Source organism: Aulonocara sp. 'chitande type north' Nkhata Bay, linkage group LG23, assembly GCF_057382095.1.
Source record: "Aulonocara sp. 'chitande type north' Nkhata Bay isolate Kocher_YH1m ecotype deep benthic linkage group LG23, A_spYH_male_GT1.1, whole genome shotgun sequence".
Classification (NCBI taxonomy): domain Eukaryota; kingdom Metazoa; phylum Chordata; class Actinopteri; order Cichliformes; family Cichlidae; genus Aulonocara; species Aulonocara sp. 'chitande type north' Nkhata Bay.
Window position 1 is genome coordinate 51,273,498 of NC_141365.1, and position 281,851 is coordinate 51,555,348.

The window sequence follows — 281,851 nt, forward strand, 5'->3', positions numbered from 1 at the left end:
ACAATCACCTCAAGGTGCTTTATACTGGAAGGTAAAGTAAACTCTATGATGATACAGAGAAATCTAGACAATCACATGACCCCCTATGACCGAGCACTTTGCAACAGCGAGAAGGAAAAACTTCCTGGAATAAACAGGAATAAACCTCAGGCTCATCTGCCAGCTGGGGCTATGTGAAAGTGGCGTGCTGTGAAAGAGAGACAGAGTAATAATAACGGATGATTAAATACAGAGTGACAGAGTAAACACATAGTGAATGATACGGGTGAGTGAAGTAGAAACTCCCAGAGCATCATGGGAATCCCCAGCTGCCTACACCTATTGCAGCATAACTAAGGGAGGATTCAGGGTCACCTGGTCCAGCCCTAACTATATGCTTTAGCAAAAAGGAAAGTTTGAAGCCTAATCTTGAAAGTAGAGATAGTGTCTGTCTCCTGAATCCAAACTGGAAGCTGGTTCCACAGAAGAGGGGCCTGAAAACTGAAGGCTCTGCCTCCCATACTTCCTTTATCCAAGGAACAACAAGTTAGTCAACAGTCTGAGAGCGAAGTGCTCTGGATTTATCATGGAGCCAATAAAGAGAACTTCACTCTTTCTTTCTAGTCCCTGTCAGTACTCTCGCTGCTGCACCTTGGCTGCCAGTCAGAAGACAGAGTCAGAAGACTAATTGACATTAGTCCTCTCCGGTGTATATGTACTTGTATCCACACCCATGGCCAGGTTAGAATCACCACTTTACCTGGTCATGTCCTTAGACAAGAAACTTGGTGGAAAAAAATCCACACAGAAAGTGCACAGATGATCAAGTGCTCCTTGCAATAAACTGCACTAACAACTTTGCACAACTTTGTATCCCTAAGTCTGTTTACCCCCCATTTTATTCACTTTATTTCAGTTAGTTTGCTCAGATTGAGGATTTGTTCTGTGAGAGCCCCTAATGATTTTCCATATTATGGAGCAAGAGCGAGCAGTTACTGCGCCTGTTTGCTTCACATTGACCTGCAGTTTTGCAGATTTGTCTTGTGTCTACGAGTCATCACATACAGCTTCTTTAGAATTAACACTTCACAGAACTATTTGTGAATTTCTAAAAATCTTGCCAGTTAGCAGGTCGACTGAGAGGTGAATGGTAAACGGCCTGCATTTGTATAGCGCTTTACTCAGTGTAGTGTGGCATTTTACACTACATTCAGTCATTCACACATTCACACATTCACACACACAGAGGTAAAACAAGAGCCATGTTTAGAAGGCAGTGCAATGTGCAGATGGCTGAAATAACAGGAGAGATAAAAAGGAGTACAGGTTGAGAGAGGAGAGAGAAAAGACATATGACATGGATATGAGGAAATGAAAATGAGAGACTGGTAGAAATGGGGAAAAGAGTATTAGAGAAAGCAATCCTGAGCTTGTGGGAGAAAAGTAGGGCATGATAGGAGGAGAACAGAGGGACTCATTCCCTGATTTAGTCCTGGTCTCCCAACCCTAATTCTCATGCTGGAGACAAAATAAGAAACACAGGCTGAAGCACAACAATTCATCAAAAGTAAGGATGTTACCTCTGTCATTTATCACCATATTATTAGGATACATTTTAACTCTATTTAATGTAGTAACACTTATGTGTTTGTGATATTTCACAGTGAGTTTTACTTGTGAGTCATAAAGGTGTTTGATAGTGAGTTTTCAAAAATGAAGAGGGAATTTGGGTCAGAATTTCACACAAGGTTTAGGTTTTGTAAGACTCGGCCTAATTCAAATGTCATTATCCCATCTGAGAAATCAAGTGACTGCTCAGGCAGCTGCATGAAATCCTTGTTGGCTCAGAAGGACTTGTGTCTTTTTATAATGTGGCTGTCCCAGCTTAGCATAGCTCAGGAACCTGTCAGACATTAGACCAACTGACATTAGATTACTGTAAGTAATCCAAAGTATTCAGAATACGTTACTCTCATTGAGTAACTTATCGGAATATGTTACAAAATACATTTTGGGCCATGTATTCTGTAATCTGTAGTGGGATACATTTTAAAAGTAACCCTCCCAACACTGCCCTTCACCTTAAATAACCATAACCAGTACATAAAATGAAATACAACCCCCTAGTGGTGATAAAGGGAAACTAGAAAAATGGCTCATATGGGGATATAAAAAGAAAATCATGACAAAGCATTAATCGACCCAGGGACAAAGAGGGACTCTGCTTTCTTATATCAAACTCCACACGTAGTAAAGAGGTTTGATCCCAGTCTGCTCCAGTCTGCATGCCAAATGCCCATCGTAGCCTCAGCATGGTCACCACGGAAGGCATTCAATAGCACCAAAAATTGCTATATAGTCATCAACCAGTAAGTTCTGGTTGAGAAAACTCAGTGAACATCAGTCAACAGGAGCACCCACAGTACACATAATGATATCCCAAAGACCTCTATCAACTATCTGAAAATAAAAGACCAGAAAGCTAGTGTTTGCAAACTGGAGATCATTTGATATGCAGTAAAAAGTGCTATCACTTTGAATCAAGGTGCAGCGGAGCTTTTGGAATGTAAACGTTAGGTCACAACAATTTTGCTTTGCCACCATACAGGAAGCTAAAGTGTACATTTGCCTTTTATAAGTTAACGGTTGCCCTTGCTTTGCTCCTTCTTGTACAAGTGGTTGATACTTTTATTATCTTTTGTATCCAGTAAATCTCTGCTGTGTATGGTTGATATCAGGTTCTGCCAGTAAAACGTGCTGGTAAGTGTTATGGTGTAGAGTCCATGTACAGCAGGGGTGGGAAACTCCAGGCCTCAAGGGCCGGTGTTCTGCAGGGCTTAGATGTGTCTGAAGTATCTGCGTTTTTTCTTTAGAGGGACATAGATCTGACAGTCATCAGCCTAAAAGTGGAAAGCAATGCCGTGCTTTCTCAGTACAGAACCAAGAAGAAGCAGATATATTATCCCCAGAGAGCACTTTGCTCTCAGACTGATGATTAACTTGTAGCTTCTAAAGTTTCTAAAAGTAAAATGGGAGGCAGAGCCTTCAGTTTTCAGGCCGCTTTCCTGTGGAACCAGCTAAGATTGGCTCTGGAGATCATCCACCATCCCTCAAGAATGGCTTTAGTTTCAGGCCTCCCATGACACACTAGGTATTTCTTCTCCACTCACTTCTGATGCATTTGTCTCTCTCCTCTCCTCTCCAATCCTCCAGTACATGGTTCCTTCTCCCTGGCCTTGTTTCTGCCAGTGGCCTCTTCCTGTTAAAATGGAGGTTTTCCTTCCCACTTTTGCCACGTGCATGCTCATGACAGATTTTTTAATTGGTGGACTATTGTTGTACAGCGCTTTGAGACAACTGTTGTTGTTAACTGGCACTATACAAAAGCATGAAGAAAGAATAAGAAATTGAATTGGGTTTATTTTACACAGTCTTCTGCTTTTCAGAGTGTACGTTTTTGCTTTCATAAATCAAAGCACAACTTTCTGTGTTCATGAACATGATTTTATAGATATAACATATCAAATCTTTAACAAACTGTCTTCAGACTTGCTTTGTGTCTATCATCACCTTCTCCAGGCACGGGGGGGGGCAGGATGTGACAGTAAATAAATACGTTGTGTTTTTCTATGCATTGTACAGGTTAGGTATAACACACAGGCCACACAATCCCCAGCAATTTCTAACAAAAGGACTCCCCCTTATATCAAATATCCTAATGATTTCCTTCAGGTGCCTCTCTGAACGGGCATGCTGTTCCCGTAGCGAAACACTAGCAGAAAACCTGCTCTTGAAGAGTATTATTTCATTGGCAGTTGTATTACCCATTTCTTCATTAGCTGTGTCGTTTTTTATTTGTTTGTTATTCGTTGTTTGTGCTTCACTTTATGGTGAATGACTCGGCTGCTTTTGTGTTTATGAATGATCATATTGTTAGTAGATCACGTGCAGAACTCTATCGCCATGTTTGGAGCTTCATGAGGGGTGTGGGGGGTGTTTCTTTTCAATCCACTCTTCAGCAAATTGGCAATACAACGAGCAGTCATAAATCTATGCAGCTGTATGAAAACCCAAGTACACCCACGATGATTCAATAGCTTGTAGAGCTACGTTTAGCACCAGTGGTAGACATGTGCATTATGACCAAACATTTATGCATTGTTCCAAGTTTGCTGGTTTGCAAACCTGTGCTGTTCTTTCTGTGAGACGGGAGGCTTTCTCCTGGGAAAAACTGGCAAACAAACCATACTTGTTCAGTATTTTTCTAATTGTTCTGTCATTACTCATCCCCGGGTGGGGGACGAGTTCCTGCCCCAAGTGGAGGAGTTCAAGTATCTCGGGGTCTTGTTCACGAGTGACGGGAGAAGGGAGCCGGAGATCGACAGACGGATTGGTGCTGCGGCCGCAGTGATGCGGACGCTGCACCGGTCCGTCGTGGTGAAGAGGGAGCTGAGTTTTAAAGCGAAGCTCTCAATTTACCGGTCCATCTACGTCCCTACCCTCACCTATGGCCACGAGCTGTGGGTAGTGACCGAAAGAACGAGGTCGCGGATACATGTGGCGGAAATGAGCTTCCTCCAAAGGGTGGCTGGCCTCTCCCTTAGAGATAGGGTTTTTTTGCAGTTTCTTAGAGTATCGCACGGTCTGATGGGGGTGAATTTGCTGGTACGTGCTCTCCTGGTAACAGTGTGGCATTGTGCTAACACACAGCTGAATGATCCGGACCTCCAAACTGCCTAAATGTTTGCTTTTACAGACGTACTCACACTTGCTGTTGATCGGATTATCACGTCCATTTGAATAGCAGCACCTGGCTGCTACTTACCCTCTTTGTACTTTGATTTTCACTGGACTGCATAGAGTCTGTATTTTATATGTTATGAAAACATAAGAGTTCTGACACAGAAACGGAGTAGGGAGAGAGAACAGGGGAAAAGATTAATATTCAAATAGTTGGCAAGGACAGCTCACCTGCAGAAAGTACTGGCATAAAGGACTGCGGGTGGTTATCTGACATATCTACAGTGGAGTTATACTGAAAGCCTGACTGCTTCACTGAGCATCCTTTATGACAACCTAAATGACACAATTAGGCTATAATAGTGCCAAACATTGACCTTATTTAGTTAAATGCTTTTGTTGTGGCCATAAATACAACTCAGACATTTGTCTTTAATCATATTTACCCTTTTTATGCCATCTCCTATTCTCTCCTGTCAGGTATTTCTCCATTTCTCCATCCAGGTGACTGCAATATATATATATATATATATATATATATATATATATATATGAACCAATCAGCTTCTCTGATTTAGTGTTGAGGACAGTTCAGAGTTGCATTTGTGAAAGCAGTTTACCCCATATAAAGAAATGAGGTCCTCTCTCTCATACTTCATGGGCTAAAAGCACAACAACATGTGTAATATCAAAGTCTGTAATTTAACAACATTACAGTCTTTTTCAAGCAACCACAGTGAGGATAAAAGGAACTTTGTGTGTGTTTACAGTTTGTGCTGTCTGTACTTTCACCTTCGCTCTCCATCTTATCTGATCTGCAGTCAAATGCTTTGTAATGATTTTAGTTTATCAGCCATTAGCCAATAAATAGCCAAAGAAAGACTCAGGTAGTAGCCCCGTGTGGCCTGTCTCATGTTTAAGTTTAACTTCATGACTAATGAGTTTTTGTGTGGTGACTGTTTCTTTCCTCTGAATTAGAAAAATTCACCAAAAGCATTTTTTTTCCAAACAAGACAGAAAAATTGTGCCATGACAGTTAAAGATCATATTCTCTGTTTTACACTTCACGAAGAATCCTGTACAATGTAACTACAACTACCTGAAGGCTAAACAACTTAATGTAATACTTTGTTTAATTTCACACATTTCAGAGATCTACATATATACATACAAATAACATATAAATGTACTATATAATATAAACGTAGTAAAAGGTGACTACAATAAAACAGTGCATTGCTGTAAATACACAACGTACTCACATACTGAATCATTCCAAAGAGACATGATCTTAATGTTAAAATATATTAACTGTATTTAGCTCCTAATGTACAGAGCATGTACCTATGTAATCTATATAGGCATTGTGAATTGTTGTCCTATCTTTGTTAAATTAATGCTATAAAACTTCTACTCTGTGGCATCAGTTAAGTGACAGCAGACATTCTATCATTTTGAAGATCAACAAATACATTTGTTTTTTAATGTAATAAAAATAGATAAATGAATAAATACATACCTGCATTAAGACAGCCAGTGTTACGTTTTTAGCTGAGCATGTAATATAGACGCCAAAGCAAAGGAAACACGCAGGTGCAAATTCTTAGTATGATGTTTCCTTTGTGCTGGTAACCATCTGTATATGTACTGTACATGCTTTCAATCTGCAAACAGTATAAAAGATGGATGTGGAAACACTGATGTTAGTCACCAGTTTGTGAAGAGCTTGAACTGAGTGATGAAACTGGACATGATGGGTGAGGGGTGTATCTGACTGTGATGCTCACAGTCCTGTGAGTCTCTGAACATAATTTACCAGCTGAATTTCTTGTGTTTTTCACTGTCACCTGGAACCCATGATGATGTCATCATAAAAGTATTTACAGCCAGGAAGCTGAGATGTTGACGTCATGTCCATCGTTTATATTCTCTATGTCTGCAGCTAAACTAGAACCGTGTTCCCAAAAACACTGTTAACATAATGACTCTTAAAGGGACGATGGAACTGACCACGAGTCACGCTGTGTTTCCAGTAATGACGTTTTTCTCCCAGTAAGCTTAAACCAGATACAGAAACATCTTCTTTTTTAAAGATCGTGCTGCGTCAGGTAGTTGATTCTCTCTGATTTTTCACTTCACCTCTTTGCCTGAGATTCAAGAGACAATCAAGCACCCAGCTTTTTACAGTAAGGAGAAGGAGAGAGACTGAAGGACAGACTGTCACCAGGGTTGGCTAGTCTCATCATGTTCTCTATTACGTGCTACTTCCATCTGTTAATCTGGATGTTTTTACGTGTAAACGTTTTGCGTTCTTGCACTGCTACAGTGACCTACTTTTGCCTTTTTGGTTTTTGAAATCCTTTGAACCTATAGAAATGTATTTCCTTTTGTAATTGGTACCAGGTAAGTATGTGGTCCTGAAAATGAAAGCACTTCATAATGTAATGGCACACTGAACATGTATGTACAGTACTTTGGTTACCTTGGTTTCTAGTGGTGATGGGAAAACCTTTGTCTGCACAATGCTTTATGGCTGTGTGTAATTTCTCTTACTACTTTTTCATGTACAACTCTATTTAAACAGCCATATCATTTTCAAAGCAGTCGAGTAACATCTGGCAAAAAACACAGTTGGCATTATTTTTTTTTAATGTACTGTAATATATGTGGAAAAGAATTTGTGCTGATACAGAACTGTAATGCAAATAAACATTTGGTGTGGAAAAGCTTGTATTATGTGTACTGTCTGAGGTGAAGCTTGTCATGAGAAGGAAAAAGAGAGAAAAGTGGAATCCGTCAGTTTGTGTGTGAGGTGTGTTTGTTTTTTTCAAGTGTTCCTCCAGACTACAAAACACACACACACACACAGGTGTGTATTCATATCCTTGTGGGGACATCTCATTGACATAATGCTTTTCCTAGTCGCTTACCTTTACCCTAACCATCAGAACTGTATGCGTAACCCTTACCATAACCCAACTGTCAGCCTGACACTAAAACCAAATTTTGAGTCTCAAAAATGCCTTCAGACTTGTGGGGACCTGGATTTTGATCCCCATAGGTATAGTAAACTTCCAATTTTTTGTGGTCCCCACAAAGATGTCTAAACAGGCACACACACACACACACACACACACACAGGGAGAAGAACATTAGTCAAAGAACATTTGCAAACGTTGTCTGACTAAAAACCTGTTTCACTGATGCAATCATAATGTCATTTCTTATTGAACAATGGAAAACCACTGACCCAAACTAGTTGTGCAAAATCCTGCAAAATCCTGCAAAATCCTGCAAAATCCTGCATTACTCAGCTGAGAAAAACAGGGGTACTTATAAGCTGCAATGACGAAAAAGAAATCAGAGACAAAGGAAAACACAGATGTTACAAACGTGTCATTTTTCTTACACGCGTAAATGGCATTGTGATATTTTAATGCAATTTTCTTTCTTCCATTTTAAGCAAGCATCTAGGATGGAGACAACCACTAGCCCCTCCCACTGGCACTAAAATGCCAACGTCAAACTGTAGCCATGGCAACACACATATAAAACTGCACACATAATTTATTCCAGTGCTGATTTCAATGAAATGGAGCACAGAGATCAGAACATGAGAGCTGACCTAGATCGGGAGGAGCAGGTTGTTAACAGAAGGAAAACAGTGAATCCAATGGACATAAAGTTGATTGTTACCCATAAAGTCATTTAACATTCACAAATCATCATAAAGCATGTAAACATTCAGGGACACACTGAAACTGTATGGCTTTTATTTTTCTGCTACTTCTTGTGTTTATGGACAACAAAAGTATAAAACAAAGATGATTTTATTTAGTGGTCACAGACACTAATACTGAGGAGAAAACTGATGCACGTGGGCTTCTGATGTGCTCATTGGTCTGCACTAGAAATGAGAGCAATATATTCAGTGGAACATCATCTTACTGTTGGACTTATTGCTACTGCTTAATGGCTGATTTTAAAACGTGCTCCCTGAGGCTTTAGTTGTATGTAAATGCAGTCAGCCCAAACCATTCACTTTATTTCACCGCAGCACTAAATAACAACAACAATCGCCTGAAGTTACTTTATATTGTAAGGTAGACCCTACAAGTCACGACAGTCACGAAAAGTCGACTCGTATTTTCTTTCTTTTATGTCAATGCCTTGAAAGATGACAGGTGTGATCTAGTATATTAGTGTTGTGTCTCACAGAATAATTGCAGTGTCACAAAAAACAAAAGAAAACAAAAAACGCCTGTCACTCAACCACTGATGACAACATTTATATTGGCGGAGAACGTCCCCAACAAAAGATCTTAACAATACTGAAAAAGCTTTGTTTGTTTGTTTGTTTTTTCAATCTAAACCACGATTTATCAAAAATGAATCCGGGCTGTGGATTGAAAAAGCAAACAAAATAAAGGGGAAAGAAGATTTTATTAAAACGTTATGAAGCAGAGACAGCTAAGCTATTAGGTTCATCAAAGCCATCACCAAAGGAAAGTTGACAGTAAATCCTCAGGCGGAAAGAAGCAAAACTGTAGAAAAACATCATAATTACAAAATGTAAAACTATATAAATAAATACTTTTCATCATAAAGAGACACTTAAAACTGCCAGAGAAGACTCACTGGGGCTGGGCAGTGCTTCTCCCCAGCTTTTCCTTTTTGCTGAGTGGAGCCAGCTGACACCAAAGGAGACAGGAGTGTCACCTGAGTAGGGGGGAAGGGAAGGGTACACCATTCAGGGAAAAACCACAAACAAAGCTCTAGGAAAAAAGCCTTTTTAGCCAAAAACCCTGAACTGCTACACTTGCACTGCCATTGAGTGCATTAGGTACCACATGGTCAGCTCCACTTCAGCTCAATTTCAAGGGTAGCTATAGGTTAAAACTGTGCCATGGTATTTTCTGGTTGTGTATATACATCAGGGAAGTGGTGTTCCATCATCAAAAACCGACATTAATTAAAACGTACCAAAACAAAAGCGATCTCTCTCTCTCTGTCATACCAGACAGCAGTCATAGCATTAGCAAGTAAACCAATTGAAACACATGAGTTTCCTCTTGCTAACCACCCTTGGTCAAAATGTGTGATGTACCGACGTTTGAAAAAGCTGTTAATAACTCGTTTAATGCATTAGTAAGGAAAGCAGTGACGACTATGGACAGGGGACGATTCCATTCATTTCACTAGGTATGACTGTGCAATAACACACACCTCAACCCTTTTATTTCAGATGATTGTTATTAATATTTGAATATGCTTTTTGAAAAATCGAGATGTAGGCCTGTGTTTCTCAGCTCATGAACAATTAGTGTTCAGGGGACATTCACTACAAACATGTGACTTATACAATTTGATGCTGGGCATTAAACAGTAATAAGTAAAGCTCAATAAAATGAGCTCAGACTTAAATTCTATTCCAGTGGTCCAAATCTTGCTTTAGCCTTGACAGCAGATGCTGATAATTGGCCTTATAAAGCTACCCTTGTACCTACATATTTTCATTTTCCATGGCTAATCTTGAAAAGGTTAGATACAATATGTGCCTCGTATGCAGAGATGGGCATTCACTCACTTTTCTGAATATTAACTTTATGACCCAATATTTCTCCAAATTTCAAAACAATAATCAACAATTTAGGGGCGCTCAAACAAGGGTCTGATATAAAACAACATGTGATCTGCATGCTTCCTTCTGCTCTGTCTATTGCAAGTGGCTCAATTGCTCAAACTTAAATACGTACTTAAGATCATTTCCGGAGCCACCGTTTCTAGATGACGTGCCAACACCTTTGCAAGGATTTTGACATCTGTGTCAGAAGAGAAACGGGGCATTCAAGAGGGTCCGTATCCTTTTTAGGCAACGGAGAAATAACAGACGGGGGAATCATTTTTGCAGTGAGGGATTTTACAAACACAGACAGCAACAAAGGAGAGTAGACCTGGAAATATTTTGAAAAATTCTGCCTGAAAGCAGCAATTTTCCATTATGCATGTCTCTGATCGCTGATGTTATTTCTGTGTTTGAGCGGTCCCACTCCAACTTAGTACCCAAGTCAACATCCACAGAGGGACTTTTCATTTAAAAGAATTTCTACCTCAGACTTGTTGGTCGATGAATCTGAGGTATAATAATGACTAACAGAAATCTCTAAATTATAAAACATAAATGAATCTCCTTATTATCTGAATGCTCTACAGGGTGGGCCATTTATATGGATACACCGTAATAACATGGGAATGGTTGGTGATATTAAAGTCCTGTTTGTGGCACATTAGTATATGTGAGGGGGCAAACTCCTCAAGATGGGTGGTGACCATGGTGGCCATTTAGAAGTCGGCCATCTTGGATACAACTTTTGTTTTTTCAATAGGAAGAGGGCCATGTGACACATCAAACTTATTGGTAATGTCACAAGAAAAACAATGGTGTGCTTGGTTTCAATGTAACTTTATTCTTTTTTTGGAATTCTAGAAACAGTCGATCATGTTTGTTTGTCAAAGCTGAATTAGCGTTTTTAGCTAACAGCTACAATAAGCATAAAAGTTACCGTACGGCTATCATTTGTTAACATGACGCTTGTTCTTATACATGTAATACATTTATTACCAACCTGAGAGTTTATCCGCTGGTCATTCGACATGACGAATGACTTCTGAAGTCTTAATTCAGCTCAAGACGCTGTAGATTCCCGCCAGTCCGCCAGTAAAATGTAGTTCTATTAATCTGCCCTCGATTACTCTTGAACCGGAACCGGATGTAAGTCCCAAAAAACTGAATTTTGGAACTGAAACTGAACGGTGAGAAGTGAATCTGAAATTATTCGAGAGCTAAATTTTTAAAGGATAAAATACGGTTTCAAAGTAAATGAATTCATTTTCAAAATATAAAATTCAATTTCAATTCAGTGATGATCATTTTCAAACCAATAAATTGAATTTCAAATTAGGCTAATTCATATTCAGTTTGTAAAAGCATTTATTCAAGTTACAATTCAGATTCAAATTTAACTTATTCAAATTCAGTTTCTGATGGCACAGATTTCTGCACATAGAAACTCTTCAAATAAGCCTCTGCAGATACTGTCATGGTTCTCAAGACCTGGAGAGGTCGTGGTGTGTGTTTTGGTCTTCGCCTCTCCCACCTGGGCAGAACTGGACCTTGATTCCTCGCCTCTGAACCCGCCCTGAAAACACACCTATGGCTCATTCACACTGATGCTGGCAGACTACTTAAGATGGTAAGAGAGGCTGCTTCCTCGCTGGATCGTCACACTACCTAGTCCAGTGTAGCCTAGCCTTTTGAGCATTCCTTGTGATTTCCTAGAGTTTCCTCCTAACGTTGTTTTCCTGTGTACAGGCCTTCTAGATTCCCTGCCCATCTTCCCTGCTGTCTGGATTCCTGTGGATGTGTGAGTGAGCATGAGCATTTTGAAGTGGACTATCTGAGTGAGTTGTGGATTGAGTTGGTCGGTGTTTACATCCCTCCTCAGGCCAACGCGAACTGAAGTCAAAACTGTGAAGAAGTGGACCAACGCAGCAAAGCAGGAACTGCAGGACTGTTTTGACTGCACTGATTGGACTGTTTTTGAAGCTGCATCTGAGATCCTGGATGAGCTCACGGACACTGTGACATCATACATCAGTTTTTGTGAAGACGTGTGTGTGCCAACAAAGACCTTTTGCACATACAACAACAACAAACCATGGTACACTAACTCTACACTAACGACTGCACCTCCAAGAACTCGGCTGTTAAACTCCTAAAGTTTGCAGACGACACCACCGTCATTGGACTCATTCAGGATGGTGATGAGTCTGCATACCGGCAGGAAGTTGAGGTATAGAAGCCTGCAGACCAGGACCACCCGACACAGGACCCTCGCCATCTCCCTCCTATACTGCTGAACTGTCACACTGCTCCCACTGCCAGACTGAAACTGACCTTATGTACATTCTGTGGTATTCATTTCACTTCATTTCATTTCTGTCATCCTGTATTTTCTGTATATAAGATTTAGATTGGTTATTTGTGGTTGGTTTACACAGCTTGTGTATGTTTGTGTATGTACGTGTATGCATTTGTAACTGTATATATCCACACGTGTGTGTGTGTGTGTGTGTGTGTGTGTGTGTGTGTGTGTGTGTGTGTGTGTGTGTGTGTGTGTGGGTGAATTGTGTTGATTACATTGTTGAGATTTACATTGCTGTGCCAAGGAACCAAATTCCTTGTATGTGTCTGTGCATATACATGGCCAACAAACGCGATTCTGATTCTGATTTGAAGAGGAGCGTGTGTGCACCTGCCTTGGACCTTCCCTCCACTTCTGACACCCCTCCACTCCCTGGAGCCCCGTGTTATCTGTCTCACTGTATATATGTATATATCCTCACTTGGTGCCACATTGTAAATAAACCCTTACCTTCTCTCTAAAACTTCAGAGTCCTGCGAGTGAGTCTTCTACCTAATAATCTGTGACAGATGATCTGTTAGCTGTTTGACTCTTTCAAGGATGTTTGATATAAAGGAAGGTTGGAGATTGGCCTATAATTAGCTAAGACTGCTGGGTCTAGAGATGCTTTTTGAGTAAAGGCTTAACTACAGCCAGCTTGAAGGCCTGTGGTACATAGCCGATCATTAGAGATAGATTGATCATATTTAAGATCGAAGAATTAATTAATGGCAGGACTTCTTTGAGCAGTTTTGTAGGAATGGGGTCTAAAAGACACGTTGATGGTTTGGAGGAAGTAATTATTGAAGTTAACTCAGAAAGATCAATTGGAGAAAAAGAGATGATTTTGAGTAATTTTTTCTCTAATGATAAGAATTTTATTTGTGAAGAACTTCATGAAGTCATTACTAGTTAACGTTGAAGGAATGGTTGGCTCAACAGAGCTCTGACTTTTTGTCAGCCGTCAATCAGTGATGAGTAGTAAGATGTTCTGGCTTTCTTATAAAGCCCCAACAGGTAACACTTTATAATAAGTGCACACTATTAAGCATTAGTTAATCATCTGTTAAGCAGTAGTTAATGGTTACTTAATTATCCCTACAGTATCTACAAAGTATTTCTCATAATCAGTTAATAGTTTACAAGCACTGCTATTAACACTTTATTCATGATGATTAAGCTAATGTACAACACTTTTTATTAATCATGTTTTCATGTTCTAAAAATCATTGATTAATCATTTATAAATACTACTTTGCATCAGTTACAAACCAGTCATTTCAGGATGTTCAGTGGTATACAAAATCATTGGTAAAAGGTAAGTAGATGGTTAACACACCCTATATAACACTAAAAACTCTACATGTACCACACATACTAGTTTCATACTAGACTTTTTATAAATACTGGATATCAGGGTTACATCAGTCAGCTGCTATATCTTAACAGATGTCTTACAATTTATTTATAACTGTCACTTAAAGGCTGCCAAAGCTGTAACTCACTATCGACCAACTTCTTTTTCGATAGATTATCTATAAATACTCATAAATACCTTAATAAACTTTAGGAAGTTACAAACCATTGGCTACTTGTTAGTAAAGTATTTTGAGTGAGCTCATCTAAAGTGGGGACCATATATACCTTACAGCCTATTTATAGATGTGAAAGTTTCTAAAATATATTGTAACAAAAAATAAATGACAACACACAGGGTGGATCCAGAAAACACTGTATTTTAAAGATGCCAGTCACAAAAACATCAGAACAATGCTTACAGATTGGACACACAAATACAAAAATGAAAACAGTGTAATAAACTATCAGCCAATATTTGAAGTAATACAGAACATGGCTGAATGCAAACTATATGACCTGTAGCTCTTTACATGAAGTGTTCAAATAACATTTTCAAAAAGGTGAAAAAAATAGCAGTAGCAACATTAACTTTTATAATTATCTGTATTTTTTGGAAATGTCAGTCTCACCAATGTACCATTATTGTGCTTTTTTGCGAGCCACTCGTTCCACTCAATAACTGTGAGGTGATCTGACAGTAGTCTATCTGTTACCCCTGAGTCTCCAGATTTGCTCTTTGTAAGGCCTCTAGGCTCTCTCCAGATGTTGGGTGTGGGCACCTGTACGATGGTCAACATGCCACCTGCTGTGGTTAACAGTATGGTGTTCATACCCTAAATTTGGGAATACACGATAGGCCCGCCATTCATCACTTATCACTGAGGAACCAATCCGGACATGAAGGGTAATCACAGGAACAAGATGTCTTCAAGATCTTTTCTCCAAAAGTTGCAAGATAGGTCTTGTTTTCCCTCGATGTTATTTTCTTCCTCTCCCCTACTGATGCAGAAACAAAGAAAAAGAACACAAATGACTAAAAGATACTATGAAAGGTTGATAAATGTATGGATGTAATATAAAATTACAGTCACAAAAATTTACCTTTCGTTTGGGACCAAAGTGACTCATCGATCACAACAAGCTCCCTTCGGCCACCAATCTGCTGACCTGCCATCTCAATCTAATTTTTTGGACATTTTACTGAGTGTTGTTGCACAATAGTGTCATCTATCATTTCGATTTGACGTAATCGCAGACCCCGAGAAAATCTTCAGAGAACAAAAAATCCTTACAAAGAGTAATTTAAATCTATTTCTGTTGTATTCCCTCCTATGGTGTCGGCACACTAATTAGGGCTTATAGTCAGACTGATACACACGGTAGCTTGTTTATATTTCGACTTCATCTCTTTATTAACATAACACAGAAATTACACACACACATATAACGGGGGGTGGTGCCCACTACTGGTGATAGCTTGTATAGCACACCATATATTTTGGTAACATCTCCTCCCCACTAAGCTATGCGACTGTGGCACCGCGCACAGAAACATTTCCCTTAACTAAAGGGTTACTTTTTTTTCTTTATTTTTCTTATTCTTTCTTCTTCTTTTTTTGGTTTTTACAACATTCATGAAAACTGGAACTAATGTTGCTTCCTGTATTAAATTGAGAATAATGTCTCTGAACCCAACATTCTCACAGAACTACTTCAATATACTCACCCATCACGATAACGAGTGGGCGGCTTAGTGACTCTCACTGGGTAAGGTCTCCTCTGTAACCTGTGTACAGTCAGACGGTGGTGGTTTAACAGACTGGGGTGTTTCTGGAGGTATTCTGGTCCCCAGAACTTGTTCAACAGTCTCTTCCTGCGGGGATGTACAAGGGTGAAGCATGGTGTCACTACCACTCTGGGCTGGTGACATTTGAGAGCTTGTCGGAGGATCCACTGCAACCTGCTGAGATACTGGCTCAGGTCGTGTCAGCATCTGATCCACATGATGTTTCCACACTCCTTGTGCTCCCACATTCACCTTGTATGACACTGGCCCAGTCTATTCCAGTACGACACCGTGCATCCACTTGTCCTTGTCCTAACAGAACTAAGGAGCTAGGACTACTAGAGACAGAAATCAAAACCAAGAGAATCAAAACACATCATGAAATCAAGGATAACTAATACAAACAGAAAAACACTGAGTCCACAGACTGAGGACCGTGACAGTGGAGATACTGGTGAAACTTGCACACTCCAAAAATTATCGCAAACCCCTCCCACTCGATCTGAGCATAGTTTCATTCTGCTTTGCTGAGAGTCCGTGAAGCATAAGCAATTAGCCGTTCTTGGCCATCAGACATGACATGTGAGAGCACGGCTCCAACTACATATGGTGAAGCATCACACGCCAAGCAGAGAGGCAGTTCAGGATTGTAGTGGGTGAGTATTTCTGGTGAGGCCAGATGTTCTTTAGCTTTCTGGAAAGCTGACTCACAGGCTGATGTCCATTTCTTCTCTTTACTGAGCAGCTCATTCAGCGGCTTCAGGACTGTAGCTAAATCAGGTATGAAAGGTCCAAAATAGTTGAGCATTCCCAGAAAAGAACGTAACTGGCTGACATCAGCTGGTGCTGGAGCTTCCATAACGGCACGCACCTTTTCTGGTGATTTGTGTAACCCTGCCGCATCAATTATGTGGCCCAGGTATTCCACTGATTCTTGGAAAAACAGGCACTTCTGTTTGAGACGCAGGCCATACTCCTCCAGCCTGCTCAAAACTGCCTCAAGGGTTGTCTGTTTGTCAGGACCACTGACGAGGATGTCATCCAGATAACAATGGGTGTATGGCAGGCTGAGAAGCACTTGATCCATAGCCTTCTGAAACAACGCAGGTGACGACGCCACTCCAAAAGGTAAATGATTGAAACAGAACAGCCCTTTTTGAGTCAAATTCAAATTCAAATTTTATTTGTCACGTACACAGTCATACACAGTACGATATGCAGTGAAATGCTTAGACAACTGCTCGTGACCTAAAGAAAAAAAAAGGAAAAGGCTATGAATAAGATAGGAAATAAATATGAAAAATTAAAAAGGGTAAAAAGGGTAAGGGTGAGTCGAAACAGTCAGCAGCTTCTTAGACTGCTCTTCTACCTCCATCTGTAGATAGGCATTTGCTAAGTCCAGCTTACTGAATGCTGACCCCCTGCTAGAGAAGCAAACAGGTCCTCGATGCGTGGAAGTGGGTACTTATCCGCACAGAGCTGTGAATTGAGAGTGACCTTGAAATCGCCACAGAGTCTCACGGAGCCATCCTTCTTGTTGACAGGGACCACAGGCATAGCCCAGTCACTATGCTCCACTGGTGTGATCACCCCAAGCTCAGTCAGGCGTTTCAGTTTCACCTCCACCCATCATTCGATCTCATATTCACCTCCAGTCAGTCCCAAACCATCTGAGAGTATCTTCTGTACATAATCAGATAGATCGCGCCCGGCCTCTCTTCCTTCTTTTAATCCGACCAGTCTAAGGTTCTTTCGACGAGCCCTGTTTTCTTGATCATCAATCTGGGCACATAGTTGATCAACTTTGTTAATTGGCTTGGCATTATCTTTAGCCAAGACAGCCACCTGTTCCTCTGAGATACGACTTTCAGCTTCTGTTCGCCTCGTTTGGATAGCAGCTACAGAATTTTTAAGTTCTGTAGTGTCAGTTTTAATCAACGTCACATCAGCTGCAACCCCGTTCAGCGTCACTCCGATCTTAGCAATCTCAGCAAACAGGGCCTCTATATCGCTTCTTCCAACCTTCTTCTTGGTTAACAGGTCTGGCAGAGCTAGCTTCTCCAATGGCGACAGTTGGTAGGCACAACTGCACAATACACTTTTTTTGACTGGATGCCATATTTCATCCCAAATTTACTTTAAATCTTTTCCAGTTTAGTTAGAGTGCTCCCCAACGTCGAGTGGTATCATAGTAGGAGTTGTTTCAGAATTTAATTTTCATTATAATATCGGCTGGGGTTCAGAGCTTTTCTACGACGCAGCCATTCCCAATACCTCACCACGTGACTCAGACTGGTTTCTGAGTTTTACAGCTGGGGTGGACAAGGCTAAGCATCAGGCTTTCAAATGAATTAAAAGTCTGTCTGGGTCTTTGGTTGATTAATAGGCTGGTGTGAAAAATTGCTGCCACACCTCCCCCTCGGCCTGTGCTTCGAGGTTTCTGGTAGTTAGAATGACTCGGGGGTGTTGATTCATTTAAACTAACATAATCATCCTGCTGCAACCAGGTTTCTGTAAGGCAGAGTAAATCAATTTGTTGATCAATTATTAAGTCATGTACTAACAGAGACCCTTGATTGACCTTTGACATAGTTCACTCCTGACTGCATGCAAGTGATGCAATGAAGATAATACAGCATGGGCCAAAGGAGAGCAAGGCTCATGTCAGCTGATATTTTCTTTACCAAAACGTCAAACAATGTTAAGAAAATTATCATTCTCTTTTTTTAATTATTTTGGTAGGCTATTAAATCCTTTGCTTAACATAAAACGGGCATAAAATTTACCCAATGCATCAAGAAATTTCTCATGAACCAGATAGTGTTGTTTTTTTAACAAGCGTTACATTGCACCAGTTTCCTTTAAAGCTTTTAATACTATTCATAAGAATTATCCATGCTGCCTACTGATCATTCTGTGATAAATCATTAGTTTATTTCTAATCCAGTGAAAGTGTCAGAGGTGCATAAAGCTGCTAACTTTAATCTGGCATATCCTGATCTTTAAATATCTTTATTTTGAAAGCTAATTATTTTATTTCATGATTCTTCTTGCCTAATTTGAACCTTTTAATTAATTATTATTATTATTATTTTGGATTGACTCTTATTTCAAAAATTTACAGCCCCATGACCAGATTATTAGTTCTGGTTAATGTCCTGGAAAGTGGCAAGTGAAAACAGAGCTACAGTGAGCCAACTTTCAGTGTGGGAGTTTTATAAAGCCCACTTTATTTGTGAGATAAATGAAATAACACTTCTCACTTCCCTGTAACTTCTATTGTTGACAAGTTCCATAGTCTCCTCAGTATAACTAACATCTGTCTGTTGCTCAGGGATCTTCTGCTGGGCTGCTTTTGTTTCACTGCTCACAGTCTGTGTCCCTTACTATTTCCCCCTCCTATCACCATCAGATTCATCTGTACTGAATAGCACAAAAAAGTCATAAAGTCACAGCAGAGATATGAGATAAGATGGTCATAGATGCCATTACCTAATATTGTCACAGAAATTCTAAACTATTATTTGATCATTTACCTTCTGTAGTAATGTAGGGCTGTGTAAAATGTGCTGTACAAATAAAACATGGCACCCTGATTGTCATCTCTACAGTCTTGTGCTCCACTTGGCCCCGCCTTATCTTTGCTATTATCACTCTCAGAAGAGAACTTCATTATTTTTAACGATATTCTCTTAACTATGGATTCTGGCAGCCCTGCTGCCCTTTTACTGTTGGACTTGTCAGCAGCTTTTGACACGGTTGACCACGACATCCTGTTATCACAGCTAGAATCGCATGCTGGCCTAAAAGGATCTGCCCTTCAGTGGTTTCGCTCCTACTTGACAGAAAGGTTCTTTTATGTCAATATGGGCCCCCACAACTCCAAATTAGCTCCTCTTAAATACGGCGTTCCTCAAGGCTCTATTTTGGGTCCCGCCCTCTTCGCACTCTATTTGCTGCCATTGGGCTCCATCTTCTCGCGGTACAGCATTTCATTTCATTGCTTTGCGGATGATCTACAGATTTATCTACCTTTAAAATCAGGATCAGATCAACCGCAGCTCTTATTACGCTGCCTTGACGACGTTAAACAGTGGTTATCATTAAATTTTTTACAGCTAAACGAAAACAAAACTGAGGTTGTCATTTTTGGCAATTTCAATCATATCGACAGCACGTTGGGTACCCTCTCCTCGTATTGTAAAACACATGTAAAAAACCTCGGAGTTTACATTGATGGTTCTTTTAAATTGAATAAGCAGGTGAGTGCAGTAGTTCAGTCCTGTTTTTTTCAGCTAAGACAGCTAGCCAGGATAAAGCCATACCTTCCGGCTGACGTCTTCGAGCGTATCATCCACCTTTTTCTTACTTGCAGATTGGACTACTGCAATTCATTGTATTATGGCCTAGATCATGCCACCATCCATCGCCTTCAGATGGTTCAAAATGCTGCTGCTCGCCTGCTAACCGGTACCAAACGGAGAGAGCATATAACCCCAATTTTAGCCTCTTTACACTGGCTCCCTGTCCCCTACAGGATCCAATTTAAACTCTTACTTTTTGTTTTTAAGTCACTCAACGCCCGAGCCCCCCCCTACTTGTCAGAGCTCCTCTCTGCCTATGCTCCAGGAAAACCCACGAGATCTAGTTCAAAACTATTGTTGTCCATTCCACGGACTAACCTCAAATCTCGTGGTGATAGATCCTTCTCTGTGGCAGGTCCCAGACTTTGGAATAGTCTCCCCTTTAATATTAGATCTGCTCAAACTCTTGAGCAATTTAAATCTTTACTAAAGACACACTTTTACGCTCTGGCTTTTAACACATTATGACCCAAGCATTTTGGATTTATCTGAATTAGTTAGTATTGTTTCAATTCTTCTATTTTATTGTTTCTATTGTTATTATTGTATTACACTGTAGTTTTATTGTTATTGTTAAGCACTTTGTGCAGCATCGGCTGTTGGAAATGTGCTATATAAATAAATCTGACCTTGACCTTGACCTTATTTGGTATTAGTGGCAACAGACTTATTTATAAAGGAAAGTAGCCCCATAATAATAATAGGAATAATAATAATAACAATAGCTTATTGTTGGACCTTAACCAGTTGTTGTGCAAGCATTTTATTTTCTTGACAAAGTATGAGGAGGTGACATCCATCCAATTTGTTTTATACTTTTCAAAGTTAGTTATGTAGCCTATTATTAGGATAGATTAGCTCCTGACGGCCACCCTAACCTTGGACTTTAAGATATCCTATCAACTCACAACATGTAGTGACCTTCAGTGAGGCTCCAAAAATAAAAACAACAAAAATAGACACAGCAGGCTTGTAAGCGATCAGCGGTTTTATGTATGCTCTGCAACACTACGTAAGTGGCCAAAGGCTGGATCACACAATATTTAAACAAAGACTTGTCTGAGTAGTGTTGTCAAAAAACAAAAGCTGTTGGGTGCTTTCAAAATGATCTGTTGTGCAGAATGAACTTTAGGCTTTGAAACCACTTCTAGGACCACTTCTGTTTATTTTCCATACTAACAATCTTGGTCGAGATTTCAGAGCAAATGTTTATTTTTATGCTGACTGCACAGTGTTCTGCTCTTCACAAGCCTCTAATTACACTATTAAACTCTTTGTTAAGGTTTTGCAGAACAGACTCAAGAATGCCAGGCAGAATAAAAGTTCAATAGGTTGTGTACAAGTTCACTTAGCAGGTGCAGTGTGTGTGTGTGTGTGTGTGTGTGTGTGTGTGTGTGTGTGTGTGTGTGTGTGTGTGTGTGTGTGTGTGTAAGAACACAAGGAAGTAAGTCAACAATTTTCAAATAGGTTTCTTTGCTATCCTAGTCTGAGCCCCAGACATCTGAGGTGATCCAGGCGGTAAGATCCACTGAGGCCCTTTAGGCACGTGTTGTGATTTGGTGCTTTGTAAATAAAACTGAATTGAATTAGGAGGTGGAGTGTATGCTACTGCACCATAACACAGAGGTATATCCCGTTCACTGTTCCATGCTGATATTAGAAATGGTTTATCTCATATTTGGTCAATGATAAATGGACTGGTGCCTTTATGGTGCTTTTTTACTCTGAGCACTAAAAGTACTTTACATTCACCAACTGGCACAAGCACTCTTTTCTATGTTCTTTCTATCTGATATTCACACACATTCATACTTTGATGGATGCATCGGAGAGCAGCTTGGGATTAATATCTTGTCCAAGGATATTTTGCACGCAGACTCTGAGCAGAACCATCAACCTTCTGATTAGTAGGTGACCTGCTATACCACCTGAGCTACAGCGACCCCACCATTGTTCAACTGCTGTAAAAAAATTATTTTGCTACAGCAGTTGAAATGACGAGGTATAAACAAACCTGCTCAGAAAACTTGATGAAAGAGAGCTCAACGAGTGAAAGGAGTGCAGCTTGCCGTTCTTGTTAACAGCCAGTGGTGTAAACCTGCTCACATCTCTATCAAAGATATTGAACTGTATTATTTGCCCAATGAATTTACCCATGTGGTCTTGGTGACTGTCTATGTTCCTCGCTCTGTTAACCCCACAGACGTCATGCCTCATTCCTGTACCAAAGGTGCTTTGTTCCAGTGGCTTCCACGATTACAGACCTATTGCACTGACTTCCTACATCGTAGATGGCCTGTAACTGTATAGCACTTTTACTTAGTCCCTAAGGACCCCAAAGCGCTCTACACTACATTCAGTCATCCACCCATTCACACACTGGTGATTGTATCCACAGCTGCCCTGGGGCGCACTGACAGAGGCGAGGCTGCCGGACACCACCGGGCCCTCTGACCACCACCAGTAGGCAACGGGTGAAGTGTCTTGCCCAAGGACACAACGACCGAGACTGTCGGAGCTGGGCTCGAACCGGCAACCTTCCGATTACAAGGCGAACTGCCAACTCTTGAGCCACGATCGCCCTAAGTGAAGACTGTGGAAAGGGTCATCGTAGATCAGCTCTGACCCAGGCCAGATCTCCCCTTGTGATAATCACCCTCGTGTGTATGTGTTATGTGAGTTCTCCGTTGTTCCTTGCCGGAACATCTGTTCTTCCTCCTAGTTTCTCATCCATGTTCATGACCTTAGGTTTCAGGTTTCATGTTCTTGGTGTTTAGTTGTACCCAGTTTAGTTTATTGTCAGCGATAGCTTCCTTTTGCCTTTGTTTTGCATTCATGTTTCCTCCTAGCTTAATAAGCCCCACTCTTACTTAAGTCCAGTCCTGCCACCATTGTCTGCATTTAGGTCGTCTCTCTCAAAACACAATCTGCACGTGCAGCTCTTGTGTAGCTGAGCCTTAAGATGCTTAAAGTGAAGTACCTTAAGGCAGTTGTTGTTTGATTTGGCAACAACAGTTTTTAGATTGTATAAATAAATGAAATTAAACATAACTAAATATTTTGAACAAACCGCAGTAATAACTGTATATAGGCTTCATGATAGGCTTGTTGATAAATCTTTGTTGTTCATATATATACACGTTAAATCTGGTAGTTTTTTATATTTATTTTCACATTTTTACAGCTCTTTATTTTTCATTTATTCAAAAAGTTTCTGCGACTCATGCTCCCACTCACTACCTGTGGTTTCTTCAGTAGAGACACAGACAGAAACCAGGCTGAGCATTAAACAGACTTTCATGTGTCACTGTTCACACACACTGCAAGCAAAAAAACGAATTAAAAAGTGTCCTCTGCTGTGGTGACTCACACTTCATTCTAGACAACATTTTGGTGAACATCTCAGCATCACCTGTAACATCCCTGTGTGTGTCCCTTCCAGTCCAAGCATACTACTGCAAAGCAAAAGCCAGTTTGCAAACTTGCACCAGATGTGCCAATAATGCCACCTGGCACTGTTGTTCCTACAGCTGGAGGACAGAAAAAAAAAAGACACCCCACTGATTTGTAACTCAATCACCTGTAGTCAGATCAAAACCCAAGGGAACGCATGTTCTGTGGATCAGAGCCCAGATTTACTTGGGCAACCTTCATGAGCAGACAAGCATTGCAAAAGTGTTTGCATCTCCAGCACTCGTACTCTAATGTGTGATGAGCCTCCTAATTTTGAAAGTAGTTGGAGCTTGAAGCTTGGAATATGTTGAGGCCTGGACAGGAGAGGAGACAAGAAAGTATTGCTGCTGGTGTTCAGAGCTGCTGACTCTGGGTTAACTGGCTAAACAGTTAGATGTTCCTAAACCAGAATGACAGTCACTGACAGATTCACAGACCTGCAACCAGCTATTCCACCATGCTCTTTTCCCTAGTCCAATCAACCAGACTAGGCTGGGAAACGCTGTTGCTGGGGAAAAGGAGAGTTGGATGGCCTGAAACTGGTGTTCCAGAACAGTGGAAACAGTCCTCAGGGGAGAAATCCATCCTGCCCAGAATACCTTGAAGTTTCCCCAGCAGCAGATAGACTGATTGCTGCAACTTGAGGTTCTCTAGTTTGTACAAATTATCTAAAAATAAAAGGTATCCGTACCAAAGCTATCTTCTATATCCCTAACAATAAATCTCCTGACTGTGGTAACTAGCCTGTAGAATTTTAGACAGCTGTTAACAGGACACTTCTTCTGGATTTTCCTCTGGGTACTTTGACTTCCTCCTACTGTTCATTCTTCTCTAGGTCACACCATATGTATGTCTGCTCTTGAGAAACCCATATTCGTAGCAGACATCAATTACAAGGATCAATTTTCACTCACTAGCTTGCAGTTAAAAGTGAGTAGAGTTAAACAAATATGATATTCCAATAAAGTTTATTATTTCAAGTAAGAATGGATGGATGGACAAATGACTATTTAAGACGATATGGTGTTTGTAAGGTTGCCCTTATTCTAGTCTGTTTTAACTTTAACTTGCAACATCTTCCAAATTCAAATGCAATAAAAAATACACACATCGGTCTCCCTGTGGAAAGCACATACATTTTTTTCTTTTTCTCTTTTTGTGTCAGAAACTCACAGTGGAGGCGAAGCTGGTGATGCATGGTGGAGTGAAAGATTCAGACACCAGTTGCAATTATGCGTTGCTGCTCTAATAACCTGTCCAGGGACTGGAGTTGCTGCAGCATCCCATGAGGATTCCCTCCAGTCGTTTGCAGGATTAACTGAAGTAAATCTTCATCAAGACATTGGGCAGTTAAACTCTCCTCTGTGTGTTATCCTGAAGATAATGATTTTTAAATGACAAGGCTGATTATGATGGGATCAAACAAATGAGGAATGATGGCAAACTGTAATATTGTTACTTTTATGAACAATATAATTCAACCTTTTTCCCCATTGAAACAAGCTAGTAACTAAGTGTCATGCATCTTTTCTGTTTTGAGGAAGAAAACAGAAGAATTCATGCGATATATCATTATTTATATTATTTTATTATATTTTGTGTAATTGTTATCCTATGAGTTACTTAACTATTCATTTACTGGGGCAACCCCCACAATTTGTCAAAGTAAGAGCTCCAATTAAACAAACACAGCTACATGTCTATTTACTGTCAGCCACGTTAAAGGCCTCGTTTTGCCGTCACTTGTAAGAGAGCCTAAAGTGTGCTTTCTGGAGCCAAAAATAACAGGCATGTATAAAAGTGCTTCCAGCACCAACATGACATTTGGCTACTTATTGCTGCTGCTGCAGTGAAGCTGTCCAATACGATGTGCATTACGATGAATGTTTTCATCCTATTACAGTATTGTTTGAGGCTTGCTCTCACCTGCAAATGACAGGCATCATGTGGACATACAGTATTTGGCTTATTGAAGAACTAGTTCATTTTCTTGATCAATCCATCATTTAAAAAGTATAAAATATTGTGTTGTATCAAGACAAAATTACATATAATACCTGACTAATTCTTAATGGTGTGTAGTTATTATGATGTGTTATCAAAAACAGCGAGAACAGAAAAACACCAACAGAAAATGGAAGTCAGAAAGACAAAAGGGGAAGTAGCCTGTCTCAAACCGGTTTGACCCATAACGCACAATCTTGTCTTTAGCCCACTGAGCGAGAAACACACTGCAATCACATACACCGCAGGGCATGCAAGTGGGTGAGTCTAAGTGCACAAAAAGCAGAATGTAGTGACCAGTTGCATTTATATCAACCCATAAATATAATGTTTCATGTTTTCTTGCATATATTTACTTTTCAGATCATAAATAAATCAACAGAATTATTTAACCATGTTTAAAGCATGAATTTGGTACAATCCTCACCCGTGTACTAGGCTGTAGCTTCTTCTGGTTGGCTTACATATTTACCCAATCCAGTTTTTAGATTTATTTTTAGGTTTGCAGAAAACCCGTGCATTTGAGTTACGTTTCAGTATCTAAACATATGTCAGCATAGTTGTATATCATCTAGCAACATTTGAATTGTTGCTTATGTGGCAAGAATTGTTAGTGAAAATCACACCCACCGAATAATTCGATATCAGTTCATTTGCACCATCCATTACCACAGACATCATCAGGAGCAGGTTTGAAGGAGTGATAATATCAGCTGACAGAAAGAAAAGGAAGCAGAATGAAAAAATCCTGCCCAATGAGCACTTGGGTGACTTTGTTCTCTCTGCTCTCATTATCTGTGTCAGCGCCCAGAGCTCCATCTGCCATAAGACATAAAAACATAGTAAGAAAAAGAGTCTTGAAACCACATTCTGACTTTTTGCTTGAAACAAAAGCAGATTCCTGCTTTTTTCTTGGCAGATTTCTTTGGGGTCGTGATGAAAAGTGTTTTCAAATGCCGTGAGTGTGTCAGAGAAAGGAAATGCAAAAAGGCTTTGCTTTTCTTTTTCGGTGGCTGTAGTGTTTTATTCATGGATGTGCGGTCCTCCTCCATGACAGAGATTAAACTAAGATGTAGCCAGGAGCGATTTAAAATTCCTTTACTGTGTCATTTGAGAGTCAGTCAACTGTACCTTTCAGATTTTCTAAAAGTCATCAGAACATACTCCATTGAGTGAAAAGTAAGGAAATGGAAAATGATTAACTTTCACCCTAATAGACACAGCTGCACCTGTTTAGTACATACATGCATTTTAAAATGTTTGCCTCAGTGTAGTTGTAGCGCAGGCGGTCGAGCAGCTTTGTGGTTCGATCCCTAGTTCACTGGTATCTTTGCACATACCTCATGTTTCCATTTTTATCTGTACAAATGTCTTCAGTGACTCGTTTATTTGAGGCCTTCTTGTCTTTTCAACACAACACTGCGTTGGGGCTCCTAATGACAATTTTGTTTATTTATACAACACATTTTATTACATGTAAACTGATTGTGCTTAAGACAGAAAATAAAGACATACCAACCTGTGTAATTTGATAAGTGCCAAAAGACTGAAAATGGGAAGACACCAAACAGGAACACCTATCAAGCGTCAGCCTGTGTGAACAGAAAGGTCTTAAATGTCATGGTCCTGGGTCATTGACAGTTTTTGAGTTTGTTCTGGACTTCTGATTCACTTTCTTGGATTCAAGCTTGTGTAACTTAGAAACACTAGTGAAATAATGAGTTTATTTTTAGTCCCTGGCTCTTGTTTGTTTGTTTGTTCCCTTTGGTCTCCAGTCTGTCTCTGTCCCATCTCCTGCGTCTCCCCAGGCACGTCCTCGTGTCTGCCTGCTCTCCCTGTATTATCTAGTTAGGATGTCTGTATTCCTGGTTCCTGTGTCTTTCCCTTTCTGTTCTCATGTCTCCCTGTCTGTTTGTCCCCAGTCCCAGTGTCAAGTTCACACCTGAGTCTGAGTGTTTGTCTTGTATCTGCGATGTTCAGTTTTGCTTCCCGTCTTGTCAGTTAGACATTGTTCAGCTGTGTCCCCCGGGTGTTTACACTCTGCCCAAACTGGAATTGGTACCAGGTTGTAGTGGCCGTGAAAAGTTGTATCACATGTGCTACATGTGATACATGGCAGGGGATCAAGACACTCACTGGCTACAAAGACAGTCGCACACAAACAAACTCCCTGGACATCACCTTACCTGATACCCTAAACCAGTTCTTCGCCAGCTGGTCCTGACGGTGTAGCAGGAAGAGCTCTTAAAACATGTGCAGACCAACTGGCAGCTGTTGCTGCACAACTGTAGATAAGATGGGGCCTGATTATTTAAGAGCTTGTATGTGAGGAGGAGGATTTTGAATTCAATATGAGTGCAGCCCCACCAAGGCTGAAGACTGAGCAATGGAAGAACACATAAGAGAAGGACGCAACACACAAACTCAATGCTCAGTGGATCTAAGAGCATACCATTGCAACTTCCCTGAACAGGATCCAGTAACAATCACAGTGACAAACATCCAAGACGGATCCCAAAATGTCGACTGGGGAGAAACGTTTCGTCACTCATTCAAGTGACTTCAGTGTCAGCTGACTGCAGGTCAGCCTTATAAACAGGACACTTGCATGACTGAAACTAGCACGACTGACGAACAATGGGCTGCCAGGTCTGTCTCATGATCATTAATATGAAAATTGTCATGACCACCCAGTGTTGGGGAGTGTTGTACCGCCACATGTATTCCGTTAATACATGTACCGCCGTTACGTATTTAAAATACAAAATATGAGTAACTGTATTCCGTTACAGTCAAAGGAGCTTGCAAAGAAAAGCGTCTGGACTTCTTTAAGTTGCTTGAAGACGTTTCACCTCTCATCCGAGAAGCTTCTTCAGTTCTAAGGTCAAATGGTGGAGAGTCCGAGATTTCTCACAGCAACAGTCACCTCAAGGTCTTCATATTGTCAGGTCGACCCTACAATAATACATACAGAGAAAAACCCAACAATCAAATGACCTCCTATGAGCAAGCACTTTGGCGACAGTGGGAAGGAAAAACTCCCTTTTAACAGGAAGAAACCTCCAGCAGAACCAGGCTCAGGGAGGGGCGGGGCCATCTGCTGCGATTGGTTGGGGTGAGAGAAGGAAGACAGGATAAAGACATGCTGTGGAAGAGAGACAGAGGTTAATAACAAGTATTATTCAGCAGAGAGGTCTGTTAATACATAGTGAGTGAAGTAGAAACTCCCAGAGCATCATGGGAATCACCAGCAGCCTACGTCTATTGCAGCATAACTAAGGGAGGATTCAGGGTCACCTGGTCCAGCCCTAACTATATGCTTTAGCAAAAAGGAAAGTTTGAAGCCTAATCTTGAAAGTAGAGATAGTGTCTGTCTCCTGAATCCAAACTGGAAGCTGGTTCCACAGAAGAGGGGCCTGAAAACTGAAGGCTCTGCCTCCCATTCTACTTTTAAATACTCTAGGAACAACAAGTAGGCCTGCAGAGCGAGAGCGAAGTGCTCTAATAGGGTGATATGGTACTACAAGGTCATTAAGATCAGATGGGTGAAAGATGGTGGTGGATTGGGCAGCTCGGTGGTTAGCACTGTTGCCGCACAGCAAGAAGGTCCTGAGTTCAATTCCACCATCAGGCCGGGGTCTTTCTGTGTGGAGTTTGCATGTTCTCCCCGTGTTTGCGTGGGTTCCCTCCGGGTACTCTGGCTTCCTCCCACCGTCCAAAGACATGCAGCTTGTGGGGATAGGTTAATTGGATAATCCAAATTGTCACTAGGTTTGAATGTGAGTGTGAATGGTTGTCTGTCCCTGTGTGTTGGCCCTGCGACAGACTGGCGACCTGTCCAGGGTGTACCCCGCCTCTCGCCCTATGACAGCTGGGATAGGCTCCAGCGCCCCCCCCCCCCGCGACCCTGAAAAAGGATAAGCGGAAGCGAATGGATGGATGGATGGAACCGCCTCCTCTACATGGATGACATCAAGCTGTATGCCAGAGTGTACGAGATGTCAATTCACTGATCCACACCACCAGGATATACAGCACATCAGGGGAAAGCCAAGTCCCTGGGAACCCCACAGGTAAATGAGAACCATGAAGAGGCTGCTAGGATAGCCGCACCACCAAATACCTGCAGAGAGTAAGCCAACTCCTTAGGACTTACCTGAGTGGGAAGAACAAGATCTGGGCAATCAACACCTATGCCAGTCATCAGATACCCAACTGGGAGAAAAAGCTGGCCAAGGATTTGATAGAAGCCACTGACCTTGATCAAAACAAGGAAATGGTTTCACCCCAAGTCCAGCACTCTGAGACTGTAAACGGAAGGGAGGAGGCCAGAACCACTATCCAGGATGAGACCATGAACATCCATCTTCCATAAGGAAGATGGCCACAACTGACCACATGCTTAGTGAATACTTCAGGCAGCGCAACCCTGAAAAAGAAGACCAGCAATGAGAGGAATCATCATAGAAGAACAGGCCCCTGCACAGCATGTGCCACCAGCAAATAGAAGAAGTGACATCCAGAGAACCTACCAGTGGCTGGATAAAGTTGGACTGAAAGATAGTACAGAGGCACTAATCATGGCAATACTGGAACAAGGTCTACCATACCAGGCAAGACCCCAGGTGTAGGCTGTGCAAAGATGCTCCAAACCGGGGGTCTTGTCCCTAGATGCGGGGCGATCGTGGCTCAAGATCGCCCCGCATCTAGGGACAAGACCCCCGGTGCGGGGCGATCTTGAGCCACGATCGCCCCGCATCTAGGGGGCAATCGTGGCTCAAGAGTTGGGAGCCTTGTAATTGGTTCGAGCCCCGGCTTGGACAGTCTCGGTCATTGTGTCCTTGTGCAAGACACTTCACCCGTTGCCTACTGGTGGTGGTCAGAGGGCCCGGTGGTGCCAGTGTCCGGCAGCCTCACCTCTGTCAGTGCGCCCCAGGGTGGCTACAATGTAGCTGCCATCACCGGTGTGAATGGTGATGGCATGGGTAGATGTGTGAATGGGTGGATGACTGGTTGTGCAAAGCGCTTTGGGGTCCTTAGGGACTAGAAAAGCGCTGTACAAATACAGGTCATTTACAAACCAACCAGACATAGAAGCGCTGCACAAGCAGAAGACAACGGCTGCAGTGATAGCTGTAGCTATACTGCGTGAGGAAGAGGGAGCTCTAGAACATTCTGAGAGAGGAGCTCTGAAAGACACGGAGGGTCAACAACAGTGACCCCCATGCTGGGCATGCCAGGATTAACATTTGACAACTCCTGTTAAACGATATCACAGCAAAGCATGTACTCGACACGCTGGTCCACAGTGTCCAGTGTGAAATGGACATGCAATCTAGTTTTGTTTGCACCCTTTTCTGTTTATTTAATGTTGTGTATGTAACGGTGACTTCAGTAACAGCAACCAGGGAAACTGGTAAAAAAGAGAAAGTTGACTTGTTGCTTACTGGACTCTGACATCTCCAGTCCAACAGCTGAAACCAGAAACGATGCAAATCAAATTTCAAGTGAATCTTTCAGATATTTGAATTATTGTGTGCTTACAAACTGAATGAGTTTGACTCCTTCACAAAATAAATAACATCTCTGCATCAGAGAGTCAAGTATCACACGAGCAGGCTGGCATGCAGGGACTGCATTTGTATTCACCTGGCAGAGCGCATCCTTCTATCCTAGCGTCTGAAAATCAGATCGTAGGAGCAATGGTAGAGTTAGAAAGCATGTGGAGAGGCCATTAAACTTGGCAACAAACAATACATTTTTGTCAGTCCACAGCTTCAAGGCATTCGCAATCTGATATTTACATGCATTTATAATAAAAGTGCTGTTTGAATATGAAATGTTTTTGTGTAAATATCATCACTCGTGAGCAGGAAGAAATTGAAAAACTTTAATGGCTTTTTGGGTGTACTTTTACATGCATAAAAAGCAAAAGACACCATGAAAAAACAAACTACCTCTTTGTTTTATTATCTTTACATTCCTCTCAAAAACAAACTGGAGTTAAAACCAATTAGTACATGCGGAGATAATGAAAGATAAAAACACATAATTGTTGATAATTGCGATTTAAACTATTTCATACAAATGTTTGAACAAAGAATTGCCTTGAAAAAAAACAACATTGGCAACAGATGATTGAAAAACAAATCCTAACTTTACATCACAAGAATTCCAATGCAAAGAAACCTTAAGACATCAAAAAAGCTCAAATGCTGGAAGTTACAGGCAAAACAAAAAAGTCCGTAAACTTGGGCACAGACTTTTGGTTTGAAAGGATTCAGTAGGTGCTGCGCTCGGGTCTAAACTTTGTACAGTAAATTCTATCATACACTTTGACAAAGTCACTGAAATCCCCCAAAAGTAAACTAACATTAAAATAGACAGGTTTCTGCACATATTTACTTCATGTCAAAGCAGTGTGAAAAACTTTATTTTGTAATTCTTCCTGTTTCCTGTTCAAATATTTTAGTATTGCTGGAAAGTCTGGACGTAAAACTAAAATCAATCAAAGAGCCATGTAATGAGTGGTGACATGTTTATTTGTTGCTTGTAGATGTCCTCACCACGTTTAGAGTCATTTTAAATTTTGATCTTTTGTCTTCATACATAACAAAAAACACGAATTTTCTTGATCTCTATGCTGCTCCCGTGCTGACTACTGCATCACTGTGCCAACGTGTAATTACTCATTCATTTAAAACATTTAAAAACAACACCTTCTTTTCTTTGTTAGGGGACGGCCTAATAGTTACTGCACTTTAAAATACACAGAAACAATAATAAAGATGAAACTAAGGAAGCTCTCGATGAGCTACGTCTTCATTTGCAGTCGCAAACCGCTGATGAAATCAATGTTACAGATGTAAATATTCCAAAATATATTTCTTAATTGCTCCATCTGTTATATCTAATTAGATTTGTTTAACTTAAATCGATTTGATCTAATTTGACATTATTATACTTTAATATAACACCTGCCCCACAGTCACTGAATGAAAAACCACTCTAATCACAGTTTTTTCAGTCAATGGTTTTGGCAGACATGCTTGTGGTGAATCAACTTTATTAACAGGAATGATCAAAGACGTGAAGGCTTTAATTCTAGATGTGTTGAATATTTAGGGCCTTATGATCCATGTCTTATAATAACAGTCAGTGTTGTGTGTTCTACCAAACCACGATCACAGCAGTGGTGACAATGTGCAAACAGCACACATCAGTTCTGCGCGTTAAACCTGGAAAGGACTGCGTCTCCAGTAAAGCCTCGACTCATTGGTGGTTTCCTGCAGGTTCTGTTGGGGTACTGATGTCTGCGACACGCACAGCACTTCCTGTGCCACCTACTACAGCAGCAGCATGCGTCTGCCAATCCACTGTTACGTCCATTCAATACGTGTGGTTATTTGTGCTGAAATTATTCAAGAGGAATCACGAGGGTAGTGCCACCAGTTTGAGTTTTGTGGCTATAAATGAACATATCACCATCATTTATGAAACAAAAGCACAGAACTGGAAAATATTTTAAGGCTTAGTTCAAGTATTAATCTAACAGCATTTATACTGATGACGCCAATAACCTTGATAAAATGAACTGGAGGTATTCATGGTCCCAAGAGGATGAACACTTGTGGTTTTGACCAACTCTTCTTTTCACCAGTATCCAGCCCTGCGAGGCCGAGGCTGCTCTGCTCTCAGTGTCCTTGTTGGACATTCAATAAATGTTAAAGCGGAGGATGTTGGACATGTTGAACGTGCCGTCCTAACACACATCTGTGAATTTGGTAGATGTAAAAGTTTTCTGTGTCTTTCAATATTCAAATCCAAATGAATTTTAAAAAAATGAAAGAATTCGACACTGGAAAATGTTTAATTTCTTCATGCTTTGTATCCTGTTAACATCAGGTCACAATATGCGTCTACAAAGTGTGTGTGGTTTTTATCCAGCTAGTGATTCGGATGTTTATTAGTCACATGTGTATTTTACTACAAAGAACTTTGGCCTTGAACGCATCAGCAGGACATTTAACTTTTTAATCATCAGTCTGCATCCTGTGTGATCTATACACATACAGTGTCTGTAGCTTCTGACAGTTTTAGGTTTTGTGTTTGTTGTGTATTTAATAATCATAAGAAATAAAGTAAATCATTACCATATGAACATGACTCTTCAAAGCCCCACCCACCCCGCAATCCCCCAAACTGATGTTCCAAGTCAGAGAATTTCACAAAATTTCTAAATCAATATTATTATTCTTACTAAGCTATTTAACATCAAAATATCAAAACGACTTAATAAACTTCTGAAAATGTGCGTCGCTTCACCGCAGTTAACGCCAGCCCTGCTATTTAAACCACGTTTGGCACAGCTTCACTCTCCACCTGTTTTTGAGGGCTGTCAGCAGTAAACTGGGACCTGTGTCCAGTTCAGCTCGCACAAAGGCATTAAACACGTTGTGTCTGGTCAATATGAGGAAGGAGAAAAAACCTTCATCCATGTCCAGTTCAAGGAGAGTTCCAATATCTTAGACAGCCGTCTCCTGATCCTCTCTCTGTATCATCTGGTAATGCTGTCTGTTCTCCAGGTACGCTGCCAGTTCAGCATCTTCAGCCTTCTCCGCCCTGTTCTTAGGAGTATCACCCTGAAAAAGAGACATTACACTCAAAAATGAATATTTTTGCATGACAAAGAGCTTTGTGTTAGCCCACTAAACTTGGTTTGCATTAAACTGTTTACATGATCAAAACAAACAAACAAAACTGTGTGTTTAATGCTGCTCAGTAATGCTGCCTTCACTGTACAGGTTCCTCCCAGTTTCTGAAATGTTGCATTGCATACAAAGAAATGTAAACGCAGAAAACGAAGCTTTTTAGGAACGTTTCTCATTTGCTTCCCTGTGTCGGAGGCGGCCCAACACAGAGCAACCAGCTCACCAATCAAGACTCGGCAGTGCACTGAAAACCAAAGAACTGAGGATAGAAGCTGCTTTACAGTGTGGGTGCTTCATTTGTGTCGTATTCATGTTGTTGGGACATAAATCTATTTACTTAATTACAATATATGGAAAAAAATATGACCGCAACTAGGGCTGGGCGATATGGCCCAAATTCATATCTCGATCTTTAGCTGGATATACGATATATATCTCAATATTTATTTAAAACCATAAAGTACGAACAAAACGAGAGTTTAGTCAAAGCTGTGTCCCAGATCTCACATAGGCAGTTTTATTAACATGCAGCGCAGATGTACGTGCAAAACTTATATAAATGATCAGCATTTGTTAAATAATAATGCTCCATAAATAAAATAAAACTATGTTGTTTTTGTGCACAACAAAAACATCACAATCGTGCAGTCAAAATGTAAACTAACAGACGCCGAGTGTAATGAGCTGCTGTTCTACTGCGTGACTGACAGCCTGCAGTTTGAAACCCTCTTTGTAACCGTGTCTCTTACAGATGCCATTTGTGGCCCTTATACGCACACAGTACGGTAACATTACGCTGAAGCACAGTACGTATCACTCCGCTCCTGACTACGGTAGCTGTAATGCTCCAACAATCCATCAAGCGCTGCAGCTTCGTAGCAAAGTCGTACCAAAACATTTTTGACAGATTGCTGAGCGCCGTGTACATAAAATCGGTTTGCGGTCAGTAAGCACAACCAGAACTCGTGCATAAGGCGCACTGATGATTTTTGAGAAAATTAAAGGATTTTAGTGTGAGGTTATAGTCCGAAAAATACGGTATACGAGTTTTGTAAGGTGGTTTGTTTCGGGGCAGGATGCTGGGAGACGGTCTGGGATGCAGCTTGTTTCACACACTCTTCATTTTGCACTTTTGTTGCTGTTGTAAATGGTGAAAATACTGGTAGTGCTACCTGCACGGCCGTGCAGCCCCACGCACGGGCGACCTGCGGTAACTCGTTAACGGAGATTTGTCGGGTTAATGCAGTTACGGCGTTAACGATGTCACATCTCATATAAAAAGATATCGATATATTTAAAAACTCGATGCACCGCCCAGTCCTAACCACAACCATAACAGTGGTCGAGCCATGGGTAGGGTTTACGCTCCAGGAAGAGCCAGAGCCAAGCGGGAGAGAGTCCAAGTGCAGAGACGTTTTAAGATGAAACAAAGTACTTTATGGTGAATGTTAAAACTTCTCTTGTTTCCTCCCCCTCTCCTCCCCTCAGTATCTAGGTCATTGCTGAGTCCAGTGAGTTAAGAGCTTTTCCTATGCAGTTAAAACCTCCATAGAAAAACTAAAAGAGAAACATTTGAGACCAGAACACAAACATGTGCTAAAGCCACTGCAATAGTGCCATTTTTGCACTGCATTCACCAAAACGTGCAGTCGTTCATCAGCTCCCCTCTGAAATGCTTCCTGAGCGAGTGTTTCTGACACATGTTCTCCACATACGTGTTGTTCACTACACATTTGTGTTGGTGCTTTATTCTCTGAAAAGGCAAATTCTAGCTGTGTGGATTGTGCTACTTCGCTGAAACGATTAAAGTAAAGAAGACTCGACGTACTCCGGGGCTGAGAAAGACAAAATGGAACAAAATGTGTGTGAAGCTTTGAAAGGATTTCTGCACAGATTGGTCACAACATGCAGTGTTCTTCCTTTTAAACCACTTCGTTGTACATTCACCTGTGTGCTTCAGCACCGTCTTCTTGCATCACCCGACCTCTCTTAAGCTTTAGTCATGCCTAAAGCTTAAGAGAGGGGTGAGTCACTTATTTACCCAGAAGAGCAGACTGTGCCAGTATACGTCTTTATGGGAAAATCTACAACCCACTAATTTTATCTCTGTGACTGAAACATCGTCAAGTAACTTTTGGACATCTCCATTTTGCAGCCAGCATCGGTGATACTCAGTATATCCAGTAACGAGGGCAGAAATACTGTTTGTATGTAGTTCTGTCATTGTGAGCCACATGAATCAGGAGTCCGTCTGCAAGTATAAAAAGCAATTTGACACTGACAAAGAAGGAGGGCGTTTCCTTTTTGTTTAACAGAGTCGTGGAGAACTGTAAATGCTACTGAACCTACCAGCAGATCTGTTTTCATGAGTGAGGCTCCTGCTTCCACCAGATAATGACAGATAGTCCTGTGACACAGCGACGCAGCCTGATGAAGAACCGTTTCCCCACTGGTGGTCCACGATGCAGCACCAGAGAGAAAAGAAGAGAGCGAGCTGTATTTCATGTATGCTGGGAGTGAAACACAGCTGATGAAGAGGCACCCAGCTGATTCTGTTTGGCTTTTATGTTTATTCTCTTTAATGTTTTCTACACTTGTTGGAATGCCAGGCAACAGAAAGAGACCAGAGCTCATTGGCATCATCATCAAAGCTTGAATACAGTCACTTCATTGCAGATAGAGAACACACAAACCTCGTTATTATTCTAAGACTAGTGTTAACATGCAGCCCAAAACAAATCGCCTCAAGTTATTTGTTCCTACTGTAACATCTAAATGTTTCACATACTCACTGTAGCTTTTCAGTGACATCAATCAGCTCACTTGGTGCTGGAAAACAGAGAAGGAGGAGTGACTGTAGAGACACGGGGTTCATCCAACTATGCAAACTGGTTTTTTAACCTTCAGTTTGCAGTATCATCTCATTATTAGCAACAGTGGTGGCAGTATTTTCACAGTCATAGCGCTGTGAGCTGATCCCACCGACTTGACAAATAGAAAAAGACGAACAGACGGACGGACGGATGGATGGAGCTCTGCCACAGCCTGACAGAACTGCACCAGCATGTTTTTCATTACTGTAAATACTAGATCTTCATCTCCACTCGATGCTTTTCTGTTACCATTGTCAAGGATGTAGCGCACCATGTCCTTGCTTCCTGTACTAACAGCATGGTGTAGCAAGCTCCACCCTGACTGGTCCAGGACCGTGAGGTCTGCTCCCCTCAGGTGCAGCTCCTGCAGCTGCAGGTGATATACAGGCGAGATAAACGTTAACAGAAAGGCTTTTTTAACACGATGACAAACTAAATTTGTAATTAAAGTCTAAATGCATCACAGTGAGATGTTAATCCTACTGTTAGCTGTTAACACATGGAAAGGATGCGAAAGGTGTGAGAGAGGTGTCTCAGAGGAACGTGTTTCCATGCAACTTCCTTAAGTTAGCTGCGGACTAATAAATAAATCTGCAAGCACTTATCAGTACTTACCTTCTTCAAGTCCTTGTTCTTCACACAATCCATTAACATTTCTACGAGACAGAGAGAGAACGCAAACACAAAATCACAGCTTCATTGTCACGCTACAGAAAGCATCTGCATAAACAACCAAACATCGTATCATCGTGTCCGTACAAAAAACATGTACGGGCAGTAAATTACATCCACGAGGGTCAGAATATTAGAAACACCTGAGCAGCATCACAAACAACAGCTTCAGTGCTGTGACACAATAATTGTTTTATTACATGGATAATTGGTATATTTACTGAGTCATGTTTGTAGTGATAGCTGGCATTTTCTGTTCTAATGGAAATTATGAAGCAAACAGGGATCAGCCACTCTGTGGCTACAGTGCAGTAGCTGAGTGATTAGATAACGCCACAAAGGATCATCATTATATTGAACATCCCCATGAAAACTGTTCAGAGTTGTTACTGGGTGAAACAGTTGGTTGGTGTGTGTCTGTCTAAGCCGAGATATGAGATGAATGTTTATTAGGTTGACCTCAATACTTGCTTTCACTCCCTCTCTCTTTAGTAGCTGAGTCCTAATCCAGTTATGTTAGGCTTAGTGTGTGTGTGTGTGTGTGTGTGTGTGTGTGTGTGTGTGTGTGTGTGTGTGTGTGTGTGTGTGTGTGTGTGTGAGTGAGACAGAAAGAGAGAGAGGGGTGCAAAGAGTGAGTGAAAGGAGGGGGAGAGAAAGCGAGCAGACTTCAAAAACCTCTAAGAGCGTTTGTAGCTGTAAGACAAATCAAAAACAACACACACACAGTCGCACACACACAACAAAACCAAACACACACTGTGAATTAAATGAATTTAGCCGAGGGAAAGAATTAAGTAAACCAGAGAAAATAAGATTCAGTCTTACGACACAAGAGAGGAGAAAAGGTAGAAAGAGGACACACAAACACACAAACACTCGCACACGTCACTTGGTCCATTGAACTCTTCAGTTTGATGCAGTCAGCCTGTCTGACCCTTATGGGAGCTGCGTGTGTGCATGTGGATGAAAGCAGATGTATGCATGTACGCAAGAAAGAAAGCCTGGAGTCACATTTCATTAAAACAAACGGAACGACAACAGGACAAAGCCGAGCCTCACATTTTGAACATCCACTGTGCTGCACCTGAAACTGAGGCTAGTGTTTTACAGTCTGCAGCAGCCATAGAGTCACATTCACTGATGGTTACTGTTTTGCATCACATTAAACTAAATGTGTTCATTTCAGAGTAAAACGCTGGGACATGTTTGCAGAGTGCTGGATTCCTCTTAATCACAGAGGAGTTGTGACAAATTTGGAATCGTCAGACTGCAGAGCAGAGTCACACTCTTCCTGGTGAAGATGCTGGGATTTCCTGCCTTTGTTTACAGTAAATGGATTTTTGTCTTCCTGGCTGAACTATGAACAGCGACAGAGGGTTGGATGTGGAAGCGTTGCTAACCCCACAACATCATTCCTTTTAATCACATGGTTCGCTGTGGCTCATGAAAGAGAACTTATTTGTAGAATAACTGTTGGGATGCATTATTTTTTCATTACTGAACGTGAGTAATCCCTCCCTATTTTTATTTGTTGTCCAGTCTTTTTACAGGAAATCCTCTTCCTGACCTTTTGTCAGTGTGACATTCTTCTTCAGGTGTTTTTGGAACTACACAATTTGTACAGACTTTTGTTGCCTCTGTTTTTTCTGAAGCAGATGCTGAGCATATGGTTGATGTAAAAATACCACAAACAATGGGATACATGATATCCAAATTTCTGGCAATTCAGTAGGTGTAGCGGCGTAGCTGTAGGTCAGGAGGTCGATTAGAAGGTTGGTGGTTCGATCCCTGGCTCCCTCAGTCTGCATGAGCACGACCCCCCTCTGTGATGCGTCCATCCACAGTGTGTGAATGTTAGCTAGAAGCACTTAAAGCGTAGAAGACGGTGCTTGTGTGGCTGAATGTGGCGTGTTGTATAAAGCTCTGAGTGCAGAATAAGAATCAGTCCATTTTAAAACACGTGACCAGTGGAAATATGAATGTGTCCCTATGCAGCAGCTCACTCTCAACTGGCATTTTTCATGAATAACACTCCTGTATTAGCAGTTATTATTGTTATTAATGATGGGACTAATAAAGGTTATCTTATCTTATCTTATCTTTAATAACTGACAGCAACAACTGGGTCGTATTCATCTAACACACAAACCTGCTGCCAAGTGAAAACATGCAACATCCCAAAGAAACACAAGCACAGAGGTGCTGACAGAAGAGGAAGCCACGGCCACGACTCCCAGCATGCTAGAACGAGTGCAGGCAGAGCGAGTCGGAGGAAATGTGTCAGAGAAGAAAAGAGTCTTTTTGAGTCTCTTCTCTGTCTTTCACACAGACTTGTCAGGTACACGTTCAGCTCTGTGTGGAGCGAGATGTTTGAGTGAAGGAATCAGACATCATTCAGTCAGGTCCTACAAGTTAAGCCCTCGATACTGTGTGTGTGCATTACCTTTTTCTCTCTCCTTTTCTGTTTCGCTCATCTTTTGGCTCTTTTCCCATCTGGAGAAACAATGACAGCAAACACGATGATCACCTGTTCAAAATAACTACTGTGTTCTTTCATGGTTCAGTCACACTGTAGTAAAAACAGCACAGCAACCTGCTTTCAGCCAGGAAACATCAGTGGCTGCACTGAATCTTTTTGGATTCGGTGATTCAAGTAGTTATGGCAACAATTTCATTACCAAGAGTCTGAGCATGCAACCATCACAAGATGACTGCACAAGTCGCCTGGTCAGAGGCAAAAGTGTCTCCAAACAATCACGGCCTGACTCGGACTGCCTACAAATACACAGACTGCAGCCAGACTAGCAGCAGCGTTCTGGTTTCTGCCTCCAGTCTGAATGTTACTGCTCAGTCAGGTATGAATAGGCTGCATGCCAATAATCATCTGTCAGAGAGCAGGGGATGGGTTATATCTGCTTTAATGCAACCTTGAAACCTTTGTCTGAAAACAGTTCAGTTGCTTTGTTAGCTCTTTGTGGAGAGTGATCAGCTGGCCTGGATATTCCATCGTAATTTCATTGTTTTCAGTGAAATCAAAATCGAGGTTTTGGCAGAAAGTGAAGGAATCTTGTTGCTGCCGTTTGGTGTTTAACACTTTCAGTACATATGAATATGAAAAAATAAGGATAAATTATAACAAAGAACAGATTGGGTGGGTCAGTTCAAGCCGGCAGTGTTTCCAGAGTAAACGTTCAGTCTCTGTGAAGTTTGAGCAGACTCTACATGCCATCCCTCCGTCTCCTCACCTGCTCTGTGCAGCTTCATGCATCTTTAATTCAAAAATAACCCCATGTTATTTCTGGGACACTTTTGAAACCCTCTACTTCCACTTCTGCTGGAACTGTCGTATGATGCAAGCAGTGCTTTGTGTGGGATCAGCTCCAGAGGCAGCATCAAAGCAGGAATGTGATATAACCGCGCCCATTGTCTTCGCAGGGTGAAGCATCCTTCAGTATGTTACAGGGCCTTTGGCAGGTGACACAGCTGGATGGCGCTGGAGACTGCGCTCAGGGTAGAACCAGCCAGCGTCGTGTCAGTGATGACGCCTGATTCCCAAACCTGACTTAACAAGAAATGTCTAAAAATGGAGTCCAATAACAAACTCATTCACACTATTGAGATCCTGTTTCTCTTTCTTCTACCTTATTCTAGCTGCTCGGACCTTTGCTGGTTAACTCCTCCCTCAGTTTTCAGCCGATTTTCACCATTCAAACTTTAAACTGTTCTTCTCCTTCCGCTAATTCCTGCTATATCTTTTGGTGCTCATAACTGTTATCCTTTTTGTGCCATTTTCTGGCCCATTTTGCTGAATAGGACCATATTATCAGTGTGATCACTAGTTTGGCTTGCCGGGCTGAGCCGTGTTTTAGCTCAGTGAGATGAGCAGCCGTTCTCAGAGCGGGAGGCCCGGGTTCGAATCCCGCTTATGGCAACAATTTCTTCAACTTTTTTTTAAACTGTTTTCAGCAGAATTTTCAGTTTCTTCACCTGTTATCAGTTACCTGAGAACCAGTTTGGCTCAGTGAGATGAGTAGCTGTGACACCAGGAGGCCCGGGTTCGAATCCCGCTCATGGCAACATTTCCTTCCAGCAGACAGTTTAACTTTTTCACCTCTTTTCAGTACAAATTTCTGCTTCTTCACCTGCAGAATTTTCAGTTTCTTCACCTCCTCTCAGCACATAGTTTTACTTCTGCTGTTTCCAGCAGATTCCACTACGAGGCATTCACACTGCATTTTCGCAGGAAATGCAACTTTTTCTAGTTGAATTTATGTTTTTCAACTGATGCCACACATGTTACACCAGTCTGTTAGGAAAGACTTTTTATACTTCCTCATCCAGAAATAAACTGCTCTACTGCAAATTTGTGCGTGTACAAAAATGTTTTTTTTCCCAGACTGAGAGCCAGTGTGCTGTGTAAACAGAGACTATAGCCTAAGATCCCAAGTACAGCAAGTGATCTCTCACACAGCTGTTTAGGGCGCAAAACCACTTGTACTCATTACTCAGTGCAAAAACGTTTTAATGAGCACGTTACTTTGTCGCTTTAATGAGTACTATTATGTTTTAATGAGCAGAGATATGTGACTTGACTCAAACTGACTGGTTTCATCATTAATGGATGAAAACTATTAGCAAAACATTAACTCACATCACACCGTCAAGAACAGTCTTCCTCAAATCACATCACACTCCTGAGTGCCCATCATGTCTCCTAGTGCAGCTTAAGTAGAGTTACATGAGGGTTAGAGGAGGACAGCCATTTGTGACCGAGCTACCAAATCAGAAACCTGCCTCATACATATACATGAGAAACTGTAAATGCATCGCTCACAGTTTCTAACGTATATAAAGATAAAGGAGGCAGGCTTCAGAGACACAGAGATATCCTGTATATGATCGACAGGGTTTGTCTGTATTATTGATCTCAGAGTTGTTCTGATTTGGCGCTATACAAATAAAAGTGACCTGAACTGAATAAAGTGTATTTGTGGACAGCATCACACACACACACACACACTCGGGAGGCTTGGTTTCAACATCAATTATATAAAATCATTTAATACCAAGCTAATCTGGTCCTAACCAAGGAGTCAGTGTGCTATGAGGCGTTCACAGCCTGATGAAAGGTAGAAAAAACTGTTTGTGTAGAGGTATTGTGTACTGATGAAGTGGTTTAAAAGTGTTTTTAAGCATACTTACTTTTGCCTTTGGTTGGTATCCGCAGCTGTTGTGTTGGAACGATGGATACAGCCCGCTCTGCAGAATACATTTAAAAGGTTTCACTGATGCTAAATAGTCAAATCAATACTCTTTGCTGTAAATAGATGAACACTGTTAAAGCTATACGGCCGGCTTCGATGTGTGTGCATTTTATGTTTTATATTTGGAGTAATGGTGTTTGCTGATCGCGTTCCTTCATTTCAAGCATCTTGTTAGTAGTTTGAATTTTTATTACATATTTATTTTTTACATGGGTATATGTGTTTATTCTTTTATTATTGACAAAAGCTTAGAAGAAAATTACAATTTCAAGACTTCGAGATGATGAACTGAACATAATACATGCAGAAATCCAAACATGTGGAAGTTATAATAAATCATTTTTTAAAAAAATATAGATGTTCGTATTCTTTGCACAAACATCATCACACAGACAAAGTTTGGTTAAGCTGAGGAGACGATACAGACATTTATACATCCATATACTCTGATCATCATCGCTGTTATCTTCAAGATCAGTCTGTGTTTATCTCGGCATCGTTGGCTGGATGCACCAACAGGGCTTCACAACGTCTGAGGGTTGACGTCAGCATCAGTGATAAACCCAACCTGCTGCTAGCAGAATAGGTCAGTTGTTCTTTCATGTCTTGGCAGTCGGTGGACGAGGAAAATATTCACCGACACGAACCAGAAAGATTTATTTATTTTCCAAGTCAAAACTTAGGGTTAGGATTTGTTTGGGGTTATCACTGATGATGACTTAGACCTCCAACGGTTAGCTTCAACAGTTACATTACCATCCACGCTGTTCTGCTGTGCAGTAACACAACACATGGCCAGATCGATAGAAAAACAACTTTAAGAGGATAAAAAGAGCCACAGAGCTGAAGGGTCTTAGACTGCTTAGACCCTCCTCCTCTTTCTCACTGATTCCTCTGTGGTCATTAACCTGACTATCCCTCATCTCTAGTTCTGGAGAGAGACACTGTTAAAAATATAACCCAGCAAGCTGCAGGCTGGAAGCCAAACAGACGAGAGCTGCGACACCAAACACGTAAAAAACACGGTGCATATTTAAGAGTCACTAACCGGCTGAGTTTGCTGGTCACAGGTTCTTTGTTGTGCATCAAAACTTCTGCTTCTGTGCTGTCACTGTTCATGTGCTGCCTTGGGGAAGAACTACAGCAGAACACAAAGGAAACAAAGGTAGAGTGAGCATGCAGCCAGGACTTCATGTTGCCTGGACAGAAGAAAGAGGCACAGTTCACAGATCCACTGAGCTCTGAAGCTTCACGTATGCATGAAAACACCTGCATGTGAGATCTCAACAACATCCCTGTGAATATTTGACACAGAGAGAGAAATGATGAACCAGTCATGACTTTACAGAGAGACGCGTTTCAGACAGATCTGAGATTCACAGGGACGTTATGAGGAACAAAACATCTTCAGCCTGTCTGCAGCGTCTTGGTCGGTGTGGTTAAAGAAGTAAACGGTGTGATAATGAGCATGATTGAGGTAAAGGCATGGGTAGAGAACAGAGGAAGGAAGTATAAAGCATTTTAAGGGCTGTGAAAGTAGGACAAGCTTAGGGCAAAGCAAGAAGAAACAGCCGCTATGTGAAATTCTCTGAATTTTCAAAACATATGAAACTGGTAGCAGCTGAGGGAGTCTCACAAAGTCCCAAATCTATGGCACCAAGAGAAAATAGAGAGCACACATAGTGCTTTATCCCAGCACTGATGTGGTTGCTCTACCATTGTTCCCATTTTCCTGAAAAGCAAACCTTTGTGGTCATCTGTGTAATACCAGTTCTCTGAGGTGGGAGCAGCATCATGTTGCTGTATCTGCACAAACTCTCAGCCTGCCTTAAAAACACATTGTTGTGATGTGTTAACATTGTTTTTACTCTACCTCACTGTTAACACCAGTATGATGGCACGGTATCCATCAGTGGCATCCAAGCAGGAATCAGTTTAAGCACAGAAGTGTGAGTAAGAGGACTTAACTGACTGTTCATTGATGCAGCAGATTCCTGATGGTTTGCTTCTTCATCAGGTTACATTTGGATATGTTGAGTTGTTGTGTTATTTTTAGTTATCATCAAGCTCCCTTTAGTTTTGAGTCTTTGTCTGTGCAGTCTGTCTTGTCCTCTATGGACTGTTCTCATGTGTCTCTTGTGTTTCATGTCTCCCCAGTCTGTCACATGTTTCATGTCTGTGTGTTCCATGTTGTCAAGCGTGTGTTGTCATGTCATGTCCCATTATGTTGCCTGTGGTCCATGTTCAGTGTGTTTAGTTTTGCTCCCCCTGTGGCGTCATGTTCATGTGTGTCAGCTGTGTTTCCAGAAGCTTTAGGTTTGTCTGAGGTTAACCAGCTGGTTACTACACTGTGTACCCTGCTTGAACCTACCAAACACAATAACATCTGATCATGGATGATACTGCAAAGTAAAAATCTATGTCAGCAGAATCTTCTGTATGTGTGATCAACAGCTGCATATATAAGTTTTGGTCATTTAGGTGAAATGTCTTGTGTAGCAGCCACAGCTCCAAAGCTGCTGCTCCCAGCACAAAACAGAGACTAAAGTCAAGGATTTGTACTGCTCAGCTGTCTTTGTTTATGTTGTTAAGCTCAGCATCATCTTTGTGTCTGTGTCAGTCTACACAAAATAGAAACTTTCTTACAACGGTTTTAAGTTTTTCCCACAAAACACACTCCAATTTTCCAAAGATTTCCAATTCTTGAGCTCCTGATTATGTCAGTCTTGATGCCAAACTGACAGTAAGTGAAGCTTTCAGGTCAAAATTCATTTAAAAAACTAAATGTTTTGTGTGTAGGTGTCCTTCAGTGTGTTTGCCAGAGAGACAGGGGAACGGAGAGAAATAGAACAGAGAAAAGTAATTGTAGTGGGAGGAATAACGCTCACCTCTGGCCCTGCGTGGGCAAACCGCTGTGCTGCGTGTGTGTGTGTGTGCTGCGTGTGTGTGTGTGTCTAAATACAGTAGATTGGTGCGACTCTGGAGTGCTCTGACATGCATTACGTTTCTCTCTCCATCCACTGTTTTCCTGACTATCTTCCTCCTGAACCTCTCTCTCCCTCACTCTGCCCCTCGATCTCATCTCTCCTCCTCATCCTCCCACTCGGTGCACTCAGCATTGCAAATCAACCCGCCAACACTCACACACAGCCAAAGGGATTTACTGTCAGGATCAGCAGGTTGTGTTGCTATGCTTATACTCATGTTGTACCTGTTACTTTATTTACTGCCTCTTTCTGTTCCACATGCAAATGTGTGTTCACAGTTTGTAGCTCACATGGCCACAGCCGCTCAGCTGCCAGGAGAAACAGTAAACAGGTTTTTTGTAACATTTTTTGTAACATTTGTTACTTGATGGTCATAGTTTGTGACTGGGACACATCAGATCACACAAAAGACAAGAAATAGAATTCAGGCTCTAAGCTGCCTTCTAACAGTTTGTTAAAACTAACATTAGTAATGAAATCAGTTCTTTATTAACTAACTAATTATGAGAATCTTCATGGGAGCTCATGCTGCTTTAGCTGCATTTTTGTGGCATTTATGATACTGTACGGACGAGAATGTCAATCCAGGATAAAAATGAGTGAAAACCTAAAGTGCTTAGAGTGCATACCACAAGAACTAAATGAATCCCCGGGCGAATCCCTTGCCAGGCCGCCCCTGCTAACCCTCCCCACATTTCTTGGCTGTTTCTATACCGCTGGGGTAAAATGCCAAAAAAGCTTTTTTGATACATCATGGCCATCAGAGGAACTGGTAACAGGAAGTAATAGGCCACAAATCCCAGGCCTACTTAGACAAATGGCAAAAGTCATTTTACAGGCATTTTCCTTCCTTTCATCCAGTACAGAGTCGCAGCAGAGCTGAAGCCAGTCACAGCTGTCACAGGGTCCCAGGGAGGAAGCTGAACTACCCGGGAAGAACATGCAAACTCCACACAGAGGAGAAGCAGCCTGGCGTCAAACCCAGGACCACCTTGTGTGAAGTGACGACCCACTGTACCAGTTTGCACACTGTGCTACACAAAACTGATGTAATCTGTGCAAAGACTGTAAAAACATACAGTGGGTGTGAAACTAGTGAAAAGATGATGAAAGAAACATTGCAACACATGCTTGTATAATAATAATAATAATAATAATAATTAGTGTTCTAAACATACTGATGTGTATTTGTGCAACACTTGATGAGCAGAAAAACATGACAAGTGCACTGCTCTGTAGAGAATGGATAATAGTCTGAGAGTGAGCATCATATTATATTTGATGGCTAGACATTTATAAAATTAGTTATTTGGATTTTGGAGTGATAGCAAATGCAATTACGCCCACAGTGCTCTACAAAACATTGTGTTGTTTGTGGCAATTGTTAGGAGTCTAAGTGTTTTAAAGCCCTAGATATGGATTCATCTACTGTCAGCTGGCTTTAACTGGTTATAGTTGCTGTAACTGAAATAATAAATATCTGAGATACTAACCACAGATGTGGCTGTCACAGATGCCTCAAATGAATCTGCATGCAAGGACATCTCAGACATCTCTGTTGTTTAGCCAGTGAAGCTTAGTTCAGACCAGTGAAACAGGCAGCACGAAAGGGTTAAAGCATTCCAGTATTCAGTAAACTGGTTAATTATTTATTATTCATTAGCAGTTTGTTTCTTTGTTAAGTGACTCCAGTAATTATATTTATACATTTTAATTTGAGATATAAATTAAGTTTCATTTGAAATAATCTTTTCCTTTAAAGAGCAACCAATCCTTCAGAGTCAACCCAACACGGTTCCAACACTCTTCTGTTGTCTAAAAACATTAGAAACACTTCATAAAGCCACAGTCTTGCACTAGGTGTCAAGTTACTTCATGATGATGACCATTTACAAGCACTGTATTTCAGCACAATCTGATGAATTTCATGGTTAGAGGGCTTCCTCATACACAACAACCACAGCCAGGTTTGGAGAGGCATCCTCAAGAACTTCAAAGGCCATGGCTCCAACAGTAGCCTCACACTAGCAGAGGAGCTCAACAACTTCTTTGCTCAGTTTGAGACCAAAGAAGTTGATTATCATATAAATGGCGGTAAAAAACGGCACGATCGTAGACTCATGTTTTCAACCCAGCTGCGACAGTCGCGGCACAGCTCGCCATCTTAAAAAAAGTACAGAGCTGCACGACCACCCGATGTGCCACAAAGATTGTGTCTTGTGAAACAGGATGTGATGTGAAAATTATCACCAGATACCCGCAACACAAGCGACGCGGCAAGAACAAAAATGGCTGGAGAGAGTTCAACCCCAGGAGAGCTGCTGACCTTGACGGCATCCCAGCGACTGTGGACAAAGCCTGTGCGGATCAACTGGCAGGTATCCTTACCAGGCTGAGCAAAAACGGTCCATGGAAGATGCCATCACCACTAAACTGCCCCGATCAGTCAGACTCGGCCACCACCTCGCCACTCTACTGTGACTCAGCACCGGATCAGGGATAGCTCAGTAGGTAAAGTGGTCGCCCCATGATCGGAAGGTCGGCGGTTCGAATCCACTTAACGGCTACCCTGAGGTACCCCTGAGCAAGGTACCGTCCCTACACACTGCTCCCCGGGCGCCTGCTTAGTGGGCTGCCCACTGCTTCACTGAGTGAATGGGTCAAATGCAGAGAAAAACAAGTAATTTCCCCATGGGGATCAATAAAGTATCCATTATTATTATTATTATTATCTCTACAGGGCTGCCTTCTAAGCCTCCTACTGTACAGCCTGTCCACACATGACTGTACACCACCCACCCAACGTCATCAAACGTATGTCGACAACACCTCCGTGGTTACACTCATGTCTGACGGAGATTAGACAGCCTACAGGGCGGAGGTAGAGAACTTGTCCCACTGCTGCTCAGAAAATAACCTGAAACTGAACGAGCTTAAAGCAAAAGAACTCAACATGAAGTTCAGGAGGCACAGACAGGTCCACTACCCTCCCATTAGAGGGAGAACGAGTGGAATCGGGCTCCACCTTCAGGTTCTGGACACCTAAATCTCCGCTCATCTCATTTGGAGCCACAACACCATAAACTCTGGTAAAGAAGACCCAGCAGTTGCAGCACTTCCTCTGTGTCACGAGGAAGAGTAACTGGGACCAGAGGCTGCTACTGGGTTTCTACCACTCCTCAGTGTTTGGTATGCAGGGGTCACAATTGAGAACAAGAAGGCTGCGCAGCCACCAATCGGAGACTGGGTAACCTTCATCACTCAGGCCACTCACACCGACTCTACTCAGACCGAGTCCTTTACACTACTCCCCAGCACTTTGCAACCTGCTCTCTATTTGTGCTTCTCTCTTATTTTGTATATTTTTTCTACTCTTTCTATTTGTATATAATTTTCTTGATGTCCTACTATTCATATTTTATTACTGCACAGTTGGTGTGGAGCACCCATAATTTTACTGTACATGTACAATGACAATAAAGAGCTATTCTATTCTGTTCTATTCTAAGTGCAAAAAAACACATTTAAGGAAGACCAATAGGAAGACCAGAACTGCTTAAATTCCATTAAAAGGGATGGAAGTTAGACCATTAGAAACTTCGACTTTGTTCTGATGAACACTAATTTGAAATGGTGTAAAACATGGAGCTGGAGGTAGGATGGATTTGGGAGTCTTTCTCACTGACATATTCAGAATTCAAGACAGCACTTAACCAACATCTTAAAGAGACATAACATGCCATGTGGTTTCTGCTTTGTACCTCAACAGGAAAACGAGCAATAATCCCACCTCTGCCTCTGTAAGACCTGCGTGACCAAGAAGTACCATCAACCAAGCAACTACTTTCAGCTTTCCTACCCTTACAAGCTCTGGGTAGTGTGTGTCTGGGTAGAAATGAGCTTCCTCCAAAAAGTGTCTGGGCTCTTAGTGGTAGGATGGAGAGTAGAGCTGCTACTCCTCTACACTGAAAGGAGAAGGTTGTGATGGTTTGAGGATCTGATTAGGATGCCTTGTGTATGCTGACCATGTCCTACAAGGAAGAGGCCTCTTGCAGGTCCCAGACACACTGGGGAGATTACCTTTGTTACCTTGCTTGGGAACACTTTGTTGCCCCCCCGGGCTGGCAGGGTGATCTGAACTCAGGTGAGTGACAGATGGATGAGTGAACTACAAAGTTTGAGGATTTTCATGTTTTAGAAAATTCAAATGTGTTATTCAATTATTTTGATCTTTTTACTCTATAATGCAAAACATGAGGAAAAAACAGTGGAAAGTCTTATAATAAATAGATGTGCTGAAACCTTTCACTGGTGCTGTATTTGAGGAATGTTTTTCAAGATTTTCATCCTTAGATCAAACCAATGAAGCCGAGTGCCACAGGCAAACACAGAGATGTCAGGAAGATGAAAACACATCTTTGGCTTGGTTCTTTTCATGGGATTTCTTTACTGTAAGAAAATATTGAATAAAACCAGTTTTCTCCCCAGAAATTCTTGATCCTCTCACTCATAATCTGCTTACCCTCTTCTCATTTTGCCTCACGAGAATTGTTTATGGAGCATCAACAGACAGCTGAAGGTAAGGAATTAACCTTCACGAGTCTATGGTACATGGTTAATAATATGAAAATACGAGTAGAATACAAACGTGTTGTCTACAGATCTCAAGACCCACAGACACAAACATATGCAAACACAAGCTAACATAATGATGACAGATTTTCTCAGTAGGAAAAGAAACTGAACTCATCCATTTATGCACGATTAGATTTTATAGGCACTAAAACACAAAGTGCCACACTGAACTAGGAACTTCCAATCCCCCAAATCTACATTTTTATATATTTAACTAAAATTATGAAATAAAATAATAATTAAAACTTTAAAAAGGACCCAGGTTTTTGACATCAATCTATACTTTTTCCCCAGATCTGGCCTGGCCCACTGCTTTAGTCTTTGAAACAACAGACTGACTTTCATTACTGGAACACAACATTGGCTTCCTTGTTTTGTTTCATTTTTTAGAACCAGAAACATAGAAGCAGGGTGAGAGCAACAGACACACATTAAGGACGCATTTGTGTTTAATGTGCGTCTTTACCTGGGAACAGAGCATGAAGGTGAGTCGGAGGAGGAAGCAGCAGTGTAGACTAAAGCATCAGTGGAGCTCTGACTAGAAGTGTTGTCCCTGGAGAAGCTTTTAGGTCATGAAATAGGCCCTACAGAGTATTTCGTTTGACAGCAATACGAGATGACTCTTGGAATCAGCTTATTTTGTGTATAATAATAGAGGGTTTCTTGTTGGTTATTTAACTTTTACAGAGAGTGAGTGGGGGAGACTCACAGCCAGAGCACGTAGGTCGGACTCGAGCCCAGGTGGCTGCATTTCAGCCGCATGGGGTATAATTACCTGCTAAGCCAGGGGACTAAAGTCTTGATTTAAAAAGGATCATTGTAAACATCTATATTTATGGACTGTCGTGGTTGTTGTCCAACTACAGAATTCGCCACAGAATTATTTAAAAGGCTGTAATAAGAAAATTATCAAAGGAAGAATAATTAATACTTTTCTCATGTAAATTTTGGTTGTAAGTAACTGTAATTGGCAGACTATTTCTATTGATTTATTGATTACTTCAAGGAGTCAAAGTAAGGCCACGCTTTTCCTTCTCCTCCTCCAGCGTTATGCACTGCAATGAATGGAACAAAGAAAAAATGTTTAATGAAAATTCAGCTTAGTCACAACTGATTTACCTGCTGTTTACTGGGCTAGGGGCGGGGTTAACCAGGTCGGCCATGGCTGAGGGGGAGGTGCCTACAGTTGTCATGACAACAAGTTCAGGGTCCAGGATGAAGATCTCTTCCTGGGAGATTTCTGATACGTAGTTGAGATGTTCCTGAAGGTTTTAGCAAAGAATCAAACGAGAAGGCATCATTAAGGTCACGGAGTGAAAATGACTAAAAACTAGAACACAGGTGGTGAAACCTTACCTGTGCTCGGTCGATCCTGTAGAAACGATCGGCTGTCGTGGCTGAGGAGACACAAAAAGACGGTTTTAGCCAAATAAAGACAACGTGGGAAAATTACTATTCCTGTAAGCATGTCTCAAACTCAGCTCATTTAAAGCAGATTGCTGCAGGCGGTCATTAAGGTTCAGGTCAGCAAATAACTTTGAACATTGTTAATCTGTACATATGCTAGCTCCCACCTCCTGTGCCAATTACTGTGGGAAACCAATAGCCTGCAGAGTAACAAGATGAGACGCTGCCCCCACAGGGTGAGAAACTGTTGTTTCTTACACCATAAAATAATTGTATTTTATTTCAGTGTAATAGGGAACTCGCATTCATTTTGTGAAGACCAAATCAATGACTACTGTGATGCAACAATGACTTTCTAACCAGACTGCATTTTTGTCCCATTGCACCGAGTTCACCTTTGTTCTGCATCATTATAATGAACATGGACCAGTTTAATTCGTGGTCCAGCACAGCCCAGCAGCTGGTAACACAACTCCTTTCACACCATTCTAGGAATGTTATTCTAAAGCCAGATTCTGTGCAGTTTGTCCATCTGAGCAGCTGGTGGAGGAAATATAGTCTAATATAGGAAGAACTGATGAAATTCTTTGACGTCATGAATACAGTCATACAGTGAAATAACTTAATAACAAACAAATGTGAAAAGTACAAACAAACAATGTAGTTTTTCAAAAGCACTTAAACATATCAGCCATGTGTGTAAATCCTCTGTTGGGTTAGAGCAGAAGTAGCACTGATCACATGCGCCCTCCTCAAACACATCCTCCTTATCTCTCTGTCAGGTAGATGCTGCATCTTTTTAAATCCAGTTTTCTGCTCAATGCCAACAGGACACAACCCAGGCAGAGGTGTGTGTGTGTGTGGGGGGGGGTTGTGTTAATGTGCATGCACATTTAGCATTGTGTAGGAAGCCTGGTCTTTCTCTATGATATTTTTGGCAAGTTGCTCTGAGAGATAAATATTCATGACATTCTCCAAAACCCAGGATCTGATGGGACTATGTTTTATGTTATTTTGAGGAAGTGCTAACACAGAAACCTGTTTACATTAGAGAACTGTGTCAGCATTTGTCCTGCTCACACTGCCTGTGATAATGCTGCATGGACCTACGATACGATTTTCTAACAATTTGAACATTTGAAATCTACACAAAACAAAAGCAGAGTACAGATCTTGATTGTAGGTCACTGACTGCGTTCTTACAATCAGATACACATTTCACAGCAACATGTGGTGCGAGAGATCTGGTATTGCTTGCACAAGATTGAAAAGGGGCACTCAAAATGTAACAAGTTGTGTGTTTGTCCATTTCTCCCAGTGGAACACAAAAAAACACCAGTAATGTGACTTCATCACTGCCTTAGAACAGAAGACAGTAAACTTAATCTGCAACATTTGTAAATGACTATAAACATGATTCCTCTGCCATTATGCTTATGAATGCATGCATTCATCATATGACACATCCATAGCAGCAAAAACATGCATGACTGATCTGAGCTTCATTAAGTTAATTAAAGACCAACAGGCAGCTGATCAAAACTGAACTGGTAACTGCCATTTCAAACAGGCAAGATGAGTGTTGATAAGAGTATTTATGTATAAGTCATACTCATGAAACAGGATGTCACCATAATATCATCATACTGGGTAATGATTAGCATAAAGGTAAAAACTACTATTATTAAGTAATACTTACAGTCGAGGAAACACCACTTTGGAGACAATCTCTGTGAGCAAAGATTCTTCGGCTTGGCTGCCTCCTCCTGAATGACAAACAGACACCTGATTACAGGTCAGTGGACGAGAGAGTAAACAGAAGCTGAGCCGACGCGAGGACGAGATCCTCTGGTAATACTGAGTCTTGTTTTTCAAGCAGTCATGGCTTCTTGTTCAGCTCAAAAGTAGTCGTTGCAAATAATCTCCTCCAAATTTACTGCATGATGAATATCTGTTTCGGGCCACATATAAAGCCATGAAAATATAACACGATTACCAGACATCACAACATTGTTGGGATTTGGTTTTAAAATGAATAAATAGAGTCATTTTTACACATTCTCCTACTGTTGAATCTGGAGAAACACCTGCGAGACCTAACAAGCTGCATTCACATTTAAAGTAGATTAAAGTAGATTACTGACCCTCATCAGGTCTGACTGTTAGCTATTTAGATTTAATAAAGACTAACACAATATACATGAACAGAAACATGCACCAACAAAACACTCAGGGACTATCACACCTGACCATCAATACATCATTCAATTCAGTTTTATTTATACAGCGCCAAATCACAACAACAGTCGCCTCGAGGTGCTTTATATTGTAAGGTCGACCCTACAATAACACACAGAGAGAAAAACCCAACAATCATATGACCCCCTATGAGCAAGCACTATGGCAACAGTGGGAAGGAAAAACTCCCTTTTAACAGGAAGAAACCTCCGGCAGAACCAGGCTCAGGGAGGGGCGGGGCCATCTGCTGTGATTGGTTGGCGTGAGAGAAGGAGGACAGGATAAAGACATGCTGTGGAAGAGAGACAGAGGTTAATAACAAGTATTATTCACTGCAGAGAGGTCTGTTAAGACATAGTGAGTGAAGTAGAAACTCCCATAGCATCATGGGAATCCCCGGCAGCCTACACCTATTGCAGCATAACTAAGGGAGGATTCAGGGTCACCTGGTCCAGCCCTAACTATATGCTTTAGCAAAAAGGAAAGTTTGAAGCCTAATCTTGAAAGTAGAGATAGTGTCTGTCTCCTGAATCCAAACTGGAAGCTGGTTCCACAGAAGAGGGGCCTGAAAACTGAAGGCTCTGCCTCCCATTCTACTTTTAAATACTCTAGGAACAACAAGTAGGCCTGCAGAGCGAGAGCGAAGTGCTCTAATAGGGTGATATGGTACTACAAGGTCACTAAGATCAGATGAATGATGTCATCGCACATTAGGGCCGAGTCCCATGGATGGACATGCATTCAAGAAGTTGTAGCTTACTTTTCACTTCACATCCAGCTTTAGTTGTAAGGGGTCTCTGCAACAGCAGGTTGTCTTTTTAATGAGCCTTTACTGAGTGGGCACATCCTGCCTACTGAAGACCTTTAAATTGTCTTTGGCAATTTAAAAAATAAAGAGCTGTGACAGGTTTAATCCTCACATCCTACAGCAAACAACGTACAATAAAAATACAAAGCAAACCAGTTTAGTTTTAGTCATAAAAATAGATTTCAGTTTGCAAACAACAAACGTCACATCAGGATAAAGCAGACGTAATCGCTGTTCCCTGTGAGCAGGTGCGATACAGCAGGCCCTGGATGTGTCCTGTACACATCCACTCACATTATCTTCTCGAGTCATAATGTCAAAAACTTGTGACAAGAAGAAAGTTGCACTTCTTTATACAGCCTCATTACTGCAACTTTTTGTATGTTGATATGGCGCAGCCTTTTTTACATCCAGTCTCCAATTAGTTTAGAATGCAGCAGCAGGACTTTTTAACTAGATCAAAACACAGACAGCACATTACTGAGATTCCTGCCTCCCTGCTCAGTTTCCCTGTTAGCTGTAGACTGAAGTTTGAACGCTTGTTCTCTGTTTACAGAGAAGTAAATGGTCTGAGCCTGGTATCTGTGAACTCCTGCCCCCGTACAACACAGTCAGACACCTAAGATCTCCAGACCAAAGCCTGCGTCTGTCCCACAGATACACCGGATTATGAGTGAAACAGCAGAATCGATCATTATTTTTCACTGACTAAAAACACACCATCAGTTCTGGCTGACTTTGTCTGACTTCTCAAACAAACGACTCAACCCCACAGGAAATCCTTTGCTGTGTTTTCAATCCACACCACCTTTGAAAGTATTTGAGGGTCAGGAATATTTGTATATTATAGGTTTATCTTCATTTATGGCAAATGAACATAATCTAATTACAATCTGTGCAGAAGTTTATTATAGAGCTCGTGACCTCCCATCAGTATTTCATTGGAAACTTGTCAAAATATAGATATATACTGAGTGACCACCTGTAGGTTTACAGATGTGCTGCTTATAAGGTTGGAAATCTGCAGTCAGCTGGATGAGGGACGAAACATTTCTCTCACAACGCTGCGTCCAGATGAACTTCCTGGGATTTCCTTACCCGCAGGATTTAAAGTCACTTGTTGCATGCTCCGTTTGTTTATAGATGTATTTAAAGTACTTCTAAGTTTCTGATTACAGGTTTCTACGTGTAACAAGAAGATATGAGAGATGGGGTGGATGCGAGCTTCAGGGCCATTATGTTGTCCCCCTGTAACATTTCCAGAGTCGTTTGAAGTATAAGGAATCCTAAAATCAGAAGAAAGCAAATAAAACTGCTGTTACTTTATGGGTTTTTTTGAATATCACTCAATAAACTCAGTTTGTTTGTTTGTTGTTTATGTTTCAAGCTTTAATGTGTTTGAGAGCATTTCTCTGTACAACTATGGGAGTGTGCGCCAGATTTCAGCCCCTAGCTTTGAAAAATGTATTTTTAAATGCCAAAGATGGTGGTGCCAAACTATTGATTTTTTAAGTGTAGCTGAAGTTAAGCTTGACTTTTGAAATCCCATCTTTCTGAGGTCATATTTGACCTAAAACTATCTGCCTGACATGGATTAAATAGTCCTCTGGCTCCACTGAAAATTGTACTTTGAAAATATTTGTATGTGCACATTACAAAGAGCTCAAATTTATAAAGAAATGTATCATCATCCTACATGTTTTTCAGGGAGATCAGAGAGGACCTGGTATGGAGTGGCCCAGCTGAATGTAGACTGTGACTTGTGTGGCTCCTAGTAAATGAAACCATTTAATGATTTGCCAGGTAACCCATTTGAGTTCAGCACTGCAGAAAGAAAAAGTCACCTTCCAGTAGAAGTGGCAGGAAGAGGACAGCTAAAGAAAGTTGTGTTTTTCTCCTCTCAAACGGTAACAGAAAGGTTCGCTGGAGTAAACACTCCTGCTCTCCGCTGTTTGTCTTTACTTGCCTAATCCTGCTGTCATGTTCGGTACCAGTCTCAAGCTGAGTAAAATGCCTGCAGGCTTTGAAAGAAAACCTACAAACGCTTCTAAAAAGTTTGACTTATCTGAGTGACTGCGTCTTCTTTGCTTTCTCCGTCTTCACTGTCCTACTTAACCCTTATTCTGCAGCAAGTTCAAAGAAAGCAGACAAAGAATGAGTGAAGTAAAATGCCGACAGTACTGTAGGAACAGATACCGGAGTGAATAACAAGCAGACTTCGCTCAAGTGAAATGCTGGTTTTAATTGTCACTGCTTCAAGATGCCTCGTCTCTCATTTTCTCCTGAGATGAGACAGGATCAGCCAATCGCTGCAAACGATGTAACACATGGCAGCAGCTTTACCGGCACACAGCAACAATAAACTGCCTTACTGTAACACAGTCCTTTTCTAGTCAAATTAGATGACAGGTTGCCAAGAAAGGTTCGCCGAGATACACAGAGAGATGCGACTGCCAACCAGAACAGCTCCTCAATATGTTTTCATTTTGTGGACACTGAATGAATGCAGAGGGCATTACTAATATATTTTGTGAGGTTTTTAGCTGTGGTATCAGCTGTAGCAGCAACAGCCTAACCAAGGTGATCCTTCTCCAATAATATGTTCCAGCTCTTCCTCGGTGGATCCTGAGGTACTCCCACAGTTCAGACTGGATATATAACCCCTTCAACGTGTACTAGGTGTACTCAGCAGGTGAGAGCCTGCAAAAGCTCCACTTAAAGAACAGATTGGATGGACTGGCAGAAGCCAAGCTCTGTTTTACAGCTGTTATGTGGGCGTATGCATATTATAGAGCTCTGCTTTGCAAAGAAAAACATTCAAAATACTGAATATCCTGCAACACACAAAAAGTTTACTCGGTAGGTGGTTGTAGAAGCTATTTTTTCTCCCGCTCCATCACAAACTGCACCAGTGAGCATCAACAGTCACCAGAGAGCAGGAGATCAAACTGCGAAACAGGCGTTCATTATTCTGGTTGCTACGCAACACAAAGTCTGACAGCAACTCCCAAATTCTCTCCTATTAATGATCTCGCCTATATAAAATTAGGATGTTGTTAAAAATAACATTTACAGTTAGTGCTGCTCTGATTTCACCTAATGAGGAAGATGAAGAGCTTGTGATGTGGATACATGGTGCCCGACAGGCTGAGTTCATCCAGTGTTTGTCTAAATACAGCATTCACTAGATTCACACTCAAGTAATGGACTTTATCTGCTTTTCAGCAGAGCACAGAAAACTGTTTTTCTTTATCAAGTGAATGAGCTCTGTGAAACCTGCCTGAAAACTGGGTTTCACCTTTGATCAACAACTGCACAGCTTCTAAATGGCGAATGATGCCGTTTATATTGAGTAGGAAATGACTTCTTCTTCTTTGCTTCATAAATTTTGGACTTTAAACTCAGAGTCAGACGGACAGACTCATTTACCAAAGCACTAATTATTGTGATGCCGTCTGTCTCTAAAGTCTGTTAATATAAACCACAGGAAAAGAGAAGCCGCACGCTTATGAACACAACTCAGATTGCACTGGCTAGCGTTCAATAAAAGCGCAGCAGCTACATCCCATACAACACACATATCAGGGTGACAGAACATGACAGTGTGGCATCTCATCAGCAAATCCCCCTCGGCTAGCACAAGCACAGGAAGAGCAGAGAGGGAGGAAGAACAGAGGATCCTTGATACAGACTCGCTGGAGCGCTGAGCAGGTGAGCTCGCCGAGTCCTGAGACTTGTCATTAAGCTTTGTGATTCAGACTAACCTGTTACAGTCGTAAAAAAATGTGTTGAAATGCTCGTGCATCTTCAAAAATGCTGAATATAAAAAAGTTCACATTGTTCTTAATTCAATTTTAAAAGTTTCATATATTCTATATATTTATTACAAGCATAGTCATTTTCATTTGATGGCTGTGGTTTATACCCCCTGAATATCAAAATCCTGTAATACTAATGAAAACAATCAATTACTCGTTTTTAATGAAGGCTGGCTCCATCGCTCTGGATGAGAGATGTGGTCAGAGGTTGACTCATGGTGGGCATGAACGTCGCGGTAATGTCTGGCTTTCTTTGAACTGTTTCCAGCCTGGTATGATTGTACAGCATCTTTAACGACTTTAAAAAACAATAATTGGGTGCAGTTTGAATTTATTTTGGATTTTCTCTAATATGCACAAGGTGAACAGCACTTATACAGTACAGGCTCAAATATATATATATACACACCGCTGCTAATATTTGGTTAAATATTCACCCCAACCAATCACAGCAGATGGCCCCGCCCCTCCCTGAGCCTGGTTCTGTTGGAGGTTTCTTCCTGTAAAAAGGGAGTTTTTCCTTCCCACTGTCGCCAAAGTGCTGCTCATAGGGGGTCATATGATTGTTGGGTTTTCCTCTGTATGTATTATTGTAGGGTCGACCTTACAGTATAAAGCACCTTGAGGCGACTTGTTTGGCGCTGTATAAATAACATTGAATTGAATTGAAATGTCCCTTTAACTACACTTTCGGTGGCCATCAACAAGCTTCGGGCATAATTAACGTTGGATATTCAGCAATTCTTCCGAAGAGTTGACAGGTTAATTTAACCAAGTTTCCTGGCACAAATTTGCAACAGTTTTGAGATCAGCGCTTTGGGACCATCGTCCCAGGAACTTAATGTTAGCCTACTTTAGTCCAAAATGGCAGTTTCACAATGTGAAACTAGCTTCACTGTGCAGAGTCACACTGGAGTTAAAACAGTTCATTACGGGTTCAGGTGTTGCTGATGCACACTGTAACCATTTCCCTCTGATTTCAAGGTGACGATACGGATCTTCTTCCAGACTTCCAGGCAAAACTGTGACATATCTGAGTGTAACACATGTGTAGTGTACATTTGTTTGAAATGATGAATTTAGAAATGTCTCCAAGAAACATTCCCAACTTGTGTAAATCTACACTTGACAAGGAGAATTGCCAAAATGTTCTTGTCCATGAGGTGTAGTCAAACTTCTGACTACAACTAGAGTTTTTGTGTAGATTTCTTAAGTAATGGGTAAAGCTGGAATTGCAGTAGCCCAGCAACCTCACTAGTTGTTCAAACTACTCTAACTTCAGTTTCATTGATTACCTAAGATGCCCATTGGAAACCTAGTTCAGAGTGATTCACTCCTAGAACCTGAGCAATTACCTGTTGGCTTTGCTTTGTGACTAGTCCTTCTGGAGCTTCAGGTAGTTTAAAGGTTTTCTAAAGCACAAGTAACTAGAATTAGCTGTGCAGATTTAATGGTTTTAATCTTTGCTCAACAACCCTTGATATCTGAATACAGCTATAAATAGACCTCTCAAATCAGAACTGTACTGTGTAATTGTTTGATTGAGTCAGAAGAACAAAATCATCGACTTGAAGAGACCGTGAGCAGGCAGTGCAGTTTAGTACACGAATGAATGAAAAACATCTACCATTCCAGGTAACTGAGTATTCATGCTAACTTTTTTAATAATTTGGGGATTATATGACAAACCCAACATACTTTGCACACCAGGTCAAACTCAACTATTAACTTTGCTGCACACAAACGACACCACAGATACCACACGGAAATACACAAGTAATCAGAATACTTCAAGGTTACCAACACATGAAGAAACTCAAACCGAGTCAGATACAGCACAGCATGCATCATGCAGTCACACTGAGACACATGGGGAAAGTCTCCTTGAAAACAAAACGCTATCAGGAATCAAAGATTACATTATGTCACCTCACGGTGCGTTTTAGTTCCCCATCTCTCAGATTCTGTTTGTTTTGAGAGTACTTTTATTCATGTAGGTGCAGCCAGTGTATAGACACAGAGACGTGTGGTAATTCATTCTCTGACAGTGTTAGGGGTTACATGGAGAATAAAGTGTAGTGAAGACGTGTCCGGATGGTATGAATGGAAATAGCGCTCAGCAATTTGCAGCCATGCTGACGTAAACTGTCATTTGAGGAGAGACTGGAAAGTTGGTTTTGTTTTCTATGTATAATGTTGCCTTGTTTTGTTTTGCTAAACAGCCATTTTTATAAAAGCCACTTTCCTGAATCGGTTGCTGGCAACAATACTGCTCAGAAAGCAGCGGTGGATGACAGAAAAGCTAACAAGAATTAGCTCTGCAGAGTGTTATTAGCGGTTGTCACCGAGCTTAGAAGCGTCTGTGAGGCACCGGAAGAGACCTGGTTGTGTTGACATCACACATGAGTTGGGGAATATATAGTACGGGATATAATCTGGGAGCTAACGGCTGCACTCATTTCTGAAACAAGATGAATGCTGCAGTTTCTTGAAAAGGGGGATTTTCGCTGGATGTCCCAATTGAGTCAATCTTATTTAAGTAGAACTGGAGTGATAAGGCCAACACTGACTATGACAACAACATTAACACAGATAGCTCTACCAGAGTTGTTAACAAAATGCTGCATTAGGTCTGAATGAGTGAAGAAAGTCACAGCTTTCAACACCTGGTGTAAAGAAGATTACCGATCGTGGCTAAAAGAGACATTTGGTTGGTTGATGGTGGTAGATGGGGAGGCCAGATTATTCTAGTTTTATGTTTTGCATGAGAGAACGGCCTCTGGAAGTAAGAGAGCTATATACAGACAGCCTGTCAACCACAGATGGAACTAGGTTGGTTTCAAGGCTGGTGGTTGATCTGCTAAAACTGGAACACCTGTGTAAGACTCTCACGCCTAAAATGCTGATAAGAATCTGCAGTCATAGTTTTGCAGACTCGGTGCAAGACCTCGTTTTTTCCCACAGTAACACCTGACTTGATGCTGACTCATTAAAAATCCATTTCATCTATTGTGCTCATCCAACATCTGTAAAAGTGTCACGTCTGACTTTTTAAAGCAAGAAAACAACATCTAACATCTCAGCCTGGCTTTCATATACTGTGTGGCAGTATATGTTGTTTGTTTGAATCATTAAGCCTTTCATTAACAAGATGGATTCAGGATGTAGTAAACAGATCCCAGAGTTTGGCAGACTAAAAGCTGGTCAGACAGGAAATCTGTAAGGTCACTGGCTTCATTTCTTTGGTATCATAACTCACACATACAGTACAGCAGGTTTCCATAGAAACTATGTGCACATTACGCAACCATAATGGACACTGCTCGTGCTCATGTGATATTTAGCATCTGACACAAAGAGGAAGGTCTACAGACATTTTTTCCATCCTGGCCGAACTGAAAACTGAGCTGGAAGCGTGGTGAGAAGAATATCATGAAAGAAGCTGCTGCAGCACATAATGAAACTTTTCTGCAGTTTCCAGGAGAGTCTGTACTTAAACATGTATGTTTCAATGTTGGCTTCCTTTATCATGTAAACTCATGTGCTCGTCTCCTTGTACTGATTGATTGATTATACTAATATATGACTCACAAATATTCTCCAGTTAGTTAGTTTCAATCTAAAGTTGTGCTTCTCATTTACGAAATGAAATCTTGAAAGCAAAAAAGTAGAGCAGCTGAGTGTAACTGACTTTAACAGAACGTATTTAGCTCATCTTCTGTTATAGATGGGAGGATATAATACAACACTCGCTTTAATAACTGTGTCCACGTGCCTTCGAATAAACAGCAAGAATGAGCAGCAAATATCGATCAGACTTTATGTGGAAGAGAAACTAAGTCCACGTGAAATGTCTGAAGCTCATTGTTAAGACACACCACGTGGAAGTGACTGTGTCACTGAGCCCATACTGTCTTCTTATTCTTATATCTGTGTGCTGTGTCTGGTGCTTGTGTGATGGAGTAAATATTCCATCAGGGACGGAGGACGACTGATGCCTTCAGCAACCCTGCTGTCAGACGTTACCGCTGCTCTGGCTCTGCTCTGCGGAAACCTAAAAATGAATGTTGTTGTATTAACTGATATTTCCTAAGGTCAGACTTTGCATAGAAATGTTTCTACTGAAGGCTGAACCCACACTTGTTCACATTTTTACCACAGTTGTCTAGTGTAGAGCAAAACCTACATATGGTATAAACAGAAGTTTCAAGATTTTTTATTTTGAGATAACAAATCTTCATCAGCTAGAATGATGCGATTTGCTCGATTATGTTATTTGTCTAACCTTCCATCTTTTTCTAACACGTTTACCTTTTACCAAGTAAGCCTGCAATGTGAGAGCGAAGCGCTCTAATAGGGTGATATGGTACTACAAGGTCATTAAGATAAGATGGGGCCTGATTATTTAAGACCTTGTATGTGAGGAGCAGGATTTTGAATTCTGGATTTAACAGGAAGCCAAAACAGGAGAAATCTGCTCTCTCTTTCTAGTCCCTGTCAGGACTCTTGCTGCAGCATTTTGGATCAGTTGAAGGCTTTTCAGGGAGTTTTTGGACATCCTGATAATAATGAATTACAGTCGTCCAGCCTGGAAGTAATAAATGCATGAACTAGTTTTTCAGCGTCACTCTGAGACAGGATATTTCTAACTTTAGAGATGTTGCACAAATGGAAGAAAGCAGTCTTACATATTTGTTTAATATGTGCGTTGAAGGACATGTCCTGGTCAAAAATGACTCCAAGGTTCCTCACAGCGTTACTGGAGGCCAAGGTAATGCCATCCAGAGTAAGAATCTGGTTAGATACCATATTTCTAAGCTTTTCAGGGCCGAGTACAATAACCTCAGTTTGATCTGAATTAAGAAGCAGAAAGTTAGCGGCCATCCAGGTCTTTATGTCTTTAAGACATTCCTGCAGTTTAACTCATTGGTGTGTGTTATCTGGCTTCATGGACAGATAGAGCTGGGTGTCATCTGCATAGCAGTGAAAATGTATGCTATGTCTTCTAATGATGCTGCCTAAGGGAAGCATGTATAGTGTAAACAGAATTGGTCCTAGCACTGAACCCTGTGGAACTCCATAATTAACCTCAGTGTGTGAAGAGGACTCTCCATTTACATGCACAAATTGGAGTCTATTAGATAGATATGATACAAACCACTGCAGTGCAGTACCTGTAATACCTACAGCATGTTCTAATCGCTCTAATAGGATATTATGGTCGACAGTATCGAACGCTGCACTGAGGTCTAGCAGGACAAGCACAGAGATGAGTCCACTGTCAGAGGCCATAAGAAGATCATTTGTAACCTTCACTAAAGCTGTTTCTGTGCTGTGATGAGCTCTGAAACCTGACTGAAACTCTTCAAATAAACCTCTGCAGATGATCTGTTAGCTGTTTGACAACTACTCTTTCAAGGATGTTTGATATAAAGGAAGGTTGGAGATTGGCCTATAATTAGCTAAGACTGCTGGGTCTAGAGATGCTTTTTGAGTAAAGGTTTAACTACAGCCAGCTTGAAGGCCTGTGGTACATAGCCGATCATTAGAGATAGGTTGATCATATTTAAGATCGAAGCATTAATTAATGGCAGGACTTCTTTGAGCAGTTTTGTAGGAATGGGGTCTAAAAGACGTTGAGGATTATTCTGGATGCTTCTATCAGTAGTAGTCAATAACCCAACTATGGTATTCTAGTTTTTCTATAAAGTTAAATAAAACTGCACTCAAAGATAATAGAACAACAGAACAAGTCAGTAATATTTTGGCCAATAGTCACACTTTTTACTGCAGATGTCTTTGTAGACACACTCACTCTGGATGCTCTCATATTCAGGCTATGCACACCATAGAAATCAATATTACCAAGATGAACCTCTCAGGGGGATTCTTAACCAACCAAAATGTTCAAGCTAATAAAAAAATAATCAGTTTCATTAACAACAAAAGGAAAAACTAAATTTTTAAATGTTCTTGATTACTGTGAACATTCGGCTTTCGTTGCTACAGGAGTCCGTTTTCCGATTAAAACTAGAATACAAAAGTGTTGAGCAAGCTTTTATTTCCCATGTGTCTCTGAGCCAAACAAGTGTAGAACATAAAGCCCGACATTTTACTACCAACCTGCAGTCCCACAGGTATAGGATGAAGAGAGCAGAAGTCCTAAAGGTAAAGATAAGAGCAGGAATGTAGAAGGAAACGCACTCACGCACAGACACGGAGCTTAATTAGCTTTACTCCAACTTTTAAAAAGAGTTTTCGTGCTTCTTCACGATTTTGTGTCACTGCACTTTTCTATTTAATAACACAGAACAATGACCCTTTCATCTCAACGTATCTCCTCTGCCACTCTTGTTCTCTCTTCTTCTTCTTACCTCTTGTAATCGCTGGATGTGTTCTCTGCAGGTCTCTAAGTCACTGTCACCAGGAACCACGATCAGTCCCAGAGGAATGGCTGGAGATACAGAGGAACAGGACAATTATCCACCAGCACTTTGATATCTACTTATACACTCTGCAGTCCTCAGGACCCTGAGAGTCTAATTCTGGTCATGTAGCAGCGTGACTCAGAGCTGGGATCGCACTTAAATGGTACAAAGTATACATGTGAGCGGTCGGCAGTACTGTGGTTCCTATGGGCCAAACTGGGAACTGCAAACTGTTTCCCCCACTGTAAGTAAACACCTTCATTCAGTTAACGTAAGAATTTAATTTCCCTGTGACAAAACGAGCAGCACAAGCAGGAGCAGAAGACGTTTTCTTTAAAATGAGTCATTGAGTCCGTAAAATGACAACATATTGGACAACTGCACATCAGATGGTTTTCATCCAGGGCCAGAATTTAGTATTTAGTGCCAAATTGATAATGGCACCAGTAACTTTTATTTTAATAAATAAACCTGACCAAGCTGGCTTCCCATCAGTAAGCCGATGTGGATGCTGAAAGAAAAAAAAGTGCCCCACGAGGCAGCCCAGGCCAGCAGCCTGCACCAGCACAGCACTGCTGGCTGAACATCACACAGCTCATTGTGCTGGAAAAGCTGTCAGACTGCGTGAAGACTTGAACACACACACACACACACACACACACACACACACACACACACACACACACACACACACACACACCCACACACCTCAGCGAGGGAGACAAAGTCGACGGTTGCTTCACTAACAGCAGCCCAGTGAAAGCTTGACAGGTTCAAGAAAAGTGTGGCTTGTTTACTTTTTTGCTAATTGACTTCTCTCACAATATTTCTTGAAAGCAGGCGCGGACAGCGGTCTATTAGCCAGACACACCTTCAAACAGTCACCACAGCGCTGCTTTCAAAGGCAGCTGCTGCATTTGTAGCCGCACACACTGACCTTTTCAAGTAACAGACAAGGCAAAAACATGTAGAACCAGTAAAACAGGCAGATTGTTTTCCAGGGAAACTGTGAACCTTCAGACAAAGAGAAGAACGCCTTCGTTCTCAGACTGCAGTGTTTACCTCCAGTTAGCCATAATTCCAACACTTCTAAAGATCCCTGCTAGTGTTTGGAAGTGTTACTGCGAACAGTACTACTGCACTGCTAACTTTACGTTTCTATTCTCTTTCTATTGTGCTGTTTTCAGTGGTTTCGATTCAGCAGCTTGCACATTCGCAATTTCTCTTCTCTTTTATTTCCTATTGACTCGGCGCCTGACTGGAAACACAGTCACAGCTTACAGATAATAAGCTACAACTAAAAGTGAGCTGCTGTTTTCACATTTCACAGATGGTAGTAACAATAAATGTAATGAAACCGTATAGTTATTAAACATCCTTCAACCTTTATTAAGAGTCTCTATTCTGTGCTTAGCGTGCACACAGAGCCACAGGAGTGGCATTGAGATGATACACTGAGCCTCTGGCTATGAAATGTTTTTCTTTTTTGAATCGTCTCCCTGAGTGTGACACATCTACAAGCTGAGAGCAGTGATGGACTTACATAATGAAAACTTCTGCAAGCGAGAACAGAGAACGAGGCATAAAATATGACGCTAATTATCTGAAACCAAAACATGCTGGAAATATATTGAAAACAAAGCAATGAGGTAATGCCACTATGAATTCTTAATAAGCAATGAAAAATATTAATATCGATGTTTCCACTTTGGGCAAAGACCTGCAATCATATGTTGTCTTTGCAAATGAAACACATAAAATTTACCATTATTACCAGTTTACAGTGTTATGAAACGTGCTGTTTGTAACAACAAAGGTAACAGCGCCACCATGTGGTCTGACATAGCACTGCATGTGCACGGCTGCAAAGCCCACTGACTGTAATTGTCTCTAATGAGGAAGATCATAGAGCCGTCCCTTTCTATATTCCTGAAACATCGGAGACGTGCGCTGTTCTCTGCTGTCTGTGCAGCATGAACTGAAACGAGGAGGTCTGACGCGAGCACAGCGATGAGGAACGACTGAGATGGCTGAAAATGAGCATGTTGACCTTCACGCCTCTTCTCCACCTTTCAATCATCGAGCAGTTTTTATTTCCTTGTCAGCCTGAAGATGCTGCTGTCATTCAGCTACGCTACATAAGCCGACGGTTTATTGAATCTCCAAGCCAACTTTTCATTTAATTACATATTTTTAAAAAGTTGGTGTGTGGCAGGTTCATCACTATGTACTCCTGTCTCTACTTCTTTGAGCTGATGTTATCAAATTCAGTTACTTGCATCCCAGCCAGCAGGAAATTCAGCCAAATTCCAGGTGTTTGAGTGTTGTGTTGGCCAATCAGCAACACTTTACTTGATAAGTGACAATACAGCCACGAGACCAGAACCCATACATGAGATCCAACAGTACTCTTGGTACAGTGTCCTCAGCTGAGTCCCTGGATGTTGACTGAGACGGATGAAAATATTTGTTTGGCAAACAGCTACAGAAAGCATGTGGCAGGCTGGGCTATCCCGCATGTTAAACTGAAGGGATCCTCAGTTATCTGGCAGCCTCATAATAGTGATATAAATATTATTGTCCTAATAACTTAGACATACATGTCTGTGCGGATCAACCCAAACTGAGTAACTTCATCATGTTATAAACTTCCAGTAAGGAAGCCACGGCATATTCTTGCTAAGTACAGGTCATATGATTAAAAACATAGGAATATTTGTGACATTATGAGTGAAGCGTGCATATGAAGACAGAAGCAGAATGCGTTCACAGCGTCAGCAATGTGACCGAGTGGACACACAGATGTTAGTGAGGGTGTCTCTCCTTACATGCTTGCCGTAGTTTGTCCTTGTCGTAGTGCAGAGCCTCGTAGTCACTCATGCTGATCCGGCTGACTCTGATCCTCAGCCTCTCCGGGACCGGCTGCTGACTGAGACACAAACACGGCCCAAAGACTTTTAGCAAATGCTCAGTGAAACCCGCACGTGTCATATAACGCACGCTGCTCACAGGGTTGGATTTGGCTGCTGCTGCAGTGAGTGACTAAAAAGAACGTACTCGTTGAGGTGTGGTATAGAGGTTCGCCGTTTGGTTTTCTGAACCATATTGGCCTGGTTTCTGAGGCTGATATGGATGACTGATGGAGCAAGTCTGCAAGGTTCACCGTCCACCTAAAAGCAATACAAAAGCAATAGCCTCAATCAAAAATGCAATCAGCTAAGCAGCCCACAGATTGATACCCAAATGTACTTAGACATCAGCAGAAGACTGAGGTGTTACTTGAGAGCCAGTCAGTGGGAACGATGGGTACAAGTGTAAACAGGAAGCAGGTTCAGTGACAGTGCTGGATGTTACCTCAGCCCAAAGGTGTACATTCAATATTAAAAAGCACATGGCTACAGAACGAGGCTCATGTGCACCATTTACCTGCACCGGGAGAGGTTTAGTAGTGGTGAGGATCACTTCTCTGCACTGGTTCAACCTCTCACCATGACCTCCAACCTGAAGAGTAGCCTACACACACACACACACACACACACACACACAGAGAACAACTTGAGTTCAGACTGCTTGGAATACAGTGCTTTTACACAACACTCCCACTTATGGGGGAAGTTTCAAATCACTAAGTCCAATTAAAGCTCCTATTAAAGAGCTCTGCATCAAAGGACTTCAGCTGTACAACATAATAATAATAATTATGTAATAATTAGGACAGATCCTTGCTTCTATCAGAAAACGTAAACAGAAAAAGCTAAATGTAGACCTGTCCCATCGAAGTGAAACTCTAAGTTCAACCAGGAGGTTCCACCTGAAACATCTGCAGCCCACAACAAACATTACCAGCTGGTTAACTAGTGAGTTTAAATTGGCCATAGAGCTGAATTGAAGCGTGAATAGCAGCCTCTGATAATAAAATAACCTGACGTTGACGTATCAGGTCAGGAGAATGTGCTTCGAGCTGATTGGTAAATGACCACATGTTACAACCAAGGATACAGAAGAGCATCTCTGAATGCACAACACACTGAACCTCGAAGCAGCCGGGCTATAGTAGCAGAACACAGCTTTTGCCCCTCTATCAACCAAGAACAGGAAGTTGAGTGTACAGTTTGCAAAGGCTCACACTGGACAGCCAGACTGGAAGACGATGCCCGGCGTGATGATTGATGACACAGTGTGGTGTAAAGAACAAAGAGCACAGTTCCATCCTGCCTGGTTTAAACCGTTCGAGCTGCTGCTGGTACATATCCCCTCGCCACCCTTTGGGTCCCAAGTTCCAAACGAGCATTGTTTAAACTCCACAGCCTGCCAGAGTATTGTTGCTGACCACGGGGTCCTCAAACATGAAGGTGGGTTCACTGTACTCATCAGCCCCACAGCACCTTTGTGATGTACTGAATGGGGTTTGGGATCAAGAACAGGCAGCTGACAGATCTGCAGCAGCCATGTGATGCTATCATGTGAATATGATGATGTTTCCATCTCTTTGCTGTATCTATGTGGTAGTAGCAAGGTGTACCTAATAATCTGTCATAATTCTGTAATTATGACAGATTTTTAGATGCGTTCTAAATCAAAAACAAAACTGAACACAAGACAAAGGCTCTCAGGTGGGAGCTGGTCATCCTCCTTTGTAACCATGGTTACCAGGACACAGAGAGAACGCCATACCAGTGAAGTCATCGTGAATCCGATAACTTCGATGTATCCGTCGTCATGGCGTTGAGGTTCAAAGTCATGATGCTCACTGGGGTTACCCCACGGTGTGGTGCCTGCACAATACCTGGGAACACAACAAGTACCATCACGAACACAGAAACACCTGCTTCAACGTGAGTGTCCAACGCTCTGTATTTGTTTGAATGAACGTTGCTCAAACACCACAGCTGCAGTTCTCTTATGATATTTACAGCTGCTCTGCTTCTCTTTAATCTGAGTAGGAAATGTGCCTTTGGACTCTCGCCATTAATGTAACAACACATGACAAACACAACATGCTTTTGTAACCAAAGCTCTCCTGATAGGGCTGACTTAGGATCTAGCACCCTTTACATTTGTTAATGCTGCACACCCGGCAGCCTGACTGGCATGTATGTCTTTGTGTTACTAGTCACAGCTTACATAGATGGTAATGTGTACAACTAGCAGTTTTCTGTCAGTACACTGACTGACCTGGGGATGTTGAGGAAGACCAGGCACTGTAGCTTCAAGTCCTGAACCTTTGATGTTAAATCTGTCCCATCACACTGCAGAGGGAGACAAAGAGAGGAAGAGAGATACAGATGGACTTAAACTCATCACTTTGGCATCATCGTGGAAAAAGTCCTAAAATGCCAAAGAGAAGCACAAAGACTAACCGCCTCACTCAGCTGATCCTTACTCACACTTCCCCACATAGCAAAACTGGTATGGCCCGGATCCAGCCCACACAATGTGCTTACACATGGCCCACATACTGCAAAGAATGACGGCCCTTTGGTGGCCCAGATCAGGTTTGCCAGAGGTGGCCCACACATAGGCCAGCACAAGGCCAGTTGCAGACACACTGGTGGTCCTGAGCTGGCCCATGTGTGGATTACCTCTGGCAAACCTGATCTGGGCCACCAAAGGCAGTATGTGGGCCATCTGTAGGTGGTGTGCAGCCACGGGCCAGTTGCAGACTCACTGCTGGCCCAGATGGCAGCCTAATCTGTGCCTTAATCAAGCCCTGTAATAACAACATGCGCCAGAACATGCATAACAGTGCAAACGTAACATGACGAAACTCTGTTCAGACAGTGAATGGACTGATTCTTATATAGAGCTTTTTTACTCTCCCAATTACTCAAAGTGCTCTATACAACATGCCACACTCACCCAATCACACACTTCCTCTTATCTGAGTGCTCCATAAACCTCTGACTGGGTGTGTGCACACACTGCAGTTACCAATGATAAGTACTCTCTTGCTTGGGCCATACTCTACTGTATCTGAATACGGTGTATAAGATCTGAATCGGACAGACAGAGGTTTGGCTGACAGCTACTCACCACCACCTTGATGTGCTTTGACAGGTCTTTGGAGCTTCCCATCAGGAAATCTGAGAATGCCGTCTGTGTGAGACAAGCAGGAGTGCATCATGAAATCAAAGCAGGCCCTTATTCTTTGCTTATTGGTTGCACCAGTCACACAGACATGATTGACTGATTGGAACAGAGTTTGAAAAACGAGCAGTGGTCCTTTAAGTTGGATCATTATTAAAGACACATGCTTCCAACATGATTTTAAACTTGAGGGTAAACTCACCCCAGCGTAGAACATCTTATTCCTGAAACGACTGTTAAACTTCTCTGGGTTGGCCTCTGAAACAGTCACAGACAGTAAATGAAGCACATGCAGAGCCACCAAACAACAAGTCAGAATGTGAATCTTTGTGTCACAGTGGTGTTTGTACCTCTCGACTCGTGAAATTCAAGAGTCACATGGGCATCAAATCCAAGGCTGAAGTAATTGTTGAAAACATCCAAAGGAAGCTGAGACCATGCAGACACACACACACAGGTTAGCTGAGGTCACATTGGTAAAGCCATTGCTTGAGAGAGTGTGTGTGTGTGTGTGTGTGTGTGTGTGTGTGTGTGTGTGTTGTAAGGAGCTTGGAAAGAAAGCATCTGGAGTTCTTTACATTTCTTGAAGATGTTTCACTTGTCATCTGAGAAGCTACTTCAGTTCCAAAACCAAATGGTAGAGAGTCCCAGGTTTGTGTGCGTGTCCATGTGCGTGCGTATGCACTGACCTTATCAGTTTGCTGTTCATCTGGCTCAGCCCCTGCACTGTGGTTTGGTTCAACCAGGAGGTTCCACCTGTCTAGCTGGACAACTGTTCCCTCCTCCACATGAGACAGGATCTTAGACAGAGGTTCATCCGTGTAGCCCTGAATGCATTCACATACAGAAATGCACGCACAAATATACAGATATGTGACACATTTAAGGAAAGTTCTGAGGGTTCACCTTCATCATAGCATGCTTTCCAGCGTGCAAACATCCGCAGAGCACAAAATTAAAATACATCAAAATAAATAAAAAGCTATGGCCCCTCCTGTGGCTGATTATGTGCCTATGTTTAAGGCACCACCACAAACCAAAATAAATTTGGGGAGAATGTTGTTCCATCCATCCAGCACTTTGCAGACACTTGTAGAATTCATGCCAAGTCAAAGGCTCACTAAAACACTTTGCATTTTTACTTCATTCTTTACTTTTAAAAAAACTGTCACTTCCAAAATCAAACGCTACAGGAGGTGAAACTCAGGGTTAATCCAAACCTATAAACAGACTGGAGGTAAATCTAAACGTAAAAACATGGCACACACACAAGAGTTAGAAGACATGATAAATGTTGATACAAAGGAGTTTGACTTCCAGCAGCCAGCGACTGGAGTCTGGATTTATTCATGTTAGATGTGTGTGTGTGTTTCTTAGTTTGTACCCACCCCTCCCCAGTTAAGGGTCCTAGCGAGGTCATTTCCTGTCCCAAGTGGTAACACAGCAACCGGAGGCTGGGGGGTTAATGCCAGTTCATCAAGACAGGATAGGATCCAACCCACCTGGTTCAATGCGCACACACACACACACACACACACACACACACACACACACACAAAATGACTTTAACACCACAACCGCATTAATATGGCAAATCTCCGTTAGCGAGTTAACGCAGTCTGTCCTGTGCGTGGGCTGTACAGCGCTAACACGTTAACGAGCTAACCACGCTAACGGTTGTTTAGCCGCTTGTTTAGCCGCTTGTTTAGCTTGTCAACATGAGGGGGGAGACAAAGAGCGATTCAAAAGACCACTATGAGTAGAACATTGAGGAAACAGTTCACACTGCACGGGATAGGGTTACCGGGGCCCCACCCTGGAGCCAGTCCTCGGGAGGATCCTCGAGACAAGCGTCTGGTGGTCGGGCCTTAGTCCATGGGGCAGGTGCAGCTCGACAAAGGACATGGGCCCATCCTCCTGTAGGCCCACTACCCGCACGAGGCACTGTTGGAGTCGGGTGCAATGTGTGTCGGGTGGCAGCCAGGAGCAGGCCCTGGCAGACCGATCCCTGACTACCAAAACTAGTGACTGGGACATGAAATGTCACCTCCCTGGTGGGGAAGGTATAGTCGGGCTCACCTCAATGCACATCTTGGGCTCTGGAACCAGTCTCCTGGAGAGGGGTTGGACTCTGTCTTAGTCTGGAGTTGCCCCTGGTGAAAGGCAGCTTGTATCCCCTTGGCTTGCTGCCTCTACGTTGGGGTTTCTCCCGGTGGACGAGAGAGTTTGCTCCCTGCGCCTACGGGTCGGGGAATGGGTCCTGACTGTGGTCTGCACTTATGGGCCAAACAACGGTTCAGAAACGCAGCCTTCTTGGAATCCCTGGGTGAAGTGCTTGAGGGTGCTCCACCTGGAGACTCTGTTGTCCTACGCGGAGGACGTCCAAAAGTGCACGTGGCACCAAGACACCCTAGGCCGCAGGTCGATGATTGATTTTAGAATCGTATCACCAGACCTGCGGGATATCTTCTGGTCAGTCGGGTGAAGAGAGGGGCAGAGTTGTCAACTGATCACCACCTGGTGGTGAGTTGGATCAGGTGGCGGGGGAGGATACTGGACAGACCTGGTGTAGCAGAGGCCCTGGACCACAAGATCTTCAACTCACACCTCCGGCAGAGCTTCAATAAGTCTGAATGGGCCATGTTCAGCACCTCCATTGCCCAAGCTGCTGCACTGAGCTGCGGACACAAGGCAGTTGGTGCATAGTACGGGTGGAGTACTGATGACTGCAACTGAGAACATTGTTGGGCGGTAGAAGGAATACTTCTACCGCCCAACAAGGGGGACGAGTCGTTTATCTCTGGGGGTGATGTCACTGAGGCAGTGAAACTGCTCCTTGGTGGCAGGGCGATGTGGTGGATGAGGTTCGCCCTGAGTTCCTGAAGGCTCTGGATCTTGTAGGGCTGTCCTGGTTGACACGCCTCTACAATGTTGCATGGAGGTCAGGGGCAGTACCTCTAGATTGGCAGACTGGGGTGGTTGTTCCAACTATAGGGGGATCACACTCCTCAGCCGCCCTGGGAATGTCTATGCCAGGGTGCTGGAAAGTAGAGTCATTCCGTTAGTTGAATCTCGGATACAGGAGGAACAAGGTAATGTTCCTGGTCATGGAACACTGGACCAGCTCTTTAACGGCTCAAGGATACTTGAGGGTGAATGGGAGTTTGCCCAACCAGTCTACATGTGCTTTGTGGACTTGGAGAAGGCATGTGACCATGTCCCTCGGGCCATGCAATCCTTATACAACCGTTGCAGCTCCGCAATAAGCTGGACTTTTTTCCGGTTGGTGATGTACTCTGCCAGAGCCACCCTCTGCTCTGCATCTCTAGGTGTAGCCAAGTGGCACAAGGCTTTCACTTTGGAGGTCTCAGAATCTCATCTCCGCTTTTCGCAGATGATGTGGTTCTGTTGCCCTCATCAGGCGAATGGAACAGTTCGCAGCAGAGTGTGAAGAATGAGAATTTGATTTCAGCTTAAATATGCTCCATGTTACACTTTACTTTGCTTTTACTAAGAGACTTTATAGGATATGAATGACATATTTATTGTTTGATTGTTTAGTCCTGTTGGATTATAAATAAAGACACTGCTCAGAAACAGACTGTTCTGTACTACCTGTCTAAACCAATCAAATGGAAGCTAATTAGTGGCTTTGAACATTTTAACTCCTTAGTACAAAAAGTAAGGTTTTCTTGAAGCAGTGCTCAGATGACACTCATGCATTTATTCTGCCAGTCAGAGGTTCATTCAACTAAATCAACCTGCAGCTAGTGTAGCCTGCAGGGACAGCCCTCTAAAGCGCTCTGCAGAAAGTTGATCACTAGAGATTTTGAGCATAAAGAGCCCAAGTCTCCAGTCAGCAAAGGTCTGAGACTTTGTGATGTCAGAGGAAGAACAGCATCACTAAACCAGATCTCATGAGGGGAAGCCGAGCCGAAAGCTTGAAACTGGAAATCTATCCATCCATCTATCAACTTCTAAATAATATGCAAATTAAATACACATTATAATTCATTTGATTTGTAGTTTTACACCCTGATTAAAAGCAAGAACGGTATAAGCAGGGCTCTGTACTACTATTACAGTACTGTTTTGTCCAAGCATGAGCTCAGACAAGAAGCAAATGTGCACATTTAAAAAGCTTGGTCCAGCAGGTCCTGGGAGTGCAAAAACACTCGTAGCTAATGATCAGCAATTTACCATATTTTCTTATATCTGAGACTATTTTCAAATAGAGGTAAGAGAAATCATTCCACCTAGTAAATAATTTATTCCCAGGCGGCAGCTGAATGCAAATGCACATGACTTTTGCAAAGTGAACATATTAATGGTACATGTCTGTGTGCATGTGGTCATTCTTACAGTGCCGTCTCCTCCACAGGCCAGTATCCTTAGGTTATGGACTTTACGATACAGCTCCAAACTACAAGACAAAGGTCGATGGTTAATTCAGTTCATTCTAACACAGCAGATATACAGTGGTGTGAAAAAGTGTCCGATTTCCTGAGTTTTTTGGTATGTTTGTCACACTTAAATGTTTCAGATCATCAAACAAATTCAAATATTTGACAAGGACAACACAAGTATCATCTTTGTAGAATTGTTGTAATTCAACCTCATTTGAGGGTTTTTGAGGATGAACAGCCTTTTAGATCAGGACTCCAAAGTCTTCATTTTGTTTTTCTTAAGCCACTCAGAGGTGGACTCGCTGGTGTGTTTTCGATCATTATCCTGCTGCAGAACAGAAGCGTCTTCGAGGTCACAAACAGATGGCCGGACATTCTGCTTCAGAAAGCTTCAGCAGAACTGATGCTTCCATTTGCTGCAGCCAGGCTCCCAGGTCCTGCCCCAGACCATCACACAACCACCACCAGCCAATTTTACTGTTGGTATGATGTTCCTTTTTCTGAAATGCTGTGCTAGTTTTACGCCAGATGTGATGAGGCACACTGAAAAAATTAAACTTCTGTCTCTTCAGTCCACAGAACACTTTTCAAACTGGGGGTCATCAAGATGTTTTTTTGGCAACACTGAGACGAACCTTTATGTTCCTTTTTGCTCAGCAGTGGGTTTCATCTCAGAACTCTTGCAGGCCAGTTGTGCCCTGCGTCTGTCTTATGGTGGAGTCAAAGTGAGGCCTGCAGTTCTTTGGATGCTTCTCTCTTAGATAAATCGTTACTGTGCTCTTGGGGTAATTTTGGCCAGCTGGCCACTTCTGGGAAGGTTCGCCGCCGTTCCTTGTCTTTGCCTTCTGTGGATAATGGCTCTCATTCTGGTCTCGGTCTACTTCCCTTTGTCAGGCTGGTCATAGTTAAGTGACTTCTTGACTAAGAACAGGTGGTGGCAGTAATCAGGCCTGGGTTTAAGCTTCACCACAGTAAACCACATATACCACAGTTAATTTACGTTAAACGAGGGTGGGGTGGAATTTTTTCCCTTTAATAATAAACAATGATAAACAGCTTCATTTAGTAACTGTATTTAGTGTTTACTCATATTATCTTCTGTTTATCTAATATTTAACTTTGTTTGATGATCTGAAACATTAAGGGTGACTTAAATAGGAAATCAGGAAGGTGGAAAACATTATTTCACACAACTGTACATGTATATGTGCATGTATATGTGTATGTATATGTGCATGTGCATGTATATGTGCATGTATATGTGCATGTATATGTGCATGTATATGTGCATGTATATGTGTATGTATATGTGCATGTATATGTGCATGTGCATGTATATGTGCATGTATATGTGCATGTGTATGTATATGTGCATGTACATGTGCATGTATATGTGTATGTGCATATATATGTGCATGTATATGTGCATGTATATGTATATGTGCATGTATATGTATATGTGCATGTACAGTACATGTGCATGTATATGTGTATGTGTGTGAGACACTAACCCCTCCTTTGGTCCTCCTTGGCTCAGGTCAAACACCTGTCTGGGGTTCAGATACCACATGAAGGACTGCAAAATCTTAGTGCCCTGACCAACAGAGAAGCAGTCAGTCAGACACACTTCGTCACAGTTTTTGTTCCTGTGAGTCCACAGATATGTTCATGTTTGTTTCATTGTGGCCTCAAACATCAACAGTGACACGATTGATCACTAATGTTCTCTCTTTGGTAATGAGTTAGTTAACTACACCAAGTTATTATTTTACTTTTGTTTAGAATTGACTTTGTTTTAGTTTATATTTTAGTTATTTTTCCAGCTTTTGTCCTGTGGTTTACTGTTTTTATTTAAAATGTAAAACTTTCTGTTGCCAAAAACACTAGATCTAAATCATTTTGGACAAAAAGAGGACTACTACGAGGCCACTGACTGCATGCCTGCACTGGTGTGGATCTGTTTCAAATCTGAGTACCTGGTTTCCTCCACTCTTGGGATTGACAAACACAAGCAGGGGTTTCATAAGTGGTGATGGGATGGGTCGGATTATGAATGGCTTCCACTGCCGCCCGTCCTGTCAGAGAAAAAACAGGATCTGCTCAGATGGTCAAAAGCACAGCAGCTGTTGTTCACTGCAGTATTTAAAAAATAGAATTAAGGACCGAAAACTAAAAGCTATTTTAGCTTCTCATTAGAAGACATCTGAAGGTTTCCTGTGCCAAACTAAAAGCAAGTCATGTCCTAAAAAACAGGCTTTATTAACCAGTCATCATCACAGAAACAATATTTAATGTGTGACTGTAGAACAGTGCAGACTGTTCCCGATTTGCTGCCTCCTCATAAACGTCCTGTTACACATGAAGTGAACATGGAAGAAGCTCTGCTTTGACTTTATGAGAATTCAATAAACTGAGTGCATCTTACGCACACTCACATCAACCTTTTACTAAAACAAAAAACTAAAATAAAAATAGAAGAAAATAGAACTAGAGTTAGAAAACAGACTGATTGTGGTATTACAATCAATTCCAATCATCTATAGCTATTCGTAAAAACATCCATCCATTCATCCTCTTATCATTTTCAGGGTCACGGGGGGGCTGGAGCCTCTCCCAGCTGTGGCTGTGAAGGTCCTCAGCCTCCAGGTCATCGAAGTTTGAAAGAGGAGTGAAAGAAGCATCTATGTCCGCTGTGACGGAACGACCATCTTTGAACAGAGGGCGGGGCTTATCACACCAACTGTCTGCCATCTATGATACAGCTTTGAGATCCTTCCCAGACGCCTTAACGCCCACTCACATCCTGGGCCACTTGACCTCAGGAGATCACATGATAGGGTGGGGCCAGGTTTCACAATGGGCCTTGGGGACACTCATAGGGCTTAAATCTGGGACTCTCCACCAATTGTCTCTTAGAACTGAGAAGTTTCTTCGGCTCTAAGAAACGTCTTCAAGAAACTCGAACGTCCAGACGCTTTTCTTTCCAAGCTCCTCAGACTACGATGGCCTGGATGACCGAGAAGCTTCACAGACGCTGGCTGTGTCTCTCCCAGCTGGGATAGGCTCCTCCCTATATCAGCTGTCTTAGGGGGAGGGGCAGGGTACACCCTGGACAGGTCGCCAGTCTGTCGCAGAGCTAACACGTAGAGACAAACAACAACTCACACTCACATTCACACCAGTGGGCAATTTAGAATGACCAATTAACCTGACCCCACTAACGTCATGGAGAGTGGACGGAGGAACCCACGCAAACCTGGCCAGGTGGTGGAACTGAACTCAGGACCTTCTTGCTGTGAGGCAACAGTGCTCACCACCGCACCACTGTACTGCCTTTAATGGAGTCATATAGCATCTTTACAACGTGTATAAATGTAGGTAAGGCACTAACGTTGATGCATGGACTGTACAAAGATGTCAGCATGTGAACCGGGGCTGAGCTTGCCCTCCGTGTTTGGATGATATCATCGGAAACGTGCTGTTCAAAGGTTCTTTTTCCAAAAATAAAATATATAAAGTGTTCGTGTGTTGATTTAAGATGACAAAGACTCACAAACACTAGACAGGCTTCGCTGTTTGCTTAAGACGCCAGAGTTCAAGCTTCCTCTGCAGTGTGCCTTAGCCCACCCTGTAGCACAAGACTAACCTCTTTTTTGCTGCTTTTCCTCTTGAACGATGTTCTCTTTTTCTTTTTGCTGGACTTCATCGATGACTGTGAGATGGAGAAAAAGCAGCTGATTTCACATCATTTCATCATTTGTACTGCCATCACTACTCCCCACAGTTCCTTTTATTCTATCCACACACCACTTAAAGGACCTGCAGTAACATGAAACCACTGATCTGACTGATGGCTGCCTGAATGACAGCAGACAACAAAATGACCTCATAATTGAAGCAGGATGGAAGCACTAAGAACAGCGTTACCTGATGGCGTTTGACCCGAATTATCCATGTTGGTGGAACTATGAGGGCAGCATGAGCACCCATTGGACAAGCTTCCTCAATTTGCTGCAGCATGAAGCAAGAAACCTTGTTGTGGTACTAATGGAAGAGATGCATGGTTATAATATGTGCATTTATTGAGCTCTGGAGACATGAACGGCATCAGTTTGGTACCCACAGCCTGTTTGCACCACGAGCAGCTGATGGCAACAATCTCTTTACTGTGGAACGCAAACTTCTGCTGGAAGCCCTGAAAGCACAGAAGGAGAAACTGCTATAACAATTAAACTTGTTTCCACTCCTGTTCAGTTAAAGATGCAAAGCAGATGTTTAGGACAACAGCGCTACTGCTCGTCAGTAAGACCATCATTTCCACACCTTCCCACACTGTCTGCATTTGCCTTCTTGTCGTCTCCGATGCACCCAGTGATGGCGAACCACAATGGGCTGAGCACACACAAAAAACACAGCAGAAATTTACAACACTCAGAATTCAACGAACATGAGTGATTATAGCTGTGACTGTACGATGATCCAGCTGCAGCAGCAGGTTTGAACCCCAGAGAAAGAAAGAAACCAGAACTCACCTCTCGAATATTTCTGGATCCTGATTCTCTGAATGATGGTTTACACCTGAAATTAATCTGGAGCAGAGAAGAAGAAGAGGGTTACCGGGGTCTAACGGCACAGCTGAACACTGGGCCTCTGACTGGCACACTTCCTGGGTAAGCAGCACTGACACGCCTGTGGGACCAGGCCAATTAGGTGTCATGTGTCTTACAGTTAAGGGTCATGACTTCCTCAACAGGACTCGCTGACAGAAAGGAACAAGCAGACGGGACCCCCCAAGCAAGAATTACGTCACACAGGTGTGACGACACACATCTTTAGTTAGCACTGTGTAGCGCTACCTCCATCCTGGCATTGTGTCTGCAACCAATCGTGGCCCTTTTTGATAGTTTCCTACACCAGAACACTTTCAGAAAGCAGCTTCAGATCAATGACCTCCTTGTGTTTTCAGATCAAAGCACCCAAACCGTCAAGATTATCAGATTGTCACACCACAAGAAAAACGAGAGGACCAAATTTGAAGGATTTCAGAAAAAAGGACCCTGACAGAAGAAGAATTTTCAGAGGACGAGTCTGCCCTGGATTAGCTTCCACGTTGATTCACTCAGTGTCTAAATACCTACACCTGTTCCCAGTGGAAATGACATCTCCATCAACAATAATTATTTTTGAGTGGCATATGCCACCCCTCATCCCATGCTGCTGTGCAGTGATTCATTATAATAGACTGATGTAAGGTTCAGAGCACCCACGATCAACCTGTGCATCAGGCCGAGGATCAGAGAGGAGGACAGAGGACAGAGAAAGAAGACAAGGACGAGTTCTGTGTATCTCACTCTAAAGCTGGGGTCACTGACGGGTAGCGTGGCATCCATAAGAATAGCTTTAGAGCCGGGAAACTGCAGATCAGACAGGACGCTCAGTCAAACACAACCTGTTGTCCTCTGCTTACAAATGATGAATTCGACTGCACTGACATACAGAATCATCACCAGCTGCAATCAACACTGGATCCATGTTAGACTTCCAGGTGTGTCCAACTCCAGTCCTGGAGAGCTGCGCTCCTGCAGCTTTTAGATGCATCCTTGTTCCGACACACCTGAATCTAATGAATGGTTTGTTATCAGGCCAAACGTGATGGCTGCTGAAGAGGGAATCCAACCATCGGATTCAGCTGTGTTGGAGTAGGGATGCATCTAAAAACTGCAGGACTGGAGCTGCACACCCCTGCTCTAGGGAGCGTTCAGTTTGCTTCACACTTCTCTGCGATAATAAAGGCACAGAGTCTCTGGGACAGAGACTCACCTTACTGGTAGTCATAAGGACTAATATACACCTCTGTGTCTTCATGTATCCTCACAGGCAGCGTTATACCTTCTCCAGTTGTTCTATGCAGACGGTGTGAGCGACGATCTTACAGGCAGCACACTTCCTTCGACTGACAGACTTTTGCTACAAAGAAAAAAGGGAAAAGGTGATCAGCTCTGAATAGAAACATTGATTAACAATTAAATCACATGAACAGGAGAAAAAAAAACAGGGTTCTTGTGTTGTAGTCGTTCATTTGCTTTATGAGCCTCAAAGAACAGCAGTCACTATGAAGCCTTAATTCCATCTATGACCACTGGGAGACAGTCCTGCACCACGTGAGTGAAACCACCACAGATACACAACATAGCAATGATATGACTTGACAGTATCTAAAAATATGACGGCTTTGTGCGTGTGATACAGCCAGCATGTGTCTGACAGTGATATGAGCTGACACGGTGCTGCAGGAGAGCAGCTTCAGTGTGCATGTTATTATTATAGACACACAGCGTTTACTATCCCAGATGAATCAAAGCACTCAGGGGTTCAGGCCTCATACAGCCGGCAAATGGAAATAATAACTTTTCAGTCCAGTGGCTCAGGAGGTGGGCAGGTCTCACTCATATGCACACATTACAAGAACTATATTATCTATTGATTTACTTGTCGCTATGTCACTGAATGATAAGACAGAATACAGGAGAACCTGGGACGAGTTCATGGTTCAAACACAGAACGGCTATTTTCAACAGAACCCTGTTATTTCCTTGTGATCGGACACTGAAGGCAGCCTGTAACCAGCACAGCTCTCCCCCACAGCCTGTGGCACTGACTCGGCTGCATCTTTTTACAAACCTTTGGACTTTTCACATATTTACAGATGTTTACAAAAGCAGCACTGCACTGATTTTTTTAAAACACAGTAGTGAAAATGCTCTCCCATCACCAACTGAAAAGGTCAAAGGTCATTTGCATCTGATTAGTCAACATTTTTATGAGTGAGGTCGACGGGAATTAGGATACAGACAGAAACAAGTATACGTCATGCAGGTTTCTCCAGCCACCAAACATGAATGAGTGCATGAGTTTACAGATGTACTGTAAATGTGGTGGAACAGCCTGTGGGAGATATTGGTTTGCTATCCCTGAACGCTAACGGCTCACATTAAAAAGAGAGACTGATGCAGAATGTAAAGTTTTTAATAAGAGCTGCACTTAAGTGTTTATGTGGTAGTGTCAGAGGTGGAGCTGTGTGCTTAGTTTGTGGAGAGCACGCTGCTGTGTTTAAACTACCATTACAAGACTGAACATGCAGAGAAACACAAGAACTCCACTGATCCAGAGCAGAACGAGCCAAGCAGACAATGTGGACGGTTTCTCCTGGAGACAAAAGCTGGCATGCTTGGATAGGCTAGGTGTGCTAGGTTGTTCTAGTCTGAAGGAGGATCTTGTTGTCACTAATGCAAATGTCCTTCACATCTCCATCTCAGAACTTGGATGCACGTGTTCGAGCCCAAACACCCTAGATATTGCTCGCCAATCAAGAAAAACAACTGAAAAACTTCAGATGAAGTCATTAAACTACAGGCAACATAACAATCTCACTCTATAGAAAGTTAAACCCTGAAATAAATGGGAATTCTGTCAAAGGCTTTTTGGGAATGTTGACTAAACCGTGATAAAATGTTGGAGCTCTTACTGTGCAAGTCTCACATGTGAAGATTGTAACGTCTCTTCTTACCAGCAGCACTTTATAAAGACACCGAGTGCAGCTCATTGCTCATTCAGGGTGTCCCATTAGGACTAGGGATGGGTACCGATATCCGGTGCCATTATGGCATGAACGGTAGTAACCTGAGCTGTGATACACTTTGGATTCCAGCCAATCATTTTACCTTTCCAAGGATAGTAGGCGGGCCCAGGTTCTTTTAGAGCAGAGCTACAGATTAAAAACGCCCAAGGCGAAGCGGTCAAAGTCTGGCTGTACTTCACAACAAAAGGTGCAAACTCAGCAGCAACAAGTGCTTTAAGCTGATACTCTGCAAAAGAGGTAAGACCTCGAATCTGACGAAACACCTGGCGACGCATAGCGTTGTTTTAAAAGCCGAGAAATGCGCCGTATTTGATAGCTTGCTGCGAGACCTCACACCGAGCGCATCTACTGCGGGTGTGGTAAATCTCCATTAGTGAGTTAGCGCGGATCGCCCGGTGCGTGGGGCTGGACGGTGGTTATCATTTTGCAGAAAAAAAGAGACTGCTAAAAATAAAAACATGAGAGGTTTGTGTTCTCCATTCTTTAAGCACCGGTTCGAACACCGTTTAAGCACCGGCACCGTTTCAAAAGTACCGATTTGGCACCGGTATCGGATAAAACCTAAACGATACCCATCCCTAATTGGGACTGGGAGTGTGATGCACACCTGCTAACTGGTGGTGCTAGCTGGTGGTGCTCATAGCTGTTTCACTGCGTCCACAGAAGCTGGAGGGGTTGACCAGTCTAAATTCTGCTTCTTGTTGCTTCCAGTAACTTGTCATTTGTTTAAAGCTGTTGCCAAGAAAACTTAACAGTATGTTTGCTGAGCAGCCAGTACACACTGTGCAAGGAGATGCTTTCACACTGATCTCCTCCAGATTGTTATGCGTGTTCTCCGTAAGTCGGTTGCTTAGTTGTTGATGTTAATGCAAGGACTTGTAGAAAGCAGCAGACATTGAGCAGGTGCACGTGGAAGCATGCGACTGTATAAACATTCAGTGTAACACAGTAAAGAAAACCTGGAGCCATGTATAAATCACACTCTACCCCAAACAGAACAAAGCGCAGTGTGAGTGCAGGCGGCTGCACAGAACTCGGCCGGGCTGGAAACACACAGGCAGATACTAACCAGTAATCTGGCAATACAGTGCTGTTCTCCCACATAGCAGTAGTCTCCAGACACGTTTGTTTCAAACCAGATATGATCTCCATACACAGCTACCTCCTACAGAGACAAACATGGAGAGAGACAAAGAAGAGCTAAGAAAAGGACAGAAGCTGAAAGAAGAGCTGCGGTTCCTACGGACCGTCAATGAAAGATCTGAAGTATCAGCTCACTGATGAAATGTGCACAGTGTTTGACAGAAGACATTTCAAATCACTGTGAAAAATCCTGTGAGTGAACCACGATCAGCTAGCAAGAAAAAAAACCCATACCCAAATGTTAATATTTCATACAGTATGATTCAGTCTAATGTGCTTCTCATTGGCAGACACAAGATGGACTGAAGACCCACTGAAATGCATGATTGATTCCTAAGCCTATGAAAGCCGTAGCTTTCCCTCTCCTGATAATCCAGCAGTTCTGCTGAGCAGTCTGACATGGCATAAAGAGCCGACCCTGTACGTCTCCGTCACACTCACAGTCCAGTCCACAGTGCTGGAGATGTTTGCTTCTGGGTCGGTCACAGAGGATGTGCTGGGCTGACAGGGGAGATGGTGCAGACCGGACTTGGCTATGGCTTTTCTGGAAACACAAAGACCAGGAAAACTGTCAGCATCCGAGAAAACAGAGAAAACGCAAAGTCGTCAAGGTAACAAAAGGTGACAGGAACATATGTGGAGGTCTATGCACGCACGCACGCACGCACGCACGCACACATGTGCAAGCAGTCGTGTGAATGCTGAGGCATTTACACTATTGTCAATGGAAAATTGTACTTAGCAGTCAGTATAAGCTTTTAGTGATATAAGTTTGCATGTGGTAGAATACTGCATGTTGACCTTTTGATGACTTAGGCTGTTGTGTGCATTCCAGAGCGCTCTGGCATGCACACCCTGGGGGCGTGGGAGAGGTCGGAGCTTCTCTTATTGTTTTGTGGCAGGATAAACGTAACGATGTCTGTTTTAGTCTAAGTGCCTTTTGTTTAGATGAACTGCTGGACGTCCAGACCAGCAGGTTTAGGACACACACACACACACACACACACACACACGCTGATGTATAAAGACCAGGGCAGAGTCCCGGAGCCCTCACTCCGTGCGAGCGCTCTGTGGCTGCTCTTGCTGCAAGTAAAACTGTGTTTCTCCTCTCTGACTCTCAGCTGAAGAAGTGTCTTAGAATACATCTCTGGACATCTCTTGAGTTCCTAATCTTCAAGTCACTCCTGTTTTCTGCTGTTAAACCACTTCCACAGTTTCTGTGCTACTTTCATGGTTCAATTTTAAAATGTTCTGCTATTTCTGCTTATGAAGGCTATATCTGTTGGTATTTATTACTTTTACACATTTTAAATTATTAAGCTTTTTATGAGTTTTTTCTCCTATTGAAACGAATGGCAAACATCCCAAATTGCACTCAAACTTGCTTCTTTTCAAGCTCAACTCCTTCCTCACACTTTCACGTACAAACACCACTCCAACTTTAAAATGCACTCAAATTATTGGGCTACTACCAAATAATTCAGCTGTTTCGTGTCTCTTACCGTTTTCGTAAAATCCCTGTTGAAGTTTTCAGTGACACCGTGAAGATTTTTCAGAAAATACATGCGTCGCTATGGTTGCTATGCAGCTCAGCTAGAGCGCACCACTCTAGTTTTCTGAATCTGTTCTTCACGTCTGACCAAATTCTTCTTCCTCGCTCAATTTTCACCCTACCCTACACAAATCATACATCGAAACGTAGGTATTTTTGTTAGGATTCAGAAAATGTGACTTATTATTGTGGGAATTACAGATTTCTGCCAAATGGCCTCAAAGCAACACAGTCTTCAGACTCCGCATTCACAGTCTCAAAGTCTCTGACGGGACGCGTTTTCAAATGGTCATAAATGATGTCATGTACAGACGGAGCCCAACATATCTCCAGACAGCCCTGCTCACGATTCAGTCATGTTTTTGATACCTTTTACCATTAACTGTGTTTGTTTCAGGGTACCAATCTGTTTGTGGAAAACACCAGACACACTAACACAAAGAAGGTCGATGAAGGTTGCACAGCAGCGTGGGGAGTTTGGGCCTTTCTCATTTTTCCCTTTTCATTTTCAATAAATATGAAGACACTGACTATTCAAAGTCATTCACATTTGGAAAATAAATGTTTATTATTTATTTGCATAAAGCACGAGCTACGTGTGAGTCAGAAGCTGCTCTGCATATTTCATACTGCTGTGATTCTGGCTGACACGGTGGTGCGTGGGTGTAACACAGCGCACGTACAGCAAGTGTGTGGGCAGTTACGGCTGTGCTGGTGACTGCATGTTATGTATTACTGGTAACAAGAAGTCACGTAAGCGTCCCAGTTTGGGCAGATGTACAGCACCACACATCAGAGCATAACTGGAGTCTAACCAACAACTACACGCAGCAGAAGCTTCAGCTGCCCAGCCAGGCTGCTGACTGCCTGTTAATCACGATGAACACTGAGATAACAGGCGGCTTAGTAGAAAACAGTCGTTGCTCATAATCGTCAGAAAAATGTAAAAAGCAGCCACAGAGCAAAATAACTAGCAGGGATTTCAAAACTTGTTTTAATGGACTGAAGCAAAACCCTGCCCCCCCTAACAGGCATAATGGTGCACTGCCTGTTAGCTTAACCCTTCCTTACTTCATATCACACTCACATCTGTGTTTTGCCACAAAATTGTGTAGCATTTGTCATTTTTCTGACAGACTGAGTATTAAAATACGATGCACCGTTTTAGACATTTATCACAGGCTAATAAAAAGAGGTTGTATTAAAGCATCATTGATCACCAACACCCATCCAAACAGGGTGCCCTCCACGCCAATACTTAGCATTTCTAAGATCTGATTGGTGCCTGCAGCTCACGGCACACATCCTGAACATGCCACAGACACACAAACATACTGCTGTGACGTCCCAACTGTTTGACCACGTCTGACATGTAGTGACGGATCATCATGAAGGGTCGGTTGGTAGAAATGGACGTTACTTCTGCTAAAACCATCAGACATTTTCCCTAATTTGCATCTTTTTTGACTGCAGGGCTCTGAACACGCTGCTGTGTGTGATACAAACATTCCCACAGCTCTATGTTATGGTGTCATTTCAACATTTCCACAGACTTCTTTAATATTCAATATGCAGCTCAGTTTTATTTAGTGCTTTATGAAGCACGGCAGCCTGAAAGAAAGCTCTTTTTCTTAGATTATATTTGTACGTGAAGCAGAAGGCGCGACGGTTAGTGAAGAAGCTGCAGTTTGTTTCAGGGAACACAAACTTTACTGTGAGGGTTTGAGAGAATTAGCCTGTGTGTGTGATAACTGTGCAGATGTTGTTCCCACAGCTGCCACAAGAAGACTGAAGCAGGTATTTGTAACTATAGTGAAGTCAAGTGGTTTCTCATTCTTATTTCTGTCGGGTATCTCAGAAAGGAAACGCCAGCATTGTTCAGGGTCTCGAACCAGCTACTCGCGCTTTGCTAGTCAGCTGCTCTAACCTCCAGTCTTCATCTCACCAAGGAGCTCAAAGTTTGATTTGAGTTGCCAGTGAAAAACACAGCAGCATAGATCAGCCCTCAGATCCTGCAACGGTAACGCCAGTGTCATGTGATCACTGACATTCAAATATTCATTAGTGTAGAGCATAGGTGTCAGCCTAATTATATTTGGCCCGCAAGGCCATACCAAATTACTATTAGAGCTGGCCCGCCGGTCTTATACAGCGCATGTACTGCTAATACTACAACTCCCAGAATGCTCTGTTGGCGTTTTGGCGCATCAGTCAGGACAGGACCCATTAACGCCCTCTCCTCTGTTGACTGTAGTCATAGCAACCGCGCGAATACTGCCGCGCTACCTCTCCCAAAATGGCGAAAAGAAAGAACGAAAACAGGAGCTCTCTGGACAGGTGGGAGACAGAATATCTGTTTACCTATGTAAAAGACAGACCTGTTTGTCTTGTATGTGGAGCTCATGTGGCTTTAACCAAGGAGTACAACATTAGACGACACTATGAAACGAAACACCAAGAGAAGTACAAGGACCTGGACATGACTCAAAGGCGCCGGAAAGCAGAAGAGATGAAAAGAAGTTTTGTTTCACAACAGACTATGTTCAAAAAAGCCATATCACAAAGTGAGGCTGCTGTAAAGGCTAGTTTTGTTGTGGCAGCAGAGATTGCAAAATCAGCCCGGCCCTTCAGTGAGGGAGAGTTTGTGAAAAGTTGTATGATGAAAGTTTGCGACGTTGTGTGCCCAGAGAAAAAGCAAGCATTTTTAAATGTTAGCCTGAGCAGAAACAGTAGCTGATCACACGTGAACTTGCCAACAATCTAAATAACCAGCTGATGGAGAAGGGAAACAGTTTCGTTGCATTCTCCCTCGCTGTGGATGAGAGCAGCGACGCCTCTGATACTGCCCAGCTTTCAGTCTTCATCTGTGGTGTGGACTCAACTCTCTGTGTTACGGAAGAACTTTTAGGATTAAAATCAATGCATGGAACAACCACAGGGTAGGAAATATTTGAAGAGGTTTCCAAATGTCTAACTTAAATGAAGTTGCCATGGGAAAAACTTGTGGGGTTAACGACAGATGGTGCACCAGCGATGTGTGGTCAAAGGAGCGGACTGGTGGGCAGGGTACGGGAGAAGATGCGAGCGGAGAACTGTGCAGGTGAGCTGACTGTTTATCACTGCATCATACATCAAGAATCACTTTGTGGCAAAGCCCTAAAGATGGAACATGTTATGACCGCAGTAACACGAGTAGTTAACTTTATAAGAGCCAAAGGCCTGAATCACCGCCAATTCAAATCTTTTCTTGAGGATAGAGCTGGGCGATATGAGATTTTTTCATATCACGATATGTTTTTTTCATTTCAGGCGATAACGATATCTATCACGATATAAGCCAAATAACTATATTTGTAAGATTTAAATGTGCCGTTGCTCACAAGTAAAATGTGAAATAATCAGCAGCTTGTTTTTATTTAAATATTTATTTCCCATAATAAGTTCAACAGGGTAGAAGTACTTAAGGAACATGAGACTTTTTCAGATAAATAAAGGCAAATATTACAAACTACACAAAAGGCAGCCGCTAAAGCGTTTAAGTTTCAAAATAGAACAAACGAAACAGACTAAACTGTCAATTCCACTTAGAAACAAAATATTAATTCTAAAAATAAATCTTAGTTTGTTTTACAGAAGAACAGACAAAACTGACTAACTTTTGTCAATATCAAATAAACTGAGAACTAAAAGGAAATTCTCAATCTCTCCTTGTTGTATAGCTGAGCTTTTCAAACAGTTTTAACAGTTACTTTAGTCTGACAAAAGCCGAATGACGAATCAGCGCTTCCAGTCAGAGACTGAGGCTACGTCCACACGTACACGGGTATTTTTGAAAACGGAGATTTTCCGTTTTCGTTTTAAAAAATAATCCCGTCCACACATAAAGGAAGAAATGAAGGAAAACGCTGCTATGAACATGCCAAAGCAGCAGGTGGCGCTAGATTCCTAACCGTGCAGAAATGCTGGCCAATCAGAAGTCTAGAAGCCTCGGTGGGAAAAAGTAAACAAAGCTGGGGCATAGAAGCAGAACCGAGTCGTATGTGTGGAGGGACAGTAACTGTGTGTATATGTAAGCATTTAAACACTGCAGAGAGTAGAATTAACAGTATTGTAGAAATTCATTTCACCGAAACAATAACGTGGCGCACACCTTTGACGCTGCGTTTTCTCCGTTTTTCTAGTCCACACGTAAATGCAAAAACGGAGTTTTCAAAAATCTTCGTTTTCAGTGACCAAAAACGCCGTTTACGTGTGGACGAAAGGTGCAAAAGCATAGAAAAATCTGCGTTTTCAAAAATACCCGGGTACGTGTGGATGTAGCGCATGCACCAGTTTATTGTATTTCCAGACTTGCTTTCAGCACAATTTACAGTGCAGCTACTCTGTTTTTTGTCAGACTTGAAATAGCAGAAATACCTTCACACTACGGAGCTTCTATGGCTCTTCCGTTCGACAATCTCTCCGGCGTTGGAACCATCATCTGTTTTCTCTTCGGTCACGCTCGGTTGATTTTTCTAGTCGGCACACTCATTTCCTCCATTACCCGCTGGCTGCTTCCCAAACAAACACACGTGCGGCTTGGCACTTGTGCTGTACGTAACAAGTCACGTGACGTGACGCTGCGGCTGTGATTGGTTCGGCTCTGCGCTACTTAATTTGGATTGGCTGTTTTTTTTTTTTAAGAGGACAAGAGCGGCGAGGTCTATCGCGATAGTTTAATTTTTCTATCGAGAAAAAGTTATATCGCGATACATATCGTTATATCGCCCAGCTCTACTTGAGGAGTGTGGTTCGGAATACGGAGACGTGCCGTATCACACGGAGGTGAGGTGGTTAAGCCGAGGGAAAGTACTGAACAGATGTTTCGAGCTACGCGAGGAAATATTTCAGTTTCTGGAAAGCAAAGGGCAAGACACAGCTGAGCTCAGGGAGCAAGAGTTTCTGTGTGAACTGGCCTTTATGTGTGATATCACGAGCCATCTCGATGCGCTGAACCTGCAGCTTCAGGGACGGGGGCGTATCATCACAGATATGTACGCTGCAGTGAGAGCTTTTAAAACGAAATTGTGCCTGTGGCAGAATCAGATGCTACAAGGAAACCTGAACAACTGAGATAATCCATCCACAATACGAGGTTAGTCATTAATATACTGCAGCAACATGGGAATAGAGCAGCTGCCAGAGAATTCAACATTAATGAATCAATGTTACAGAAGTGGAGGAAGCAAGAAGAATGAGTTTAATAAAGTTTGATTTATCTGACTGCTTTGTTTCGCTTAATGTGCCTTATAATCCCGTGCACCTTATGGTCCGAAAAATGCGTACTGCACACTGCAGTTTAATGTTGCAAAGCACCTCTTTTTAACTTCAGTGGATATTATACATGGTTATGCTCAGGATATGTCAGCCCATTTCTACTGGAAATGCCTTTTGGTTAAACTTTCAGCAAGGAATTTGCATTTGCACTGTTACATTTTTATAAAGCTTTAATGTACATAAAAACCAGCTTCTTGTTTAAGTGAAAATAAATGGAAGGTTGTCTTTTTGCGCTAGTAATGTTGTGGAGTTGTATTTTGTCTCGCATCAATTATATCGTCGGTTATATCATTATCGTAAATTTTCAAATATATATCGTGATAAATATTTTTGGCCATATCGCCCTGCTCTATTTGGAATCATGTCTGATGTTCGTTCCACTTCTCACGTGTGCACCACTTTGTGTTGGTCTTTCATGTGGAATTCCAATAAAACTGATTCATGTTTGTGGCTGTAATGTGACAACATGTGGAAAAGTTCAAGGGGCCGAATACTTTTGCAAACCACTGTATGCTGCCAGTAAATTAGTCTGACTATAGAATCAAACTGAACCAGCACAATAATACACTGCTGCTTAGTTATTATTTAGTTACATGTCACTGTATATTTTTAACATCTGAAGAAAAAAAATGTATGTCTGCAAAACATAAAACACCAGTTCTGTCAGGTCTATGTTAGGTGTGTGTGTGTGTGTGTGTGTGTGTGTGTGTGTGTGTGTGTGTGTGTGTGAGACAGAGAGAGAGAGACATACGAGAGGAAGTTGCCCCATGTATCCTGGTAAGGATTGTAATAAATGCTTTGCTGGGGTCCATCTAGTGGAGAGGAACAGCCTTTATGGAGCATGGAGCCACATGAGGTAGCATCTGCTGCAGCCGCCCCAACATCAAAGCTCAGGCCTGCTGGAGCCGGCTGGCCAAGGCTGGGACTGGTCACGGAAGTCGACATTGCGTTCGTCAACTTCGCTGTACTGAGACTCGACTCTAATGGATTATATCGGCCGAAGACGCCAAACCCTGCTTCGTTGTCCTGAAACACGGAGTCTGCCGGAAGCAAGTGTGAGGAATTTCGTCTCAGACAGCGAGGAGGCCAGAGCAAGGGCCGGGCTTTGATGTTCTCCGTAACCACAGCCTGCGTTAGGTGCCTGTGAGCTGCCAGGGTGAAGCTTTCTTCATCAGCTTCATCATCGCTTTCTTCTTCTTCACCCGACTCAGAACAGGAGCACGGGGAGACATCCATGCCCTCTTCATCCTCTTCTTCCTTTTGCAGTCCTGTGCCCATATGCACTACACTTGCCAGTAACATAGAGGATCCCAGTAAATGAGGTTCGATAGATTTCACTTTCGAACGACGTGCACAGGAGACTGAGCAGCAGGGACGATGTCTTCCTCTTCCTGTTCCTTCACTTGCATTTGTTAGCCCAAGCTCGATGATAGACTGTCGCTTCTGTCCACTAGCCACTAGTAGGCCAACACTCGGGCGCCTGCGCTGGTCAGTGCAAACCAGAGGCAAACCGACAGAGGAGCGTCTGGACTGTACTAATGCTACAGAGGGCAGACCGACGCTGGAGCGCCTCCTGGCTTTACTGGCCTGAACAGAGGGACATTTGTGACGCACTGCAGCAAAATGCTTTTGTCTTTTTTGGCGTCGACCAAAGTGTCGCTGGAAAAACAAATCCATCTCGTCTTGGAGAGCGATACAGTACACTGCTACTCAAAATGCATCTGATGAGATACGGTTGGGTAAAGAACACACAGTGCCCTTTCCTTGTCTTCATTGACTGCGGGTCAGATATCAGATATCCATGCGACCGAAGATTGGTTTCCTCCACTCGAAGCTGGTACAGCTACTGCTGGACATCTCTGACTCTCCAGCCCTCCTTTGGAAATGCTGCAGAGGCAAACAGGCCGTTACAGAAATCTGTCATTTCTCATTAACAGAGAAAAATGTTCCCACCAAGGAGTTTACTGAGGTTAACGACTAAAAGAATCTCCAAAGAAATCAGACTCAATCAGCTGTTCTCAGGTTGGATGATCTAACTTGCTGTTTCATGATGCAGTGCTGCTTTCTTCAAAGTCAATCAAATTATGACCAAAACTTTATTGATACCAAAACATCTGACACCCCACACACACACACACGGGTATGTATTCATGTCCTTGTGGGAACTTCTCATTGACATAATGCTTTCCCTGGCCGCTCACCCTAACCTTAAAAAATGAATGTCTAACCATAACCCTGATACTAAAACCACATTTTGAGTCTCAAACTTGTGAGGACGGGGATTTTGGTCCCCACAAAGACATCTAAACAGGTACACACACACACACACACACACACACACACACAGACCTACTGTATCATAAATATAAACTAAAGCTCATACAGGGTCACATCATTATTGTAGGATCGTTACAATATAAAGTGAAACGTTTAACTGATAAGTTGCTTTACTAGCAGCTACACTGTTCACTGCAGCTGTGAAGCTGCTTCCAATGAAAAGGCTCATGCGTGAGCACAGGGACCGTAGTGTGTCGCAGCACAGCAGGGTGGACTGTAGTGTCACGTATCTTAATAAAACACGCAGCTTCACTTTCCAGTCAGAAGAATCACTCAAATTAGAGTTAGAGTTACTAAATAAAGGTAACATTCGATCAGTCAATCTAATCTTTGTGGTTCTTCAGAAGAAGTCAAATGTAAATATAAAAGTGCTAAAATAAATTTCAGTTCCTGATTCTGAGAAGTATCAATTTATGCCCTCAGAGATGACAAAGCATGAAACCAAAGCTCAGCTCTGAAATCTGACCATAGCCACATACTCAGCAACTGAAAAATGTTGCATCAATTTGACCTCCAACCACTGACTGAAGTGTGCGAGTGGTTAAAATTAGATTGCTGTGGATGTGTGGCACATAGGCCAGCTATTCAGTATTTGTATAAACTTCATCTTCTGTGGTCTTTGAAATATGAATTTGGGCCCTGCGGTGCCGACGCTGTCTAAACAATACGATCCTCGAGAGTCAGCAAGACCAGAAAAGTCCTCAGTAGACGAAGCTGTGACCAAACGCAGCGTTTTCTTTGCTTTTTAACTAGAAAAATCAATTCTACGTGGAGCTTCCCGCGGCGTGAACAGGCAGATTGTTTAAAAGGCTCTTCATCCTTAAATAAGTGAAGTGAGGAAGCATGCTTCGTAGCGTTGGCTTGGTGGGTAGCAAACAGGAAATGAGTGTAGATATTTAATCAGGAGATTATGAGACTCAGCATATAGACAGTTTGTACGAGTCACACGTCTGAACAACACGGTTAAGCGGTGAACGACCAGCTCATTTTACCATCCGTGGCTTTGTTCTGTGTTCGCCCATCAGCAACCCAACAGTTTGTTAATGCTCACACTATTATACTCAGCAATAAGCTCCAGCTTCAGCCGCTCGCTCGGCTGCTGGCAAACCAGTTAACCTGAGATGAACACCAACACGTCACATTTTTAAATATTCTCTAAGATCACTGCTGATGTCTTTCCTCCTCCTCCTCAACACCTGAATGCTCCAGACCAGCAAACTACGGATCTATGAAGCCTTAAAGCTGTGCTTTAATTCACCATGACTGTACAAAGATATTTGTTTGTGTTTCTCGTCTTAATAAATAACAGAAAACATTTTCTATAAATGAAAGTCAGCCAAGATGACTGGATGGAACTTAAGACGGTTTTGAACCGTTTCTGTTCTAGTTCCGTTTTTCTAACACTGAATTTACAAGAAACAGAGCGAAGCACACACCACCACAAACGAACCTCGAGACGACAGATGAGATGATAACAGTGGGGCAGAACATTTGACATGTGGTGTGACTAACTGAACGTATAAGAGCAAACTGAAGATCACGCAGCGCATCGGATGAGGACAGTAAAGCGAGAAAAAGGCGTTTTAGAACCGTGAAGCTGAAACCTCGGGTATCACAGGAAGTCCCATCACAGACTCATTAGCCCACCGAAACCTCCTCTGTTCGCTTACAGTAATCAGCTTGACATTCAGCAGCAAACGGCTCTGCCACTCACTACGTTCAGAGATCATCACGCTGACATACATTTCTTCTATTCTGAATCTTGAATGTGGGCACATTTGATCCTTACGGTTACGTAACCACAATCAGAACCAGAGTGACTTACTGCAGGCTGATGTGATGCGGATGATTAATCTACAACTTCTTAGTTTCCAACACAACAGTTGTTTTTTAACTGGGATAAGCTCAAAAGAGTCACACACAAGTTATATGACAGTAACAGGCTGGATATGTCTACAGTTCCTTCTAATCGAGTTCTAATATTTTCCTCCGCGATGTGTTTTCTGTTACATAACGGCTTCTTTCTCCGGCTCTAATCCCACAATGGGCCAAAGTGAGGCAGCGATGGGATGAAAGTACTCAGTAATAACCCATCAGACATCCCCGCAGTCGAGCTGTCAACAAATACTTTTGTTATATAATCTTTAAAAATGTAAACGTGCATTTTTCAAGCAGCCAAACCAGTTGCTGTCGCTCTACAAAGCCAAGCTTCCCACAGAGCAGTTGCAGTTTCCCAGCACTAACTGGGTGCTTAGCAGAACACCGTGCAACCACACAGCTGGAACAGTTGTGTGTCACAGGTGCGGTCTCACTGCAGTGCATGTTCCTTCAGTTATTAGCACCGTTACCATTTTTCTGCTTTATTTCAAACCTTAAGGCTCTTTTCAAAATCGAATTGTTGTGTTTCTGGTAAAACTCTCGCGGCGTGCTTGCCAAACTTTAACTGTGCTGAATGAATAATCAGCAGGGCTGTGGAAAAGCAGACTGATGGATGCATCAGGGGCCAACCACAGTCCACCATCTTTAATGTAAAACACACTAAAACAGACAGTTGGACTCTTTGGAAAACGCTCAAAGAACTTTGAAGTTGGGCGCGAGTACGCGCAGCCACACCGCCGCACGTACTCACGCATCAACACGTTGCTGCTCGGAGCTGGGCTCAAGTGATGCCCTGCAACACAACTTTGCATGCTGGGATAATTTACTAGTATGTGCAGCTTTAGTACAAACTTGTGAACACCAGCAGGGTTTTTGACTGCTTACATACAGATGTTCCAAATGTTCAGACCAATGCACACTCCCAGTAACTTTCACTGGTCAAGTGAGGGACTCTGGGATGCAGAGAGATGACACAATATGTGCTCTAAATGTTTTCCAACACTTTACTTCTTCAAGTTAAATGACACAGCTCAGTGACAGTTATCCTGCAGCAGGTCACAGAGTGCTCAGCTGGATGTTAAGTCTTCTCCCTCGAGTGTCATTCAACATACATACAATGCTGACATCGTGGTGCTCCGAGGCATCCACTGTGGACGAGCTCTGCACTCATTTCCATTAACAACAGTCATTTCAAATTCTCTCACTGACACTGTGGGATGAAATTACCAAAGTGTGCCAGAAAAATGTTGTGAAATTAATCACAAGAACAACAAGTCTGCTTTAAAGTGTGCTTGGGGTTGATTTAGACTATTCTCAATAACCGACCAAGTATTCACATGATTATCATCATGGGACGATAACAGTCATTGCAAACAGGAAACAAACGTGGTCTCCGTCCAAGAATTTGATACAGCACGTCATCGTTTGACTGGCTAAGTGCATGCAGCTAAAAATACTTCTTATTGGCTGGTGGAACCCACAATGAGACATTAATAAGGCTCCACCATCCCATCTTGGTAAGCTAGCCTTGACATTTCAAGGTGTACCGCTCTCACTAAGCAGTGCAATAAATGATATGTGCAGCGTTCAGTCTGTGGCATGGTCTGGTGGTATAAATGCCTGAGGTACAAGGGAAGAGGCCACTAAGAACAGGTCTGCCTTGAAAGCATCTTTACAATGAGCAGCTACTTTAGGAAACTATTTTTACACTTCACCAAAAATTAAAGATTTTTAGTCCGTAAGTGTGCCAAAGGGTGTGAGGCGTTGCAGAGCTCTGATCTGTTGGCTTAAATATTTACATGAAAAGCAGTGGTCTGCAACGCAAGCACACAAAGAGTGCTCTAGATAAATGTGGTTTTCCTCTATTGGAGTGAAACAACGCCTCAGAGCTATGTGGCAATCACCTCTATACACCAACACTTCATTATTAGAGGGGCTTTGCAGCTATCACACACAGCAATCAGATTATTTTACATCCTGATGGCAGATTTTTGGGGTCTTTTCTGGCTTTATTTGATAGAAACAGTGAAGACTGACGGGGAGGGCCGCAGGTCGGATTCGAACCCGGGCCGGCCGCTCTCAGCCATACTGTATAGCATGTGGTCGCCTGCTGCCCCAGTGAGCTATGATGGTAGATTTACCTCAGCCTGTTTCTTCTACCTCCACTGCAGGCAGCGTCTGAATCAACATCCTGGTGATTAATCCACCAATAGGACTCTGTCATGTGTTACTGTTTAAACTGGTTTCATCTTTGAAGGCGTGCAGTGACGGGAAACAATAACTTGCTTTCTCACCAAAAGTAACAAGAACGTTCTCAAAATGTTGTTTGTTTGTAACATTTGTTACAAACAAACAGAAATGCAGCAATAACTGAGACTAACGTTTGTCAGATCAATGGCTGAATTTTACAATATGTAATATTGACCTTAATAAATGCCTTCCAGACTTTATGTGAAGAAAAAGCATAAAGTGCAATGAGTGCGCTTATGCCTGCGACAAAGTAAAGGTAACTTTAGAACGCCGTCATGCTCTGCACGCCACCTGAGCCATCAGATGAACCACAGGTAGGACTTTCAGTCATTTCTGCCGCTTCAGGCTTGTTTGCTTTGCACCACAATCTGCGTTTTTCCATCACTGAAGAGCTATTTCTGATTTCAAGAGACGGTCAAACGCAAGACTACAAGAACTGTAATTTAACTATAGCTCATGTTCTTAATAAGATGCTTGCAAAAACAATCCGTTTATAAAACTGCATCAATGCACACGTGCAGCAGGAAGGTGAAACAGGTGGAACACATGTGGATCTGCCTCACATCCATATACAACCACAGATACTGAATGCAAGGCAGCTCACAAAGTTCTTCAGCCATCCAGCTGCATCCAGCAAGAACAGTGCCACATCCTGCCGTCACTGCAACGCTCACCGTGTGTTACACAGCCGAACAGCAGCGCAGTCTGGCACTGAGGAAACACTGACTGGAATGTGATGTGGTTGATTAAGTGGTTATATGTAAAGTGCATGTAAAGGGCTCCTTACATTTCATTTTTAGCCCCCAGCCCCCCTCATGTTCTGATGCATAGATCAGACTTTTCCCACAGAAGCACAGACAGGTTCGTCTTTATTGATCCCAAAGTTTTGATCTGCAGTGGTGCAAAACAACACCTACACACCGAGTTACTGGGAAAACGTTTCCTGGAAACAGAGTCAAAATTAATAATAGCAATAATAATAATGGCAACAACAACAAAGTGAGACAGCTAGCAAAGAGGTTTTTTCTGCCTCTCTGCCCCCACCCTCACACGCACCCAAAGCCTGGTGGGGGGGGCGGGACTAAGCCAACCACAGGAAACCTTCACAGCGCACTGGGAGACATTCAGGATCCAGAGCAGCAAAACAGTCAGGCTGAGATGTTTACGTTGGACTGATGATGTTGGCGTCGAGGGACGTCTAATAATACAGGAACAACGGCCCACAGAGCTGATACACGGACTCTCTGACATTGTCCCTCTGTCTGGTAGCTGCGCCCTGCTCTTATTACCACTCTGCACCATTGTCAGGCTAAACAGTGACACGCTTCCATTCTAAACCACAGCGAGGCAAAGTCACTAAAATCACACTAACAAACACACGTAGACGTGCGTAAGTAATGGTGCTAACATACCTCTAATCACAAGCATTTGAACAGCAGGGCAGTCAGAGGACGTGTCACAGTGTCATCTGAAAGCAGACTACAGACACTCCGTCAACCTTTCAGTTCTAGTCTCTCTTCTGGTTCCATCTGACATGACCGATGCTTTCATTGTCATGACGATACAAGAGTCACGATCCAAAGGGAGCAGCTAATTTCCACAGCATGCTGGCCTTTGGCTCAGAAATGCACATTACATGTAGAACAGCACTCTGACACATTTCAGTTTCAGGGTGTGCCCCTGACCTGGGTACCACCCACTCTGTGTGGAGCTGGTGCAGCTGCACACAGCCGACAGGATATTTATGTGTCAAGGAAGGTGGCTTTGATCCACTTGACGAGTGACAAGTTTGTCGTTTTACTTTCAATTGCTGAATAAAATCTTCTTTTGGTTCCGAGTGCACTTCCCCCACAACACTCGGACAGCTACACCCCTTCGTCGCTTGGACTCTGTGGGGCACAGAAAGTCTATGTGCTGCTTGCCTCTGGACAGATGTTCTAGCTGTGTGATACTGAGATGGAGGCAAAGCACTGAAGCTGAAGAAGCTAAAACACAGAGTGCTGCACAGTCTGCAATAAACTCGTCACTCCACTGTGGACAGTCGTATATAATAGTAATCAGAACTGTCACCTCACAGCAAGATGGTTCTGGGTCTGTCAGCGTTTGTACGTATTAATATTAATCGAATGCGGACCAAAATTACTTGAAACAGACATCCAAAAAGAAGAAAGCTTTTCAGAGTTTCTGACTGCTCTAAAGTAAACGACGGAGTTCCTGTCAGAGCTACGCTGCCTGTCGTCCACTGTGTGTAGCGTCCGACTGTCGTACATGCACCGCAGCACTGGATGTTCCTGCACATTCTTCAACTCGGAGAAAATGTCACAGATTTTCCAAAATGAGCGCATGAGCAACACAGGATGAACAAATGAATGTAGCCATTACATGTTTAGGATTACCAGATGAACTACTGGGTTTCTCACACACACACACACACACACACACACACACACACACACACACACACACACACGTTACAGGACAGCGACTGTGGCCTCCTGCTACACTGGAGTCTAAACTCTTTATATGAACAAAACCTACAGCTGTGCAAAGATGTCAGCTCATCTTGCAAGTGCCCCTGTATGCCTGCTAGACTCATCATTACTGTTCTGCTCTCTGCTTGAAGTCACAAGAACAAGGAAGAACACAGCACTGCATCAGCCTGCAAGAACACAGACTCAGTGTGAGTGGATTCAGCCTCATGTTCAACACTTTCTTTCACTATCAAACCCTCCAGCTGAGACATTATTATTATTGTTAAGACTGTGTGGAAATAATGTTCACTCAACTCAACACTGACTTCATCTTAAGTTAGCATGTAGCAAACTTTTTAACCTAACAAATATTCAAAAATCAAAAGGAGAAATTAAAAGCCAACCTGTCAAAGAAAGCAGAAAACTATCCATCCGTGAGTCCACGCCTCTTATTTGTCGAGCTTAGACTAAACCCTGGTGTACGGTGACGGCTATTAGGAACAGAGGGGAGGGAAGTGTGTGTGTGTGTGTGTGTGTGTGCACATAGGGGGGTTAGGGGCGTGTGCTAAGAGGAAGAGAGAGTGGGCGTGGCCCTGAGACACGGAGAGCCTGAGAGAGGACTAAAATAACTACTGTATTTCCTTGACAAGCCGAGTGCAGAGCTGTTTGATAAATGCTCACACACTGACACACACACAGACACACACATACAACCAGCCTCTGTGAGAAAGAGGAAACTGAAGTAACACACAGCGAGTGATTATGACACCGCAGTCTTTCAAAGGCACACCGAGCTATTCAGAGTAGGTGTACAGTGAGGATAGACGAAACACAAAGCACCCACTCAAACACAAAGTCTATGACTCAGAGCTGCAAAGGACGTCTTTACACCAGCGCAGGAGGGAACAATGAAGAGCACTGAACAGCGAACAGATGACCATCAGACCTAAAAATACATCCCCAATTCCAGCCGGGACGCCGCGTTAAATACTAATAAAAGTCAGAAAGTCCTAAACTTTGATTTGATTCACAACAGAAAACATGTTCAATGTTTAACTTAAAACCAACCATGTGACAGTGAGGTCATTATGAATGTGATGACAGCAACAAAGGTGGACGGGGCCACGCTTCTCGCTGTGCAGCATCCTGCCTTCTTTTAACTACAGACTATTTAACATCAGCTAAACGTGAAAAGGTTCCAACCTGAGCCTGGCTTTTTTGGTTTGTTTTTCCACAATAACTCCAGCACATTGGATAAAGCTTGCTGTGGTTTTACCTTGAAAGTGGGAATATTTCGGGCCCACGCGGTACTTCAGGTACTCGTCACCATGTAGCACAGGTGGCTGCTCAAAACAAGCTACAACCTAACATCTACACGTTGATGCCAGGTTCATCTTCATAATCAGTGTCATCATTTAACATGTAGATTATTTAGTCTATTCACACACACAGCAACCCAGATTATCCACTAGTTGCACACCACGCTCAGTGACTCACTGACACTTTCTAACCAAGCTGGAAGCACAGCTGTCATCTTTATTTCTGTTGACCTGACAACTACAGCCCCCGTTGCCGTGGGAATTGTGTTCCCAGTCCACAGGATCACTAGTAAACCACTGGCAAGGTTATACACACAGACACAGATGCACATTTGCACACAAACAATCCTGCTGTGAGTGCCAGCGTGAGCAGGAAATAACAGTGCAGAGACTTACAGCCTGTGTGTGTTGCCTCTGAGCATGTTTCAGGCATATCTGCCCTGCCAAGGTCTCTGAAGCACAGAAGGCAATAGCTCCACCTACTGGTCATTAACAGATGTTACACCAACAAAGTGCAACTCTCTCTTAAGGTCTTGTCGCTCTTTCAGCCTTACCTCCTGGTGAACAGCTTGAATCCAGTGAAGGACTTGGAGCAGCCACTGTGGATCTCCTCTTCCTCCACACAGAAAAGAGGCAACAAGGCTGGACCGGGGGCAAAGGAAGAAGGCAAAGAGGAACTGGATGAGGATGCAGAGTTGCAGTCTCCATCATCTACGTTAACATTTTGTAAGCACGTTCCTTCCCCTTCTGCATTTGTGTCCACACTGGTTTCTTCAAGCTCACCACTGCAGGCCTCCGGGTCAGTGTCGTGCTCCAGATCTGTACCTGCTCCCGGTTCCGAATCCATGAGAGAGTCTGTTCAGGTCCTGTGATCTCACATTGTGTTAGAACGACCTGCAACGCTCCTGGATTTCTGGGTAGTCTTTGAAAAGCATGACGTTAAAGACGAGTCCACTTATGACGTCAGTCCAGCTCCTGTGTTACAAAGGAACTCCCACAGGACCACTTTAATTATTCCTCCTGCCTGCAAGTCCTTTACACTCTACCTCTCAATGACACCAGCTTCACTCAACTTATACAGATGTGAGATATGACCTGAAATCACGAGACAGAGAGTGAGTGTACATTGTGTCCACAGAGATATCATTAAAGGACCACACCAGCAATCACAACATGTCAGTAACTGAAGTGTGTCCTTACACAAGACACTACATGGTTCTCCTGCAGTTACTTAAGAACACTACTCTAAGTACTAAAGCACAGCTCAACTAAACGTATTGTGCCTCAGTTACAGTGACCCATACACTAAAAGAGTTCTAGCAGTAATGACAAAAGTTACCTGTTACTAGAGTGTCTAAAGAATTGTGATGTAACAAACACAACTCTAGTAAAGCCTTAAAGTGCAGTTCAACTACTGTTAGCCTGAATAATAATCAACACTTACGAGCTGGTCAAGGACTTCAAACATGGCTACCCAGCAGAAGCTACAAAGTCAATAATCCACAAGCCAAAGGTCGTTCACAAGAGAGACAAGGTGTGTGTGTGAGTCTACAGACGGATTAGTGCGTCTTGAGGGAGAGTTAATCCTTCCCAGCCGTCCACATGTACGCCTGCAGTAAGCAGCAGCAGCTCACAGCCACTCACTCTGCATCTCACCCTCCACACTTCTTCCTCTGACAAAGTTTACACTCAGTCTTCTTCGCCTCCTCCTTTTGGATTCGTGTTGAGTTTAATGACACTTCATGTAACGTGGATACTGACGCGCGTGCGCAAACACTATAACTACTGTAGCGAACTGCTGCACGCGCAGTTTGGTAAATACACACTGATCCTGTGTAGTACTACTCGGCCGGCTAAACCCAGGAAGTGGATAATGAAAACAATCAGGGCCTCGGCGCGAGTTGCCTTGTCACGTGCCTGACTGAATGTCTGCAAATGAATTAATGCTGCTGTTCGCTATACAAACGTTTTATACACACAAGAAAGAAAGAAAGAAAGAAAGAAAGAAAGAAAGAAAGAAAGAAAGAAAGAAAGAAAGAAAGGAGTAAAAAGTTTGCTGGTGAGAGATTTTTCAAATTGACTGTTCTCTGCTGCACTTCGCTCTCTCTGCAGGTCATTACTATAAACCAGGTTGCGCACGCAGCCTGCTGTGAGTCTACCTTGAACATTTGCGTTGGCTCTATACTTCAGCGTCACTGAAACACATTCACGCACAGACTTTGGCGACACTGATCAGCCGTTGTCTCTGCCCTGCTGTAAATGCCCACATGAGGGTGCTGTGTAACGGACAGCCACTCGGTCCGTGACAGGATTTTACTTTCTGCTATATTTGTTTTAGATTAGTTTCTTTAACCCGGGATTACCAGACAGTCGTTAGTGTGGTTTCAGCAGTGCTCGGATGTTGCAACACTAATACAAGCTACACCATCACCGAAGAGGCCGTGACTCCTGCTTCCGTTTTGTAGGGTTACACTTTCTAACATCAGCTCATTGACAGGTTTAATACGCGGGAAAAATCTCAATTTTTCAGATTTCACTGTCTCGTCGGGGCGTTTTCACGCCGGTAGTGGGTTTACTGTGGTCTGAATCCGTTCTTGATTTTGTAAACTTGTACCGTTTTCCGTGGTTTTCGTTTCTTTTCACAGACAACATTTCAAGCAAACAAAAAGGCGTGTCTACAAACCACGTGAGAATATTCAGTCCGCTCATTGGCCAGAAGTATCTGGGGCGGGAGCCACAAAGGTAAATACAGGAAGAAGGTGCCGTGTTCTGGTTCTGGACGCGGGCAGTTAACGTTCATTTCACGGTGTGTTGCTAGCTTGTACAGAGCTTTGCACCTTCCCACATCGAGACGGCAGACCCCACGTCACTACGGGCCGTTTAGCTCTCACGTGGTGGTTGGTTAGGATCACGTGCACACCATAAACGCACCGCTCCATCGATGTGGAAACGAACACAGCTTTAAGGCATCCGATCAGAAATGCCGTTCACATTTTTTAATAAGCAAATATTAATACCTCACTTATCACATGTCCACTGCCTCTTACACAGCACGTGCACCTTGATGTCTGCCTCAAACAAAGTGAGACAGAGTCAGAATTAGTGAGTGAGCGCAGAATTAAATGTGGAGAAGAATTACTGTGAAAAGCAGACATATTCGCAGCTTTTGCCCAACCCTGAACTCTGAGGAAACTCGGAGTTTTGAGAACAGCTGATCATTTAGAGCAGCGGTCCCCAACCCCCGGGCCTCGGACCGGTACCGGTGCGTGAGTCGTTTGGTACCGGGCCGCGAGAGTTGAGGCTCAGGTGTGAAATGTCTGGTTTTCAGGGTTATTTTGTTATCATTTTTTATCGTTTACTCGGTTTTCCTGGGTCTTTTCACGTGTGTTATGAATAAATTTTCTTTTTTCGGTACCGGTACTAGTTTTATTTTGTTGTATTTATCCGCGACACCTTAAAGGCCGGTCCGTGAAAATATTGTCGGGCATAAACCGGTCCGTGGTGCAAAAAAGGTTGGAGACCGCTGATTTAGAGTCCACACCAGACCAGGATTGTTCTGTGCAAACATTTTGCAATGAATCTTAAATTTCATTTTGTGATACTTTTTACAAGAACTGGTCTGCATGCAACAAGCGGATAGGGTTGCCAACCGTCCCTTAAAATACGGAATCGTCCCGTATTTCGAAACAAAAGTACACGTCCCGTATTGAGCTAATAAGGGACGCACTTTGTCCCGTAATACAGTGAGAATCAAAAGTAGTCTATAAATGTTAATGGAATTAACACTTTGTTGGAAAACATAATTCCCAGCCCCTCTCCTGCTTTGTGACCAATGAGCTGACAGCACACTTATGACAATTCGAGTATGACAATTCAGATTACCGCTCATCTCATTGGTCGAGGAAAGGTCGCTTACGGAGAAAATACCGGAAGACAACAGTACACCTAAAGCTGGGCAAACACTGTGCGATTTTTTCAGTCGCGTTATTCAGCTCCTGCTCAAACTGCACGATTGACTCGCAGGGGTCACGATGCAGGTCTCACACTAGTGATGGCCCGCTTGAAGCTGACGCTCCGGAGCGTGTGTCGAAAAAAACAACACACTGGTTCAGAAGCACTGTGTCGAGGCTTGCTTCGTTTGGCAAAAGTCACGTGACCAGTGACGTCCGAAGCTTCATTACGCACGTAACTGCTTCGGTACCTGATTCAAACGGATATAAGGAAGTGAATCATCCACGGGATTCGTGGAGTGTGTTGATGGTGACAGATAGCGAGGAGGTGATCATTCCACTGACAGATATGGAGCCAGCGAGGAAGAGAGGACGTTCTGGCGTGTGGGAATATTTTGAGTTGATTTTGCTCAATTCATTTTATCTGCCGAAGTGAAAAACTTGAAATGTCCAAAATCATGTTTTCATAATGTAAATATCATTACAGCATATGACTTTAGGAACACTTCCATGTGAATTAAAGCTAATGAAGACTACAAAAATGTATTTGGCACTATACGTACATTACATTGCTACAGTTTAGAAAATCATTTTGTTTATTGTTTTTAGGTGATAGTCTGCAGGACCCAGGAATACCTGCATATCTACCAGCTTGCAGTGTAGTTCCTGCACTCCACAGCCTCTTCTGTTCCATGCAAGTGGATTTTCTCCAGGGCAGGAGAAACTATTTCTAAGAAAAGAAACAGACTCAGCCAGCGCACAGTAACACTAATCCTCTTGTTAACTGTAAATAACAAAAGGGCTACCTGACATAGATCATGTTTTTACTTTGCAAGTTCTTGATTAGGGGTGGGTTTTGATTATCGCCTTTCTGATTACAATCCATGCTAAATTGAATAAAGTGATATTGATTCATTAAAATCCCGTGTCGATTTGTAAATTAACGTTATTATGCCTGAAACGCCAGCATCTCAGGTTAAACCTCACAACATGTCGTCAAACACCATGCAGCTAAAACAGTAACTGGGAGCAGGTTTACGGATTCTGCATACAAACGTGAACACAGAGCGCGGACCCGACGCGTCAGAGTCAGATTTTGGTGCGTCGTCGGGTCCGCGCGCTGTGTTTGCCTCTTTTTTTTTCGCTGGCTTCTGCAGCTGCAGGTTTCATAACTCTCTGTTTACATCTCTAATTAAGTCTCACATGTGTCAGCTTTCTTTTAATAGATACGAAATTATGGATATATACTGTTAAATGATCAGAATTGTAATATTTCTGACTGAGGCAAAACTTTCCAGATTCCAATCAAATTGAATCGGATCCTGTATCGAATCAAAAATGATTCTACAAATCAGTAACGATGCAGCCGTACTCAGCTCCCTAAGCATTTTCCCTTTCCAGTTCACAATCAATCCCACCCCTAGGTCAAAAATATGTATAGGAATTGGCCTCATCTAATATTTTGTATGAACCTGTCCAGCTGTCCAGTGATTAAACGACAAGTAGATGGAGGCAGGACTTCACAGCAGGGGCATACTCCATAATGTGCTGTGCATTCTCATATGTATATTATATATATTGCTCACTTATTGTATTTACCAACATCAAGGAGTTATGAGCAAAGAAAGGCCACACCATAGTGCATGTTTAAATAGGGAAAGTTTATTGATCAAAATGTATTACGCAGATACGCATTACATTTTTTTCAGCCCCCCAATCGAGAAAACAAAACCAATTACATGTTCAAAGCAACGGAACGGTGGCCCAATATCAGAGAGAACTCCACTCTTGAGTGAGCAGTGATGATTGAGCAGTCCGTTTTATTTTGCAGATTCAAGCTGCTCTTCAAAATTTTCACCACCAGATGTCACCGGAGAGGACTGTGTTGAAAAGCTTCGAGTAATGAACCGTTTTTCAATACAAGCTTCAGTGCTTCGGAAAGCTTCATTTGGCCATCACTATCTCACACTATACCGCCCGATGCTCTGATGCGACCTGAGTGCTCACACTGTGCCTCCATAACATGAAGGTTATAACAGACAATCTGTCGCTCGCTCTCTCTGTCTTTCACTCACACAGACACACCACCACCATCAACTTTGCTAAATTGCTAATGAAAAACATTGATCAGCTGTGATTGAGCAGCATGTAGATCCAACTATTTTCACGGTTGTTGTGGTCGTGATAATTTTGTGAGGCCACATCGAAAAGGCTCGGATGAGCTTTCCAAAGTTCTACAAGTTGTTCCTCCATCGCTTGTGTCCAGATCACACGCTGCACTGCTGTGCTGCTCCGTCTTTTTCACCGACGTTTACGTGTTTGCGCGCGAGCAGTGTGAGCGGCTCACGAGCGATTGATGATCGGGAGCTGGTCGTGAGGTGTTAATCGCTTCTCGTTACCCCACGTATACTACACGATGCACGATGAAGGTCAAAATCGGTCCGATCACTCAAAAATCGGCTCAAAATGGGCCTAAAACCGCACAGTGTGAGCCCAGCATTAGAGCAGCAATGTTTGTTCCCCTCAGAGAAAGGGAAGAATGGGAAAAGGAAAACACCTGGCTGGAAAAAGTTAATATGGGCATGTGCAGTGAATATCAGCGCTATGTGGCCAGAAGTGTGATAATATAATTTATTTTGTGTAATAAACGACTGCAAGGATAGATGATTACAACAAATAGATGACTAATACATAAAAGTAATACATAGATGAATAATGATGATGAGTTATGATGCGTAATCATGGGAACAAGCGGGTTTTCAAACAGGAGCAGCTGATTAGCATTAGAAAAGCTGAAATAATACCTCAGCTGAAGCCAATTGTACTAAATGCACTAAATGTGCACTGTTACAAGAATGTTTTTCTTTCTATTGTTTTCTATTATTTTAAGTTAAGCAGGACAGAGTTCTTTTAAAGAAAGATTTACTTATATTCTCAAAAGTTAAGCATGACAGGCTTCTGTTTAAGAAAGAGACCTGTTTTACTGTGTTAATGTTGTCATTTTGAGCTAAAAATAAATGGCTAAATGATCATTTGTTTCACATGTGTTCATATCACAAAGAATATGCATCTACTTAAATCAAATTCAAGTCAAAGGGTTAAAAATAATAATTTCACACACAAAAAAAGAGCTAGAAAATTCACCACACTGGGAAGGGTGAAGACAACTGGGTCGCCCGGCCCTGGCCACGAGATGTCCCTTATTTATTTTTCAGGGAGTTGGCAACCCTACAAGCGGAGGACGTGTGAATTAGCATCCAGGCAGCATTCACACTGCTTGTGTATACACACACATATTGATATATTATATATATAGATACACACACACCTGCTCTTCTCCTTTCTATTTCACTGTTCTCTCGTCCTTCGCCCACTCCATATTTCCATGACAAATAAAAAGCCACTCAGCAGCATGACACACAATTCAGAGAAATCCTTTTAACTTCCAAACACCCACAGCTGACCCATTTTCTGTGTTTCTATGTAAAGAAGGGCTCAGGTTCTGAATCGTAACCATAACCCTATACAGCCCGATCATCTCATTTCTTCTCTACAGATGATATTTACGGAGTCAGAGGGACACTGACAACTGATAACACAGTGGAAAAGTGGAAGTGTTGTGTTCACAGTTCATTTGTTCCGTTTGTTCATAAACACACACAGTCCAGAGTAATCGATCACTGGGACATGCTCAGTCCTGACTCTTCTGCTTATACTATTATAAGCAAATGTTTCACTTATGTGTCAACGTATGTTTCAGTTACAGTAATACGTGTGCAGCAACATGGGTTTTCAATTAGGACAACATGGTGCAGTGGTTAGCACTGTGCCCTCACAGGAAGAAGGTTCCTGGTTTAACTCTCCTCAAGCACAGGTTTCCTCTGGGTACTCCAGCTTCTTTCCACAGACCAAATACATTAGGTGCATAGAATACGGTGCTATATGAAAATGAAGACTGTCTATGTAAGATCAGAGAAGCACTCTGTAAATGCCGCTTTGCTGCAGCAGTGAAGGCAGAGCCAGCTGATCCTGGTTCTGTTTACAGATTTGAAAATTCTGCACTGGTCTGAAGACTTCGACCACCAGTGTGTGGATGTGTGTGTGGATGTGTGGATGACCGAATGTAGTAAAGCGCTTTGGGGTCCTTAGGGACTGAGTAAAGCGCTATACAAATGCAGGCCATTTACCATTTCGACAACAGTGAATGTTGTCACTAGTTGTTATTATTGCCATTAAAATGAGTGTCTAATATTGTAGGCTATTTATCTTACAGTGTGAAGCTTCGTGAGTGGCAGCTGTTGTGAACTGGAGCATGTATTTGGTCTGTGGAAGGAAGCTGTGGGTGTTTGGAAGCAGCATGTCTTTATCCTGTCTTCCTTCTCTCTCCCTGACCAATCACAGCATATGGCCCCGCCCCTCCCTGAGCCTGGTTCTGTCTTCCTGTTAAAAGGGAGTTTTTCCTTCCCACTGTCACCAAAGTGCTTGCTCATAGGGGATTGTTGGGTTTTTCTCTCTGTGTATTATTGTAGGGTCGACCTTACAGTATAAAGCACACTGAGGAGACTGTTTTTCTGATTTGTCGCTGTATAAATAACATTGAATTGAAAACTGCTGCTGCATGCAGAGTGGACTGTGGACCCATCCCATTTAAAGGTCACACCCAGGACACTGGACCAGTCAAATGCCACAACTTTGATTCTCTTTAAGCCAACATGGTCACCATAACTACATATTTAAGGAAAAGCATTTCATTGTGAAGCTTGTTTGTTTTAACAAATTATATGCTGGGACATATTGCACTGGAGCAGGTAACTGATTACACAGTTAGAGGTTTGATCTGCAATAAAACTGTAAAGCTCTTTATACAAGACTGAGATATTTTCATTTTGCATGTAGCCACACTTCACTACACCTATGCACACCTTGCATACAGCTGTATTGTAATAACACGTGAGTTCCCAGAATTAGAGTTACACTAAGTATTCAGCGTGATGTGAGACGCTGACGAGTCACGAGTATAGATCTGCACCATCGTCCTGCTGACTGTCAGCTCCATGTCTTACTGTTGGTGTTGTCACAGAGCGACAGTGCTGAACAGACTTCATGGGGCCTGATCCACTGCTGATTATTCATCACAAAACAATCACATCATTGTTTGTCATACTTTTCTTACTTTCAGTCAGATGATAGAGTTTAGTTTTAAGTGATCTTCTGTCCATTGTGGGGGACAGTACTGATCAGAGACATTGATTGACCTACTTTCTGAATGAGGGCGTGCAGACTGATAGCTAATGCTAACTAGTCCTCTCCTTGTTGAATGTAGCAAAGTAATCATGACAGAAATGAGGAGGAATGGTAACAAAACTGTGATGAGTTATTGCTCTCTGCAAAAACATCCCATTCCAGTATAATGCAGCTGACCCATGACAGCATTTATTGTTGTCAGTCATCACAGCGTGTCCCAACAGCACAGACCTGTCAGATCAGCCCATGGCATGTATATCCATGGAATGAAAACCATCTGCTTCCTGGCTAATGCAGATAAAATATTTGAATGCATGCTTGCCAAGTGTTTGGCTCCGATGTCAGCTTGTTTGTATCATGTGTCCACAAAGTTTTAATAAATGCATGTGTCCTTACACATGAGCAAACTGATGTTAACTAGGCTTAATTTCAGTTGATAAGAGGCACATAAAACTATTTCCTTCACCGTAGAAAGAGAACTTCAGTCTGATAGGCCGCTTTTCACTTCCCAGTGTGTTCATCAGTGTGTAATTTATGACAGATACATGAAGAGCAACATTAGTGAAATCAGAGAAAGATATGATAACTACAGCACAACATTTTATGTGTTTATGTACATAAAAAAACACTTATGGATTATTCGCTCCCAGCAATCTTCAGCCAGGAGTGAAAGTCATGCTTGTGTTTTTCCTCCTTCATCTGCAAAGTTCTCACACAGTTTATCAAGCTTACAGATACTTGAGCCTCTGGCTACTGAGCAGGATTAGATCATATCTGCTACTCATGTGTGTTAGGGGACATACAGACTGAACAGAAAGGATATTTCAAAATGGGAAATGGTTATATCCTCTTTCTTGTTAAAGGCACATCCTTCATGTATGGACTGGAATGATTCTTATATAGTGCTTTTCTACTCTGAGCAAATTCATTCACACAAGCACGTTTTCTAGGTAAATGGTAAATGGCCTGCATTTATATAGCGCTTTTCTAGTCCATAGGACCCCAAAGCGCTTTACATATCCAGTCATCCACCCATTCACACACACATTCACACACTGGTGATGGCAGCTACATTGTAGCCACAGCTGCCCTGGGGCGCACTGACAGAGGCGAGGCTGCCGGACACAGGCGCCACCGGGCCCTCTGACCACCACCAGTAGGCAAACACGGGGTTAGTATCTTGCCCAAGGATATTTGGCATGCCAGGAATCAAACCACCAACCTTCCAGTTAGTAGCTGACCTGCTCTACCTCCTGAGCTGCAGCCATCCTGTAGCTGCTGTTTAGACTTTGGCAGTTCTAAGTTTTATTGGCTTTAATCCATCAAGTTCTGTTCTGTTTGTTTAAAAAACATGATGCCACTTAACTCAGGATGGACGCTCAGTCCTTACAGCTGCTGAATTCAAACTACAGGCTGGATCCGATGACACGCAGAGCTACAAATCAATAGAAAACAGCCAAGCATGAGCTGTGAGGTGTTCGGTGTTTGAAAGCCAAGTGCATCGTGCTGTTTATAGCATCAGCTGCACCTCTTCCCTGCCTGTAGGCAAACCGTAGTGGATTTAATCTGCAGTTTCAGTACCCATGAAACCAAAGCATCACAACAGTTGTATGTGATACTGGTCATTAAAATCAGCTGGATGAGCCTTCTTTGGAGCAGGAATGATAACAAACATCAGGAACAGTGTGAGTATCTACGGACTGCTGAAATACAGACACCAAGCTGCTGCCAGCTGCTCCGTCTTTAGAAGAAAAGCTGAAATTCTGTCAGAAGAATTCTTAGAGCTGACGTGTCGAGACAGAGACGGATGGATCAGGTGACAGGCCGTCATAATCTCCACTCAGTGATAAGGACTCCAGCTGGTGAAACCACCAGCCAAAGCCTAACCCACACTTTTGGAGTTATAGAAGTGTTCCTCTAAAATATCCATCTGTGGCTTCCTAGCTACACTCGAAAGCTGATTCGCTTCTCCTTGCACAGATCGAAGTGCTACACGATCAGGATTTAGGGAAATTTCCTTCCTGTCGATGCATGATTTTCAGCACTGATTTTCAGTCTGTGCAGAAATGAATGATCTGTTATTGGTTTTACAGCCTCATTTATGTCAGAACGATGAAAAATATTCAGTCAGTACCACAAAACCAGCTCTCTGTGGGGCAGCGCTGTGCTTGTCCACAGTTACTGTTTTGGTCTTTCATTTGCAGGTAGCACTCGCAGCACTCGCCTATCCCGTGTTGAACATCCGAATCAGGCAGTGACGGGTGCAGCTTACAGTGGATAAAATCACCAAGAACAAAAACGGTGCTATCAGAGTAGCTGGTGTTGACTACAGTGATGTGTCGGTTGCGAACGAAACGGCTCTTAGAGCCGACTCTTTCAAGTGAACGACGCGAGCCGACTCCTTATTGGGATCCGTGGGCGGTTTTTTTTTCTCTCTCTCTCTCTCTCTCACTTTTTCCCGCTTCACTCCGCACGCCAGCCTTGTGCTTTGCGCTGGGCAGAGGGGGGAGGGGCGGTAGTTACACTCAGTAGCACAGGAACAGAGCGGGAGAGAGAGAGAAAGAGAGCAGGGCCAACAACGTCACATTAGAAAGTATAGTAATCATCCACAACTATTTTCAGTTGCAGATGATAAAGGATTCAGAAAGTTTATTCATGCAGGCCCATATGACAGAGAATATGCATGTTCTTTTAGTTTTCATATTTTCATTTATATTTAATTGTGTTGTGGTTTGCAGTGTTTTGTGTTGTTTCACTTTAAATTTGTTTAAAAGGAAAAAGCTGAAAATTTAATTAGTTAAAAGTTGAAATGTGTATAGTTGGTTTTTGTATTATATGATTTATTTATTGCATTTTATGTGGAGTGAATAAATAAAAGTATGTTTACAGTGGCGCCTAGAGACAAAGCACATACAAACTTCAAAACACGTACAACACACAACAGAAGTGCTCCAGGATGCTAGGGGGCAGTGTTGAGTTTTTGTTAACTCGTGGCTACACAAGCCAGCAAGTACCAACGACTGGATTTGGTGTGTGGTAGTAACAGGTAAATGAACTTTATTTAAATTATTTGAATATATATGAGTGCCTGTGTATAAATACACAAACAATACACACATGCTTTCAATTGTGCAATTTAAGTGATCTTGTAGCTCTGCTTTGGAAGTTCAGTTCATGCTAGAAATGTGTTTTGGAGTAGGGCTGGGTATCGTCACTGATTTCTAGAATCACGTCTCTAGAATCGATCCACGATTCGATTCAATTGAATTTGAATCTGGGAAATCATCAGTACATTTACATATTTTTGTATCTATAAAAAGGAAGCTGACACACGCAAGGCTTTATCAAAGGTGTGAGCATCACAGCAGAGGCCTTTGTGTCAAAGTAGCTGAAGATAAAACACAGAAAAACATGAAGGTTTTCCTGGCCTGGATTTTATAAAAATATTCTGCAGTACATCAAAAACGAAAGAAAACATTTAATCAAGTTATTAACATCACCTCTGAAGTTACAGCGGTTTTATTAGAGACACAGCGTTTTGCATTTTGCATAATTTTAAAAAGTTTCAATTTGTTCAGAAGCCTGTTGAACTGCAGAAATTAGGTTTTCTTTTCAGAAGTAAGTAAAAGAAAAAAAAAACATCGGCAACAGCCTGTAAATAACGGTAGTCTTGTGCGTAACAAACAAGCGAATAATGCAGAAAACAGATTTCAGGGATAGACGGGAAACTGTTCTTGAAGTACACAGAGAGAGAGAGCTGTGCATGAAGTGTGATTTCATCCTGGTGGAAGCAAAACAGCAAAAGTCAGAGAAAGTCCATGACGATGTTTATGTGAAGCGTAGTTTGGATCTTCTTTTGCTGCTGGTTCGGTCAATACTGTTTGAAGGTAGATCAAACTAACAGCTTTAGAATCAGCGCAAAAAGGGCGTGAACACAAAGCGCGGACCCGCCGAAACATCAGAATCAGCGAGCTGTCGGCTTTCAGCCCCGACCGTGTCCGTGCCGTCGGTGAGAAAGTCACATCTCACTGATTCTGATCTGCAGGTCGCGCTGTGTGTTTACGTCTTTGTACAGAAGCCTGTACCTGCTCTCATTTACTGTTTTAAATGTTTGGTGGTTGTCAAAATTTTGTGACGTTTCACCTGAGATTCTGGAGTTTCGGGCAAAATACATTTATATTAAAAAATCGATTCAGGATTTTAATGAATCGATATCACGTTATCCAAGCCAGAATCAATTTTAATCGATGAATCGATTATTAAAACCCAGCCCTACTTTGGAGTTTGTACGTGCTTTGTCTCTAGGGGCCACCGCATATATTTATATATAAACATATATAAATAAAACCACTTTTTTTACTTAGTAATTCCTTTTGTGTATAATTTTATATTGTTGTTAATAATAAATTAATTAAAGCAACAAAACAACCTGAAGAGCCGGTTCTCTAAAAAGAGCCAGAAATCCCATCACTACTGCAGCGAGTTATTTGGTTTGCAGCTGTTGCTTCATTACCAAACGGAGGGACACAAACTGCATAAAACAACATCTGCTTTTGCTTTGTGAACACAAAGCACATAAAACAGGAAACACGACACTGAGACAGACAAAAAGCTAAACTAAAGAGACAGGACTGACTGGGGAGACACAACTAAACAGAAGAACCAGCCAACCACAGGCAGACACAGGGAACAGACAGGGATTACAAAAGGGAACTAACAAACCTATAATGAACCAAAGCTATGCAAGGGCATTAAACTCAAAGGCACAAAGGAACAAATGACCAAAGCACTATGAGCTCACTATACAGCTAGTCATAAAGCCTCTCTAAAAACTAAAGCAAATCATGAATTGCCAAAAGACCCCGGGGCCAAGGCCGAGGGAAATCCTGACGTTAGCACGGGACAGAAAGCTCACTCTTCAAACACAAACATGAGCTCCTCTCGCACGTTGACAGGAGAGAGTTTTACATTGATCGTGCCAATTTAATCAATTGTGTCAAAGGTCACCAACCAGGAAGCTCTTCTGTCGCCACAGTTACCCGCTGACCATCTATGGCTCACATCACCTGTATATGCTGCTGGTTTGGTGTTTTGAAGCGTTTTTAGCCACTTGGCCCCATGTTAGCACATCGCACGTCATTTGCTTACAGTTAGAATTAAGCACCTTGAGGTGACTCTTGTTGTGAGTTGGTGCTATATACAGAAAATTGAACTGAAATTGATTGCAACACAAATATAACACAGCTTTGACGTGAGGTAAGATGAACCACTGGCTGAGTTTTCCCCCAAGCTTCCACCTGCCTTTGCCCTTCAGTCTCCGTTTAACAGCATATCCTTTATGTAGCTGCCAGTTCTCAAAACACCTGATCTAACTTAATCTGAACTAAGATTACTAACTCTGCCACTCTTCTCTGCTTATAGGTAGTGCCAGAGCTATAATAAATAAGGAGGCCACAGATCTCTAGTCACCATGCTAGAGCTGGTGCCTTATGGATTATTATTGCACGCTTACAAAGAAGAGTTTTTGTTTTATGCAGCCAATGACGCGAGACGAGAGAGGAGTGGCTGTTTTCTGCAACTGCTTCAGCAGGTTCAGCTGATGCACCAATGCGTGCCGCTCACAAACATCAGCGTGAACATCAGTATGCTGCCACACCGTTGTATGCCAGTGATGACGAGAAGATTTACGAACTAAAGGCGTAGCTGCAGCTACTGGCTGGAACAATAAAAACTGACCAGACTAAGGCGAAAAAATAGTCCCAGAGCAACGTTCCCTCTAAGCTGCGCTGTGCACAATTGCGCACTGCTGGCACGTCTCTGCGCACAGAAAATCTGCGTTGCCCACAAAACAAATCTAACCTGAATTGAAATTAAAATTAAAACTTCAACAATCCTGTTTGCAGTGTGAGTCAGTGACTGGCTGCTCCCGTATGGGATCAGAACGATGCCACCTTATCCCACAGTCCAGCCAATGATGCGATTCACATTCGTATATACGCAGCTGATCAGCGTCGCTGACAGGCTGTGACAGCGTCCTTATGTGCGACACCGGTGTTTTAGCAAAGCGGCTGATGTGGAGTGAAGCCACGTTAATGACAACGTGTACAACCATTGGAGACGTGAGCAGGACAGACGGAACAACTGACGGACAAAGTGTGGACTTTATACCAGTTTTTAAATCGTGTTGATCGGCCACGTAAAACCAGAGTTATGATAAAATATCTGCAATGTTTGTTTTTCTTCCTGAATACTGTCGTTGTTTATATTTACTGCAGGAAGAAACGGTAAAAACGGCGTTTTATAAGGAAAACGCTCGAAAGCCTGTGAGCAAAAACAAAACTCCCAGCCTTTCCTATTGGTGGAAAAATGTACCATGTGGACCAATCAAAAAACGATATGGCAACATGACCTTTAGTTGTTTAGGGAGGGGGAAGTTTTAGGAGTGACGGCGTGTTTGAGATGTGAGAGATTTGAGACGTTTAGCGCAAATCTTGTGTAGTTAGTGTGTAGTTAGTGTGTAGTTAGTGTGTAGTGAGTGTGTAGTTAGCGTGTAGTTAGTGTGTAGTGAGCGTGTAGTGAGCGTGTAGTTAGTGTGTAGTGAGCGTGTAGTTAGCGTGTAGTTAGTGTGTAGTGAGCGTGTAGTTAGCGTGTAGTTAGCGTGTAGTGAGCGTGTAGTTAGTGTGTAGTTAGCGTGTAGTGAGTGTGTAGTGAGTGTGTAGTTAGCGTGTAGTGAGCGTGTAGTTAGTGTGTAGTTAGCGTGTAGTGAGTGTGTAGTGAGTGTGTAGTGAGCGTGTAGTGAGTGTGTAGTTAGCATGTAGTTAGCGTGTAGTGAGTGTGTAGTGAGCGTGTAGTTAGTGTGTAGTGAGCGTGTAGTGAGCGTGTAGTGAGCGTGTAGTGAGCGTGTAGTTAGCGTGTAGTGAGTGTGTAGTGAGTGTGTAGTGAGCGTGTAGTGAGCGTGTAGTGAGCGTGTAGTGAGCGTGTAGTTAGCGTGTAGTGAGTGTGTAGTGAGTGTGTAGTGAGCGTGTAGTTAGTGTGTAGTGAGCGTGTAGTGAGCGTGTAGTTAGTGTGTAGTGAGCGTGTAGTGAGCGTGTAGTGAGCGTGTAGTTAGCGTGTAGTGAGTGTGTAGTGAGTGTGTAGTGAGCGTGTAGTGAGCGTGTAGTTAGTGTGTAGTTAGTGTGTAGTGAGTGTGTAGTGAGCGTGTAGTGAGCGTGTAGTTAGCGTGTAGTGAGTGTGTAGTGAGTGTGTAGTGAGTGTGTAGTGAGCGTGTAGTTAGCGTGTAGTGAGTGTGTAGTGAGCGTGTAGTGAGCGTGTAGTTAGTGTGTAGTCAGTGTGTAGTGAGTGTGTAGTGAGCGTGTAGTGAGCGTGTAGTTAGTGTGTAGTCAGTGTGTAGTCAGTGTGTAGTTAGCGTGTAGTTAGTGCGTAGTTAGTGTGTAGTGAGCGTGTAGTGAGTGTGTAGTGAGCGTGTAGTTAGCGTGTAGTTAGTGCGTAGTTAGTGTGTAGTCAGTGTGTAGTGAGTGTGTAGTTAGTGTGTAGTTAGTGTGTAGTCAGTGTGTAGTGTAGTCAGTAGTGTTGTTGTGTGTCAGAACAATGAGGCGCCTGCTGAGTGTTACAGGTGTTACAGCAGTGACACATCTGCTGCTGTCAGGCCTGCAGGTATCAGGCTGTTGTTCTCCTTCATCTCATAGTGGACACAAATTATTTTTGGAGTGAAACAAATAATTTGTGTGGCATCAGATTTGATGCAGAACAGCTGATTGTTCTGTAAATAGTTTGAAATGTTTATTTAAAAACACCTTGGCTGCATTTTTAGGTAAACAGCTGCAAAACTTTGTTGTTTGCAAAACTCAGTTACTTTTTTGAAGAAGTAACTATATAATTAATTACCCAACATTGGTCATTATTTACTGTATTTGCAGACAGAGTTACAGACTCTCTCCCAGACCACAGACTCATCATACAGTCAGAGCTTTATTAAAAAATAAAGAAAGTTGTGTTTTCAAAATTGGAGTTGAAGTTATTTTTCCTTCCAGTAGTGTTAACATGCTGCAGGTCAGGAACAAGATATTTTAAATATTCATTGTAAGTGGGCTAAAGCAGTTAATTAAAAGTAGTCTAACATAAATGTAAATGCTGTAATTGGATTATTTTAATAAACATGTGACTTGGATGGATTTGATGCTGGCGTGACCACAGTGCACACGCCTGCTGCTGCTCACAGTGGTCCAAACTCAGGGAGTTTGTGTGTTCGCTCAGACACATGAAACATTAGAGGGAACATTGTCCCAGAGTACACTCTGCTCATTCAGTCAGTCCCATTTCCTGAACTTTAACTCTTTTCTCCGTCTGTTTTTAACAACTTTTTTTTGTTGTTCTGACTTGGACGAACCAACCAGATTTCCTTCATCAGCTCAGTATTCTTCTCCACCTGCCTGGAATAGCCTCCGCTCCATGTTTGTAGCTAACAGAGTGAGCCACAGCTCAGTTTGTCTTCTCTGTCTCTGAAATCTTCTGTTGGATCGTCCCTTCTCCTCCAGGCTCGCACACCCACCAGCTTCTGTTCAGATTGTAAACAGAGCTCTACAGCATATCAAAGATAACAACTGTGCTATATTAGGCCACTGATACACACATTCAAAAATAACTTACAGGGAACGTGAATTTGCATTCACGTTCCCTGTTCTGTGGAAATGCTGCTCCAGCTTTAGCATGAGCCCTTCTGTTCCCCCTTCAGTAAACACTGGGCTGAATTTCACTGGAAGGAATCAGGATGCTGGTCTTCTTTTGTCGTTTGTCCACGCACGGCTGTTTGTCCTTTATGAACACAGCCCCAGGTTATTAGCTTGTGTAAGAAGAAAGCATTTCGCATAATGGTGCTACAAAAGAGCTACAGCACCGACAAAAAAGGGGGGGTGGCAGGAGCATGAGTGTCCTAATTAAAATCCATAATTATATTTACTTTCTTGTGTACAGAAAAGCAATATTTCCTCCTGAAGGTTTCACAAGATAAGGACATAAAACACGTGTGACTAGCTAGTCAGACGCACAGCACGAGTGAGCTGTCAAGCTGGACGCCGTCAGCAGAGCTGTGGAGGTGGCACCAATCTGCCCGTCTTTGTCTGTTTCACCATCGAGCCTTTAAACAGAATAAGTTCATCTAATTACAGAACAGACGCAGTTTATTCCAGTTACTATTACTATCATCATCACAAGGGAAGCAGCGTCTAATGTCTGATTGTTATCAGCCTCTGCTCCATATGTGCAGGCCTTTCCTTCCAGCTGCTTCTGTATGTTTGCAGCTGGGTGGAGTGCACGGGCCTGTTGTCACTGACTGCCATTGTCAGCGTGTGGTTAGAAATACAAACACGACAGCAAGCCTGTTTTATGCAAACACAGACACACACATCTGACATGTTCCTGACTGTTGTAACAGTTTTTGTCATCATGCAAAACACAGCGCCAAGGTTTTGTTCTTCTCTGCAATTTTTACACCCTGCAAAACCATTTGATTATAAGAAATGCAAATAATTAAAATGTCTACATGTAACATAATTGCATCAGGCTATTCAACATGAAGCTACAGGCTACGTGCTCGGCTGAGGCTTCGTATGATGCAGCAGCACTACTGTAATAGCTGTGAGGCACCGAGCATGAACAGTGTCTCTGCTGCCACACAGACACTAAAAACAACAACATAACAACTTTGGACAAACACATTTTAATCAATAGCACCAAAAATGAAACGCGCTGCCTCGAGCTCGAATCGCTGAAGCCTTTCAGGAGCTGCAGCTGCAAACTGTATCCGATCGTTCTTGCTTCATGTGGACTTCATTCATGTCACACACTTGTGTTGATGCTCATGGAATTCCGGCTGACCTCGAATCTTATGTAGATTATCTCACAGCATGAAATATACACGCAGCAACACACACTTTTGTAGGCAACAGCTACAGATGATCCTTACATAACTCGTCTGAGTCAGGAGAGCTGAAAGCCAGGCAGCCCGCCCCACCCCCACACACACAATCCCATGTGGATTACAGACCATACTAAATTATGCTGAGATTATGCCTCATGGTGGCAGTGACATAAGAAACTAGTTGATGAACAGTTCCACTGAGAACGTCAGTGCAGGGATGGAGAACATCAAAGCTTTTCTCTGAAGTGTTCCACCTGAACACTTCAGAGAAAGTGCTGAGGACCTCAGGCAGATTCAACAGGGAACACAAGGAAATCTGAAGGAAGACAGGTGGGTGTTTGTCATGATTTAGTTCAGTTTATCAATCGCCTCTAACATGAGAGACCAGCACAGCTGGAGGAAATGTTTCAGGCGTAATACTGCCTGCAGATGATGTTTGTGCAGTACGGCTAACACATCTGGTAAAGGTTTCACATTCCATGTGAGCTAACAATGCTCTACCATCTATTAATAGCAGGAGTAAAGTGCAGCACAGCATCATACATCCAACCACACATGCAGGTGAAGCCAGAACAGAAGCTACATCCACAGCCACAGCTTCAGTCAGCACACGCAGCTGCAGCTGCGCTCAAAGCCACTCCATATGCATGCCCCACTTCTTTCTTTTGAAAAGAGTAAGAAGCACATCACTCATCGGGTACATCTCGAGTCCCACAAGACAAACAAAAACCTTCGTACTAAACAGACAATCAGTGTAAGTAAGAAGAGAGGGGAGAAAAAAGAATCAGGAGAAACAGGCTAAAAACTGTCCAATAAAGTCCCTGCAAGTACTTTAATCATTGCTATTTGCAGTCCTGCTCAAAATACATCAACAGCAAGTCCGTCAGTAGCTGAAGGAAGTTGGAGAGCATTCATATCTGACAGCAGAGCTCGTGAGGAAAACAGACGCCTGCCCACCGCCTCAGATCGTCGCTCCGTATTAGCTTTGGTTCACCGGCAACAGGCCGAGAATCATATCAGGAAAATTAGGTCAGACATGTCTGCAGTCACCTTTTCACGCGTGTAGCTCACAGCATGCCCCGCTATTTATTATCAGGCTGTAGTGATGCAGAGAGCATGAAGGAGGCAGCACACGTGACTTCACTGTGCTTTATCATGACACTGATGTAAAAGTACTTTCACTTCCTGTATCTGAAGATCTGACTTTGTTCTCCTCACCCAGACCTGCTCAGTGCATCTCGGGCACGTGGAGCGCTTGCTGTTTATCCTCCCTGAGTACAAGCGGCATGTGTCGGTGAGGCCTGATCGGGAGGTGGAAAAACTAAAACACAACCTGACACCAGTGAAACACTGGACACCAGCGCAGCGTTTAATAGAAGTGCACGTTTTTAGCTGCAGTAGTGACAGGAGAGCTGGAGACGAGGACCAATAATCAGATTAAAGACAAACAGATCGTAACTGCAGTTTCTAAGGCAACAGACTCATTTCTTTCTTTCATTGATGAGAAAACAAAAAGGACAATCCAGTTTACAGTGCCAGCCCAGTGTGGTGCCGTTTCTGTAAACACAGAAGGATCAGATGGTAAAATGGATTTTAGATTACAAGCTTCACTTATTACTTTGCTCCTGTTGCTCCTTTTCAGGAGACCAATCACATTAGCTGTGTTAGAGGGCGTCACCCTGGTAACCCAGGAAATGGATTCGAACATTGATCCTAAACACAGCGAGTTAAACTAATGGAGCCCTTACGGTCACCTTTCTCTGGCTGTGAACAGGCTGAGTGACTGAATGAGGCACACATACATGCACAGCAGTCACCTGCAGCAGCGCTCTCCAGACCAATCAACTCGTCAGTTTCACTGCTTCTCTTTCTGATTCCTCCAATTTTTCAAGCCAGTTTGTAAACACGCCTGTTATGTCTGTACATCGTCTTCTTTCAGCCTCCATAGTGTCCTCTTCTGTCACACCAGTCGGTGCATGCGCCAGTTTCGTATGCAGCAAAGTCGTGCACATGCTTTTATTGTCTTAATAGTTTCAGTTGGGAAATCTGTTGGAGGTGGTTGTAGCTCCGAGGCACAACAGGTCATCTGTTAATTGGAAGGTTGGTGGTTTCGTCTCGTTCAGCCATTCAGAGTGTGAATGTTGGAAAGCACAGAAAAGAGTGCGTCTATGAATGAGAACCAGTCCATGTACCTGATGATGGCTGCCATCACGTCTATACTGAGAACACACCAGGTCACATTCATGGTCATAATCATCAGGATTTGTGGTGAAAGTGCAAGGAAGAGAATCACTAAGCTCACCTCAGCCTCTTACTCAGTGTGCACTACCACTGATTACCTCGCACCTTACAGCATATATAACCTCATCTTAAGCTGGAACAGTGTCAGGTGACCACTTCACTGTGGGTAACAATTCACCTCCTGTTAAAGTGTAACTGTGCCTTTCCACAGCAAGTCCCAGCACGCAGACAACGTGGGGACTATCAGTGTTTCGTTGCCACGTTCACTCCTCCGGTCTGTTTGGAGACTTCCTACCTGTAAGACACCTGCTTCCTGAAGGTCAGCTGCACGAACTCTGCCTCCATCTGGGATACCGCCAGCTGCTGCTCAGCCCCCTTCAGCTCTTTCTGTTTGGGTACCTGAAATCAAAACACATCTGTTGTTTCCGATGAAAGCTTGCTGCCTCACACGGGCGCCGGCAGCCTGCAGCAGCGGCTCCTGTACGCGGTAAGCATGGAAGGAGAGCAGCACACACCTGAGAGACACCGGACTCCTGTGCGCTCCTGGAGTGTTCCAGCCCAGCGAGCACGTCCTCCTCCTCGGCCACGTCTTCCAGCTCGGGCCGCTCCGAGTCTCTCATCATCGCTGCGATCAGCGCGGCCTGCGTGCTTTTACCCGGATTAATGCTCCTGTCCTCGGCACGGTGTCGCTGATCCCGGTGCTGCTGCTGTGTTTATTTTGGTGCGCGTTTCCACGAAACTACAGTCCCATCCTCCACGCTGCGTGACACGCTAACCCGGCGCGGACCGTAACTGTCCTTGAGACGCACACGATAAAAGTTGCGTGCGGCAGGTGAGAGCTGTCCTCCTGTCCCCTCCCGCACCGTCCACTCACGCAACGTGTTGCCGGAAATCAGCTGTGAGCGCTCGCGTCCTCCCCCCACCCCTCCCACTCTCTCTCTCGCTCTCTATTGAATGACTTGTGTTGAGGGTAAGAAATATTATATCATTGACGGTGGTCCTTGGTTTTACGCAGTTCTGGCATTTAGAACAGCGAGTGTGTGTGAAGAGTTTGCTTGGAGCTTAGAGGGAGGCTGCGAGTGTTTGATCGGAGCGCTGCCTGTTTCTGCGCAGCTTCTAATGTTAGTAAACGACTGGCCTTTCAGAGAGCACACACATGTTCACAAACTCAGGGGTTTCTGCGCACACGTCAGGTCTGGTCTGGAAAATGTCGGTATTTTATTGGTTCGGGACGTGGAAGTTTAAATGGCTCTAGAGCGCCACCTATACAGGCAGTACTGCAAGTGCATAATTTGACCTACATGAATTACACGCGTGTAACGACCAGTGTGTCCCAAACTTCACGTCCTTGACAGGAGTCTGACCTGGGAGACATGTATGCGCCAATATTACGTCACACATATGGCGCCAAGTAGGTTCTAATCGTCATCCAACCTCGTGGAATTTGACTTGTTGCAGAAAACAATAGAAAGTATTTTAAATACATTTCATTGAGTCAACACTGTCACTGATTTTTGATCATTTTTGAAATAATAAGATAAAATTGTGTTGCTCTTGAGTCTGTGTCTTAACTATGTGTTAGCTCTACAAATGACTATTCTTGGTGTTACAGTGTTTCTCACACTGAAGCATTTTTCTCACGCATCAACTGCGATGCTTATTACCGTGAAACATGCTCATTTTAAAAGTGAGACTGAGCAATAATATGAGACAGTTTGGTATCAACCGCAGAAACTAAAGGTAGCTTAACATTCTCGGTCCTATCTGTTGGAAGACTTGAGCAAGCATGTGAAATAGCACAGATGTAAAGTTAGGGTTAAATGTCCCCAGGTTAGACATCATTTTGTCTAAAATACAGGAATGTTTATATATATATAGTTACATAGTTATTTATACTTATTAGAACTATATTGTTATATTTTGTAACTTTGAGATACATTGTGTTATTTCATTTAGTTTAGTGACAGGAAGATGGCGACACGTCCGTCTGCTAGCTTTGCTTTGGCTTGGCTGGTCTTATCCTTTTCTATTTTATCCCAAAATGCCCTCGCTCTGCGAGTGTACAATCACCAGTTACTCTTAGAAATCAAAGCATCGTATGACCTGGCTCTTAAACAAACAGAGACAGGAGATGATTATGGGCCTCCTCCACCACTTTTTTATGTATAACCCTGTATTCAGATTTATCTGTGCCAACACTCCTACACCACTTCCTGGAAGAAGCGCCGAGGAAAGCGGGCTGGTACACTCATCAAAGTCCGAGCTCTTCTCCGTGCTTCTCGTGGAGCTACTGGACCAGCAGAGTGCATCTTTAGATGGATCCTGCCTGTTGTCCCTGGAGCTCCCACGACACTTGAGCCGCGCTCTCAGCATTCTATTTCCCTAAGCGGCCTCGGACCCGTGGATGCGGCGTGGACCGCGGAAATCTTCACACACTTAACCGAGCTGGACCATCTGATGTTAGGATCTACACACTCCAAATGGCTCTGCTAAATGTAAGATCATTAGCAAACAAGACGTTTGTATTAAACGACTTCCTAAAGTCACAACAGCTGGACTTTCTGTTTCTGACAGAAACATGGCTTCAACCCGGTGAGTCTGAACTGGTTCTTCAGCCTCCCTCGGTCCTCTGGCGGGGGGGAGGCTTAGCCACTGCGTTCAACGCTCGATTTCATTGCCATCAAACATTACAGCACGACTCATTTTCTAGTTTTGAACTCCAGCTGTTTGAGTTACACCTGAACTCTGCTGTGCCTTTGCTGTGTGTCCTCATATACCGTCCTCCAGAGTTTAATAAGGATTTTATCAAAGAGTGTTCCGGTTTTATGGCTGGAATTGTTCTTACAGTTTTTCTCAAATGCTAAAACACAAAAGACAATCCTCTAAACCAAATGACCAGTTGTCTAAACACATCTAAATCTAGCCATCATTTACCAATATCATAAACACATGTCACATGAAGACACGAGTCACAGAACACAATCCTCCGTTGTCATAAATCTAAACACATCTTTCCTAAAACACAAGTTGCAAAAGAACTCTGCTCATATTCTCAAATGAAAGCTCATGTGATGCAACATGCTTGCCACAGTCAGCAAGATTTGAACACAATGAACACACCTGGCGTCATTCATTACACACAACGACTCAAAATTGAAGACACCTGTTGCTAATGCTGTGACCACATGTATAAAAGCAAGTTCAGAGTGCACAGTATGCTGAAGATGCCTGAACACCATGGATGAAGGCAGAGTCAGGGGAGGAGGAAGTCGATGCAGAGGAGGGAGAAGAGCTGGCCCTGGAAGAAGAGGAGCAGGCCAACGAGGAGGAGGCCAACATGAGAGAGGAGAAGGTCCAGGAGGGAGAGCAAGACAACCTCGCACCATCATTACGGACGAGATGCGAGCAGCAGTCATTGACCGTGTCATGACAAAGGCTGAAGCAGGACTGAGTCCGTCCAAACCTGAGTAGGGTCACCACTGCCACCACTATCAGAGCATTCAGACAACACAACAGGTACTCGATCGCTTTCTTTGTCACAATACAGTTTTACAAACCTGTGAAAGTAGGCTATTGGTTTCAAATCAGACTGTATTGTAACACATGTGACAACACATGTTTCTTTCTTTAGAGTTGAAAGAAAGCCACATAGAGGTGGGAGGGTTGCCATATTCACAGCGGCACAAGAAACCCTCATTGTGGGTATGGTTCGTGGGAACAACCTCATCAGACTCCAGCAGATCAGAGACAAAGTCATTGCGGATAATGTCAACTTTGAGAACACTGACGATGTCAGCTTGGCCACAATAGACCGAGTTCTCCGGCGCCAAAAGACGCGGATGAAACAGGTCTATAGGGTTCCCTTTGAGCGCCACTCTGCGCGACACAAAGACCTACGTTACGAGTGTGTGCAAGTAAGTATACATGTCCACAGTACAGTCAGTGGACATACTGTGTTGCTCAGTGGCCTACATTACTTCTGGACAATCCTGTGCTACCTGATTGACTGTTCTTCTGAACACCTGTGCACTTTCACATTGTCACAGAGGATATTACAGTTGGACGCGATGGCCAGACCTCATGAGTACCTCTTCCTGGATGAGGCTGGCTTCAACCTGCAGAAACTAAGGCAAAGAGGCCGTAACGTCATTGGCCAAAGAGCCATCACTGAGGTCCCTGGCAAACGGGGAGGGGGGTAATATTACCCTTTGTGTGGCCATGGGTTCGGAGGGGCTTGTCCACCTGCATGCTGTCCTTGGGTCTTACAACACTCACAGTCTCCTCACCTTCCTAGAGGAGCTAAGACATCCTCCTGGACCGCCAACAACACCATCCTGGGCCCGCACATCACATTTATGTGATCATCTGGGACAACGTCCGCTTCCACAGAACAAACCAAATCAGAGAGTGGTTCACCGCCAACAGTGACCACTTTTTAAACATCTGTCTGACACCCTACTCCCCTTTCCTGAACCCTATAGAGGAGTTCTTCTCATCGTGGAGATGGAAGGTGTATGACAGACACAAGAGAGAACCTCCTCAGGGCAATGGAGCTGGCCTGTGCTGACATCCCAGCGGAGGCCTTCCAAGGATGGATTCGCCATTCCAGGGCGTTTTCCCGCGGTGCCTGGCAAGAGACAATATATCCTGCGATGTGGATGAGGTGATGTGGCCCGATGCAGCTCAGCGACATGATGCCGCACAGTGGTGTGAATAACGTAAATAAAAAAACTTCACACCCTGATGTTTTCAGGAGTACTGTTGTGTGCAATAGATTCCTTTTTTGCATTGAGTTGTGTTACAGTAGTGTACGTACATGCAGGATTTTCTATAGATTTATACTCTTCATATGAAACTCACAAATCTAAACGCCTCTGCAGAGATCTATGGCGATCCGTTACTGTGTGGTTTCTAAAATATGCACTGGCAGTTATGAAACAAAGAACCGTCTCACAAACTGAGCATTGTGTTTTCAGTTGTTTTGCTGTAGTGTGTAATGATGTGTTCACATTTTTGAAAGCTGCTCTTTTGGTGTGAAAGTTTGATTTTAGCAGTGGGACGGTGTGGTTGTGTTTAGACACTGGGGAACATGTTTGTGAAATGTGTTTTAGCATTTGAGAAAAACTGATTTTAACATCCATCTCTGCTGTGACTCTAAACTTCTGGTCAAGGACTTTTTAAATATTGTTGACTCTTTTAACTTGACCCAGTGGGTTACTGGTCCCACGCATGAAAAAGGTCACACACTGGACTTGGTGCTCTCCCACGGGCTGGATGTGTGCATCACGGAAATATCAGAGTTGCGCATCTCCGATCATCTTCCTGTGTTGTTCACTCTAATGCTGCTCTGTAGATAAGCCGTACGTCCCAGGGCGCAAATCCAGCACCCTTCATTTATACCGTTAAGAAGAGAAACTTAGTAACCCAAGATCATCACACTGCCCCTCTGACGGTCTCCCCCCGAGCTTGCTTAAAAGCACTTTTAATACTGTTGGGCCTTTTATCCTGAGATTAATTAATACGTCCCTGCGTCCCATCATGCTTTAAACAAGCTGTAGTTCAGCCTCTTCTTAAAAAAACAAAACCTGGACCCACCTGTTCTGTCCAGCTACAGGCCTATCTCAAAGCTTCCTTTTCTATCTGAAGTCTTGGAGAAAGTGGTCTACCTACAGTTGCAGGACCACCTTGATTTTAATATGATCTCTGAAAAACTTCAATCTGGTTTTAAATCACTACATAGCACTGAGACGGCACTTTTACGGATTTTTAACGATATTCTTTTAACTCTGGCAGCACTGCTGCCCTTTTATTGTTGGACTTGTCAGCAGCTTTTGACACGGTCAACCGTGACATCCTGTTATCACGGCTAGAATTTCATGCTGGCCTAAAAGGATCTGCCCTACAGTGGTTTTGGTCCTATTTGTCAGAAAGGTTTTTTTTTGTCAATATGGGCCCCCACAACTCCAAAATAGCCCCTCTTAAATACGGTGTACCTCAAGGCTCTATTTTGGGTCCTGCCCTGTTCGCACTCTATTTGTTGCCATTGGGCTCCATCTTCTCGCGGTGCAGCATTTCATTTCACTGTTTTGCTGATGATTTGCAGATTTATCTACCTTTAAAAGCAGGGTCAGACCATCCGCAGCTCTTATTACGCTGCCTTGACGACGTTAAACAGTGGTTGTCATTTAATTTTTTAAAGCTAAATGAAAATAAAACTGAGGTTGTCATTTTTGACGTTAATCATATCGACAGCACTCTGGGCGCCTTTTCCTCGTATTGTAAAAAACCTCGGTGTCTACATTGATGGTTCTTTTAAATTGAATAAGCAGGTGAGTGCAGTAGTTCAGTCCTGCTTCTTTCAGTTAACGCAGCTAGCCAAGGTAAAGCCATCCCTCCCGGCTAACATCTTTGAGCGTGTTATTCACCTTTTCCTTACTTGCAGGTTGGACTACTGCAATTCGTTGTATTATGGTCTAGATCATGCCACCATCCACCGTCTTCAGCTGGTTCAAAATGCAGCTGCTCGCCTGCTAACTGGTACCAAACGGAGAGAGCATATAACCCCAGTTTTAGCTTCTTTACACTGGCTTCCTGTCTCCTACAGGATCCAATTTTAACTTTTACTTTTTGTTTTTAAGTCACTTAATGCCTGAGCTCCTCCTTACCTGTCTGAGCTCCTCTCTGCCTATGCTCCAGGAAAAACCACGAGGTCTAGCTCAAAACTAATGCTGTCCATCCTACGGACTAATCTCAAATCCCGTGGTGATAGATCCTTCTCTGTGGCAGGTCCCAGACTTTGGAATAGTCTCCCCTTAAATATTAGATCTGCACAAACACTTGAGCAATTTAAATCTTTACTAAAGACACATTTCTATGCCCTGGCTTTTAACACACTATGACCCAGGCATTCTGGTCTTATTTGAATTAGTTTTAGTTATTGTTTTAATTCTTTTATTGTCCTATTATTGTTTTTATTGTTATTATTGTTTTACATTGTTGCTTTTTAATGCCACTTTCATATTGTTAAGCACTTTGTGCAGCCTCGGCTGTTTGAAAAGTGCTATATAAATAAATTTGACCATGACTTACTGTTTAGGAGCAACTGTGACCACATAATTTCCTCTGGGAACAACAAATTATTCAGATTCTGATTCAAGCCTAAAAAGGCTCCTAACACAAGGAACGAACCAGTATTCCCTGACTAATAGTGAGTGGCTGTTGGAGGATGATGGCAGTCACCAGGAAATGGTTTGCAACAATATTTTTTAGTCTTTAATTTGAAAAACAAACAAACAAACCAGAAACTAAACAGTTTTCGTCCAAAAAAATCCTCATTCACAGTTATTGGTGTTTCTTGTCATTTTATGTTAGACGTGTTAATTCTGCTTTGGTAATTGTGTTGATATCTATTTAAATAACAGGAAAATTCTGTGAAAGGGAAAAAAAGTATTAAAATGTGTAGCTAATAATAATAATAATAATAATAATAATAGATACCTATTCGTATATTAAAGTAATACTTTCTGACGGTATATAAGTAAGAAAATATTCTGAAAGTCCAGTAGGGGGCAGCAGAGCACACGGTGTTGTTGAAGAACCTTACCCTTACAATATAACTGTTGTAATGTGGTACTTACTATACAGATTAGATGAAATACTTCTGACACAGTGAGAGTGAGAAAAAATGTTCTCAGGTTGAAACATGGAAAATGTTAAAGACAAGAAGTTAATGTGCACTGTGTGTGTTTAAAGGTTTAATTTCGTTTTTAAAGACCTGTCATCAAATCATTTTATTTGCTGTAAATGTTTTTATGTCTGGGAAGAGAGTATGTAACTTAAATATCTATTAATCTAATTTTTAATATTTCTAATAATCCTTTCACCCACTCGACGGCGTACAAAGATCCTGCGTGATGAACCGAAGGTTTCAGATTTTGATCCATCAGCCCATAAAACCTTCTTGCAGTCTTCAGTAGTCCAGTGTCGGTGTTTCATGGCCCAGACGAGCCTCTTTGTCTTATTCGGGCTTTCTTGCTGCAACTCGTCCTGTCAAACCTGCAGCTTGAAGTTTTCTCTTCACAGCTGAAACTGAGACTTTCTCACTACGACCAGTATGAAGCTGCTTGAAGCTGTTGTCCTGTGAGCTGCTGATCACACAGCTGTTAACTCTCAGAAACTCGTCCTCTGAGTCAGTCGTGTCTTTGGGTCTGCAGACCTCCTGCTGTCACAGTTTCTGAGCCTTTGATGCTGAAGGAAACTGGACTCACTGACACCTTGACTTGCAGTCTCTCTGTAGGACAGACCGACATTTATAAGTGTTATGATGGTCTGTGTCTCTTCCACTGTTAATTGCCTCTTTCTCACCATGTTTGTAGCAACACATTACTTTCTGCAGGACAATAGTGTTCAGCTGATGCTCACGAGGGTACATCAGTGTGTCCCAGCACTGCTTTTATGCAGACAGAGGGGGAAGTAATCCAGAAAGGTTGGAACAGCTGTAGGAATTAGTAGCAGCAGCTTTCAAGGCTTGATCAACCTCATTGCTGCAGAACAGATTTAAACTGTTAACCATGTTGTCCCTGAAAAAGGCCTTTTTGTATAATTCTGAAATGCACATTATTCTTCAGTTTTGGCCAACCTTACCTTTCATAACCTTTGGCAGTTCAGCACTTACCTTTGTACCTTAAACTGTTCATTGGACTTGAATGACTTGAAGAGCTGGAAAGATTGGGGCATTCTGAAACTCTTGACCAGTATATATTGTAGTGTATATGGCAGGTTGACTTTGGGATGCTTTTAACTAAATGTAAACATTTGTTACCATTAGTGTTTGCCCTGATCAACCTACTTTATTTTCTTATGAAAAACTCTTGAATATGGGCATGAGTCGCCAGTTTGTGGACCAAAACAGCTTTTCAGAGCTGTGAAAACATGGAGAACACGGGCATTATCTGAACCATTGAAAAAACCCTCAGAATGCTGACTTTGCTGAAATGCAGCCAGTGCAAGTACATCTGCATCCGGTAGCAACCCTGAACCCTAACAAGCTGCCTAAACTGCCCCCAAAACATCCCAACCCAGCTACCCAGCCCAGTTGCTCTTGGCCTGTGGGTGCATGGAGCGGCTAAGCCCCCGTGTTCGCTGGCCAAAGCCCTGTGGGATTAGACCCATTCAGGCAGCGGGAAGCCACTGGTGGAGAAACAACAGACATGGGAAGCTATAAATTAGAATTCTGAAGCTATGCCTTACTGTGATAAAATGTATATTTCTGTGTAAAGGCTTCTGTCACATCACAACTTTATCTATTACAGTAGAACAACTGAAAGTGTGTGAGGACATTGGGACCAGACCCCTTTATGTTTTTAAGTCATTTGTGTCTCTGTTTGTGTGAGTCTCACTTTCTTTCACCGTCGCTCTGCCAAAACTGATCTTATGCTGCACAAGACCAGGCCTCTTGTTTATGAGCGCTGTGCTTGGTCCTTGAATATCACCTCGTGCAGAATAGACCCAGTATGAGGAACTTCATCTGCCATTTATATATAAGGCTCTGCAACATCGCAACAACACCACAAATGGTTTATTTGTATGAAACTACTTTATTTGTTATGTACGGAGACATGGTCCAAAAAATCAATAAATCGTGCCCACAAAATACTGCTTCGTGCCCACAGATAAGCATTTTGTGCGCACGTTATACATATTTCATGCCCACGAAGTAGTATTTTGTGGGCACAATGTTTTGATTTTTGGGACCATGTCATCAGAGGGGCTCCGAGTTATGCGCCGTACAAAACAGAAAGAAATTAAATCAAATAGCAAAAAAGAAAACTTACTGACCAGCCCTTTGAAAGTTAACCATCACTCATGGTGCTGCATCATAATGACGTTGGTCTAGGACTGACCAATCCCTGGTCTGGTCATTCAGTTAGCATTAGCCAAGAAGTCGGCTAATGCTAATCAACATGAGTAACCCAAATATGGCTGACAAAAAACCGAACTTGGTCATATAGTTGTTCTACTGCATAATTTAAACAGTTTCTCCGTCTTCAACACCAACACTGAGACATCAGACAGACCCGCTGTCCTTTGGTCATTGCTGTCCACGCTTTAGTTGTTGGACAGGTTGTGTGGCTGCAAACATTCACCACGCTGACAGGTGCTTGTGTTGGTGCATCGCAGCCAAACATCTACACTTGCACAGACCAAACACACCATATTTCCCCAGTCTTGGCTCATTTAAACTGGCTTCCAGTACGTTGTTGAATTGATTTTAATGCTTGTTTTTAAATCTCTAACTGGATTATCTCCATCATACCTCTCTGATCTGATAACTAATAATACTCCAAAGAGAACTCTCAGGCCAGCTGACAGGAAACAGGAAACACAGATCGGGCCTCTGCTGCACCCAAACTTCTCTCCGACACTTTTTAAAACCCGTTTGAAAACACATTTTTACTCTCTAGCTTTTGATTGTGACTGAGTTTTGTTTTGTTCTTTGTGTGTGTTCGAGCTACTTTTTTACTATCTACAGCACTTTGGTCAACCTGTTGTTTTTAAATGTGCTTATCAATAAATGGATTGATTGTTCCTCAGGATTTTGCTGTGCTGCCATGCTCTTTATAGAAAGAAGAGGCTTTCTCCTAGAAGCCCTTCAAGCCATACTTGTTCAGTCCTACTCTTGTGAACTTTAACCTGCTAATTGAGGACTGTAGAGTATGACATGCAGCTTCTCTCAGTACTGATGGTCCGACCTTGGGAAGAATTTGCGAGGCCTGCTGAGGTCCAGACCGGTTTTATTTCCCCCTCATTGTAAAATGCTGGAATTGAAGGGCACACTTCCTTTCTCACATTTCTCTGTCAGCTGTTGTTCCATTGACTCTGGACTGCATTGTTACTAAATCTGCCCGTCATCCAAACACACAGGCAGAACAATACCACAGCATTATGTCACCGACCGACTGACAGAACAGATCTACGTGTATGTGTGTGATGCTTTGTCACACAGGTGAAATCCCTGTGTGTCTTTAGTTGGCTTCCTGAGCTCATTGTCTCTCCCCTCCTCCTCTCCGTCTAGCACAGTTTGTTTTGGCAGCCCCGGGTGTCTGATGTGACTACCGCTGCGTCCCAGCAGGGACTGGACCTAGTGGTGCCCCCCCATCCTCAACCCTGATTCTGCTGACAGGGCCCAACCCACCATGCTGAGATAATGCCATTCCAGAGGGATCGTGGCTAAAGCCTCTCTTTCTGGCTCTCAGGTATATAAAGAGGAGGCAGCTGTAGAGAGGGGAGCAAAGCACTCTGAAAGCCTTCTTCAGCCACTGCTTTACTGCCACCGTTCTCCCATTCTTACCTCATCTCCATTTTTCCTCTGCTGGATTCCCCACCAAGCCAAAGTAGACCAGACTGTCTTCAGTTGCCATGGATATTGCCATCCAGCACCCCTGGTTCAGACGTGCCCTGGGCTCTGTCTACCCTGCCAGACTCTTTGACCAGTTTTTTGGAGAGGGCATGTTTGATTACGACCTCTTCCCTTACGCCGCCTCCACCATCAGCCCCTATTACAGACAGTCACTCTTCCGCAACGTTTTGGATTTTTCCAACTCTGGGATCTCAGAGGTAAAAAATATGGATTTAGTCTCATATTCTGTGGTTATTAGAGGATAGACGGCGTACATCTTTTGTTTAATACATACTTGTATTTTGTCTTGAGTTTAGTTAGACTGAAAGCTAACATCTACTGTGCTCCATACAACGTAGAGTCAAGAAATGAAGTTGTTGACCTAAAGTTTCAGAAGTTAAGGTCAAGAGATGTTCTCTGTGTCTGTCTCCCTCAGGTGAGATCTGACAGGGATAAGTTCACAGTCTACTTGGACGTCAAGCACTTCTCTCCCGATGAGCTCAGTGTGAAGGTCGCTGACGACTATGTGGAGATCCAGGGCAAGCATGGAGAAAGACAGGTAGTCCTCCTCTCGGATGCACACACCACGAGTGAGTGAGTTAGACTCATAGGACGTAAAGGCTTCCTGAGGGATTTTCCAACACGAGTCAGATCACTGATCAGAGATGTAGCAACAAACCACACGTACGTACGTAACCACGGTGCTTAGACATACAAACCTGTTTATGTTAGACTGTGAGAAAGTTCCCTGTAATATGTAGGAAAGGTAAAAAGATGTATTTGATCACATGAAGATGCCTTCTGTGTTGTTATGGGGTGTAATAGGTGTGTAGCTAGGTGTCCTCTAGCCTGGACATTATCATTTTATTTTGTGTTATTAGTGGAAATGAAAAGAGGAAAAACAAGTCATGTTGGACTGAAAAGACTAAATATACATTTAACACACAATACTAACTTATCCTGGCTCACAACAACTCCACTCAGTTTGTCACCCGTCTTAATAGACCTGGGTTGGTCTCTTACTTTGAAGGCTGAAACCCTCAGCAGTTAGCAGGAAGCAGTGTGTGCTCGCTCTCTCGTGAGAGTGAGCTGAGTGAAGCTTTCCCTGGACTGACAACGGCTTCATGGCATCAATACTGCTGTTTTTCAGGACGACCACGGTTACATCTCCCGTGAGTTTCATCGCCGTTACCGCCTCCCCTCTAGCGTTGACCAATCATCCATCAACTGCACCTTGTCAGCTGACGGTCTGCTGACTCTGACCGGACCAAAGGTCAGCGGGGGGAGCGAGTCTGGCCGCAGCGAGCGCAGCATCCCCGTGACTCGTGACGATAAGCCCAACGCTGCCGCCTCCTCCTAGAGGCCAAGTGCTGGTGGGTGACCCGGGGCACTGAAGGAGCTCAGCCCCGTGAATAACCAGCATCAACTGGGATGGACGACTCCAGAATTCTTCTTTCCCCCTTTCCTTAGAGGATATCTGTGTCTTCCCTGCTTCTCTTTCTATAGTTACTTCTTAACTCATTAGTATCACTGTTTAAAGTATAACAAAAATCGGCCCGCCAAGGCAGTCGAGTAAGAGGCGCTGGAGTTTTTAAAGAGAGAAGTCATCTGGAGACACTCACATGGCCCAGCATGTTTCAGAGCAGTCCTCTGACAGGCTTTGAGCTTGAAACAAACATGTTCTGTACCAGCCCTGGTTTCTCCCATTCATGTTCTTCCTCTGAAGCCTTTGTCTCACATATATCCTGTACTGAAGTCTAAGCTTTGTTCAGTGGATATCTGCTCACTATTCAAGTCCATACTAAAGAAGCAATAAAGCTGTACAATTAACAAAATGCAACCCCTGTGTGGTCTTACTCCTTTTGCCCTTCTTCTTATCAGCTCAGACTTTGTTTTGATGAATCAGGAAGAACAGAGAGAGTTTCTATAAGATAACAATGATTTCAGTGAAGCGATTTTAGCAGAGTATACAGAGGGTGAGTGACGTCTGCTCGTGCCTTTAGTCCATGGATACAGCTCAGTGTGTGCAGCGTGGGGGTGACTGCACAGAGAACAGATCAGTGCAGAAGACCTTCAGAGCAGTTCAGTCCTGTGCTTCTGCTGTACTGACACGACACAGACACACTGCAAACATCTTTACTAGGACAGGTTTAACAATGCAGATCTACATGCACTTTAAGCACTAACAATGCACAGCAGTGTGAACATACATAGAAGCTGAACAGTGAACAATGCAGTGAGAAAGGCTCTTCTTTCACTTCAAGTCCTCCCTCGTCACACACGGCTCTGTTTGCAGGCCCGGCCCTGGAAACACACCATGTCACAGTCTGTGCTCAGAAAGGTCAGGGATGGATCTCACGGTGATGTGAGGAAGGGACAAGTGTCTACATTTGCATGCAGTGCACAATCACACCAGCTTTAGACTTTAGATCTGCCCGTGTGAGACATCAGTGCAGTTGCTTCTCTATTCAGCAAAACCGAGACTAACAGCCGAACCTAAAACACACTAACTAGTGCTTTCACTAACTGTTATGTGATAAATTACCAGGTGTGAAGAAAAGTAGCAGTGAAAGACTCAGATGCTAACAAAAGAAGCAAAACAGGTGAAGTTAACCTGAACACATACCAAGTCCTCATTTCTGTCCTGACAGAGTTAGTGTGGTAAACACAATGACTGCAAGAGCAGGGAAGCAGGGTTCATCATACTGTGGTACCTGTTGGAGGGCCTGGAGGTCCTCCAAGGTCTGCAGAGCAGTCAGTCTCAGGCTTGGCTGCGTGCTGGCAGCGAGCCTGCTGACGCGAGCACACAGGTCTGGATCCAGGAGCGAGGAGCCCAACAGGAGCAACACATCGTCCTCTAACAACATGGACTGCAGGAGACGCAGGGAGTGGAGACACACCTCCCAGTGTCCGTCTACAGACACACAAATTAGATCCTGGAATACACAGTCTGTGACACTGACAGTTTATTCAATTAACTATATCAGTGTCATTGAAGGTTAGACTTGAGACGGGTTGTAGGCCAGAGCTAGAGCACAGTGTCTGCACAGTGTCTGTGAGTGATGGGCAGACACTGTTGTTGTTGGAGCATGCAGCAGCTTACCATCAAGCAGGCTCCAGATGAGAGGGAGGATTCCTTGGTTCTCACTCAGGTACTTCAGTCCTTTGAGACTGATGCTCACGTTATAGAGCGCCATCAGCATCAACCTGCAGCAAAGCATCACCGTAGTGAACAGCAGTCCACACTGCAGAGAAACACTGACATCTAGTGGCCACAACATATCAACACATTCAGATCCCTTTTAAGAGCTTTTAAAAAAGAAGTTTAATAAAATTCCAATGAGTGAGTGGTGGTTGGTCAGCACTGTGAAACTATGATGTTCGTCAAGTTTGTGGGTTTCATTGTGGTCGTATGAGCTCTGCACACTGTTGCAATTACAGGTATTTACTTTAGTAGGTCCCTTTTTACTAACACATACCACACACAAACATTACAAACTCTTGGTCGCTATAATAATAATAATAACTCTATTTATAAAGTGCTTTCAAACAAAGTGCTGTGCAGCAATTTGAAACTAAAAAGATGAATAAATAAAAGCGATGAATAGCAGTACAAGTAAAACACAATACAAGTTAAAAACAGTAAGAATTTAAAAACTAAAAGCCACAGAATTAAGACCTGTACACAAATGTGTGTTCAACACATGGAGCACGGGGTGGAACATGAAGGTGTAAAAGGTCGGAGAGGTATGAAGGTGCCAGTCCGTTTAAAGCCTTGTAGGTGAGCAGCAGGACCTTAAAATCTGCTCGAACCTGACGAGGTAGCCAGAGATCTCAGAACAGGGTAATGTGCTCAAATTTCCCAGTTCTTGTTAAAATGCGAGCAGCTGCATTTTGCACCATCTGTAGACCTCTGAAACTTTTCTTTGGAAGCCCAGAAAGAAGAGCGTTACAATAATCAATACATGAAGACACAAATACATGGACAAGAACCTCTGCAGTGTCGCTTGACATAACCTGTCTGATTCTGGCTATGATCACTTTAACTTTCTACTAATATGTCAATGAAAACAGAATCTGCATCTTTCTATCCATGTGCTGCTGATGATCAGGGTGCAGCCAGCATGGGCAACAGTGTGAGCAGACATGCCCAAACCTCCATCTCCCACTGAACATCCTTCAGCTCTTATCATAGGACACCGAGGCATTCCCAATTGAGAGACATCCCAGCTGGACATCTCTGAAATATCTCACATATGAAGGGTACCAGTGAGGTGGCTGCACCGTATCAAATGGCTCCAATCCTCGTGGAGAAGCAGCAGCTTTAATCCGTGTTGGAACTACTTATGTTGTTTGTCTTAATAAAATGTTAGAACTTCAATGCTAGAAGGAAGCTCAGGAAACAAGGAGAGACATCAGAACACAGATCAAGTTTTTAGACACGCCTTTGTATCAGTTTGAAAAGCTTATGTTACGTCAAAGTGTCCATGTTGCCCAGCAGGGCGACAACAATACTCAGCCTTTTATAGCTGAGGGATAAGAATGATGACAAAGGAGGCACAAAACCTGCAGCCCAAACTCTTCTACAAACTGTTACATGGATTTTATATTGTACAGAATGAGAAGCCAATAGTCACTCACAATTACAGCAGCTGGAACTGCATGGAAACCTGGACCTACAACCCTCTGGAAACCAGATTCCAGCTGTTATCAGCTTTTTAATAAACATTGTTGACCTTACTGGTTATAAATGGGATCATTCATCTTGGCAGACTTAGACTGATGAACTGATGAGTATATAATTATACTATACTGATGTTTATACCAGAGAAGATCTTAAAATGGAGCGAGTACGTTTAGCTCATAGCATTACCGTTAACTGTCACACTACAAAATCTAACTCAAATAAAGTCCAAACCTCTGTGAACACTCTTTAAATGGAGAGTCCTCTTCACACACTGAGGTTAATTATGGAGTTCCACAGGGTTCAGTGCTAGGACCAATTCTGTTTACATTATACATGCTTCCCTTAGGCAGCATCATTAGAAGACATAGCATACATTTACACTGCTATGCAGATGACACCCAGCTCTATCTCAAATTCAAATTCAAATTTTATTTGTCACACACACACAACCATACACAGTATGACATGGGGGTGAAATGCTTGTAGCTGTACAATGCCCGACCATTAAATGACAGAAGAAAAGTTTTACAATATTTACAATTTACTACAAAAATTTACAAATTAACTTAGGAATTTACAGTAAAGAATGTGCAAATAGCAGAAGAGATTATAAAGATAAGGATTATAAATTATAGGAATTATAGGATTATAGGAAATGTGTGGTGGTGCGTGTGGTGACGTGTGTGAGAGTCCAGTCTTATAGTGACGTGTGTGGGAGAGTCCAGTCCTACACCTGGTTCAGGCCTGAATAGCCTGGGGGAAGAAGCTCCTCCTCATTCTCTCTGTTTTGGCCTTAAGGGAGCGGAAGCGCTTCCCAGACCTCAACAGTGAGAAGAGTCCATTGTTGGGATGGGAGAGGTCCATCATAACCTTCCTAGCTTTGGACTTGCACCGCTTGGTGTAGATGGACAGCAGGTCAGGGAGCTCTGATTGAATGATGCGTTCTGCCGAGCGCACCACCCTTTGCAGATCTCGTCTGTCCTGCTTGGTGCTGTTCCCAAACCAGGTGCAGATGTTTGACGTCAGGACGCTCTCGATGGTGCAGGAGTAGAAGTTCTTGAGCACCTTCAGTGGCAGATGGAAGTCTCTAAGTCTTCTGAGGAAGAAGAGACGCTGACGGGCTTTCTTAACCAGGGTGTTGATGTGACAGGACCATGACAGGTCCTGAGTGATGTGGACACCCAGGTATCGGAAACTGTCCACTCTCTCCACTGGCGTGCCACTGATGATGAGGGGTTTGTAATTCCTCGCCTGCTTTGTAGTGAAGTCCACGATCAGCTCCTTAGTCTTGCTGATGTTTAGGAGGAGGTTATTCTCCTGGCACCAGGTCTCCAGGTTCCTAATCTCCTCCAGGTAGGCCGTCTCGATGTTGTCGGAGATCAGGCCCACAACAGCAGTGTCGTCAGCAAACTTGACAATGGAGGTGGTGTCGGATGTGGCAACACAGTCATAAGTGTACAGTGAGTACAGCAGGGGGCTTAAAACACAGCCCTGAGGCACTCCAGTGCTGAGTGAGATGGAGGGGGAGACTTGTTTTCCTACCCTCACTGATTGGGGTCTGTCTGTGAGGAAGTTGAGGATCCACTGACACAGTGATGAGCTGAGTCCTAGATCCGTCAACTTGGTGAAAAGCTTAGAGGGAATTATTGTGTTGAATGCTGAACTGTAGTCCACGAACAGCATCCTAACATAATTCCCTCTGCCAGTGTCCAGGTGACTCAGGGATGTGTGGAGCAGGTGAGATATGGCATCGTCTGTGGAACGATTAGTCCGGTAAGCAAACTGAAGTGAGTCGATGGTGTGAGGAAGTGAAGAAGTGATGTGATCTCTCATCAGTCTTTCAAAACACTTCATCACAATTGAAGTCAGTGCTACTGGGCGGTAGTCATTGTGGCAAGCGGGCTGTTGTTTCTTTGGAACAGGGACAATAATGGACCGTTTGAAGCACGTGGGAACCACAGCTTGGGCCAGGGAGAGGTTGAAGATCTCCGTGAACACCGGTGCTAGTTGATCAGCGCAGGCTCTAAGGACCCGGCCAGGGATTGCATCTGGTCCTGCTGCCTTCCTGGTGTTCACCCTCCTGAAGGTGTTCCTCACGGCATGCTCTGTGATGACGAATGCATTTTCTTCACTGGTGCACTCCGAGCGCGCGCAGCCGTTTGTTGTTTTAATTGCTGCGGCGTCGAAGCGAGCATAAAACGTGTTCAGCTCATCAGCCAGTGAAGCATCGGCATTCATCATTGAAGAAGCTGGTCGTTTATAGTCCGTTATAGTCCGCAGTCCTTTCCACAGGCTCCTAGAGTCGCACTGTCGTAGCTGTGACTCTAGTTTTTCCCCGTAGCTCCGCTTTGCCTTTCTGACCGCGCTGCGCATGTTGTAGGACGCAGCCTTGTATAGGTCCATATTACCGGAGACAAGCCCTTCATTGTAGGCAGCGGTGCGTGATCTCAGAGCGTCGCGGATGTTTTTATCCACCCACGGCTTCTGGTTGGGAAACGTTCGGATGATAGTTCTTTCTGCTGTGTCGTCCGCTAGTTTCCCGATAAATCCCACAACCGCTTCCGTAAACATGTTGATGTCATCAGAGCTGCGCCGAAACATGTCCCAGTCTGCGTCATCCATGAAGCCAGATAACACACACCAATGAGTTAAACTGCAGGAATGTCTTAAAGACATAAAGACCTGGATGGCCGCTAACTTTCTGCTTCTTAATTCAGATCAAACTGAGGTTATTGTACTCGGCCCTGAAAATCTTAGAAATATGGTATCTAAGCAGATTCTTACTCTGGATGGCATTACCTTGGCCTCCAGTAACACTGTGAGGAACCTTGGAGTCATTTTTGACCAGGACATGTCCTTCAATGCACATATTAAACAAATATGTAAGACTGCTTTCTTCCATTTGTGCAACATCTCTAAAGTTAGAAATATCCTGTCTCAGAGTGACGCTGAAAAACTAGTTCATGCATTTATTACTTCCAGGCTGGACGACTGTAATTCATTATTATCAGGAAGTCCAAAAACTCCCTGAAAAGCCTTCAGCTAATCCAAAATGCTGCAGCAAGAGTCCTGACAGGGACTAGAAAGATGGTAAATGGACTGATTCTTATATAGTGCTTTTCTACTCTCCCGGAGTGCTCAAAGTGCTGTATACAACATGCCTCATTCACTCAATCTCCCAACTGCCCACACTGACTCTAAACTGAGCGCTTTTATAACAAAACTCACACTCCGATGGATGCATCGGAGAGCAACTTGGGGTTAGTATCTTGCCCAAGGATACTTGGCATGCAGACTGGAGGAGCCAGGGATCGAACCACCAACGTTCCAATCAGTAGGTGACCTGCTCTACCTCCTGAGCTACAGCCACCCCGAGAGAAAGAGAGAGCATATTTCTCCTGTTTTGGCTTCCCTTCATTGGCTTCCTGTTAAATCCAGAATTGAATTCAAAATCCTGCTCCTCACATACAAGGTCTTCAATAATCAGGCCCCATCTTATCTTAATGACCTTGTAGTACCATATCATCCTATTAGAGCACTTCGCTCTCGCTCTGCAGGCCTACTTGTTGTTCCTAGAGTATTTAAAAGTAGAATGGGAGGCAGAGCCTTCAGTTTTCAGGCCCCTCTTCTGTGGAACCAGCTTCCAGTTTGGATTCAGGCTCAATCAGGTGACACTGAATCCCTGAGGCTGGTGGGGATTCCCATGATGCACTGGGTGTTTCTTCTTCACTCACTATGTGTTAACAGACCTCTCTGAATTGAATCATGCTTGTTATTAACCTCTGTCTCTCTTCCACAGCATGTCTTTATCTTGTTTTCCTTCTCTCACCCCAACCAATCACAGCAGATGGCCCCGCCCCTCCCTGAGCCTGGTTCTGCCGGACGTTTCTTCCTGTTAAAAGGAAGTTTTTCCTTCCCACTGTCGCCAACGTGCTGCTCATTGGGGTTTTCTCTGCATGTATTATAGTAGGGTATAATATATAATAATATTAGATTATATAATATAAATATATAAAGCACCTTGAGGCAGCCGTTGTTGTTATTTAGCACTGTATAAACAAAACTGAATTGAAAATTTAATTCAATTTAACCTGAACCGCTGAAGTGCTCCCAGTGATGCTTACAAAGGAGTGCAGCATAGTGGAAACACACCCTGTCACAGGCTAACTAAAAATGTGTGGCTGCCATCAAAGTCTGCACAAGCCTATTCTTAAAAAGACCCGGATGTTCTCCTGTTACTGTTTCATTCTAATAAAGTGTTTCAATGGTGTGGACCTGACTCTGATCCGTTTTCACTTACATTTCACACAGTGTGCAGACTTTTTGAAAACTATGTTGTGAATAAAGTCAGTACAGCTGACCAACACTGAGGCTCACTGATGGTTTCAAATTAAAATCTATATTACTGAATGAAAAATGTAGGAATTTTACTTTGCAAATGACTGCTTTAGAGGAAAGTAAAAGTAGGTTTGATCCTGTTATGATTCATGGATCAAACATTGTGTCACGTTCTTGTTAACTCTATTCAATCCTGATACATATTAATGACAAAGAGGTTGATCCACATACACTTTCAGTCTGGGGAAGACACCAGGCTTCATCAACTTGAGAAGTTTCATCAAAGTGTCCAGCAAGACATGCGCTGAGCTTGACAGGAAGTCCCGCCCCTGCGTTACTGCTGCTACATCTGATTGATAAGAAACAAAGAAAAGTCAGCTGACAATCGAGCAGTTATTCGTGTTGATGGAGGTTCTAAGAAAATGTGCTTCGACACATCCTTTCTGACTGCTAGAAGCTTCAGACTCACTAGTAATGGTCCCAGCCACTGCCAGCACAAACTGGTGCTCGTGGGAGTTGTAGTCCTCAGTTTGACTTTTCTCCTCTTCATCCAAAGACGTGACAAAGCTCTCGAGAGTCTGAGCAGCTACAGCAAGGAAGGCCTGCAGCTTCCCCTGAAGTGTGCGCACGCACACGCAACACACACACACACAATCCAGCAGCATTAACATCTGCTGTTACAAATACTGTTAGATCATGTCTCAGTGACCAACAAAACATGGAGCCAATTTAATTTGGAGAGAGAAGAGAAGGAGCAGAGAGGATGCTCTTTTGTTTGCACTGCATAAAATTATTATGTGGAATGACCAAAATATATGGAGCCATGTTTCTTTTGCATCAAACACTTTAAACAACATATTTTATTGTTTCAGCTAAAGATGTACAACACAGTGGTCAGAAGGTCATTTTGTAATTATACTGTGTTGGTTTGATCAAGCAAGTCAAACTAATTATTGTGCATGCTGGGACAAGTTTGTTACTGTGGAAATGATTTTTGATTTTTTAAAGGCAGATATTTGTTCCGGCTGCAGCCCATTCCCAAAACACTTGTGTCTCCTCCTACTGGGATTAAACTGGGATCTGATGTTCATGTATTGAATACTGTTTCACTTTCAGCTGTGGCTGCACTTTATACAAACGCTACTGACCACTAACATGTATCCCTGTAGCCATATTTGGGGTTTTTGTTACAGGGAAACAAGTCCAAGTCCACACACAGAGACAGAAAAGACTGAACATGACTCACATCAGCCAGCCAAAGTGAGACGGTGTCCTCCTTGGCAGAGCAGCTCCACAGCAGACTGCAGGCAGCAGATCCCAGACCAGAGCAGAAGTCTGCCTGCTGCTGCAGCTCCACTCTGCTCTGCCACAGTTGCTCACGTAACAGCAGCTTTTCCTGAACATCCATTCACGTGGATTCAGTGCAGTGTCACATACAACAAGTAATAAATGACAGCATGGCTTAAAGCAAGACAAGCCCAAATTCATCAAGCAAGTCCAGTTTCCTCAGTGGGATACCAGAAATATTTTCATGTTATTGTTATGAGTCCATTTTCAGGTCTGACTGTCGCTCTCACCTCTTTCTCTTTTTGACTCTCAGTTTGCACAGCATCCAGTCGAGACTGCAGGTGCAGACACTCCTGCCTCATCTGCTCCTTCACAATCTGCTCCTTCACTAAACACACACACAGTTTGAGAGCAGATATTCTTATGTAATGTTTCTAACACTAGTTTTCCACAACATGAAACTTTGTCAGCTTTAAGGTAGAGTTTTGGTCCCATTTTGATTATGTCATAATCTCCCAGTCCTGTAAGAGGCCGGCAACCTCTCCGGAGTATAACCGCCTCTAATTCCAACCCCTGAGACCCTAAACTGAATAAGTGGCTGAGAATCGTGATTTATGACACGGTCTCCATGGTGGCGGTGAGTGTTTACCATGAGAAAGCAGAGACAGGGTTTCACTGCGGTGGTCCTGGGTTTCTGGACCTTCTATGGGTTTGTAATTCTTTTCATTTTCACAGGGACAAAACAACCAGTTAATAGTTAACAAACTTTCTTTAGTGGGGGACACTGAGGCCTGAGCCCTTCATGGAGTGTAGCACACAGGTGAACCAGGGGGAGGACATGATATTAGGGGCCATGGAGTCTAAGCAGTGAATGGCAGTATGCAACTTAAAAGTCCGCGTCTTACACACAGCACACTGTGTGGTCTGTGTGTGCATCTCCCACAGATGTGAACTAGGTTTCATGTAGTAACAGACTTGATGTTCCTGTAAAGGAAGAGGAAAAAGGATAGCATAGTGCTCAGAGATGGACAGGTCAATACAGGGCACATCTCAGGTCCAGTGTGGGACCTCTTAGATGATATGCTGCGTGCTGCTGGAGCAGTCTAACAGTGGCATACATTCTGCAGTAAAGGGGCAGCTGTGAGAGTCAGTATGGGTAAGGAGGCGTGTGGAGGAGGACAAGCTGGGGCTTCTGGGGGTGGTAAACAGGGTCGAGTGGGCAGAAGAATCCGAAATGCTGTCGTGCCAAAAAGTGATTTCTGATTTTTCCCTGCGTTTTTTTATGTCTCTTTGCTTAGACAAAGATATTAAAGGAAATTTAAAGAAGTTCAGGCGCCTTCTTCCAGGCTCCTTAGACCACCATGAGCTGGATGACTGAGCACCTACACAGATAATCAGACCAGTCCTTTGGGTCACTTCAAATACCTTTATAGAGCTGTCACGTTATATTTGGCGCAGTGCTAGAGCCCTCCTGAAAAGGACATTTTTAATGTCAATAAATGGGTGAAAAACCTTAAGTGCAGCGTCTATCATGCAGGCAGGTCAGTGAGAAAAATAAATGACATCTCGGGGGTTTTCAGCCTCAGCACAACCTTTATCATCCCCGTGATGCATTCACGGTGGTGCTGATATTTCAGCATCTCTGCAGCGCTATCGAGGAGGAGCGACGGGAAAAAAACGCGTGTGACAGATGGAGGAAGATGTCACAAAGAGAGGAAACGGAAAAACCTTACATGTGATGACTGATTCGTTTTAGACTTTTAAATCACACGTGATGTTTTGCTGAGCTGGCTTTTTGTTCGTGTTTTTCAAAGGTTGCATGGAAACAGCAGGCGGCTGGTTAGAGTACGGCGGGGTTCGTAAAGAGCGCTTCTCAGCTTTGTCGCGATGACGTCTGCGCCTGTCAGAGGACATCAAGGAGCATGCTCAGTGTCACGAGAGATTTGATGACATCATCATCATCCAGGAGCGAGGTGATGGCAGAGATCCAGCAGAGCCGACGGGACATATTTCATGGTCGCCATGTCGGAGCACAAGCAGCTAGTTAGCAAGTTAGCCTCTGTGCCAGAGCCAGAGAGACGGGGAGCACCACCCTAAAGCCAGGCCGTGGCAGGCGGAGGCCAGGATGCTGGCAGATCGGGCTGCTCTCAGAAGAATGGTCCAGTGGAAAGCAGCGGGGGTGACAAACAGCCGGACACAGCAGCAGGTGAGGACACCAGGCACCTAACAGCACCCAAGATACTGTCTCCATGTCTTTAGGAGAATTTGTGGAAATACCACATATTCACTAGTTTGACAGGCAGGAAATACTATTTTTGTACTCCCACCCCAAACTGCTGAAAGCTGGGAACCTGGCATAGCTCGGCGTGGTGTGCAATGTCTTCCAAAAAAAGACACGACCCAATTCTTCTTATATTACCACAACATACTGTGGTGAGACAACATCCTTCGTGAATAGCAGTGCTAAATGGAAAGAAAAGCAACTGGACTTCTTTAAGGTTCTTGAAGATGTTTGAAGAAACTGGTGGAGAGTCCCAGGTGGCTCACAATACCAGTTGTCTGCCACCTACAATCCAGTTTGGAGATCCCTTCCCAGGCACCTTAACAACCACTCACATCTTGCCAGTTGACCTCAACAGGTCAGGTGAATTGGTGAAGCAAGGTCTCACGATGGTCTCACCCGAAACCTCTGCTGATAATGACCCACACCCTTTTTCACACCTTGACTCATGTGGTGAGACACATGATCAGCAGTGGGTCAACTCCCACTAGGGTCCCACCGGGGACTCTCTTAGAACCGAAGAAGCTTCTCGGATGAGAGGTGAAATGTCTTCAAGAAACTTAAAGTCCAGATGCTTTTCTTTCCAAGCTTCTTAGATCAACAGTGCTGTATATTTACTGGGTCAGGCCCGGGTCAGAGTAGAAGATAAAATGAGGCTAATGAGAAAGCAGGTGCACCTGGCTTTCCTTATCACCTGTGAGGGCTGTTAAACAGACCTGGCTCCACTGACATTAGACAACTCTGTCTCTCTGTAGCTGGATGTCTTCAACAAGCCTTCAGGTTTATACATTAACTGTATATGTTCTGCTCTGTGATACACACAACACCCTCGTGTTTACAGCAGGATCAGAGTGGAGTTCAGCATACTTGTCTGAGCTGCTTGGGCTTTATGCAGCATCTCCATCAGATCCCCATTCACAACTCTGGGCAGGAACTCTCTAAGCTGCATGACTTCTGTGGTCAACTTCTCTAAATCTCTCTTCCTCACTCGGATAAAGCCACCCTGGAAGAAAAAAAGATAGAAAAAGACTGCATCCTTCTTTGCCACAGATGCGCTCATTTAATTGTGCTTTTTTAGATTCTAAGTAATCCATAGACAGACAAGGAAACTATTAAATATGCACTCGAGACCAGGCAGAGTGTGATAAGGGCTCAGTGTAAACTGCTATCACAATGAAGCATGTCTGTAGGATGGCCTAGAAATAAGCAATGGGGACAAATGAATAGAAAACACAGAAGGAAAGTCTTAGGTATGTGTTGGCCGACCATGTTCTGCAATATCAGCTTCAGTGCACTGATTCTCTGAGTTTTAAATCATCACCATCATTTAAGAGGTCTCTGCTGAGTTACTGGTTTAACTTAATTAAGTTCAGACAGACTTTACAGTGTCTCCAGAACAGAGACACTTCCTGTAGTTTCTTCATTGAAATTATGCACAGCCCACATTTTTAGTTTTATAATGTAATGTAAGTCTACAGTGTCATCTCAGGGTTTGAGCACACTGCCTAAAGATGGCTCTGTCACTCAGATAGTTGTATTTGAATTATAACAAGGTTAAAGGTTTAGCTGCTGGCTTGAAAAAGTCCCACTTTTATTAGCCAGGTACGCGTTTTAACTCTGTACTTGTAGTAACCACTATCACAGATTCATCGAACACTGAGAGGCCCAGTCTTTGGACTCCAGCCGGTCTGACGAGGACAAAGCTAAAGATGCCGTCTTTGTTCTCCTGATTAGCAGGAACAGCAGGCAGGTTCGTCCGGGGCTGGCTGGGTGTCTTACCTTTGCCTTTTGGCTCGTCTTTTTCCCGCCTGATAAGGCTGCCATGTTACTGCTGGTTGGTGAGTCTGCTTCTGGGGTCACAGAGACCAGCACTCAGTTTATTACACAGCTAGCAGAGCTAGCACGTTAGCTAAGAAATGTTTCTGAATCCACAGACCGAGGTTTGAGTTGTTTAGTGCCACATCACCAATGTTTTTGAATATATTGGACACATAAAGATGCTCACCAGTGGTGTGAGTCAAAGGACTGAGGACCTGTTCCTGGCCGCTTTTTAGCGCAGACCGCCCCAAACACACGGGACGTAGCTGTGAGGCGGGCTCCAGTCCGGGTTTTACGGCCTGCGAGAGAGCTGGGCTCTTCCTTTGTGTTTGAACTTCTTCAGTGTGCTCCGTGGGACCGGTGCGGTGGAGACAAGCGCTTCCGTTTGCCCTCTCTCAGCTCACTCATGTCTGGGGGACTAGAAGCCCGCTTCTCCGGGGATGACGTGTTTGTGAGCCGCTTCCCAGTGCACCGTGCCTGCCGGGATGGAGATGTTGGGGCTCTGGTCCTTCTGTTACAGCAGCTGTCAAACCACATCCATCTAACTGCCGAGGACTCCTTCTATGGATGGACTCCCATTCACTGGGCTGCTCACTATGGACAGGTTAGCATGCAATCACTGGGTATTCAATAGTGGTGTCCATGAAACACGAAAGAGGGTTAAAATAGGTGTGCACTTTTGCCTGCTGCTGTGAACTGTAACCACACTGTGTGTATTATATGTTTAAACTCCAACATGGCGGCGGACAGCGCTCATAATCAAGCTAAAAGATTTTTTCCTCTTTAATATTTCGCCGCGCTCCTTTACTGTGTTTGATTGGCCCAAACAGTTATGTCTGAGTACCGGCGTACAACAAAGGTTTTTTAAAGACAAAAAAAAAAAAACTTGACGTGTTTGGAGGTTTTCATTGGTTCAGTAGGAGCCAATCGCTTTTTAGGCGCCAAAATCGGCTCAAAACAAACACGAAGCCTGCGACGCCGCAACAGCCTCTGTTCTCTAGAAATATAAAAACTTGCTCTCTGTTTTTTTTATTTTATTTTATTAGATGATTAATTACTTCTCGTACGATTCTGATCTTCTTCATTTTATATCACTGTCTTTACCAAAGCTCTGCTAGAAGCGTCTCTTCAGCCACCTTGAAATATCTCCAAACACTTACTGGGCACATGTTTTAAGCAGTGTCTGGATGTACTTAAACTTTTTGCTTATACGTCCCTGTAAGCGGACCTTAAGTGGGATTTTTAAATATGTCTAACAACCAAAGTCAGCTGAAGCCTGCTTTGAGAACAGCACGCTGTACAATACTCAGGTGATATACAAGGAGAACTGTTGGAGATTTCTTACAATGAAAGTGCGTCAGTGCAGAGGTCTCCTCTGAGATCTGCAGCAGTGACATACATGAGCAGTGTGTCACTGTGATTCTTGTATTTGTTACTGGCATGTGGCACAGCTGGAGTGCGTGATGCACCTGGTGGAGATGGGCTGCGAGGTGAACAGGGTGACCAGCCGATTCAATCAGACTCCAACACACACTGCAGTATTCGGAGGACATCCTCACTGCGTGGTGTGGCTCACTCAGGCTGGGGCTGACGTCAACAAGCAGGTCAGTGTGTGGAAACTCACCTATTGTGTAGTATTTAATGCTTAATGTGGTGCTGTTTGCATCTATGAGTGTTATCACTGAATATTTGAATTTAGGGACCTCTGGTTTATGCATCTGCTGTACATAAGTTAGATGAAGTTCATTTTATTGACAGTGTCTCCAGCGTTGTTCACACTAAATATGTACTTGTAGTCATGGTAAGGTTTTGGGACTGAACTCGTACTTGCAGCAAAGCTGAAAAGATAATTAGAAATGGATGCAGAGTTCACAGTGCCAGCAGTACTCATGAACCCGAGCTCTTCCATCAGTGGCCCAGGCGTGGGCCGACAGGGCAGGAGCTTTCACTGCTGCTGGTCACCTTTTATTTCAAAAGAGCAGTGCACAATAATCTGAGCAGTGTCACCACAGCTGCAGTCCTGTGACTGTGAACATTTTCATATTATGATATTGTCTCCTAGACTTCGATTGGTCAGTAATATTAGTGTCATTTTTGCATGTCTATAACACAGTTGGCTTGTGCTATTCTAACAGCTTCATTCATATCTCAAACCTTACAGTTTACGTTGTGTTTTCAGGACTTTGTTGGTGAGGCTCCCATTCATAAGGCAGCTCGGTCAGGTAGCTTGGAGTGTATCCAGGTCCTTTTGATAGCAGGCGCTAAACCGCAGTAAGTATCCTGCAGTCTTCGGCTTAGTAGTAATATCCAGTGTAAAGCACCACAGAAGCTCTGGCACACAGAGTGTGAACCACAGCAGCTGCTACACGTCTTAGATTTGAGTCATGTAGGCCACACATGCTCAGCAGGTCTGGTCAGAATAACTACAGCTTTTATTTTTACTGTGAAATTTACTTTAGTGGGAAATCCTGCAGCTCAGTGCTGTGCTTCAGATATCCCGCCTGAGGTAAACCCAGAGGAGGAGGAGGATGTGGCATCAGCCAGCATAATTTCTGCTGACTTGTTTTTGTTTTCCTGATTAACAGGCTGCGTTTGGCGTTCTTTAGTGCTGCGTGTTTCCTCATGCTAACAAAGATCAGCTGCTGTGGTTCTGCCATGTTTTCTGTTGTCCTGAAATCTTATTCTTAGTGTCTCATCAGCTGTTGGGAGGGAACAAGCCACAGTGGTCTACTGTTAACATCCTCGCAATCATTTTCCATCTGTCATCACCAAGATGAAGATGTAGTGAAGTTCTGGTACAAACAGGTGACATGAAATAGTCTCAAGATCCTTGATTCAAAAAAAAAATAAAGTAATTGTCCTTAACTGTCCATAAGGAAGTTACAGCAGAAAATCCATTCTGTGGTGGTGTAGTAAATAATGGCCTCAGGTTCTATTAATACTTAACTTAGTGAGAACATAATGATAAAGACCAGTTAAAATCTGTGCCAAAGCTTGCTTTATTGGACAAATCCAACTCATAAAGCCATATGTTTTACAAATCTTTGAACTGAGATAATCTATCACTTTAAGAAAAATACGAGCTGATTTTGGGTGTGACGGCAGCAACACTTCACAAAGAGTTGGGATGTTGGATTGGAGCGATCAGAGGTTCAAAGCAGAAACAGCTGGAGGAAGAATTTACAGTTAATCAGCTGGTAACAGAGAGGGACACGTTCAAAGAGGCGAGTTCCTCAGAAGTAAAGGTGGACAGAGTCCATCAGTCTGCAGAAAACTGCAGGTTCAGAATAATGTTCCTCACTGTGAACATGTCATCACGGACAGTAATGATGGAGCTGATTCACAGCTCTGCGTGTCATCCACACATGCAGGATAAAGCTCCATTATGCAGAGAAGAAGCCAGATGTGGAGTGGGGTTGCATCAGTGCCTGTGGACAGCCTTTCCAGATATGCAGCTGGCACATCTGGAAAGGCTCCATCAGTGTGTGAAAGTACATACAGGTTTTAGAGCTGTAGAGGTGTTCCATCCACGTGTTTCAGGGAAGCATACGGCATCTACTCCAGCATCATGGCTCATTGTAGAGGAGTCCGTCTGCAGAGCTGGCCTGCCTGCAGCCCAAACTGTTCACCAACTGAGAACATCTAGTGTGTCATGAAAGCAGAGCCAGGACTGACCAGAGCGGGACACCGGTCCTCTCCCAAACGTGCAGCAGCCGCTCTCCTCAGCTCACACGTGTTTACAGACTGTAGTTAAAAGAAGGCAGGAGGCTGCACAGTGATGAACGTGGCCCTGTCCCCCTTTGTTGCTGCCAGCACATTCATAATGACCTTACTGTTTCTCAGACGGTTCATTTTAGTTTAAAAAATGTTTTCTGTGAATCAGAGTTTACGACGTTCTGCGTCGTACAAAGTGTCCCACTATTAAAACGTGTTTCAGTGGCCGTTCCCTCCAGTCAGCTCATTTGAGTGCCATTTGCTTTAAAGAGTGATAGTAATGTTGTGTGTGTTGTGTTTTGTTCAGCAGCGGCTCAGGTAAAAATCCTCTGGCATGTTTGTCATGATGCACAGCGGAGAAAAGTAGTGAGTGTAAAAGCAGAAAAGCTCATGTTTTTATGCCTGCATGTGGCACAGCAACAGCAGTTGAACATGTAAATATGCTGTGCTGTAATATAAATGGAGACAGTTACACCACCTGAGACTCCATAATAAGAGGAAAACACAAGAACAGTGATCAGACTGTGGCCTTTGTCTTTGCTTTCTCCTGAAAACTACACTCATTTATCATTTAGGCTTTTACCTTAACCTACTGTTGTAATGAAAGCAGAAAGTTCTCAAGAGACCGTTAATAAAATTATAAAATATTTAATAAAAATGATAAAGTAGCTGGGGCAGTAAAGCAAGGAAACATGGCTCTCCATTTACTGAGCAAAAATATTGAGACTGTTTAGTCCATCGGTGTCAATACCTGTAGACCATTTTTTAAATTATTTTTATTAAATATTTAGTCTCAGAAATGTTCTGCTTTTATTGAGTTTTTCCTTTTGATCTCTTTTCTGATGACCCACTGATGGGACGTGATTCTTGACCAACACAGAGCGCCTACAGGGGGCGCTGTAGCGTTCTGTGTTGAAGTCTGGCTGCTGTGAATGTTTTAAATGGAGAGAGGAGCTGTACCTGTCAGTACCAGCAGAGTTTCTGATCTCACTCACTGAGCTCTGCAGTGCGTGATCCTGTCAGCTCGGCTGCTTTTCCTTCTCAGCTCCCACTAGATGACACTGAGCTTCCAGGCTGGACGACTGTATTCCAGGAAGTCCTACAAACTCCCTGAAAAGCCTTCAGCTGATCCAAAATGCTGCAGCAAGAGTCCTGACAGGGACTAGAAGGAGAGAGCAGATTTCTCCTGTATTGGCTTCCTGTTAAACCCAGAATTCAAAATCCTGCTCCTCTAAATAAAACTGAAAATGAGAGCAACAGCAACCTCTGCACTCACGTTATGGTGGTTACAACCTGACGCAGCTGCTCTCTGTGTGTTACTCTCACTTTCTGGATTTGGTCTAACGCCGTAGCGTGCTTGACCCCACTTCCTCAACCTCTTCTCTATATCTGCCTTACCAGCCGGTGAGAGAGATGGAGCGCGGCTGAGGACGACTGACGAGTAGTGACTGATTTCATTCTCATGCAAAGAGTTTTTTTGATGGTTTAAATGAATTTTATTAGGCCAGTTTCCAGGGAAACCATTAACTGTCTAATGACTTGAATGTCCTGTAGAAATAATACGACTACTTTACAGAATCCTTGACAAAACTGATACAGATTGAAATGTTTCTGCTGTTATTAGCAACTGTAAACTGATTCATGCGTCCACTAACCTACCAAATAACCACTGAACACAGTATTATTAATGTATTTAATACTCACTTGAATGTCTTTGTAACTTTTCCCAAGAGAAATCAGAGCTTTGAGACTCAAACGTGAGTACTCACATGAGCTTTTCTGCTCAAGGCATTTGTACACTCGTTGAAGGACATTTTAACTGTTTTGAAATCAATATAAAGATGTGTTTTTGCAAAATGTTATATATTATGTTAAAAAAACAAACAGCTGTGATCTTGATTGTCAAATTGTGCTGGCAGAAACAAACACCCTGCACGTTGTGATGTTTTTCAGCCTTTGAGTTTGAACTTGATTTTCTGAAGTTGTCCCAGAAAGATGGAGCAATCCAAATAGGCACTGCAGAATCTGCCACACGTGCATCTGCGAGCAGCTTGCAGTTGTGCCACTGAGTGCTCACTATCGCTTCCCACAGTTTCTGCAGCTGGCAAACTGGCGAGGTATTTCCTGCAGTGATTGGTTTCAATGCTAACAAAGCACTCACGATGACTGTCATGTTTAGGCATGCATGCTTAGCTCTCACCTCACTGTTTACATACTGTGTGCTAATGGGACACGCCTCAGCCTCACTAATGATTGGAAGCTTAGTCTCAGGAGTACGTCAGAGTGCAGTGCTGTGCAGTGCAGTGCTGTGCAGTGCAGTGCTGTGCAGCGCTGTGCTGTGCAGCGCTGTGCTGTGCAGCGCTGTGCTGTGCAGCGCTGTGCTGTGCAGCGCTGTGCTGTATGTTACAAAGACAACGGAGCAAATTGGACAGAAAAAAATAGATTTATGTCAGAATTTGCAGCAGGTAAACATACCTGTAAAATGAAATGTCTATTTTTGTAGGTTTTTAACCAAATTACATCTGCACTCACTGGCCACTTTATTAGGTACTCCAGAGGAAAGAAAAGCTTAGACTTGATCTCAGCATGTTTGAGAGGTTATGTGGAAACATCTGTGGATAATCAGAACTTGATCTGTGGTTTTCTACAAAGCACAGCTCATTTCCTAACGATGACTCACTTCTCCTTCTGTTCAGGGCTTTCAAACCCAAACCACCCCAGCATTACAGAACAAAAGCTTCAGCGCTGTGAGCTTACTTTAGAACATAATCGAAGCTTAGAAATCACAAAAGCATGATTGTTTTCATGACAGCACAGATGTACTGTGTAGGATATCGGAGCAAAATGTTGGCGATTCCTGTGTCCTGATTGGTCCTCCAGTTTCAACCTGATGTTGTTCTTTTTCATTTAGGACCATGCATAGACCACATCTCAGACGGTTAGAATATTAGGGGAAACCGCCTCTGTTCTTCATCATTTCATTCAAAAACCTAAACTTTCATATCTTCTACACTCCTTGTATCCATTCTCAGCCGAGCCGAATGTTCACAGCGGTGCAGACGCTGCTCAGCATCACCCATCAAAGTGAAAAAGTGCAGCGGAAGATCAGTCAGAAAAGTCCAGCTTCATTTATACGTGGCTGAGACTTCACGAGTGTGGAGGGGAGGTGTTACTGCTCTCCAGGTTGCTCTGATGGCCTTTCTGGGGTTTTGGGTCGGCTGGTTCTTGTTTTCCTCTTCACATAATCTCTATAGCTCAGGTCAGGTGAGTCGGCTGCACATCACTCGCTGGGCCCACGTCCTCATTTTAGGTTTGACAGCATTTTAGCAGGTAAAGGTGATGCTTGGACATGAACTGAGCTGCGGTTTGGGGAAGGCCTCGAAGGGGACTGGTGATGGCTCCCGGGCCTGGCAGATCCCCGTGTACTAAATAGAAGTGAAGAAGTTAAGGAATTGAGAACAAGGAAGGAGGGAGGGAGGGCACGTAAAGGAGAATGAGCAGTTTGCAGAACTGGGGGAACCTCTGTAGATGACAACTAGAACGAGCGTGTTTGGAGGCGTGGTCCCACTCCTGAAATACCGAAACATGATGTCGATAAATGAGTGTCTTCACAGAGCTAATGAGAGAAGCATGAAGAGCTCCAACGTCTGCTGGTAGATGTCTGTGTTGACTTTGGAGCAGCACCAGGAGGTGACATGTGAGCAGGGATCTCAAACTATTGACGTGAAGAAATATAATGCAACTTGGCATTGGAAATGTTTGTTGTTGTTGTTCTGTGCTACTTGAACACTAGCGTGAGATGGCAGTGGCCCACAGCTCATTTCAGTTTGAAAAGAAGACTCTGGACCTTCTCCTCCTCCTCCTGAGATGCGCTGCTCTGTTATCTCTGGTTCAGGCTTGATCTGACCTCAGCCCACTCCTGTCAGGCTCTCCCAGGTTCTTGAGATGACTTTTCTTGACACTGATTTCGAGGCTGAGGTCATGTCTGCTGCACCTTTTCCTGCCGTGCTTTTCCCTTCCGGTCCACTTCCATGGAGATGCTCCAGTACGGCTGTGAGCAGCCTTCTGTGACTGCTCATGGATCCTTCTCAAACGTGACGTCAGCAGTCAGACGGTGTACGTCCTCGAGACTGTCTGAACCGTAACTTCCTCAAACTCGACATGAAATATTCTAATAATCTGAGATGCTGGAGTGCAAATTTTATGATCCAGCATCAGAATGAAAACAAACAGGTTGAAATGTTTCATTTTGCATGAAATGAATGTAGAATATTAACAATACAAAAAGAACATTATTGATAATATCCAGATTGTATTATATCCAGTTTTGGGAGGCATGCACACGGCTTTCACATCTGTGTGATAGACAGGAAAATAAACAGTTTGAAACACGGCCTGTCGTCTTTAGCTGAAACGTGGCGGTGATCGCGGTCCTGCTGTGTGTGAGTGGGCAGGTTAGTCACAGCACGTGTTGCAGGGTGAGACCATCAAGACTCGGACTGGTTTTCTTCGATCGTGATGGTTTCTTCTTGCAACATTAGAGCTCTGATGGTTTGAGGTGCTGTTACCCAGGATGCACTTTGTCTGACTTCATTCTTATTGTTTAGTTTAGAGAATGCAAGCGGGCAGACGGCAGCAGACCTGGCCCACGCTCAAGGCTTCCACGACTGTTTCTGCTTCATCTCCAACGCCCAGAAGCACCTGCAGCAGCGTAACGAGGGGAACATAGTGCAGAATGGAGGCGGCGCCCCCTGTGGTCTGGGTGCGCTCAGCAGAAAGAGGCAGCTAGCCGCCCTGGACGCGGGCCACCTGAAAAAAGCCAAAAGGGCTGATGGTAAGAAATGTTTACGTGTCAGGCGTGTGCGCGGTGCTTGCTTGTTTGCTCTTCTCATCGTGCTGTGCTGCAGGTATGCTGGTGCAGAGCAGCGCGCTCGAGGAGCTGGAAGCCATGAGCCTGGAGCTCAGCGCAGGTGGGTTTGCTCTGCGTGGCAAAGCAGCAAATGGCTACAACAATATCACATGATCTACCTCTGATCCCATTTTCTCTGCTGCTGTGTTTAAAAGCAGATTTCAACAACGGGCATCTCCACGCTGCGCCTCCTCCTCCGCTCTCTCCAAACTCTCACTCTCCGCCACGTTGTCGGCGGGCTTCAGCCGAGATGTGCGGCTCGCTGCACCTGAGCAGCAGCCCGGGCGGCTGCGTCTCCAACTGGCCCGCGTGCCTGGGGCCAACCGGGGTGGACTGTGGGGATTTCTTGCATTATGGACACTACCATGGCTTTGGCGACACGGCCGAGGAGCTGAGTGACAGCAGCTGCATCCGGGCGGAGCATCCATCCAAGCAGGCTGTGGATGGCAGCATCCACCTATACCACGGCTCATAAACCGGAGGCTTCGTCTGCAGGCAGATGTGCTTCCACTAAACTTTAAAGGATTACCCTGGCAATCAGAAGTAATCCTCCTGTGCCTACAGCCCACAGCCAGGACGAGTCAGGCTCACACTGACTCAGCTGGGTGGTGAAAAAGCTGCTTCCAAAAATAATCTTCAGGGATGGATTTCTGTGACATCACACTGTAGGGCAACACTATTCTCATAACTCGAGTTAACTTGGTTCTCTTGGTTTAATCAGCAGCGTCTCTGCAGCCCTGTCCTCACAGTGGCCTTTCAACCACGGACAGCTGGTGGGAATACTTCACTCGTCTTTGTGCTAAGCTGGTTCAGAGCAGTAGCATTAGCACGGTGCTGTGTGGGTGTGGAACTCGTCCCGTCTGCTGGGGCCTTCATTAACCCAGGTGTTTACTGCTCTGGGCTCAGGAGTGACCTCCTGCTCACCGTGTTACCTCAGGAGTGTCGCTGAACTGCACGGAGGCTGAAAACTGTTTTAGATCTCACTGTAATTTCATGAGGCTTAAACCATTTGTTTTGTACGACGGTTGTAGAGGCGCCGATTTTCCACTGTGTGTGACACACGACCTTACACTGACCTGCATTTGTACTCAATAAAACCTGTTTTACATATAAGACAGTATTTGTGCATGTTTTGATTTTTATCACACAAATACATTAACGTAGTTTAAACATGTTTGAGTTAAATGTCAGACGGTTTTCTACAAGGTGCCATCAGGCCACCTGAAGAGAAACCCAAAGACTGCCTGGACTCAGAGATGACATCACTACGTGGGACAGAGCGCCGCTGTGACACCAGCCTGCGCTCTAGCTGTGCTCCACATTCGTGGACGACACCGTGCACTCAAACTTGTGGCTGCTGGATTTATTTTGCCCGTCTACATTTATATTGACCCCAGAGATAATGCACCTGCACTGCCTCTGGGATCATCTCAATACTTTCCCTGCAGTCCAGGTTTCTTCTCTCAGACGGCACTTTGGGTTCATGCTGATCATTTTCTGCTTTCTTGTGCAAATTCACTAACCTGAGGAGTTTGAGTGTCCTGGCCGCCAGAATGAAGGATCATTTTTGGTGTATGTTCTGTCTGTATGTTATGACTTGTTAGAAAGTTGTAAACCTCCACGAGCAGCAGAACAAAGCAGTGTCTGTCCATGAAGACATTCATAAAAACAGCTTTATTCCCAATCTTAAACAACACTTTACAGAACAGTTCATCAGCACGGCCCAAACATGGATGAATACAAAGACCAGCACGGTCACTGCCTCAGGTCCAGCTTAATAGTCTTCTGCAGACTGGCTATGCTAGCGTCCAAAGCTGCCAGGCCGTCTCTGAACGCTGCTTCGTCTCTGGTGTCAAAGGTCAAATCAGACCACACAGACTCCGTTTCACTCTGGGACAGCGTGGAGTTAAACAGCTGCCTGCGAGCGTCCTCTGGCCGCAGGGCTTCACCTGGACCAGCGGACCGCTCACGATCAGACTCGGGCCGAGTCCCTGCACGATCTTCTCTCCTCTGAGCTGTGACGTCTAGATGTGCCGAGTCTGAATCTCTCTCTGCATCCACACACTGCACAGGCGCTATCTGGCTAAGAGACTTCAGGTATTGGGCGATGTGGTCAGTAGGGGGCGCTGGCATCCGTCTGTGCTGGTGTTGGCTCGTCTCTGACACAGAGCTGTCAACAGCATGATCTGCTGAGAGGAGACTGAAGCAGAAGACGACATGAGTGAGGAACAGTTCTGAATCGTGTCACACTTTCAGCTGTAGGGCTCATTCTGGGGGGTGACGCCCACCCACACAGGCCCACCTGTGGAGGTGCTCCATCTCCTTCAGCCTTTGTTGTGCCAGCGAGGCCAGCTTACTCCTCTCCCGCTCACTGTCCAGTAACCTACTCTTACTGGCCTCCAGCTCTGCACGCGCGCACGCACGCACGCACACACACACACACACACACACACACACACACACACACACACACACACACACACACACACACACACACACACACACACACACACACACACACACACACACGATGTTGTTCATGGCAGTGTCTTTCACTTTGATAATGGAGGTGATTTCATCACAAAGAGCCCACAGCTCAGATCATCAGCAGGACTCACTGCGAGTGCGTACCCATCTTAACGAGTGCAGTTTCAGCCTCTCGGTCTCTCAGCTGGCTCTGTGTGTCCTGCAGGGTTTGCCGTAGGTCCGTCAGGTCATCTTGGAGTTCCTGCAGCCTGGACTGAGCAGCAGTGAGCTCTTCCTGAAGTCTCTGCCCTGTGGAGACCTTTTCAATTACTCCCCAGTCAGTTAAAGCTTTTTACCCTGACTGACCAAACTGAACCCAACAGTAAAATCACAGTGTGTCTGTTGTTGGGTTTACCTTAGTGTGACGCAGCTCGAGCTGACTGTGTTATTTTAATACAAATGAAATAAATACACAACTATTTATGACTGTCACACAATTTACAGTTACAGAGCATCGCCTGGTTCTGATGTCTCTCCATCTCTGGCTGCTGGTCCAGGTTCCTCACACACCTAGGACACACACACACACACACACACACACACACACACACACACACACACACACACACACACACGTACGTTATACCAAAAACGTCAGAGTCCAGTGAAGTGAAGGACGTCGTGTGTCTCACCTGTGCAGGTCTGACACACTCTGGATGTTTGAAGCACTATTATTCATCTGTGCTGTGGACACCATCTGCTCCAGATGACTGAGTAGGCTCTCTGCTACACTGCCTGACACACACACACACACACACACACACACACACACACACACACACACACACACACACACACACACACACACACACACACAGTGTGACATCTCTAACATCGTCAGCACGTGTGACACAGAGGCTCACGTCCTGTGTGTGACTACAGCAGAAGTCCACGTCAGCAGAACTTTGCTGAGCTCCCACATCAGTGACATGTAGCTTAGTGTTCGATGCATTCAGGTATCACAGAGGTTGTGTTTGTGTGAGTGATGTCTGGCAGGGTCCAGGGGTGAGATGCACACAGTCACTTTACCTTGTCCAGCAATCAGAGGCTTGAGTTGTGCGAACAGATGCTGAAGCTTGTGAGCTTTTGTTTGTGCCTCAGTGTTGCTCCCCTCAGCCTGTCCAGGCTCCAGCTGGAAGTGTGCCATCTTCATACTGCAGCTGTCTCCGTGTGCATGTGTGAGAGTGTGTGTGCTGGGGCTCTGGGTGTGCGTGTCTCTCACAGGAACAAACTCTGGTGCTTCATCACACGCAGTGCGAGGCGTCTCAGAGTCAGGCCGGCAGGCAGTCCGATGGCTCGAGAGAGAGGAGGACTGACGCACAGACAGAAGGACGGACGCCTCGTGCCGGGGCGGACTGACGGTGCGAGGAAGAAGCCGAGGTGAAAGTAAGTGAGACTGCAGCTGGGTGGGACATGGTTTCTGAGGTGGATGTAGCTTCACTCCTGAATGTGGTGCAGGACGGGCAGACGGGTGTCCTCGTGGAGTTCTGCTGTCCGATCCATGCCGGCCTGACGCGCTCTTCTGGCCTGGAAGGTGGAGGAATGATTAACATTAGACTTTCTACACGTGTTTTCTCACATATTTATAAAGCTGCATCTGCAATCCTGCCTGATGTGTGCATCAGCCAATCAGTTTGTTGGTGCTCATGTCCTGATTGATTGTTAGTGATTGATTAAAAGAATGAGCTTCCTCCAAAGGGTGGCCGGGCTCTCCTCTAGTGTGAGAGTAGAATTTCAGTCGTTCAGGAGGGACTCGCAGTGGAACTGCTGCAGTTCCACATCAAAGGGAGGAACCTGAGGTGGCTCATTATGATGCCTCCTGGGTGTTTGGGCATGTCCCACGAGAAGGCGGCCCTGGCACATCACACACTGGAAAGACGATATCTCTAAGCTGGCCTGGAAATGTCTTAGTGTTCCCCCAGATGAGCTGCAGGAGGTGGCTGGGGAGGGACGTCGGGGGTCCGTTCTTAGTCTCTGCCCCATGTGACCAACAGGACATGGATGGTTCAGCTCTACTTTTGAGGGGCTCCTAGAGGCGGCTCTAAGCAACTGTTGCTAAGTTATAAGCCTTGAATCCATTTTCCAGAACAAATGAACGAAAATCCTAAAAGCTTTTGGACACCATCAATGTAATCCTGTCCTCTGCAGTTTATAGTCCCACAGTGGAATTAACACGAGACCTTTATGTCATTTAGTTCTCAGCGACTGTCTTGTAAGAGTGTGCAGTAAAGCAAACCTCGAACACGCCCACCTGCCTTTGGAGGCCCTTTCTTCAAGCTCTTTTTCCCCGTTGATGTGGAAAGCCTTGGTTTGGCTGCTGCACTGCTTACTGTTCTGTGAAGCCTCGGAGACACTTACACACACACAGAGTACTATTATGTTGCATTCAACCAGTAAGTGTTGGACAGATCTAACTTATACAGAAAATCCTCAGTGTAACCACACAGGAACAGGTTGATACTTTAAGCTTTTGTACTGTGACTTGTAACAAACTGAGCTGATCTACAGCATTAGGAAGCTCCTCTGACCTGCCTTATCAGCCTGAAGGATCCCACTGAGCAGGGCAGCACAGCGGTCCAGGCCCTTGTGCAGACTGATGACCTGGGGGCAGACACGTCCGGTTTATTGACATGTGTTCAGACACCGAGCCGATGATGCGGTAGTGTGGGTTAGTGGTTTGTCTGTCAAGCCTTCTGACTTTGTGGAAGTGCTAGATTTCCTCTGTTCACCTCCCCATGTTTACTACCCTGAGGTGTGTTTTGTGGCAAAGACTCGGTCATGCCTGGATGTGATACCCGTCCTAGATGACACTGTTAATATTTAGTACTGCTACACAACCAGGTGAATAAATCCTGAGAACTCATAATAAAAGTGTTAGCTTCACATGTCGCCACCCGTGGTCTGCGTATACATAATGTGGGCGGGGCGTGAACGGTCTCATCACCTGGCCCTCGGAGTCGGTGGAGTACAGGGAGTAGGCGGGCTCAGGGCAGGCAGCTGTTCCTGGATTTAAGCTGGCTCTGAAAACAACAGTGAGGAGAGCGCTAACAGGCACACGTACACATGCAGACACAGAAAACGCTACATGAAGGCGGGTGTACTCACAGACCCCCTCTGGCTGCTCCCGTCAGCCTTCCTGACGTCACCACCTGCCGGTCACAGAAACCACGCGTGAAGCCTCACACCTGTCTCTGACAGTGGAAGCTCTGACTGCGTGTTCATTCAGTCCTACCTTGCGCTGAGCTCTTCCTCTCATGGTCTCCGCCAGCCTGAGCGCTGCCGCCGTTACTCGGATTCAAGCACTGCGCGCTGCAAGTTCTCGGCTCGTTTAGAGCTTCCGGTTCAGAGCGCGTTTGAAAGGGAAAACATTAAAACCGTCCAATCAAATTGCTCCCTTCACAAACGACAGGCTCAACTGCCCCGCCCCGTAGGTCCCGGATGAAGGCGGCTGCGGGGCTGCCGTTTTTTGTTTTAACAAAAACTTGGCGCAGCAAATCCTTCAGACTCAGCAGCGCTACAAACAGACACGAGCAGAAAGAAAAGGACCAGCAGTACATGGTGACAAGAATCAAATTATTGAAATAATAATTCAAAAAAGTAAATTACAAAACAAAATTAGATGAAATGTGCGGTTGGCTTAACATTTTTGGACATTTTATGAATTTCAAGGGCGAGTTTTTAAATAACGGCATTTGTGTATAAAAAATTGACCACAGATTATTCTAACATTTAATTTAAAGGTCGATATTCTGGTTTTGCTGTGAAACAACCAATCAATACAGTGTCTTTAGATGAAGCCAAACAACAGTGTAGCTGCATCTTCGTTACAGAAAGAGCAGCCAGCAGGGTCTTGATGGTTAAACACTATCAATCAGTTCATTCACAACTTGTCTAGATTGGAGGTGAGGAGCTGATCTGTTAGCTAAGAATGAACGCAGCTCTCGGATAAATAATGTTCTTATTGGACAACTTTCTATCATTAACAGAAAGTCCATTAAGCAGAAGTTCAGGAAACCTTGGACTCCTATAGTTATGATGCAGATTTTAAGAGGTGGACACAACAGGTTCTGGATTTGCTTTAATAACTTTGATATTGTTCCTTGATATCTAAATTAAATTTGGAGCTGAAGGGTTCATAAGGCATCAGATTACCAGAATAACCAAATGTTATTGCAGCTTACGAGACATTTACTGTTTTCCAAGTGTGAGTGGTGAGTGCTGCATCATCATCAGCCATTGTTGTTTCACTTACAAAACACAGAAGCTCATTTGCACATGTGTGCGCAATGGGCAGATGTTTGCTTTCATCATGAATGAATGTTATTTTAGGAGCTGCTTGAAAACCTATGACTGCAACTTTGCTGCTCCTAGTAGCAAAAGCCTTCACAAATGCCTCTTCATCCTTTCTCCAAGTGTCTGTCAGCTCCTTATCTCAAATCAAAGGAAAACCACCGTTAACCTGGTGGCTCGAAAATAGAGCTATATGACGACTAATGTATTTATAAAAACACAGAGGTTCTGTCTGTGCTTTGCTCGTCAGTTGTAAGCTTTCATACATCTGTGTGTCACGTAGTCCTGGATTGACTCACGGACATGTGAGTTTCTGCTTACTTTCCACACACTGGAGAAATTTACAACCATCATTTCCTCCATAACTCTTCATTCATGAAATAAAAGTATAATCATCTTTGTTCATGAAACATTGTTTTGGTGAAATATTATTAAAACGTGTTGTCATCCAGAATGTGTTGTAGGGCAAAAGCTTCAGCCTAGAAATGTTCAGTTATTCGTGTTCTTCCCTTTTTCTGTTCCCAGCACTCGTTTCATGGCGATGTCTTGGTAAGAAAATGGACTGAAATCAAAATCACCATAATGATCTTTAAATTCCACTCAAATAAAGTAGTGAAAGTTGGGCACATGTCCCCGCTTGGCTGTGATGATCTGTAAACATTAAAATCAGACACATTAATGATGTCCTTGTGAATCAAACAAACACCACAGGAATTCTGTTCATACTCACTGCAGTCACAAAATCAAACTGGTCATCGAGCTTACAGTTTCAATACGTTTCCATTCAGCATGTTCACCGCTTCCATTTTTCAGATGTACCTTGTATGAATCAGAAAGTAAATATCTCTGCACTGCAATATCAAATGTTTTCCTGTGCAGCTTTCTGAAGATTGTTGTGCTTCAGACCAGTGAGATCTTCCCAATAAGGCATCTTGTGCTGGTTTTGCTCTTAAATCTCCTCTCGGTATGCGTAACGTTGATGCTGAAGACAAGGGCGAGCACACAACATCTTTTGTATTGTGTTTGCAGGTCTTGTTTTTCCTACACAAAACATGAGTGTGGAGCACGATCTTGAGGAACTGATGGAAGAGGAACCTGAAATGCAAACACAGATACATCCCTAAGGCTTCTGTTACCCTTTCATGGAACGTGTAGACTCAGACTATGATACTATGGTCTACCCATTACACAGAGCACTGAACCATTTTTATCGTGTAGATTAGCACTTCACTCATGTGTGTCAAATCAAAATGTTGATGTCTTAAATACTGATAATTAAAGGAGACATTACACCACAAAACGTGTGGCGTGGGCGTGGCTAGAGCGGGTTTGTCTACTAAGTTGGCGATTTGATCTGCGGGTGCTCTACAGCTCCCAGTGGGTTTATCTGACTGTGACTGTGTGTGAATGTTGGACAGAAAAAGCACTAATGTGTTTGCTGTGAATGTGTAACTGAGATGTGTCGTACAAAGTGCTCTGAGCACTCAGAGTAGAAAAGGCCTGCAGCTAGGTCCGTGTATATTTGGACACTGACGAGTTTCGTTTACTGAAACATATTCCGCTTATAGTTATATCATGGACATGATGTACAGACTCAGCTTTGATTATCCATGTTGGAATTGGATGAAGCATTTAGGAGTTTCTTCGTCTTACCCTCTTTTTGAAGGCAACAAAGGTAATTGGACAAGGGACTCGAAGGCTCATAGGCAGGTATGGACAATTCCTTCGTTATGTTGTTATCAATTAAGCGGATAAATGGCCTGGAGATGATTTAAGGTGTAGTGTTCGCATTTGGAAATTTTACTGTGAACAGGCAACATGTGGTCCAACAGAACTGAACAGAACAACCAATCAGAGAAATTGCTACATGAATCATTTCCATGGTGAAGAGAAACCCCATGACAACAGTGAACCAAGTGAACAACACTCTCCAGCAGGCAGGCGTATCAATTTCAAAGTCTACCATAAAGAGAAGACTATATGAAGGTAAATACAGAGGGTTCGCTGCAGCCTCACGAATAGGAAGGCTAGATTGGACTTCGTTAAAAAAAAAAAACATGTAAAAAAGCCGGCACAGTTTTGGACAAACGTGCTTTGGACACATGAAACCTCTACCAGAATGATGGAAAAGAAAAAAAATTTGGAGGTGTGGAACAACTCACATCATCTGTAAAACACTGCGGAGGCAGTGTGATGGTTTGGGCGGGCTCAGCTGCCACTGGGACACTAGTGTTTATTGATGACGTGACACAGGACAGAAGCAGCTGGATGAACTGAGGTGTTTAGAGACAGTCAGCCCACATCCAGCTAAATGTAGTCACAGTGATTGGGCAGCGTTTGAATAAAGTAATAGAAATGAACATTCCACTTAAAGTTCATTTGTCCAAATACTAATGAGTCTCTGAAATGAAGGGATTCTGTTGAAAAGGAGCTTTAGTTCCTCACATCTTTATGCAGTCTTTTTGTCCAACCCACTGAATTAAAGATGAAAGTCTGCCCTTCACCTTCATTCGAGTCTTTTCATTTTTAATTTGTTCTAGTAATGTACAGAACAGCTGCTGAAGGGCACTGCTGCTGAACCAAAACGGCTCTGCCCATGTTTTCAGCTAAATTGCTGGACATCCTGGTGAGAAGTGACCATCAAGGCAGAGCAGTCACAACCTGACCACTACAGCTACTTTAGAGCAGGGCTTTTATTTCAGTATTTCCATTGACCAGTAGAATAAATGTGCTAAATATTTAGCTTCCTGTAACAAATGTAAATGTTGGAAAAAGTGACTAAAAAAACAAACAAACAAAACCCAAACATGTTTTTTTATAAGGTTTTGTCAGTGGTGTGTGACATTTTTAAATACGATGAAGGAATACAAGACAGTCATAAGGAGTTTCATAGAGCTACGTGCACGGGTGAGTGATCGAGTGATACTCACACCCGAGGCATTGCAGTCAGATTTATTTATACCAAGAGACAGTTGCATAGCATTTCCTGTTTTTCAAGCTTACTTATTAGCGTGTGTGTGTGTGTGTGTGTGTGTGTGTGTGTGTGTGTGTGTGTGTGTGTGTGAGAGACAGGATGTAATGGCATGTGATACAAAAATATATGAACATTTTAATACATTTGAAAGCTTTATAACGGAGGTATCTTTTAATAATAGACATCTGCAGTTTAAACTTAAAAGTTACTTCTATCATTCCCTGCTGTTGTTCAAATATTTTGCATCTTATCAACTTCTAGTCACTTGCGGGTACATTTTCAACTAGAGTGTCATTTAGCAAAGTTAAATGTTCAACATTATAAATTCTTTTTCCTTATTTATATGTCGTCCTCTTCTTCCTCAGAGTCTGTGTCACTTTCATTGTTTTCAAGGAGCATCATAGTCTCTGGTGGGAATGTGACATGGGGAGTTATGGCTGTTGCGATAAGTCTGTTTATCAGTGCTCTGATACAAGGTATGCAACAGCATCCGCACAAGGTGAGTATGGCTGCGAATACTGCTACGGATACCAGGATTGATGACACCAAACTCCGATATTTCCCAAACATGTCCATCCAGTTGTCCCACGTAGAAGTGTCAACTCCAGAATGCTCCTTCATTTTCTCGTTCAGAGTCTTCAGGCCTTCTAGGGCTCTGGTCAGACTTCCATCAGCTGCGGTGTTGTTAGGGATGAAGGTACAACATTGCTCTCCGAACATCGAACACACCCCATTCTTCTCGCTCAGTAGCATGTCCAATGCAATTCTGTTCTGGAAAGACATCAGTGATGTAGCTCTCAGTTGCTCAGCTACTGCATGGAGGCCCGATTGTGTCAGGTTTCCTAGGCGTTGCACATTGTAATGGACGTAGTTTATGCGGTCCACGTTCTTGTTGATTGTGCACCACCAACATATTGAAGATTCAAAACCGGCAGCCACTTGGTCCACCAGTTTGTATTCATCTGGTACTCCTACGGGAATTCCTATGGCGTCGACGTAAGTTGGATCTGGTCCAGGTTGTACTGGTGCCGATCTCTTCTTTCGGCCCTCCAGTTTCAGTTGTCCTGCTGTTATGGTGATGTCAGTGGCTGAGAGTTTGATGACTTGGACGGGCAGCAACAGTGACACCAGTCCAGTTTCTGGGCAGGCGGTCGTACAGTTGTGGGTCCCCGCACCACCACCAGACATCGGCTCTGCTCTCTGGTTTGAATGAGGGGTCCACTTCTGTAATGGTTAGACAGCTTGATGCATTAAGGCTTCCCAGCCTCTCTCCTGGACCTGTCATATTTATGCAGGTGTGGTTTGTTGCTGTCACGTCTCATGAGAAGATGGGTTTTCTCTTTTCTTGTTTGGTGATGGGGAAAATTCTGTCCCATTTTGTGCAGTTTGAGTTTCCAATGTTGGTACAGTTCATGACAGCTGTCAGGCAATCTTCTCCTATAGGTGCAGGTACCACTCTCAGTATTGGTCTTGGTCCTAGGCAGACCATGCAGTCATCACTAGCATCTTGAGCTGCTTGTTCTGCCAGCAACAGCCAGTTGTTTGTGTGTCCTGTGATACCTGTGGTTATTCGGAACCAGTCGTCTGATTTCAGTTTTGGTCCTACTATCATCACTGCTGTCATGGTTGTTGATAGTGGGCCTTTGGTCAAAACAGGAGTTATGTCTGTAGAAGAGGGGCTCGTTGAGGTGTTTACTTCCTTCGTTATGTTGTTACATATTGACAGGAAATGATGTGGGTCTTTTCCACTCTTGTATATGAACAGGGTTAGATGATAGCAACTTGAGTCTCCTGCCAGCGTTCCACTGAGCGTGCTGGATTTTTTAGTTGTTGGAACCAGGTGGGTTCTTTTCTGTGAACTTGGTGGTTTCTCCAGCAGTGGGTTGCTTTCTGTGTTGAAGTTCAGTATCAAATGATCATTTGCTTGAGTCAAGTCCAGTTGTTTTGAAAGATTTTTTGCAGACCCTTGTAGTTTATCTTCTTTGCATGGTATCCAATCGTTTCCAGTATAAGTGAAAACGGTGTCCCAGCCTGGGTTATTGCCATCCGAACTGGATAGGTACCAGTTGTAGCCTTTCCAGTCACTGGCTTTGTATCCTCCAATGTAAAATGAGTTCAGGGGTATCCATACTGTGGAGGTGAAGCTTGTTTTGTTGTAACATAGGTAGAGGTCTGTTATTGTCTTCGCTTTGGTTGCTGCGGTTTCATTGCAGGGGTTGAATCCTTGTGTGTGGTGGATAGCCAACAGGCCCAAAAGTATGGGCAGCATCATGTCGGTCGTCCTAGGTTTCTAGAGTTACAATGGTTGACGTGAGCATTCCTCTTCTCGACCCCTGGCCACCCCTAAAATCTCCAATGAGTAGACCTTGGCCAGAGAGGTGGGTTCTCAAGTATTGCTACCTGATCGCCCTACCCCCCACCAAGCGAACACCAGAGATCTAGTGGAGGCTGGAGTCTATGCTTATGCTCACTGGTCTTGGGTAGGTGCCTTTAGATGGGCTCCACCCTCTTTGTGTGGCTTTGATGGATCCACGAAGGTCGTTCAGCAATCTTGCATGCCATGGGCGTGGTGAGTAGGACCTGGTAGGGGCCTTCCCACCTGGGAGAACTCCAGTTTTTCCTTTGGAGTACTTTGATCAGGATCCAATCACCTGGCTTCAAACTGGAAGAGACTGGAGAAGAATCACTCGGCAGTTGATTGTTCAGTATTATTTCTTTATTCTCTAACAGCTTTGTCATCCACTCTGCTAATGTTGTTTCTCTTATAGATTTGTCTATTGGTTCACTAGTAATAGGAAGGGGAAAGGGTCGCCCATGCACTATTTCAAAGGGTGTTAGTTTGTTTGAGCCCTGTGTTAGTCTCATCCACATTTTAACCAACCCTATGCATTCGGGCCATGGGCGGCCGGTTTCCTCCATACATTTTCTCAATCTTTGTTTTATAGTGCCATTTGTCCTTTCCACCAATCCTGCGCTCTGTGGGTGGTAGGAACAGTGGTGTTTTATGCTGAAACCTAACGCTTCAGATACCTTTGATATGACTTCATTCACAAAGTGTGTGCCATTATCAGATCTTATTAGACTTGGTATTCCGTATGTTGGAATATAGTGATTGCACAGACATTTTGCTACTGTTATTGCATCAGCCTTTTTCACTGAATAGATCTCAGGCCATTTTGAAAATACATCTATTATTACTAGTGCGTACTCTAGTTGCTGGTGTTTGTTTAGTTGGATGAAATCCATATGTATGGTATGAAATGGGTGAGGTGGAGTGGGGAAATGACCTCTTTTAGGCCTGCGGTTTCCCTGTGCATTATGTTTCTGGCAAATCATGCATGTTCTGATAAACTCTTGTGCTGAAGCTTCAAAATTTTGAGTATAGAAGTGTTTGGGGAGGATACTCATCATTCCACCCCTTGACAAATGCTTTAAGCTATGTGTCACTAATGCTGCTGTCTTGTGTAGCAATTTTGTAGCCGTGCTCCACACTTTAACCATTTCTTTTGCTCCGGTATAGGAGCGGCTTCCTATTCATTTTGAAGTACATCAAGTGGTATTAGCTGTAAAGTTTCAGACATTAAAGTTCATATTGGTTGCTGTGCGGCCTTCTTTGCAGCTTGGCCTGCGAAGTTATTGCCTTCAGTAATTTCTGAATTATCGTTTTTGGTGTGCAACGCATATTGACTGTCAGTGTGAATATATATATATCTTGACCTTTGCGCAGCATGCACGTATGATAGCCGCTAGTTCTGCACTCTGTGCTGAAAAAGAGGAAGCTAAAGGTTTCGCTTCTAAAACAGTAGGCTGCAGTGTACTAAAAATGTCTGGTTGGGGTTTCATTTTTTTTCAGTTAGCTTCAGCATACAGCTGTGTTCGGCACCATCTACTTCCGCAGGAAGGAGAGTGCTTGTCACAGTCAGGCAAAGCTAAAACTGTGCTTGTTTGCAGGGCAAGTTTTAAGTCAATAAATGCTTTGTCTGCCTCTGGTGTCCATTCTATTTCATCTTTCAGAGCTAAGTGTTTGCCATAGATCAAGTTTTGCAAAGGTTGGGCAGTGCATATTCAGGTATCCAACATCTGCAAAAGTTGCAAAGACCTAAATAACTCATCATTTGTTGTTTGGCGACAGGCTTAGAAGCGTATTGTACAGCTACTTTTCTGCTGTCTAACAGCTGTCTGCCTTGTCCTGTCAGTCTGTGGCCAAGGTACGTGACCTCTTTGCTCTAAGGTCATGTACTAGCCGATATTTCCCCGTGTTTGCTTTTTTTTTTTTTTACTGGGAAAATCGGAGTATTACATGTTGCTTCAGTTGTTTTTATTAAAAGGCCTATTGTTAAAATACTGCACGCTTTTTCTTCTCTATAGATGCAACATTACATTTTCACTTAAGGCATGTTTAAATAATTTCTTGTTTCTCAAAGAATTCACACATTTCACTCATCTTACATATTTCAACTTTGAAGTTAAAGTTTTCTTATTTCATCTCTCTCTCTCTATATATATATAAGATAAGATAAGATAAGATAACCTTTATTAGTCCCACACGTGGGAAATTTGTTTTGTCACAGCAGGAAGTGGACAGTGCAAAAGTTATGAGGCAAAAATTAGAATACAATAAGAATAAATACAGTACACAACTGTACAGAATAGAATAAAATAAAATACTATATACAGTAGAATAAAATAAAATAAATATACAATAAGATAAAAATAGAATACAAATACAAATACTATATACAACTGAGTAAAAATACAACGATGACAGAAAGGATTATTGCACTTAGTATTATTGCATATGTATGAATGTGTGTGTTTGTTCAGTTAAAGTCTTTGTTGTGGAGTCTGACAGCAGTGGGGAGGAAAGACCTGCGAAATCTCTCCGTCCCACACCGTGGGTGCCGCAGTCTCCCACTGAAGGAGCTGCTCAGTGCTGTCACAGTCTGCTGCATGGGGTGGGAGATGTTGTCCATCAGGGATGACAGCTTAGCCGCCGTTCTCCTGTCACTCACCACCTCCACTGGGTCCAGAGGGCATCCTAGAACAGAGCTGGCCCTTCGGATCACCCTGTTCAGTCTCTTCCTGTCCCCAGCAGAGATGCTGCCGCCCCAGCAGACCACGCCATAAAAGATAGCAGAAGGTCTTCAGGAGTGGGCCCTCCACCCCAAATGACCTGAGTCTCCGCAGCAGGTATATATATATATTTAAACTTTGAATTGCTCACAGTTTACAGCTCTAAAACTGGGCAAATCATATGCCTAATCACTATGTGTCACTGTGATCCACAAGTATTGCCACAAATTTGTTTCCAAACCAACAAAATAAAATAATCAAATAAAACAAAAAACAAACAAAAAAAACATACATGAGTCAGGACACAAAAAGAAAAATGCTGCTACTGAAACAGAGCAGAAGTGTGAGGGAAAACTGAGCTCACATTCTATCACTCATACAAATAGCAAGCTGTTCTTCATTGCCTCTGCATGTTATAATCAGGTGTAATTCATGCATCTTTTCACTGATTTCTTAATTCAAAACCATCCCACTTCTGATTCTTTCCAAAAATAATCTCACATGTAACACTTTGTGTATGTGTGTTTTCTATTCATTGATAGACTGCTCCCTGTGCAGCTTCCGCTCGGAAACAAATAAATAAAAATGTTTAACTCGCTCATTAGCTTAGTAGTGTCCACATATTTAAATCAGCTTCTCAATCTTGTAGCTTTAGCTGTTATCTACAGGGTTTGGCTTATTAGTTGTCATTATAAATGTGCTCTACATCTCAGTAATATTTATCTAGGATAAATGACAAGTTTTCAAGCAGGTTAAGTGCCTCTATGCACCTAATTGGTTTAGATATTGCCTTTATTTTCTTCATCTCATATGCCATTATACTGAGTTCGAGCAAATCTTAAACTTGATGCAGACTACATCATAACAATTGTCCATCTCACATCATAGTGACTAGGATACTTCTTGTCATTAATATTATATTTTTATTAATATTATCATCTTTTTCTTTCTATATAATGACAACAGTATATTACAACATTTTATCAGTGTAAATCACTATACTACTACTGAGCCAATTTAATAGTTTAGGATCATCTTACTCAGCAAACAGATAATTTAGAATTCATCCAATCTGTACAAATTTGCTTTTTCTCTGAGCAGGTTTGTGCCTACTTTTTAGACTGGTCTTCTGTTTGCCTCATCTCAGATCCAACCTTCAGTCACATTCATTCTCTCTGTTGCCTGTCGAACCAAGTAATTTATTATTATTTTTATTTCTATATTTTATTTTGTATCCATCAAGGGCTCTGGGTGGGCTGCAGTCCCACCCGTCATCCAGGCTGGAGACATTTACCTTTTCACACACTTTCCTTGGCTGAACAATGAGACAGCCTTAATCTACCTTATGCATCTCTCTTTTTATAGAAAAGGTTTTCATGTGAATGATTTCCTTTTATTTATTTTATACAATCTGGGCATGATCGTCATGCCAACTATATTTCATTGTTTAGTTCTGTTTGTAAGGTTCCTCTTAAAACAGTTACTGCAGAGGGACTGCAAACCATTTGGTTTCAGCGGGTGGCTTCTTAGCCTGTTTGTTCTGCTTTTCTTTTTTTTTTATTTCTATATTTTATTTTATTTTATTAATACTGCCACACACACTGTGGGGCTTGGTGGTACTAGGGTTGGAGGAGGTTATTGAGGCAGCCTTCTACCCTGAGCTAAACTCAGGGCGGCCTCAATTTTATGCGATGAAGCGCAACCTTTCCTCTTTCCCACCACTCAATACCTCACAGGAAAACAGAAGAGTAGTACAGAGACCTGGAGTCTCTATTCAAATATGTACTTACTCTTTACACACACATACATTGCGCGTTTAAACGAAAACCTGCTTTTAATCGACACTCTTTTTTGTAGTCAAGTTTTTAGCGGGGGCGGGTCCACACAGGACATGCAATCCCGTCTTATAGGTTACTTTCTAACCTTCGGTCCACACAGGACCTCTCTTAGTATCCACACAGGATTCTCTTATTATCCACACAGGATTCTACGGTCATGAGTGTCGTTCTAAAGTCGATTTATTCTATACGCATGATGTTCATGACTGTGTTATATTCACCTTCAAAGTAGTGCTGTGTTCTTTCCCGGTGTAATCGAGTCCTGCCGCCGTGAAGCCTGTGTAAAACACTGGCCAGTAGACGAATTTACGACTCTGGGCTTTCCTCGTCTTCCTGGAAGCGAGCGTTTGCAGTGCAGGCGATCACGACGTCAGGATCCGATGACTCCGTCTGTGGACAGTTAGATGATATAATAATATCAGTCAACTATCCGGCTCGGAGGACCAATTAAATGTCAGTGGTGTGTGACATTTTTAAATACGATGAAGGAATACAAGACAGTCATAAGGAGTTTCATAGAGCTACGTGCACGGGTGAGTGATCGAGTGATACTCACACCCGAGGCATTGCAGTCAGATTTATTTATACCAAGAGACAGTTGCATAGCATTTCCTGTTTTTCAAGCTTACTTATTAGCATGTGTGTGTGTGACAGGATGTAATGGCATGTGATACAAAAATATATGAACATTTTAATACATTTGAAAGCTTTATAACGGAGGTATCTTTTAATAATAGACATCTGCAGTTTAAACTTAAAAGTTACTTCTATCAGGTTTGGAGCTAAATGTAGAAAAATGTTGCCATTAATTTCAGCATGTTTCAGTTTACAAACAGCGCCCTCTATGGCTGCGTTAAGAAAAATAAAGAGCAGTACTTGATCAATTTTGTTGCAGGTAGTTGTACACCTTGGTGCTCTTGATGTTGACCTAGAGAACACTGGGCCATAGTTTTACATCATCAGTCCGTGGGAGGTGATGGGTGAGGCACTGCTAATGTATTGTCCTCGCCACTTATTAAAACATACCTAGTGTATCCACAACATGTTGCTATTTCAGCCAAGTGAAAGAAACTGCAGTGAGAGAAACTTATGAACACTGAAGGTGTAACCCTGCAAGCATCAACAGTGCAAGCAGGAAAAAAAAAAAAATTAATCTTCCGCTTTCAATCAGGTGTAATTGCACGAACTCAGGAATACTGTGGATATTAAAGGCCTTCAGCCCAGCAACCTCCATGGAAACGCCCCTTCTGGGTCCCAGTGCTCAGTGATTGAATACATCGTGAGAGGTGCTGGGTCCTCCTGATCCACATCAACCATCTCTGGGACTGGAAGCAGACCACTGCGCACTGGGACTCGGCACCTGTCTGGAAATGGATTGAATGTGAATGAATGAATTTAATCGATTTCCAGGCAGCAGCTGGGTTTTCCAGGTGTGTTTGAATCATTCCTGAAGGACCTACTGAGCTGGCTGTAATAAATGAAAGTGTTGCTTTAAACATTTATTCAGATAAGAAACAGAACTACAATGAGATTGGCTTTGAGTAAGACACGCTGTTTACACAAAAACTGTTTAACTCCAAAAAAGTAATAATACTAAAAAAAAAAACTAAAAAAAAAACACCTAAGAAAACCCCAAAACAAACAGACTTTACAACATATTGATGACAGTACTTTATCTGTACTAACATTTTAACTCTCTGGCCTGTGACAAACTATTCTTCCAACAAAACTAAAAACACCAACAAGCTCAACAATTTAGAAAATTGGGATCATTGCTTTGCGACTGCGCCGCTCTCACTCCCATTCTTCATCGTCAGCAGCCGTCTGTGCTGCCAGCTGGCTCGTTACACTGCTGTCCTGGAAAAGGCCTCCCTGTGGACCCTGAAGAAGGACCACAATGTGAAACACTACAACATCTCAGAGAATTCAGTGCAAAACAACTTGAACCAGTTACCTTCCTCAAGTCTGTGGAGGCAAAATGTTTCCTGGGTGGGTTAAAGCCAGAGGGGCCATGGCCGCTGAACGCAGCCGCCTCTAACCACGAGGGAACCTCCTGCTGGGCCTGCCAATCCCAAACATCTCGCTTAAAGCACTCAGGTCTCACCTTACGCACTTGTGGTGATGCACATTGTGCAGTTGTAGTGCAGCGTTCTCACCTTGGACAGGATTGTGACCAGTGATTGAGCCAACTCACTGTTAGCTTCTGGATCATAGAAGGACACTGCCCTCCCGGTGTTGCCACAGCGGCCGGTTCTACCGATACGATGGACATACTCGTCGATATTGTTTGGTAGGTCAAAGTTCACCACGAGCTGCACATCTGGAATATCGAGTCCACGGGCACCTACAGAGGTTGCCACCAGGACAGGACATTTGCCAGAGCGGAAGTCTCCAAGGGCCTGCTCTCGCTGCCACTGCTCACGGTCACTGGCAGCCAGCACAGCACATAGAATAGAATAGATGTACAGTGAGATCTAGAGCATCTCCAGACATGTGGGGGAAGAAAGGTGAGGTGCACAGTTTCTGCAGCACTATATGCATATGAACAGTATTTAGAACAAAGAAAACTATGTATATACATATATACACACAATTTATTTACAGTTTGGGTTATTGCACAAAATTAAGTATAGCACAGTGGTAGTTTACAGAGGCAAGTGTGGGGGTGGAACTGTGTTATCAGTGCATGTGTGAGTACGTCACACAAAGGACAACCATCTCCATGAAAGCCACAGTAAACACACAAACACCACTTACCCGTGAATGCTGGTAGTTGGAAACTTCTCCTGACACAAGATTACGGCAATAAAATCAGCCTGTCTCTTGGTCTCTACAAACACCATGGTGCGCGCCGATCCTGCAGCACAAACCCACAACACACAGTTCGGTTACACTGAGCTATCGTTTGTTTTGACCTTTAGTTCTTCTCAACACTGGAAACCCAGAAGCTTGAAATACCTGTTGATTTCAGGAGGTCTAAAAGCTGATCCCTCTTAGCGAACTTGGTGACCTGCACAAATGTCTGCTCCACATCACTGCAGGCTCCACCCACAATTCCCACGGCCAAGAACAAATAGTCAGTCTTTAGAAAGTCAGCTGCCAGCCTATATCACACACACACACACACACACACACACACACACACACACACTGAGATGAGCTGGCAGGCATTCAGACCTGGTTGTATGTCAGGAGTACAAACTGGCAGCAGACCTCTGGATGTCCTCGGGGAAAGTAGCACTGAACATCAGAGTCTGACGGTTCTCTTTCGATGGCATCCCAGGAGAGCCCACCAGGCGGCGCATGTCAGGCTCAAAGCCCATATCCAACATGCGGTCAGCCTCATCCAGCACCAAGTAACGCACTTTGGTCAAGCCAACCTGGAACACACATTTATTAGCATCTGAAAGCGCTGCACAATTTTGTCATCCAATCGATGGTACCTTTAAACGGCCTTACCTTTCCTCTTCCAATCATGTCCAGCAGTCGTCCTGGTGTTCCACACAACACATTGCAGCCCCTGGAGAGGTCTCTTATTTGGTGTCCAGTGCTGACCCCACCATACACTACAACAGGTCGCACACATGTGCTGCAGAGTGGAGACAAACATCTTGAATTTACCTTCTATCTACATGTTGGTGGAGTTCACTTATTCTTTGGCTTTGACAAAGAAACACACCCATAGGCAAACTTCCTGGCCTCCAGGTAAATCTGGTTGATGAGCTCCCTAGTTGGCGCCACAATGATGGCTTCAGGCTCCTGCGTCTCACTGAAGCAACTGGCCGCCGCGCCATCTGCCATCAGCTGTTGAAGGATTGGTAGCAGGAAGGCAGCCTGGTGGAGGGAGACCACATTTAACCTCTGTCCACAAGCAGGTCTACACCCAGGTTCAACTCTCCCAAACCGTACCGTTTTACCAGAGCCAGTCTGGGCGCAGGCCATGAGATCCCTGCCAGCAGAAACGATGGGGATGCCGTGCTTCTGCACAGGGGTGGGCTTCACATAACCAGACTTGCTGACGTTTCTCTTTAGGGACTCGCACAGCGCTGCTTCATCAAATGTCTGAGAGAAAGCAGAAGAAATGTACACCAGCATGGAGGGCACCATGCTTTAAATTACTTCAGGTTTCACGCAGCTGTTTGAACTCAGCCTTAGAGCTGCTTCCAAACAGCTCCAACTATAACAGAGCCGGCTCCTTCAACCAGTGCGGGAAGTCACCAGAAATCTGACCAGAATGGTGTCCATCTGCACGGTTATACTAGAAACTAGGGCTGTTCACTATAACCACATATATCAGATGACGATATAAAACCGTCTGTCGTTTCCTATTATGCTGTCGTTTGTTTCGTGGTGTCGTAAAATAAACTGTTTACAGCAATATTTTTTCATGGTTTTGATGGTCACTGTAGTGGTTGTATTAATTTCTTACAGTTCTCTCTTTCTCTTATATTTAATGTAACCACACTACAGACGAATAGCGCCTGTTTTTATATGTTTTTGTTAGCAACGGTAAAATCATCGCGTGGCTCTGCTGTCCGCTTGTTTGTTTTCCACGTAAACCTTTCACAATAAAGCTCAAGATCCTGTTGAGACTTTTCAAAATAAACTGAATCACATCAAAGAGTATGCAGAGTTTACGGATGAGAAGCAAAATAAGAGCCGTCAGGTGCTAAAAAATAAAGCTTAGACTCAAAGTTTGAGAGAAAACGGCGGCCGTTACAGCTTATGTCTAAAAATGTATCGTTTCATGCATCGGTTAAAATACTTGAATTCAGGTAAAGGACGCGCAGCTGGAAACACTAAACGCAAGTCGAGCTGCCCGAGATTCACAGAATTTACAGAAAATGTTACATTTTTGTGATTTATATCGTTGTCAGGACGATAAATGTCTTCTATCTGATATGAGATTTTTGTCATATCGCACAGCCCTACTAGAAACTAACGCAAGTGTTGCAAGTCTTGTGTATTAACTTGCTCCTGTGTGCCGTCCTACAAGTTAACAGCCATCTTACAGGCTGCAGAAAGTCTCGCCTTTCTGTCAACTCAACGTTTGCATCGTTAAATGGCTCACAGCTGTCCCTGAAATGCATACAAACATCAACTTCAAATAATAAAACTCAATTCTACAAGACAGTCTCACCACTTGGCAGCCATCTTGGTTTAACATGAAAAATAATACGTTATTTTTCTTGAGTAAATGCAGGCTCTAACATGCCACAGCAGGCAATTACATTCACACAAACATAACGTCTTTGATAAGCTGCTTACTTTCAAAGCGGAGCCAAGGAGAAATAAGTGATGGAATCGCAATCACAACGTGTGCTCCTTTGGCTTTAAAAAGAAGATCTTAACAGGTTTTTTCCAGTAGACTGAACTAGTTACACAAAATCTTTCATGAACAGCTGATCTGACCACTTGAAAAGAAATTACACGCCAGCTCCATTTCCTTATGGTATACAGCGATCCCTCGTTTATCGCGGTAGTTACGTTCTAAAAATAACCTGCGATAGGTGAAATCCGAAGTACCCAACTTTATTTCTTTTACAATTATTATAGATGTTTTAATGCTGTAAAACCCCTCACTACACACTTTCCTCAGACAGGCATGAAAATGTTCACTTTGCATACATCAGTGTCACACACTGATGTAACCAGTTTTGTACCAAGCCAGCAAAGAACTGCTGATAACAGATTTGTGTACCTACTGGATTGCCCCCTAACATTTCTTACCATTATAGCTGGTGGTGGGTTGGTTCCACTGACATCCACCAAGATCTCATCGTACTTGTCAAAGTTGACACCGGACTCATAATGGGAAAAAATGGACTCCTCATCTTCAGAGGGTGGTGGGGGAACGTAGGTAACCCTGGGTCCTGCAGTGAGAAACAGAAATGCTGCACATAATGGAAGATAAAGCTGGCATGCTGCAGATCTGTGAACAGGAAGTTTAACTTACTATCACTCTCATCTGTCTTCTCTGCAGGTGTATCCTGGTTCCCTGTGTTACACACAGATTCCAGCCACATCAGTAAATCTTTCAAACCTATGTGCACTGAATCATTGAGGTCAATAATGAAAAACAACCTTGAGCAAAGACCTCTTCATCTTTCCCACGGTAGCCTGCAGCACAACACAAATTACACTTCTGACACCTCTGACAGATTTGCACATGATCAGAACTGCTCGTTCACTCACCTCCTCCAAAGCCGCCTCTGCCACCCTGCTCACCACCTTTAAAACACAAGTCAATTAACTGCTATTCTTACTCAAAATCCACACTGACTGCAATCAAATTTATCAGGAGGTCTGCAGAGCCACAGCAGTCTACTAATCGACCCTCAGCTTTTCCAACCCAGGTGAAGCCCGACGTGCACCCACTGGAGTGCGAGTGTGTGAACATTTAGTTTACACAGTGCTTAGGCCATAGGAAAAACAATACATGTATGAATGCATGTGAATGTGTGATTAAGGCTTGTAGTAAAAAAGCACTAACAAGTACGAGTCAATGTGGCATTTGCATGCAGTGGCAAAAACCCACCACGAGTGGAATCAGACTCGTACCTTGCCTATAGCTTCCTCCTCTGCCCCCTCTTCTTCCTCTCGACACTGAAAAGCAGAAAATGCTCACACTGTAAACAAGCATTTCTTTCGGTCTACTTTTGTGTCTTAATGGGAATATTAACACTACCATTTGTATGGTCACCATTCTCTTCATTGGCTGTAAAAATAAGAACATCAAGTCAGACGCGTTCCAGCTCAAAGCCAAACAGACGTACACGTCAATATTCCAGTTATTACCGTCAAAATCACCGTGATCCGTTCTGCCGAATCCTCTGCCACGCCCTGATAACACAACTTATATTACACCCATCAACAGCTCTATTCACTACAGCATAAACATGCATACTGGCACAGCATTACCACTGCTTTACTGACTGAACGAGCTTGTTAATCCTCTTTCACACTGCTAGTTGAGGGTTTTTCTTTCAGCATTTGTAATTTGAAGAGTTTTCATAATCTGTGAAACTGTATTACAAATGCCTAACATTCCACTGAGATGACCAACAGTATATATCCCCCCCCCCCACACACACACACACCCCCACCACGGCCTCCTCTTCGGCTGAAGCTACTCCTTTCTGCTGTATTATTCTGGCTGTCACCATCTGAAAGGAAGAAACGCAACGCTCAGGAAACACAATGAGGAAAACTACAACAGCTCATGTAATACTCTTCATGCTTACCGTTTGCACTGTCCTCAGCACCTTAAAAAAAATCAAAAAAAAAAATCAGATAACTAAAATTAGATACCTTCGACAATCGTCTAAATGCACCTACTACAACGTGATAACCATTTCTCCCACCACCTGCATGCTCCTCCATTGGCACCTCCGTGATAAGTACTGTGTGTGACAGTATCAAGCAAACCTTGTGGTGTGAAAACTAGAGCCAAGTGCCATAACGCAACATTCTTTAAACGAGCAGCAGGGGGCAACTGTTCTAGCTGCAAACATTGTCATTTTGAAATAAGAGCTGGGTCTGACTGAAAGCACACACTGATGGAGTAATGTCTTGAGCACAGTGCATAAATCTGACACAGAATGATCAAAATGAACAAGAACGGACACGTTTTATTCAGTAGTGAGCCAAATTGAGACATTAGGGCCATGAAGTCATCAGGAAAACCTCCAAAAGTTCATCAGGAAAAGTATTTTCTGAGCTCAGGACTGTCTGTGCAACAACAGCTTTAACCCCATGGAGGCTGATAAACAGGTTTAATGCACTATTACACTGCCTCCACTTTTCATCTTTTACACTGTATGGGCCGGTGTCCTGCAGGTCTTAGATGTGTCCATGATCCAGCACAGCTGATTTGAATGGATAAATTACATCCTGAACATGTCCTCCAGAAGCCTGCTAAGGAACTAATCATTTGATTCAGGTGTGTTGACCCAAGGTGAGATCTAAAACCTGCAGGGCACAGGCACTAGAGGCCTGAAATTGGACACCCCTGCTGTATGCAATCCCAAAAAGCATTCTTCCACATCAAATCTACTCTAATTTGTCATCCAGAAATGAGGATTATCCAGGACAATTTCACCACTAAAATGCCAAACAGTGTCAGTTTCAGTGTTTAGATGCAGCCCTTGCATGTCATATCCAGTTTCCCTTGCTCACATGGGTCTTCACCAGTCACCAAAAAAAGAAACTTAATTGCTGCAGGTGAAACTCCAGAGGTTGGTGGATATTTTTTATTTAAAGCTATGATTGCTTGCCAAATGACGGGCATACACACACACACACGCCTACTGGCTTTTCACCTCACAGCTCATACATAATGCTAATTTTCATATGTTTACTTGCTCAAAGGACAATTATACTACTTCTTAAACAGAGTGTTAAATGCGCACCTGAGAAGGATGAGTTTTTAAATCCTCCTCTTCCTCTGCCCCGTCCACCACAACCTGGAAGAACACATTTAAATCACTCCTCAGTGTCACGCAAGACGCTTCCTGTAAGGGCTCCATCGTCTTTCTACACTCACCTCTTTGAAATTCACCACGATCAGAGCTCCAGAAATCTCCTTGTGTACCTAAAAACATGTTTTAAAATACAGAATAAAACCAAAATAAATCTTAACCTGCCTCCAATCTTTATTTTAACCCTTGGAAGAAAGAATTAAAGCAGACAATCTGAAGTGGAACATACCTGCATTTGAGGTGTGGCTGGTGAGTGCACAAGTACCAGAGGTAGCGGTTTCCTGTAAACATGGGCAATTTCAGTCGGACGCTGCCTGACTGGCTCAGCGACGTGCGTACGCGTGGCCTTCGGATATTACACTAGCTTACCTGTTCTTCCCACTCGTCCATTCTTGCTCACCTGAGGAAAAAAGTACCACAAGAAATTTTGTAAGTCACGTACGATAACAAAGACACCCCCCCCCCCCCTTTTTTTGTCGCTTTCATTCCGACATTAAAAGCTAAACTTTTCCTGAGAATCTGGCACGTGACGACTACCACGCGAGAAGTGAAATGCACTTAAAACAATACAATTGTTTTAACAAACACTTACAATGCGCAAGTGTCTTTAATCAAAACGTCGACTGTTGCAAAGCAAATGTGGCTCTAAATGCTCACTCTGAAGTACAGAAAATGACTTCGCGCTTCTTCTAGCTAATCAAGACACATCGAGCACGCGGGAGCAGGGCGGCGGCTAACTTCCGCCCTCAATTTAGACGCAAACACGAAATAACGCTTTAAGTCATGTGTTTGCACAGTTAAAATTAGTCATTTTTAAAGCGCTGTTTCGAGAATACACTCAAAACCAAAAAAAACTACAAGTGGACGTCAAAGGCGATACCTGTTAGCATTGGAAGCGCTAACTAAAAACAGCACGACGGGATTAATAAAACTGAAAATAACTACATCTTGTTCTTCGAAAATTGGTTTCACAAGTGACAGTAATGTAGTAAAACTAGCCCAGGTAGAATAACCGTACTTTGAGTGTCTTCACAGATGAGATTCTTCCTCGAGGTGCAGCCTGCTCGTGCGCTCACAGAATGGGGCGCGCGCATGCACAGCGCACAACCCGCAAACTTGCAACTTCCGCCATTTTCCCGCCCAACTGGATTTTTGAAAATACAAGAAATAAATACGAAGAATTATAAACTTTCCCCCTGTAAATAGCTTCTAATAGAACATTTTAAAATATAGTTCTGTTGGCAAAATTGTAGAACTTGAAGGCTGTTGCACAACTACTGGAAAATGTCATTCTGCTTTCTTTCAGTTTTTAATATTCTTTTATAATAATAAAAGAATATTAAAAACTTTTTAAAAAGTTGTTGGTTCGAAAAGTTTAAAAAGCTGTGTAAAAAGTAACCCTTTACTGTGGATGTGATATATAAAAGCTTTATTAAACTACCACTAAATCCTTTACTCTAAATTCAACCTATTGGCTATTATTTTCAGTGCAATAAAATAAATCTGATAGTGTTTACCGATTTTCTATCTCCAAATAATACCATTCACAATAAATTAGAAACCATTCACCTGCTCAATCTCGTTGCGCATAGAGTCTGCACTGCCATCTGCTGGAAAACTATACAATTGCACGTTCACTGCTAAATGTGATTGTAACATTGCACACGCTCATACTTGTATTGATATAACTTTGACGAGGCAAAAATAAAAAATAGAGCAAATAATAATTGCTGTGTATTCCTATTATTGTTCCCAAGCTCCCCAAGACAAATGCTGAGGACAGAACAGTGTAAAATCAGTGCCAGATCAAAAATGCAGATTATTAGGAATGAGATTTCCATATCAGTTGGGACCCAAGTTAACAACACTTATCAAACACTGACTCTCTGATGATTGTATTGGAGAGCAGCTCATTGTTCACTATTTTATGCTGAAGCAGCCAGCGGCTGAACTGCCAACCCTCCAACTAGCAGATGAGCTGGTCTACCTGAGCTACAGCCTGCTGACAAGACAAGGGGAAGGGGGGAAGGTGTGTTAGGAGGCAGTGAGGGTGACAAAAAAGCAGGAGTGTGGAGGTGAGAGGTGGGACTATGACTGATAAAGGGAGATGGCAGATGGTATGTAGAGAAGGAAGGCAGATATAGTGTGTTTGTGTGTGTACAGGAGACCAGGTGGAAGGGAAGCAAAGCCAGGAGCACTGGAGGTGGATTCAAACTATTCTACCATGGAGAAGGAAAAATAGAGTAGTGGACAGGAAGAGTATGGGAATAGTGTTGTGCAGGTGAAGAGAGGGTCAGACAGGGTTGAGTTTGAAGCTGCAAATCAAAGGAGTGATGTGCAATGTTGTCAGCGTGTATGTCCAATGGGCGGATGTTAGCTAGAAGAGAGCTAGATGAAGTGGAGGAGGGTCTCCCCAGGGTGGAGAGCATTGTGAGGGGGATATAGGTGAAGGCTGCAGAGGCGATGGGGAGGTGTTTAGGAAGCATGGTGTTAAGGAGAGAAATGCAGAGCGTCAGATGGTGTAGATTTTCTGAAATGAATGGAAATGGCTGTGGTGAACATGAACTTTAAGAAGGGGGAGGCAGATAGGAGGACGTCAGAATTGAAGAAAGCGAACACAGGTGGACTCGTGCTGAAAATGCAACATGAAAGTGGTAGGAGACTGTAAGGTGGTGGCAGGGGAGGATGTAGGTAGGGAGCATCAGATGGTAGTCTGTAGGATGGCTTTGGACATCAAGAAGAGTAATCAAGTGAAGGCAGAGCCAAGGATTAAATGATGGGAGCTGAAGAAGGAGGAACGTCGCACAGAGTTCAAGAGGGAGTTGAGATGCTAGGGAAGAGTTACCAGCTGGGAAATTACAGCTGAATTAGTGAGGAACCTGTCAGGAAGGTGTTTGGTGTATCCTCTGGACTAAGGAAAGAGGACAAGGACACTTGTTGGTGAAATGACAGCGTAAAGGAAAGTATTTAAAGGAAGAGGTTGAAACAGTCAAGGAGAGATGGGAGTACAAAGACTGGCAAAAAGGAAAATGCTTCACTGAGGAGGGAGACTCAATTAGTTAGCTCCAGATGTCACATCAAATACATCAGAACTGCGTGACTATAAACAGATCTATAGACTAATGTACACTTATACTTGTCATCTGTGTGAGCTAGCTGAAGCAGTTTATGTAAGCCATCTTTTATATGCTATGCCTTGTCCTTAACACTTATATATTCTTTATATATGCTAAGATCTTTCAACTTAAACTCCTTGATCCATGTACTTAAGCAATAAGATAAAATGATATAATCTATATTTATAATATAATATATCTTTTTTCCAAATTGTTTGACACAAGCAATAACAAAATGGGTTATCCATCCATTAATCCATTTTGTCCGCTCATCCAGGGCCGAGTTGCAGGAGCAACAGCCTAAGCCCAGACTTCCCTCTCCATAGGCATCACGTCTAGCTTGTTCCCAGGCCAGCCGAGAGATATAATCTCTCCAGTGTGTCGCGGGTCTCCCCCAGCGCCTCGTCCCAGTGGGACATGCCCTTAGAGATAGGATGAGGGGCTCAGAGTAGAGCAGCTACTCCACCACATTGAAAGGAGCCAGCTGGGGTGGTTTGGGTATCTGACAAGGATGCCTCTCCCAGGAAATGCCCAGGAGGGCTTCCTGAAAGAGGCCAGCCACCCTTCCAAGAGAGCTTCTGTCCACTGCTATGATGTCATTCTTTTGAACACCTTGAGCTTGTAAACATAAGTGAGGGCGGGGATGTCCTGACCAGTAAATGGAGAGCTTCGCTTTTAGACTGGTACAGCATCCTCATCACTGCAGCCACAGTACCATCTGTCAATCTTCTGCTCGCCTCTCCCATCACTCATGAAAAAGACCCTGACATACTTAAACCCAGAGTGGGCACTCCACCCCTTTTCCAGCTGAGGACCATGGCCTCAGACTTGGAGGTGCTGACTGTCATTCCCACCACTTCACACTCGGCTGCAAACCACTCCAGTATGAGCTGGAGTCCACCATAGGATGAAGCCAACAAATCCACATCATCTTATCTGACTTGCTGAAGCCACATGTTCCTCCTCGCTCGCTCCGTTCAGCTGAGCAGCTGCTGCTGTCGGTCCCTAAGTCGCGGCTGAAATGCAGAGGAGACCGTGCCTTTTCAATTGCGGCTCCGATGCTCTGGAATAACCTTCCCCTCCAAATTAGACAAGCGTCATCAGTGCAGGTCTTTAAGTCCAGATTGAAAACTTATTTTTATTCCCTGGCTTTTAACTCTGTAGGAAACTGACACCTTCTTATTTATTTTATTGTGTGTAATGATTTTATGGTATTTTTAATTTGGTTGTTGTTTTGATCTGTGTTGTTCAGCACTTTGGTCTGCCTGGTGTGTTCTTAAAGTGCTATACAAATAAACGATGATGATGATGATCTGTGAAAAGCAAAGATGAGATTCTGGACCACCCAAGTAGAAGCCCTCGTGCATACAAATTATGAACACAATCGGTGATAAAGGGCAGCCCTGATGGAGTCCAACACCTACCAGGAACGAGGGTTAGGGTTATGTTCAATAAAGCCAAATAAATGCATTGTTCTATAAATAAGAAAGGAAAGGAGGACCATTAAACAGAAAAAACATACAATAATAAAATAAAAGCTCAATCTAAATCAAATACAATAAAAGGTAAAAATTGCAATCACAATAACTAAATACAGAAAGAATCTAGACAATATACCAAGTGGCTGACGTTCAGTTAATAAACACTAAACAGACTCCAAATTTTGAATGACCAGAGCATCAAGACTCTTGTGAAACCTTTATGTGACTGTATGTGCACGACTATATTTTGAATGTTTGTGTTTTTGGTCAAGATTTAGAAAATGACCAGTGATCGTATCCAGAACTGTTAGAAGCGTAAATTTCCACTGCAGCTGACGCTCTTTATTATCCAACCCAGATGAAACAGTGATGGTTTGGTGTGGTATATGGGGAACAACGATAGTGGGTCCATTCTTCATCAATGGAAACCTCAAGGCCACTGGATATTTGAAATTGCTACATGATGATGTGTTTCCCTCTTTATGCACTGAAGCTGGCACGTTCCCTGAGTTTTTCCAGCAAGATGGTGCACCACCACATTATGGGTGCAGGTCCAAGCATTCCTAGATGAACAGTTTCCTGGAAAGTGGATTGGTCGTTGTGGGCCAGTTGAATGGCCCCCCAAGGTCTCCCGATCTGACCCCCTTAGACTTTTATCTTTGGGGTCATCTGAAGGCAATTGTCTCTGGTGTGAAGATACGAGATGTGCAGCACCTGAAACTACGGATACTGGATGCCTGTGCTGGCATTTCTCCTGCGGTGTTGCTATCAGTGTGTGAAGAGTGGGAGAAGAGGGTTGCATTGACAATCCAACACAATGGGCAGCACATTGAACACATTTTATAAGTGGTCAGAAACTTGTAAATAACTCATGAAAGAATAAAGTTACGTTGAAACCAAGCACACCATTGTTTTTCTTGTGACATTACCAATAAGTTTGATGTGTCACATGGCCCTCTTCCTGTTGGAAAAACAAAAGCGGTATCCAAGATGGCCGACTCCTAAATGGCCACCATGGTCACCACCCATCTTGAGGAGTTTGCCCCCTCACATATACTAATGTGCCACAAACAGGACTTTAATATCACCAACCATTCCCATGTTGTTACGGTGTATCCATATAAATGGCCCACCCTGTACTTTGAAGTCAGGTTGACCTGAAAATCCTTGTCTTTGTTACTTCCAGCACATCCATCCATCCATCTTCATCCGCTTTGTCCGGGGCCGGGTCGCGGGGGCAGCAGCCTAAGCAAAGAGGCCCAGACCTCCCTCTCCCCAGCCACCAGCTTATCCGGGGGAATACCAAGGCGTTCCCAGGCCAGCCGAGAGATATAATCTCTCCAGCGTGTCCTGGGTCTGCCCCGGGGCCTCCTCCCGGTGGGACATGCCTGGAACACCTCACCCAGGAGGCGCCCAGGGGGCATCCTTGTCAGATGCCCGAACCACCTCAGCTGGCTCCTTTCGATGTGGAGCAGCAGCTGCTCTACTCTGAGCCCCTCCCGGATGGCCGAACTTCTCACCCTATCTCTGAGGGAGAGGCCAGCCACCCTTCGGAGGAAGCTCATTTCTGCCGCTTGTATCCGCGATCTCGTTCTTTCGGTCACTACCCACAGCTCGTGGCCATAGGTGGCCTCACTTCCAGCACAGACAACTGTAATTACTTATTAGAATGTCCCCATAGGTGTCTGAAAAGCCTCCAGCTGATTCAAAATACTGCAGAGAGTACACTGATGGGGACTGGGAAGAGTCGTGTTTCTCTTATTAGCATTTCTTCTCTGGTTTCTTGTTAAAGCCAAACCAAGATTTCAAAAGCTTTGCCTTACATGCAGAAACCTCAAAACCAACCTTCATAAATACCTTAATTACAAAATGAATTAAATAGAGGGCTTTGCTGTCAGGCTGCAGGCGGTTTTTCAAAAGTAGAATGGGCGGTAAAGCCTTTAGCTGTCAGAGTGCTCTCCTGGAAAATCAGCTCTCCGGTGGGTTTTGTTTTAGGCGTACTGCCTTGACCTTTTAAAATGAAGCTTCAAACTGTCCATTTTCATGAAAGCTGAAGCTGTAACTGTGGATGGAGGCTGAGAGTTGATGAGGGAACTCCTGTTTTTCCTCTCTGCCCTCCCTTTACCTTTCTACAAGTGCTTCTAGGTGTTTACTCTTTTTACTTATTATTACTTTATAAAAACAACAACACTTGTATATAATATAATAATGATGCAGTCCAGTTCCTTGTGATCCATTCCAGTAGCTCTTGGAGCTAGAACGCAGTGCATTGTGGGACGTAGTATGATGGTGAAGTCAAGATGGCTGCGAAGCTCAGGCAGAGGAGAGAGCCTGTAGTAGGAAGGCCGTGAATGAAGTTTTCTATAGAAAATCCTTCGTCGGTGTCCGATCGGACTTAAAGCAGTGTGCTGTTTACGTTGGAGAGAAGCCGCGCAGGACCTACAACACCCACAAACAGCAACAGGATAACAAACTGCTGGCTTAAAGTCTCGTATGAATTCCGACGAGAAGGAGGACTGTGAGTGTGCGCCACCACAGGCCGAGACGAGCTCCGCCGGAGGAGCCGATAGGTGGGGATGCTCAGAGGAAAGGCTCGGGATGCTAGGACGATCAATCAGAGCGGGGGCTAGTTAGCTGTTGTTGGAGGCTGTGTGGACGTCAGTGCTCCTTTGTTTCAGGCAACATATTGGGGCAAAGTTTATAGCAAGCACTGGTTAAATGAAAACGAAAGAAATCTGCCCGCGGGTCACTTTGAAGACATTACTTTTGTATGAGTAACAAAGTAGGCTAACTAGCATTTGCTGTGTTAGCTTGCTAAAGTGAGCGACAGATTGTCCCGGTGGCAACATTTTTGGGCTTTACCAGCCCGTCCAGACTGGACTACAGGGTTTAGGTTAATGCTACATTTTACAAAAGAGATAAAATGAATTATCTACATAGATGATTACATTTGCTGCGACCCCGGTCACTAAGTGGAAGCCAGTGCTTAGCTTTAAAAAGAGCGAATGTGGGTTTGCTGGTTAGACTGTTGTCCTCTTCTACACAGCTCGACCAATTTCCTGAGCAGGACTCTGACTTTGTTACCCCACAGCAGAGCCAGCAGTACTCTGAAATGTCAGTGTAGTCATCATGACCTGTGCCGTGGTTCTTATCCTTGTTTGTTGTTCATTTAGAGAACACGAGGAGCCTGAAATAGAAAACCCAGAAGCAAGCCGAATGTAAGTCAAACTCATTACCTTCCATGTGTGCAGTTCAGGAGCTTGGTGTTAGGGTCTGTCCTCGCTTCTTTCTTTCTTGTCTTCATCTTGTGCCTTGACTAAATGTTGTCAGCTGTATTGTTAGTGTGATACACACCCAGTTCATCTCAGCAGCTGTCACACTGTTTGCTCATGATGTGAACATTTGAAGGACCGTTGGCTTAAATAAAACATAGTTAAAGTACTTCAAGTTAAAGTGCTTTAATTATGCATGGAATTTATGGAGCTTTGAGTTTACATTATCAGTTGTATCTGTACCTGTGAATGAATAATACTGCTGTTCTATTAGTATTGCTTCAGTGTTTACCAATACGACTGCAGCTGGAATGCTGCTGTCTTCTGGACAGTGGTGTAGTTAGCAGAATCAGAAGGTTTTTGTCAAGTTTGAATTTATTCTAAACACTGATAATAAATCTGTCGTGACACTTGACCTGAAAGTGGCTGGAAATGCAACACGTCCAAAGCTCCATAAGCCCGAGCTCAGCATCCAGCCTGAGACCAAGCTCAGCTCTTGTGTTGTCTGTTGACAGAAACTCTTAGTGATTCTCAAGTGGGAAAAGCATTGCAGTCAATCTCGCGTCTCCCATTATTTCACATTGCACTCAGTGCTTTATGAGGATCACAGTGGATTCGCGCAGTGCTTTTACCGCCTTGTGTTTTACCTCTGATCACAGGAAGCGAGCAGCTGCCAAGCATCTAATAGAGCGCTATTACCACCAGTTAACGGAGGGCTGTGGGAATGAGTCTTGCTCCAACTCGTGGTGTGCCTCATCAGTTGGCTTCAGCCGCATGGATAACAACGAGGCAGCGGTCAAAGCCCTGGAGCTCTACAAAGTCAATGCCAAGCTATGCGACCCACACCCTTCAAAGAAAGGCACCGCTTCCACCTACCAGGAGAGCAGCGCTCACAGCAACTCTGCGTGCAGCAACAAGAAGATGAACCATAAGGACATCCACTCTGTGCGAGACAATTTTAAAGGTGAGCAGATTGCGCTGTTTCACTCGTGCAGTTTGTGTTTTTGTTTTTCTCTGGTAACAACATTTGTGTCTGTGTGTAGATGTAAATTACCTGACAGAGGAGAAGGTGTATGAGATCCTGGACACCTGTGGTGAAAAGGAGGATTACTCCCCTCTCATCCGAGTGATAGGCCGAGTTTTCTCCAGTGCTGAGGGACTGGTGCAGAGCTTTCGGAGGTCCAAACCGCACACCAAGGAGGAGCTCAAGTCTCTCCAAGGTAAGGACGAGGACAAGGATGAAGATGAAAAGGAGGCAGCTGCGAGTTCAACTACAGCTATGGAGGAGGATTCCCCCACCTCCTCATCATCGAGGCTCGGCGAGTGCTCGTCGGGAGAAAACGACGTCCAAAAGCTGGCTCCCGATGAGGTTTCGGTCGATATCGAAGCTGTGCGAAGGGTCTACGAGCGCCTCCTGTCCAATGATAAAATCGAAGCCGCCTTCTTGAATGCGCTGGTCTACCTCTCGCCTAATGTGGAGTGTGACCTGACGTACCATAACGTGTATTCACGAGACCCAAACTACCTGAACCTTTTTGTAATAGTGATGGAAAACAGCAACCTCCACAGCCCCGAGTACCTTGAGATCGCTCTCCCACAGTTCTGTAAGGCCATGAGCAAACTCCCGCTGGCAGCTCAGGCCAAGCTGGCGCGTTTGTGGTCGCATTACAGCGCTGAGCAGATCCGGCGCATGGTGGAGACCTTCCAGCAGCTCATTACCTACAAGGTGATCAGTAACGAGTTCAACAGCCGCAACCTGGTCAACGACGACGACGCTGTGGTGGCGGCCACTAAGTGCTTGAAGATCGTCTATTATGCAAATGTGCTGGGTGGCGACCTTGACATGGAGCACAACGAGGAAGAAGACGAGGAGCCCATTCCAGAGTCCAGTGACCTCACCCTGCAGGAGCTCCTGGGTGAAGAGCGCAGGAACAAAAAGGGCCCTCGAGTAGACCCGCTGGAGACAGAGTTGGGAATCCGTACAAGCGATTGCCGGCGGCCGCTCATTCCCTTTGAGGAGTTTGTCAACGAGCCTCTGAACGAGGTGTTAGAGATGGACAAGGACTATACTTTCTTTAAAGTTGAAACTGAAAACAAATTCTCCTTCATGACCTGTCCGTTCATCCTGAACGCCGTCACCAAGAACCTGGGTCTGTACTACGACAACCGCATCCGCATGTACAGCGAGCGGCGGATCACGGTGCTCTACAGCTTGGTGCAGGGTCAGCAGCTCAACCCTTACCTGAGGCTCAAAGTGCGCAGAGACCACATCATTGACGATGCTCTGGTCAGGGTATGTGCATTCAAACCGACTTCAGTGTCCCTTTGATTAGTTGGGTTTTGGATGGGTTCAATTCAATTTTATTTATATAGCACCAAATCACAACTACAGTCGCCTCAAGGCGCTAATGTTTGTGAACGTTTCTTCTGTGTGTGTCTGCAGCTGGAAATGATAGCAATGGAAAATCCTGCAGACTTGAAGAAGCAGCTGTATGTGGAGTTTGAAGGAGAGCAAGGTGTCGATGAAGGAGGTGTTTCCAAAGAATTCTTTCAGCTGGTGGTGGAGGAGATCTTCAACCCAGATATTGGTAAGAAAGCATCGCGAGCAGTTTCGTTTCAGATGGCTTTAAACAAGCGTCGCACATACACGTTGAACTGCTGATGCTGGCTTAATAATTCACCTTGAACTTGGACCTGAGTGTGAAGCTGCGGCAGTACGTGTCTGCTGTTTGGACTTTACCACAGTTCAGTCCAGCTGCTGTCACGGTCCAGCTCTGTGGGCGATACACAGCAGCGTGGCACTAACACAGCATGCAGGGCTGGATTTGAGAGCGTTCACTGTCGGCCCATCAGAATCCATTCAGATCCTTGGTCGGAGTGATCTGGTCTTTCTTAGAATTGTTTCCGGTCAGCCCCCCTTTCAGGATTTCATAGATATCGCTGCTGCACTGCTAACTGAATCCGGATCTCTGACTGGCTTTTCAAAGCCTAGTTTTAGGAAACTGGAAAGTAAAGTTTGTGGGGGTTTTGCGTCCTGCTTTCTTCCACCTAAAGTGTGTCAGCTGTCATGTTATCGAACTGTCTCTGGTCAAAGTTGTCTGAAAGACGTCCTTCCAGACCTGAGAGGGTTCTCATGTTCCCAGTGAGGTCTAATGGAAACGAGCTGAGTAGTTTTTAGCTAACTTGACAACAGACAAACACAGTGATAGAGAGCAGGGAAAACCGATGTGTTGCTTTTTCCGTGTGCACATGGAGCGTCTCTCGCGTGGCTGCTTCGTATCCCAGGATTCACGGGCGTGTGCTCTGTTTTTCTTGCTGCAGGCATGTTCACGTATGATGAGCACACCAAACTGTTCTGGTTCAACCCGTCGTCGTTTGAAAATGAGGGCCAGTACACACTGATTGGCATCGTTCTCGGTTTGGCCATCTATAACAACTGTATCCTGGATGTCCACTTTCCCATGGTGGTCTACAGGAAGTTAATGGGCAAGAAAGGAACTTTCAGGGACTTGGCTGATGCCAACCCGGTAAGCATCACCTAAGCAGCTGTTCGTGCTGTGTTTTTGTTGTTTTTTCTGTCTAATTGATTTAGTTTGGGAGGAAAAGCAGCCATGTCTGTCATATGATGTATGCTAATGCTGATGTTATGCTAATTATAACGTGTTGATTGTCCTGAACCGCTGGACAGGTTTTATACCAGAGTCTGAAGGAGCTCCTGGAGTATGAGGGCAGCGTGGAGGAGGACATGATGATCACGTTCCAGATTTCTCATACGGACCTGTTTGGGAATGCACTTATGTACGATTTAAGGGAAAATGGGGACAAGATTCCCGTCACCAATGAAAACAGAAAGGTGAGCTGAAGAGAACCGTGGAGCCGTTTGTCCTCCTACGATACACACAGGCAAAGTGTGCTTTTCCACTTCATTCAGCTTATCTGACCCAAACCTTTCTGCTGATTGTGATTTATTAAGAGGGCGGAGCTTTAGGGTTGCATGATCCTGTGGTAGCACCTGGGCAGGTCATTGTGTGCAGGTCCTGAAACTGTTACCATGGGAAGTTATTGAGCTGGTTAGTGCACAGTCCCAGTTAGGAGCAGTCTCCCAGACATGGCTGCACCATGTTTACGTCTGGACTCCTCCTGGGATCAATGAAGCTTCTGTCTATGTCAGCCTGTAAAAAGATGGCAGTGACATTTTTTCAGCCTTCTAAACCTGAAGTTTGGCCACATTTTCAATATTAGAAGAGAACCTGAGGAAAGCTGCTTCGCTGCCACCACTCGAAGGTAAGCTGACTTTCAGCTCACTGTCACAAACCGTCATAGCTTCTCAAAATCTGATTGGAAGAGATTTGATGGCACTGATGCTGTTTAATGTTTACTATTTACAGCTGTCATCGGTGCTTTCTGGTAAAGCTTGATGCCTCTTTTCACTGGTTCCCACTCAGCTAGACTCCATCTGGATGTCTTCCATTCAAATTGAGTAGCTCCTCAGCGTGCATGGGCTAGTTACAGCAACACGGCTAAAAGTCCCATTGTATGCGGCACAAACGCAACACAACAATGGAGGTTGCCGAGGCGATGGGGACTCGGGGTGCACGGTGTTGCCATGTCCTTATAAAATATTGACTGTGCACTATCCAGCTCTCATTGATTACAACACTGTACTTCTTGTTGTTTCCAGCTGCTGGTGGTTTGTTATTGATAAAAATGGAAATGTTAAAAGTAACACAAATATAAGGGATGACATGGTGTTCAAGGCCGGCCGCCCCTCAGGGCTCGCGCTTGTTAAATGTTCTCATTGATGTGTGTTCATATAGGAGTTTGTTGCACAGTATTCAGAGTACATTCTGAACAAAAGCGTGGAGAAGCAGTTCAAGGCGTTCAGGAGAGGCTTCCACATGGTCACCAACGAGTCTCCGCTCAAGTACCTGTTCAGACCAGAGGAGATCGAGCTCCTGATTTGTGGAAGCAGGGTGAGAGTTTTTTTTAATGGATGTTTGTATATGCTAGTGATGTCATTCAGTCATTCATTCATGTTTTGTCTCCCACTGTAGAACCTGGACTTCCTAGCACTTGAAGAAACAACAGAATACGACGGAGGTTATAACAGAGATTCTCGGATAATCAAGTAAGAATCTGACCTGAAAACCAAGCTCAGCGCGCTGTGTCTAATTTTTATAACCCAGCTCAAAGTCCACACTAATCAAAGGCATTTTTATATCATCATAACGTCACGGCCCACAATCAAAAGCAGTGGAGACCAGTTCTCACCATGTGGCCCCCCAGCAGACGGTTACTCAGTGCTTCACAGTAGGGCTGGGTATCCTCACTGATTCCATTTGAATCGGGGAACTTTTGCCGCAGTCAGAAATATTATAATTCTTATCATTTATCAGTATGTATCCATATTTTTATATCTATAAAAAGAAAACTGACACTTGTGAGACTTTATCAAAGGTGTGAGCATCACAGCAGAGGCCTTTGTGTCAAAGTAGCTGAAGATAAAACAGAAAAACATGAAGGTGATTTTCCTGGTCTGGATTTTATACAAATATTCTGCAGTAGATCAAAAACGAAAGAAAACCATTAATCAACATATGAACATGACCTGATGCTGCTGAAGTCAAGCAGAGCAAAGTTGCAGAGGTTTGATTAGAAACACGGCTGAGAGTTTTTCAATTTTGCATAATTTTAAAAAGTTTTAATTTGTTCAGTATTGAACAGCAGAAATGAGGCTTTCTTTTCAGAAGTAAGTAAAAGGAAAAACGGCGTCCGACAGGCTGCAAACAACGGTAGACTGGTGCGTAACAGCGCTTTGTGTTTACGTCTCCGTGCAGAGTCCGTGTTCCTGCTCTCATTCACTGTTTCAGCTGTTTGGTGGTTGTAGAAATTTTGTGAGGTTTAACTTGAGATTCTGGCGTTTCGGCCAAAATAAATTTATATTTAAATATCGATTCAGGATTTTGATGAATCGATATCACGTTATCCAAGCCAGAATCTATTTTCATCGATAATCAAAACCCAGCCCCACTTCACAGGACTGCAGTGTGGGGAAAAGCTCCCCACACTGCGTGTGTGGATTTAAACCTTCAAAACCAGCTCTGCTTGGAATGGTTCTTCCAGTAGTGACGTGTGAGGCCGCTTGTTTCCTCGCCGATCCGATAAATGGGATTGTGTAGTTTTAAGGCTGCTGTGAATTCCTCTCAAACATCAACACAAACAGCTGAGCCTAAATGTAAGTCACTGTCCTAAATTCAGCAGCAGTGCTGCAGGTTGCCACCAGCGCCACACCTGCAGCACCGAAGGACGCCAGGGGCAGCGTTTGTCTCGCCCTAGCAACACCCGTCCCGCTGCTCCTTCAGTTCGCCTCATCATAAACTCATCATCTTATTCTGTGTTATAATTGACTTTTGTGTTTGACAAAGTTTGTGGCCTCGCCACACATGACTCTGCTTACGAACATCCACTGAGTGAGCGAGCACACGTGAGGCGTGATGCATTTTTACAGCCATAATTTGCATGTCACTGTGACAGGCGGAAGAAGAAGTAGTTCCTACCAGTCATTTATATGATCCTAATGATAAAGTCCACTGTGTTCCTGTTAATGATGGACTACAGATGTCGATACTTTAATCTGAGAACCAATTGTAGAACATAAGAATCAATATTTCAGTAACACGTTAGCTTCAGTAAAGTGTTAGCTGGGTTCACTGAGGCTGTGTATCTGTGGCTGACTGTGGAGGCGCTCCCAGGAGAGCCCCAACAAACACCTGGAGCAGGTGAGACGGCAGAAGCGTGAGCTGATGTGATCACAACATGTTTCCTGCTTTGCTCAAAGTTCGTCTCCATCACGCTGCTCGTCTCTGTTCCTGCACAGAGTGCAGCTACACAGCCTCTCAGCTTTTAACAGACCATAACTAGCAATTCCCAGCATGCAACTGGGCAAGTGGGAACGTGTTAATTGACAGTTATTATTGTGAAGTTGATGAAGGAGGAGGAAACAGTATGCCATGTTGGCCCATTATCAGCTCCAGTCAGTGCTACACAGCTCGGCCCAGTCTGCAGGTGCATTTCCTCTGCATGCACTCCTGCACCCGAGACTGCGAACAGACCAGAATAGGCCTTTATTGTCACTGTACATGTGCAACGATGATGTGAGTGCTCCACACCAACTGTGCAGTTATAAAAAGTATGAATAGTAGATGCAGGAAGAAATGACAAACATGAGAAATATATCCAAACGAGGAGGAGTGCAGCGGGCGCGGTGCGGGCGCGGTCCGTGTGTGACGTTCCTGACACTCACTGGGCCTCAGCGCCTGACATCAGCACTGCCTCCTCCTCACTGTGCAGCTGCAGCCTCGTCACCAGGCACAGACTCCACCTGAGAAACCATGAGAGTTTACTTTGGAAGACCAAAAATATGCAAAGACTGAAACCTCGCTCACCGTTAACTTGTATGTTTAAACGGAGCACATACGTCTGTGCATCCACTGGCTATGTTTTGAAACTGAATTCATATATATTTGATGAAGGCGTTTCCTCGTGTTTGTGTCGTAGGGAGTTTTGGGAGACGTTGCACTCATTTGGCGAGGAGCAGAAATGCCTCTTCCTACAGTTCACCACCGGCACCGACAGAGCGCCTGTGGGTGGGCTGGGCAAGCTGAAGATGATTATCGCCAAGAACGGCCCCGACACAGACAGGTGAGCCACAGCCGTTCCGTTTCCTGTCCCTCTTCTGTTGTGGTGCACGGGCTGCGTGCGCTCTGCTTCCTGCTAGTGACTGAAGCTCGAAAGTCTTTATGCACAGCTGACTGTGTCCTTGTTTCAGCAGCACGCTCTTAGCAAACATTAAGGAGTCCAGTACACAGTGTTTAAAATGTACGTGCTTATCAGTAAGTAGACATGAGAGAACGTGGCTTATTACGAGTGGTAGCGTTGTCTTTAAATTCAGCTTATTTATCCAACAATATCCTTTTTCTTCATCACATGTTGTAAAAACGATGAGGAAACTGATCAGTCATCACACCAGTGCAGGTATCTCGAGAAACTGGCATGACTGTTATGAAGTGTGAACACTGGAAGGATGAACCAGTTAAAGCCAGTCTGTTTTTGTTGGACATAAAGGAGACAGATTGTGACAGCAGCAGGCATCACAGCCCTTTGTGGAGCTGTCGGCCTGTATACTTCATGTATTTTGTCTCTGCATACACTCGGTGTTGCTGTGTGACGATTTGCTTTGTTCCTGACGTGTTGTCTGTGTGATGTGTGGTTTCTCGACAGGTTACCGACTTCTCACACTTGCTTTAACGTGCTGCTGCTGCCAGAGTACAACAGCAAGGAGAAGCTGAGGGAGAGACTGCTGAAAGCCATCACCTATGCCAAAGGGTTTGGCATGCTCTGAACCCCTGCTCCCAACAGACTCCTTCTCAGAAAGCCCATAAACCCTGCCCTGCCCTTCCTGTATCAGACACAATCTCAAAGGTGACCAGACAGGCCAGAGTATGTTCGAGGAAAAGCAAGTGAATAATGAAAGTGGATACGTGGTTCTAATAAATCTCTCTAATAGATCCGCTGCTGTGCCTGCATCATCACACATCAGTCAGTGTAAACGTAGAGACCTCCTCGAGTACCCGCTCCCACATCCACACATGTGAATGTGCTTTCTGTGTACAGAAAGGATCATTTTCCTCGTTATTTATTTGAAGGTTCACGTTTTTCATGCCTGCCTGTTGTGATAAATGTAAAAGAAATAATGCAAATACAGGACGATGCGTTTCCAACTCGATAAACTCGGCGACAAAGTACCCCTGAACTCTTGCCCACAGCTCCCACAGAGATTTAGTTTAGTGTTCGCTACTGCATCGTATTCCCCACTGACCATTCCACTCTAGCGTAGTCATTGCTTGTTGTTTCCACCCAGTCTGTTTTGAGGTGAGCGCGTGGAAAGAGATTGGGTCCAGGACGGCACATCACATAGCTTGTTCTCCTTCTCAGTTTCGGGCCTTCTTCCTTTGGGGGACATGCAGAGATGTGTAAGTGCACTTAGACATTTTCAGAATGTTTGTTCTTTGGTCACAGGTTGCCATTATTGTTCGTTTTATTTCCTTGTCTGCCTGTGTTGAGGATTCTAAATAAAATCAGTGTTTATATATCAGTGCATACCGTACCCACGCTGTGGAGGATGTACACATGTAGACTGAGTCTCAGATGCTCTCCTTGTGCCAACCTGTACAGCGGACAGGTAGAAGCCCAGCACGTACTCTGTGTCGTCTGCTTTGGGTTCAGTCTCGTAGAAACCGCTCACGCTGCATAGCCCCCCCCCCGTCTGCAGACCTGATAAAGCTTTGTCTGTTGCTGTGGTTACACCTGGAACCTAACGAGACCATCCTAGTTCATGGTGACGTGAGTAGTTTCCTTTGCCGTTGGAGTGTAAAGCTGGACTTTGATCTGGTCATCTCCCGCTGATGAAACATCTCCCTAATATGTCTTCTCGTTTGCATCCAGGAGCCGTGAGGCGAGCTCTCCTCAGTTTGTGTCTCTGAGGGTGAAAGAGGCCGTGCTCGCCGTGCTCGCCGTGCTCGCCGTGCGCCTGCTGCCGCTTTGTTTTGTAAGCTTGGCCTGACTTGCTGTGGACCTTCATACCTCTCTGTTTACAGCACAGATAACACAGGTGTGTCTGCTGTGACTGTGTGGACACGTCGCTGTGACCTGATCAGTGAAACAGGTGTAACCACTGTTGAAAAAGTGCTTTGTCTCTAATAAGGACTGTGAAATCATTTCCCCTCACAACAGGCAACGCGTCCTGTTTTGAATGCTTTTCCTCCTCATCGGTCAATAGGCTGCGTAATGTTCTCGGACACAGAATCGTCTCGCTGCTTCAAAGTTCGGTTGTCTTTTTAAACATCCCGCTGCTGTTGTGTAGTCTGCAATATCCATCCTCTGACACAGTCGGCAGACGTCCTCGGGTCAGGCAGCACGGCCGTCACACAGAGGCAGGCTTACAGCAACGCTTTGCCCAAATCGCTGACATCACTCACTTGGAAGTGAAAACGCCACTTTGGCAACAGCTCATGTAACCATGGTAATAAGGGTACCATGTAAAATAGCTGCTCCATCAGCAGACAGTTGTTTTAAATGCTTGATGGTCATCGAGTTGCATTTGTAAAATGGAACACGAGCCTGTGGCTGTTGGAAGACACTGAGATACGCTCCCCCGCATCTATATCCATGTCTGTAGGAACATGGAGAGAGGGCGAAGGAGTTGCTAAACCTGCAAACTACCTGGATGTCTTACTTACAAATGAGTGGTTGTGATCATTTGGACAAACTGGACATAAACATGCACGTGAAGCTTGCTGTCATTGAAAGCTTTCCTTTGTGTGACCTCACAGCTCCTACACGCAGCAGGCTCAGGTGTGCACGTGCGTACTTCCTTATGAGGTACTGGGTGGTATCGTTCTGTGTACAGAGACCGTTTGTGGCGTGTAACGTGACCTCACTCCTCCAGTCGCTGTGGTTAAAGGTCTGAGAACAGATGATGGCATGGAAGAGGTCACGGAACATGGACCCGAGTGTGTGGACTGCATCACGGCTATTGCCAGAAACCATCTTTGAACAGAGAGCTCTTAACGTCATATAACCCTGCCTTGTGTCATGTGACTGTACCTGCAGTCTGGTAAAGCCGTTCAGAGCAAACGTGTATGTTTGTGGCGGTTGGCTGGAGGTGGGGGGTCAGTGGTTTGTCCCTGAGACGCTGAAGTCGTTGCTGCATGGCTGACGTACCTTATAGAGGAGCGCGTGGAGCGCCACGATGCCCACAACATACCACTGAGAGCACAGTGCTCAGCACTGCCATCCACCAACCTGAGCCAGTCTTTATCTCCTCTTCTTTTTCTCCTCCCTCATCAGCTACTCCTAACACTAGTTTAGCCTTCGTCTGAGTCACAGTACTAGTAGTGCCTAAAAATGTGGACAGCACTGGACTGTGCTGGGAAGTCACTACAGTGCACAGTGTGCGTGCATTGTTCTACGTACTGCAGTAATGCTCACTCATGTGGAAGGCTAAGCAGTACAGCCAGGTGTAGTTTCAGCTGTGTAACCTTACCCGTACCTCCATGTTTGAATGCTGAAGATGCTGCTTGCTGCACACGTGAGCCGACTCAAGGTTAAGGGGTGGACCTGTCTGGGAACGGGAGGCAGATTTCCTCAATTGGTTCAATCAACAGTTAAATTCTCCCACATAGAAACAGGTGAAAGGCTCAAAGTATTCATTGTTGTGAAACATGCTAAATAAAGACGACTGCTTTTTTCCAACAAGCCTGATTTGACTCCACAGGTTTCTTGGTGTCCCGATTTCAGAGCAGGCCCAAACATCACGCCACAGATGCAATAAGGCAAAGTGTGTGGGATAAAATCTTTTTTACTTTCGATGAGCAGGACGTGGATCCTGTTAGGTAATGTTTCCTGTGGCACTCGATGCGACATGCCTCGTTCGCCTGCTCACGTGGATCGGAGACTCGGGGTAAGGATCTTGTCCAAGGATATTTGTACCTCCTGAGCTGCTCTCTGGGTGACGTTGAAGGGTGGACATTCTTAAATTTGGGTGGGTCAATGAAATGGTCATTTTGGTTGGTTCTAATGATGGGTTATACACAGAAATGTGCTTGTTGCATTCTTTTGAAAGCTTATTCGCGCTGTGTGCTGGACTGTGTTTGGAAACAAGAAGCAGGCAGACAGCAGTAACATTCTTGTAATTATTACAAATAAATGCCAGCTGTAGTTGTTTGTATAGACTGGCATCGATTTAAAAGACTGCATGTGTAAGTATGACTTTATTCCTCACTCCAAAAAGTTCAGAGAAGAATCAGGATGACATGAAGAGCCAGAAGATGATGACACAGCCAGCAGAAGAACTGTGGCAAGCTCATCATATTCAGTTCCTTTATTATGAGTTAATTTTTTTTATAGTAGGAAAAACAAAAGAATACAATTCTCAAGAGAATGAGGAAATCCATCAGCAGACAGCTAAAGATCTCACATGACTAATGTCCATCCATCCATCTTCTTCTGCTTATCCGGGGCCGGGTCGTGGGGGCAGCAGCCTAAGCAGAGAAGCCCAGGCCTCCCTCTCCACAGCCACCTCCTCCAGCTTATCCGGGGGAACACCGAGGCGTTCCCAGGCCAGCTGAGATATAATCTCTCCAGCGTGTCCTGGGTCTGCCCCGGGGCCGCCTCCTGCCCCGAACACCTCACCCAGGAGGCATCCATGTCAACTAATGTCAACACTGTTAATCATACATACGACATTAAAAGAAATAATTCTTTGTTTTGCACTTTAATATTTTGGAACAACACAACTTATTTTCTTTGAAATAAAGCGTGCAAACTCTTTTTGCTTACTAAACTAAAATTGCTCATGCTTGCAGTAGATGCTTCCTCAGTGACACCTGCAGAGCTCTGGAATCTAAGCTTTCACTGCCTCGTGCACATTCGTGTTCCTTCATGCTGACTAAGATCGTTCACAGGAGCCTAACTGATCAAATGTTGAATGTAAAAGCAGAAATGGAAATCATAAACCCTGGACTTCAAACCGAAGCCTGCGTGAAAGTGCCAACAACTGCAGCTCCTGTAGTCATTCCCCACAGACTCAAATTTCAGATGTGAAAATGACTTGTAAAAAACAGTTTTGGTGTCTATTGTTTGTTGTTGAGGCTTAAAGTTAGGGCAGATGTACCAACATCTGCAGTCTGCATGGCCCTACTTCTGCTAACATGGTGAAATTGAAGTCTCTGCTCGGATTGAGGCTTTAGAGCATGTTTCAGGGGAAAGGATACACCACTTTTCAAGAGTTTATTGTCACTTTATTATTTTTAAATTTATTTACAGAAAGCACATTTCTTTATATTTAAAATAAAAATTTGATGATACATATTTTGAAATGCTTTTATAATATTTGTGTAGGTGTACAGAGGCCCATTCAGCAGATATGTTCCAGTGGAACCTCCTGATCTATGTTCATCATGGTAAAGACTGCCTGAGCTTTAGAAAAAAACTGTTGTCAAAAATATCAGAACAGCAGTTTGCAGCTGTGCTGAAGGATGAGGCGGTCAGTTAAGAGCAAGAAAACCGTTACTAGTTTGATTCCAGCTGCAGACACGAATCCGTTCAAGGTTGCGTCTGGCATAAAACTGTCAGTCATCTCAGAACACGCAGAGGCGAAGCAGCAACAAAGAGCAGCTGTTAAATCTCCAGATCTGGTTGCAGTTTCAAATCTCTCTCTCTCACTTTAATGACCAGAACTGAAACTTGTCGGTGTGGTCCTGTTCTTCTAAATGAATGTAGAAAATATTCATAAAAGGTCCTTTTTAGAATTCTTTTGACTAATTGCGTCCTTCAGAAGAGTTATTCTGATCACAATAAAAGGAGAAGGTCCTGTATGTGCAAAGCCCAGGTCATGGTGTCGTTGCTGAACGAGCCGCTCTGGGATTCTGGGCAGAGTAGTAAAGAAAACGTTTCCCACCAGTATTGGTTGGATGCTCACACCGATGCTAAAGTAGTGCTCCTTTAGAACCTGCTTGACTGCTGCTGTTGATTGGTGGCAGCTTTGTCTTTGCTTTTATTCCAGGTTTGTCCCTCCACATGTTTCTGATCATCGCGTGCAGCCTGTTATTGTTATCACTAACACAAGAAAAGACATAATGATCCACATGGTGGTACGACCCGTTGTTGTTGTCTATGTGTGGAAACATTGTTTGAGGGCAGTCTTATTATTTTTGCATCTTTGGAAGTACTGAGCGGATGCAGTGTACTAGTCCCTGTAAAGAAGACACTCCCTATGTAGTACTGATGGCCAACCTCTACTCATCTACTCTGAGGCTTCTGAACTGGTTTGATAAATTACTGAGGCGCTGCTTGAGTTTACGCTGAGAGGAATCGTATTGATTTGTCAGCTTTCGAAATTTTGCTGACATGATTTCGAAACGGGCTTCAATCTGATCGACTTTGTTCTCCAAGTCTTTAGCATCGGTAGCAGCGACAAGCGACTCATCTATGAGATTGTCTTTCATCAGAATGGCCCTTCCTTTCTCCTCCAGAGCATTCTTAGCATCAGGATACTCTGTTAGTGCCTCCATGAGATCATCTTTGGACAGGGCAAAGAGATCAGAATAGCCCACGCTTCGAATGTTAGCTGTTCTTCGGTTACCTGCCTTACTACCTTTGATCCCAAGGATGCTGATTTCTCCAAAATAAGCTCCGTCACTAAGGACCACAAACTGGGTAACACCATCATCTGCTACTACAGCGAGCTTTCCTTCTTTGATGATATACATTTCCCTACCAATATCCCCTTTCTTACAGATGTAATCCCCAGGACTGAAAACTTGAGGCTGAAGCTTCAGGACCAACTCAATAAGCAAACCAGCTTCACAGTCTTGAAAGATGCGCACTTTTCTTAGGGTTTCCAGATGTACGTTAATGGCTATCTCTGCCTTCAGCTTGTCTGGCAGATTTTTTAACACTTGCTTTTCATCGCAGGTTTTCCCCTCAGTCCACAGGTAGTCAAACCACTTCACCACCCTCACCTCCAAGTCTTTAGTGACCTTTCGAAATTGCATGTACTGCTTGATAGAGTCAATCTTCGCCTGGAACTCTGCACGTGCAGCATTCATGTTGGAGATCATGGCTCCAACATTTCCAACAATTGTTGCAAAGATCAAAACCCCAGTAAGAAAGTCAACCACGACAAAAAAGTATTCAACGTCTCGGACCGGCGGTGGTGTCTCACCAATAGTGGTCAAGGTAAGAGTGGACCAGTAAAAGGAATAAATGTACTGTCTGGACAGCTGAGAAAACTCTGGTTTTTTCGGCCCGGGGTAGACCCATGTGTCTGACCCAAAACCAAGTATTTTTGAGATGGCAAAGTACAGGCACCCATTCCAGTGGATGATGATGATGATGTAAAGTACAAGATTAGCGATTCGGAAGATGTTTGGAAAATTGGTTCGCGTTTCAGTCCGGTCGAAGAACTCAAAGAGACGGCCTAACCTAAACAGCCGGTTGAACCTCCACTCTGGGTTGTTGATTCCAATATAGAAGAAAACAATGTCAGTAGGAATCACTGATAACATGTCTAACTTGAACTGGGGTGTCTTCATGTACTTTTCCTTCAGGATCTTTGTATCCTTTACAACAAGTCCTTGCTCCAGAAAACCTATTGACAAAGAAGAAAACGATAATCATTATCATATACTGTATTGAAGATTTTATATAATGACAAACTGAAAATCTTAGGTTTCCATCAGTACCTGTCCTGGCTCTCACAAAGATGTCCATGCAGTAGAGGGCATCTGACACATAGTCCAAAACCAGCCAGAGTGTTGAATTTTGATACTGTAGCTCATTAAAACAAGCTCTGTATGGAAACAAACCATGACTGAGACCCATGAACACTAACAACGATAAGAGAAAATACTAAATACATGAATTCAAACCTTGCCACCAGGAACATCAGATTGTAGAACACTGGGACAGCTATTGTGAGCAACCAGTAGTAATACATATCCGTGGCTGGGTCCATGATCCACACCTCCTTCCTAAATGAGAAGAAGTTCCCTTTTAATAAAAGTATGTATTTTTTTTTTAATTAAAAAAAGTTAGAAATGCAATGTGAGCTTAATTTTGGCAGTAGTCACAGCCGATCTGCAGCCTGGTCATGGATAAAGTGTATATTACCTAACTGATTGCAGAGTAGTTTCTGGAGGTTTCAAGGAGGTAATGTGCACATGCAAAAAAAGCAGTCCTACATATTTGTTTAATATGTGCGTTGAAGGACGTGTCCTGGTCAAAAATGACTCCAAGGTTCCTCACAGCATTACTGGAGGCCAAGGTAATGCCATCCAGAGTAAGAATCTGGTTAGATACCATATTTCTAAGCTTTTCAGGGCCGAGTACAATAACCTCAGTTTGATCTGAATTAAGAAGCAGAAATTTAGTGGCCATCCAGGTCTTTATGTCTTTAAGACATTCCTGCAGTTTAACTCATTGGTGTGTGTTATCTGGCTTCATGGACAGATAGAGCTGGGTGTCATCTGCATAGCAGTGTAAATGTATGCTATGTCTTCTAATGATGCTGCCTAAGGGAAGCATGTATAATGTAAACAGAATTGGTCCTAGCACTGAACCCTGTGGAACTCCATAATTAACCTCAGTGTGTGAAGAGGACTCTCCATTTACATGCACAAACTGGAGTCTATTAGATAGATATGATACAAACCACTGCAGTGCAGTACCTGTAATACCTACAGCATGTTCTAATCGCTCTAATAGGATATTATGGTCGACAGTATCGAACGCTGCACTGAGGTCTAGCAGGACAAGCACAGAGATGAGTCCACTGTCAGAGGCCATAAGAAGATCATTTGTAACCTTCACTAAAGCTGTTTCTGTGCTGTGATGAGCTCTGAAACCTGACTGAAACTCTTCAAATAAGCCTCTGCAGATGATCTGTTAGCTGTTTGACAACTACTCTTTCAAGGATGTTTGATATAAAGGAAGGTTGGAGATTGGCCTATAATTAGCTAAGACTGCTGGGTCTAGAGATGCTTTTTGAGTAAAGGTGTAACTACAGCCAGCTTGAAGGCCTGTGGTACATAGCCGATCATTAGAGATAGGTTGATCATATTTAAGATCGAAGCATTAATTAATGGCAGGACTTCTTTGAGCAGTTTTGTAGGAATGGGGTCTAAAAGACAAAACTTTACTTTGAAGGCAAACAGCCTCTGTTTCCATTTTGTGCACCATTCTTCAAAATCTGTACATAAAATAAAATAAATAGATAAACTTTTTGAATGCTAGATTTGAAATTACACCCAAAAGCAAAGATAAAATTGTCTGGATGTTCCTTTAACATAACATTAAGTTTTGAGCAGTATGATTAAAATGGTATCATGAGCGGTAGTCTCTTTTTTTGTAAACTGTATATTGAACCATTGGTGGACTCTGCAAACTCTTACGTGGATAACCTTTGCTCATATCCACGCAACCTTTTCTCTAATAGAGATTTAATTATTTCAGGCGTAATATTATGAAATTCACAATATTCCTGTTTGTTACATCCCCAAAAAGTATGGTGTACTTACAGTTCTTCCTTTTTATCATCCTTCTTTTCATCCTTTTTGTCGTCTTTCTTTTCATCCTTCTTTTCGTCCTTCTTTTCGTCCTTTTTGGCGTCCTTTTTATCATCCTTCTTTTCATCCTTCTTTTCGTCCTTTTTGGCGTCCTTTTTATCATCCTTCTTTTCATCCTTCTTTTCGTCCTTTTTGTCGTCCTTTTTGTCGTCCTTCTTTTCATCCTTTTTGTCGTCTTTCTTTTCATCCTTTTTGTCATCCTTCTTTCTGTAATGTTCATAAACAGGTAGGGGATGTACTCTTAATATCCTCTGTATTCCTGACATTTTCATCATCTTCTATCTCCTCCTGTGTCAGAATCATCCTCTTCAACCTTATTTATATAGCATCAAATCACAACAACAGTTGTGGCACTTGGGTGACTGTTGACACAGTAGCCCAAAAAGCTTCTAATAACTGGCGGAAGCTGCTAGAAGGTGGATCGCAAGACTTTCATTTTTACAAGCTCTAGCTCAGAAATGATGTGCTTGTCGAGGGATGCGTCCTGTCTTTAACCCCAGTGATCACCAGACAAAATGACGCCTGAATGACAGTTAACGGTTTGAAAGTCTACTAGTATAAGAGCATTAAATTCAACTGAGCTCCTTTAATACAGTCTCAGTATATTGAGAGTAAATGTCATTAACGAGGGAGCTGAGAAGGTCACATTGACATGCTAAATGCTTCTTGACACACTTCTAGTTTTTGTCCCACATTTAGTTTGTTTGATCTCTCTAAATAAAGTCCTAAACTCAGCCCTTACACTCCACCTGAGGGCGGCCTCTAGTCTAACTCAAGAATAACACACATCTCTGTCACAAACATCCTACGCTGCCTTCGATGGCGACGATACGTTTAGCGATGAGACCTCTGCTCACTGATTGCTCAGCCCCAAATCAGACCCTCATCTGAACCACAGGTTTGACACAGCACTGATTCAGCTGCCTGAACTGAAAGGTTTGTGGACAGCTGTAGAATCTGTACACGGACGTGGAGAATGTCTGACTCATCAGTGAGATGAGAATAAAGACGTGTGAGAGGACGTCATCTTACCCGTCATTGTTGTTGCAGTTGTTTGTGTTCTTTGCGGCGAGGACCCGTTGAACATCGCTGCAAGATCGATAAATCATTGCATGGATTTGCGACCAAGGAACAATTTAAGAATAAGCGTGGTCATAACAGGCAGCAGGAAACCAACCATGAGAAGATAAACACATCACACACAAAGGCACACACACACAGGTTAATTATGAGACTGTAACTGGGGTTTGAACACATGTGAATAATACAAGATCATCTGTAAATACATGCAACACGTGTCAGCGTGTCCACAGTGGGTACATGAGTGGCACAACACAGGAAACCACTTCACTTGTGTTTCCTGACATAAAGACGGTAGCAGTGCCACCCTGCTCTCTTCTCTTTTGTATTGCATGTGCTCTTCACTGGGACAGCTCCACTAATTCCTTCACACTCTGCTCCACGCTGCTTCGTTTTATTCAGCTTTGTTGTGTCAGAGCCTGGAATCAGATTCCTTCGTCCTCTGCTGTGTTGGCTGTGTCTGACTGAGTACGTGGAAATCTAATTGTCAAACAACTGAAGCTAGTTGTGTTTTTATCACTTTTGAAAACAGCATATTGATGTTGAGTCCATTCAGTATAATAATGTTCTGTTGCAGCTTCGGGTTGAAAGCTCACCTGTTCCCCACGGCGCCGTCTCGTCTGCTGAGGACGGGCTCCGCAGGGCCGACGCTGCTTCTTCCAAAGTGCATCCTTGAAGACTACCTCGAATGAAAAATCCAAGTGACATACTGGATTACAGGAAAACACGACCTGCACTGAGCCTGTTTCACCGGGTCCAAAGCTGCATACAGGCTCTGAGGTCAAAGGACACTTTGCTCATGTGCTGTCGTAATTAAAGTGTGAGCACAATGAGCACTTTAAATAGAAGTAAATAACTTTGTACTTTTTGAAGCCAAAGTCCCACATTCACAGCACTCGTTGGGCTTGGTAGTGTGATTGAATTCAATTCAGTTCATTTTATTCACACAGCGCCAAATCCCAACAACAGTCACCTCAAGGCGCTTTATATTGTAAGGTAGACCCTACAATAACACACACACAGAAAACCCCAACAATCATGTGACCCCCTATGAGCAGCACTTTGGCAACAGTGCATCATGGGAATCCCCAGCAGCCTATACCTATTGCAGCATAACTAAGGGAGGATTCAGGGTCACCTGGTCCAGCCCTAACTATATGCTTTAGCAAAAAGGAAAGTTTGAAGCCTGATCTTGAAAGTAGAGATAGTGTCTGTCTCCTGAATCCAAACTGGAAGCTGGTTCCACAGAAGAGGGGCCTGAAAACTGAAGGCTCTGCCTCCCATTCTACTTTTAAATACTCTAGGAACAACAAGTAGGCCTGCAGAGCGAGAGCGGAGCGCTCTAATAGGGTGATATGGTACTACAAGGTCATTAAGATAAGATGGGGCCTTAGTTAGGTGTGTGATGTGATTTTATGTGATTTTCAAATGCAGTTTGATATGACTGCAGCACAGACGTGGTGGTGATTGCATAGAGATTGCTTGGTTTTGGGGTCTTTCTAAGAGTCACATAGTTAGTAGTTAGCGGTTACAGTTAGCAGTAAGTGTATTTCATACTCTTCAGTTGAATGTGCTTCTTTCAACATTAAATCATGCGTTGTAAAAACAAATGTGGACTTGTGTACTAAACATGTCAAACAGACAGAAATTATATCGGAGCAGCTGAGACACATTTTCTCTAAACACCGGGTCTCTGTGGCTTTTAAACCCCAAAACACGCTGCGCCAAAAACTGGTCCAGCCCAAGGATCGGGTCCCCGACACAAACAGAGTAACATAGTGTACGCTGTTAAGTGCAGGAGGAGTGCCAGGATTTATACATCGAGGAAACCAAACAAGCTCTGGCTGAGAGGATGGACCAACACAGCAGAGCCACCTCGTCAGGCCTGGACTCTGCAGTCTATCTACACCTACAGGCCAGTGGACTCTTTCAATGATGAGGATGTAACATCCTGGACAGGGAGGAACGCTGGTTTGAGGGCGGAGTCAAGGAGGCCATTTACGTGAAAAGGAAAAGACCATCTCTGAATGGAGGAGGGGCCTAAGGGTACATCTGTCACCATCTTACAATGCTGTGATTGCAGCCATTCCCCACCTCTCTGTGAATGGGACTCATGGTTATTGATCAGTGGTTGTTGATCAATGGTCATGAGAATTTGCGCAATTATGATGAAGGAGCTGACCTCCCAGCCCATTGTTGCTTCAGTGGGCTGGTTTCAGTCATTATGCAAATGTCCTGTTTATAAGTCTCAGCAGTCAGCTGAGACTGAAGACGTCACCTGATGATGACGAAACGTTTCTCCCACTGAAAACATCCAGATGAACAGAATCAACTTCTGGGAGAAATGAGTACAAACTGCATAAAGAGATAAATGCACCACAACTCCCACAGCAGGGCAGTGATCCCAATCACACCACCAAAGTCACCACAGAGGTTTGAGGATGAATAAGTGGAAGATATGTGTGTGAATGGGTAAATGAGGCATGCTGTGATACAAATCATCCATAGCCAGTACCTGTTGCCAAGGATGTTCAGCAGCATATTCTGTTTTATGTGACTTGTTTCTGTCTGGAAACTATAAATAATGTTTTCTATCTATTCTGTATCCACCGCCCCAAACGTGTCAAAGCAAATGGTTGGATGTTATTTCCTGTTAAAAATGTTTTTTCTTCTCACTGTAACCAAGTGCTTGCTCAAAAGGAAGCTGTCCGATTGTTGGGGTTTTCTCTGTGCTGTGATTTACAGGACAGATAAAGACAGCCTGTGGAAAAGACTCACAGACTAATAATAACGATTATGTAAGTAGTGGTATATAAATAAAACTGAACCAAATGTTGAAATGTGAAATTATAAACTGTGGCGTAGTTTCATTGTTTCATTTCAAACCTAAGAAGCAGAAACGTCCGAACACATCTGACCTCAGCTCTAGAAGCTACTCTGTGCCTGCAGTTATTAGAGAGCATGGTGATGAAGTCTGTGGCTGATGACACACAAAAAGGTCTGATAAACAGAAACATTTGCAGCCTGGGCTTCTACATATTTCATTTCATCCTTTTTTCTGTAGAAAATCTGTTGCATTCACATGAAATCAGAAGAGGATTCAGCAACAATGTTGTGACCAGAGTCTGCGTTTAGTTTACGGAGCAGCAGATAAAGAGCTCCTCTCTTTATTTAGCCTCGTTGGCTCTGCATGGTTCTTCTTTAGCACCGTTGACTCAAATCCCTTCACTCCCAGATCACAGCAGCTAAAATTAGAGTTTCAACCTGACATTTAAGCTCTAACTCTGGGCAGTTCTGCAGTTGTCTTTGTGCGATCACAGCCACTTCTTATTGTGTAAACTTACCTGAATGTGAGAGATGATGATGCTGAGCAGCTTCCACCTGTGAAGGGAATTGAAGATGAGCGTGGAATAAATCCCACGTCGCTCAGGTTTGTTTTCTCCTTCAAGAACCGAGCCGAGGACACCTGCTCACATACTTCTAATGCAAGTCACTGCAGAAAACCAGAGTCATGCTTTATGGTGGATGAGCTTTTCCTGTGGTGTGGGAGACTTTCTGCTTCTTGTGCACTCCGCACCACCTCCCTGCAGAAGACGGAGGGAGGGGGAGGAGGCGGAGGGAGGGGAGACATGAAGGAGTCGTTTTCCCTGCATACAAGAATCACCAGACAAAGAGCTGGCGACACCGTCTGTGACAAACCATCGTTTTTGTGGACTTTGTGAGTCCTGACTTCACAGAACTCGCACTGATCGTTTTACTGAAAGCCTTGAACAGGCGTCACTCCAGCACTGTGACATGAACAGTGTGTGTTAGTGCAGCGGAGGCTTCAGTGTGTACTTACAGTTTGCTTATGAAGCCAATCCCACTGTGACTGTAGCTTGTGCTGGTGTAATCTTCATACATTCAAATGTTTTGACAGCATTTCCTGCAGGTAGAGAGTAGAGGCATATCAAAATAAAGACTTACTCTTTATTTTTATCCCTTCCAGTCTGAGTAAATCCTCTTACTGCGTGGACGGCTAAAGTAAAACATCAGACTCCACCTGCAGCCGACGGAGGAGCAGGACCTCCTGCAGCCTGCTCTAATCTGAGCTGGACCGCGAGCTCGCTCACCGTCTGTGCTGCTCGAGTGAGAGCAGCTGCAGAGTGGATGTGACGGCTGCACAGGACAGTCAGTCATCATCTGACTGAGGTCTCCATCAGTGAGGTAGTGGCTGTGTCTGTGGCTTCACATGAGGAGATGCAGCTGTCACTGAAAGACGTGCTTGTGTGTGTGTGTGTGTGTGCTTAGCTGCAGCCACTCAGATTAGGAGCTGTAAATGAGATTGGAGTTAAGCTGTTGATGCCTTCTGGCAGACGAAGAAGAAGAAGTGATGATCAGAGTTCATGTGTCTAGTGCGGAACAAAATCTGTAAAAGCTCAGGCAGAAAACGCTTCATGGCCGACCAACAGCTCACCACGACACACTGCTATAGAGGCCGTGTCTGTGCCATATGCACACTGATGTGCTGGGTACCAATAAACAAAGCGCTGCAGCTCAAATGAAACTAAGTGTGAGGCCTGGTGAAACTATCAACAGCTGGTTTGTACAAGCAGACAGGGCTCACTGTCATCTCTCTGCTAATTCCCAGACCTGCTGATGTGTTAACAAGCTGCTGACAGCCACTCATCTCACTCACCAATTAAATTCATTACAGCCTCAGTGGCAGCTCTACCTGCGTCCCCAGAGGAGCATCCTGCAGCATCATCATGTGCCTTCATACGAGACCTTCCAGCTTTACAGAAACAAGAAAACATAGTCTAAATAATCAGCACAGCTGAACACACACAGTCTGTGCTGCCAAGAACACAGGTTCAACCTGGTTCCCAGAGCACTCCTTTAAATAATCAGCCAAGTTCTCCTGTAGCGTTAACAGACAAAAACCCCACTGATCGAGTCCTGAGTCTTCTGTTTCCTGTAGCTGCTGAAGTCTTTGCACACATCAGTTATTTGTCGGCGCAGACTGAATCTGTGTTGATGCTTTTATGTGTGAATCTTCCTGATTATGTACCAGCGCGTCACAGGCACGGACTCACGGAGCGCTGCTGCCCTCTTGTGTTCAGAAATAATCAGCAATACATCAGTGGTTCCCAAACTGTTTGCTGCCCCCCCCCCCCCCCCCTTTGTTTTACAAGAAAAATGACTGTCTGCAGCTTTACACGCAGTTACTGTCCCTCCATTTACAAAGGCAGAGGCGTCATTTTACATGTAGTTGTTTTTTCCTGTGTAATAATATTCAACATTGCTGTCAATACCATCCATCCATCTTCATCCGCTTTATCCGAGGCCCGGTCGCGGGGGCAGCAGCCTAAGCATGCTGTCAATACATTTTTCAAAAATGCCTCTCTGTGCAAAATGGGTTCAAAAACATAAACAGCTGTGGGATCCTGTTAGTCCGTGATTTGAAGAGCCCAGCGCTGCTCCTGACGAAGGAAAACCAACCCTGCAGGGAGACCTACCTCGGCACCCGTGCAGGTGAAGCCAAAGGGCAGATTTGCTTCACAATACTTTCTAGTCTTTGGCTTAGAATGAAGTTGGTTTGGAAACATATTCAGCGATGCTTCATCTCCTGCTGTGCGTTTGTGTGGGCGCCCTGCTAGCCGTGTCCAAGCTTTGTTTTTTTCCTTTTCATACCGTGCCCCCCCTGCCATGGCTCTGCGGCCCCGTAGGGGCGGGCCCCACACTTTGGGAAGGTCTGCATTAGGCCCACCATTATTACTTATTATTTAGACTGTGAGCACGATACGAACCCCTGGGTTTCTCCTGATGTCTTTATTGGAGTGTGACTCGTGTATGAACCCTTGGCTGCTCGGATAGAGAAGAAAAGCACGGTGCATTTACCAAACGTGCTTCGGTGTTTTCCACACATGCATCAATGCCCCTCCTGTAGTAAGACACCTGCTCACTGGTGTTGGCTGGTGGGCCTTGCTTGTTGCTGTGGATTGATTCTTTTTGTTTGGCACACAGGTGTGCTGATGCAAACAGATCGTATCTACCTGCATGCGGTGACAGGCGAGCAGGTTGATTTATGCAGAAGGAAAGTGAGCTGATTAACAAGGAAAACCAAGCGGCAGAGAACATGTAAAGATGAACAGTGAAACCAGGACACACGTGTCCAGGGGCCAAGAGGACCTCAGTTTGAAGCAGCTGTTATAAACATGTCCTGTTAAAAATCATCTCATCCTCTACATAAAGAGAAAATCATTTCTTTATTTTCTTTGGGCCAGTGCACAGCGCTTTACACACCCAGTCACACACTGTAGATACAATCATTTTGCTGCTGTATAATCAGCCTTTCTTATATACATCATCTCATCATATTTGGAATAATCTCTAATAGAGTCTGTTTCTTAATAGTGAGGTTTTTTAATATTGTAATAATCCATATTCATGCAGATATGCATAACAGATCACTTTTAGTGATGCTTTTAGTGCAAAAGCTGCTTGTCCCCCTGGCGAGCTCGTTCCTGCTCATAGCCAGCGCGCTGTGGCGTCACGGGCGATCGCTGGTTAACGGTCATCATGTGACGCATGAAAGCCAGATCGTTTCATTAAGGAGAAGTGGTGATGAATAATTTTACACACACACATTAAAACAAAAAAAGCCTCAAGTAAAGGGCGCTTTGCCCCCTGGCGCCTGAAACAACATCCCTGTGTTAGCTGCACACAGCAGCTTCCTCCTGTAATTACAGAAACTCAACACTGGACACTCAATAACTGAACAGGAACAGAAATCGTCCAGTCACGGTGCCCTGCCCTCAGCCAACAACAGTTCATTCATCACTGAGGCCAAACGGGACGAGGGGGAGGGCCCTGTCCTCTGTCACACAGACAGGAGAGCCGACAGAGTTAGCAGACACTCTACTTTCAGTGTTGAGAAAGACTTTGTTCCACTGAAAGCAGCTTCAGACCTGTTTCCATGAAGCGTGAGATGAAGCTGTGTGAGCATCTGGAAGCTCTGAAAGAGCTCAAAAAGGAGTTAAACATGAAGTTCAGCCTGGATGTACACAAGCACGCTTAAAGCTTCCTTTGTAGTCTTTTTGTCATGTGACTGCACATGAAAGGTCCTGCACACATGCACTCTGAAAACAGGATGGCTCCCAGTTCACCAGTGCCGAATGTCTACTTAGACGCAGAGTTGAAGTGAATAACAGAGTTTCCTGTTTTATAGAGCCTATAGCTCGAGCTGGACCAGGCGACCCTGGATCCTCTCTTAGCTAGCTGCAATAGCTCTGCATCCCATGATGCACTGGGTGTTTCTCCTTCACTCTGTTTAATCATTAACTATCAGTCTGTCCCCTGTAGTATGTAAACGCTCTACTGCATTACGAGCATGACACGAAGTATAAAGGGTTTTATACTGAGCTGCAGGATGTGGACTCCAGGCAGGAAGGACGGAGCCCCTCGTTGGGGATGGCGGGCAAACACATGATGCAAATGTGACGCCGACACGAGAACAGACAAAAAGAGCACGACACCAGAGGAAGGTCCAGTCGGACTTTATTGGTTTCTATCTGATTAAATGAACAGATGAAAAGTTGACTGGAGGTAAATTTATGGTCGAATGTTTTACATCAACATGAGATCCTACAGAATATTAAAGCCAACATCGTCATTCATCTAAGCCACAGAGCTCTGCGTGAACTCCGTGTTTTTGGACAAATGCATGGACATCAGGCCTGTGGAAGTTAGCCGCCTGTCAGCTCTTCGTTACACACTCGCCTACATTCACGGCCAGAACATAAACTCAGAGTTAACCGTTAAAGGTCGCAAGGCAAGACGCTGACAGCCTACAAAGGCGTACTGCATTGCTTCTGATAAAGACTCTCTTACACTCATCACTTTGGTATTGCATTATACATTACAATATTTTGCAAAGAAATAAAATGTACAACTGCATAAATATAAAAGTCTTCCAACATGTTTCATGGTTGCAAACATTCAGAGAGTTGCCAACAAAACAAAAACAAACCCTTTAGTTAGCACCGTCGCCCTTATAACAGGCCAGGGTCTAACACACTGGACACGAGTCTACATTCAAGGCAGAATCAAAAGTTAAAGGCATGAAACAAATAAAACCCAATCACACAATTGAACGATTTAAGGAGGTCTCCCACGATCAGCTGTAAAAGAAATAAAGAGGAGAGGTTTCCTGGAGTGCAGCGTTTTCCTTACATAGATCACAGCGAGGAACCATTTTATTATTAATGTTATTATTAAGGACATGTCTGAGGCTCATGGCTGGCACTGCTGAAGCTTGCTCATACAGTAAGATGAGGTTGAAGGACCCGATCTGTACACTCCAAAGAACTAGCTGCTAAAACCACACAGGCAGCGATACAGAGGGGACAGACAGCTCGCTATGCCGCGCACACAGACTCCGTGGAAGTGTCCCATGGCTTGTTTAGAGGTATCATTTACAGCACACTAAATATTATCATTGGCCCTATTGCTACGTTCCCCTAAATTTGATTCTAAGGCTAAGACAGAAATACAGAAGCAAGTGATGAAAGCAGATTACACAACAGTCCCTAACAGCGTTTCCCCTTCACTCAGCCAACACGAGCTAATAGCTACAGCCTTGCCCCTCTCATCTCATACAACTGACTGATACTACAGGGGGGTGGGGCGGGGGAGTGCTATGGGCCCGATGGCGGTCATGATTCTTCAACCTGGATCTTGATCTCAAAGCGTCCCTGGTAGCGGTCCTTCTCGCTGTAGTCGATGTTATCTCCGAACACTTTGCACTCGATGCGGAGGTCAGTGTTCCGGGTCAGGTTGGTGAACTGCAGCGCCACCAGCGGCTGCAGGTACTGCGGGTGCAGCTTCTTGCCGTAATAGGGGTAATACTGCAGGGGGAACCCTTCACCGATGCCGTAGTACTTAATCTCTCCGATCTTATCAGCGTCCTCCTCTTTCTGGAAGAGAGAACGTGCATACATGAATTCGTTGTCAGAGGACAGCGGGAGCGAGGCCATGCTACATGCTGCGTGCGGGCTGTGCGTACCTTGCTGGTGCAGTAAATGGGGATCACGTTGGGCTGCACCTTGGGTTGAGCCTCCTCAGGAATACTCTCATTAGAGGTAGGAGGCTAAAGAAAGAAGACGAGTTAGCCAAACCGTATGAGCGCTGACTGCTGCTGGGCTTTAACAACTAAGGTGACATTTTCATTTTCTACCAAGCATTGCACTGCTTTGGTCTCCAAGTAAACAAAAGAAGGCTAAAGTTACCCGCGGGCGGTAGTTGACAATTCTGTTCAGCTTCACAATCAGACAGGGTTTGCCCTCCTTGAAACCAAACTCAGTGTCCTCCAAGCCAGAGCAGGGTCCCAGCAAGGACCTGGAGAAGCGACAGGCCTTTCGGACACCCACATCACTGTCCAAGTCACCCCTGTTCTTGTAGTCTGCAGGTTGATCTAGAGGAACAAGTAAAGGGTTACGTTTCCTAAAGTTGGGTTCTTCCAGGTCCAACATGGCATCTATCATAGTGATGGAAAGGATCCCAAACTAGGGCTGGGCGATATGACCCAAAATTCATATCTCGATATTTTTTAGCTGGATGGAGATATAAGATATATATCTCGATATATATTTTTTAAAGCCATAAAGTAAGAACAAAAAGAGAGTTCTTAGTCAAAGCTGTGTCCCAGATGTCACACAGGCACTTTTATTAACATAGAGCAGATGTACATAAAATTTACTCAAAAATAAATTATGAGCATTCATTAAATAATAATGCTCCATAAATAAAAGAAAACAATGTTGTTTTTGTGCTAAACAAAGAGCTCACAATTGTGCAGTCAAAATGTAAACTAATAGATGCTGAGCACAATAACAAAGACAGATTTCACAGCTGCTCTGTTCCCAACTTGTACTGCGTGACTGACAGCATTGAGTTTGAAATCCTCTTCGTAACCATGTCTCTTGGTGCCATTTATGGTCCTTATACACAGTAGGGTAATATTACGTTGAAGCACAGTACGTATCACTCCGCGAGGCTCAGCCGTAATGCTCCGACAATCCATCAAGCGGTGCAGCTCCGTAGCTACCAAAGTCGTAATAAAACATTTTTGACAGATTGCTGAGCGCCGTGTACCACATAAAATCGGTTCGCGCTGTCAACTTTTGAGAAAATGAAAGGATTTTAGTCCGTGCAGCACCTCTGGGCTGCATGGCGTTAGCGTGGTTAGCTCATTAGCACGTTGACGCCGTCCAGCCCCACGCACGGGGCGATGCGCAGTAACTCGTTAACAGAGATTTGCCGTGTGCATCTTGTCGCTTCCTGCAGGTGAAGCGATGGGGGAGGAGGGGGAGTTGTGTTCAGTGAAGGAGAGGCAGGCCGAGTAACGTAAAGACGAAAGTGGACGAAAGAGAGGCAAACTTGCGGCTCCACAAGTATAATTATAACGTAACATAGACTATATCGATATAAAGGATATTGTCACATCTTATATCTCGTATAAAAATATATCGATATTTTTTAAAAACTCGATATATCGCCCAGCTCTATCCCAAACCATCACGTACAAGCTCAGCCGAGCGGAGCGGTAATGCACAGATGTGTCGGACAACAGCACTTCCTGTTTGCAATCACATTTCTGTTATTTTCCAGTAGAAACTAGTTCAAGTGATGCTTACCTCCACAGTCTTCAAACTTCATCTGGTCTTTCTGTTTACTCTCATCGTACTTGTCCAGGAACTCCCTCAGAGCCTTCGTGTGACGCAGGAAGGTCTCCACGGCTCGGGGGTTGAAGGCCATCTCAGCTTTATCTGACCGTGGGGTGTGTGTGAGGCCTGCAGGTGCACAATCACAGCCCTTTGTTATCGCCAACATTAACAACTATTGTGATGTCACCCAGTACGGTTTTCAAATCCAATCATTTTGGAGGCAGACGCCATATTTGCATAATACTTAGATCAGGTGAGTGCGGAGACGAGTGGCTCAACAGGTGGAGCTGTCTAACCGGACTAATGGCACTGAAGCCAAAGCTGCCCTGCCTGGTGCCTCCACTGCTGTATGAGACTGTGTGCACAGACTGTACATGTTTATAGCACTGACTTGCTTTTACAGCCTCAGGTGGCCATTGAAGGAACTGCAGTTTGGCACTTTCAGTGCTGCTCATCATCAACACCAGATCTACCAACACAATAAACTCTTGTTATACAGACATTCCTGTCACAGGCATCCTGGCAGTAGCACCACCTTTAAAGCTACCAGACATTCAGAGTTACAGTGAAAACACACACTGCTGCCAACGTGCAGAATCAGTGCAACATCGATCTCACGGCAGCATCCGAGGGACAGATACACTTTTCCCTCGGCTTTCAGTCATTGTGCTAAGATGGGCCGAATACAGTCTGAACTGGGACTCGGATGAAAGCGATGATGACTGGATATGAAAGCTGATAAGTGACTTTAAAGATAAACTGGGCCGCACTGCAGTGTGTGCTTCGTGTGTAACATTAACGATCGCTACACGACTTTAGCTGAAGACAGATGAGGATGCAAAGACGCCAACTGCCCCCAGCCTTCAGTCTGTCAGTCTCACACACACAGCCGGCCCTCTGTCATGGAAACAGAGCCGTGGTGTGTACACAGCAGAGGCAGCGGGGCCATTATACGGCGAGTTCTTCTCCACAACAACGTCAGGCAGGCCAGACTGAGCACAGGTGCTTTAAAGGCTACTTTCAGGTTTGGAAAAGTCTTTTTATGTGTGATGCCCAGCTTTGTGGTTACTGTATGTGAATGTGCTTCACGTCTGCACCTCAGACGCCCTAGATATCGCTCGCTGATCAAGAAAACAACTGAAAAACTTCAGATGACGTCATTAAACTACAAGCAACATAACAATCTCTCTATTCAAAGTTAAACCCTGAAATGTTGGAATAATAAGTGGGAATTTTGTCAAAGGGTTTTTGGGAATGTTGACTAAATCGTGATAAAATGTTGGCGTTCTTACTGTGCAAACTGTAACATCTCCTCTTACCAGCAGCACTTTATAAAGACAGCGAGTTCAGCTCATTGCTGCTGCCTCCACAACAGTCCCAGTTTATCATGTGACCCCTAATAAAGATTAACTGGCCATCCTGTGAAGAAGATCAGCAGACTTCCATCTCTTACCAGGGGGTGCAACTCTGTCCTGCCAGGTGGGCTTGTATTCACTCAGAGTGAGCAGCATTGCTTGGATGGTGCCAATGAAGATCCCAGCCAGGCAGCCGTAGAATATAACATAGAACAGCGTAATTTTGACTGTGGGGGGGAAAGGAAAGAGTGTGTCAGCACAGAGAAAGTTAAAACTGCTGAGAACATGGAGGAAATGGTGTTAGTTACTGCTGACTGGAATCAATATTTTAGAGGTGGTGCAGATGATATGTTACATGATCTTCAGACTAATCATATGGACCGTACAGCTGTGACTCAGAATGAAACTACAGCGCTAATGAGGAAACAGAAACAAGGTCGCCAAAAAGGAAAAGGTCAGAAGCTGAGTCAGCACAGGCGACTGGTTTCCACGGTTGGTAGAACGAATGACACGCTGCACATAATGAATAAGCAACACAACAAGAACAGCCTCAAACCTGCAGGACAGACGAGTGCTGTGAGGAAGGTCACAGTAAGACAGCGCGCGAACGCCTCACTGTCACGTGGTAACAGCAGAGCTACTGCGTTAGACACTTTGTCTCCGTCTCCTAAGGAGACTTTCACAAGACTTCACGAAAATTAGCCGTTATAAAAAACTCAGTTAAGCCGAGTGACAGCAGAACCTCAGCTTCAAGCGCACCTTTGACCTGACGGAGCTGCAGTAAGCCGGCTGATAATAGAGTCTCCAGATTCATTTAGATTAATGAGTGGCTGGAGCTGCTGTGTGTGCACAGAGCAGACAAAATGACTGCAGAGCCATGCGTCACTCTGAGGGGGAAACACTTCCCAGCCATGAGTGCTTTAAACCTGACATGCCAACACTTCTATAGAAACAGTGGAAAACACACTTTTAAGGAGTTTGAGTGAACTCGGAATGAGGCTCACAAAAGACTCCCAACTACATCCCTGTATCAGTAACACAGAAACACGATCCTGTAAAGTCGGTCCTCACAGGACTTCAGCCTTCTCATCAGCACACTGCAACTCAAACCCCGAATGAATCCGGTTATGCTACTGTGAAGTTTATTCCCAGCAGCTCAAAGTCATCCAAACCCCACAGCCACGATTCACCTCGCTGCTTGCAGGGTGTAGGTGCACGCGCCTGTCCTCACGGTGTCACAAGGTCACCTGAACCAGTTATGTGACATTTTACCGGAAGTCGTTACCGGCAAGGGCATCTTAAACTCCAGCATCCCCCGGGCACTACGGCCCTCACAGTGCCAGGACATCTGTAGGACACACACTTCAGTTACCACCCACACACACACACACACACACACACAGGAAAACTCTGATTCTGGCGATTTAAACTCCTTAATTAAAGCGTGCACGCTCACGTGTACCGCTATCGCAGCACTGCGCATGACACACTGAAACGCATCTGCACTTTGCGATGACCTGAGAAGGGCGAACCGTAGTCCCCGCTCAGCTCGGGTCCAAACCGAGCACACGCCGGACTGAACCGGGAGTCCACAGAGATGAAGCGGTGACATTCACACGAGGGGCAAGGACATGCGCACTGCCGAGAAACGGGAGAAGAAAGGTCGAGCAACTTAATGACCGCATTGTTCCTCGGACTACAGCGACACCTGAGCCTGGCTCCTTCACCTTGGCTCACCTTGGACTCTGATGCAGTTTTAACCCTTTGCCTGCCCGCTTCGCACCTGCCGAAAGACACCTTGACCGTTTTACCCGACAACAATCAGCCAGCGCGGACGACTCTGAGCTCCAATCAGCGCGCGCAGCACCGGCTCTTCGCACTGCAGCGCGCACGCGCTCCCTGCACGGACAGCACGAGCACAAACATCACGAGCCTGCTTCACTGAACGAGCTCAGCGGCAGCTCGGGAGTTGTGTGTTAGTTACAGACACCCAGAGAAAGTCGGCTCAAACAGGTGCTTGGAAACACAGACGGCCGTGAACGCGCGTTTGCCCAGTCTGCCCAATACTCACACCAGCTGCCCCCGGTACGGCCGAGCAGCTCCCCTGTCTCCGAATTCCACAGGAACTTCTTCCATCCGCCATCGTCCTTCTTATCGGAGGGCATGTTGCTATAGTTCCTTTAGTCGTCCCGGGGAAGAACACTCCGCGTGCTGTAACCAATTCCCAGCCTGTCCGAGAGGCACCCAGCGCAGTCCTCCCTCAGGCTCCCCAATATAAGCGTTCGCCCCTGACTCCGCCCGAAACTCCAGCAGTTCACCTAGGAGGAGGGAGGAGCAGCGCTGACCAATTAAAGGCCGCACACCGAGCGTGCGTAACTCTGACGTGAGACAGACCGACAGAAAGCGGCGCAAGTGGGCTCAAAGTTAAAAAAAGTGGACATATAGTTCTGTACATACTCTACAAAAACCATAGCCTGCTTAGCCCCTCCCTCACACACACACACACACACACACACACACACACACACACACACACACACACACACACACACACACACACTTCAGCGATGTTCTGAGGATTTCACCGTGTTCACATGAAGTCACTGCATGGGAACAAGTCACATCCTTAATGCGAGATTACAGTGCAGCAACCTGCAATTCTCAAACACGCCGGCTCCTCTAAACAGTCATTATGGTGCAAACAATACAGTCATTTCATCCCCTTCACCAGTGAAACAGAGCGCATTCAGGGGAAGCTTGTGGGCCTCGCTCTCAGACCTGTTCCCACTTTAACTTGGTGGGTGTCCTGTGCTGCTGTGTGCAGTGAACCCCTTCTCACACACACCTCGGGGATAATAGGCTCTAGTAACTTAGTACATACCATATCCTGCCTTCTAGAGCCCGTGTCCCTCCTCTGAGGCTGCCTTCAAGGGCGTTTCAGAGCCAGGGTCATAGTAAGCTGATGTTCTACCTAAGATCAAAGTATGAAGCATTCATTTCAGACCTTTTAGAATAATACAGCATGGATGTGAATTCAGTTAGGAAACAATAAAAACACGAGTCCGTTGGAACCTGAAACCATCAGCTCACCAGCCTTCTGCACATTTATGTTGTGTGTGTGTGAAATCACTCAGCAGTGTGCTGCCCTCTGGCTTTCTTCAGCTATGTGCATTTGTTTGAATATAAACATTTGTGTGTAGGTATGATTGGTCAGGATTGTGCACATGCTGGTTTTGACCTTTAAATATCACCTCAAGGACAAGATGAGTCATACTGAGCCACCAACACTGTCCGGCTCTGTGACACTATCATGATGGAAAGACCTGCCTGACCTCTTGCTCAAAGTCAGGTCCCTTACTCTTTCTCCTTGTCCCGACACTATCACCCTGCCCACACACTGATGTTTATGGAGGGCTGATGGGGAGGTAAGCCTGCTTTGGACAACAAAACCTCCTCATGGTTAATCAATGCTAACCACCGCGTACAGAGATGATCAGGGCTTTAACAAACTCTGGCTTTAAGCCTAAACTTTGATGTAGAAAACCCAAAGTTATCAGAGTTCAGAGTTCAACCACCTCTGAAACAATAATACAAACTAATAAAAAGCCACGATCAATGGATCAAGGAAATATGGGAAGAGGAGAGCTTTGGTCTGAGTCCACTGGAGCAAAGAAATCTGAATGCCTGCCAATGCTGAGCGTGATATTTATCTTAAGAGGAGTGGAGAAAGAAGTCGTTGCTATCTAACTCTTTCATCATTTAGCCTATTTTCCTTAAGAGATGACAAAGCCACAGTCTTGCTGGACTCCTCCTTATATTAGATTTGTTTTTAAAATCTGCTCAATCAGCTGTAACCTGGCAGGAACTGGTGATGCTCGCTGACAAATATGTATAAACAATATGAGCCAGTCCTAAAAAGTAGGACTTCAATTTTAATTATCAGTCATTACCTTGTGTATTTATAAAAGACTCTACAATAATACAGAGAAACACCAACAATTAGTGTGCACTTGGTGACAGTGCATGATGCTAGCTAGTGAAAGAGTTGCTTCAGTGCATCCTGTCACAAGACAAGAAGAAAAATATTTGCTTTTAATCAGTCTCGTGTGTCTAAAGCTCGACGTTTTTTCTGTGCAGTGATTATCAGATTGATGTGGAGTCACAGACTGCACGGACACTGTAACGTTATAGAACAACAGATCTTTGATGCTGCTATGAGGACATCTCGGTCCCAGATTTGTATGTCATAATTGTATGAAACATTTAGCAGATGTGCAGGGAGCCATCAGGAGGAGATGTTACCAATGTGCTGCACCAGCCAGGTTCTATTTGTAAGGGAAAAGCTACTAAAAGCTTGCATGTGCAAAAGGACTTGGCCTGGGTACAGAGTCTGTGTGATGAGGGTTACTCAGACCGTGGCTCACACTGGTGAGGTGGGTGGGGTTGTGGAGTGTTTGTTGGCAGTCCGAATGGTCCAGGGGAAGAAGCTGTCAGTGAGTCTGGAGGTGTGGGACCTAACTGATCTGAGAGGGCAACCAGAGGGCAGCGGATCAAGGGGTCAGCTCGGATGGTCCTGGTTTTTCTGAGAATGGAGGATCTGGCGATGGCCTCCAGGGATGGCAAATTACCCTCTGTGCAGCCTTCCTGTTCTCAGCAGTGGCGCCTGCATACCAAACACCCGGGCAGAAGGAGAGCCGCTCTCCACTGAGGAGCGGTAGAAAGCCAGCAGCTGCTGCCGGTAAAGGTTGTTCTTCCTCAGGACACAGAGGAAGTGCAGTAACTGCTGTGCCCTCTTTCCCAGGACGGTGTTGTGGGTCCAGGTGAGATTGATGGAGATCTGGGTGCCCAGAAACCTGAAGGTGGAGACAGATTCCAGCCTTTTCCACTTATAAAAAGAGGGGAGTGGAGCTGTCTGTGCCTCCTGAAGTCCGTCATGAGGTCTCTTGTTTTAAGAACGTTCAACTTCAGGTCCAGTGGGACAAGTTCTCCACCTCTGCTCTGTTTCATCTCCATCACAGATGAGCCCGACCACGGTGGAGCTATGGGCTTGGCGATGATGTTGGTTGCATGGGTTGGTGTACAGTCATGTGTGTTCAGGGTGTAAAGTAGGGGCTGAGAACGCAGCCTGTGGGGCTCTGGTGCCAGTGGGGGAGGGAGGTGGGGGCTGAGTCAGGCTGATGAGCCTCTGTGTCGTCACCTCACAGAATATTCTTGTTTTGGGGATCATCTAGAATGTGAGAAAAGCCCTTTGGTCAGCAGTGGTTTCTCCTTGAGGTTATTTTTGCCCAGTCTCTTTCTTATTGTTCAATCATGACCTCTGACCTTTACATGTGAACCTGCACTTCTTTAGATGCTGTTCTGGGCTTTTTCTTGACCTCCTGGGTGAGTGATTGATGTGCTCTTGGAGTCATTTTGGTAGGCCGGCCAATCCTGGGAAGGTTCACCACTGTTCCAAGTTTTCCCCATTTGTGAATTATGGCTCTCAAGTGTCAATATCTGCTGATATCAGCCTTCCAACAGTTCATTCATGATTTGCTGAGCTTTTCTCCCTTTATCAATAAATCATCATTTAAACTGCTTTTTGTGGTTACACCTTTTTGCACCACTGTAAAAGCCTTTGGTGATTTTGGGTGACCATGAGCTGAAGGCACATGTGATGTTCACACTGGGCACAGTAAGCCGGGCACCACAAGGTGCACGAGAGACACACCCAGTCACGTCCCGTGCAGGCCTATTCATTCATGTGTGGACTTGAGTGGTGGCGGAAGCCAAACAAACGTTACCTGGTTCGTCTCAGTATGACTGCGGTCGAGACTTTGGTGCGACGTGTTGCTGGCTGTTTAAGAGTGAGCACAGCGAACGTCTTTATGACAGCTGAGAGCTAAGCAGGAAGAAGTCAGAACAATCTAAAAGAAAGCCGACACGTCCACATCCCCTCAGATTAACAGAAAGCAGCAACGAACACAAGAGTCCAAACAAAGGAGGAGGTGGAAATGTCGTTGGGCTTGAAGCTGGTATTTGTGCAGCGTGCTATCATGACATCAGGTCCTCCTGAATCCTGCTTTACGTGCTTCATCTGAACCCTGACCCGAACCTCTTAGTCTGATCATGGAAACGAGTTCACATGTGTAGGTTTGACATGTAGCAGGTGCCTCACGTCTTATGGTGCTTTCATGCATATCACAGAAACGGGACCAGTGTGGGCTCGAGTCAGAAAGACTCGCTTCACCTTGATTCCACCCTTCCGACTACTACACCACATGTTTACTGTGTACACAAGCTGACAGAAATCTAGGCGTGGTCGCTGTCAGACAGCAGGCTCCATCATTAGAAAACCGCCAAGCCCGGCTTCTCTGATTTCAGCCTCACTCACACACCAGCTCCACCGCATAAACACAGGAAATGAGCATCACTGTCGAGCAAATTATGAGCATGTCCTCAGCTTATTTGCTGAGGCTAAAGTTTTAAATGACAAAGTAAAAACCAAGAAAATGTGTTGGTGATTGTTGTTCATCGTGAAGCCTAACGGAGGACAAACAGACACCGTCGTTGTCAGGCGTGATTTTGTAGGATTCACCTGAAAGCCTCACACATGATCCTGTCTGCTGTCTGTCATGCTTATAACGTAGTTGTAGTTACCTGCGACTGCTCAGCACATCCAAACAGTAATGACGCATGAAGGCTTCCTACATACACGAGAAGATTAAGGCAGTGAATGTCGGATATGAGGCCAAATATGACCTGTTGCTTTGCCTGACATGCTCAGAGAGGTTCATTACTGACTCGTTGAGTCAGCGCTGTGGATTACTGCTGTCTGTGTTTTCTACTCCTGCCTTCTTCGTGTTTCATAAGCAAATGAAAGGAGTGGGACTGACTGAGGTAGAGTGTGACGAGGCAGAAGTCGGTCTCCTTCTCAATAATTAGCAGTTAAATGCTGCCGGAGCTGCAGACGTCCTGGGCAGACAGATACTTCTAAAAGCAACAGCTTCTTGTTTTAGCTTCATTTGTGTCTGAAAGTGGATCTTACCACCAGGATACAAAATAATAATTAGTCAGCTTCAGAAGCAGTGGGAATATGTTTGTTCTAGTCTCTGTGAGGGGCCGAGCTGCAGGCAGTGTGGGCTTTATTTACCCCCAAATAAGAAAGAATATTTTACAAAACATCTGTGAGGCTCTGGTCCCAAAAGGTCAGAGGTCACAGTAACTTCACAAACAAACCAAACTGCAAGCACGGAACCAAAGGGTGCTGATGTGTGACTGACCAGACCACAGACAACAGCACACCAACCAACTCCAAAATAAAACCAAATCTATGCTGTGGCAACACAGAAATACCCACAACATGAGATCAATACCACATGTTACCATGGCGCCTGTTAAAGGTATGAATATATTTGGATGAGAGCAGAGGTTGAAAATATGCAGGACAGCTGGCAAACTGGTGTGAGGGTCAAGGGTCAAGGCTCCCCGAGGGAGCAAAGGCCTCCTTGCAGCCAACGGAGATTAGCTGCAGCACAACGTGAACACTTTGCTGCTACACAGAGCGTCGCTCTGCGCTCAGGACGATGTTCCTCACAGACCCTGTCAATCACAGCGGCAGCGTTCCCTGTTTGCAGTGGCACCTTCATCGGCATAATGTGTCCTGTTCTGAGGAACACGGCAGGAAGTAACCGTGTTTCAGGACAGGGTGGTGCTGCAGGGGTTAGCGCTGGTGCCTCGCAGCAACAACATATAAAGTTGAACCTTGCCTGGGCCCTTTCTGTCCTCTCTTGTGTGGCTCTCCTCGGGGGCTTGTGGGAGGACTACATTATCTGTGAGTGTATAAGGCAAGTATAGTTACTATGCACCTCATCAGTAAGACAGGAAATACAAGCACATTACTGGTGGTGGTCAGAGGGGCCGATGGCGCGATATGGCAGCCTCGCCTCGCCTTGAGGCGACTTGTTTGGCGCTGTATAAGTAAAACTGAACTGCTGAGCTGTCTCCCGGCGCCTCGGTCTTTCGTTTCTGCCGTACGCTGATGCAGAGCAGATACTAACGAGCGCACTAACGGTGTTTCAGGCCATCACTGTCCATAGGCAGAGCTCCTGACCTTGATCGCACTATGCTGCTGTTTACAGGCCAAACACTGACAGGAATGTTCCTTTCTCTCTTTACTTTCATTCACCGTATGGAACTGGATTTACTCACAGTGTTTTCAGTTAACTGGAGCATGGAAGTCCCTGACAGTGCTGCACTATTGTGTTCTACCTTGTAAGTTGCAGTACAACACTCATCTGAGAATCCTTGTATCTCAGTTAATCTGATTTAATCTAATATCTATACTTGCTTAAAGAAGTCGTGTCACAACCTCACACACCTTCGATAACTACACCAGAGCCTGCCGCTGAAAGGGTATTGTGTTCAGACAGCAGAACAGAACAAAGGCTATTGTTCTGTCGATGAGCAGCTGTTCTGGTTTGGCTAAATTATATCTGAAAAAGGACATCATTGTTTTGCGTTTTCATATGAAGCTGATGTGGGTTTGAAATGACAACGGTTTAAGTACAGGACTTGATGGACTGCAGGGAGTCAGATAATAGCCCTCCTGTGTTTTTCTCTTCGCTGTCTAATATCCTGGAGTTGACTCATTCTCAGTCTAACAGTATAAACTCCTTTTCATAGCTTTTGTCCTCCTTTGAACAGAATGTCACACAAACGTAGAATTTGTTTTTATAAAGCTCACAGTGACTTATTTAAACTTCTTTGGCTTAGTTGAGTAAGACGGTCAGTTTATATGGTAGATACTGCAGCACGATCACTGAATGCATTTCACGTTAAAGGCAAGTGTAGCACAGTAGCAAAGATTCTTGATGAAATATGATGGAAGCTAGTTCTTACTGTCCTACTGAGCATTTTATTCAGTGCGCTTTTATTAGCATAGCACCAAATCACAACAACAGTTCCCTCACGGTTCTTAAAGAGATATGTACGCTGTAGCAGCCGTCCGCTCCAGTGACCACGCTGCATCGGAGGGTTGGTGCAACATGCCTCTTTCACACAAGCACTTTCTCTGTGCCTACGTGCTTTTTGTGGAACAACTTGGGGTTTAGTTTGTTGCTTACGGACACGTTTGCACACAGATCGGAGCGGCGAGCGATCAAACCACCAACCTTCTGATTAACAGATGTTCTACCTGCTCTACCTCCTGACCTACAGCTGCAATATCAGTGTGATTACTTTTTAGTTTCCAACCACTTAAAGGGACGGTGTTTCTCGCATCCTTTTACGCAGATGGCCGCCCCTCCCTCAGCCCGGCTCTGCTGGAGGTTTTTCCTTTCCACTGTCGCCAAGTGCATGCTCAGAGGGACTCGTCTGATTGATGGGTTTCTCTGTGTCATTGTAGGGTCTGTATCCTACAACACAAAGCACTGATTGTTGCTGTGATTTGATGCTAAATCTACACATTAGATGCTTTTCCCTGTAACAGGAAGTGGAAGTGATCTGGATGTGCATGTGTGAGTGTCACTGGCTGCGTGTGCAGCGGGGTGAGATGTGATGGTAAACCTCGCTGTGCTTCTCCTTAACTTTGCCATGTCTGAAGTCCTTTTGTTAGTCACCACCCAAGGCCACACAGTTATGGTTCAGAGGTCAATAATTGACAGAGGATCATAGTGGAAAGTTTAAACGTCCTCTGGGTTAATGTGTGGTGGAGCGTTGTAAAAAGAACCTGCAGTTAGGTCTCACTTGTTCATCCTCAGCAGCTATGCTCTCACCATCCATAAACCCAGTTCTGCACTTCTGAGAACATTCCCGTGCACCGAGTGCTGCTTCCTGGGAATGTGAAACTGCTGGTTTAGCCGAAGCTATATAACACTGGAATAACAGGAAAGGGATACGAGATGGTGGGAATAATGAAAGTGTAGGACTACAAAGCACTGCTGTGGATGTGGCACGTTTGTGTGTGAGGTTCAGTAAAACCTGCAACTCTGATGCTTTTCACTGAGAGAGGCTGAAGCTGAGATGCTGCTGGTGAAACGATCCCTGGTGGCAGGTTAACAAGCACCCGTGTGGTCATACTGCACGTTGGCTCGTCGCACACAGAGTACACAATAAATAAAAACATAATGTGTGCAGTATTTGATTTTTTCTGTTGGTAAACACATCAGTAACCACGGTGAAACCAGATGCCCACGCTCGTGTGTTTTACACCTGTTTGTGTTTGGAAGTGTCCTGTCTCTGTTAAACCATCTGCAAGGTCTGGTTTGGAACGCACATCAGAAATCTGCACATCAGAAATCTCTCTTGGCTCGATGTTGGATTGCTACGATTCTCTACTTAAGGACTTTGTCTAACATTCATGCACACGCTCACAGGACGCATGAAGGACACCTCAGGCTGGGGGTGAAGCTGCTGCTGCTTCTGCTTGTCATAGGACCCAGTCTGAGCCCGGCAGGAGCAGGAGCAGGGGCAGGAGCAGGGGCAGGGGCAGGGGCAGGAGCAGGGGCAGGAGCAGGAGCAGGAGCAGGGGCAGGGGCAGGGGCAGGAGCAGGAGCAGGAGCAGGAGCAGGAGCAGGAGCAGGAGCAGGAGCAGGGCCAACCTGCTGTGCAGTCTTAGAATAGAGACACCTGTGACTCTGTTAGCACGGGGGAAACCAGGGTTTTAGGCTGCTCTGTCACTTTTAAGAGGCTGCTTTTCACAAGTGCTGAGAAAATAACCTTCACTTTCATCCCACCCCTGCAAGTCGATCATGTTTGGAGCTTCGACATGCTCAGTTTGTTCAGAAACACACTTATGTGACTTTCAGTTAGGCTGTAAGCAGCCTTGGCTGAAATATGTCATCAATGTACACTGTAGCACAGACGATGCCTCCCTACAAACACACGTTTTATTTAGGCACTGGGCTCTTTGTTAAGGACACTGCATCAGATATTGTTCTGTTTATCTCACATGTTGTGATTAAAACAGGTCTGTTTGTGCCTTATCCATCAAAACAGCGTAAAAAAGTATTTTGACTGGACTGATGAAGCAGTACTGGACTGCTCCAAACGTGTGAGCCTCTCAGTAACAGCACTGTGCTCTCTGAGTGGAGTCGAGTCAATGTTTTACTTTGTGCGACTTTGATACCCAATCCCTTCAAACCAGGAAATGATGTCACGACATAGCGGAGGTGGGAATTGGATATGGCTGCTTACGTTTCACTGGTTCCTTCGGTTCACTATTTTAAGGATACTTGGAAACAAATGAGATGTGGAGCAACGACTGCGTATGCAAACACTGCCATCAAGAAGTCAGTTAGTGCTGCCCATAAAGGAGCTGCTGTGTAACAAACACCCTCTCCATTAAACTTTGATTGCGTTCCCCTCTGTCCCTTCCCAACCACTCTTTAGACGCCGTGGTGAAACATACACTCTTGCGAAACTTTGAACTGGTTACAAATTAATCTACGTCTCACAATATTTAGTTGCTGCTTACCCCAGTACAAAGTTTAGCTCTCATTCCTTCCAATAATTCATGAGCTGGTTAATATTTGAGCCGAATAGATAACCTGATGTCCAGAATTAGACTGTAGCTCTTTGAGCTGGGAACAATTCAGCGTTAAGCAGGCACATACAGAAGTTATGCTTAACCTCAGCTCAGTGCTGGTTTTCAAGGAACGCTGCAGCATTTTGGAAAATCTGCATGCATGCGATCTGGTCTAATGTCCCCTAACTGTGGATTAGCACAGACAGGAGCTCCTGCAGGAAGCATCCTGATAGTGTTTGTCAGGTTTTATCTCCACCTTCTAATGTTTGTTCCCTCGACAGGCTGAGACGTGCTGAAAAATAAGTTGTTCTCAACTAAACAGAACTTCTTAAAGTGCATTAGAGTAAAAAATGTGCAGACTTTTCAGATCTCCGTTAAAGTTCAGAATCAGAGAGCTTATTAAACTCTCCACTCTGCTAACTTTCTTCCTGTGGCCACACCGCCATAACTAACTGACAAACAGCCTATAAATGGTAATGTGTGACTGAGGACCGAGAGCTGCACGTGTGGGCCGACGCATAAAGAAGCGAGAGGGCTGAGCGCGCTCACGTGTCCTAAGCTCATTGCTCGTTTCCTCGCACACAGGTAAAGGCTCCACCTGTGAGCGCTGCGGCCTCAGATTAACACCTGCTGAAAGGCACAGAATATCCGGCCAAACAAGGAAGCAGCGAGTGAAGCCATAATGCCCTTGAAGAGAAAGGTGAACTAACACAGCACACCCTGCTCCGAGCTGCAGTCATATAAAACACACAACCATTAACAGACTGCCCGGCGGCTTGATAAGGAAGATTATGCTGTAAATCACTCTGGCACCAGTTTACTCATTTTACCGACTCACTGCTATTTAGCTCAGGGAAGAACAGGTTGCGAGGATTTCCTTCCATAGCAGTGTGATCCTGTCAAAGTCAAGTCCCAAGAACGGGACGTGGTTTTTATCCACTTTATAAACTCCAACAGCGATGATGAAATGTAGCACGCGCTGGATCTGTTTGACCAACAGAGGACTGCAACATGAATCAGAGGCGACGCAGACGTCATCAGTTTCTATTGTGACGACAACAAACTCACTGTCACGGATCACAACTCAGTCGCACATAGTGTCAACAAAGAGTGTTTTTAGAGGTGGACAATCTGGCTGCGGCCTGCCCTTCACCCGCGGGACGCTCAGAAGCCTTAGACGGGCACAGTGGTTCGGTCTTTTTACTGCAGCCTTCAGAGAAACGAATTCAGAATTATTTTACACAAACAAAAGGAGGAAAATGCAAAATTCGATAGAACAGTAAAGTTAATGATCCAGCGGAGCTCCGCCCATCAGCGGATGCTCTGACGTCCTCCCTGTAAGGTGCAGGACTGAAACGCTGCTGCACTCATTGCTGCACAAGGGTTCAAACACTCTCCTGCTTCAATGTTCATCTCTAAACGATGGATCGATATCAGTATAATTTACTACGTCGGCTTTAAATCCCAGAAGGCTGATTCTGTTCATCAGGACGTTTTCAGTGGGAGAAACGTTTCGTCATCATCAGGTGACGTCTTCAGCCTCAGCTGACTGCAGCTTTCCAACCTCATAAACATGACTGACACCAGCCCACTGAAGGAACACTGGGCTGGGAGGTCTCTTTCTTGATCGTTAATATCCAGTTTGTCATGAGCACTGATCAATGCCTTAAATGCTCTGTAGTGTTCAGGTGCAGTTTGCTCCAGTGCAGACATCTTGGCTGCGTTTGCACTAGAGCAGGCAGCAGCAGCCACTTACATGCTGTCCTGTTCAGGTCCGATAATGATTGTGGGACTTTAATAGGCTGTGCTGCATGAGGACAAGATGCTATTTAGGGATTTAAATAGAAACCAATAAAAGACGTCGCAGAGGCTGCGATGTCATAACGTCTGTTACCTGGCGTGAGGTCAAAAAGCACGAATTTATCATCTCCCATAATGCAACTGGATGCTGTCTTCAGTTAGAGCATCCATCAGCATGTGGAACACGTGCAGTCCACAGCACACTGCTAGGCTGTAAACAAATACGCAACATGAGGCTGGACGACCCGTTAGTTACAGCACGCCAACACAACAATGTGCTGCAGCAGTCGGCAGAATACTGACACACATCAGAGGGTCAGCCGTCTCTGCAAAACCTTGCAGAGTGCGACCGACGGAGATGTTTGCGTTAGTCTACACATGCACCACACATACATAACAGTCTTCATACTGTGTGCAGATTTCTCCATCACACTGCAGCAACCTTCAGCCTCGAGCCTGTGCTCGAGAGGCAGCGTGACACTGAGTGATACGACACAGCAGAAACAGACACAGGACTGTCTGCCTCCAAGTTTGGACCTACCAGCTTGAAATGAGCAAAATGCACAGAGCATATATATCAGAGGTCTGTTGGAGAGGCAGGAGTTTAAAGTTTAGTCTGTGCTTCCACTGAGTGAAGCTCATAAAGAGCCTTTACTGCTCAGCTTTTTATTGATGCTTTTATTTGTCATTTTCACTGCTCGTGCTTCACCTCGCAGTGAGAACTGTGTTTGGCAGGTTGTGTTACTGCTTTCCAGCAGACTGCTCTGGTTAGCGAGTCAGTGACCCCAGCTGTGGCCGCCTGCTCATGCATAAGTCTGTGCCATTGCATTTAAAAGGAAAACTACAGCAGGCGGTTCAGCAGCTCTCTGCAGCGCTAACAGTAAGTGAGACTGCAGGCCTACACAAATGTGTCATCACAGCTGTGTGTTATCTGAGCAACTTGTGTTGCTTCGGTTTGTAACACCTGTCAGTGACAGGACATGCAGCTGCATCCACATCACAGCAGGTGATCCTCCGTTCAGTGCTAAAGCATCACATCGGCGCCTCTGGACTCTTTCCTTTAGCTGCCCACAGCTCTGTTATTCATGGGAGACATGAGAAATGCAAAGTGTGTTTTTGAGTGAATGTCCCATTCGATTCGATTCGCACTACAACCTGCTTTGCCTCTTATCTGTAGCTATTTCTATGTAATTGAATAACTGTACAGTACTCTCTGTATATAGTAGCCACTGTCCTTGATGTAAATATGTAAGAAAGGTTGTGTATGTTTCTGTCCTGTTTGTTGTATATGTGTCTTTCTGGCTGCTGTTACAACCAAATTTCCCCTTGTGGGACAATTAAAGGATTCTTCTTCTTCTATTATTTGTTTCTGTCTGCTCAGTCAGAAGTGGAAGTCATGAATGTGCATCAAGCCAGTGAGTGTCTGCTTAGCCCAGCTGTGCGAGGCTGCTGGGCTCTGTGTGTGTCCAGAATTCAGAAACACCACAAAGGCTCCGCGTACACTTAATCACAGCGTGTTAATCAGCAAACTTCTTTAGGTTCACTTTTGAACTTTGGACCCGCTCAGTCTCCTTGGTCTTTATGCTAAACTGTGCTAACTTTGCCCTTGAATCCAAAGGTAATGACATCCTTGGTGGATTTCTGACCTTCCCGGCCTGTCTGTAACTCCGCTCATTCCCACTGTGTAAGCATGGGATTAATCTGATTTGGTGCTCTGCAGTGTTTTCTCACAGCTAAATAAAGCGTAGTGTGAGCACGCCCTCTGACTGAGGTGGTGTTTCCTCATAGTAACCCGTGCTGCACAGGAGTCACCTTGGGCCTGCAGGACATTGCATCTCTTCCTGTCTTCCTCTTCCTGTCTCTCTCTGTCCGGCCCCTTCTTACTACTACCTCCTTGTTACATCACGCACACACAGAGCTGCTACACCTGCACCGTCTGCTGACTGGCTCAACTCCTCTTGGCTCAGCACTTTCCATGTAGGTTGCACTGACCTCTGGAGGTTAGACGTACCGTGGAACATCAGCCACGAGCCACTTTTCCCTGCCGGTCTTACCAGAAGAGGAGCTGCAGTAAACCCCGCCCCCTCAGATCACCTGAGCAGTGAAACAGGAAATAAAGACTGCAGCAAGTCAAGTGTCCTTCCATCACCTTCAACTTTAGATCGTCTCAGCTCTGTGACACGACATTCTTTGCAGATCACAGGAGAGCGTCTGATAGGTCGATTCTCTGCCAAACGCAGTGTTGTTTGTGTGCGAGCAGACGCACAACTGAGAGAGAGCACAGAGCACAACGCAGTGGAGTGAAATTCATCATCTGCTGTGGCATTAAGTCTGAGTACAGTGTGTACTATCAGTGTAATCACTGTAGTAAAGACACACACGGGCCATTTTTTACCAGCATCAGCAGTGTTGTTAGTAGCAACAAAACATTTCCGTGTACAGATGGAGCACACACAGTGCTAAGGCAGGTAAGAGACACAATATCACATTGCAGTGGGCGTTCAAGAAAGAGGATGTGCCCTCCAGATGTCACCGGCGATGGAAAAGTAGAGTCGCGCCCGGCCGAGCCTCACATCCTTCTGCGGGAGAAGGGATTAAACGATGAACCTGTCCTCATTTCACTTTGCTATCTGCTCTCCTGTTCTCTGCTCTCTCTGCCCAGAGGAAAAAGTGCTGACAGTGTTTCAGCTGCTGTGTACCCGGCGCTGTGTTTGCAGGCTTGTTCCTTCAGGCACGCTGGCTGCCAGAGGCGCCGTCTCATCAAACGCACCAGGACCATTTGTCTCTCCTGAGACATCGCTTTAATTAAACTGCAAGCACTGTGATTCAGACATCCTCCACGATGCTACAGCTCTCATCATGCAGCTCACACCGGCCAAGTCTTTCTGTTGTCACGTCCACACAGACTGTGTGTTGTGGTCTGAAGCAGAGCTGAGCTGCTAACATCACAGTGACATTGTCAGGGTTGTTTAGCAGAGCTTCCCTGGAGAAGAACCAAAACTGCTCATGTCAAACTGGTTCAGTCTAAAGTGAACATCTGAAGAGTCCATACTCAGCACCCACACCTCTCAGTTTGTGCTGGTTAACCAGGGTTTTGGTCCCATCAGATAGAGCTGAACTCTCACAGGGGAATGTCAAGAATCCAGAGGCTCAGAAACCTCCCATTTACACAACTGTTCATCAGTGCAGTGTATGACTGCTTCTTGATAACAGTGGGTAAAATATTTCTTTATTGAATTGTGACAGCTCTCTGCACCAAATACTAGAGACACAGTCCAGTATCAGCTGTCAGGGAGGGATTCACAGAGACCTATCAGCACTCGAGTCTCCTCCGTCTGCAACCTTCACTCATCATAAAAGCTGAAGGCTTCTTCATTTCAAGGTCTACAACAGAGCCTGTGGACTGATTGTGTAACACAATCAAAGGCCACAATGTTTCCACAATCTCAGTTTCCAGGTGTGACTCGAGCAACCAGTCCAATAGTAGATGATGATGCTTTCAGGTGCACTTTATTACCGACAGTTCATCAGATAAGCAAGGGCTGCTTGTGTGCATGTGTGTGTGCATGTGTGCGTGCATGTGTGCCTTCAAAGTGATCTAGTCCGCAGTGTTTCTGCCACCTAGTGGTGATCAGCAGGCTCTGCATGTTACACCTGTACAGCTGCTGCCGAGGTGCTGCAGGCTGGTTTAATCCGACCACAGCGCAGTTTTCAGTACCAGGAGCTTCATATAAATGCTTGTGTAGAACCAAAATGCACTTCCTATGTTTTAGCACCCATGCTTGTATGTAAAACGCTTCCTCACTGTACTCTAAAACATCATGTAGGCATGAATGTGTGTGTGTGTGTGTGTGTGTGTGTGTGTGTGTGTGTGTGTGTGTGTGTGTGTGTGTGTATTTCAGTCCGGCTGAGAAGTATTGAAGTTTTTGAAGTTTTGCTCTAAGCACTGAAGAATAAACACACAAGTCACCCAGCTTTTTAATTGGCTGTCTTCTAACATGTGACTTTTGCTAACCTTCTGCTGTGACAGATCAACAAATGCAGGAATGGATTCACCATCCACTGACCAATCAAGTCTTCAGAATCAGCCTCGTCTCTGAGCTCTGTGTGTAGACAGGAAGATGAGCATCAGGAAGAAATGCAGGTTCCTAAACACGCTTTTTAGCAGCAAAACATTTTATAGCAGTTTCGTTTTCAAGCATTAATATATAAATTAGAAGAGCTATTTGTGGACAATCAGTGGCAGGTTGATTACACCATGAAACAGTATCCTGTGACACCAGGTGCTGACAGTCAGGTACCTGATCAGCATCATCTGTGAGCATGGACCCTGCTGCAGCAGTCAGTAGTGTGTAGTATGTGTCTGACACATGCTTGGGGCACGTACCACAGGACAACTTCAGTGTGGTGTTCTGTGACACATATAACAGAGGACGTCAGAGACAGGCCATGAGGTGGGCTTCAAGGAGATGATGCCACAAGGAGACCGTCCCCTCACCTCAGCACTGAGTATGTCTGTGAAGGCTCACAGTCATCCAGGTCATCGTAGTCAAAGGAGCTTGCAAAGAAAAGCGTCTGGACTTCTTTAAGTTGCTTGAAGACGTTTCACCTCTCATCAGAGAAGCACTGAGTACACAAGTCACAAGTAAACAGAGACCACACACGTTTAAACAAGAAAGGTTTGTTCATCGAAATTATTTACCATTCACCCCTAAAACACACACAAGTCACATGTTTATTAAAATAATCAAATTACAGCATTTATGTTAGACGACTTCTAATTAACTGCTTTAGCCCACTTACAATGAAAATTAAAAAGAATCTTGTTCCTGACCTGCAGCATGTTAACACTGTTGGAAGGAAAAATAACTTCAACTCCAATTTTGAAAACACAACTTTCTTTCTTTATTTTTTAATAAAGCTCTGACTGTATTGTGAGTCTGTGGTCTGGGAGAGAGTCTGTAACTCTGTCTGCAAATACAGTAAATAATGACCAATGTTGGGCAATTAATTATATAGTTACTTCTTCAGAAAAGTAACTGAGTTTTGCAAACAACAAAGTTTTGCAGCTGTTTACCTAAAAATGCAGCCAAGGTGTTTTTAAATAAAGATTTCAAACTATTTACAGAACAATCAGCTGTTCTGCATCTAATCTGATGCCACACAAATTATTTGTTTCACTCCAAAAATAATTTGTGTCCACTATGAGATGAAGGAGAACAACAGCCTGATACCTGCAGGCCTGACAGCAGCAGATGTGTCACTGCTGTAACACCTGTAACACTCAGCAGGCGCCTCATTGTTCTGACACACAACACTACTGACTACACTACACACTAACTACACACTAACTACACGCTGACTACACACTGACTACACACTAACTACACACTGACTACACACTAACTACACACTAACCAGGGCCGTGCAGAGAGGTTTAAAGGGGCGGGTGCTCAAAGTTAAAAAGGGGCACATTGAACCAGGCTGAATAACAACAACACACATTCATCAAGAATCTAATATGGGAAGGGCAGGGCTGTGCTGATCTGAGACTGTAGACATTAAAAAGTCCACAGGAGAGATGGTAGCTGATTAAACAAGTGTCATGAGATAATAACAAAATGCAAAGATTGGTGACAGCGCTTGGAACCACAAGGCAACGAAAAACTGTGAGAAATAATTTAGGCTCTGCCTGTGAATCACTCTTTGCTTCTCTTCTTCCTTCCTTCCATCTTTTCATATATCACTCTCCACTTGCTATGTGAGAACAAGGCACAACTTGCTATTGCAATAAACTATAATCTAATTATCCACACCTAACAACTCTTGCACTTAATCTATAATAAAATGATGACAGAAAAATGTTATAGCCCTGCCTTTAGTAGCCTCACACAGCTCCTGCTGTTTCCTCCTCATGTCCTTACCAGCCATGTCTGCACAATGTTATATCATGAGTAATATTTTTTTTAAAAATCCATCTAAATAAAACACACACATGCACACACACACAGGGACATTTTAGACCTTCTTCAGAATACTGTATATACTATGGGCATCATGGTGCTGATCCAGAATCCTTACATTATTATTCATTACTAGAGCTACAATAATAAAGCAAAGAAGAGGGGGAAGTAATAAATATGAAATAATGTATTTATGATGATTGCATTTGTTTCACTATCCACTCTGTGCAGGGGCAAAGCTTATTACATCTTTAAACTGTAGAGATACAATCATTTTACTGCTGTAAAATCCCAATTTTGTCTTATTTAAAATATAAATCTAATATAATCTGCTTCTTAATGTATGTTCTTTAAAATACAGCGTGTGTTTTTAATATATTATAATTATAATAATGCATAATTATGTGGACATGCATATTAGATCGTTTTTAGTGAAATATAATCCCTCCAGAAAGTCCGGAAAAGCCCGGAAACTTCCTTTAAAACTAAATATGTTCCCTGAAACGGTGACAGAGCTACAGACCCATGACAACTATATGCTAAAGCATATAGTTAGGGCTGGAGCAGGTGACCCTGAATCCTCCCTTAGTTATGCTGCAATAGACGTAGGCTGCCGGGGGATTCCCATGATGCTCTGGGAGTTTCTACTTCACTCACTATGTATTAATAGACCTCTCTGCATTGAATCATATCTGTTATTAACCTCTGTCTCTCTTCCACAACATGTCTTTATCCTGTCTTCCTTCTCTCACCCCAACCAATCACAGCAGATGGCCCCGCCCCTCCCTGAGCCTGGTTCTGCCGGACGTTTCTTCCTGTTAAAAGGGAGTTTTTCCTTCCCACTGTCGCCAAAGTGCTGCTCATAGGGGCTCATATGATTGTTGGGTTTTTCTCTGTATCTATGAAGCGCCTTGAGGCGACTTTTGTTGTGATTTGGCGCTATATAAATAAAAGTGAATTGAATTGAAAGCCAGGTAGCCAGCAGCTGTGACCAGCACTACCTGTGCAGTTAATAAAAGGACAGGTAATGTTTGTCACGCTGTTGCACACACAGCACGCTCGTTTGTTTCAGTTCGTCAGCTGCAACAAGACAGCTTACCAATGTGTACGTAATAAGCTAATACTCCTGTGTGCTACACACTACAGTGTACGCTGTACACCTACTTACTGGTTGTGTCGCATCAGTCTGTGTCTCTGAGTTAACTTGTGTTTCTCCTGCAGCTCCGGACCGCTAAAAATGCGCGTGCTCTTTGTGAGCTCGTTCTCGGCTCGTAACCAGCGCGTTCTGCCGTCGAGGGCGATCATTGGTTAAATGTGATCATGTGACTGATGCAAGCCAGATCCTTTCATTTAGCAAAACTGTGATTAATAGTTAAATATAATTGTTGAGGGGCACAGACAGGACTCCGCACACACACATTAAAAAATAAATAATTTTTTTTTTTTTTTTAAAGTTGCCTCAACAAAAGGGCACTTTGGGCACCCATCAGGAAAGGGGCGGGTGCTCAAGCCCCTCTAGCCCCCCCCCCTCTGCACGTGCCTGACACTAACTACACAAGATTTGTGCTAAACGTCGCAAATCTGTCACATCTCAAACACGCCGTCACTCCTAAAACTTTTAAACTCTAATTTAAAAACTGGTATAAAGTCCACACTTTGTCCGTCAGTTGTTTGTCTGTCCTGCTCACGTCTCCAATGGTTGGACATTAACCTGGCTTCACTCCACATCAGCCGCTTTGCTAAAACACCGGTGTCGCACATAAGGACGCTGTCAGAGCCTGTCAGCGACGTTGATCAGCTGCGTTTATACGAATGTGAATCGCATCATTGGCTGGACTGTGGGATAAGGTGGCATCGTTCTGATCCCATACGGGAGCAGCCAGTCACTGACTCACACTGCAGAACAGGATTGTTGAAGTTTTAATTTTAATTTCAATTCAGGTGAGATTTGTTTTGTGGGCAACGCAGATTTTCTGTGCGCAGAGACGTGCCAGCAGTGCGCAATTGCGCACGCGCGCAGCTTGGAGCGGACATTGGTGGGCAATCATAATGACCAGTTTATCTCAACCCTGAGGATAAGCGGAGCATGGACGCGTGGATTTAAGCTGCTCTTCATATGTCGCTACCAAAGAGGACAGTGTTGAAAACCTCTTTTCAATACAAGCTTCAGTGCGCTTCATGTATCCATCACTAACTTGTGGGATCGGCTCGGGTGTGCTGTTCATGCCAGAGTGACCAGTACGACCAGTGCCATCCCTTTCGTGTGAACACAGTTCAGATCTGATCTCCGGTGTTCAGGTTGGTGGATACCGGATAAAGAGGACGACAGCAGAGGCTGCAAACCAAATTAATGAATTGACTTCATTGTTTTCTGTGGTCATCATACAGCAGCTGTACTGAGAACTCCAACACAGCAGGTGGCGCTATGTCCCTTTTCTATCGGTTCACCAAAACACGCGAAGAAGAAGCAGAAGAAGGAAGAAGAAGAAGAAGAAGAAGAAGGAGCGTTAGTACTGAGCTGTCACAGTTGAATAGACGGGATAAAGGAACAGATTCCGTTCAGAGTATTTCCCGGGCAGCTATGGATGTAGCGCTGTATGTGATAGCTGCCGCTGTCCTCGTCGTTCTCATACTGTTTGCCGTGAAGGTGCGGAGGCAGACACGGGCAGGTAGGACCGCCTCACTGCGCTCGGCTGCAGCCGTGGGCCGCTGCCTGGATGCCGACATGCCGCAGTCCAGGCTGCTCGTTTCAGACGCTGTTTGGTAGATGAGCAGCTCGCACACGCTGAGCAGCACCTGTAGCTCTGACTGCTCGGATCTGTGCCGTGTTTTGGTGAAGCCCTAAACGTGTCGATCCGGCTCATAGCGCGCTGACAGCCGGTTGTAAATAATGAGTTCATCAGATGTTGGTGTTAAAGCTCGTCGGGCAGTGGGAATGGAAACGTCACGCGTGGTAACGACGTGCTGTCAGCGTGCAGCTGTGCAGAGCTGATGTGGGCCTGAACGTGTCATCAGCCCGTGGCTGAAGCCAGGACATGAGGACACGGCAGACTTACACCAGCTTTGGCCTGAATCTGTTTAAACTCACCGAAACAGACACAAAACCCCAGCTTTATGTGGTCACCCCCCCAGTTTAAATATTTACTTAATTGACAAAGTGTGTGCATGGCTCATAGTTTCCTTGTGCTGTGTGCTCAGCCGACGAGGACCAGCGCAGGGATGTTGTGCGTGCAGCGGGGCCCCCTCAGCGAGCAGCAGAGGAGCGAGGAGCCGGCATGCCTCGCAGGAGAAGGAACCTGGCCAGTGTGATGGCAAACAGACGACCTCAGAGAGAAGCTGTGGAACGCGGTAAAGCCCCTGAAACAAACACGTTAGTGTGCTGGAAGAGTCTGCTCGGCTCGTGGTTGAGCTCTCGGAGCGTATGTTTCATGAGGGCCTCTCCGAGCAGAAGCACAGGCTTCCTGTGGGACAAATGTCCCTCATAATGTCCCTGCATGTTCATCACACAAAGATGAATTTCAACATTAAACTTTGGCTTTTCCCACAGTTTTTGCTGAGCATTTATAACGTGTCACATTATTTGATTTCACCCCCCTTTTTTCTGTTTCCACTTCTGCTGATCAAATGCAAAAAAACACACAGTAAAGGTGCTGTTTATACATGAGAATGAGTGTGTCCTGCTGCTTTCAGAGGAGGAGCCTGTGGAGGAAGACGAGGCGGAGCAGCAGAGCTTCCAGCCGACTGCAAAGGTCGGAGCCAAGAAGCAGCGGAAGTTGGAGGAGAAACAAGCCAAGAAAGCCCAGAGGGAGGTGAGACACGCTCCACTGTCCACTCAGGGCTCGTTTCGATCTACTGGTTTTTAATGAACTCTGTTCTACTGCAGTGTCTTCAAAGTCACTTTACAGTTTACTATTTTCAGGCTGAGATGGAAGAAAGGGAGGAAAGGAGGAGGATGCAGGAGCTCAGAGAACAGGAGAGGCAGCAGGCAGAGGAGAAGGAGCGGCTGCTGGAACAGAAACAGGTCTCACCGAGTCTCCTCGGCAGCTTTCCTCGGGTGCTCACGTGATCAGATGCTGATGCTCTGTGCTGCTCTCCACTCAGGAGGAGCAGGAGCGCCGAGCTAAAGAGGAGCAGGAAAAGCGCGAGGAGGAAGAGTACCTGAGACTCAAGGCTTCCTTTATCGTAGAAGAGCAGGGAGAGGAGGAGCAGCTCTCTGAGGACCAGGTCAGACCGGAGACATTATGGTAAACATTCCTGTTTTATTTGGAGTAAACCTCTGCTTGTGTATTCTCAGTCACGCAACCTGCTGCAAGAATTCATCCAGTACATCGAGGTAAGGCCGCCCACTCCGCCGCTGCTCCCCTGCTGACATCAGTCGGCGTCTTTCTAACTGTCTCCTCTGCTGCAGACCTCTAAGGTGGTTCTCCTGGAGGATCTGGCTTCTCATTTTGGGATGAGGACACAAGATGCCATCAGCAGACTGCAGGACCTGCTGGCTGAAGGCTCCCTCACAGGTTAGCGCGTCAAGACCGTTCAAATACACTGAACATGTCAGATCCAATATGCCAGGAGGCCAGAAGATGAATTAATTACATAATTAATGAGGAAAATCAGGCTGACAGTTGCTGTTGTGAAGGATCATTCGTCCTGAGTGAGCCCGACTGCACATCCTCCCACATGTTCATGGACGACTTCAGCTCGTTCCTGGCAGTAAGCACAGAGCTTCTGTGCTCGATGCTGCCACCAGATGTCCACGTAACTGTCTGAGCATTGGTTCTGGTTGCTATTATGAAGTGCTGATGCAGTATCTAGGAGGCAGATCCTACGGTGACCTGTGGGGTGGCTTTAGCTCAGGTGGTAGAGCAGGTCACCTAACCAGAAGGTTGGTGGTTCATTCCCAGTCTGCAGAGTGAACGTGAAGCTACGTTCACTCTGCAGGTCGTAATGCTCGATTCTGAGTTTTTGATCAAATCCGATTTTTTTGTCTGCTCGTTCACACTACAAATAAAATGCGACAGCAAACGCGCTCTAGTGTGAACGCTCAAAGCAGCTGCATGCGCAAAAGAAGACGTCACGCACGACGCGCTCTGTTTAGACCCAGAGCAACAGTGTTGTTTGACTGATGGCCTTAATATAAAGACTTCGGACTTCACGTTTCCCAATTTTTGCTTTAAGTTATTTTGTTATTCACATAATAATGTAAATAACCTAATAATGATCCTTATTGCTGTTTTAGAGCAGCACTGCTTCAAAGGATAGCTGCAGATTTCTGTCAGATAAAATGTTCACGTTTCTCCAACGTTGTCTTCCCAGCAGTTTCACGGGATGACCAGGAAGCGTTCGCGATGTCTTCTCCGGCGCTGATAATGGCGTCTGTCTTGTGTCAGTGACGTAAAAGACGGATTTAATGCAACATGACCATCAAACAGCAGTCGCTTTCTGAAACATCAGATATGTGTCGGATTCAGCACCACATACGAAAGTGACCCAGGTCGGATTTGAAAATATCGGATTTGTGCCGTTCACACTGTCATAGCATGATGGGATAGATGGTCGCACAGGGTCAGAAAAGTCTGATTTGATGCGCTTTCGCCTGCAGTGTGAACGTAGCCATAAATGGGAAGTGCTTAGAAAAAAGCCCTTGAATGTGTGAATGTGCAGAGCGCTTTGAGTGCTCAGACTGAGGAGAACGGTGCTGTATAAGAAACGATGCATTCACTGTTTACTTGTTGTCTGCAGGTGTGATTGATGACAGAGGGAAGTTTATCTCCATCACTCCAGGAGAGCTGGACTCTGTGGCTCAGTTCATCAGGCAGCGAGGCCGAGTGTCCATCACAGAGCTGGCTCAGGCCAGCAACTCTCTGATCAACCTGATGCCTGAGAGTCGCAGTGCTGCCTGACACTCTGTGGACACATCCTTGAGTGGCTGTTGACACACAGCTGGACTCTTCACTGCCATCCTGTGTGGCTCAGTACTCTTAATCACAGCAGACGTCAGGTTACAGTTGACCTCCCAGTATGAGGATTTCAGCCAAACTGGAATAAACAAATCCTGAGTTTTATCAATGACTTGTGTATTTTTGCATTTGCACAACGGCGTTTCTTCTTTACTGGAGTCGTGAAGCAACTCAGTGGCTCAAAGTAACACCCCACACTCATGTCTGTGAAGGTTCTCAGTCATCCAGGTCATCGTAGTCTAAGGAGCTTGCAAAGAAAAGCGTCTGGACTTCTTTAAGTTACTTGAAGACGTTTCACCTCTCATCAGAGAAGCTTCTTCAGTTCTGAGGTCAAATGGTGGAGAGTCCCAGATTTAAGCCTGGTGGGAGTTTCCCCCACAGAGGGACAAAAGGACCCCCTGATGATCGATCCTCCATCTAATCACATGAGCCGAGGTGTGAAAACAGGTGTGGGTCCCAATCAGCCAGAGTTTCAGGTGAGTTCATTGTGAAACCTGGCCCCACCCTGTCATGTGATGTCCTGAGGTCAGATGGCCCAGGATGTGAGTGGGCGTTAAGGCGTCTGGGAAGGAACTCAGAACTGAATTATAGATGGCAGACAGTTGTTGTGTTAAGCCCCGCCCTCTGTTCAAAGATGGTCGCTCACAGTGGACATAGATGCTTCTTTCACTCCTCTTTGACCTTAGAACTGAAGGAGCTTCTCTGATGAGAGGTGAAACGTCTTCAAGCAACTCAAAGAGGTCCAGACGCTTTTCTTTGCAAGCTCCTTAGACCCACACTTGGGTATATTTATGGTGGGCTTTCTACGTGTGCTGCATTCAGTTTGTTCCACACATTTGTGTCAGCTCTGATTGGTAATGGTTAAACTACCCAGAAGCTTCGTGTGCTACTCATGAAGGAAGTTCTCGTTATTCTCAGACCTTGTACTCAGAGATGAATCCATAAAGAGACTGCGAGTTTAAGGACCAATGCAGTACTTTCAGCAAAACTTTAATGTATCAATGCCAAATACAGTGGTGGTGGGGTATGCTGCCAGACCTCTGCAGCTCCTGGTGCTGTAGGATGGTGAGCATCAGCCTTGTGGGGTGAATAAGGTGAGGTGGGTATCAAACCTTGATACTGCAGGTACAGCCAACTGTGAGCATTACAGCAGCTCAGACTTAGTCCAGTACTGGATAACCACCGGGTTTTAAAAATAAAGGAGGCCTGTAACATGACTGAGAGGTGGAGCCACAGTGACAGGCAGGTACAGCACGTGGCTCAGGAAACAAACTAAGAGTCCAGCACCCTGAGCTTCTGTTTTATGGCATCGTGCTGTTTTCTTGTTATTCCAAGTCTTTCCGTCGAGTCCACAAAGCTCAAATCATTGTTAGAAATGAAAAAACCTTCAGCTGGACGTCTCCTCGCCTTTGTCCTCTGGTCCTTGTCCTCTCGCGCTCATTTTGATCTCCCACGTGGAGGTGGCTCCTCTATCCTGAAAACACAAGACAATCCCACCAGTGTAGCCCGAAACAGGAAATGCACTGAGCTAACCTTCTGTGCGTCGTACCTTTATCAGCACACCCAGGGGCGCCAGGTCCTCTCTGAGGGCATCGCAGGCTTTAAGCAGAGGGAGTCTGTCAGGGTGCAGTCCAGCTCTGCTCGGGGATCCTGTGGATGAACCGTCCCGCCGAGCGAGCGCGAACTCTCGAACTTTGCTCCTGAACTGAGTCAGCTGTTCCACAACCGGCTGCAGACTGCCTCGGCTGCTCAGCACCTCAGCCTCCTTCAGAGGACAGAGACACACGGGAGACCTCTTCAATCAAGGATTATTATCATGATTCACTGACAGACGCCTCAGTGTCATGCTGCCCGCTGAAGGGACATCACAGTGAAAAAGTGCTGACCTTAGTGTGCAGGTCGATGCCAAACACATCCAAGACATCTCTGACGTAGGTGACCATTGCTCCGAACACGGCGGGGCTGCGGGCCGCCCCAGCAGGCTGAACAGAAACAGGCTCGTGTCTGAATGTGCAATACGCTTAGAACAAGTATCGCTGCTGCTCACTGACCACACTGTTGTCATAGCTCCTGTTCCTGATCTCTAGTGCAGGGGTGGGCCACTCCAGGCCTCCAGGGCCGCTGTCCTGCAGGTTTTAGATCTCACCCTGGATCAACACAGCTGAATCACATGACCAGTTCATTACCAGGCCTCTGGAGAACTTAAAGACATGTTGAGGAGGATTTATCCATTTAAATCAGCTGTGCTGGATCAAGGACACGTCTAAAACCTGCAGGAGCCCAGCCTTCAAGGCCCGGAGCTCCCCACCCCTGACCTAACCCGACGTCTGCTGGCAGAAGTTCAGATTTCACAACAGTGGGACTGTCCAGCTGTTGTGACAGAGGTGGAACTGAAGCCTGTCTATTCTGACCACTCAAAGCTCTTCAGACCAACATGTAACCCAACATACGACAGCATGATCCCAGAGCGCCAATACTGCCAGACCTGGTGGAGACCCAGCTGCTAACTGGGACTTTCCACCAACATCACTGACACACTGACATCAAACCTGTCAGACAGTTACCGTAGAAACAGGCTGAAGCTGGCAGTTTCCGTGATAAACCAGATTCATCAGAGCACTTATGGCTCTCGGTGTATCAAAGTCATCTGCTAGAGTGGACATGACAGTGGATTTAGTCTCAGCCAGCCTGAAAAGTACAAAAACACAGGAAGACAGTTTGTAGACGGAGCAGAACCTCTCAGGCATCAGCTGAATGTAGCAGGCAAGCGTCTCAGAATGCATGACTGCTGCCGGCACTAGCATCTGTCCTGTCCTCACTGCTTCAGCTAATTACAGCTGTGCGAGGAACAGGAGAGACAGAAATATGAGGAGGACACTCGGCCATGGGCGGAGGAGAAAGTGGGCACCTGCTCCAGAGCAAATCCTCCTGCACGTGTGAACACTGCAGCTGACCCTTCATGTAGGCCTGAGCATCGTGGCAGAAGGTGGAGATGGTGTCCAGAGTGCTGCGAGCCTCCAGCACGCTGCTGTCGCTGTAGTCGATAGCTGTGGAGACATTACAGGAAGTGCAGTTTAACATCGCAGCTATGCGACTCGAACTCCAATAACGAATGCATTCATGTATCAGACTGGGAAAACCTAATCGTGTGCCTCACCTGATCTGTATTTGCTCAAAAGACAAAACATCCGGAATTCATTGGCAGAATAAGACCGCAGAAAATCCTGACGAGGACGAAGACGTGATCATTTTCACCCACTCCACACAGCATAGCGCATTCAGGTATTAATGCAATAACACAAATAAGACAAGGAGTCAGCAGGACTGTACCTTGATGCTGATGTAGTTCTTTAAAGATTTAGACATTTTCTCTGGACTGCCCTTCAGGTGTAAGTGCCCTAAAAACAGCAACAACACGCTGAACAGAGCACGACACACAGCTGCTCCCAAACTCAGCTCTGCAACACGAATGACCCCCAAACACTTTCAGACAGCGTCTGCTTTCCAGAGAGCGTGCACGAGGCACGAGCCACGTCTGGCTTTTACCTGAGTGCAGGAAGTAGTTTGCCCATTGTCCACACTGGTGATACGCCTCACTCTGAGCGATCTCATTCTCGTGGTGAGGAAAAGCCAGGTCGATCCCTCCAGAGTGGACATCCAACTGTCCCCCAAACATGGAGCTGAAAGCACACGAACAGGAAACTCATCAGCGCTCAAACTCAGGCTAATTAAATCCTGCATTCAACTGTTCGACTGAAGAAACAAACATCACTGCTGGACTAACATGAAGTCAGTGTTGCTAACAGTTGCTAACACTGGGGTCCATTTTTTCACAGTATAACCTTTCATTTCACTTTTGCAGGTTTGCCTTTTAAAGCAGGCGCAGACTCATCTCAGCTGTTAGTACATCCCCTGAGGACAGCAGATATCCTTACAGTTGTAAGGATTTAAATTTGCTGTGGGTCCTTTATCCTGACATTGTAAGACAAGTGTTAAAACCTTGTTGTGTACCTTATTCTGTCCTTTACACTGTAGGCAGGTGAGCACACAAGTTCAATCTGACTTGTTCCATCTGAGACAGCTGGCCGAGGGAAAGCCAAACCTTCCAGCTAAAGTCTGAACGTGTTGTTCATCTGTTCAGTACTTGCAGACGGGACTGCTGCAGTTCTTTGGTTTGGACCAGGCCTCTCTTTACTGCAGCTGCTCGTCTGCTGGCCGGTACGAAACAGAAGGAGCACACGTCCCTGCTGTTGGCCGCTCTACACTGGCTTCCAATTTAGAATTGTAATCAACCCACAACAAGAAAACGTGTCTACAAACTGAGGAAATGCAGAAACCACAGGTTGTTCAGTCGCCCACTTCACGATGCCACGGAGGAAACAAATCACCGCAGTAAAAGTCGCCTCATTTACTGAGGTCTGTCTGTAACTGGGCAAAGATAAGAATTCCCAAGCGTTAATGGGATTCATGACCAAACAGAACAAACCTAGCAATGGTAGAACATTCAATATGCCAGCCCGGTCTTCCTCTGCCCCACGGGGACTCCCAGTATGGTTCTCGAGGTTTCGACGGTTTCCACAGAGCAAAGTCCCTCGGGTCCCGTTTGTTTGAGGAGCCTGCAGAGCCGTAGAGTTTGCGGTCAGTAAACTCGGGCGTCTCACTAACATCGACATGGAAACAGAAATAATAAGAAAGGATTAACTCACACCAACACTCACCGGGCTCTCCCTGAGGATCCACAGCTCCCACAAACCTGCCGTACCTGCCACCAATGGACTGAATGTCAAAATACACATCGCCTGCAACCAAAGCAGTGCACAAGTGACACCTCCAGCATTTCAGACGACCAAAAACACCAAACAAAACAAGCTCCTCCATATTTACCTTCTTTCGTGGCATAAGCGTGTCCATTTCTGATGATCTTCTCAATAAAGGCGACGATATGATGCACATTCTCTGTGACCCTTAAATACACTGCAGGAGGAACCACCTCAACACAACAACATGAAGACGTGTTTATACATGAACAGGATGGTTTTACAAACGCTGAAACTCAGAGTGGAGGTAAAATTGTGCAGTGCTTCATGAAATAGATCTATCCTTTTATCCTGTGCATGCTGTAACGCAGGCTGATCTGCTGCAGGTCTAAGCTCACACCTTAAGCGACAGCATGTCCCTCTTGAACTCGTCCTCGTACACTGCGCTGACGGCGGCTGGGGAAACGTTTTCCTGTTGGACCACATGAAACACATGACGTCAGCAGGTGAGAACAGAGCAGCAGCCAGCAGGTGCAGGACGGCCTCACCTCCCAGCTTCTTCTGATGATCTTGTCATCGATGTCAGTGATGACCATGGCATGGATCACGGTGATCCCAAACAGTCTGCTGAGGATCCTCTGCAGGATGTCAAACCTCACGTATGAGCTGTGACGGAACAAACCCACAGAGCTCACACACACACACACACACACACACACACACCGTTTACCTGCACGCCATAGCCTCACCTACTGTTGCCATAGTTACCTTGCATGACCCAGGTGAGCGTGATCGTACACGGTGGGTCCACAGCTGTACCTGAGATGTAACACATAAGTGGGTTATTAGGCCGCCGTGTGCCGGCATGAGCAGCACAGTGGTCAGAGTCCGTACCAGGTCGCGACCCCCTCTCTTGTCAGGATCAGGGGCTCCTTCTGTTTGCTCAGGCTGTTAAAAGTCTTCAAGCCCGTATCAAAGCCGCTAGGCCTCACCCACTCCCTCCCGGACACACTGCAGCTGGGTCCGTGGGACGTGGATCGGACCGTGACCGCCGGTGAAAGTCCGGGGACCGGTGCCCTCCACAGCAGCGAGCTCACCTGTTTCCACATAGCGCAGGCCGCCGTGGTTTGAAGGCGAAGTCTGCGGTGTGACCGCACCGGAGCTCACGCACAGCTCACCGCAGCGGTTCCGACGCTGAAACAAACCGATCTAAACGCGGTTGTTTCGCTCTTCACGCACGTTTAAGCCACTCCTACACTTCTCGCGAGAGTTGTATAGCGGAAGTTTATAGGCGAATCATGTGACTCGGTGTAGCTGGCAGTGTGAACAGCTATGCCAAAATAGTCGGAGCTCTGACAGGAAGGTTCAGATCCCAGAGGATTCTCCGATATGCAGAACGTGATCAACACGGTGAAGGGCACGGCCCTCGGGGTGGCCGAGTTATTCACCCCGGTATTAAAGGTAAGCGCGGCAGCTAGCTGCTGGTAGCTGTAGCCGCTCGGACGTCGGGGCTTCATTTGTGCTCTCGGTGTGAAATGTTTGACACGCAGCTGCTTCACCGGAAGTGAAGCGGAGCACTAACAGCTTTCGCTTTGTTGTTAATGACAGGAATCGAGATTCAAAGAGACGGGAGTCCTCACGCCGGAGGAGGTGAGACCGACACAGCCCCGCATACACTGTTCCTCCGCGGCTCTGCTCAGGGCCTCACCTGTCCGCTCCTCTGTCTGTCTTTCAGTTTGTAGCAGCTGGAGATCACCTGGTTCATCACTGCCCCACATGGAAATGGTGAGAGGCTTAATTCATGTCAAACACGACGAGTCCGTGTCATTAAAAAAGAAACGCACGAAAGACGAAACTAGACGCTTGGTGCCGTGTTTCTGGAAGCGTGTCTCCGTGTGCTCCGACGGTCAAAGCTCAGTTTCTCCACTCATTCAGACGCCACATTTATACACGTCGTTCCTGTGACAAACGTTTGACCTGCAGATGGAAAATGTAAAAAAACCTGCACTTTTTTTTACTGTAGTAACACCACAAATGAGCCGTTTATACAAAGGGGCCGCTTTCCCATCATCTGTGCTCATGCTTACATGCTTCACATCATCATCACCACAAAGGGTTAAAGGAAATATACTGGGCACCATAACTAACTCAAACTCCAAGTAACTGCTGCAAACCAGCACTGTAGGGGGACAGAATGACCAAACCATCAGCGTACGTTAAAAAAGGAAAGATCATACAAAGAACACGTATGTGCGATATCCTTACATGTGCGGGCTCGATTGTTAGAGCTCCTGGAAACTGTGGTACACGGTCCCATTCAGTCCATCGAGCAGTTGTCAAAGAGCGCAGAGTTGGCAGTCTTTATCAATCTGTCCAAACAAGTTTTCGATGCACAGAGTGGAGCTGAAACTGTGAGATTGCACCACACAGTGCAACGTCACCCCCACCCTCCACTAAGACAATGAAACCCAGGTGCTGCTGTGATGGGGGGCGCTGTCATAACCTTGTTTACAGCTGTGCAGCTTGGCTGCAGTCCTCGTCTTCAGTAGTAATGACAGAGCTTTCTGCCCCTTTGCTTTAGTCACAAAGTGTTGATCATCTGTGGACTTGCTCTGCTGATGAAATGTTGCTCCGCCTCTCTGACTCAGTCTTTATTAGCCACCAGCTGGCAGGTTCAAACCCAGAGCTTCTTGATGGGAGGCAGCAGTGTTACCGCTGCACCAGTGTGTCGCCAACATTGTCCGTCCTGCTGCAGTGTGGTGACGATTAATGTTGCCTGTGCTGACAGCTTTCACAGGAACGTTTGTGTGGAAAATGAGGATGCGGCCTCAGAGCTCGCATGAGTGTTGAATGTGTCCGAGCGATTTCACAGCATAATGGAAGAAGCTGTTGTGATGCAACACGGAGAAACCCAGCTTGTGTCATTATGGCACATCATCACACACTGAAACCTGCTGCCACAGAACAGAGGTCGTTTTTTATGTTTTGCATGTCAAATGCAGGACAAATGTAAAAGCTGGATGTAGTTACTGTGACCTCCCCTGTTGGAGGCTTGATTTGAAGCCATGAAGTTGATATCGGTTAACGGTCAGTGATAATGGCTTGTGATTGACAGCTTGTTAGTTAATGTGAGTTCATGCCACAGATAATCTTCCATTGTGAAATGCAGCATCACCACGAGCTAGACCCAAACTGAGGACACAAAGCCGTTTCACTCAAGAGCCAAAGCCACAGCTGTCCACATCTAGTGCTCTTTAGACTGAAGGACCTCGTTAGACTTCATGTTTCCAAACCAGAAGCTCAGTCCATGTTCTTCACTGTCAGAAAGATGAGAACAACTGTAATAAACTGTGGTTTGTAACCAGGGTGGAGGTCTCAGGACCTGAGCCGGGCTAAAACGGCAGCAAATGATCTGTTTTTTCTCTCCCGTCAGGGCCACTGGAGAAGAAGCAAAGGTGAAGCCATATCTGCCACAGGACAAACAGTTTCTCCTGACACGCAATGGTGAGAGGCAGACTTCAGGAAGTTCAGTCAGCAAGTCTGACTCACTGCTTCAGTGTTTAGTGACACAAGACTGAACCTCAAGTGCCTTAAAGTTCAGGACAGGACTGAAGTTTTTAAAGATGATATTGTGAACAAATAATTTTGTGTGTTTCAAAGTGTCATTGCTGTGTGTGTGTGTGTGTGTGTGCGTGCGCAGTGCCCTGTTACAAGCGCTGTAAGCAGATGGAGTATTCAGATGAGCTGGAGGCCATCATCGAGGAGGACGATGGAGACGGGGGCTGGGTGGACACCTACCACAACACAGGTGTGATGCTGGTGGTACCCGCGCACAGCTAACTGTTCGTTCACTGTCACATACTGGAGTGGGCTACATGCTTCACATACGATCACACTGATCAATCTCATTCTGATGACGTGGCCGTGATATCAGACGTGTGCTGAGTATTTCCTGATGACTGTGTCAGTAAAGATCCCCTGAATGTGTCTGTGCAGGTGTGTTAGGAGTCACAGATGCTGTGCAGGAAATCTCACTGGACAACAACAAGGTTTGATTTCTAATTAATATGAATGTAAAATCCTCCACCGCTCTAATAGTTCCATCCCTCGGCTGAAGGACCGAGGGCGTGCGTGACGGAGGGATGTTTCCTCCCAGATTACTGCTCAGATGTGAATGAAACGGTTCGTTTGCTCAGTTTCGCTCCTTGCGATTGGTGGACCATCATAAAAGCCTCAATGCCATCGATTGCGTCTCCGGTGTCTGATTGTGCGGTTACATATCTGTGCTCTTAATCTGAACTCTTCTAGGATAAGAACATGAATGCCCCGTCTGCAGCATGCTGTGATGATGAGGATGATGAAGACGGAGAAGCGGCAGATATGGAAGGTATTGATCGTGTCTTTCTGTGGTTTGGATGTGCTCCCAGATCGGCCCTCACACTCTGCTGTCTTTTCAGAATATGAAGAAAGCGGGCTGTTGGAAACAGACGAGGTACGCTCGCAGCGCTGTCTGACCTCGGCCATCATCCGCCCGACTCCGGCCTGACTCTTGTTTTCTGTCTCTAGGCAACCCTGGACACCAGCAAAATAGCAGAAACTAAAACCAAAGCAGAACCTGGCAGCGAAGACGCCATTCTTCAGACGAGAACATATGACCTGTACATCACATACGATAAATACTACCAGACCCCTCGACTCTGGCTCTTTGGATATGATGAAGTATGAACTTTATTCTTCGCGGTATAGAGATGATAAGCAGTCGATAGACTCCGAGCGTGAACATCTGCAGTCTGCTGCTTCTTGTTGAGAAGGAGCGCAACCAAAACTGAGACCAGCTTTGTTGCTTTGTCTCCCAGGACAGGCAGCCGCTCACTGTAGAGCAGATGTACGAGGACATCAGTCAGGACCACGTGAAGAAGACGGTCACCATCGAGAACCACCCCCACCTTCCTCCACCTGCCATGTGCTCGGTTCACCCCTGCAGGTGAGAGTTTCGTTTGTCGCGTTGAAAGATGCAGACCCACCACACAGCTGCACCTGTGATGGTGTCGAGGCTTATTGTGCTGAATGAATGAATCGGGAAAAGATGGATGACACTGTGGTGGGTTCGCTGATGCTGATTTGCACTGTGACTTCTTCACTGCGCTCTAAGAAGCCAAACGTTGTCACACACTAACTTCCTGTTTTCACTAGAAGCTGCTGCTCCAGCCCAAAACCTGTTTCACACGTTCAACTCACTTCTGTGTTCAGTTCAACTTGATTTCTATACCGACCGCAGATGTTATTGTAAGGCAGAGCCCCTGCAACAGTACTGAGTGATCACATGACCATTAATAGCGAGTCAGCTGGTGCTGGTATCGAGTCGCATTCTTCTGCGTCTCCGCTGAGATAAAGGAACCGTGGTCGTGTTTAAGGATGTCTGTGTCGCAAACCTTTTGACAAGAACCTTTAACCTTTGAACTCGTGACCTTTGCTTTCAGGCATGCTGAAGTGATGAAAAAGATCATTGAGACTGTGGCAGAAGGAGGAGGAGAGCTGGGAGTGCATATGTATCCTTTGATGATGTCACGCGTCACCACAGCGACGCAATGAAAGGAAAGTGGCTCCGTTGAGAAGCTTAACTTTGTGCATGTTGTGTATTTTCGGCTATTTGCAAAAGGAAAGTGTCAGAGCTGTTGGAGGTGTGGGCGCTGCAGCAGCACCCAGCAGGGGAAGCTCCGGTCAGCAGCAGAGCCAAAGAGAGCCTGTGTCGCTCTGCTGGCTCCTAACAGCATCTCTCCAGACCAGCCAAGAAGCTGCCTGAGGAGGTGCCAGGCTTACCAGGATAAGCAGCAGGGATGGATGTTTTCACCTCTGTACACCAGCAGTTCATTGACGTATCAGCACTTCGATGTTTTATAGGAGCCGGCTGCAGCCAGGCAGGAAGAGCAGCACTCGGCGGCTGGCCTGCAGCGAGTGTTCGTGGTCAGGCAGGTGGTCGCTCTACCCCCACCTCTGTTTCCTTAACTGATGCTTTCAGGTATCTTCTGATTTTCCTCAAGTTTGTGCAGGCCGTCATTCCCACGATAGAATACGACTACACGAGACATTTTACCATGTAGGTGCCTCTGCTGCAACACCACGTGCACACGGGAAATACCAGAGATGGTCTCCGCTCTCAATACAACTGGTCTGCTGAATGTTTGTGCTACTCTAAGATGCTTTGTGTGGAAGTGTCAAGGATATGAAACGCTGTCTCTTAAAAGAACGGGCTGACGTACTAGGACACGTGCTTGTTTTCTGCTGAACCCAGAGAAACCCGATCAGCATCAGTTTGATCTGTGTGTATGCAGCACAGAGTAGGATGCTGTCATGCAAACGGCACAGCTACCCTGCTCTGTTGCATAAATTCAGATACGTTGTGTGTAGTTCTGTCTCTGTGATAAGCTGGCTAAACACATCAGAGGTGAGGTCTAACCCTCGGTAACCAAGGTCCTCATCACCCAAGAGCTCGACTGCACCTGCAATGTCTCTGCGGGACAGTGAAGCTTATTGATGGTTAGTGTGATTAGGAGTGTTTAAACAGAAGCTAAGCAATGTCCTGCTGCAGGGAAGGATTGATGTGTGCTGCTTTAGTTCCCAGTCTGACACTCATTCATGTGTTGGTGTAAGATCAGGTTTGCTCCTCCCACAGCGCTGCGCTGCTTAGCCCCGACCTTAGAGAAACTAAACGAATCCTCCTCTTCATCATGGAGGCGATCCTGCAGTTAGGAACTTAAAACTGTCACATTCAAGCTTGAAATCACTGCTGCTTGGTGCGAGTTTGTGGTAGACGATTCCATCAGTCCAGCACTCACTCTGCTCTCTGGCTGCACCAGCCTGTGGAAACAACTCTGTGTTTAGCAGCTTCGGCTGCATCCACTCGTGCTCATGTCTGCCCACTTGTGTCTCAGCTCAGTGGGTGCTGAGACACAGGAAAACTGAAGCAGGAGCCCAACAACTTCTGGATGGCTACAAATAATAAAGCAGCCTTGTCTCGACGGCGGCGTCGAGGGAAGCTCGTGGAGCACGGATGTTTCCCGTCAGCTGTCCTCGCTTCCATCCCAACGCTCTCTGCGGGAATCGAGGCTGAACCTCAGTTTGTTGTGAATGTGCTGATCCCGTTTCTGTGTCGGTCTTCAGTTGTGAGCAGGTTTCTAATTGATGCTTCAGAGGATTTGTTGTCAGATGTAACTCTGTGTCTAATGTATTACTGACCTTTGAAGAGGTTTGCTGTGACCTCTGCAGAGCAGCCTCACTGATGCAGTTTAACTACACGTCCATGTTTCCTGTAACCTGTCATGTTTGGCTCATTACAGTGGCAGCACTCATCCATACAAAGCATCTGCTTCAGTAATCCACAGCTTGCTTCCTCGTGTGTTGGTTGATCAAATATTCTCTTTGTATCTGTGCCTGTTGGTCCAGTCTTCTAATTTAAGTTGCTTGGTGGTGAGGCTTCACCGTTTCAGAAAGATGTACATTTATCAATAAAGAGTTTCCCAAATATTGCAAGAAAAATGCTGTTTATGGATGTATTTATTGGTGCTGGGGAGGGGCGGTGGTAAGTAAAACATCTCAAACCTAAAAATGTTCCTTCATGATACACGTTATGCTGCAGGTGGCAAGGTTACAGGTGAAGGAAAAGCCAGCACAAAGTGTCCTGGTCGTAGTTCTGAGGCCTAACAGCTGATGGCGTTCCCTCCCTACAGCTTGTACGTTTGCTCTCTGCATGACCTCAACGTGCTTAAGCCACTCCTTTGTTGCCATAGCAGCATCTGACTGATAACGGTCTCCAGCCTCCTGGCTGAGGGAGAAAGATTAGCATCTAAGATTTTCCATCACTGGCCCGTCTGCGCCTCACTGTGGTGAAGTCACAGTCAGAATATTACATGAGATCAATAAAACAAGGATTTTAAATAGAGAAATGTCAGACTTCTGGAAAGTCTAATCCTGCATGTGTACTCAGTACTGCCTCAGTGCAGCGTGGCATGGATGCTGTCAGCCTGGGGCACTGCTGAGGTGTTGTTTTGTTCCGTCTCATGTCGCTCATCTTTCTCTTTTCAGTGGAAGTTTTTCTTCCACAAGCTTTCTATTAGTGTTCTTTGTACAGCGCTTTGGGGACACCAATGATGGTTTTCTGCGGAACTGTCATGTCAGCAGTCAGGATTGTGATTCCTACTGAACCAGACTGAGAGACCATTTAAAGGCTCAGCAACTCTTTGCAGGTGTTATGGATTAATTGGCTGATTAAAGAATGACCCTTTAAGCCTACAATATTGAACCTTTTCACCATATTCTAATTTTCTGAGCTCTTGAATTTGGGCTTTTCATAATCTTTAAGCCACAATCATCAAAATGATAACAAATAAAGGCTTGAAATATCTCACTTTGCATGTAACGAGTCTCATATCATATATAAGTTTGGCCTTTTAAGTTGGATTACTGAAATAAATGAAAGTTTGCGCGATATTCTGATTTTCTGAGTTTCACCTGCATCTTTAGCGTTCGTCACACAACTGTGTGAAAAGCCTGTTTCAGGCCGGCAGGGGGCAGTAGCTGTCCATATAAACGCGGCGTTGCGATTCACACTCCAGTCCAGAAGGTGGCGGTAATGTACCTGAAGTTGTTTGGCACCGCCATAAAAAGATAGAAGAAGAAGAAAGAAGAAGTAGAAGAAGGACCGGCGTAGGTCATGCTGCTTCAGACATGTCGGTGTTTTTCCCCACTGTGCTGCTCTGTGTCTACGGCTTCTTCACCAGCCTGCGGCCATGCGAGCCCTTCATCACCGCCTACCTGATGGGACCAGACAAGAACCTGACGGAGACTCAGGTGAGCTAGCTCGCTGTTAGCAACAGCGACTCTGAGGCGCGTCTTAGTTGTGTCGTCACGCTCTGTAGCATCAGCGTGCGTTTACACTGTTAATGTTCACGTGAAGTAAGTTGGAGCTAAGCTGTGGACAGGCGGTGCCGGGCACGCGCAGAGGACCCCCAAAACTAGTGATGTGCGATACCACTGATTTTCTTTCCGATCCGATACCAAGTAATATTCAGGGTGGTATCGACGATACTGATCCGATACCGATACTTTGTACAAAAACGTATTTTATTTATTGTATCTCAAATTATAGCATCATAATGATTACAGGACATCAGATTACTTGTTCTTATCACTTAATAATGTAAGGTTCATTATATAGAAATAAAAAAACTGAAGTTGTGCGCTATTTGAACACCTTGCCTGCCTGCAGCACTAAAGGACTCCGTGAGAGAGGTCTGTCTTGCCCTAGCAGCACCTGTCCTTCTCTTCAGTTCGTCTCAACATAAGCTCGTCATATTCTGTGATCTGATTTACTCTGACATGTTTGACAAGGTTAGTGATGTTGCCACAACCATACATGCCAACCCTCCCGATTTTTCCAGGAGAATACCGAATTTCAGTGCCCTCCCGAAAATCTCCCGGAGCCACCATTCTCCTGAATTTCTCCCGATTTTCCAGGACAACAAAATTGAAAAACCATATTGCAGAATTCATAGCGCGGCCAGCCAATTCCAGTTTCCAACAATGGTGGCAGCGATTTAGTTTTAATATTACTCTTATTTCCCTTTCTGGGTCGCAAAAAAACCTTTTAACATATTTTCAGGTGAGAATGTAGCTGTGTAAACTTCAAATATCTGAGCCGACCGACGCATCATCTTCAAACCGCCGTGGTCTTTTGCTACTCGGGTTAAACATGATATATAAGTCACTTTGATAATTAAAAATGTTATTGTTTGGCTTTTTCAGTGTTTTATTTGTTCGTGAGTAAATCGGTTTGGCTGAGATTGAAGTTATTAGATTAGATTAAATTAAATTAAATTGAAATTTATTAATCCCTCAGGAGGGTTCCTCCGGGGTTTTCATACATCTGAATAAACGTCAAACAAAAAATGATTAAACAGAAGTGTGAGACGGTCAAGAGATTACATCAGTGCCCGGTTATATGTTAGATAGCAAGGAGCAGACAGCAGAGTTTCACTCCACCGAGGGAGCCTGTGACGTACTACCCGGCTTTCTTTAGACCGCGAAGGCCGGGTCCTCAGGTGGAAGCAGCCTCTGAATTTGGACACCCCCGCTGTTTCCGGACCGGCCAATAATAACGGTGACATTTAACGTATTTTATCCGATAAATAAACCCTGTAAAATGTATTTAGCCCCCCCAACAGCCCTTTTCCCTAATATGGCCACAACACCTCACTCTTGGAGCACTTTTTTGCCACATGTATCGCAAACCACGTCTCAGCTGTTTGTGTAGGTAAAATACGTCCGCACATGACGCTCAGCCATTGTTGTGAGTGCGCACGCCCAGTGTTGCCAACTCCTCAGTAAGGAAAATCGCCATTGGTTGTCCTAAAAGTCGCTAAATTACGCCATCGCCTAATTTGCATAATTGGTCATGCTAATGTAATTGTAACCTACGCTGTTGGAGAGAGAAATAACATCGTGGAAGAAACATAAAGTGAGCAAAAAACGTCCGAAATGCATTTAGAATTTATTTAGAACTACAAATTAAATTTCTTTTAGCAATTATTGTTTTTTTTAATGTCACAATTCCAACCCTGCTCCTTTATCCAGGCTTGGACCGGCAAAAGTGACCCGAAATAGGCGCTCTGGTGGAGTTACTGTGTGTGTGTGTGTGTGTGTGTGTGTGTGTGTGTATAAGTAGTTTTAAATCTTGTGATCCACAAAACAGCATAACAGTAAAAGAAGAACTGACTGCATTACAGTCAGTGCGGGAGCAGCGGCTTCGCTCATGCGCGGTTCATTTGCAGTTTGGACGCACAGGTGTGAACGTCTCCTGCAGCTGGGGGAGGACTATCCTCCGCCCGTGAGCGCTTTAGCACGGGTGAGGTGCCCACGGCCGCACCGCTGCTTGTTGAGAGTAAGAGCAACACGCCCTTTCACGTCAAAAAGTCGTCATAAATAAGTCGCCAATAACACCAGAAAAAGTCGCCAGATTTGTCGCTAGTTGCTTTTTAGAAAAAAAAAGTCGCTAAGGGGTCTGAAAACTCGCTAAATATAGCGACAAAGTCGCTAAGTTGGCAACACTGCGCACGCCAAGGGGCTGCGAGACATTTATACAGCCGTATTTTGCACATGACTATGAAAGGCGGAAGAGGAAGTAGTTCCTTTGAATGTAGACAATCCGAATGTTATAGTTTCTTTCCACTGTGTTCCTGTTAATGATAAACTACAAATTTACTCTAAATTACTAAAATATTGATATTTAATGTGAGAATCGATTCTAGAACATAAATGGCTGGTATCGGAGGAATCGATATTTCAGGATCGATCCGCACATCACTACCCAAAACCTCCTCACTCAGCAACCCGCTTAATCAGGATTCCGTCATTTAGTGTCATTTGGCTGATAAACAGCAAAGATCAGCAAAGCAGAAACTAAAGTTTATGAAAGCAGCAGAGATACAAAGGGCGTCCCGGACCAGCTCACCCCAGTCTGCGGGCGGGGGCTGCTGGCGTGGGGCTCAAGACATGTGATGTAACGTGCTTTTAATCAGCTGCTCAGCCTGCCTGTGTGTCTCTGTCTGAAGGATGGAGTCACGTAGCTGCTTCATCCCGCTGTTAGACACACTCCGACTCCCTCATCAAATATCAGGATCACATCAAATGTCCTGGAGAGCAGAACAAAGACCACTGGCTCCTCCTAGATGGTGGAGCTGGGGTCAGCCCAGCAGGAGAGAGCCTGGGCTGGTTGTTGGCAGCAACTGGACCTTTAAATAATAAGAAACGACTTACTTTTAGCATTGTTTTGAAGGTTTTTTGAGACTGATTCTGAAAGTTTACCGTGTCCTGGTGTCATATCAAAGTGAAAATACTTTGTTTTATTGCATGTACGTGTGGTTTATTGTCAAAGGAGCTTGCAAAGAAAAGCGTCTGGACTTTGCAAGCTCCTTTGACTACGATGACCTGGATGACTGAGAACCTTCAGACATACGTGTGGTTTATGTTTCCCATTTTGTTTTTCGTAAGAACTGTTGCATTTGCAGTATGACAGTTATTACAAAATGTGCTGTCGCAGGGATGTTGCATGGTGCCGCAGTGTACAGCGTCAGGCAGGAAAGACTGAAAATGGCGATCTCAGTGTTGGAGCAGTAATCCCAGAGACCCTCGCTGTAGACGGAGTAATCTCCCTGAAAAATGACCAGAATTTCTGGCTAATCCTTAAATAATTACTTGTACAATGCTGAGGCTCTCAGCAGGCCTTCAGAAAGCAAACCTTGAATCTGCTTGGATGTGCCCACTGTTGCGCTGTCCAAAGGCTGGGACGACCGTGTCGTACCCCGAGCCTGGCTTAGCTATTTAAGTAACGCCGATTAATGAGCAGACTTTTTTGTTTTTGCAAGGTAAGTTTACCTCTCTGTTTAATGTTCACAAAACGGAGCCACACGTCCGTACGGTGCTGAGCAGGATAGCTGCACAGGAGATCAGCAAGATCACTGACAGGTTTCAAATGCACAGCATCCTTGTCATTTATTGATGCAAAGGAAAGTGAAAGGAGCTCTAATCCATGCGGTGACTGTTTCTGTCTGCAGGTTGTCAATGAAATCTTTCCAGTATGGACGTATTCCTATCTGTTCCTGCTGTTCCCCATCTTCCTGGCCACTGACTTCCTCTGTTATAAGCCGGTGTTGGTGCTCCAGGCCAGCAGCTTAGTGGTCACCTATGTCATGCTGTGGAGGGCACAGGGCATGCTGGCCATGCAGCTGCTGGAGTTTTTCTACGGTCTGTCCACAGCTTCAGAGGTGGCCTACTATTCCTACATCTACAGCGTGGTGGAGCCGGAGCACTACCAGAGAGTGACTGCTTACTGCCGCAGCGTGACTTTGTTCGGATCAGCGGCTGGGTCTTTGACCGGTCAGTTGCTGGTATCCTTGGCCGAAGTTGACAAGGTCTACCTCGTCATCATTACACTGGCGTCAGCCTCTGTGGCTTTTCTGGTGCCCTGCTTTCTCCCCATGCCCAAGAGGAGCTTGTTCTTCCACAGGCGTGCAGGAGCAGAGGAGGCTAGGCCCCGCAGCAGCAGCAGAACCGCCACCAGGATGGAGAAGGCGGAGGATTCGGACAGCAGGGTGCCGCTGAACAGGCCGGATATCTCCAGGGTGAGTGAAGCTGCCGTATCTGGCCACGGCTGTGATGAGAGATTCTGAGTTTGTACGATTGTGTGAAGAGGTCACACGTCTGCATTTGTCTGTGCAGGCATCCAGGTCCTCTGAGGCAGGAAGTGGCAGCAGGGGGCTCGTGGCGGTCCTGCGGATGCTGTTTGATGACTTTGTGCAGTGCTACAGGTGTCGCACCCTGCTGGCCTGGTCGCTGTGGTGGGCTCTGGCCACCTGTGGCTACTTCCAGATCATCAACTATTCTCAGCCGCTGTGGGAGCACATTCTTCCATCCAAGGAGAACATCATCTACAACGGCTATGTAGAGACCCTGTCCACGCTCCTCGGTGAGGCTGCTCTGGTTGCTTCACAGCAGACTGTGTAAAGCTGTGACGTGAGCACACTCTCCCAGCGTGACTGACCTTTGACAGCAGCTCTGTGTTCCTCTCGTCCACAGGGGCTCTGGCGGCGCTGCTGGTGGGCTGCCTGCCTGTGACCTGGGCTCTGTGGGGGGAGTTGGCTCTGTGTGTGCTCTCCCTGCTCATGGCTGTGTGTGTGTTTGTCATGAACACGGAGCACATCTGGCTGTCATACAGCTTCTACATTCTCTTTAGAACCACGTACATGCTGCTCATCACTGTGGCCACGTGAGTACCCAATCACCAGCCACATATGATATCATGATACAGGATATCATGATATCCTGTATCATGATATCCTGTATCATGATATCCTGTATCGACGTCCAGTGCACGCGCGGCGATGATCCAGAAGTCAAACCAGGCCGAGACGGCAGCACTTCCATGGCTCGTTTCAGGCAGAAGTGCAAACATTAGTGTTATTCCATGAAGCAGTTCTGGCACAGCTTACTGGAAATTTAAAAGCAGAAATTGAATCCATGTGAGGGATTAACAGGACATGGGAAGATTGTTGTTTGGAATAAGGAGCACATTGAGCTGAATGCGTGGGAGCACTGCTGACTGTAGAAGTGCATGTGTGCAAACACGAGGAGACTGTTCTCCATCTGACTTCCTGTTACTGCTCACACGCTGCGACTGCTTGTCTGTTCAAACTCATCTGTCTCCCTCAGGTATCAGGTTGTGGCCAGCCTGAACATGCAGCGGTATGCGCTGGTGTTTGGAGTGAACACCTTTGTGGCTCTGCTGCTGCAGTCTCTGCTCACGCTGGTGGTGGTGGACTCCTCTGTCCTGGGCCTTAAAGTCTTCACTCAGGTGAGGAAGTATAACAAATGTAGAACTTGTGTTGTGCTTATTTAGCTTCCACGATGTAGATGTGATAACTTCTTTGTTTCCTTCCTTAGTTCTTCATCTACGGTGCCTACTTTGCTGTCATTTCTGCGATCTTCCTCTTTGCTGGGCTTTATAAACTGGTCTCCAGGCGGCACTCTGAGCAGAAGGCTCTGCCCGGCAGCCGAGCGCAATCGGAGACGGACTCTCCACCGATCGGTGGCACAGACTCCAGGACATGTGTCGGTGAAGGTTCTCAGTCATCCAGGTCATCGTAGTCAAAGGAGCTTGCAAAGAAAAGCGTCTGGACTTCTTTAAGTTACTTGAAGACGTTTCACCTCTCATCTGAGAAGCTTCTTCAGTTCTAAGGTCAAATGGTGGAGAGTCCCAGATATAAACCTAGTGGGAGTGACCCCCCACAGAGGGACAAAAGGACCCCTGATGATCCTCTAATCGCCTGAGCCAAGGTGGGAAACTGGGTGTGGGTCCCAATCAGCCAGAGTTTCGGGTGTGTTCATTGTGAAACCTGGCCCCACCTTATCATGCGAATTCCTGAGGTCAGATGGCCCAGGATGTGAGTGGGCGTTAAGGCGTCTGGGAGGGATCTCAAAACTGGATTATAGATGGCAGAGAGTTGGTGTCGTAAACCCCGCCTCTGTTCAAAGATGGTCACTCACAGTGGACATAGATGCTTCTTTCACTCCTCTTTCAAACCATCTGTCCTCTCTGTCCAAACTGTGAACATTGGCATCCTCAAAGAGTGACCTTTGACCTTTAGATGCAGATGGACTGCTGAGTCTTGTCCTGTGGAGGTGGCTCTTCTGTGTTGTGCCATGCGCTTGTGAAGTGGCTGTTTGGTCTCTCCGATGTAGAGGTCTGAGCATTCCTCGCTGCACTGTACAGCATACACCACGTTGTTAAGTCTGTGTTTTGGTGTTTTGTCTTTGTGATGAACCAGTTTCTGTCTGAGCATGTTGCTGGGTCTGAAATACACCGGGATGTCGTGCTTGGAGAAAACTCTCCTGAGTTTTTCTGATACACCGGCTACATAGGGGATGACAATGTTGTTGCGTCTGTCCTTCTTATCCTCCCTCGCTGAAGAAGCTTCTCTGATGAGAGGTGAAACGTCTTCAAGCAACTCAAAGAGGTCCAGACGCTTTTCTTTCCAAGCTCCTTAGACTCCAGGACACACCACAGCGATTAGAGCCTCACACGCAGGCGTGTGGATCCACAGGCTGAGCTCAGTAATGTCCACTCGCTTTTTTATGCGCCAGAGTAGACTGTAAGTAGAAGGTAGATGTCAGACTGCCTGCACTCGCCTCGCACAATGACTTATTACTGAAGAGCTCTGACAAGCAGACACACAGCTGATGTTTGTTCCTATAAATGTACAATACGCACACAGGCTGCTCCTTAGACTTGATATAAACTGCTGAACAATCAGTAGCAATGGTACGTTATTAGCCCTCCTCCCTCTGTGCTGCAGAGCAAGTATTAAATGTGTTTGTGTGTCTGAGCTTGATTGGTTGGCACAAATTTCTAACAAATCAAATTTGAGAATTGTGTGTGTGTGTGTGTGTGTGTGTGTGTGTGTGTGTGTGTGATAAATTGGAGGTTTACTATACTTGTGGGGTCCCCACACGTTTGAGGGCATGTTTCACACTCAATTTAGGAGTTACGACTCAGTTCTTCCTTAAAACTTAGGCGCACCGTCCTGGGATCGGCTGCAGCATCCTGATTCCCACCGGTTCTTCTTCCTCCTGTTAACATGCTCCTCTTCTTCGTCGTTGTTTCTTATGAATGCCATTCTTATATATTGCTGATATTTTCCATCACCCCCATTTTTCTTCATATAAGACCTGCTGTGGTCTCTAATCAAAGTATGCTACAACAAACAGTCGACTCTCACCCGCTTATATTCTACCTTTATTTTTCTATTTTCTCCTGGAAAGTCAGGTCTCCCAACACCACTCTGGAGGGGATTCAGCCTCCAGGGGATCATTTCTATAGTGTCAATTTGACTTTTTCATATCAGTGTACAATTTTAAGACTGTGCAACTAGTAAATTACCAGAAATTGCAACATACGATTAGTATTCATAACCGTATTTGCCAATCCCATGCTGCCTTGCAGTTTCCGTGGCGAAAGCCTGTTTACTTTCTTTCACTTATGCTAACCTTTAACCTTTTATTTATTTATTTATTTGGGATGACATTCAACATGTCTGTTTAGGGCTCTCTTAGTGTTTATTTTCAGACTTTACAATACCTTAGGCAACCAAACAAGAGACAACTACAAAGAACCACACTCGACCCATATATGATGTCCTCTAAACCAAGGAGGAAAGGATGTCCAGTCCGCATCTCACATTAAGGCCTAACGGAGCATTCAATCTATCCACCCCCTCTCCATCCTTTTCAACTGACCGACCGACCAACCAACCAGGATTCGCCTCCAATCCCATGATTACCGATGCCCCCTCTGTGCTCCTTAGAATGAGGGCCCAGTAAAATACGCGGTCCATCCGGACGGCATACAGGTTCTGTTGCAGAGGCGCTCTCAAGTGGGCCCCAGTCTGCCCCACATACATCAACCCACACTTGTTACACTGAATAGTTTTTTCTTTGTTTTCTGAACAATATGGCAGCTGCCTCCCTGCTATATATTCTATAGAACCTCAATATCTGAGATTTTACTATTCCCTGAAATGTGTGTGGCGGATGATGGCTTAATTTGTGTAGGAGCGCATGTGTATCCGTGGTTTAAAATGTGCCCTAGTCCACAACCTCTTACAATCCTTTTCATTTTCAAAAAAGACCGTAGTGTCTAGGAAGTTTATTTCCGACTCGCCGTGTTCCTGTTTGAGCTTTATAGACTGATGGCGTGTGTTGTCTACAACTTGTTTAAACATGTCCTCGCCATGCGCCTATGATGTCATCTAAAAACCGAAAATAAAAGGGCGGTTGTAGCGGGCATTTGGTCAGCGCCTCCCACTCACTCATATCGGTGTTAGCATCAGATGGTGCATGTCTTTGGTCCAGGGCTGTTCAGTCTGTAAATGATACGTATCGTCAGCGTGAGAGTTGTTATCAGTAAGGCAGATCTCCAGAAGTTGGAGGATTTCAGGACGCACAGCGTTTGGGTAACGCCGAAAGATGTTCGTCACGCCTCTCAAACGCATCCGTGTGTTTACGTTAGTGAACAAGCTTTCGATATCTATTGTATATACGTGTTATCTGCTATGGAGCGAATCGTTTGCAGAAAATAGTTCGTGTCCTTTAGCAGATAATCGTGCTGTTTCGCAGCGATGTATTTCTTGTGTAATGAATGGACAGTCTTCCTGTTGTTAAATCCTCCCAATTCTTTCGATCTTTGGGCTGAAGGAAGGACACTACTCGGTGTATAAATGCTCCTTCAACAATGCTTTATTCCATACAATTCAACACTTTTGAGCATAAACCATCCGGATGGGGAGACATGCATGCAGAGGGTCACAGCAAATCTCAAACTGGTGGAGGGTGACTCAAACTCTTCTAGCCTCTGTTGGCCCCCACCTAGTCGTAAAAACCCAAACATTCACATTCTCTCTAACTCCTAGCGAGCCTGACTTATGGCCTTGGCTGCTCCCTATTTTGTCTGCCTTCAACAACGGTGGGGGTGAAGCTCCCGTGGAATGTGCTCTGTCTCCTCTGCTATCAGAACAGCAGGTCCTGACTCTGAAACCAGGATTTCTTATGACTCAGCAGTATAAACGATATCATTCATTCACACTGAAGCAGCAGTCTAATGTAATACAAATCAGTCTAATAACTGTAATAGTTACCACCTTCTTCTAATTCAGGAGAATAATACGAACTAAAACTACATAATTTCACAATCTTTAATTAGGGGTATATCATGGCTCCCCCCTCCAGCTCCCAAACCGTAGGGCTCGCTACGAAAGTCATCGTCTGCAAAGTAGTCTTGTAATTTAAAGCGTCTATGATACCAGTGTAAAGGGTTAGGCTATACAGCTAGGAAAAGCATTATGTCAATGGGATGTCCCCACGAGGATAGCAAAGTGTGTGTGTGTGTGTGTGTGTGTGTGTGTGCGTGTGTGTGTGTGTGTGCGCGTGTGTGTGTGTGTGTGTGTGTGCGCGTGTGTGTGTGCTGACGAGCAGACTGAGAGATGGAGAAACTAAGTGTTCAGTCTGAGCAGCTGAGTGATTAGTTCACCCTGAGTGGAGCTTGTATGTGTGATTGAGCAGAGAGTCGTTCAGCAGAGACTGGAGCTAAACATCTGAATCCAGCAGATCAGATGTTTCATTGTCAGTCTGCTTCACATTTAAACTAAACATGTGTTGAAAACTTATTTCATATTTGCATATTTCACTATCATCCATCAGCACTTGGACGGTTTTTTGAGATGAGCATTTATTTTGTGTCAGTATCAGTGTGACTGATTATACCAGGTGTGCGTGCGTGCGCGTGCGTGCGTGCGTGCGTGTGCGTGCGTGCGTGCGCGCGCCTTCATACAGATAATTGACAAAGATGTTTGAGTACAGAGGAGCTGGCTGACCTGATGGCTGCCTTTTTACCCACTGAATGAAATCATCACACAGACTACAGATTCCCACCAGCCCAGGCTTTGAAACACATTCCTGCTGCTTTCCTCCAACAGCAGAAAGCTTTGTCTAAATGTGGCCACCAAATTGTGTTGCACCAACCAAAATGAATCGTGAGCAAATCGATACATAAGACATAAATGCCCGGGTGACACCCTGTTCTTCCAAGGCTGTCTGCAGTAGCTGTGAGCGGACGCAGCAAGCAAACGAGCACACTGCCGCCTCCACAGGCAGCTGTGTGCTGTAACTCAAGCTCTCACATTAAATTAATATTCATTCCACTGCTTTGGTGGGGGGGGGGGGTATAAATGTGGATGGACATTATAAAGGATTTATGTATTTATTTTTAAAGTATGAAATAATTTGAAACATTGCAGTTACTCTGTCATGCAGACGAGTAGAGAACACGTCTACCTTACAGACGGCTGCAAACCGGAGGAGCCAATCAGTGACTTGAAACATTGGTCTGGATGAACTGTGCCTTTTTCCTGTGACCGTTTCCCATGGAGACGGTCAGTGTTACACAAGCTGGAGATCCTCCAACATCTGACATGAAGTGATCAGTGTGCACTCAACGATTCATGAATGTTTGTCTACATGTGATGTGTGCGTTCGCCTGCCTAAACTGAAGGTGTCCGACTCAACTGCTTCTCCCCCACAAAGACACGGGGGATTCTTATCTGGTCTATGCAATAATAACATTTTATTGGTGTTTCTCTGATTCATGTTCAGACTAAAATAAACTTTAACTGTACTGTTATTTCTTTCTTTTCCAGTCTTTTTGTTCAGAATAAGGGCCTACAGCCATACTAGTCACATACACAACAGCAGAAGTCCATGGTTGGTTATGCTGTGAAACCCTCTCTGTGTGTCATACATGTCTAAAGATGTATTTTTTAATACGTCTACCTTGTACATATACAACATTGGAACACGCCTCAGCCTGGGGCCGCTGGGATTGGGTCCCTGAAGTTTGGGATGGATGGCTTTTTGTTGTTTTTGGGATCTTGTTCAGGCTTCACACAGGCTCGTCTTTGCATCACTGGAAGCTGGCCCAATCACCTAACTTAACAACAACAACAGGATAGTTAAGTTGCCAAGTTCCTGTTTAACGAGTGAACTATGTCTAGGCAGGTGGAAAGACGGTGCTCCAGCTCAACAGGACAGACAGGTTATATGACTCGCTCAAACAGAGGAGCTCCTATAACTCCTGTTTTAACCCTTGTATGGTGTTCGGGTCTGTGAGACCCGTTTTCAGTTTTTTTCAAAAGAACAATTAAACAATTTTTTCAACCTGAAATTCATTGGCTTTGGCTTATTTTCTGTGAAGAACATAAATCCAAACTAATTTTCAATGACCGCATACTGTACCTCCCCCCACGCATTTACATTACATACAAGGTGTTCGGGTCCACTGGACCCAGGTCTAATAAAAGTGTTGAAAGTGCAGGTCCTGTGTTCCCACACTCTGTTTTTCTCCTTTCTGGTGCTGCTGATAGTGTTTTCTTCCCCTCCTGCTCCGCACAAAGTTGCAACATTGTTGAAAATTCAACTACCAACACCGTCTGCTCTGACATCTCACACATTTTACCCTCTTTCTTGAGGGATCCAAATTTTATTTTCTCATACCCTGTCCCACCTGCAAATTAGGGGCATAATACTATAAATAAGACTTTGCCATCCAATTGATTTTGGAAGAGAGAGGGGCTTCGGATGATGATGTTGACAAAGAGGTTTCAGAACATTTCACATTTCTGAAAATTCAGAGTCTGACAGTGACTTTGAAGAAGAGGATGAGGTTGAGCATCATTTAGTAACAAAACGAAGACGAGTACCCCATCTGCAGCCAGCTCCAGGACCAGAACAAGCCCACCAGACAGCAAGTGAAGAAATATGGATGTCAATAACTGGTGAAATTGAATGGTCTTCTTGCCCAAGAAATGAGCCACCCTGCAGAGCTGTTACTGTGATAAGCCAGGGCCAACACGGCTGACAGGTACTCATGTGCAGGACATCAAGTCTTCATTTGAGCTTTTCATCCCAGATTCCATCCAGAAAATTATTCTGGATTGCAGTAATCTAGAAGGAAGGTGTGTTTTTGGAGAGAGGTGGAAGGAGATGGACCAAATTCATCTAAGAACCCCAAAGGCCTACTTTGGGGTTCTTATCCTTGCAGGAGTTTTCAGGTCCAAAGGGGAATCCACAGAATCCCTGTGGGATGCAGAAACCGGCAAGAACCTTTCCGTGCATCAGTGTCTCTGGAAAACTTCCACAAAATTTCCAGGATTATCCGTTTTGATAGCCGAGACGACAGACCAGCTCGACGGCAGAGAGACAAGCTAGCTGCCATCAGGACAGTGTGGGATAAGTGTGTGCACCACCTCCCCCTGTTTTTTACCCTGGGCCTAATGTCACCATTGATGAGCAGCTGATCCCATTTAGTTGTGAAACATATTGCTTCACGTGTAAATGTGTTGTGTCTTTCCACTCACTCCACTTGATTATAACTTATTCATTTTTTTATAACATTTTATAAAAAATAAAAAAAAACGAGAAGCACATTAATTCATACATGTGATCTAACAAAGGTAAAGGGAAAAAATTAACCATGTTTGCTGTTCATATGGTTTGTAACTGGGATGAAGTAAACATCTGTTGAGTAATTTAACATAATGTTGTTTGATAGTGTTAATTTGGAAAGCCAAAACTCTAGCGGGTCCACCAGACCCATGAACACTGGCTGAGTAACAAAAATATGAACACCACACAAGGGTTAAAGTCGCTACACTGGCTACCAATCAGATCTAGGTAACATTTTAACATTGAGGATATACATGTATATACATACACACACACACACACACACACACACACACACACACATATATATACATACATATATATATATATATATATATATATATATATATATATGTATGTATATATACGTGTGTATATACATATATATATATATATATATATATATATATATATGTATATACACACGTATATATACATACATATATATATATATATATATATATATATATATATGTATATACACACGTATATATACATACATATATATATATATATATATATATATATATATGCATGGAACGCCATAACCAAGTGGCCGGCATAGTGTACAGGAACATCTGTGCCGAGTATAACCTGGAAGTCCCGAGGTCAAAATGGGAGATGCCCCCAAGGGTGGTGGAGAATGACCGAGCTAAGATCCTGTGGGACTTCCAGATACAGACGGACAAAATGGTGGTGGCTAACCAACCGGACATAGTGGTGGTAGACAAACAGAAGAAGACGGCCGTAGTGATCGATGTAGCGGTTCCGAATGACAGCAATATCAGGAAGAAGGAACACGAGAAGCTGGAGAAATACCAAGGGCTCAGAGAAGAGCTCGAGAGGATGTGGAGGGTGAAGGTAACGGTGGTCCCCGTGGTAATCGGAGCACTAGGTGCGGTGACTCCCAAGCTAGGCGAGTGGCTCCAGCAGATCCCGGGAACAACATCGGAGATCTCTGTCCAGAAGAGCGCAGTCCTGGGAACAGCTAAGATACTGCGCAGGACCCTCAAGCTCCCAGGCCTCTGGTAGAGGACCCGAGCTTGAAGGATAAACCGCCCGCAGGGGCGTGCTGGGTGTTTTGTTTTTGTATATACACACGTATATATATATATATATGTATATACACACGTATATATATATATATATATATATATATACGTGTGTATATACATATATATATATATATATATATATATATATATATATATATATATATATATATATATATATATATATATATATATATATATATATACGTGTGTATATACATGTTATTAAATCTCAGTTCTTTGTATTCCCTACGGCAAAGAAAGACACGGCTCAACGTGGTCTAACTTAAAAAATGATCTTTCATGTTACATATTGTGGGATTATTATATTATAATTATATTATATCTTATGCTATGTTAGACCCCTAATTAAAGCTTGTGAATTATTATGTAGTTTTAGTTTGTATTATTCTCCTGAATTAGAAGAAGGTGGTAACTATTACATTTGTTAAATTGATTTGTATTAGATCAGACTGCTGATTCATTGTGAATGAATGATATTGTTTTATGATGCATTATACTGCTGAGTCATAAGAAATACTGTTTTCAGAGAGTCAGGACCTTGCTTGTCTGATTAGAAGAGAACAGAACAGACTGCACATGAAGCCAAGGTCATGACTCAGGCTCACTGAGAGAGAGAAAGAATGTGGATGTTTGGGTTTTTACGATAGCCTCTGTTGGCCCCCACCAGAGGTTGAGTCTCAAGATGGTGCAGGGTTGAGTCAGCCTGCACCATCTTGAGATTTGCTGTGACCCTCTGCATGCATGTCTCCCCATCCGGATGGTTTATGCTCAAAAGTGTTGAATTGTATGGAATAAAGCATTGTTGAAGGAGCATTTATACACCGAGTAGTGTCCTTCCTTCAGCCCAAAGATCGAAAGAATTGGGAGGATTTAACAATATTCCGGAATATGGAGACCCGAACACAAGCTCAGGTCTGACGCGTTATTCATATAGACGTCACACACACTTTAAGTTTCGATCAAACACTCTGCTTAGTTTCCCTTTCTGCCTGCAGTTACCATGCTCTGCAAAAACATGCAGTTTCCTGGCCCTCTCTTATACATAATACAATGTAATCAGCAAAATAAGCATTAATATATATATTTAAATCCCAACAATGTATGCGCCCTTCTCTTAGCCTGAGGTCATCAAATCTAAACCTAGTGGTCTGCCATCACTGCTGGTGGCATCAGCGTCCTATAAAGTTTTAAACTCAAGTACAGACTTCTCGTCTTCACATACCAGGATCATCCTCTGCCACATCCAAGGTTTTATCTGTTTAGACATCATAAGACGAATCATCTGGTTATTACCAGGTTCTAATATGAAGTAAATACAACCTCAGGTGAACAGCATGACCTCTCAGACTCTGCTATTGTTTAGTTCACAGTAACTCGTCCAAAATGCAGAAGCAGTGTGTCAAAGTGTAACCCCTCCCCACCCCCACTATGCAACAGTGTGTAGAACCACCTTTGGCAACAGTAACTTATCAGCTTCAACTCACAGAAATTCAGACTCACTTTTCTGTACAAAGTTGAATGTCACCAAACGTGGTGCACACAGTTTTTGTTAAATAATTACACAATGTGAGGATTGTGCCTTCAAGCAGCTTCTTTTGTATGTATTGTTGTACTTTATAATATAAAGCACCCTGAGGCGACTGTTGTGATTTGGCGCTGTGCAAATCAAATTGAATCTTGATGAGATGCAGTGGGAATAGGAAGAAAAGCGTGAAAGGTGCATGAAAACGTTTCACAAGAACACCAGCTGTGGCACGAGTCTGTAATGCAGCGGATGTTTGGACTTGTAAAGAGCAGCTGAGAACGTCTGTTTTCAGCCACCTTTCCTGCATTATTTCCACACTGTCTTGCAGCACATTTAGGACCTTCTAGCTGATATCCCAGCATTACTGAACTTTTAGTGGATTTCCAGTGACACAAGCAGCAGACTCACTGAGAGAACGACACCTGTGCTTTCTGGTTTCTGTGATTAATAATCTGGGAGACTAAGACTGAGGTTTGTGCTGGAAAGGAGATGGACATCCTAAAAAGATTAGGCCCTGCAGTGTTCCCACTGTTATTCTGGTTTTAAACACATAAAAACTGATTTTTGTTCTATATGAATAATTTTCAAAATAAAAGTCTTTTTACTGGCAGGAAGCATATGGCAGAGGTGAGGACTAGACTTGTGATTGAAAACATGACTGGGTGGAACTGGGGATGTTTTTCACATAGTGTCCACTTCACTGTTCCTGCTTATTGCACAAGTGTTAAAGAAAGCTTCTGTTTCTTTACTGTACAGAAAAACGTGCTGAATTGAATTTGGTTCAGCAAGGCCACGCACAGCCAACAGGAACCTGATATCTGAGTCTCCTTTGGCACAAACCAGTCAGCAGGTGTCGCAATTTTATAAGGAATGTTCTGTGGTCAGCCGTCAATTCAGATTGATGGGTACTCTTAATATCAATATAAATCCCATACAGTTTATTCTGGTTCATGACTGACCTCTAACAACGTAGCAGTGACAGAGAGGATAAGGCCGGGTGGCGTTTTTCAGATCCAGAGGGAAACGGCTCGCAGAAGGAGACATTTGTTCTGCAATATTTCAAAGTATTTCCTTGAAACGATAATTAATAAGACTCCCATTAATAGTTCATCACAGTTCTTTTCCTATTTGGCCTGTTTTTTTTTTTCAAAAACCGTATTCCTCATCTAACATTTCTTTGAGAAATTCCAAGACAATATCAGGAATTCAAAGCCTGCCTGAGGGAACTCGGGTAAAAGATGACAAATGACCAGGCAATGATGAATTAGAAGGAGAGTGTGGATGTAGAGAGACTTGTCATTTTACAGCTCTGCTTCTGCCTGCTGTGTTTCAGGGATTACACGATAATGGGGAACAAGGATCAATTATATCTGGATCACTGGAGGCCAATTCATTTATTAAACAATGATGCAAAAAGTTTTTTCTCTCATCTTTGCAAAGACAATAAAAACTGGTGCGTGTTCCAAAACAACAACAACACACTGCATCAGAAGCACCGTGTGGAGGCGTGATAGCCTCACAATGAAGCAGTGCACGTTGTAGAGCTGCTCTTCATACTGTTGGCCACCAGATGTCTCCAGATGTCTTTAAGGTTTTAAATATGACTTTAGTGACTGGAAAGTGAAAGCGCCAAAAGTATTCACTCACCCGTCCAAATCAGCGAGTTCAGGTGTCACTTCTATGGCCACAGGTGTGCAAACTCAAGCACCTGTGCAGCCTGCTTCTGCAAACATTTGTGGAAGAGAGCGTTGCTCTCAGGAGCTCCGTGAATTCCAGCGTTTTACGGCGATGGGATGCACCTTCTGCAATAAGGTGAGTTTTGACATTCCCTCGTTACTAAAGACTCCACAGAGAGCTGTGAGTGGAAGCGAACAACAAAGTGGGAGCGATGGGGAAGGACAGCAACTCAGCCACCAAGCGGTAAGCAACGTAAAACACAGATGCTGAAGTACCTAGTGGCCAACTTTCAGTACAGACCTCCAAACTTCATGTGGCCTTCAGATGAAACTGGTGCTTCATCCCAGCCTTACATCACCAAGCCCAATGCAAAGCATCAGATGTAGCGGTGTAAAGCACGCCGCCACTAGACTCCAGAGCAGTGAAGGCGTGTTCTCCCTCTGGGAATCTGATGGATGAATCATCTGTTGTGGCTACATCAACCTCACACACTCACTCAGGCTCTTTCAAACATCTGAGTTTCTGCGCCCCAGTGGCCGGCCTCAGCACCAGTGCATCGGACTGCTTCTGCCCTCGACATCCCATCTGACGCTTGGAGAGCCCACAGGAAGCTGGGCCCATGTTGTTTGTTCAGGCTGCACCAGGTCATCAGGCACCCTCCCTCGACTCAGTGCTGGAGCTCTGAGTGACAAATCTGTCACAGGGGCCATCTAAATGGCTCTTTGGATCAGGTGGTGGTCAGATGATCAGATCATCGTCCCATACCATGAAAATGTAAATAATATGAAAGCATTCATAAGCTCCCTTTATTAACACACTTCAGCTAGAACATAAAAACCACATATAAAGTTCTATAGGTCCCTGTCATGAAGCGGCTCTGACCCACTGGAGGGAAAACGTGAAAACTTACACTTTCTTCACAAGCTGATCATTATTAACATGTCCCAAAACCTTTAATCTAGCAAAGCATTTACAAGTGGAAAGGCCACTGAGTTTAATCTGATAAAATGAGAGTTTGGCATTTAAACCACAAATCTTATTACATATTAAAACTGCAGAATGCACGTTGCTATAAATTGTTAATGCAATTAAAACTCTTTAAAGCTTTTTAAAGACATTGAAGAATTGTTCTGTCTTTTTAACAACTTTCAAAGCTTTGTTCAGCCTTCAGGTGAAGCGAGCCGACCCGGAGAAATAAAGACGAAAACAATTCATCAGCACTAAGAAGTTTAATTCTTTTGTTTTTTCAAATTTGACCAAAGCTGCCATGTTAGACCTGAGCATGTAACATTCCTGTTTGGGTGGTTAATCAACTGTTCACAGTCTCATCTGAAGACATGCAGTGTGTCAGAGTTTGAACTGCTTACAGCCCCACATACAGAGCTTTAATCCAAGGCTGCAGCCTGGAAGCTGCTGTGTCCATCCACCTGCAGGTAAACACAGGCTGTGTGTGAAAGCTGCAGCTTCATCACCAGTGTTACAGAAGGTGTCTTCAGTTAGTGCACAGCTGTGTGATCACGCTTTAGCAGCAATAACAGCACATTAAAACTACTGTGGTTATTTCCCTGGGCTTGGATGAGTGTGTGTGTGTGTGTGTGTGTGTGTGTCAGCAGAGACTCCAGATGATGGTGAGCATGGCCATGATGCCATTAAGAACAGCAACTCCATATCCCACGTGGAAGCCACGGTCAGAAGCGTCTCTAGAAGAAGAGAGATATTATTGATTAGTGTTATTTTAATATCAAGAAATTAAATGTACAGTACTGTAAAACTGTCTTACAGTACTGTACATTTAACTCATTCACTGCCATTGACGTCTATAGACGTCAATTACGTTTCCAATGGGAGGGGCTAGAATACAACCTCGGGCAGCTTGTCAGTGAACATCAGACTGCTTGAAATGTATTTTTCACAAAAAGCTCGTTTTCTCCCTTTTTGTGGTCAAAACAGGCATTTTTGGTGGAACCCACCTCTCTTCTACAGCTGATTACTAAAGAATGGAAAATGGTAGAAACAAGCTTTTTTTTTTGGATGGAAGAAGAGAGTCTGTTCTTCATTTTGGTAGGTTCAGCGTTTATATGATCATAACACACAGTTTTCTGTGGCTCTTCAAAAATGAGTATAAATGCTCAAAAACCCTGGCAGTGAATGAGTTAAGTATAATATAGGGTATAAAAGTATTTCCCTTTTTTTCACATTTGTTAGACTTAAATGTTTCTTAAATAACCAATCGAATAAATACAAATGCAGGTTTTAAATCATTATTTCATTCATTAAGGGGACGAAAGAACACAAAGGCTCGCTGCTTCGGGAACAGCGGATGTCTGTAACTCAGGAGGTTGGTGGTTTGATTCCTCACTGTTTAGATCTACGTGTGAAATATCTCGGGCGAAATACTGAACCCCAGGTTCCTCTCTAATGCATCTGTTGGAGTGTGAAGTCTCCAAAAACAGCAGCAAGTCCACCTCTGAATGGCTCAATAACTAAATGAAGGTTTGGCAGTGACCCAGTCAAAGTCCAGACTGAAACCAGATTGAGACTGTTTGGCCTTAAACAGGCTGTTCATGCTGGAACAAGGGCCAGTTACTTTAGAAGAGTTCAGGGACCAGGTAGATTAGGATAGATTGTCTTAATAAATGAAAACTACACTTGGTATTCACTCAGGTTTTCTTTGTGTAATATTCAAATTTGTTTGATGTGAAGAACAGAAGAGAAAAAACGTGTAAGAAATCAGCATTATAAGGGAGAATTCCTGATTCTTCTGCTCATACAAAGCGTATCCCAGCGTGTTACCTGACGTGGGCCACTGTCCGCAGTGTCGGGAAATCCATACCAGGCTGGAACGAGTCAAGGTAGGTGAGCATCCACGAGAAGACGCAGCAGATGCATCCTACTAATACTGACAGGACCAGGAGACTCCAGAAGCCTGATTACACACAGTGCAGGATCAGGGTTTACAGTTTCTACAGCCTGGATCTCTTCCCTTGTTTTACACAATAAGGGAGAAACCACTGTTGGAGCAACAGCATCGTCCTTGTCACACTGAGTTTGACTGCTTCCACTCCGTACTGATAAAACATGTTTTTGTTTTGGTGTTACAATAAAAACAATATATACAGAAACACAGAACTTTTGGACAGCAGGTGACCCACAGTCTCAATAAACATGTCTATGGCAAAGTTGTTGTTATGTGCATCTCTTTTGTTACTTTAGTAAAGATTAGCTGCTAAGATTTTGCAGAATAAGAAGTAATGAAAGCTGCAGCCCTCAGATATTTACACCAGTTACTTTGTACAGTACTTTTCAGAAATGTTGAAACATGGTATTAGAGCTTTCTCTAAGTATATGTGCTGCACATGGAACCAAAGACAGTGTAAACCGAGCATGATGGTGAACACAAGTATCTGGACGGAGCAGTAAATACAGAGCTTATACTTACCGAGCATCTTCTCCTCAGTGCCATCCTCTCCTGTCACCCTCTCTGCCCGCAGCTCTGAAACAATCACAACTTATGCTGACCAACACTTGTTAAAAAGCCAGATCCCATCTGGTCCTGTGCCAGACGAGCACTTTAACAGAGCTCGGAAATAAAAACAAGTTATATATATATATATATATATATATATATATATATATTATAATGATATAATAAATATTTGACATGTCAGCAGTTTTCTAAGTAAATATATTTCTTAACCAGCTGTCGGCAACAACCCATCCAGTGCACACATGCAAAGAAATCATCCACAGATGTGCATTTATTCATTATTATGTGCAATAATGAAACATCATTGAACAAATGTATTTAATACTTAAAGCATTTGCTGGTGATGACTGTATTATAAACATGCCTTTGGACTGACCGATCATCCTACAGTAAAAACTGTTTTTTCCTTTTCTGATCCCACTGATCTGATCCTGATTTGCGCGTGCGGTACAGGGCCGCGCGCTTACCTTTGAGTATGGGGTAGATGAGGGCGCAGAGAAACCCGACCGCGGCCACTGCTCCGGCCGAGCCCAGCACCGACAGCGCGACCACGGGCCATGGTTTGGGGCCGTTCCGCCTCGCGCTCCTGGCGGGCTCCTGTCCGAACATGTAACGCTGCTCACGCAAACGAACAAATGAAAACGTCTGCAAATCAAACCTTTTCACAGCCGCGCTCAGCAGAACGAAGCGTTCTTATACACACAGGGACAGTTTGTGAATATACAGACCGATGACATGCTCACAGTGACGACCCGACTGCTTTTAACTTGTACCAGGAACTGCTGATTACATGTTTGAACTTTTCGCTTCCGCACACAAAACTGTCCCCGCGGGGGTTCCGTTGGTGTAGTTTAAACTGCCACAGTTAAATATGTGGAAACAAGCTTAGCTAGGCCACTTACAGTCCTTTAAATATTTTTTTTATATATGTTTCTTTTAAATTCAGTTATGGTAAAGTATCAGGGAGAAAGAGCAGTTTACCGTGTTTCACTCTTCACAAAGATTTTGAGTGAGCCTCTCCTAAGACAGCTGGGATAGGCCCCAGCCCACCGGCGAACCTGAACTGGATAAGCGGAAGAGAATGGATGGAAATTTGTATGATTGATTGGCTGATATTAATCTGCACCAGTGACTGTAGAAAGCTCCGACAGTCATTGATCTGCACTGATTGTATGTTGATACGTGTTGGCCTGTTTTATCTGCTGAATTGCTCCAACAATCAACATTTTAATATTTTTATTCTAAACCGAATGCTTTCTCTTTTATTTAATAGAGTTTCCTCAAACAAATGTCCCAAAGATTATAAAGCTCCTCATACATCATAAGCAGTATATTTTGAAGTAGCCGCACAGTTGTATCCGTGAGTCCACAGCAACACCGTTAATCATTTTCATAATGGTCTGAAAGGTACTCTATTATAATATTAATAACAGTAATGATTGGATGCTCTTG

At 44.2% G+C, this 281,851-nt stretch overlaps 14 protein-coding genes and 1 pseudogene across 28 annotated transcripts; 6 read left to right on the top strand and 9 right to left on the bottom strand.

The window, feature by feature from the left end:
- Window positions 1–31,525: 31,525 nt before the first annotated feature.
- LOC147302998 (diacylglycerol kinase zeta-like) lies at window positions 31,526–124,106 on the bottom strand. Of its 6 annotated transcripts, XM_086283946.1 has the most exons (38): window positions 100,974–101,189; window positions 92,385–93,520; window positions 85,207–85,309; window positions 84,692–84,787; window positions 81,873–81,950; window positions 81,335–81,397; window positions 80,516–80,572; window positions 80,307–80,375; window positions 80,107–80,178; window positions 79,911–80,027; window positions 79,630–79,695; window positions 77,960–78,058; window positions 77,495–77,577; window positions 75,940–76,000; window positions 72,966–73,079; window positions 72,267–72,404; window positions 71,928–72,006; window positions 71,780–71,835; window positions 71,524–71,586; window positions 70,666–70,739; window positions 70,165–70,276; window positions 68,917–69,003; window positions 68,548–68,660; window positions 68,319–68,419; window positions 65,437–65,516; window positions 65,186–65,224; window positions 53,898–53,964; window positions 52,148–52,188; window positions 51,911–52,053; window positions 51,258–51,344; window positions 44,218–44,307; window positions 43,108–43,164; window positions 40,349–40,398; window positions 37,849–37,889; window positions 37,483–37,603; window positions 37,153–37,189; window positions 36,710–36,809; window positions 31,526–34,291 (listed from the first exon to the last, which is right to left on the bottom strand). In XM_086283946.1, exons 2-38 carry the CDS (start codon window positions 93,308–93,310, stop codon window positions 34,175–34,177), a joined length of 3,897 nt encoding a protein of 1,298 aa, XP_086140072.1. In that variant the 5' UTR covers window positions 93,311–93,520; window positions 100,974–101,189; the 3' UTR covers window positions 31,526–34,174. The 6 variants fall into 6 exon arrangements, with proteins under 6 accessions (XP_086140072.1, XP_086140071.1, XP_086140070.1 ...); XM_086283945.1 differs by lacking the exons at window positions 51,258–51,344; window positions 92,385–93,520; window positions 100,974–101,189 and adding exons at window positions 123,535–123,638; window positions 123,755–124,106; XM_086283944.1 differs by lacking the exons at window positions 51,258–51,344; window positions 92,385–93,520; window positions 100,974–101,189 and adding exons at window positions 102,443–102,983; window positions 103,333–103,787.
- Window positions 124,107–134,493: 10,387 nt separating this feature from the next.
- cryaa (crystallin, alpha A) lies at window positions 134,494–136,471 on the top strand. The gene is made up of 3 exons (XM_086283947.1): window positions 134,494–134,855; window positions 135,074–135,196; window positions 135,788–136,471. The coding sequence occupies exons 1-3, from the start codon at window positions 134,658–134,660 to the stop codon at window positions 135,995–135,997; spliced, it is 531 nt and encodes a 176-aa protein (XP_086140073.1). The 5' UTR covers window positions 134,494–134,657; the 3' UTR covers window positions 135,998–136,471.
- Window positions 136,472–136,759: 288 nt separating this feature from the next.
- Window positions 136,760–149,854, bottom strand: hsf2bp (heat shock transcription factor 2 binding protein). 3 transcript variants are annotated; one of them, XM_086281983.1, is made up of 10 exons: window positions 149,236–149,854; window positions 149,010–149,080; window positions 148,098–148,233; window positions 145,240–145,337; window positions 144,909–145,058; window positions 144,132–144,276; window positions 143,894–144,011; window positions 137,741–137,844; window positions 137,352–137,551; window positions 136,760–136,941 (listed from the first exon to the last, which is right to left on the bottom strand). In XM_086281983.1, exons 2-10 carry the CDS (start codon window positions 149,052–149,054, stop codon window positions 136,912–136,914), a joined length of 1,026 nt encoding a protein of 341 aa, XP_086138109.1. In that variant the 5' UTR covers window positions 149,055–149,080; window positions 149,236–149,854; the 3' UTR covers window positions 136,760–136,911. The 3 variants fall into 3 exon arrangements, with proteins under 3 accessions (XP_086138109.1, XP_086138110.1, XP_086138108.1); XM_086281984.1 differs by having other exon boundaries at window positions 149,010–149,854; XM_086281982.1 differs by lacking the exons at window positions 149,010–149,080; window positions 149,236–149,854 and having other exon boundaries at window positions 148,098–148,305.
- Window positions 146,651–158,288, top strand: ankrd10a (ankyrin repeat domain 10a). 2 transcript variants are annotated; one of them, XM_086281979.1, is made up of 6 exons: window positions 146,651–149,652; window positions 150,500–150,652; window positions 151,228–151,319; window positions 157,370–157,596; window positions 157,670–157,732; window positions 157,830–158,288. In XM_086281979.1, exons 1-6 carry the CDS (start codon window positions 149,455–149,457, stop codon window positions 158,144–158,146), a joined length of 1,050 nt encoding a protein of 349 aa, XP_086138105.1. In that variant the 5' UTR covers window positions 146,651–149,454; the 3' UTR covers window positions 158,147–158,288. The 2 variants fall into 2 exon arrangements, with proteins under 2 accessions (XP_086138105.1, XP_086138106.1); XM_086281980.1 differs by having other exon boundaries at window positions 146,651–147,155.
- A 1,038-nt stretch (window positions 158,289–159,326) lies between these two features.
- On the bottom strand, window positions 159,327–163,576 carry ccdc14 (coiled-coil domain containing 14). Its single transcript, XM_086283790.1, has 11 exons — window positions 163,430–163,576; window positions 163,303–163,346; window positions 163,142–163,217; window positions 162,726–162,798; window positions 162,449–162,550; window positions 161,227–161,724; window positions 160,830–160,932; window positions 160,640–160,707; window positions 160,303–160,446; window positions 159,974–160,076; window positions 159,327–159,871 (listed from the first exon to the last, which is right to left on the bottom strand). Exons 1-11 carry the CDS (start codon window positions 163,451–163,453, stop codon window positions 159,427–159,429), a joined length of 1,680 nt encoding a protein of 559 aa, XP_086139916.1. The 5' UTR covers window positions 163,454–163,576; the 3' UTR covers window positions 159,327–159,426.
- Window positions 163,577–167,520: 3,944 nt separating this feature from the next.
- On the bottom strand, window positions 167,521–169,733 carry LOC147303003 (uncharacterized; annotated as a pseudogene).
- Window positions 169,734–175,856: 6,123 nt separating this feature from the next.
- On the bottom strand, window positions 175,857–183,991 carry ddx4 (DEAD (Asp-Glu-Ala-Asp) box polypeptide 4). Of its 5 annotated transcripts, none has more exons than XM_086284298.1 (23): window positions 183,871–183,991; window positions 183,222–183,252; window positions 183,082–183,133; window positions 182,918–182,965; window positions 182,784–182,837; window positions 181,617–181,637; window positions 181,479–181,538; window positions 181,171–181,215; window positions 181,061–181,090; window positions 180,934–180,978; window positions 180,568–180,603; window positions 180,457–180,492; window positions 180,329–180,370; window positions 180,103–180,245; window positions 178,282–178,434; window positions 178,052–178,206; window positions 177,832–177,961; window positions 177,586–177,752; window positions 177,331–177,476; window positions 177,130–177,229; window positions 176,529–176,799; window positions 176,327–176,434; window positions 175,857–176,253 (listed from the first exon to the last, which is right to left on the bottom strand). In XM_086284298.1, the coding sequence occupies exons 2-23, from the start codon at window positions 183,240–183,242 to the stop codon at window positions 176,167–176,169; spliced, it is 1,950 nt and encodes a 649-aa protein (XP_086140424.1). In that variant the 5' UTR covers window positions 183,243–183,252; window positions 183,871–183,991; the 3' UTR covers window positions 175,857–176,166. The 5 variants fall into 5 exon arrangements, with proteins under 5 accessions (XP_086140424.1, XP_086140421.1, XP_086140423.1 ...); XM_086284295.1 differs by having other exon boundaries at window positions 181,473–181,538; window positions 183,871–183,990; XM_086284297.1 differs by lacking the exon at window positions 183,871–183,991 and adding an exon at window positions 183,733–183,801 and having other exon boundaries at window positions 181,473–181,538.
- Window positions 183,992–189,729: 5,738 nt separating this feature from the next.
- LOC147303005 (ubiquitin-protein ligase E3A) lies at window positions 189,730–199,880 on the top strand. Of its 2 annotated transcripts, none has more exons than XM_086281806.1 (11): window positions 189,730–190,019; window positions 190,623–190,667; window positions 191,381–191,685; window positions 191,765–193,014; window positions 193,165–193,309; window positions 194,043–194,248; window positions 194,410–194,574; window positions 195,539–195,694; window positions 195,776–195,849; window positions 198,279–198,422; window positions 199,002–199,880. In XM_086281806.1, exons 1-11 carry the CDS (start codon window positions 189,943–189,945, stop codon window positions 199,120–199,122), a joined length of 2,688 nt encoding a protein of 895 aa, XP_086137932.1. In that variant the 5' UTR covers window positions 189,730–189,942; the 3' UTR covers window positions 199,123–199,880. The 2 variants fall into 2 exon arrangements, with proteins under 2 accessions (XP_086137932.1, XP_086137933.1); XM_086281807.1 differs by having other exon boundaries at window positions 189,730–189,967.
- Window positions 199,881–203,403: 3,523 nt separating this feature from the next.
- Window positions 203,404–213,165, bottom strand: LOC147303006 (cyclic nucleotide-gated channel alpha-3-like). 2 transcript variants are annotated; one of them, XM_086281809.1, is made up of 9 exons: window positions 213,030–213,165; window positions 212,829–212,912; window positions 212,332–212,571; window positions 209,584–209,666; window positions 208,940–208,996; window positions 207,860–208,114; window positions 206,213–206,314; window positions 206,027–206,133; window positions 203,404–205,932 (listed from the first exon to the last, which is right to left on the bottom strand). In XM_086281809.1, exons 4-9 carry the CDS (start codon window positions 209,655–209,657, stop codon window positions 204,578–204,580), a joined length of 1,950 nt encoding a protein of 649 aa, XP_086137935.1. In that variant the 5' UTR covers window positions 209,658–209,666; window positions 212,332–212,571; window positions 212,829–212,912; window positions 213,030–213,165; the 3' UTR covers window positions 203,404–204,577. The 2 variants fall into 2 exon arrangements, with proteins under 2 accessions (XP_086137935.1, XP_086137934.1); XM_086281808.1 differs by having other exon boundaries at window positions 203,405–205,932; window positions 209,584–209,670; window positions 213,030–213,164.
- Window positions 213,166–216,509: 3,344 nt separating this feature from the next.
- On the bottom strand, window positions 216,510–223,339 carry atp1b1b (ATPase Na+/K+ transporting subunit beta 1b). Its single transcript, XM_086282804.1, has 6 exons — window positions 223,120–223,339; window positions 221,147–221,275; window positions 219,664–219,819; window positions 218,257–218,441; window positions 218,034–218,117; window positions 216,510–217,944 (listed from the first exon to the last, which is right to left on the bottom strand). The coding sequence occupies exons 1-6, from the start codon at window positions 223,211–223,213 to the stop codon at window positions 217,684–217,686; spliced, it is 909 nt and encodes a 302-aa protein (XP_086138930.1). The 5' UTR covers window positions 223,214–223,339; the 3' UTR covers window positions 216,510–217,683.
- Window positions 223,340–242,769: 19,430 nt separating this feature from the next.
- Window positions 242,770–246,383, top strand: ddrgk1 (DDRGK domain containing 1). The gene is made up of 8 exons (XM_086283750.1): window positions 242,770–242,986; window positions 243,516–243,665; window positions 244,008–244,126; window positions 244,237–244,338; window positions 244,419–244,541; window positions 244,612–244,650; window positions 244,726–244,831; window positions 246,057–246,383. The coding sequence occupies exons 1-8, from the start codon at window positions 242,899–242,901 to the stop codon at window positions 246,215–246,217; spliced, it is 888 nt and encodes a 295-aa protein (XP_086139876.1). The 5' UTR covers window positions 242,770–242,898; the 3' UTR covers window positions 246,218–246,383.
- An 860-nt stretch (window positions 246,384–247,243) lies between these two features.
- On the bottom strand, window positions 247,244–252,289 carry cars2 (cysteinyl-tRNA synthetase 2, mitochondrial). The gene is made up of 15 exons (XM_086282466.1): window positions 251,926–252,289; window positions 251,800–251,850; window positions 251,580–251,697; window positions 251,432–251,503; window positions 251,159–251,264; window positions 250,993–251,073; window positions 250,761–250,890; window positions 249,821–249,954; window positions 249,605–249,672; window positions 249,432–249,498; window positions 249,183–249,321; window positions 248,839–248,962; window positions 248,161–248,256; window positions 247,824–248,039; window positions 247,244–247,748 (listed from the first exon to the last, which is right to left on the bottom strand). Exons 1-15 carry the CDS (start codon window positions 252,138–252,140, stop codon window positions 247,662–247,664), a joined length of 1,704 nt encoding a protein of 567 aa, XP_086138592.1. The 5' UTR covers window positions 252,141–252,289; the 3' UTR covers window positions 247,244–247,661.
- atg3 (autophagy related 3) lies at window positions 251,853–258,581 on the top strand. Its single transcript, XM_086282468.1, has 12 exons — window positions 251,853–252,492; window positions 252,640–252,681; window positions 252,767–252,816; window positions 254,465–254,535; window positions 254,732–254,839; window positions 255,028–255,080; window positions 255,340–255,418; window positions 255,489–255,523; window positions 255,598–255,750; window positions 255,888–256,015; window positions 256,512–256,580; window positions 257,051–258,581. Exons 1-12 carry the CDS (start codon window positions 252,421–252,423, stop codon window positions 257,130–257,132), a joined length of 942 nt encoding a protein of 313 aa, XP_086138594.1. The 5' UTR covers window positions 251,853–252,420; the 3' UTR covers window positions 257,133–258,581.
- A 1,122-nt stretch (window positions 258,582–259,703) lies between these two features.
- On the top strand, window positions 259,704–271,359 carry slc19a2 (solute carrier family 19 member 2). The gene is made up of 6 exons (XM_086282768.1): window positions 259,704–259,878; window positions 263,640–264,206; window positions 264,304–264,550; window positions 264,661–264,850; window positions 265,294–265,435; window positions 265,525–271,359. The coding sequence occupies exons 1-6, from the start codon at window positions 259,756–259,758 to the stop codon at window positions 265,726–265,728; spliced, it is 1,473 nt and encodes a 490-aa protein (XP_086138894.1). The 5' UTR covers window positions 259,704–259,755; the 3' UTR covers window positions 265,729–271,359.
- A 6,767-nt stretch (window positions 271,360–278,126) lies between these two features.
- LOC147303012 (ADP-ribosylation factor-like protein 6-interacting protein 6) lies at window positions 278,127–281,379 on the bottom strand. Its single transcript, XM_086282656.1, has 5 exons — window positions 281,128–281,379; window positions 280,867–281,014; window positions 280,352–280,405; window positions 279,706–279,838; window positions 278,127–278,612 (listed from the first exon to the last, which is right to left on the bottom strand). The coding sequence occupies exons 1-5, from the start codon at window positions 281,134–281,136 to the stop codon at window positions 278,519–278,521; spliced, it is 438 nt and encodes a 145-aa protein (XP_086138782.1). The 5' UTR covers window positions 281,137–281,379; the 3' UTR covers window positions 278,127–278,518.
- Between the last annotated feature and the right edge of the window lie 472 nt (window positions 281,380–281,851).

Bases quoted from the DNA above. Each gene is read 5' to 3' on its own strand.
- LOC147302998 (XM_086283946.1), bottom strand. From the start codon at position 93,310: ATGGATTTGTTTTTCCAGCGACACTTTGGTCGACGCCAAAAAAGACAA. The intron at 71,587-71,779 runs GTGAGTTTACCC...TGTCTCACACAG, and splicing joins ATAAGATGTTCTACGCTGGG to ACGGCATTCTCAGATTTCCT. The intron at 52,054-52,147 runs GTAAGGTTTCAC...TAAAACCTTCAG, and splicing joins ACAGGATCGACCGAGCACAG to GAACATCTCAACTACGTATC.
- cryaa (XM_086283947.1), top strand. From the start codon at position 134,658: ATGGATATTGCCATCCAGCACCCCTGGTTCAGACGTGCCCTGGGCTCT. The intron at 134,856-135,073 runs GTAAAAAATATG...TGTCTCCCTCAG, and splicing joins CCAACTCTGGGATCTCAGAG to GTGAGATCTGACAGGGATAA. The intron at 135,197-135,787 runs GTAGTCCTCCTC...GCTGTTTTTCAG, and splicing joins GCAAGCATGGAGAAAGACAG to GACGACCACGGTTACATCTC.
- hsf2bp (XM_086281982.1), bottom strand. From the start codon at position 148,290: ATGAGCGCATCTGTGGCAAAGAAGGATGCAGTCTTTTTCTATCTTTTT. The intron at 145,059-145,239 runs GTGAGAGCGACA...ATGGATGTTCAG, and splicing joins AGAGTCAAAAAGAGAAAGAG to GAAAAGCTGCTGTTACGTGA. The intron at 137,552-137,740 runs GTAAGCTGCTGC...GTGTGTCTGTAG, and splicing joins CATCTGGAGCCTGCTTGATG to ACGGACACTGGGAGGTGTGT.
- ankrd10a (XM_086281979.1), top strand. From the start codon at position 149,455: ATGTCTGGGGGACTAGAAGCCCGCTTCTCCGGGGATGACGTGTTTGTG. The intron at 151,320-157,369 runs GTAAGTATCCTG...CTTATTGTTTAG, and splicing joins ATAGCAGGCGCTAAACCGCA to TTTAGAGAATGCAAGCGGGC. The intron at 157,597-157,669 runs GTAAGAAATGTT...GCTGTGCTGCAG, and splicing joins AAAAGCCAAAAGGGCTGATG to GTATGCTGGTGCAGAGCAGC.
- ccdc14 (XM_086283790.1), bottom strand. From the start codon at position 163,453: ATGAGAGGAAGAGCTCAGCGCAAG. The intron at 162,799-163,141 runs GTGATGAGACCG...GTCTGCCCCCAG, and splicing joins CCACCGACTCCGAGGGCCAG to GTCATCAGTCTGCACAAGGG. The intron at 160,933-161,226 runs GTAAAGTGACTG...TGTGTGTGTCAG, and splicing joins GCCTCTGATTGCTGGACAAG to GCAGTGTAGCAGAGAGCCTA.
- ddx4 (XM_086284295.1), bottom strand. From the start codon at position 183,242: ATGGACGAGTGGGAAGAACAG. The intron at 180,604-180,933 runs GTACGAGTCTGA...TGTGTTTTAAAG, and splicing joins AGGAGGAAGCTATAGGCAAG to GTGGTGAGCAGGGTGGCAGA. The intron at 177,962-178,051 runs GTGTGTTTCTTT...TCCACTCTGCAG, and splicing joins GCCAGGAAGTTTGCCTATGG to CACATGTGTGCGACCTGTTG.
- LOC147303005 (XM_086281806.1), top strand. From the start codon at position 189,943: ATGAATTCCGACGAGAAGGAGGACTGTGAGTGTGCGCCACCACAGGCC. The intron at 193,310-194,042 runs GTAAGAAAGCAT...TTCTTGCTGCAG, and splicing joins GATCTTCAACCCAGATATTG to GCATGTTCACGTATGATGAG. The intron at 195,850-198,278 runs GTAAGAATCTGA...TTTGTGTCGTAG, and splicing joins AGAGATTCTCGGATAATCAA to GGAGTTTTGGGAGACGTTGC.
- LOC147303006 (XM_086281809.1), bottom strand. From the start codon at position 209,657: ATGCACTTTGGAAGAAGCAGCGTCGGCCCTGCGGAGCCCGTCCTCAGC. The intron at 208,115-208,939 runs GTAAGATGACGT...TGAACATTACAG, and splicing joins AACTGCAACAACAATGACGG to AAAGAAGGATGACAAAAAGG. The intron at 206,134-206,212 runs GTTTGAATTCAT...GTTTCCATACAG, and splicing joins CTGATGTTCCTGGTGGCAAG to AGCTTGTTTTAATGAGCTAC.
- atp1b1b (XM_086282804.1), bottom strand. From the start codon at position 223,213: ATGCCCTCCGATAAGAAGGACGATGGCGGATGGAAGAAGTTCCTGTGG. The intron at 218,442-219,663 runs GTAAGCATCACT...TTGTTCCTCTAG, and splicing joins GAAGTTTGAAGACTGTGGAG to ATCAACCTGCAGACTACAAG. The intron at 218,118-218,256 runs GTAACTTTAGCC...TTCTTTCTTTAG, and splicing joins TTGTCAACTACCGCCCGCGG to CCTCCTACCTCTAATGAGAG.
- ddrgk1 (XM_086283750.1), top strand. From the start codon at position 242,899: ATGGATGTAGCGCTGTATGTGATAGCTGCCGCTGTCCTCGTCGTTCTC. The intron at 243,666-244,007 runs GTAAAGCCCCTG...TGCTGCTTTCAG, and splicing joins GAGAGAAGCTGTGGAACGCG to AGGAGGAGCCTGTGGAGGAA. The intron at 244,127-244,236 runs GTGAGACACGCT...TACTATTTTCAG, and splicing joins CCAAGAAAGCCCAGAGGGAG to GCTGAGATGGAAGAAAGGGA.
- cars2 (XM_086282466.1), bottom strand. From the start codon at position 252,140: ATGTGGAAACAGGTGAGCTCGCTGCTGTGGAGGGCACCGGTCCCCGGA. The intron at 251,851-251,925 runs GTACGGACTCTG...GTTACATCTCAG, and splicing joins AGAGAGGGGGTCGCGACCTG to GTACAGCTGTGGACCCACCG. The intron at 249,322-249,431 runs GTGAGGCACACG...ATGTCTCCACAG, and splicing joins TTTGAGCAAATACAGATCAG to CTATCGACTACAGCGACAGC.
- atg3 (XM_086282468.1), top strand. From the start codon at position 252,421: ATGCAGAACGTGATCAACACGGTGAAGGGCACGGCCCTCGGGGTGGCC. The intron at 252,682-252,766 runs GTGAGACCGACA...TCTGTCTTTCAG, and splicing joins GAGTCCTCACGCCGGAGGAG to TTTGTAGCAGCTGGAGATCA. The intron at 252,817-254,464 runs GTGAGAGGCTTA...CTCTCCCGTCAG, and splicing joins CACTGCCCCACATGGAAATG to GGCCACTGGAGAAGAAGCAA.
- slc19a2 (XM_086282768.1), top strand. From the start codon at position 259,756: ATGTCGGTGTTTTTCCCCACTGTGCTGCTCTGTGTCTACGGCTTCTTC. The intron at 264,207-264,303 runs GTGAGTGAAGCT...TTGTCTGTGCAG, and splicing joins ACAGGCCGGATATCTCCAGG to GCATCCAGGTCCTCTGAGGC. The intron at 265,436-265,524 runs GTGAGGAAGTAT...TTCCTTCCTTAG, and splicing joins GCCTTAAAGTCTTCACTCAG to TTCTTCATCTACGGTGCCTA.
- LOC147303012 (XM_086282656.1), bottom strand. The intron at 279,839-280,351 runs GTAAGTATAAGC...GTGTGTAATCAG, and splicing joins CACTGAGGAGAAGATGCTCG to GCTTCTGGAGTCTCCTGGTC. The intron at 278,613-279,705 runs GTAACACGCTGG...CTCTTCTTCTAG, and splicing joins CGGACAGTGGCCCACGTCAG to AGACGCTTCTGACCGTGGCT.